The sequence below is a fragment of the Musca autumnalis genome, unplaced genomic scaffold (assembly GCF_047663935.1).
Source record: "Musca autumnalis isolate F117 unplaced genomic scaffold, ASM4766393v1 scaffold_2, whole genome shotgun sequence".
Classification (NCBI taxonomy): domain Eukaryota; kingdom Metazoa; phylum Arthropoda; class Insecta; order Diptera; family Muscidae; genus Musca; species Musca autumnalis.
In genome coordinates this window covers 31,689,949-31,978,306 of record NW_027411755.1, presented here as the reverse complement: position 1 = coordinate 31,978,306, position 288,358 = coordinate 31,689,949, and the positions used below count along the sequence as shown (strand labels likewise).

The 288,358-nt window shown below is 34.5% G+C and overlaps 3 protein-coding genes across 9 annotated transcripts; 1 reads left to right on the top strand and 2 right to left on the bottom strand.

Annotated features, from left to right (window-relative positions):
* The first annotated feature begins 62,423 nt into the window (after positions 1-62,423).
* Positions 62,424-235,615, top strand: Pkg21D (Protein kinase, cGMP-dependent at 21D). 7 transcript variants are annotated; one of them, XM_073967491.1, is made up of 11 exons: positions 82,958-83,681; positions 119,834-120,712; positions 194,136-196,043; positions 199,404-199,892; positions 223,497-223,535; positions 226,036-227,037; positions 227,097-227,466; positions 233,669-234,120; positions 234,185-234,348; positions 234,413-234,598; positions 234,667-235,615. In XM_073967491.1, exons 3-11 carry the CDS (start codon positions 194,223-194,225, stop codon positions 234,827-234,829), a joined length of 4,686 nt encoding a protein of 1,561 aa, XP_073823592.1. In that variant the 5' UTR covers positions 82,958-83,681; positions 119,834-120,712; positions 194,136-194,222; the 3' UTR covers positions 234,830-235,615. The 7 variants fall into 7 exon arrangements, with proteins under 7 accessions (XP_073823594.1, XP_073823597.1, XP_073823592.1 ...); XM_073967492.1 differs by having other exon boundaries at positions 82,959-83,459; XM_073967493.1 differs by lacking the exons at positions 82,958-83,681; positions 119,834-120,712 and adding an exon at positions 62,424-62,745.
* A 5,905-nt stretch (positions 235,616-241,520) lies between these two features.
* On the bottom strand, positions 241,521-252,153 carry LOC141393887 (lysosomal alpha-mannosidase-like). The gene is made up of 7 exons (XM_073967490.1): positions 251,876-252,153; positions 246,663-246,847; positions 246,417-246,602; positions 246,005-246,344; positions 245,808-245,941; positions 244,807-245,707; positions 241,521-242,760 (listed from the first exon to the last, which is right to left on the bottom strand). The coding sequence occupies exons 1-7, from the start codon at positions 251,951-251,953 to the stop codon at positions 241,564-241,566; spliced, it is 3,021 nt and encodes a 1,006-aa protein (XP_073823591.1). The 5' UTR covers positions 251,954-252,153; the 3' UTR covers positions 241,521-241,563.
* Positions 252,154-256,404: 4,251 nt separating this feature from the next.
* LOC141393886 (lysosomal alpha-mannosidase-like) lies at positions 256,405-273,651 on the bottom strand. The gene is made up of 7 exons (XM_073967488.1): positions 273,307-273,651; positions 261,094-261,278; positions 260,848-261,033; positions 260,299-260,638; positions 260,102-260,235; positions 259,069-259,969; positions 256,405-257,629 (listed from the first exon to the last, which is right to left on the bottom strand). Exons 1-7 carry the CDS (start codon positions 273,382-273,384, stop codon positions 256,460-256,462), a joined length of 2,994 nt encoding a protein of 997 aa, XP_073823589.1. The 5' UTR covers positions 273,385-273,651; the 3' UTR covers positions 256,405-256,459.
* Between the last annotated feature and the right edge of the window lie 14,707 nt (positions 273,652-288,358).

Here is a 288,358-nt window from a genome sequence, read left to right as displayed (position 1 = left end):
TAATTTCAAACCATAGGTAACGTTACCGAGTCGAAAACGGCCGTGTTACTTACACCAAGGATATTGCCTGGTTGCCAATATGTTAAAAATTTTACTTATATATGGCAATGTTTTTACGAAGTCATGAATGAAAATCACCAAAGCTACCATTTTGTAAAAAAAACATATTTACAAAATCCACGGTTATTAAAAAAATATTCTAAAAAACACTATTATTGAAAAAATATTTTTAAAAAAAACCACGATTATAAGAAAACATTTTTAAAAAATCAGCGATTTTTGAAAAAAACATTTTTAAAAAAATTCACGTTTATTGAAAAAAATATTTTAAAAAAATCCACGATTATTGAATAATTATTTTTAAAAAAATCCACGATTATTGAATAATTATTTTTAAAAATATCGACGATTATTGAAAAAATATTTTAAAAAAATCCACGATTATTGAATAATTATTTTTAAAAAAATCCACGATTATTGAATAATTATTTTTAAAAATATCGACGATTATTGAAAAAATATTTTAAAAAAAGTTTACGATTTTTGAAAAAAATATTTTTAAAAAATCCACGAGTATTTAAAAAATATTTTTAAAAAATCCACGATTATTTAAAAAATATTTTTAAAAAATCCACGATTATTTAAAAAATATTTTTAAAAAATCCACGAGTATTTAAAAAATATTTTTAAAAAATCCACGATTATTTAAAAAATATTTTTAAAAAATCCACGATTATTTAAAAAATATTTTTAAAAAATCCACGATTATTTAAAAATATTTTTAAAAAATCCACGATTATTTAAAAATATTTTTAAAAAATCCACGATTATTTAAAAAATATTTTTAAAAAATCCACGATTATTTAAAAAATATTTTTAAAAAATCCACGATTATTTAAAAAATATTTTTAAAAAATCCACGATTATTTAAAAAATATTTTTAAAAAATCCACGATTATTTAAAAAATATTTTTAAAAAATCCACGATTATTTAAAAAATATTTTTAAAAAATCCACGGTTATTTAAAAAATATTTTTAAAAAATCCACGATTATTTAAAAAATATTCTTAAAAAATCCACGATTATTTAAAAAATATTTTTAAAAAATCCACGATTATTTAAAAAATATTTTTAAAAAATCCACGATTATTTAAAAAATATTTTTAAAAAATCCACGATTATTTAAAAAATATTTTTAAAAAATCCACGATTATTTAAAAAATATTTTTAAAAAATCCACGATTATTTAAAAAATATTTTTAAAAAATCCACGATTATTTAAAAAATATTTTTAAAAAATCCACGATTATTTAAAAAATATTTTTAAAAAATCCACGATTATTTAAAAAATATTTTTAAAAAATCCACGATTATTTAAAAAATATTTTTAAAAAATCCACGATTATTTAAAAAATATTTTTAAAAAATCCACGATTATTTAAAAAATATTTTTAAAAAATCCACGATTATTTAAAAAATATTTTTAAAAAATCCACGATAATTTAAAAAATATTTTTAAAAAATCCACGATTATTTAAAAAATATTTTTAAAAAATCCACGATTATTTAAAAAATATTTTTAAAAAATCCACGATTATTTAAAAAATATTTTTAAAAAATCCACGATTATTTAAAAAATATTTTTAAAAAATCCACGATTATTTAAAAAATATTTTTAAAAAATCCACGATTATTTAAAAAATATTTTTAAAAAATCCACGATTATTTAAAAAATATTTTTAAAAAATCCACGATTATTTAAACAAATTATTAAAAAAATCGTGGATTTTTTAAAAAATAGTTTTTAAAAAATATCCAATTATTGAAAAACTATTTGTACAAATATTTTTTAAAAAATTCTAATCTTGAAAAATATTTTTTTTTAAATTACGACTTGAACAATTTTTTTTAAATGTCCATGACATAAAAAAAATTAAAAAAATTTCCATGACATAAAAATATGGTTTAAAAAATCCATGATTATTGAAAATATATTTTTTTTAAACACACCTCGGTGAATGGCACGAATAAATTACCAAACGCGTAGGTACAGATAACTAAGAGGTATCTACCTACCAGGTTACCTAGGGCTAGAAATTACGGGTATTACATATATGGAGCTTTTCGAATGTAAAATTCCACTAAAATTATAAAAAATGAACACAAACATTTTCTATTTTTAATGTTTTTTTTTTTAATTTACAAAATATTTATATTTTTTTATACTTTAAATAATACTTTAATTTTAATAAATAATTTAATTTTAAATAAAGAATCGTTAAAATAAAATATTCCTAAAATAAAAACCCCATAAAATAAAACCCCTTAAAATCCGACAAAATATAAACTCCCACTAAAAACCGTTAAACTTAAACCAATCGATAATAAATCCAAAAAATCGTGTCTTTAATTAAAGGACAACTACAAAACCAATAGAATAACCCGTGAAATTAAGGCTGAAAATGCTAAGCCTTATACGCGAAAAAATATAAAAAACGGAAAATTTGGCAAAAAATTACAATAAAATTTCATTATCAACAGCGAACCAACAAAACACACCTCAAGCTCACCATGCAGAAGTTATATAAACAAAGATTTTTGGGGGGAAAATAAAGGGGCATTTATTTCTTAATGGAAATAATTTCCACTATTTTCCACCCACAAGAATTTGTTTATAATAAGTTTTGTTTTCACCACAACTCATCACATCCAAATTTGTGGAAAAATTACAAAAAAAAATGCCGGATCCAACAAGCGAAAATAACGATTAATTTTTTAATCCAAAACAATGGCTGCGAGCAATAATATCTGAGTGTTGATGCATACCAGATTTGGTGTTATGCCCATAGAAAATTGATAAAAACTTTAAATAATCGAACAATCTATTGTTAATCACTCTTTTTAAGCAAAGATATTAACAAAAGATTGCACCTATTCGATTATCGGTTAGGTTTAGCATAGAGAAAGAACAACAACAACAATACAGCTTCAAAGCAACCATTACCAAAAATGAAAAAAAAAAACGACAACATCAACCAAAACCATCCAGACCAATATCATTACCACCAATCATCACGAATGAAACATGAAGAAACGATCACTTTAAAATTTAAAATTTATTTCATACATTTTGTATTTCTCACAACAAGAGAAAGAAAAAGAACAGAACAGAAAACCTAGAACACTACAAACAACAACCCAACCCGAGTCAACAACTACAACCCAACAACATGCATATAACTTCAAAAATGCATAACCAAAAAAAACAAAGAAACTCCCCCCCAAAATGTTGTAGTGAGGTATTTCCAATATATATTTTATATATAAATTTTAATTTTAAAGTTACGGCTATTCAGCTTTTCATTGTAAATAATGTGTAATATAAAATAAAACGAATATAATCAGAATTTTTTCCAATGGTTAAACACTACGCTCTGAACTTTGTCCGAAACAAAGGAGGGCGTTAGTGTTTATACCAATACAATATATATTTTTTAATATTATTTATTAACAACATAAAACAATAAAATGTAACACTATAAGCCCCCTCACGAAATGGGGGTGTTAGTGTTGATTTTTTATATATTTTTATGTTATTTATTTAAACAACAGTGACACCATTTTTTTGTGAAATTCAATATTTTATGAATTAATAATTGTTATGAAAAAATACAAACAAAGCTATCATCACAAGCGTAAAAAAACAATAGTTGGGTCAAAGTGAAATCAAGTCATGCAAATAAAAACAAAAAACCATTTACAAAAATCATAATTACCATAAAAAAATAATAATAAAAATAAATACATAATATCAAGGCACTTAGGTTGTTGAAAAAATGAGAAAACAGTAATGAAATAATCTGAAATAATATTAAAGTAAGTATAACAAAAACAATTTGTATCTGTAAATATTTAATATATATAATAATTAGTATACATACATATATAGCAGATATATTAAAATTAAATATTAATTTAAGTTGTAATTAATTTTTTAAGATATAATAAAAAGCTCAAATACAGTGGATGAAATTTGAATATGAGAATTGAGAGAAACACGTAAAAGTGACAAAGTTGTCTGTTTCTTCTCGAAACTATTTTGGACAAATTCCAACAACAAAATAAAGCGGGGAGCAAAATTGAAGCCAACGAAGAGAGGAAAAAGGCACAAATTTAAATTCTCTTAATACTTCAAAATCTTCGAATTTAATTCTTTAATTACACTGTGCGACAACCAAAAAAATGACAAGGAAAACTGAGTAGATACTGAAAGTAGAGCTAAAAATATGAGACACGTGTATTGGCGTTTTTAAAGTTTACGTCGGAAAGTAACCAAAATAGGCGGGGCAAGGTCCGCCCATTTTTTAAATTTTCGAAATATTCGAGTTTAGATATCTTGGAATCCTCGCATTTTAGGTATATAGTGTCTTTGGCAACTTTACTGAGGAAGATATGGGGAATATTCTTGTTAAAAGCTTTAACCATCATGTGGTTCATCAAAAGGGTCTTTTTGGTCCTTTTTTCGAAAATCTTTTAAAAACTCCTTTAAAATGTGATCATATCAAATTCAAATATTCTACAAAATTATTCGTTATAAAATTTTACTATAGGTCTCAGAACACACCAAATCTGTAAATCTTGTCTAATCGTCAGCAATCTCTAAAAATGAAAAACACGTTTTAGGGTTAAAGTCGGACTTTATCTGAGATTGTTTAAAACTGTCCCACAAAACATAAATTTAGAGAGATGACATCAAAGACACAAATATTCTTAGTCAGATTTCACTATGGGTTACCAAAGAAATGAAAAGTCTTCTTACATTATACAAGGTGGCGCAAAAGTAATCTTCCGAAGTTTTTTTGGCTGTAATTAAAAAAAAAATTAAAAACTTTTTCTTTTTTTTTATTTGGTCTTTTAATTTTTTTACATCAAGTCGTGAATATGATATCAGATAAATGGCCGCCGCCACAGTTTATTGTCTTTTGAGCCCTTTTTATGCCATTTTTCATCACTTTGGCCAAAACTTCCGGCGATAGGTCTTCACATTCTTGTCGGATATTGTCTTTAAGAGCTGAAAGAGTCTGAGGCTTGTTGACATAAACCGGCGACTTCAAAAAGCCCCACAAAAAGAAGTCTGGAGCGCCTCATCACTCAGGATTATTTTTGCTGAAAAATCATCTTCCTGTTGTTGGTGATTAAGGATGGCTTGAACGTATGTTAGACGCGATTGGCGGTCAGCATCTAACAGCTGATGCACCGTCTGGACTTTGTACGGAAACATCTTCAAATCTTGTACCAAAATTCGCTGTAAAGACCGTCAACTGATACCCATTTGCGTGGCACGTCGTTTGGCCTATGTCGACGGCGCTTCCATGACATCCTCGGCTACAGCAGCAATATTCTCTGCAGTATAAGTATCGAGTATAAGTATCAATCTTGCTGAAAAAACATGAAAATATTTCCGAATTTTTTGGTGTAAATTTTATCCGTCTTTTTTCGATTTGATGCATGAAAGTAATATGAAAATTGGTTATAGGTGAAAAATTCCAAAAAAAAAGAAAGATTTTACACAAAATTCCACTATGATTGGCTTATTTGGACCATTATCTCAAGAAGTAATGACTAGTCCCCGAAAAAACATGTACCGTCGTAATGGAGAAAGCGAATACAATTTGTTACAACAAAAATCAAAGGGATTAGTTTTAACCGATTCGGCTGATCCGTCGAAAACGGCAATGTGCGAAAATGGGTTAAAATAAATATTTTTCGGTTAATACTGTTTTATCATACAATTATATGCATTAATTAGCGATGGGCCATTTTTTAATTTTTGTTATTACCGTAGATAGAAAATACGCAATGATGGAAACGTGAGTATTCTTGGATTTAAATGTGCAAATCTTATTTTTTTTATAAAATTTAAAATAATTTAATACAGACTAAAAAGATTAACATACACATACCATTAATTTGGAAATTATAACATAAATAACGGAAAATATACTCACCACGGGAATGACGAAATTTGTGGAACATGCACAAAAAACACTAAACACTTCAACAGTTCTCAAACAACTGACTAAATTTTTTACTTCTGCTGATTATCTTTGAAACTAACGGAAATTATCGTTGCTTTGACACATTACATATAAACAAAAAACCGGTTTAAAACATTTTGTTTTCAATAAACACATTGGCGCACGGGAATGACGAAAAAATTGGGACACGATTATAATGTCTCAAAAACATAATTTAAAAAATAAAATTATATTTATGAAATCAAAATTGACTTGGTTCATTCTTCTAGAATAACTCGGCATACTTCATTTATATTATATATTTTGATAAATTAATGAATACCAGTGTTTTTTTAACACAAAAAGATTGGGGAAACGGCACGGTAATGACGTTTTGCACCTTGCGACCAATTTTTTGCATATGCATATGTAAAATATTTTATATTGATTTTCGGACCTCGTTAAAGGACTATTACTTTTACTTATTCCGTTTTTAACAATTTAATTTTTTTTCAATATTTTTAACCCTAAATGCCTCGGGACACAGAAACCAGTCTTTTTGCAATGTTCACCCATATACCCTCCATAGCATAAATGTTGAGGGTATAAAAATATACAAGCCATAGAACCGACCTTGTAAAAATTGCGTATTTAGAGTGCTTTATGGGAAAGTCATAGGATCTTCATATTGCATACCGGATATGCTTAGGGTGTCAGTATAAAAATGTACAACATAAAATTCAACATAATAGAGGAGCCACGTAAAGCCTCCAAAAATCACAATTACAAGGTAAAATATCACAGCTTGTGAAAAAGTGAAGAAACAAGCCAGAAACGATAAACGCAGTTTTATAAATTCTATGGCTGCCGAAGCCGAGGCAGCAGCAAGTCGTGGAGACTTAAAAACAGTTTTTAACCTATTAAAAATGGTAAAGCAGCAGTTATTGACAATCTGCCTGCAGAATTTTACAAATGCTAAGCAGAATATTTGGCTAAAACTTATAACCAAAATCTGGGAAACAGAAATGATCCCGTCAGAATGGAAAGAAGGCCTCATAATAAAAAATACCAAAGAAAGGAAACTTAAAACTTTACAGCAACTGGGGAGCCATAGCCTTAACACCATATACATGCAACATTTTCAACAGAATTATACTCAACCGCATACTCGAGCCACTAGACAAATTCCTTCTTAAAGAACAAGCACGCTTCAGACCTAACCGCTCCTGTGTTAACCAAATAAATAGTCTGTGATTGATAATCGAACAGTGTAACGAGTTCAACACGCCACTGTCCCTACCAAAATAATAAATCTGATAAAAACGCAATATACCAACTAAACGATGAGAGTTTTCTACAACGCACGATGGGGCCAATGACAGGTTTTCGAGGCAACAAATCACTGGGGCAAGCTAGACCTTCCAAATTTTGTACAGATGTTTATAATGGGCTTAGAAACTAATATGCCAAATTTGGTTCATATCGGTTCATATATACATATAGCTCCCGTATGTATGTTCGTCCGATTTCAAGCAATTGATGGACCAAACACGCAAATTCTGCCCAATTTTTATGCGATTTGGGAAATACCGTGGAATTAGGACTACAAATAAGTTTGCCAAGTTATATTAAAATCGGTTCAGATTTTGATATTGCTCCCATATATATTTTCACCCCATTTTAGGTATTTGGTCACCAATCCCGCTATGTATGTCCAATCCTGATGAAATTTGAAATGTGTGACGGATTTTGGTCTAGAAACATTTTTGGCAAATCATATTGAAATCGGTTCAGAATTGGATATAGCTCCCATATATGTATATATTCGCCCGATTTCAGGCAAATGATTGACCAAGCATGCAAATTCCATCAAATTACAATAAAATTTGGAAAATGTTACGGAATTCGGACTACAAATAAGTTTTTCAAGTTATATTGAAATCGGTTCAGATATAGAAATAGATCCCCTATATACATATGTTCAAATTTCATGGTTTTGTCTGTGGTTTGTTATAAGTTAATAAAACGAGGTTCCAAATTTAGTAAAAATCGGCTAAGATTCCACCACAAAAGCCAAAGTTTGTCTGCGATATCTTGGAAATTATATATTATTATATACATCTATTAAATTTTTCCGAAATCCGAAAAGGGTTTCCGATTATTCTCTAACCAAAACATAAAAATATCCATATTTTTAAGTATTACGACATCTGAAACCAGATTTTTATGAAAAGGCGCAGCTGGGCGCAGCTAATTTTTTCACAAAATGATAGTACACATTAATACCTTTCACCACATATATATAATATCCTAGATCTACCTACATCTCAAAAGTTATACTCCAGAGAACACATGGATAACAAAGCAAAATACTCCAAAAAAGACATAACATCTTAACTCAAAAATACATTTACCACACATAACATTTTTATTATTTGTTAACACTATCTTTTTTTACAAATCCATTGAAGAGCTTTCCATGTTTAAAAAATATAAAAATGTTGAAATGTTCTTTTTGGCGCCTAAAATGCTTTCACTACTTATTTATAATGAATGTCGGAAAATGATGCATAAGAAAATATGTCACCATTGCCAGATCAGTATGTCGCTATGTGATGTTACCAGATTGATTTATTTTTTTTATTTTTAGTGATTCAGAGTGTTGGCAATCGAAATCCGTTATTATTTTTTTCAAATTGTTCACTTCAAAAATTGACTTTTTGCCTCGAAAACCTGCTATTGGCCCTATCGTGCAACGGCACGATTAGCGAAGCTTTCAAAACTTTCAGCGGAGTTAAACAGGGATGTCTGCTTTCTACGCTGCTTTTCATAACCACGCTTGACGAAATATTCAATGAACCAAAACAAAAGCATCCCTTGGAGACTACATCATAATTTTGAAGGTCTGGAATATGCCGACGACAGCGTGCTGTTTGCAACAGCCACAGAAAATATGCAATCGAAAAACAATCAATTATCTGAGCAAGCAAAAAAATTTAGCCTACACATAAACGCTGAAAAAAACGAAGTGTATGATTGTTAAACCAAACCCCTACATTATTTCTGAATGGGAAACATATTAAAAATGTTTCTCCGAGCGACTGTAGCCTAAAAATATCTGTAACTCTGGGGCATATTCTCCAAAATTAAAACTGCACATATACAATGCCTGCGTCAAGTCAGTACTGCTGTATGGATCTGAAACCTGGCTAGTGAATGAAAATATTAAAAATAAACTGCAAGTTTTCACCAACAGATGTCTTTGCAACATTATAAAAACATGGTGGCCAAGAAGAACAAGAAGATATTAACACACAAATAAAACGATGTAAATACAACTGGATTGAGCACACACTCCGTAAGCCTTTTGATGATTTATGCCACAAAACATTGAGTTGGAAACCTCAGGGTAATCACAGCAGAGGACGACCAAAATCCACCTGGCGAAGAACCATTCTTAAGGTAAATCCAGAAAATCATTTAGTGAGTTCAGATATATTGCATCGGATAAAGTAAGATGGAGATTCTATGTAAATAGTTTATGTTCCTGATGGAATACGCTAATAAATAAAAAAATTGAGTGTGCTGGTACCCCGCGATATTTTAGTTGTTCGACGGTCCGGATCATATAAGTTGTAGATCGTGAAAATCCATCCACTAGAACGGCGGAAACGGCTACTGTAAAAATTAAAAAAGATTGCGAATAAAGTTTTGGAAAATATCACTGATTAATTCGCATTTTCTGTTGATCGTTTCGTTTTATTTTAAAGATTTTTTTGTAATATCAGAATTGAAACCGCCATAACCTTTGCGGGCAATAACCAAAATTGTTATCTCGAACAGATTAGAAAATGGGAATTTTTGCTCAATCCATGTACCAAAAATCTTTCATGTACCTTCAAAAAATTTTTTTTAATTTTTTTTAAATGAAATATTAACAAATTTTGACTTTTCCTTATATAGCCCTCTTTAGCCTAAAGCCTGAAGTTGCAAAAATTTCCAGAGCAGCCAGTAAATTTTAGAACAAAATATAATTGTCGTTGTAAATGTCATGCTCAAATTTCTACCACTGTTCTTTTGAATTAAATTTATTTTACTAAATCTATTTGTATACATAATTTGTATTTAATTATTTAAATTTATATACATATGTATGTACAAATATTTAAGTGTAATATATATAGAGTATTCAATTAAGCAATAAGGTTTTAGAAATTTGCAATGCAATTATATTTCAAATGATTCAAATCATCCCAGCAAAAAATTGGATCCGATAGTCATTACGCAACCCATTACAAAGTTATGTAAACAAGCTACTTTTCTCATTACTAGTAATCTGAAAAAAACAGTTGGTAGTGAAAATGTGCACTGCACATTTAAATGTTTAACAACCCTTAATGTTCGTGTGCGTGGCAGAGTGTGTAGTGTATTTGGCCAGAAATAAGAGGTTCATGTGTTCAAATCAGGCAGAGAGCTAAATAAAATAAATTGAAAATAAATTCTCCACATCAACTGTTCTAAAAATAGAATTTTTTTCTTACTTTTCAACTTCAAATAACTAGAAACTCAGTGCGAAATGCCCTTGTAAAAATAATGGGGAAGAAAGGGGACCTAACAGATTCCCAATTATTTAGCCATTACTAGTAATGAGAAGCGGTGGTTTTGAGCTCAACGATCACCGTCGACAAAAACAATTTGGTTAGCAAAAATACCTACACACAGTGCTTAAGAATCGTTTTTTCCTGGTCAAAACTCTGCTACTTTTGAACGGATAGAGATATTTTCATAATTCTTTTTTTTTTTTGTTCGACAGATAACATCAGCTTTCCGGTGCTTTAAATACACTCGATTTCTGTGTAGTAGTTGCAGAGGGATTCAAGGTAAAAGTTAAAAAATTGTGTTTTTTATATGAGTGTTTTTAAGTTTTTCGTATGTTCTAACTAATTAAAAAAGATCAAACACCCATAAAAATTCAAAAAATTAAAAAAAATGGAAAAAAAAATTTCAAAAAATTTATTTTTTTTCCAAAATTAAAAAAATACTTCTTTAGTTTTCATAAATCTCATATAACTGTTATAAAAACTCATATATTTAAAAAATACCCATTTGTTGAAAAAAAGCTATAATTTATATGGGAAATGGTATGGAAAAAACACATATTTTTACCCATGTAATTTTAAAAAATGTTTTAAAGGGACGGAACGGTACGGATACAAAAGCATATATGGGCTGAAAGATGACACTCTCGGGCATCATTCTGTGAAAACGGAACATTGTTCCAAGCTTTTCCCTAAAAGTTCTAGTCCACCAAATTTGGAATTTCACTAAAATTTAGTACCTGAGAAAAAATAAAGTTGCTCACTTCGTGTAATCGCTACGTTCATTTATTGAAACTGTTCTTAAAGACAACAATCCTACCTACCTAAAAAAAAAAAAAAAAAACAATGAACAGAATATTTGTTACAGTTTCCGAGAAATAGCAAAAATGGTATTTTCCAAAATTGCGAAATGGTCGTTTTCTTCAAAATATTTTGACCTAATTTTTTGGTTTCCTTAGTTTCAATATGTTTACTATCGAACCCATTACAGAAATTTACAATCAGTGACTACAAAAAATTGGGGTTTTGACCATGAAAATCGATTCCTGATCCAATGTGTTACATGTAAGAGTTCAAACAACCCGAAAAGCTTATAAGAGTAGCACAGTGTGTAGTGTGTTTAGCTACGATTCCGGCAGCGAACAAAATAAATTTGTGGATTGTTGGGAACAGTTCCAAAAATATAACATATAATTTTTTTCAGCTTATTTATCGACTTTTAGTGGTCATAGAATAACTACTTATTTGGTTGAAATAATACCTTAGTTGGTTTATTTGTAAGTACTTACGACTACCGAAAAGTACTACATATATTTGGTAATAGAAGTTGTTTTTGGGGTTTGAGAAAATTTTATTGATAAAAAAATGCATCGCAATCCAAACGCTTTGTGATCTCTCCTATAGTTTTGCAATTTATATAAAAATTAAATTTAAGCAATTTAAAAATTCTAAAGTAATAATTTTAATAATCTTTTTGCAAATTTCTAAAACAAACAAAAAATAAATACAATTTTATGTTATGTTTTATCATACTCATCACAAAAACAAACAACAAAAATCATGCATTTGTAAATAAGAAAACAACAACAACAAAAAAGAAAAAAAAATCATCATTGAAATCATCATCTTGTGAAAAATAAATATATAAAGAAATTTTTTTGTTTGGCATTTTCGAAAAGCAATTGTTTTGACCAATTTTCAAGTCAATCAACTTAATTCATAACCAAACCGAAGTATGAATTCATTTCGATTGCCTGTGAATTTTTGGATAAAACAACAAAATATTGCTTAAAAACGTAAATAATATTCTAAATTATAAAATAAGTGACCAAAGATGAAAATGGATTTAAATACATTTATAAAAAAAAGGAAGACAAGTAAACAAAGAAAAAAACAAACAAAAACACTAACACAACACTAACAATATTCAAGGTGAAGCAGCATAATGAAAAAACTGAAGAATGAGACCAATAACAACACAATTCCCATAATCCTTTTTCTTTCTTCCTTTTCAAATGAACAACAACAAAATATGAATATTTCACAGTTTATTAAAAAATACTTAGAGTTAGATGATAATTAACATATGGATGGAATAGTCTGGGACCATGTGTGCACAATGGGGGAATTCCTCTTATTCACAATATTTAATAGAGAAAAAAATCTAAATTTGTAAAAAAAACTCGGTACTTTTCAGTCCTGGGGCTCAATTCTGTTTCTATGAAAATGGGAAATGAAAACTTGTATAAAGGAAAATGCTGTCAAATGAAAAAATTATAAAGAAAAAATATTTTTCATTTCAAATTTTAATAGAACAAGAATCCAGCCCCTGGTTCTTTAAGGATATTTTTAGTGCCTGAAGTTTGAAGCTATATTCAAGTTTTTTTATTTAAAATTTATGGCCCTACAATGCAATCAATGGTTATCCTAGTCAAAAATATTTCCGAGCTTATTTATCGAATTGACATTCGAAATTTATTAATCGAACTTACAAATGGAGAATGGAGATCACTAATTTAATTCTGTTCAGCTTTGGGGTATTGAAATTGATACAATTTCAAAAATTCTCTTCATGAATATCCGGAATATGTTATTTTTCTTCGAAACCATTGCAACAATTTTTAAAAACTTCTTATCGCCTGTTTCTCTAAGACGATTCGAATTGAAATTCGTTCGAATTACTACCAAAATCCTGTTGTTGTAGGAAATGTTTGTTTGATTGAAAATAAAAACAATTCAAATATTTTTCAAAAAAACAGAAGTTTGGTAGTAGTTCCAACGAATTTGTATTCGAATCGTCTTAGTGAAACAGGCAATTATTTTTGTTTTAGAATCGTACCATTCAGGACTTTTTGGTCCTTGTAATTTAAACCACATTTCTCGAATTTTTTGAACTCTCTGTACATTGGATCCCAGACTTTTTAACCCCATTTGTTAAAAGGACTAAGGTAAACTAATTTCACTGTAAATAATTATATATTATTTGTAAATAATAAATATAAATAAATATAGTTAAAAGTAAAAATCCCATACTGCCCTAGGAAAAGAAATTAAATTTAGAATAAAAAAAAACATAAAAAACGGATATAAAGAACGTTGGTTATAAGCAATTTTAATTGTAAATTAATGGAAGAATTGAATGAAAAAGTATTAGAAAAATAATTAAAAAGGAAAAAATCACTTAAAATTAAAGGAAATAGCAAAGTCATTATTAAATAAAAAAAACTATGTGGAACAAAAACAACTAATTAGCAAAGAAGGAGTTCGTGAAAAATTTCCCCGAAGAAAAAAACCTAAACCAAAAAAGAAGAAAAATAAGAAAGCAATAACATTCCTTTTAGCATTTTCCCTTATAAAAAAATAAAATATTCTAGTTTCAAATCATTAAAAATAATACTTAAATTACTGATTCTAACAGTAGCAAAGTATTCTTGTGAAATATCCATATACATACAAATACACCTAAATAAAAAATAATATTATTATAAAAAATTAAAAAATAATAATTGGAATATAAAATCAAATAAAAAATTAATGAACAAATAAAAACGATCACAATTGCAGACTTCATATTGAATTCAAAATATTAAATTAAATATAATTTTTTATTAAAAAAGGAAAGACATTGAAAAGTGAACAGAAAGCTTTCTATTTATATATTACATGATAAAAATACTAATTTTTTCTTCTCTTCAAAAAAAAATCAAATCATATTTCAAATAATTAGCAACCATTCAAACTTAGCTGTATTATATTTTTCCTAGACTTGAATACAATTATTATAACTGCTAAATAATAGTTTTATTTTGGGTTTTCTCTTCCTATATATTTTCTTTGTGTTTGTAATAAAAAAATACTGTTTTTTAATCTAATTTTTTTATTATTTATAAACTTTACTATTAAAATTCAAAAAAATAAAAATTAAAAATTTACACAAATTTTAAATTAGAAAATATATGTAAATAGTCTCACCTGAAGAAAATTTCAGAACATATTTTAATATCTTAATCGACGGCATACTTTCATTTTGAATTAGATACAAGGGTATTAACTTTTACTTTATTGTCGTTTTTTTCTGTATAAGTTTCCATGGAAGGATGGGAAATTTCCACAAAATGGTTTTTGGTTCAGAATATTACGCACATCATACCAGCTTAAAATTATAGACTACAGTAAAGTTGTGAAAAAATATGTAAGCCATTATAACGGTATTACAAATGATAAGTGTACTGAGAAAATAATTTTTCTAAAAAAATTGAACTATAAAAAATAATGAGCAGTTTAAAATCTTCACCAATTTTTTGTATAGTTGACGCGAATACAACTTATTTTTTTAGTTTTTGACCGACTGTGCAATTTCTTCTTATTTTGACTTCAGAATTTTTTGTGGAAAATAATTTTTGTAAGACAAATGTGGAAATTTGGGCGAAACGATGTTCAGAATGTGATTGTCTCTAATCCTTTATATGGACCAAACAATGATCTATTTAAACGGAATTAACTAATTTTCAGAAGATCTAGACTCCCATTAATTTATCCAAAAAAGTTACAAATCCGGTGTTGTCAAAATCTCAAAAAAGCAGTTCTGATTTAGCTTTGATGTACATATGTACATATTTTAAAATTATTCTCTGCTATTTAGTGTTGGACAATCTAGTTCATTGAGCGAATCGATCTTCTCCATTTTGTTCACCATAACTGAAAAACCTGGTTTCATTTTGTTATTTGGCTCATTTTCGTTCTGAAATGTAATATTGAAGTAAAAAAATAATTCAAAATAAATTCTCACCATTATCTGGTAATAAAATTTTTTGCTGGGGGTATCCTGATCTTGTGGGGATTTTATCGATTTTTTCCAAGACCACCAAAAATTTGAGGATTAAATTTCATTAATTTCATTCCGGGTGACGTAGGACGGATAAAGGCAAAATTCTTCAACATTAACCTTATCTGCGCTCATGCCCCAACCGTAGACAAGGACGAACAGACCTAAGATATATTCTACGAGTGCATAGAAGAAACATATGACCGTTGTCCTGGCCATGACGTTAAAACTATTCTAGGCGATTTTAATGCCAACATTGGAAAGGAGAATATCTTTGGCCCAGCAGTCGGGAAATTCAGTCTCCATACACAGAAAAAAAAAATCCGGCGATAAAAAAAATTATCATGTTGAAGAAATTCGATAAAACTATTTGATCACAAAGTAAAACTACACCTGATAAAATATTTTACATATTGACTAAAATATTTATCGATTTTTATATTGAACTGATAAAATGGAATATGTGGAATATTTTGATAAATATTTTTGTCAATATGTGAAATATTTTATCAGTTGTATTTTTACTTTGTGATCAAATAATTTTAACGAATTTTGTCAATATGATAATTTTTTTTTATTGCCGGAAAATCGATAAATTTTTGATTAAATCTTTGATTTTTTTTATCAAATGGCTAAAATTTTTTCTGTGTAGTGAAACATTTAACAATGAAATGAGGTTGATACTCGTAGACTTCGCAGCGGCAAAAAACATGGTAGTTAGCAGTATCAGATTTAAGCATCTCGATATTCATAGACTCGGACCACTACCTTGTAGCAGCAAAGCAAAGTACGTACAGACACAACACGGAAGTTGGACATCGGTAAGCTGCAATCACAACAAATAGCCACAGCATATTCCACTCAACTGTCCCAATTAATTAATCAAAGCACTTCTCGTCCCGATAACATATCAGCACAATGGCAAAATATTGCCCACTCCAAGCAAACGCCTGCAAAATTAGTACTTGGATACCAAAGACCTCCACCAAGGAATCCATTTTATGACCAGGAGTGTTATGCTGTTACCGAAGAAAAAATGCGACATATAGGACTACTTTACAATCAGTAGCAACGCGTAGCGCACGAGAGAGGTATCGGGAGAAAAGGAGAGAAGAGAAACGTCTTTTCCGCAGGCAAAAGAGAGAGTTGGAAAAGTGGTAGTGTGAAAAAATCGAGATGTACAGGAGTCAGAATGAAAACCGAAAATTCTACCAAAGAGTGAAATATCAAACTGATGGCTTTGGTACAGGCACATCCTCCTGTAGAGACCAGTAAGGTAATTTGGTAACTGATATAGATAGTGTGATAAGGATATGGAAAGAGCATTTTTCCAAACTGTTGGTATCCAATAGTAGAGAAGTCGACAGATCCAATCCCAGAAGATGGTATTGAATGTATACCATCCGGCCAAGATGAGGTAGAGACTGCAATAAACCAGCTGAAGAATAATAAGGCAGCAGGAGCCGATGGCCTACCAGCCGAGCCGTTCAAAACCGGAGGCGACACGCTGATAAGCTAGTTAACACCATCTGGCAGCAAGAACGCGTAACCGGCGATTGGAACCTGAGCATCCTGTGTCCCGTCCACAAGAAAGGAGATAAGACTGTATGCTCCAACTACAAGGGCATAAGTCTTCTCCCTATTGCCTACAAGATAGTGTCAGGGATATTATGCGAACTACTAAAGCCTATGGTCAACGAAATAATTGGACCATACCAATGTGACTTTAGACCCCATTGTCCACCATTGACCATTATCTTGCGGCAAATTCTGGAAAAGACCCAAGAGATGCAGATCGACACCTACCACCTTTTGTGGATTATAAATCAGCTTTCGACAGCCCGCTGCGTTCAAAGGTATTCCAAGCCATTTCTGAATTTGGTATCCCAGCAAAGCTCATACGGCTTTGTAAAATTACTTTAACTGACACGAGGTCCTCAGTTAAAATAGGAAAGGACCTCTCCGAAGAGTTTTGTACCAAAAGAGGTTTCAGACAAGGAGACAGCCTTTCGTGTGATCTCTTCAACATCCTGCTGGAAAAGGTTATACGAGAGGCAAAAGTTAAAAGAAATGGCACAATCTATACTAATAGCGACATGTTACTTGCTTATGCTGATGATATAGACATCATGGGTCGATCAGTAAAAGAAGTAACCGATACCATTATGAAGGTCGAAGGAGAATCTGCTAAAGTAGGTCTGGTGGTAAACGGCGAGAAGACCAAGTTGATGGTACCGACGCGCAATGCGTCCATTGAGCTCGGACCAACTGTTGAAGTTGGCTCTTATAATTTAGAGGTAATAAAAGGCTTCGTCTACTTCGGCACCTCCGTAAACGCTACAAACGACATCAGTTGTGAAATAAAAAGAAGAATTGTATTGGCCAACAGATACTACTTTGGCTTAAGTAAGCACTTTAAAAACAAAGCCACATCTCGTCAAACAAAAATAACGCTTTAAAAAACACTAATACTACCCGTGCTGATGTATGGCTCCAAAGCCTGGGTAGTTGCGCAAGAAGACAGGTCAGTGCTTGGTGTGTTTGAGAGAAAAATTCTGCGAAAGATCTACGGACCAATCTACATTGACGGTGAATATCGACGTCGTATGAACCACGATCTGTATCTGCTATACAACGACACCAGTAAAAATAAACGCATCGAGATGCAACGATTGCCTTGGCTAGGCCATGTCATAAGAATGTGGGATGATGAACCCGTTAAAAAGTCGTATAAACACGTCCCACATGGTGGTGCACGCAGAATTGACAGTCCAAGGCTTCGAAGGAGCATACAAATGGATAAAGAGATGACAGGGCGCGGTATTCTAAAAAGCGAAGCAACACATAGAGAGAATTAGGATTTTGTCTTAGTTCGGCTTATGGAACAAATGTTCTGTACTGGGCCAGCTAAGTTAGTAAGTAATTTCATTTCGACTAGCTCGTGGAAATTTAAGAAAATCCGGTACTAACAGAGCTCCGTGTGTATTTTTCTGGGAAAAAATATTTTTTTTTTTTTTTGAGATGATTTAATTAATGTTTTTCTTGAGACACTACGCAGCACTGAAAATTCAAACAACTTCTAGTATGGAATTTTTAGATATATTTTTAAGTTTGAGGCAATAAATGTAGTTTTTCGAGTCCATTATTTCAAATATTTTATTCTTGTCCTTATCTACGAATTTGTTTCAGATGTCAGAAGAAGATTCGCATTGGTGTCAGATATATAGCCCCGAATTGCTTTAAAAAATCAATATTTAACCATGTTTGGATTAGGGTTTTTAGTCGTTTGGGTCTGTACTTTCAAAAATTCTTCAGTGTTTGCACAAGATTACCTTAAAAATGTTGCACAGTGTAATCGTAGGACTATCAACGGCTTCTGGATGTTTACAAATATTATGCCTGGGAGTAGAGGGACTAGCAAAATGTTTAAAAATATTTTCCTGAAAATAACACAACTCCTGGATATAAAAAAAAAATCTGAGAGCCCTTTGAATTTTTAAAAATAATTTTTTCTGGGATTAGCAGAGGCCTGCGATTTTTTATGAATGTCTATCCGTGGATATTATTATTATTATTATTATTATTATTATTATTATTATTATTATTATTATTATTATAATTATTATTATAATTATAATAATTATTATTATTATTATAATAATATATATTATTATTATTATTATTATTATTATTATTATTATTATTATTATTATTATTATTATTATTATTATTATTATTATTATTATTATTATTACTATTATTATTACTATTATTATTATTATTTTTATTATTATTATTATTATTATTATTATTATTATTATTATTATTATTACTATTATTATTATTATTATTATTATTATTATTATTATTATTATTATTATTATTATTATTATTATTATTATTATTATTATTATTATTTATTTATTTATTTATTAATTTTTTTGAACAAGCAGAGGTTATATTATTCTTAAGAATATTTTTTGTACTAGCAGGTGGGTTTTTAAAAAAAACTTTTCCTGCTAATAGAGGTTGGCAGATTTTTACGAATTACTTTCTGAGAATGAACCGAATTTTCAGAATATTTTTCCTGATACAGCAGAGAATCGTGACCTCTTGAGAATAATTTAGTGTGGCTAGCAGAAGATTGAGTGTTTTTTTTTTTTTTTTTTTTTTTTTTGTTTGAACAGAAGACGTTTGTTGATTTGTTTGAGAAAAAATTTTCTGGGACTAGAAGAAGATCTGCAACTTTTATGATGTTTACGTACATTTTCCTGAGAATAACAGAGTCTTGTAGTCTTTTTGCAACTCTTTTTTCTGGACCAGCAAATGATTCCACATTTTTAAATCTAGCTCTAAGATAAGACCCTCTGTGTTTTTTTAACTTACTTTTCCCGGGATTAGATGAGGCTCGTTAATTTTCAAAAGTATTTTTGCCTCGTAGTAGAAGAAGTCAGTGAATATTTAATAAAAAAAGTCTTACGACTAACCAAAGGTTTGGGTTTTTTGAGAATATTTTTCCTTGTTAGTACTTAGCAGAGGCTTGCGGGTTTTAAGAACTTGTTTTCCTAAGACCAGCAGAGGCTAGAATAATTGTAGGAATTTTTTCTGAAATTAGCAGAGGCTCTTGGATGGATTTGTAAACATAAAAATACGAGACAAGCATAGGTTCGTTAATTTTTAGGAATATTATTCCTGATATAAGAATTATACGAGGATTGCTAGCATTTTAAAGAATACTTTTTCTGAGACAACAGTGATGCCACTATCTATCTTTTTTAAGAATATTTTCCTGAGACAACAGAGATTCGTGGGTTTTTCGAAAATATTATCCGATTATACGTAAATCTGCATTATCCGAGAAAGGAAAACACAGAATTTTTTGTTAATTTTCTGCCGATTAACCGGGAAAATCTTTATGTTCCGTGATTATATTCATTCGATCAAATTTCAGTAGACAACAACAATACAAGTTATTTTACAAAAGTTTAAATCTTTTTAACTTCACCTTAACTTCACAATTTACAAATATTTCCAAGAACGCATAATTGAGCTCCGATTGTATTACCAGAGGCTGATGGATTTTTTCCCGGGAATAGTAGATTTCCAAGAATTTCTACGAATGTTTCGCCTGAACCAGCGATGCTGGTGGTTTTCGTTTAAATATTTTCCTAGGACTAGCAGCGGTTTCCGTTTTGTTTTCTTCGTTAAAAAAATGGTTTCTGGGATTTTTAAGAAAAAATGTGCAGTTTTTACAGTGTTTTATTTAACTTGCTTTGCTGTCCGTTTAGTTCAAATCTGGTAACTCATTTTCCACACAGTTGCAGTTGACCAATCGAACTAAAACTTTGAATGAAATAATCACACTGTTCAGATTAGGATGACAATACATGACTATGAAACCAAAACCAATATGGGTCCTTTTTTTCTTATAGTCCCCATATAGCGGTACCACCCGATTTAAAGTATTTTAAGGATTCTACCAAATTGGCTGTAATTTGGCATTTGGGGTTCCCAGTGGCACAGAAACTTCCTCACCAAAAATGTTGGATATAGGTCAAGGTTTTGGTATAGCCTCCATATAGAGGCACCACTCGATTTCAGATATTTTAAGGATTTTATCTACATTTTCGGCCTTCTTTGGCTATAATTTTGTAATGAGATTCTCAGTGGTCAAAAAATGTAATTACTGAAAAGTTGAAGATAAAAAATAATTTAAAAGTTAAGTTACAGTGTTTTATTTATAAATGTACTTACAACTAGAAAATAATTTTTCATGATGGAATCTCTCCAATAAAACGCTTGCATTTGAAATAAAAATTGTGACAATATTAAACGGCCAGCGTTTTATTTGAGAGATTCCATCATGAAAATTATTTTCTAGTTTTAAGTACATTTGTAAATAAAACACTGTAACTTAATTTTTTATTAATTTTTTATTCATATTTTTTAAATAAATATGCGGTGTTGATTTATTTGAAAATGTAAATTTTTAAACACTTGTGAATCTTTATGAGAATTTTTTCTGCAACATCTTAGGCTCATGTTTCTTAGGAATATTTTCCTAGGTTTAGCGGGGCGGCTGAATTTTTTATATTTTTTTCTAGACTATCAGAATGATTTTGGATCTAAGCCGAATGATGAAAAGTTTTTGCCTTAAAATTTTGAGATTTTATACGCACGCAGAACATCATCATCTGCTTCAAGATGTTGGTTATTCAGTTCTGCCTGTTATATTCGTGAATTGACAATTTCTGGTTTGACTGTGAGACTATATTTAATTAAAAAAAATCACCTCTGTTGAATTAGTTTCTCATTTTTTTAATTTTGGTTTTTGTGGTGTTTTTAGCAATTTTGGTTAAAAATCGTTTTTGATTCTTTTTTAGTAAATTTTCGCTTATAAATTTTAATTTAGTTTTTTTTCTAAATTCCTAATGAAAAATCTGTTGAAAATCAAGGAACAAAACTAAATTTAGTCTTCACACTTCTTTAAATCTTAGAACAAAAAATATATAAATACATTTGAATTTTTTATTAAAAACAAAATAAATATTAGTATTAAATTTTTTAATGTCGTTATAGTTTAAAACAAATTAAAAAAAATAAAAATAAAAACTAATATTAAAATTGATGATATGGGAAAGGAAAATTAAAAAAAAATAAAATTCATTTAGGGTTTAAAGAAAATAATGAAAAAAAATATCAAACGATTAAGGAGACGAAGAAGAAGAAAAAAAGGTTATAAATAGCAGTCATTTTGACTTGTATTAGAAAAATGTGAATTTAAAAGTAAAATAATTTTTTGTATAATTTAAAAGTAATTATTATGGTAATTAAATTAATTATAATATAAATAATAGTAATATAAAAAATAAATAAGACATAACAATGCATTTTTCCCCAGAAGAGATTTATTTTTGAAATTTCTTAAATATAAACAAAAAATCTGAAATCACTTAATAGTATAAAAAATTATATAAAATGAAAACGAAAAAAGAAAGATGAACGTACTAAAAATGAAATCAACACAAAGAGCTCTAAAAAAGAATATTACAAAAAAAGACAAAGACTTAAAACCACATAAACACAGAGAAAAAACCATAAAATTCACTAAAAGTCTTTTTCTCCCATAGCTCGTAATAGAATTAAAAAAATCATAATAAAAAATAATAATATTACAACAAAAGAAAAAATCATACATACAAATATATCAATGGTTACCATAGCAAGAAGAAGAAACACACACACATTTACGAATAATAGTAAAATTAAAAAATAATACGAAAATGAAAACTGAACAAAAACCAAAATTAATAGAATTACAAAAGAAAATGCATTTAAAAAACAAATCACCCAAAAAAAAATAAAATATTTCACTTTGAACATTACCGAAAAATAAAAAAAGGAAATAGAAAATTAAATTTAATAACAACAACAACAAAAATCAAGCATTCATAATATTTGCAATAACACAAATTTTTCGAAATCTTTTTAACAACAGCAACAACAACAACAAGAAATGAAAGAAACTTATAGAAAAACAAAATATTAATGGTATGATGATCAAGAAAACCAAAAAAGAAAATCCTAAGGTGTTTTACTGTAGTTTAATATTAAATTAATATTACAACAACAACAAAAAGAAATGAAAAACAATTTTTGTTAAAACAAAAAAAAATAAAATCAATTTTTTTATATATTTATGTTTATATTTATTAGTTTTAAAGAAAACAAGAAAAGAAAATATGAAAATAAAATGAATGAAAATAATAAAAAATTGAATGAAAATTTAAGGATAAAAAATAAAACGACAAAGAAAATATATTCAGTTAAATTTCAGAATTAAGTGGTTTATCATGCGGCGAAATTTCCTTAAAAAATACTGTAAGGATTGAAAACAATTGGCAAGACATACCAGGAATGTGTTGCAGAAAATCATTTGACACAGCATATGGGAAAAGTATTTCAATTGAAAAAAAATAAATAAATATTTCAGAAATTAATTGGATTAATTTCTTTCACAGGCCTAACTAAGAAAAGACCTCCATTTCTCTCTATTTGTTGCTTCGCACTCTGGAATACCGCGCCTTTTCATCTCTTCATCCACCTGTTTGCAACATCTATTCCAATTCTGCGTGCACCGCCAAGCGCTCATTCTTATGATATGGCCTAGCCAACGCAATCGCTGCATCTCGATACTTTTAACTATATTGATGTCGTTGTACAGCAGATACAGCACGTGGTTCATGCGACGTCGATATTCACCGTCAACGCAGATTGGTCCGTAGATCCTTCGAAGAATTTTTCTCTCAAACACACCAAGCATGGACTTGTCTGCTTGCGCAAGTACCCAGGCTTCGGAACCATACATCAGCACGAGTAGTATCGGTGTTTTTTAAAGCGTTATCTTTGTTTGATGAGTTGTGGCTTTGTTTTTGAAGTGCTTACTTAAGCCAAAGTAGTATCTGTTGGCCAATACAATTCTTCTTTTTATTTCACAACTGATGTCGTTTGTTGTGCTTACGGCGGTGGGCTCAATGGACGCATTGCGCGTCGACACCCATAACTTAGTCTTCTCACCGTTTACCGCCAGACCCACTTTAGCAGATTCTCCTTCGACCTTCATAAAGGTATCAGTTACTTCTTTTACTGATCGTCCCATGATGTCTATATCATCAGCCTAAGCAAGTAACATGTGGCTATTGGTGTAGATTGTGCCACTTCTTTTGACGTTTGCCTCTCGTATAACCTTTTCCAGCAGGATGTTGAAGAGATCACACGAAAGGCTGTCTCCTTGTCTGAAACCTCTTTTGGTACAAAACTCTTCGGAGAGGTCCTTTCCTATTTTAACTGAGGACCTCGTGTCAGTTAAAGTCATTTTACAAAGCCAGATGAGTTTTCCGGGGATACCAAATTCAGACATGGTTTGGAATACCTTTGAACACAGCGGGCTGTCGAAGGCTGCTTTATAATCGACAAAAATATGGTAGCTGTCGATCTGCATCTCTAGGGTCTTCTCCAGTATTTGCCGCAGGGTAAATATCTGGCCAATGGTGGACTTGCCAGGTTTAAAAGTAAATATCTGGACAATGGTGGACCTGCCAGGTCTAAAGCCGCATTGGTATGGTACAATTATCTCGTTGACCATAGGCTTTAGTCGTTAGCACAATATCCCTGACACGATCTTGTAGGCAATAGGGAGTAGACTTATGCCCCTATAGTTAGAGCATACGGTCTTATCTCCTTTCTTGTGAACTGGGCACAGGATACTCAGGTTCCAATCGTCGGGTACTCGTTTTTCCTGCCATATGGTGCTAACTAGCTGATGAATACACCTTATCAGCGTGCCGCCTCCGGTTTTGAACAGCTCGGCTGGTAAGCAATCGGCTCCTGCTGCCTCATTATTCTTCAGCCGATTTATTGCTGTCTTTACCTCATCTTGGCTTGGCGGTATACATTCAATACCATCTTCTGGGATTGGGTCTGTGGTATCTTCGTCGTCTTCGCTGCTATTGGATACCAACAGTTTTGAAAAATGTTCTTTCCATATCCTTAGCACACTATCTATATCAGTTACCAGATGACCTTGCTGGTCTCTACAGGGAGATGTGCCAGTTACAAAGCCATCAGTTTGATGTTTCACTCTTTGGTAGAATTTTCGGACTTCATTCTCTCTCGTACATCTCGATTTGTTCACACTGCCGCTTTTCCATATCTTTCTTTTTCCTGCTGAAAAGACGTTTCTCCTCTCTCCTTTTCTCCCGATACCACTCTCGTGCGCTACGCGTTGCTACTGATTGTAGAGTAGCCCTATATTCCGCATTTTTCTCTTCGGTAGCAGCACGACACTCCTGGTCATATCATGGATTCCTTGGTGGAGGTCTCTAGTATCCAAGTACTGATTTTGCTGCTGTTTGCATGGAGTGGGCAATGTTTTGCCATTGTCCTGATATGTTATCGGGACGAGGAGTGCATTGATTAAGCAGTTGGGCCAGTTGAGTGGAATATGCTGTGGCTATATGTTGTGATTGCAGCTTACCGATGTCTAACTTTCGGGTTTTGTCTGTTCGTACTTTGTTTGCTACGTTTAACCGGATGCGTACCTTTGCTGCAACAAGGTAGTGGTCCGAGTCTATGTTTGCTCCTCGGAACGAACACACATCCAACACGCTCGATGAATGTCTTCCATCTATCACAACGTGATCAATTTGATTTCTTGTTTTGTGATCTGGAGACAGCCAGGTGCCTTTATGGATGTCGAGATGTTGAAATCTGGTGCTGCTAACTACCATGTTTTTTGCCGCTGCGAAGTCTATCAGCCTCATACCATTGTCAGATGTTTCACTGTGGAGTCTGAATTTTTCGACAGTTGGGCCAAAGATATTTTCCTTTCCAATTTTGGCATTAAAATCGCCTAGAATAATTTTAATGTCATGGGCAGGACAACGGTCATATGTTTCTTCTAAGCGCTCATAAAATATATCTTTGGTCAGTTCGTCCTTATCTTCAGTGGGAGTATGAGCGCGTCACCTTTAGGTGTTGTTGTGACGCCTTTCCCATTCGGCCTTGTACTTTTCAAGTACATCTGCCAATGCGTAAACTGCACCTTCTCTATAAAGAGTGCGAACATTCCAGGTGCAGATTCGCTGAGCATGGCCCTTAAATCGTTTGCGGGGGTCGACAACTTTAGAGGGATTTGTTTTTCTTTTGTTTTTTCATAGTAGGCTGCATTTTCTAGGGAAGGGTTACTAACCCTGCTCGCAAACCCAAATTTTTTTCTTATGGGTGAACGCGCGGCACATGTTAGCTCACTACTTTTAACGGGTGTTATAGGCAGCTACCCCAGGTGATACCACGGGGAGGTCAGTGTCCACTTGAAATGAAAGAGGGACCAAGATAAATCATGGACTTTGCCATGTTAAAGCCGGTCAGGACCTTCCTTGGTATCTTTCATCCCCTACGTCACCCTTTTTTCCTCGGGTATTGCAGAAGAAAATGGCAACAAACAATATTTCGTGATAGAAGAAGAAAATAATCTCTACAGAATGGGGGTGTCGTATAACTAATATACAACGTATACGGCAAAAGTATTTTAATTGAAAAAATCTAAAGAAAGCTGGAAAAATCTAAAAATGAATAAATATTTCTGAAATTAATTGGAAAGCTGGCTGAGGATTTCAAAAAATGATCATTAGTCCTCGGGTATTGCAGAAAAAATGGTAACAAACAGTATTTCGTGAAAGAAGAATAAAATAATCTCTACAGAATAGGGGTGTCGTATAACTAATATGCAACGTATACGGCGTATTGTACAGATGTAAAATTAAACATTGTAGGAGAAATGTTTCAATTCAATAATGTAGTCTTTTTTTAGTTTATCTCAACATACAAATTATTTGTTGTTTTATTTTTATTTTTTTTTTGTTTGAAATTAAAAAAAAAAATAAAAATCTTTTTAGAAGATTTTGAAAAATTCTGGTTATACCATAGTGGGCATGGTTAAGTCAACTTCCTCTAAAAAACACCTACAAAAATACATCTCATAAATGGCCACAAACCTCAAAACACCCACTACGGACTTGACATTTTCGTTATTTGTTTCTATTTTATTTATTATTTCAACATTTGTTCGTAAGTTTTGCCATTCCACAGATTATAACATAATATAGCAATGGAACCCGCATGATATAAAACTAAGAAAACACAACACATAAAGGTAAACTTTTTCGTGTCGCTTGGTAAGATGAAATATTTGAGTTCAATTTGAATTCAACGCAATCTTTAGATACAATTTATTAATTTATTTACTTTTCATTTGAATTTTACAATAACTCAACGAGTTTCAATGGGCATCGGGATCAAGAAGGCGAAGGAAGAAAGCAGAAAATGTATGGATATTGAGAAGATGTGGCAACTTTTGTGTTTTGGTAAGTATTTAACAATTGAAAAACATTGTAAAACTGTTCAATATTTGTATATGGGGATTTCTGAGTGAAATCGAACACTTTTTCAAGATAAGGTTTTAGATTTCCTTTCTATTTGGCTGTGGTGATGCAATTTTTGCGATTTAAAATTTAAAATCAATTTTTATCAATGATTGTGCTCTTCGATTTTCTTGAAAAAAACATTTTTGTATTAAACTACGATTAATAACTAAAATTTTATGACATATATGGACCTATATATATCTTCTTTTTATACCCTACACTACTATGTAGAAAGGGTATTATAAGTTTGTTTTGGGAAAAATTCATGTAACACCGCGAAATATTCGTCGGAGACCCCCAATGTGGTATACCAATCTTCATATCTTGGCGAGATAAAGCGATTTTGAGATGTGTGTCCGTCCGTCCGTGTGTCCGTCTGTCCATTATAAATTGTAATCAAACTCCAGGCCGCAATTATGGACCGATCGTCACGAAATTTGGTATGGAGGTCGGTTTCACATCAGAATAGATCGCTATTTTAATTGGTGATGATCGTGAAATATTTAGCGGGTAAAATGGACCAAAAACATAATTTTTATCCGATTTTGTAGTTGCTCTGTAGGTCGCAATAATAGTCCGATAGCCTCGAAATTTTAAATAAGATACGAGTATATAACAAAGAAGAAGCTTGCGATTTGAGATGGCGATCATATGATATTTAGAGGGTTAAATGGACCACAACTTTTGTGTGAAAATTATGAAATTTTTTTATATACAGCTTATATCTTTATTCATGAAAGACACATTCCCCACTCGTGAGTTACATTTGGAAGACGATCTCTTGACCTTTCAATTGATGTCAATTATGTTAATGTACGTGATCAGATAACAGAGTTACAGCCTAATAAATCCAGTTGTTTGTTTGTAGTGTAATTATAAACCCGCTAGAGGTCGCAATTATAGTTCAATAGTCACGAAATTTTGCACGTGGTAAGAGTTTAGGTAGAAGAAAATGCCTATAATTTTGAATGATGATCTGATATTATTTAGCGGGTGACATTGATCATTAATTTTGTATGAAAAATATTCAAATTTTATTTTGGGTCCATGTTTTAATTTCTGGAAGGCATATACCGGCAAAGTAGCCTACATATGGAATAATAACTACTGACCTTTCCCCTGATGCAAATTGCAATAATGTGTCTGCCAGATAACGGGAATACTGCCTAATATGTAATGGGGTTTCTGTAGAGAACCACAATTTCCTCCCATGCTACCAATTGTCTTATATCATGACAAAGAAATTTTCAGTTCCGTTCACCTGTCTCTCTTACTGTCTAGCTGGCTGGTGCGCACGATAACTCCCGAACAGATCTACCGATTGGAACCAAATTTTGCACTTCGTAATTTTTGCCCAAACTTCGTTTAATTTCGAATATGGGCCACATCCGTTCACTCCTTCAACACCTCCCCCACAAAAGTTCAAAATTTTTCTGAAAAATTGTGTGAACGATAATTGTCGAAGTGCGAAATCGATTTGGTCCAAACTTTCTATATATTAGTATTCCTTCCAGATATAGATCCGGTAAGACTATATCATTCCACAACTTCAAGTATCTCCCACACAAAATTTGGAAAGGTGAAATTTAAGAGTCCTATCGAATCGTTTTGATTCTTCAGCAGAATGTCCTTGCGGTCCCCTTTGCGATGGTACAATTGCAGTGGCAAGTCCATACCTCCAGAGATTATGGCTGAAAAGGCCGCAACATAACTCTCAAGGGGATTTTCTGATTGGTCCAAACTTTGCACATCCTATTATTTCATCCAGTCATGTATCAGGTTGGAATAGAAACTATATCGGTCCCGTTCTTCGAGTACCTCCTACACAAAATTTGGGAAAAGTGCAGTTTAAGGACCAGTTTCGGATCTATTTGAATTTTTTGAAGAAGGTTATTTTCACGGTACCTATTGCAGCGGTACAGTTTTTCCGGAGTAAGTCCATACTTCCTGAGATAATGGTCCAAAATTTCCAAAAAATAATTCTCAAACTTTTTCAAAAATCAGAAGTTAGATTTGGTAAAGCCTTACATTACGATACCTACAAAATATATATTTTTTATACGTTTGCTTATTTTTTGGTCAGATGCTGAGGGTATATCACCGTTAGCGGAGCTGACTTATAAGTACTATCTTACTTACCCCCATTATTACAAGTCTTCTTTTGTTATATTTTGGATTTACCGAACAGATTTAGAGCGTTCCGCTCAACTTAAAGTTAAAAGTGATGATTGAATTTCAAAGAGGAGCTTCTTGGCATTAACTTTCAATGTAAAAATTATATTTTTAATGCCTCCAAATTGGTTTATTTTGCGTTTTCAAATCCATCAGATAGTAAAAGAACACATATAATAATGGCCTTTAGTGTGTAATTGAATATGAATAATTTTGTTTGCATTCAAATTATTTGAATTTCTATTCATTATTATTAGTTATTTCTATCGGTATAAAATATGCATATAACCACAATGAACTATTTTCGAAATGCCCTGAAAATCACAAAACTGCGTGCATTACCAAGCATATGTGAGGACGATAGATCTTCAATAAACCCACAATCAATGTGAATTTTCCCATTTTGGCATATTGTTTAGAAACGTATAATTTAAAAAAATGTTCCACAAAATCCCAGTAGGGACAAGGGAGGCTTATCGTATACCAATGAATTCATGTTATGTCATTGATATGTGACGTATTTTTATCGCCGAATCCGAAAGGCGTGTACAAGTTGCCACTTGTAGAGAAGTTTTTCATGGCTGAAATAATCAGGAAATATCGGCAGCATTACAAAGGGGTATTATGCCACCGTTGAAAATTTGATGTGGCCAGGCCTGGGAATCATACCCGGACATTCAGCGTGCAATGCGGTTGCACATACCAACAGGTTGTGGTGTAGGGTATCACATGGTCGGCTCCGTCCGACTATAGCCTTTGCTTACTTGTTTCACAATGGATTTCTATTGATCCATTTTCCTTTTAACCAATTTGAACAAATAATAGCTTATTCGAAAGATATTATTCACCCCTTTAAAAGGAAAAGGGATCAATAGAAATCCGTTGTGAAAAAAAGATATGCCCGTTTAAATCTGAAAATATTAGAAACCCAAATGTTCACTTCTTTTACCATTATAAAATAGTAAAACGAAGTGACCCAAATGAACCAAAGGGTATTTTTGTTGTCCATGAACCCCAGCACGATAAAATTTTGTAGGAGAACGCTTGAATATTTTTCTGGTCATCTTTTGCACCACAGTTGAAATGATCGAAAAATGAACACTTAATCAACGTCAAAACTGCCAGAAGGAGCATTGCAATACTTTTGCGATGTACTAGAGAGTTATTAATAATTGTGTTATCTTCAATTTTGGTTCGAAGATGGGCCACATCGGCCCACTCCTTCTGGTACCTCCCCCATAAAAGTTCAAATTTTTTCTGTAAAATGGTGTGAACGATAACTCTCGAAGGGATCAATCAATTTGGTCCAAACTTTGCACATCGTATTGCTCTTTTCAGATATAGATCGGGTTTGAATATGGACTATATCGGTCCACTCCTTCGAGTACGTCCCACACAAAATTCGAATAAAGTGAAGTTTAAGAGCTCCTCTCAGATGGTTTTGCAATTTTTTTCAGTAAGCTGTCCTTGCGGCTCCCTTTGCGACGGTACATTTTTTTTTCGTGCGCAAGTCTATACTTCCTGTGATATTCACCTAAACGCTCCAAGAAACCCTGACTGCACCAACAAAAATGGCAAATCCGCAAGATAATTCTCGCAGGGAGTTTCTGATCGGTGCAGACTTTGCACATCGTATTATTTTAACCAGTCATGTATCAGGTTGGTATATGGATTGTATCGGTCCACTCCTTCGAGTACTTCCCACACAAAATTTTGATAATGTGAAGTTTAAGAGCTCCTCACGGATCGTTTTGAAATTTGTAAGTAAGTGTTTTTTGCGGCTGCCTTTACGACGGTACAATTTTTTGCCGGACTAAGTTAATACTTCCTGAGATATTGGCCTAAAATCTCCAAGAAACCCTCACGGCAGCAACCAAAATGGCAACTCCGCAAGATAATTCTCACAGGGAGTTTCTGATTGTTTGTTTCTGATCGTATTATTTCATCCAGTCCTGTATGAGATTGAAATATAGACTATATCGGTCCACTCCTTCGGGTACCTACCACACAAAATCAGGATAAAGTGAAGCTTAAGAGGTCATCTCGCATCGTTTTGATTATTTTTTCAGTAGGTTGTTCGAGTGACCTCATCTACAGTGGTACATTTTTTTCCGGAGTAAGTTAATACTTTCTAAGATAATAGCCCAAAAACTCCAAAATCCTGCCAGTACTGTGCAAGATAACTCTAAAACTTTTTCAAAAATTTCTTTCAAACTTATTTTAATGTTATTTAATATTTCGAGTCCTATATGAGGAAGTTTGGTTCAGGGTTTCGGAGTCGCAGTTTACGAATCGGATTCGAGCAATTTGACTGGTGTCGGAGTCTGAGTCGAAAAAAAACTCGACTCCGACTCAGGGCAAAATTTTTTTTCCACGTTATAAAAATATAACATTAAATTTGGAACAAGAACATTTTTTTTACATCATTATTCACTTTAAAAGAAAGGTATAAGAAAACATATATGCAAACGGTATATTATACTAAGTTCAAGGACAATTCACAGGATATTTACTATCCTCTGAAGTGTAGTCTATTCATCCCTATTTTGTTGATCCAATTGATTCTTTAAATTTTTGCAAAAAAAACTAAAGTTCTATGACAATCGAATTAAGATTGGACCTTTAACCTCTTTCGGAGAAGTCTTACTGGTCTTCTCACAAAGGTCTATTGGTATTCTCATCTTGTGTTTTATCATAAGTCATCCTTGTCTTCTGTTAAAGACATTGTGGTCTCTATGGGAATTCTTACTGAATACCCTGTGACACAAAATGGAGGGGGTGGGAAATTTCATTTTCGGAATGAAAGCCCCAATTGAGAACCCCAAATGATCCCATAGCTGAAATTTCTGAGTTATGGCATAATGAATTTTTTGATTAGCCCCCATCAATCATTGAGAAAAGAGCTTTATATCTTTGTTTGGAGACATTGTTTCATCATTTTTAGTTGACATGTTTTCTGTTTAATAGAATGAGGAACCTTTCTGTCGAATATGCTGTCCTTCTAGCTCAGTTGCTTCCATGTCCTTTTTGTTCTTGAACTCAAAATAAACAACAACAAAAAAAAAACATTGTTCCACAACATCCCATACGGGACAAGGGAGACTTCTCTCATATCAATAAGTGCACCCCGATTCATATTTAGCTCAATGATATGGGACCTACTGTTTATCGCCGAGTCCGAACGGCGTGTCTTAAGACACCACTTATGGAGAAGTTTTTCAAGGCTGAAATACTCAGGAAATGTCGCCAACATTACTGAGGGGTAATTTCCCAGCAAACCAATCGTACCGACTTCGTAACGAAATCGGAACAAAATGTCGGACGTATCGTCCGAAATCGTAACGATATCTTAACGAAAGTTGTATGAAGTGGTTGACATAATTTCGGAACAAAATGTCGCAGCGACATCGGATCGATTTCGGTCCGATTTCGTAACGAAATCTAAAGAAAATCCTTAAGAAATTCGTAAAGGAAATTTCTATCCGACATTCGTTCCGAAATCTGAACGAAATCGGTACAAAATCTGAACTATTTCCTCTCCGAAAAATCGTTTAGAAATCGGAACGAAATCTGAACGACTTTGCTTCCGAAATTGTTCAGACGTGTCGGACATCAGACATTTGGTTTGCTGGGTTGCCACCGTTGAAAAATGTTTGATGTTGCCTGGTCGGGGAATCGAACCCCCGACCTTCTGCGTGCAAGGCGGGCGTGCATACCATTGCACCACGGTGGCACCCGACTCAAAATAAAACAAAATAATATTTTCTACAAAAATTTTCCACCGAAAATTATATGTAGGTTTCCTATATCCAAGAAATCGATATTGTAAGGTTTTCATTGTCCTTTATCAGTTTTACCCGTTACTTTGTCAAACAACCGTATGTTTATGTATTTCAGTAAATTTCACATAATCTATTAACTATATATGAAATTCGAATGGTTACGCTTCGGAATTGGGGCATCATAAATTCGTTGTTGGTCAACGACAGATTCATCCCGCCATAACTCAGAAGTCTGACAAGGATTCATTATATACTCAATGAGAACTTTAGATGTAGACATTCAAATAACCGGATCTGTCTGTACAGATCGCCAGGAACAGATATACATAGTTCATATGTATCAGAGTTTTCTATACAATCAATAGCATATACAAAATTCAATGAAATACATAACCATAGAATTTTCATGAGAAAGGATCGGGTAAAAGTGATAAAGAACAATGGAAACATGACAATATCGATTTCTTGTCCTTGTGAACCGACCCTACATAAAATTTTCCTATCAACATTTTTGCAGAATATTTTGATGCACGAAATATCATCGTGTGCTAATTTTTCAGTTCCAGAAAACATCCATCTGCCTACATGGTGGGTGGTGTACACAATATACATATCTCAAATATTTCAAAAAAATTATCCACTCCACAACCAAAGTTCAAAATGTGAGCGCTGAGTTTTAGTTTAAGGGGTGATCCCTACTTATAAATTTCAGTAAAAAGTAGAAAGTATAAATAGCATAGAATATGTGGTCAAATTTTTAAGTCGATCGGAGCGTTGGATTTGAACAATTTATTTTATTTTGTATACAGCATATAAACTGTGTTTTTCTCGAAATCGGCCACAAATATATATATGACAATTGGTTTATTAGTTTTCGAGCTAGAGTTGGCACCGCAAAATGCTTTAATAAAAACAAAGTTTCGTAGACGGCCTCAGAACTTCGTAATATTTTTCTCTTTCAGATGAAGAAAAAAATCTGCCAAAAAGTAACGTAGTTTTCTTGAAAAAAAATCATGAAAAATGGCTTTTATTGAACTTTACAACTGGGAGTCTCCTTTTAAGGCTAAGCACACAAATGTTAGCTGACATCCAGTTTGAAACTTGGTCATGAATTGCTTACAATTTTCATTGTATTGAGTCGGAGTCTGAGTCGAGCCAAAAATAACCTGACTCCGAAACCCTCGTTTGGTTACCAAAAAGGATTGGTATATGTCAATGATTTGGTAAAACCCTCGATAACTTTGGCCATTTAATAGCTCAATAAATAGTCATTTTCTGGTGAAAATATCACTTTAATATTTGGTAGATTATTCGTCCATTCATATAATTCCAATGAAGTCTTTTGATCATCTATTTCGTTAATGTATTGTCCGGCTGGTACAATAACAGCTAAACTATTTGCAAATTCGAAAAACGACCAAGTTTTTAAGATTTTAGAGATAAATTTCCAAATAAAAGAACAAAGCAAATGTTGAAAAATTATATTTTTTATTTTTTTGGTAAAATAACAAATGTTTCACATTGGTATAAAGGAAAAATTGTATTGACAAATTTTAAAAAATTAAGAAAAAATTAGTAATCACTCGAATCCCACTACCAAATTCATAGGTCTTAAAATTTTAGCAATTAATCGTAGTTTAATACAAAAAAATTTCATAAAATCGAAGAGTACAATCATTGATAAAATTGATTTTAAATTTTAAATCGCGAAAATTGCATCCATGCCACTGCACTATAGGTGATTTGGACAGGTTTTAGGCAAAAAGTCGATTTATGCACTTTTAATAACGCGAGTTTTATAATTTAATATGAAGAAAGAACATGTCAAATTATATGGATGTGCAATTTGTTTTCAAAAATAATCAAAACTCGCGGTATAATTCGAAGTTAAAATCAAAATTTCGAAAACGAAATAAAAAAATATCAAAACTTAGAACAGAATTTAAACGCAATTTGTAAGAGTTTGGTAATAATCAAATACATAAATATAATATAGAAAGGTGGCGATGTTGGCTTTCGCAATATTTTGTCCAAACTTAGTTTAAGTTCGAAGATGGGTTATATCGGTCCACTGCTTCCGGTACCTCCCCTACAAAAGTTCGAAAATGTCCGGAAAAATTTTGCGCACGATAACTATTGAAGGGAATAACTGATATGGTCGATACTTTGCACATCGTGAAATTTCTACCAAACTTAGACGAGGTTCCAATATGGACTCAATCGGACCACGCCTTCGGGTACCTCTCACACAAAATTTCGGAAAAGTTCAGTTTAGGACCTGCTCTCGAATCGTTTTGATTTTTGTCGTAACAACTTGTATTCACGACCCTCCATACGGTGGTACAAGTTTCATCAGGGGCAAACCCATACTTCTTGAGACAATATCCTGAAAGGTTCAAAAAACCCCTATGACATCGTGTGTAGTTGTTGGAGCGCAAGATAACTCTCGAACGGAAATGCCGATTCGATCCAAAATTTGGCCTTCATAATATGTTGTCAAACTTAGTTTTAGTTCGAAGATAAGCCATATCGGTTCACTCCTTCAGGTACCTGCCCCACAAAAGTTCAAAAATGTTCGGATAAATTGTGCGCACTCTTGATGGGAGTGACCGATTTGGTCTATACTTAATACATCCTAATATATCTGACAGATATAGGCCATATTCCAATATGGACTCTATCGATCCACTCCTGCGGGTACCTCCCACACAAAATATTGTATAAATTCACTTTAAGACCTGCTCTCAAATCACTTTGATTTTTGTTGAAGCAGTTTGCATTCGCTGCCTCAATTACGACAGTAAAATTTTTTCAGGAGCAAGTCCATACTTCTTGATAAAACAGCCCGAAAGTTGTAAAAAACGCCTATGACAGCATATGTAGTGGCTGGAGAGCTCGAACCGAATACTGTGTTCGTCCTCACTTTGGATATCGTAATATTTCTTCGAATATTAGATGAAATTCGAATATGGTGCTTATAGGTCCACGCCTTTTGGTACCTCCCCCACAAAAGATCGAAAATATTTGATAAAATTGTACGCGCGATTTCTCATAGACGTAGCAACCGATTCGTTCCAAACTTTGGATCTCTAAATGTTGTCGAAACTTACTTTATGTTCAAATTTGGGCCCTATATGTCCAATCCTTGGCATACCACCCTCACAAATGTTCAACATTTGTGTGTGGTTAGGGGTCTGTTCAAGGATCCTTTGGACATTTTTACCGAAGGTTTTCCTTGTGGCCCTGTTTACAGCGATATTACTTTTTTCGTAGGCTAGTATGGTAAAAAGCCCCTTTCTGTCGATATCCCCGCAAATTTTTGAGCTTTAATCTTAATACCGTTCTATGGGGGCTATATCGAAAGGTGAACCTATACTGACGATATTCAGTCGGAAAGGGTTTTACTTCCACCGTAGACAAAATACCAAATATCAGCCAGGTTGTGGCCACAACATCGGCGGGAGGTACCGTTCTATGGGGGCTATATGAAATTTCTCAAGAAGTATGGACTTGCCCCCTGAAAAAACTTGTACCGTCGTAATTGAGGCAGCGAATGCAAGTTGCTTCAACAGAGATAAAAGTGATTCGAGAACAGGTTTTAAAGTGAACTGTAGTGTTGAAATATGTGTTTAACAAATTAATATGTACTGTATTCTATAATGTTGATTTATAACATAGTAGGCATTGTATTATGTATGTATGTATTCAGAAAATATTTTTAAAGATACTTCACTTTAATAAAATATTCCAATCTAATAGGTTATGAGCCCAGCAAGCTCGAATGAAAAAAATATATAAAGAATTTGTGAAAATTTTTGAAGTTTGTGAAAAAAAAATAGAATTTTAAAGAAAATTTGTGACAATTTCCAAGAGGTTCCGCTATAAAAATATAACAACGGTAGTATAAAGAAAAAAATAACCATGGAATTCTGCAAAAACATTAAGCCTTTATGTGGTGAGTCGGATTGGCCAATTTGGAAGCGGAATTTCAAGGATCTTCTAGATTTCCACGAAGGAGCTCTGGATGTAGTTGAGAATAAAATTACAAAGCCGGAACCTTTGGCGGAAGGAGCAACAGAAGCTCAAGCTAGAGAACACAAGAAGCGATCCGATTATTACAGAAAAGCTAACAGCTATACCAAGAGTCTGATAACAAACACAATCAATCAATCCAAGGATCAGTTATTCAAGATGTGCGCCGAGCTATTTTCTTTTGAATGGACACCAGAAAACGACGTTTCTACACATATATCCAAGCTCAAAAGCCTATGGAATGAAATCAATGCTGGTTTGGTAATAAAAGGAGAAAAGGAACTACCAGAACTGCTCCTGATATGCAAGATATTACACGTGTTGCCAAAATCTTTTGAGATTTTCAAATCCAGTTGGATGATGCTGACACGAGACGAAGACAAGTCACTAGATGAACTTCTTATGCAGCTGTGTTTATTTGAAAGAAATTTTAAGAAATCTGAAGGCACACATGTGGAAAAACAGGAAGCTTTAGTGTTGAAAGAAAAGGAGAAAAATAAGCAGAATTTTAAAAATGAACGGAAACCCGGAATTTGTCACTACTGCAAGAAAAGGGGGCATTGGATTAAAGATTGCAGAAAGTGGATAGCAGATGGAAAACCAAGTAAGCCAAAACCATCGGATACACCTCACTCAAATGTTGCTCTTCACTCTGTGTCAAATGAAATTAATTTGAGTATATCTACTAGTGATTGGTGGATTGATAATGGTGCAACCGGGCACGTCACAAATTCAAAGGAACTTTTTATTGAATACGAAGAATTCAAAACACCACACACTATACAAGCTGCCGGCAAAGAGACATTAAATGCAATGGGTAAAGGGACAATTCAAGTTTTTTCAAAAGTGAACAATGCCGAGAAGACTGTAAAACTTTATGATGTATGGTATGTTCCTGGTATATCGAGAAATCTTTTTTCTGTACTGGCTTCGCATGACAGAAACCCCTCAAGTAAGTTTTATTCCACAATAAAAGAGTGCAAGCTAGATGTAAATGGAGAAACGATTTTATCGGGACACCGGGAGCCGAATGGAACGTTATACAGAATAGATTTTCGCTCCGTGTCTGCAAATCAGTGTGTTTCATTGTCAGTAGGCAATTCTAAGCTGCAATTGTATCATGAAATATGGGGACACCAAGATAGACGGCACGTCAAGAAGAAATTGGAAAAGGAGATGGGTATTCGAGTCAAGAACAATAATGAAATTTGTGAGCCTTGTATTTTTGGTAAGTCGTCAAGATTACTATTTGGAAGACGCGAGACTGCAAAAGCCCCAGGAGAGTTGATATCGACAGATGTGTGTGGACCATTTCCCTCACCATTTAGAGGATATAAATATTTAGTTGTTTATAAGGATGAGTACACAAAATTTCGTTATGGATATATTGTGAAGAACAAATCTGATGTGAAGGATACATTGATAGAGATGCTTGCTCATGCCAGATGCCAAGGACACACGGTGAAAACTTTGCTCAGTGATAATGGTGGTGAATTTAACAATGCAGATGTTAAGAAAATTCTAACTAAACATGGAGTAAGTCAAAGGTTTACCGCTCCGTATACCCCTCAACAGAACGGTGGTGCTGAAAGAGAAAACAGAACCATTGTAGAGATGGCAAGAACATTTATGAACTCGAATAAGAATGTTGAATTTCCAAAGTCGCTATGGGCAGAATTTGTAAAATCAGCCATATACATTTTAAATCGAACGGGAAAATCATCTGTGGAGGATAAAAGCCCGTCCGAGCTATGGTACGGAAAGAAACCGAGAATCAAACAACTCCGAATTATTGGATCAAAATGTTATGTTCATGTTCCTAGTCAACGTCGGAAGAAGATGGACAAGAAGGCAATAATCGGTTATCTTGTTGGTTATGACGGCGATGAGAGATATCGTGTCTACATTAAAGAGCGAAATATGGTAGAAGTATCAAGAGATGTGATATTTTCAGAAGAAATCAATGGTTGTCCTAAAGAAGAAGAAGAAGTTAAAAAATACGATAAAGTAAAGCGGAAAAACGAAGAAAAATCCGGTAGTATTCAAGATACGCAGAGAGATGAAATATCAATACGCAAAATGAAAAAATGACAATCAATCAGATGATGACCAAGAATCTTATCCGCCAGAAATAATTCAAGAGGAAGCGGTGCAAGATGCCACAAGAAGAAGATAACGAAACTCAAGACCAAGATTCAAATAATGAAGATAATGAAACTCAAGACCAAGATTCAATTAATGAAGATAACGAAACTCAAGACCAAGATTCAATTGATGACTTGGAAGATTTGGAAGGCTTTGAAGAAACACAAAATGCAAAACGTCAAAGAGAACATGACTTAGATGACACATGTGATAATATCAATGTAAAACGGTTAAGAAATCGAACAATTACTATTTCAAATTGTATCAACGATGATTTTGTAATGATGTCACATGATTTCGTTAACCAAACAGAGCCTCCAGTAAGCTATTCAGAAGCTGTTGAAAGTGCTGAGAGAATTAATTGGATACAAGCAATGAAATCGGAGATGAGTTCATTGATTGAGAACAAGACATGGGTACTCTCAAAACTACCAAAAGGAGCAAAGGCACTCCCATCAAAATGGGTTTATCGAATAAAAACGAATGCTGACGGCAATATTGAAAAGTATAAAGCAAGACTCGTAATAAAAGGATTCAAACAAAAGGAAGGAGTGGACTATGATGAAACATTCAGTCCACTGGCAAGAATGTCTACTATACGCTCTGTCTTAAGTATTGCTGCAACTGAAGGTCTGCATTTGTCACAATTCGATGTATCGACAGCATTTTTATATGGTGACCTAAATGAGACAGTGTACATGGAACAGCCAGAAGGTTTTAATGATGGTACAAATAGAGTTTGTCTTTTAAAACGAAGTCTTTATGGTTTGAAGCAAGCACCCAGATGTTGGAACAAACGAATGCAAAATTTCCTGAAGAAACTTGGTTTTAAGTCAAGCGCCGCAGATAGCTGTTTGTTTATAAGAGAGAAAGATAGTAAAAAGTTAATCCTTGCTCTTTATGTTGATGATGGGTTAGTAGCTGCATCAGACAAAGAAGAACTGAAGTATTTTCTAAGCAGTTTAAAATCAGAGTTCAAAATTATTTCTAATGACGCTTCATACTTTCTCGGAATGGAAATTGAGAACAGCGATAATGGAATCAAAATTTGTCAGAAGGCATATTCCCGAAAAATATTGGAGAGATTTAATTTCTCAGAGTGTCGCCCAGTTTCAACACCAATGGAAAACACAGTCAAATGCAATGCAAAAGCAGGGAAAGCACCAAGAGAATTTCCTTATAGGCAGGCAGTAGGTGCTCTAATGTATTTGATGCTGGGAACAAGGCCAGATTTGGCATACAGTGTTGGTTTTCTCTCAAGACACCTTGATAACTACACCGATGAAGATATTCAGAGACTAAAGCGAGTCTTCAGATATATTGCTGGATCCATAGATTTTGAAATTACATACAAGAAAGAAGGACCCAAGGTATTAGAATGTTATAGTGATGCTGACTATGGTGGATGTGTCAGTACTGGACGTTCTATAACAGGTGTTGTTGCAACCTATGCAGGTGGAGCTATATCTTGGATGAGTCAAAGACAACCAACTGTTTCAACTTCAACAACTGAAGCAGAGATTATAGCTGCAAGTGAAGCCGCAAAAGAAGTTATATGGCTTAAACGACTTTTCAAGGATATAGTAAATTACAATTTTATTCCAATGGTAAAAATTGACAACACTGCTGCAATTCGTCTATCAAAGAATCCAGAATTTCATAAGCGAACGAAACACATCGATCTCAAACACTTCTTCATACGTGAAAAGGTCACAGAGGGTATAATGTCAACATGTCAAGTTTCATCTGAAAATCAACTAGCAGATTTAATGACCAAACCCCTACCTAAGCCTCGATTGCAATACTTATGTAATCATTTAAATATTAATTAATTAAACAAGGGAAAGTGTTGAAATATGTGTTTAACAAATTAATATGTACTGTATTCTATAATGTTGATTTATAACATTGTAGGCATTGTATTATGTATGTATGTATTCAGAAAATATTTTTAAAGATACCTCACTTTAATAAAATATTCCAATCTAATATGTAGTGCGCACAATTTTTCCGTACATTTTTGAACTTTTGTGGGGGAGGTACTTGGAGGATTGGACTGATATATTTTATCTTCGAACATAAAATAAGTTTGGACAAAATATTACAGATGCCAAATTTTGGACCGAATCGGCAGATCCATTCGAGATTTATCTTGCGCTCCAACCACTACACATGGTGTGATAGAGGTTTTTTGCCCCTTAAAGGCTATTTTCTCAGGAAGTATGGACTAGCCCCTTATGAAACTTGTACCGTCGTGTGGGGGGCAGTGAATACAAGTTGCTACAACAAAAATCAAAGCGATTCGAGAGCAGGTCCTAAACTGAATTTTTTTCCACCCCGAAGGGGTGGACCAATTGAGTCCATATTGGAACATCATCTAAATCTGGTAGAAGTTTCATGATGGGCAAAGTATGAACCAAATCGGTTACTTCCTTCAAGAGCTATCGTGCGCACAAATTTTCCGAACATTTTCGAACTTTAGTGGGGGAGGTACCGGAAGGAGTGAACCGATTTAACCCATCTTCGAACTTAAACTAAGTTTGAACAAAATATTACGAAAGCCAAATTTTGGACCGAATCGGTTGATCCGTTCGAGAGTTATCGTGCGCTCCAGCCAGCCAGAGAGACAGACGGACGGACATGGCTAAATCAACTCCAAATTGTCTGAAATGGATTTTGTCCAAACATACTTGGGGTCTAAAACCATTATTTCGATGAGGCACATTTCGTCCGTATGAAAGTGTATATTAGGGTTATAACTTTTTTTGCAATTTTTGCAAATATCAAAAATAGCACCGCATAGCTGTGTGGAGCATGAAAAACTACCATGAACAAGTAAAAAAGTATCAGTCGGCTTTGCCGAGAGAGATATATCCTCAGCCTGTGTATATATATAGGGGGTTTTATAAATTTTGGGCGTTTGAAGATCAAAAGTTTTGAGGAGGAGATACTTAAAAGAATGGATCTCCAGACACTACATATGGTGCCATAAGGGGTTTTTACACCCTTCGGGCTGTTTGCTCAAGAAGTATGGACTTGCCCCTGGAAAAACTTTTACCATCGTAATTGAGGCAGCGAATGCAAGTTGCTTCAGCAAAAATCAAAGTGATTCCATATCAGGTCTTAAAATGAACTTATCCGAAATTTTGTGTGGGAGGTACCGGATAGAGTGGACAAATATAGTCCATATTTGAAACTGATCTATGTCTGGTAGATATATTAAGATGTGTAAAGTATGGACCAATTCTGCCACTTCCTTCTGGAGTTACCGTACGAACAATTTGCCCGAACATTTTTGAACTTTTATGGGGGAGGTACCTGAAGGAGTGGACCGATATGGCTTATCTTCGAACTTAAACTATGTTTGGACAAAATATTACTAAGACCAAATTTTGGATCGAATAGTCATATCCGTTCGAGTGTTATCTTGCGCTCCAACCACCCCACACGGTGTCATAGGGGTTTTTTGCAACTTTCAGGCTATTTTCTCAGGAAGTATGGACTTGCCCCTGATGAAACTTGTACCGTCGTATGGGGGGCAGTGAATAAAAGTTGCTTAAACAAAAATCAAAGCGATTCGAGAGATGGCCCTAAACTGAACTTTTCCGAAATTTTGTGTGGGAGGTACCGGAAGGAGAGGACCGATAGAGCCCAGCTTCGAACTTAAACTAAGTTTGGGCAAAATATTACGAGAACCAAAATTTGAACCGAACCGGTTCATCCGTTCGAGAGCTATCGTGCACTCCAGCCAGACAGACGGACGGACATTGCTCAATCGATTCGAAATTGTCTGAAAAACATTTCGTCCAAACATACTTGGGGTCTAAAACCATTATTTCGATGAGGCACATTTTGCCCGTATGAAAGTGTATATACCCTCGTTAGCATAAATGCGAGGGTATAAACATGGTGTAATTTTTCTCTATCGCGAAAAAAGTTTCCGCACCAAATGCATTGAAGTTCAGTAATGCATTATTTAATTTTATTTGTTATAATGACATATACGCTTTTCGTAATAACTTAATAATAGTTTAAATCTCATTTAAAATTAATATCAAATCATTTTGGACCAATTTCTTATCAAATCGCGATATTTCAGAGCATTTAATGCACCTTTGACAATATTCCGCACATGGTACTGGCGTGGTATGTTTTTGGTATAGCCCTAGTGTATATACCCTCATTAGCATAAATGCTGACGGTATAAAAAGAGGAAAGTATAAATTAGAATCAAGGGACAAGGAAAGATGGATAAGAAAATAGCTGAACGTAAGGAGATCTAGAATAAAAGGTTGTCTTTAAAGTTTGGATAACTACATATAGCGTGATCACCGACGTAGCCAAAGTGGTGCAGGAAACCTGAGAGCCCGGTTTTCAACACTTCTGCCTAAAAACTTCTGATGTTCAAGTCTTCACAATACACCCCAGCTCGCTTGGAGGAATCACTTTTGTCGCAACGGTGAAAATGACAAATGTATCCGCGGTTGGTTCTTCCTGCTCCCACTTATTCCTTTTAGTGGTATCCATTGAACATTACGAAAATGCAGTAATTTTTTTCTAAATTTGCAGAATACATAGTTGTCAAAGCTTCTGCTCTATTCAGATTATCAAAATATTATGAGGTGACTGACCTACATGAGCTAATCATCGAAATTTTGGTTTATGGCGTCAGTGCATTCTATTCGGACTGTTAAATTTTTTGTACTGAAAGATATTTTGACAATGTATACATAATGATAATGAGGGAAAGCATTGTTTATCAAGCTGATAGTATCAAATAATTCCTTTTAAACATATATTTTCTTGGCTACAATATAATCATATTCCGTTCCAATATTGCATATTTAAAATATTATTTAAAAATGCATTTAACTACTATTCATTGTCTCTCTTTTAACAGGTTATCAATTCTGATTTGCCCGAAGCATAGTGGCGAGAAAATCATCAATTATGAATATGACACCCCATTGTCATAACCCCCAACTGTACAAACAAGGCCAATAAAACTCAAAATGATACCGGCAGCTATTTTTAGTTTAAAACAAAAATTTTCACCTAGGCTGCTAAAATGGCAATGTCATGCTATTAAGGGAATGGATGTCCCTCTCGTTCGACATAGAAATTCAAATAAGCGATTGATCTAAACACCCAGCCATCCGTCCACCCATCACTTACTCACCCAATAACAATGAATCGAAATGAAATTAAAGTGAAATGGCAATGCACAAAAGCAAATAAGCGGTGAAATTAAATGGATTTTCAACAATTTGTTGGCGTGTGGTAATAGCGTCGTCATCGTCGTACAAACACCATCAACGGCAATTGCAAACTCAGCTTAAATAGATTGGCTAATGCAACTATTATTGAAAGCCATATAAATGTTTTATAGAAAATGTTCGTGGTGGCATAGACCTTTGGTTTCGGTGGCGCATAAAAAAGGCAAAGGATGAACATGATAGGAGGTCAACAATGAAAATAATTGCATGCAGACAAAACTACAAAACTATTTATAATGCAAGGTTCATTAAACAACGAATGGCAAAAATATGAATGGAAATAAATATAAATTTGTGTATATATGTATGAAATAATATTTGTGTTGTAGCAATAAGTTGTATATTTAATGTCCAAAGGGAAAAATAAAAAAATGTCAGGAAATATTTAGAAAAAAAAAATTAATTATGTGACTTAATGTTAAAATATTTAAGAAAATTTCAACATTATTAATAAATTAAAAACATAGGTTCATTCATCTGTACACAATACTTAATGTCAAATAAAAATAAGTCATATGCAATTTTTCTTTGCCACTTAAAAATGAAAACTAATAGTTTTTATTTACCTATATAAATATATGTGTGTTTATATTTACCTCAAAGTTTTCTATTTTCTATTAAATAAATTTAATAAAATTACAAAATTTATTTATATAACCAAAGCTAAAGTCAACAAATTACCAAAATTAAAATACCATTGTTGAAAATTCCTTTGTATAAATTAAAACAATTTTTGTAAATATTTTATATGTGAAAACAATAACAGAATTCTGTCCCTTGTATAAAATGGACATAATTTACATATATAGGTTATTTAGTAATTAAACAATTCTAAAGTGAATAAACAATAAATACACCAAAATATAAATTTCAAAATTATTTATAAATACCAATAAAAAATAAATGATTTTTATTAAAGAATATGTTTTGTTCTCACAAGGTGCTGCTGTTTTTTGACATCTTACAAATATTGAAGACACAACCTTAAAAAACAGAAAATCGGGAGGTACAGTTCTATGGGGGTAGTATAAAGGCATAAACCTATACCTACAAATTTTAAGTGGAAAGTTATGCACCCCCACGAAGACTAAATAACAAATTTCAGACATTTCGGGGAAATATTAAGGCCACAACCTTCAAAATACCAAAAATTGAGAAGTACTGTTCTATGGGGGCTAAATGAAGGCGTGGACTATACCGAGATATGTTTAGGGGAAGACTAAATTCCAAATTTCAGCCATTTCGGTGGAATATTGAGGCCACAACTTTCAAAATACCGAAAATCGGGAGGTACCGTTCTGTGGGGGCTATACGAAGGCGTGGACCTATACCGACAAATTTCGTATGTAAAGTTTTATACCCCAAATGAAGACTAAATACCAAATTTCAGCCACTTCGGTGGAATATTGAGGCCACAACCTTCAAAATACCGAAAATCGGGAGGTACGGTTTTATGGGGGCTATAATGAAGGCATGGGCCTACACCGACAAATTTCATATGGAAAGTTTTATACCCCAAACGAAGACTAAGTACCAAATTTCAGCCAATTCTGAGGAATATTAAGGCCACAACCTTCACATTACCGAGAATCGGGAGGTACCGTTCTATGGGGGCTATATGAAGGGGTGGACCTATACCGACAAATTTCATATGGAAAACTTATGCCCCCAAATGAATACTAAATATCAAATTTCAGCCATTTCGGTGGAATATTGAGGCCACAACCTTCAAAATACCGAAAATCGGGAGGTACCGTTCTGTGCGCGCTATACGAAGGCGTGGACCTATACCGACAAATTTCATATGTAAAGTTTTATACCCTAAATGAAGACTAAATACCAAATTTCAGCCATTTCGGAGGAATATTGAAGCCACAATTTTCAAAATACCCCAAATCGGGAGGTACCATTCTATGGGGGCTATATGAAGGCGTGGGTCTATACCGGCAAACTTCCAAGGAAAATTTGTATACCCCCAACGAGGAGTAAGTACCAAATTTCAGCCATTTTGGTGTGGTAATGAACTAAAACCATCAAAATACCGAAAATAGAGTGGAAGCGTTCTATGGCTTCTACAGGGTGTTTTTTTAAGCCCGAGAGAACTTGAAATTGTAAAAAATAACACAAAAAATTAAATTGTAATCAAAAATTTTAATTGGTTTATCAGCATAAACCAGTGACTTCACGTAGCCCCACAGGAAATAATCGAGAGGTGTCAAATCGCACGACCTTGGAGGCCAATTGACAGGTCCACTTCTCGAAATCAACTTATCGCCAAATTTTGATTTCAATAAGTCGATGGTTGCGTTCCCCGTATGGCACGTAGCGCCATCCTGTTGAAACCACATCTCCTCCGGATCAATGTCATCCATATTTTCAAACAAAAAATGATTGATCATGGTGCGGTAACGATCTCCATTGACCGTAACGCGAGCTCCGGCCTCATTTTTGAAGAAATAAGGTCCGATGATGCCACCAGCGTGAAAACCGCACCATACGGTGCATTTTTCTGGATGTAATGGAGTCTGTAGGGTCTCTTGTGGATTGGTCTCACTCCATATGCGGCAATTTTGCTTATTAACAAACCCGTTAAGCCAAAAATGCGCTAGTTCAGATGGACGATTATGTACGCCATACAAATGACGAAGTCGTCTATAAGTTGCGCGAATCGACGACTGATTTTCAAAGTAAATTTGGATAATTTCGTAGCGTTGTTCAAGCGTGAGTCTATTTATGATGATTTGTCAGAGTATACTGAAACAAATAAAAAAAAAGTTTCATCAAAATTTAATTTTTTGTGTTACTTTTTACAATTTAAAGTTCTATCTAGCTTAAAAAAAACACCCTTTATATCAAAAGGTGGACCTATATAGGCCATTTGCAATACCAATCATCCCAGGAGTATTAGAAACGTCCATACCCAATTACAAAGCTCTATCTTAAAAATTACGAGCTGTATCTTGATTTCAACAGACGGACAGACGGACATGGTTATATCGACTTAAAATGTTCGGTTGAATTCGCATTTAAACGAATTCATCAGTCGCACTTATTCTTGAGCTCTGGTCGTCATAAAATTGGGGAAGGGTTCTTTGTTTCAATACAAAGAACTAAGAGAACTGATGAGTCCAAGTGGCGTTGGACGAAACTAGTATTCTCTGCCATCCCCAAAAGTAATCAATTTTAACTACTTCCCACTTTAAACTTGTTGTTTTTAAATTTAAAAACAACAAATATGAGATTATGCTCGACTTACATACAAATAGTAAGTAAAACACACATCTCAACAAAACTGCCAAAGTGAATCTGATCAAGAATATATATACTTTATAGGGTCTCCGATGAATACTTCGATGTGTTGCAAACGGAACTACAAATTTAATCATACCCTCCATATTATGGTGGAGGGTATAATAATATTCTGACATGAAATTTTCCATCGTTAAATATTCACTAATATGTGGAATATTGGAGATTTTCCTTACGCCATTTATTCTGTGCCTCCACCCCAACAAAAAAAAAAATAAAAAAATTACGTCTCCACATTGCCTCCGTGGGTAGATATGGAATGTTTTTATTTCGTGTCATATGACATTGATAGATAGTGTAAACTACCTCTAAGACTATTCGAATTCAAATTCATTCGAATTACTACCAAACTTGTTTTTATACCCTCAGCATTTATGCTTTATACGGTATAAGTATATTTGGACGAAATCTGCTTCAGACAATTTGGAGTCGATTTAGCAATGTCCGTCCGTCTGTCTGGCTGGTGCGCATAATTACTCTCGAACGAATGAACCGATTTGGTCTAAAATTTGGCCTTCGTTATATTTTGCCCAACATTAGTTTAAGTTCGAAGATGGTCCATATCGGTCCACTCCTTAAGGTACCTCCCCACAAAAGTTAAAAAATGTTCGGAAAAATTTTGCGAACGATAACTCTTAAAGGTAGTAACCGATTTGGTCCATACTTTACACATAGTGAATTTTTTTTCAGACATAGATGAGGTTGCAATATTGGCTATATCGGTCCACCGCTTCGGGTACCTCTCACACAAAATTTCGGAAAAGTTCAATTTAGGATCTGCTCTCGAATCGCATTGATTTTTGTTGTAGCAACTTGTATTCACCGTACCCCTATACGACGGTACAAGTTTCATCTGGGGCAAGTCCATACTTCCTCAGAAAATTGTCTGAAAGTTGCACAATAAAAACCCCAGATGACACCGCGTGTAGTGGTTAACTCTGGAACGGATCTGCCGATTTGGCCCCAAAATTTGGACTTCATCATATTTTGTCCAAACTTATTTAAAGTCCGAGAATAAGCAATATCGGTCCACTCCTTCCGGTACCTCCCCCCAAAAGTTCGGAAATGTTCGGAAAATTTGTGCGCACTATAACTGTTGAAGGCAGTAACCGATTTAATCCATACTTTGTACATCGTGAAATTTTTACCAGACGTAGATGAGGTTCCAGTATTTCAGAAAAGCTCAGTCTATTTTTGTTGTAACAACTTGTATTCACTGTTTCCTAAACGACGTTACACGTTTCATCAGGGGCAAGTCCATACTTCCTGAAAGTCGCAAGCTCAGTCTATTTTTGTTGTAACAACTTGTATTCACTGTTCCCTATACGACGTTACACGTTTCATCAGGGGCAAGTCCATACTTCCTGAAAGTCGCAACAAAATTCTGTGACACCGTGTGTAGTAGTTGGGGCTCCAGAACGCGTCTGGCGATTCGGTCCAAAATTTGGCCTTAGTTATATTTTGTTCAAACTTAGTTTAAGTTCGAGGACAAGCCATATCGGATCTACTCCTTTAAAAAGTTCAAAAATGTTCGGAAAATGTTTGCGCACGATAACTCTTGAAGGGAGTGATCGATTTGGTCCATACTATACACATCGTAATATATCTACCAACTATAGATCATGTTCGCATATGGACTATATTTGCCTACTCCTTCCTGTACCTCCCACACAAAATTTCTGATAAGTTGACTTTAAGATCTGCTCTCGAATCACTTTTTGTTGAAGCAACTTGGTCCAAACTTTGGCCTTCTTAATATTTTGTCCAAACTTAGATTCAGCTCTAAGATGGGTAATACCGGTCCACAAATTCCGTTACTTCCCCCAATATTTAAAAAAAATTCACTAAAATGGTATGCACGATATCTCTTAAACGGGGCAACCATTTTAGTCAAAACTTTGGATCTCCTAACATTTTGTCCAAATTCAGTTTAATTTCTAAAATAATTCATATCGGTTATCTCCTTAGGGTACCTCCCCCACAAAAGTTCAACATTTGTGTCTAAGTCTGTTCGAAGATCCTTTGGAAATGTATACCGATGTTGTTCGTTGTGGTCCTGTTTACAGCGATATTGTGGACATACCTGGGAAACTGGTCAAAAGTTATACATGCGATGACTAAACAGCAAAATTTTATGCAACCCCTATTTTTGATCCTATCCTATATTTTGATTAATGTCAAATTTTGGGACTGGGAATATTTTTGGTTTCTGATTAAACTGCAATCAAAATATATCACATAAGTAAAAATATGCAAAGTGCATAAATTTTCCAGGCCCTTTTTTCCATAATTTTGTATTAGAAGGGTTTTTTTGCAAACAAAATATAAATTTGGATTAAAGCTCAGAAGTGTTGCGGAGGAGGTACCTGAATGGATGCAATGGCATAGTCACTTTTGGAATTGGATCTCATTTTGGGAGTCATTTCTTTTCGATAGATAGATAGCGCACCCTCAAGCCATTTCAGTTGTTCATCGTATAACTTAGAGGTTTTGGACCACTATGACCCGAGGCATACACTTGTCCACGAAAAACATAATATCGCTGTAAACAGTACCACAGAGACCGAAAACTGCACATAAACGAAAATGGAGAAGACCGATATGTACCATTTTCGAAGTTATCTACATTTGGACAAAATATTAGGAGATCCAAATTGGGTGCTCCGTTCAAGATAATCGTGCATACCATTTTAGTGCTTTTTTGCGTTTTTGAGGCTAAGCTACCCAAAAAAGGGACCAGATATCATCTTCTTCGAACTTAAACTAAGTTTGGACAAATATTATGAAGGCCAAATTTCGGACCAATTCGGTTCATCCGTTCGAAAGTTATCGTGCCATCACTCTTGGTGGCATAGCAGTTTTTTTACAGCTTTTAAGATATTTTCTCAGAAAGTATGGACTTTCCCCTGAAAAAACGTGTACTGGGGAAAGCGAATACAAGTGGTGGCAAGAGTAGACCTTAAGCTGCAGTTTTCCGATATTTTGTATGGGAGGTACCTGACGGAATGGACCGATAAGGTTCATCTTTCAACTTTCACTAAGTTTGGACTAAATATTACGAATGCTAAATTTTGGATCGAATGGACTGATCCATTCGAGAGTTATCATGCGCTCAGACACTACACATGGTGGCCGTAAGGGTTTTCTTACGGCTTGCGGGCCATTTTCTCAGGTAGTATGGACGTGTCCCTGAAAAAACTTGTACCGTCGTAATAGGAGCAGCGAATACATGTTGTTGTCAAGAATCAAAGCGAATCGAGAACAGGCCTCATAAACTGGACTTTTCTAAAATTTTGTGGGGTGGACCGATATTGTGCATATTCGAACCTTATCTATGTCTGGTAGAAATACATATTACCATGTGCAAACTATGGATCAAATCGGTTACAGCCTTGGAGAGTTGTGCACCAATTTAATGAAAAGTTTTGAACTTTTGTGGGTGAGGTACCCGAGGTGTGAACCAATATGGCTGATCATCGAACGTAGTCTAAGTTTGGACAAAAGCAAAAGGACAAAATATTACTAATTTTGGACCGAATCGGCTGATCCGTTCGAAAGTTATTGTGCTCTGCAGCCAGACAAACAGACGGACGGGCCTGGATAAAATTTTGTGAACACTAAGAACCTCAAATGTCAAATTACGGCAAGTTCGATCAAATTTTGTGGAGAATTTTATGATCATTGGGAACTTCGAAAGTTATTGTGCTCTGCAGCCAGACAGACGGACGGACCTGGCTAAAATTTTGTGAACACTAAGAACCTCAAATGTCAAATTACGGCAAGTTCGATCAAATGTTGTGGAGAATTTTTATGATCATTGGGAACTTCAAATGCGAAATTATCCTCAAAAAAGTAGGTCAAATCCTCAATATACCGAAAGTTGGGAAGTACCGTTACACCAAAACATGGACCTACATGTCGTTCATTTACTCAAAGTGTGGCATAATTCAAAAAATGCATTTTCTCAGTTAGCAATTTTTATTTTGTCTACAACTTCTACTAAATGTTCCTTCTGATATCTCCAGTTACAGTTCATTTACTACGGGTATGGCATAATTTAGAGTTTATTAAGCGCTAAAACATATTTGGCAAGCTCTTTGGAAAATATGGTGCAAGTGGTTATTCTATTTTTGGTGTAATAATATTTGAAGCATTGTGGCGTTTTTTTATTGGGATAGCGTTTGCAATTTTGTTTTTTCAAAATAGTCTGGTGAGATCCAGTGGCGTGGATCGAAACTATAGTATTCCCTGCCTTACCCCTTGGCGAACAATGCCAAATCTTTTCCACTAATAAAATAGTTGTTTTAAAATATTAAAACAACAACAATGGGATTAAGCCAGACTATTTTGAAAAAACAAAATTGTAATAATATTTTTAATTTGGGAAGTCAAATTTCAATCGCCAACTTAGGACGCATTTTTCTCGAAACTTGATTTTTGGAGATGTGTCACTCTTTGAGTAAATGAGTTTTTGTCGGAGAAATTTTCTCGCCACTGGTAACCTCAAAGGTCAAAATACAGGTAATGCGGTCAAAAAATGTACATAAAACCCGCAAAATTCAGAAAATCAGGAGGTACCGTTATATAGGCGTTTTTTTACCTCGGATGTCAATTATAGGTAGTTCGGTCAAAAAATGTATCTAAAATCCTGAAAAACATGAAATTTGGCGGTGCCGTTATATGGAAGCTATACCATAACGTCTAATCTTCGAACTTTACCTATCTATGCCAAAAAGCACTCGGGTGCAAAAATATACCGTTCTAGCTCAAATATTGTGGATGCTAGTGTGATTACAACAGACGGACAGACTTACATGGCTAGATCGACACTGATTTTCAAGAATATACATATGTACTTTATGGGGTCGAAAAATGTATACATTACGAACGCAACAAGTAAAACTTATCAGCCGGCTTTGCCCACAGATATATACCCTCAGCCTATGTGAATTTAAACTTTCATCTACTGTCAAATCGAACGTATTTAGGGTCTTTTCAAAATTTTCTGGCCCTTTATGGACATTTGAACTTGCCGACAAAAATGTGGATTAGGATAAAAGTGCAAAAGTGTTGCGGAGGAGGTACATGAAGGAATTGACCGACATAGTGCATTATGGAAGTGGATCTTATTTTGGGAGTCATATCCTTTCGATAGATATCGCGTACACTAGTTATTTCAGTGGGTCATCGTATAACTTTTGGACCAGTATGCCAGAAAGCATGGACTTGTCCACGGAAAACATAATATCGTTGTAAACAGGACCACAACTAACAACATCGGCATACATTTCCAAAGGACCCTAAACCTCACTAAGACACAAATGTTGAACTTTTGTGGGGGAGGTACAGGAGATATCGTTTATACCATTTTAGTGACATTTTCTAAATATTGGGGGGAAGTACCGGAAGTTGTGGACCGGTATTCTCCATCTTCGAACTGAAACTACAAATTATGACGAAAGCAAAATTTTGGACCAAATCGGTTATAGGGGTTTTACACCTTTCGGGCTGTTTTCTCTAGAAGTGTGAACTTGCCCATGAAAAAATTTTACCGTAGTAATTGAGGCAGAGAATGCAAGTTGCTTCAAAAAAAAAATCAGAGTGATTCGAGAGCAGATCTTAAAGTGAACTTATACGAAATGTTGTGCATGAGGTACCCAAAGGAGTGGACGAATATAGTCCATATTCAAACCTGATCTATATCTGGTAGATATATTAGGATGTGTAAAGTATGGATCAAATCGGTCACTCCCTTGAAGAGTTACAGTGCGCACTTTTTTCGGAACATTTGTTAACCACATAAGGAAGGTTCCATGAAGGAGTTTACCGATATGGCTTATCTTCAAACTTAAACAAAGTTTGGGCAAAATATTACCAAAGCCAAATTTTTGGCCGAATCGGTTGATCGCTCCAGACAGCCAGACAGACTGACGGACATGGCTTAATAAACTCCAAATTGTCTGAAACGGTATTCGTCCCAACATACTTGGGGCCTAAAATATCATTTCGATGAGGCACATTTTGCCCGTAAGAAAGTGTATATACCCTCCTTTGCATAAATGCTGAGGGTATAATTAAATCCGTCTTCGAACGAAAGTATTTCTTTTTCACTTTTATTAGAGGCATATTTATTTTAATCACCATAGACAACAGAACATTGGAAGACTTATTTTGGTTGCATATTTATTAATTTTAAAAGGAAATAAATATCAGCCCGCTTTGCTGAATTGAAACATCAATGGCCAAATTGGATACCGGCTACACAACCGATATCCTTTTCCCCAAATTGTGCGGCCTTCTTTGGACGTATGAACTTGCTGACAAAATATCGAGACTTTTTGGGTATTTATCTATCTTAACGATTGTGGACGGTCCGAATAAATGCTTACCTTTTGTTAATAATGTTAATTTCGATTAACGGGCAAAAGTGTTGAACTTTTACTGAGAATGTACCTGTTAGAACAGGGCATTTGTTATTTGTCGCTCTCACCACCCATTTTAGTTGCTCACCGTAGGATTTAGAGCTATTGGAGTACTGTCAAGAAGCATCGACGCATAATATCGCTGAAAACAGGATTACCAGAATTTGGTGAAAATACTAGGGTGTAAAAAAAGGTATAGCCCCCATATAACAGTTCCTCCTGATTTTCGGTATTTTGAGGGTTTTACCTAACATTTTTATCCGAATTAGGTATAATTTGACATTTGAGGTTCTCAGTGGTCACGTTACTTCTTCGCCAAAAAATCGTCAACATAGGTTCATATGTTGGTATAGCCCCCCACATAACGGTACCTCCCGGTTTTCGGTATTTGAAGGTTTTAGCCACATTATTTGACCGAACTACCCGTAATTTGCAGTTACAAAATTTTTCCATCAAAAGTCGTCAAGATAGATAGACACTTTGATATAGCCCCATAGGTGGCACTTTTCGCCTGGTTGAACACATTTTTTAGATTAGATTAGATTCGATTAGATAATTAAGGCATTTGGGGTACCCGTGGTCGAAATTTTTTCCCCTCAAATTTAGGACAGGAAAAAATTATTTCATTTTAATTAATTACACTGTGCAACAAAATGGAGGTGAAAGTCTGGGGCACGGAAAATTCCTCTTGGGGAAGCAAGGTCTTGGCGAGTATATTAAGAACCCCGAAGGACAGATCCGCCGTGAGTCGAACTTCCGCGTTATGGCGTGATGCAATTTTTGCTAGACACCCTGTAAGCCATCAGAAATTAGCTTTTTATCTTTGTTCACTGTAGTTTTAGCTTATTTCTGAGATGACATGTCTTCAGTCAAATTGAATGAGGATTATTTTTATAGAGCACTTCGACCTTCTAACTCGCTTCTTTCAATGTCATTTTCGTCCTTTATTTTAAGAGCCGCTATAAAAGTACCACAGGATGACGTTTTTCTGCTTCGAAATGTTCTGGAAAAATGTCGCTCAGAAAATTTTAGGTACGGCTCTCATTGACAACTAATCGATTTTGTCACGTTTTCATAGTCATTTTTGATATTTGCCCCTGTTTGCTCAGAAAAAACTGTGTTTTGTATGTCTTGTAACAAATATACTTATTCTTCTTTATTTGCCGATCCGCATTCGGATTTTGGCGATCATACAATAACAAATTAAGTATTTTTAGCTGTATATATAGATATATGTGTATGAATATGTATCGGTAAATTATTCAGCAATGGTGATCTCTCTATTCCTCGCAGCGTTGATAAGGCTTCTTTCATTTGGTTGATTTGTCCACTCCAAAATGTTTTTTATCCAGGATATTTCTCTTCTTCCTCTTGGCCTTTTTCCCTCAATTTGACATCTAATTATGCTCTGGATGACAGAATACTTTTCGTTTCTCATTATGTGTCCCATATAGGATATCTTCCTACTTTTTATGATATCAAGAAGTTGTCGTTTAGTGTTCATTCTTCTAAGGACTTCTTCATTTGGTACTCGGTCAGTCCAAGGAATTTTCAGTGTTCTGCGATAAATCCACATTTCAAATGCGTTCAGTTTTTTTTGGTCTATTGACTTTATTGTCCATGTCTCGGCAGCATATAGTAGAGTGGACCATACATAACATTTTATGAAGCGCATTTTTGTTGTGATGTTGACGTCATGACTTGTTAATATTTTGCGATGGTTAAAAAAGGATTGCCTAGCTACTTCTATTCGGCATTTTATCTCTCTCGAGGCATCCCATTGGTCATTTATAAGGACCCCAAGATATTTAAAACTCCTTACCCGTTCTATTTCGTCATTTTTTATTTTCAATGATGTGTTGTTTTGGTAATTTTTTCTACTTATTACCATATATTTCGTTTTCTTAATGTTAATCTTAAGACCGTATAATTCGCTTTTTTGAGTAAGCGAGTTAACCAGTTTCTGTAGACCGTATAGGCTAGTGGCAATTAATGTTGTGTCGTCGGCGTATCGTATATTGTTTATTAATTTAGAGTAATTCACCCTAACGCCAATGTGCACGTTTTCAACTGCTTCTTGAAATATTTTGTTGGAGTATAAATTAAATAATAGAGGTGATAGGATACACCCTTGTCTAACGCCTTTGGATATTGGGATATTGTCAGTGAGTTCTCCATCAACTTGAATGTTTGCAGTTTGTTGCCAATAAAGGTTTTTTATCCATCTTATTTCCTTTTCTGTTATTCCGGTATCCATCAAGATATCCATCATTTTTTCATGTCTGACCGTATCGAAAGCTTTTTCGTAGTCGACGAAACATAAGAATATATCTTTTTGAACATCTCTACATTTTTGAATAAGGACTTGAATACTTAGTAGTGGCTCTCGCGTTCCCATGCCTTCTTTGAAACTGAATTGTGTTCTCCCCATATTTGGCTCACACTTAGGGTAGATTTTTTTATGTAGTATTTTAATGAATATTTTTAGGGCATGACACATTAGACTAATTAGTCTATAATCACCGCATTTTCGTGCATGTGCTTTTTTTTTGGTATAGCTATAAAGGTAGATTTTAACCAGTCGTCGGGGTATTGTCTTGTATCGTAAAAGTGATTGAAGAGTTTCAGCAGTAGTTGTATATTGTTTCCCTCTATTAATTTCAAAATCTCTGCGGGTATTTCATCAGGGCCGACGGTCTTCTTAACTTTCATTGACTGAATTGCCGATTTGACTTCATCTTCCGTGATCGGGTTTCCTGTTATGTCTGATTCAGTATTAGTGTTATTTTCTGGCCTTTCATCATCAGTGAATGTTGTTTTGATATATTTGTGCCAAACACTTTTTCTTTCTTTGGTCTCGAAGACAGCTTTACTGTTTTCGTCGACAAGTAGAGCCGGATGAGTTTTGCGGTATATTCCGGATGCTTCTTTTTATTTCTTGTGTAGGTTGAAATCGTCGTGTAGTCGGTGTAGCCTTTCGATTTCTTCACATTGTTTGTTAAGTTGAGCGTTCTTTGCAGCTCGTGTGGCATTTCTAATCTCTTGGTTTATTTCCCAATAAATTTCATAGTTGGTATTTTTGTGTATTTTTCGCTTTTCGCGAAGTTCGAGGATTTCTGTTGTTATCCAAGGTTCTTCTTTTCGGGTGGTTTTTGTCCCTAATATAGTTGAGGTTGTTTTAAAGACAGTTTTCATTTCATTCCACAACTCCTCAGTGCATTGCCTGTTGACGTTATTAAGTTTGGTGTTTATAAATTCTTTTACCCTTTCTTTTGTTAATGGGTCTTCTAGTTTTTCTAGATTAAGTTTAGTTTTTGCAGCCTTTTTTCTTGGCATTCCAAGTCTTATTCGCATTTTGCATAATAAAAGATTATGGTCGGAAGGGACGTCCGCTCCGGGATATGTGGAGCATGTTACAACACAAGAACAGTAGCGTCGATTTATTAGTATATAGTCAATTTGATTTCTAACTGGATTTTCTGTACTATCTTGTGGCGATCGCCATGTATACAGACGTCTTGGGTGATGGCGAAATAGAGTATTTACTATTTTCATGTTGTGTTCTTGGCAAAATTGTATGAGCCTGTCCCCTCTTTCATTTCTGGTGCCTAGTCCAAATTTTCCCGTGATATCCGCTGTTTCTATATTTCCTACCTTAGCGTTGAAATCTCCTTGAACAATCGTGATTTCATGTGGTTTTGTCATTTTCATGAGTTGTTCAACATCGCTGTAAAATTGTTCTATTTCCTCGTTATTTGAGTCACATGTTGGTGCATAGACTTGGATAATATTCATATTAAGTGGTTTTGCACATATTTTTATCATCATTACTCTATCGGATAGTGGAACAAATCCATTTATGCAGTCTGCTATCTTATTTTCCACAATGATTGCAACACCTCTCCTGTGAACGTCATCGTAGTTTCCCGAGTGATATATTTTAGTATTCTGTGACCTAAATTCGCTACTTTCGGTCCACCATGTTTCACTGATTCCTAGTATATCTATATTCAGTCTTTTCATTTCATCTATGGTGTTGTTTAGTTTTCCAGGTTCGTACAGACTTCTTACATTCCATGTTCCGATATTTATTTTTGTTTTATTTTTACCTCCGGGGATTCTTAGCACCCTCGTTTTGCCGGAGACTGAGGGCCGTATATTATCTATTGTATTCATTGCATTTGTATGATTTTTCTAGGGATGTTACCGTTGCCTTCTAAAGGGTTTATAGTTTTCCTTCTTTCGTTCAGCCGCTCCTATGAAGTGCAGACGCTGTTTGCAGCCGCCAAAACTTGGACAGACGCTGCCTTTTTCCTTTTTTTTTTGGTTCACCCCGCATATTTTATTTCTGCGGTACCCGCCATATCTGATGAGCATTCCCCTATCCACCACCTGGGGAGGCGTCCGATGGGAGAAAAAAGAGGAAGAAAAAACAACTCCGCACGGAAAAACAAATATACAAAAAACAAAATATAGTCTTTTTCTGAACAACAAGTAAAAAAGTGTCCGTCGGCTTTACCGACAGAGATATACCCTCAGCCAATGTGAATTGAAACTTTCATCTACGGATAGATCGAATGTATATAGGGTCTCTTCAGAATTGTGTGGTCCTTTTTTAACATTTAAACTTGCCGACAAACATGTGGATTAGGAATTAACACAAATGTTGAACTTTTGTGGGGGAGGTACCCTTGGGAAAGACCGATATGGGCCATTTTAGAATCTAGACTAAATTTTGACAAAATATTAGGAGATCCAAAGTTTGGACCAAATTGGTTGCCCCATTCAAGTGATATCGTCCTAACACTTAAGTGACATTTTTTAAATATTGGGGAGAAGTACCGGAAGTTGGGGACCGGTATTGCCCCATGAAACTAAGTTTGGATAAAATATGACGAAGACCGAATGTTGCACCAAATCGGTAGAACAGTTCGAGAGCCACATATGGCGACATAGGGTTTTTACACCTTTCGGGATGTTTTCCTAAAAAAATATGGACTTGCCCCCGAAAAAACTTTTACCGTCGTAATGGAGGTTGCGAATGCAATTCGCTTCAACAAAAATCAAAGTGATTCGAGAGCAGGTCTTACACTGAACTTATCCGAAATTTTGTGTGGGAGGTACCAGAAGGAGTAGACAAATATAGTCCATTTTCGAACCTGATCTATATCTGGTGGATATATTAGGATGTGCAGAGTATGGATTACATCGGTCACTCCCTTCAAGAGTTACCGTACGAACACTTTACCGAACATCTTTGAACTTTTGTGGGAAGTCACCTGAGGGAGTGGGTCGATATGGCTTATCTTCGAACTTAAACTATGTTTGGACAAAATATTACTAAGGCCAAATTTTGGACCGAATCGGCAGACCCGTTTGAGAGTTATCTTGCGCTCCAACCACCTTACACGGTGTCATAGGGGTTTTTTGAAACTTTCAGGATATTTTCTCAGGAAGTATGGACTTGCCCTATGTAGCTAGTACCATCGTATGAGGGACAGCGAATACAAGTTGTTACAACAAAAATCAAAGCGATTCGGGAACAGGTCCTAAACTGAACTTTTCTGAAATTTTGTGTGGGAGGTACTCGAAGGAGTGGACCGATTGAGTCCATATTGGAACTTTATCTAAGTCTGGTAGAACTTTCACGATGTACAAAGTGTTCAAATCGGTTACTCGCGTCAAGAGTTATCGTGCGCACAAATTTTCCGAGCATTTTCAAACTTTTGTGGGGGAGGTACCGGAAGCATTGGATCGATATAACCCATCTTCGAACTTAAACTAAGTTTTTACAAAATATTACGAAAGCCAAATTTTGGGCCGAATCGGTTGATCCGTTCGAGAGTTATCGTGCGCTCCAACCAGCCAGACAGACATACGGACGGACATGGCTAAATCTACTCCAAATTGTCTGAAACACATTTCGTCCAAACATACTTGGGGACTAAAACCATTATTTCGATGAGGCACATTTTGCCCGTATGAAAGTGTATATACCCTCGTTAGCATAAATGGTGAGGGTAAAAAAACAGGGTAAATGCACAAAACGATCACGAAAACGCGACAAAATCGATAAGTTGTCAATGAGAGCCGTACTCAACTGAAATCAAGGATATGTGGCCTAAGTATCCCACCGAACTGCCTGAAATTTGGTATTAAGAAATTAAAAAGAAATTTGTGGATACTGGTCCACTTCTTCATATAACCCCCATAGTACGGTACCTCCTGATTTTGGGTATTTTGAAAGGTTGTGGCCTCAATATCACTCCGAAATGGCTGAAATTTGGTATTAAGTCTTCCTTGAGGCTATAAAACTTTCCACCTTAAAATTGTCTGTGTAAATCTCCGTCTTCTTATAGCCCCCATAGAACGGTACCCCCCGTTGTTCGCTATTTTGAAGGTTGTGGCCTCAATATCACTCCGAAATGACTGAAATTTGGTACTAAGTCTTCCTGGGGGTATAAAACAATCCATCTGAAATTTGTCCCGATTTTCGGTATTTTGATGGTTGTGGCATCGATATCACTCCGAAATGGCTGAAATAAGGTATTAAGTCTTCCTTGGGGGTATAAAACAATCCCACTGAAATTTTTTGGTATAGGTTTACGTCTTCATATAGCCTCCATAGAACGGTACGCCCGATTTTCGGTATTTTGAAGGTTGTGAACTCAATATACCTCTGAAATGGTATTAAGTCTTTCTTGGGGGTATAAAACAATCCAACTGAAATTCATCGGTATAGGTCCACGTCTTCGTATAGCACCCATATAATAAATTCCGCTATCTAGTTATGACCTGCCCCAAAAACACCTAAAAATTTAGTCTAGAAACTTCGAAAACTTTTCTGTCGTCTACGAAAATGTTTTTTACTTGATTTTCTTGGAAAGTCACATACTGATGATATTTAACTGTCGGCAACTGTCGACTGATAGTTCTTTACTTGTTATTGTAATACACATTCCCTACCTGTCAAATGGTGAAGCTCTATTTATTTTGACTTTTTTCCACGCATTACTCAATGAAATTCCCATTAATAAAATCCCCAAAGCAAATTGTTTTTACCTTGCCACGTGGTCTTCATTTCCCTTCAACCTTTGACATAATGAGGAAATTCTTGTGAAACAATATTAAAGCAGAGGTAGGCAAAAGAGGGCGAAGGGTGGCAGAAGAGCAACAAGAAGTAGCAACAGAAATATTATATGATATAAATTCCTCTAGCCGTCGATAATGCTACGACAATTAAAAATCAATCAAATCCAATTGTCCCTATTCGAAATAGTTTCGTACTACCACCCTGCTTGAGTCACAAAATGCCTCATATGTATGTATGTAGTATGAGTAAATAATGTTCCTTGTTTACGGCTACACCATGCAATGGCAATGAAAACAATTGAAACAAAAAAGAATAAAAACCACAAAGTGTCTACTGACCCATACTTAAGCAGTCAAACTGAATATGTACCCACTTTAGTGGAACCAGCTACTAGATAGTAGAAGGACTGACTATAAAGACTAAACACAACTACTAAAAACATCAGCAAGAACAACAACAATTACAAACGAATCAAACAAATACAATGAAACAATATACTAAACAAATAATTTTCGTATAGCCTATATCTTTGTGATTTGTAGTTGTGTTTTTTTCTATAGGCTATGACGGCATAGAATGTGAAGGTAAACGGATAAAATGTGAAATTCATTCAAAAATTTCCTAAAAAAAAGCAACAACACCAAAACTGGGGAAACTAGCTACACCGCTACGAAGTTGTTAGTTGTTTTTTCTTTTGTTTTTTTTTTTTTGTTAGGCAATTGAATAGGCATGGATGGTATGACAGCGAATAAGTATCCATTGACTTTAGTATAGTTTTAGGCGCAGACATTTAAACTAGAATACAAAGCAAACCGTGACAGCAACAAATTTGTGAAAAGAAAGTAAACAGAAAAAACCAACGAAATTCCAGTTAAAAATGTAGTGAAATGAAATTACAAAATGAGAATATATAATATAAAATTTTGTAAAATAAGAAAAGAAATAAAAAATAAATAAAATTGACGAATTAATATCACAGAATTATTTTAATAATTTAAATAAAAAATTTCCTTATTTTAAAATTATTGCCAAATAAAAAGTGTTGTGTGTTTTCTTCCAAAGGATATCTGCTCAGTCATTTATAATATGGTAAGTTTATATTATTTTTTAGTTTTTTATTGATGACTCTTTACTTTGTATATCAACGACTATTGAAATATATTTTCCTTATAAAACCCCCCCCCCCCCCCCCCCATTAAGTCTTCAATAAATTAGCTTGCCCTTTAGGCGTATACGCAATTTAGTAATCAATTGTCTTGTCTTGTGTAGCGTATGAGTAATTGGGAATTCTATCAGTCAAGGTGGCGTATGATTACCGGTATAACTGATGAATAATCTAGAATGAATGGTAATAGGCCAAGGGAAATAACACAAATAGGTCAAATATAAATACGAAAATATCTAAAGAGGATAAAATAGAATAAATATATTCGTTCAAGTGAAGAAGATAAAATAATTACAGTATATTGTTAATAGAGAGTATCAACAAAAATTATTGTTTTTTTTTTAATATTGACTTTAAGTAGAAGAATATGTGTATGGTTTTGGGCAACAAACAACGACAGAATGCAATCTGAAAATTGATTTTCATTTATAATTTTTTAGAATGTGTAAACTGAAATAAATATAAGCGAAAGATATTAGAAAAAAAAAAAAAATTATGTTTCAGTGTTTTATTTAGAAATGCACTTAAAACTAGAAAATAATTTGTCGCTTATCCTCAATGAATTTAAAAATAAATAAAAAATAAATTAAAATAATTTAAATAAAATAAGTTTCAGTGTTTTATTTAGAAATGCATTTAAAACTAGAAAATAATTTGTCGCTTAGCCTCAATAAATATATTCTTTCTCATGAAGGAATCTCTCAAATAAAACGCTTGCCGTTAAATTTTGCCACCATTTATAATTTAAATGCAAGCGTTTTATTTGAGAGATTCCGTCATGAGAAAGAATATATTTGTTGAGGCTAAGCGATAAATTATTTTCTAGTTTTAAGTGTATTTCTAAATAAAACACTGAAACTTAATATTTTTTAAATTATTTTTTATTTTTAACTTTTTACTAAATACTTTTTTTTGATAACTAAGAACAAAATTATAGCCAATTTAGGCCGAAAATTTAAATAAAAACTTTACAAGTAAAAAAGTATCAGTCGGCTTTGCCGACAGAGATATACCCTCAGCCTATATGAATTGAAATTTCATCTACGGTCAGATCGAATGTATTTATGATCTTTTCATTATTTTGTGGCCTTTTTTGGTCATTTAAACTTGCCGACAAAAATATGGATTAGGATTAAAGTTCAAAAGTGTTGCAGAGGAGGTACTTAAAGGAATGGACCGACATAGCCCATTATGGAAATGGATCTTATTTTGGGAGTCATATCTTTTCGATAGATATCGCGCCCACTAGTCATTTCAGTGGGTCATCGTATAACTTATGGACCAGTATACCAGGAATCATGGAATTGTCCACGGAAAACATAATACCGTTGTAAGCAGGACAAAAACGAACAGGATCGGCATACATTTCCAAAGGATCTTCGAGCAGACCTTAAACTGCACTTAAACACAAATGTTGAACTATTGAGGAGGAGGTACCCTAAAGTACCTCGATTTTAGAAGTTAAACTAAATTTGGACAAAATATTAGGAGATCTCAGTTTTGGACCAAATTTGTTCAAGAGATATTGTGCATACCATTTAAGTGACTTTTTTTAAATATTCGGGGGAACTACCGGAAGTTGTGGACCGTTATTGCCTATTTTCGAACTGAAAGTATGACAAAATATCAGGAAGGCCAAATTTTGGACCGTATATTCGTATATTCGAAATTAAACTATGTGTGGACAAAATATTACGAAGGCTAGTTTTTTGACCAAATCGGTTGATCCGTTCGAGAGTTGTATTGCGCTCCAACCACTACACACGGTGTCTCAGGGGTTTTTTTGCATCTTTCAGGCTATTTTCTCAGAAAGTATGGACTTGCCCCTGATGAGGGGCATCTCTATACCAGGAGGAGGCATTGTGACTCACAAGAGAGCCCATTTGCTCTAAGTGAGCGTAAATTTGTTATCGCTCACAGCCTGTGTAGATGCTAACACGTTGTGAACAACAACAAATTTACGCTCATTGAGAGCACAAGAGAGACCCAAAAATGTTCTCTGCCTCACTCTGCTCTATACTGAGGGCGCCCACTGAGTTGTTTTGCATTTACTATTCTCTCTCATTCACAGTGTACGTGTGAAAAAACGCGTGATGAACATGATTTGCTTGTTGTTTATTCGCCTATACATAAATCCTTGCTTTAGTTTGATGGAATTCTCTTGGGCGACGCTGCCCTAATGAGACATGTTTCGTCGTAAGCGGGGCAGTGAATACAAGTTGCTACAACAAAAATCAAAGAGATGCGAGAACAGGTCCTAAACTGAACTTTTCCGAAATTTTGTGTGGGAGATACCCGAAGGAGTGGACCGATTGAGTCCACACTAAAACCTCATCTAAGTCTGGTAGAAATTTCACGATGTGCAAAGTATGGATCTAATCGATTACTCACTTCAAGAGTTATAGTGTGCACAAATTCTCCGAACATTTCCGAACTTTTGTGGGGGAGGTTTAGTTTAGACATAATATTACGAAAGCCAAATTTTGGACCGAATCGGTTAATCCGTTCGAGAGTTATCGTGCGCTCCAGCCAGCCAGACAGACGGACGGACATGGCTAAATCAACTCCCAATTGTCTGAAACACATTTCGCCCAAACATACTTGGGGTCTAAAACCATTATTTCGATGAGGCACATTTTGCCCGTATTAAAGTGTATATCGTCGGTGTCATGCTTAAGTGTTCCATATGCCTGATTCGAGAAAAACTCAAGTTAATATTTAAGGCCATACAGGATAAAAATGGTGCAATAATACAATACTTTAAGACCTCAGTTCTACTTAACTAAACTCATAGAATATATCAGTAGTTTATTTTAGCCAGATATCTGTGATAGTCTAGAAGTTATGACCAATTTTTACAATTGCAAAAAGTTGCTGAATTATTCCATGTAATCTTTTTTTCATGTTTTTGGCAGTTTGTGTCACATGGAAAACATTTTGTCACAATTCAACCAAAACAATTTTTATCAATCGTGTTCCACCTACCTTATATGAAGTGCTACTGTGGAGTTGAAAAATCAGGACTTTAAATGAAATATTTATTTTTCTCATATAAATACAATAAGGACTATTATTGTAGGTATCCATAACATTTATATAAGGGATTGCCTCCACTTATCACTATTTTTTTTGGTAAAAATTTCGATCGGACCAAACGGATTGATTTTTTGCATTTCTAAGGTAACATAAAACATTTAAACGCGTTTTTCTTATAATACCATTTTTGTAGTCGGTGTCCACACTAGCTTCAAGTCGAATGAACGTTTTTACATCAAAATTTTGTCTTTAAACTAGGGATTTCTTGTTTAAACGATTGATACATTTTCGTTTTTCATATAACAATAGAATATTCAAAACTATTTGGATTTAGAAATTATTATTCTTCAGTTTTTAAACCAAGTCCTTTCAAACAATTTGTTCCATACGCCACATTATTCGTAACTTGGCAAAAATTGGCAATTTTTTGTTCCAAACGCCATCATTTTTGGTGCGGAACAATTCGTTTTTGTCACTTTTTGTTCCATACGCCAAATGAAATGGATATGGAACTAAAAAGTTCAAAGTTGTTTTGTTCCATGCGCCAGGCTTTATGGATATGGAACAAAACGACAAGATTTTTTGGGTCACAAAGCGGATATGGAACAAATTTACATCTGAATATCTCAGAAATTATAAGAGATAGAGAAAATCCGACCAAAAAATCTGAAAGAGCATGGTTCAAAACCTTGTAAGGTACCTTTATCTCAAAATGTCAAAAATGGCGTATGGAACACTTAAGCATGACACCGACGAAATGTTAAAAATAGGTGAACAAGTGCTTTGTCAACACCACAAGTGCTGCCGGCCAGCGACTTGTTAATCCTGTTCCTACTTCTGCTGTTCCTAAACATGCTGTCGAACGTTATACGTTATCGAACGTTACACACAATGTAGTGGTGTAGTTAGTGGTCGGAATCACGATACCATCAACCAATATGTTCATGTGGATTTGTAGCCGTCCAGGCGGTGATTAGTAGATTTCGAGGCGGATATTTTCATATTCCTCTGATTTAAAAACTGCACTAGGTCAGTTATGTACACATTTAACTTATCGTTTACGTCATCGGCTATAGGTTTTTAGGTTTTCACTATTTTGCTTAGAAACCACAGGTCCAATGTAAATGAGACTGAAGAAAATGTTGTAGCTATGTTGTTCTCTACAAGATTGACTTTTACGGTATTTTCGTAGGTTTTACCATTTTTGAGATATTGAAGTTCAAATTGGGACAATGCACTGACTGTATCGCCCCCTTATAAAACAATGTCATGAAGGGTGCGTCTTAACCAACTTTTAATGAAAACCGCTTACACAGGGCAAGTTTTTGTCAATTCTGAAACAGCAATGTTTATAGATGAGAAAAATCCAAAAACAAGAAAAAATCGCTGTAGGGATTTTTAAATAAATCGCGGTAAAAATTCACATTTTTAGGTGTTTTTTAGGTTTTCACGATTTTGCTTGGAAACCACAAGTCCAATCGAAATGGAGCTAAAGAAAATGTTGTAGCTGTGAAAATTCTCTAGAGGATTGACGTTTATGATTTCTTCTCAGGCTGTACCATTTTTGAGATAAAGAAGCTCAGTTTACATTTTTAAGTTTTTTGTTAGTGTTTCGCGATTTTGATTGAATACGGCAAGTCTTATCGGCATGGCAACTGAGAAAATCTTATAGCTGTGAAAATTCTCTACAAGACTGGCTTATGTAATTTTTCCTAGGTTGTACCATTTTTTTAGATTTATAAGTTTAAGTTGGGAAATTACAGTCATGACATTGTTTTATAAGGAGACGATACAGAATTGAATTGAATTTAAATTGTCCCATTTTCAACTTCTATATCACAAAAGTTGTAAAGCCTACGAAAATATCATTAAGGTCAATCTTGTAGAGAATTTTGATAGCTACAACATCTTCTTTTGTTGGGACTTGCGGTTTCCAAGCAAAATCGCAAAAACCTAAACAACCCCTAAAAATGTCAACTTGAATCGCGATTTATTTAAAAAGCGCTCCGGCGATAGGAAAGGTTTGGAATTAAATGACTAACATTAAAAAAATAAATAATTCGAATACACAAATTTCGAATGATTTGTGATATAAATGCTAGTCTCCAAGCTTAGCCTTCGTCCACCCACTAAAAAAACACCATTCAATATGCCTGATGATCGGTCTAACCACCCGTGAAACGTAGCATAGTGGTTGAATGTGTGGGACTTCGGTGGATTCCTAATTTTTCAATGTACCTATTAGGTCTAAATAGCTCAACTCGAAAGAGAATTAATTCAAATATCACTCTAAAAATGACCTTCGCCTTAATAAGGCAAAACAAAAAAATGATTTCAGCATGAGCCAGGCTGGGATTCGAACCTGGGACCCCAACAACCAAGTGACACGGTTGCAGGCGTCTTAGCGTTCTAAGCCACCATCAACTTGTCAAAGATTCCGATGACAAATATTGATGATCAAAATCTTCTGATAAGAAGAACAAATAAAATAAAGGTGGAAAAAAGCTGCCTTAGTATTTGTTATAAAGCATTGAAAAATAGGGTTACCAGCCAAGTCGGACTATAGGAAAGGTTTGGAATTAAATGACTAACATTAAAAAAATAAATAATTCGAATATACAAATTTCGAATGATTTGTGATATAAATGCTAGTCTCCAAGCTTAGCCTTCGTCCACCCACTAAAAAAACACCATTCAATATGCCTGATGATCGGTCTAACCACCCGTGAAACGTAGCATAGTGGTTGAATGTGTGGGACTTCGGTGGATTCCTAATTTTTCAATGTACCTATTAGGTCTAAATAGCTCAACTCGAAAGAGAATTAATTCGAAAAATGTTCTATGTTTGAGGGGCTATAACTTTATGGTAACACCATATATCGACAAAATTATTTCAGAATTATCCTATTTGAAGTGATCTCAATTAAATGAAATCATAAAATTTTAAAAAAGTCAAAAACACATTTTTCGATTTTTGTCCACTGGAGCACCATTGTGCGGCGTGTCTAAGACACCACTTGTAGAGAAGTTGTACAAGGCTGAAATACTCAGAAAATGTCGCCAACATTACTGAGGGGTATTTTGCCACCGTTGAAAAGTGTTTGATGTTGACTGACCGGGGAATCGACCCACGACCTTCAGCGTGCAAGGCGGGTGTGCATACCATTGCACCACGGTGGCACCCATCCTGAGGTTGGGCAACTGAATAACTGAGTTTCGGCATGGGGAAGATTAGTTCCTCTAGAATCTTCCCTACTAAAGTTGACGCCCCCGCAAACGTTTTAAGGACCATGATCTGCGAATCTGCACCTGGAATGTTCGCAATCTTTATAGAGAAGGTGCAGTTTACGCGCTGGCAGATGTACTTGAAAAGTACAAGGCCGATATTACTGCCATACAGGAAATACGATGGACTGGGAAAGATGTCACAACAACACCTAAAGGTGACGCACTGTATTATAGCTGCCATGACACAAAGCATGAGTTTGGTTGCGGTTTTGTAGTTGGTCAGAGGTTAAAACATCTGGTATCCAGCTTCACCCCAGCGAATAAAAGACTTGCTACAATTCGATTAAAAGCAAAATTCTTCAACATCAGCTTTATCTGCGCTCATGCTCCAACCGAAGACAAGGACGAACAGACCAAAGATATATTCTACGAGCGCTTAGAAGAAATATATGACCGTTGTCCTGCCCATGACATTCAAATTGTTCTAGGCGATTTTAATGCCAAAATTGGAAAGGAGAATATCTTTGGACAAACAGTCGGGAAATCCAGTCTACATAGTGAAACATCAGACAATGGAATGAGGCTGATAGACTTCGCAGCGGCAAAAAACATGGTAGTTAGCAGTACCAGATTTAAGCATCTCGATATTCATAAGGGCACTTGGCTGTCTCCAGACCAAAGAACAATAAATCAAATTGATCACGTTGTGATAGATGGAAGACATTCATCGAGCGTGTTGGATGTACGATCGTTCCGAGGAGCAAACATAGATTCGGACCATTACCTCGTTGCTGCAAAGGTACGTACCCGTCTTAACGTTGCAAATAAAGCACGGACAGACACAACACGAAAGTTGGACATCGCTAAGCTGCAAACACAACAGATAGCCACAGCATATTCCACTCAACTGACCCAATTGCTTAATGAAAGCGCTTCTCGTCCCGATAACATATCAGCACAATGGCAAAATATTGCCCACTCCATGCAAACTGCCGCAAAATCAGTACTTGGATACCAGAGACCTCCACCAAAGAATCCATGGTATGACCAGGAGTGCCGTGCTGCTACCGAAGAAAAAATGCGGCATATATGGCTACTTTACAATCAGTAGCAACGCGTAGCGCACGAGAGAGGTATCGGGAAAAAAGGAGAGAGGAGAAATGTCTTTTCCGCAGGAATAAGAGAGAGATGAAAAATAGGGAGTGTGAACAAATAGAGATGTACAGGAGACAGAACGAAGTCCGAAAATTCTACCAAAGAGTGAAGCATCAAACTGATGGCTTTGGTACAGGCATATCCTCCAGTAGAGACCAACAAGGTAATTTGGTAACTGATACAGATAGTGTGCTCAGGATATGGAAAGAACATTTTTCCAAACTGTTGGTATCCGATAGCAGTGAAGACGGCGAAGATACCACAGATCCAATCACAGAAGATGGTATTGAATGTATACCGCCCAGCCAAGATGAGGTAAGGACAGCAATAAACCGGCTAAAGAATAATAAGGCGGCGGGAGCAGATGGCCTACCAGCCGAGCTGTTCAAAACCGGAGGCGACACGCTGATAAGGTGTATGCATCAGCTAGTTAGCACCATCTGGCAGGAAGAACGCGTACCCGACGATTGGAACGTGAGCATCCTATGTCCAGTCCACAAGAAGGGTGATAAGACTGTGTGCTCCAATTACAGGGGCATAAGTCTGCTCCCTATTGCATATAAGATAGTATGTGGCATATTGTGTGAGAGACTAAAGCCTATGGTCAATGAAATTATTGGACCCTATCAGTGCGGCTTTAGACCTGGCAAATCCACCATTGACCAGATATTTACCTTGAGACAAATCCTGGAAAAGACCCAAGAAATGAAGATCAACACCTTCCATCTTTTCGTCGATTATAAAGCAGCATTCGACAGCCCTATACGTTCAAAGGTGTTCCAAGCCATGTCTGATTTTAGTATTCCTGCAAAGCTCATTCGGCTTTGTAGAATGACATTAACTGAGACGAGATCCTAAGTTAAAATAGGAAAGAACCTCTCCGAAGAGTTTATTACCAAAAGAGGTTTTAGACAAGGAGACGGCCTGTCGTGTGATCTATTCAACATCCTGCTGGAAAAGGTCATACGAGACGCGAAGGTCAAAAGAAATGGAACTATATACACGAACAGCCATATGTTACTGGCTTATGCCGACGACATTGACATCATGGGTCGATCGGTGAAGGAAGTAACTGACACCTTTACAAAAGTCGAAGGAGAATCTGCTAAAGTTGGTCTGGCAGTAAACGGCGAAAAAACCCCGCACCATTTGTGAATGTTGGTACATACAATTTTGAGGTAGTAAAGGACTTCGTCTACCTCGGCACCGCCATAAACACAACAAATAACATCAGTTGTGAACTACGAAGAAGAATAGTGTTGGCTAACAGATGCTACTTTGGGCTGAGTAAGCAGTTTAGGAATAAAGCCACCTCTCGTCAAACAAAAGTAACACTTTACAAAACACTGATACTACCCGTGCTAATGTATGGTTCCGAAGCATGGGTACTTGCTCATGCAGATAAGGCAGTGCTTGGTGTGTTCGAGAGAAAAATTCTTCGAAAGATCTACGGGCCAATCTGTGTTGACGGCGAATATCGGCGTCGTATGAACAACGAGCTGTACCAACTATACAATGACATCAATATAGTTGAACAAATCGAGATACAACGATTGCGATGGCTAGGCCATGTTATAAGAATGAGTGATGATGAACCCGCTAAAAAGGCGTATAAATACGGGCCGCATGGAGGTTCTCGCAGATCTGGAAGGCCAAAGCTTCGCTGGAGCGAACAAGTGAAACGAGATATCAGTAAGCTACATATCCCAGATTGGGAAAATACAGCAGCAAACAGAGAGGATTGGAGATTTTTTTCTTAGTTCGGCTTATGGAACAAATGTTCTGTAAAAGGCCAGCTAAGTAAGTAAGTAGAATCTTCCCTACTGGCCACAAGAGGCAGATCGGTCTGTACGATTCGCTTCTGCTGGCATCATTTACTGGATTCAATAGCGGGACTACCCTGGTAACTTTTTAGGCTTCTGATAAAGTCTACAGTCTGGGAGGTTTTTTGGTCCAGAAAGTAACAACATAACTCCTATCGCAAAGTTCCTGGAGGCGCTTAAACCAGTGCAGCCTGGGAAGTGTTGACATGTGGTGGTTGCAGATCTAGCAAACGGAACAGATCCGCGGCCCGCGGTTACGGGTTATATTGCCATTCCAATGGTGAAAAACCAGGACTTTGGAGGTACCTTTATATGGGGACTTTAACATAAAATGAAAAATAGGGCTGAGAATTCAAAACCCTTTTGGAGTTTTGCTCTTTGGGTTTATACCACCACCTCCATTTCAATACCGCACACCTTGTCAAATCGGTTCGGAAGCTGGACTTGAGATGTACCGACATATGGAGGCTATAACAAAATCTATACCTTTACTGAAAAATTTCTGCAGGAAGGTTTTCTGCTGCCAAAGAAACCAAAATTGACATTTTCAGCAAAATCGTTTGGTAAATGTGGCCAAGACCCTAGAAACAGGATAAGTTAGGAGGTATCTTTATATGGGCGCTACTCCGAAACTTGGACCTCATCTTCATCAATTGGAAAATATGGACAAGATCCTTGAAATAGCTAAAATCAAAGGGTACCTATGTATGAGGGCTATACCAATAGCCCTGACGAAGAACCAAGAAGAAAATACCAACATTTTGCGAAATTCGTTGGAAAATATGGGTAACACGTAAAAAATACTTTAAATCGGGGTATACCTTTATATGGGGACTATACCACAATGTGGACCGACATGATCTATTTCTTGTACCAATGAATCGATATGTAATCCAAAGGCCTCTATTAATGTTCAAAGCATTATCTTTAATCTTGCGAAGTATACCGCATAATATTGGGGACGCATTGCCTTTGGTTTAGGTTATATCTATCTAAAAAAGTTTGGCCTGAGAACCCAAAACACTTTTGGGGTTTTGATCTACTAACCGAATACTATCACCCCAGATTGGCTGTTGCTCAGTGTTATTTATCGCCGTGTCCGAACGCCGTGTTATAAGACAGCATTTGAATAGAAGTCCTACATGGCTGAAGAAAATGTCGTCAACATTGCACTGAGGAGTATTTTTGCCACCACCGAAAATTTGGGTTGCCTAGGTGCGCATTTCACTGTGATCTCCATTGTAACAATTTTATTCTCCATACTTCCTTCGATAATGGCCTGAAGGTTCCAAAAACCTCGCCCAAGTTGTGTCCTTGTAATATATGAAGGATTATGAAAGGAAGGATCATGTAGTTGTAATAAGGTCCACTGTTCATGATCCCTCACACCAAAAAATGTACCAAAAATTATTTTGTCAGCTACGGTGGATTCCTTCTGGGATACTGAATAAGTCGAAGGTTTTCATAGTGGTGTGCTCTTTCCTAAGCTGAATTATCAAACCAACGCCTTAACGCATGTTCGGTAACGTTCTCATAGGTGAACATAGTATTCATTGTTTAGGGACTCCACAGACTCGTTCCGTGAATTCAAGGGTCATACGTACTATGATATTTACTTCGAAACCCTCTTCCAAACTTGCCGTATTGTCCGCAACTGTTTATTTGGTTCATAGTCACTTTGTAGGCCGAACCTATTTTAATGTTGTTTAGCATTTCGTTGTAGGAAAACCTATTCGTCACTGAACTTATCACATCAAACACTCCATATTTATTGACCAATTAAATTTTGAAAATATTATATATTTAAAATTGAAATAAATATATGCCTACAATTTGACCACAACTCCTTCAAAACCCATTCCTTACTCATTTACATTCAACATTTAACCTTCTTTGTAATGGACATTTAATTACGTTTCTTGTAAGGCTAGACAAAACAACAACAAATACACCAACGAAAAAAATACTACGACAAAACTAAATTTACTATGACACCAACTCCTTTAACCCACACTCAAGGTCTGTTGTGGGGAAAACAAGAACGGCTATGGTAATTTTTGTCCCTCTGCACCATCATCGCCATTGCGATGGCATTAAGGAAGGTTAAATAAAAGTTTATTGAACGTTGAATTTGTTAAAGGTCAGTTATAAAAATAGTCAATTTCAATACACGAGTCCGAATCCAAAATGAAAAAAATCCAAAGGCCGTAGGGACAGCAACAAGAAAACAAAAATCAAAGGAGAGTTTGTCAAACATCAAATTACGGTAATTGTTGTGTTACAAAAGAAATGACAGACAAAAAAATCAATGACAAACAAATCGAATTGGCCTATTAGAGAAATGTGCGATAAACGTGATTTGTTGTTAAGGTATTTAAGAAAATTGTGAAAATTGTATAAGCGTGTTTGTCAAATCATGAGTGAAGTTGTACAATTTTTTGGATATAACTGGACATTTGTAGAAGAAAATACAAATTCATTGATGACGGCTTACTCATAATAACCTAAATACTAAAATATATGGTAACTCCAAACTTCACTGTATGAAAAACTTGCTACAATACGGATAAAAGCAAAAATTGTCAACCCACCCACCGAAGACAAGAATTATCAGAACAATGAAAAATGTCACGAACGCTTAGAAAAAAATATGACCCGTGTCCTGTTCTTGACATTAAATTACTCTGGGCGATTTTAATGCCAGAATTGAGCATGTTAAAGCGGCTTTAAGTTCGGCGGCCCCGAATTTTTTATACCCTCCACCACGGACTGTATTGATCTAAACGGGACCAATTAATTTCCTTTCATTAAAAAGTCGGGACGGGGCAGACTATGTGATACCCTACACCAATACCCCTGTGCATAAGCTTTTCACTGCTAAACATTTATTTCAGGGAATATTATACGACTACCACCAAATTAAATATGCTTCTTCCTCTCTGGGACCTCCTTAGGCTACCAAAATTTCGCGACAATCCGATAAAAATTGCGACATGTTTATTACAAAAAAAAAACAAGTAAAAAAGTAGAGATATACCCTCAGCCTATATGAATTGAAACTTTCATCTTCGGTCAGATCGTATGTATTTATGGTCTTTTCATTATTTTGTGGCCTTTTTTGGACATTTGAACTTGCCGACGAAAATATGGAAGGTTAAATAAAAGGATTAAAGTTCAAAAGTGTTGCAGAGGAGGTACTTAAAGGAACGGATTGACATAGTATATTATGGAAGTGGATTTTATTTTGGGATTCATTTTTTTTTTGATAGATATCGCGCACACTAGTCATTTCAGTGGGTCATCGTATAACTTATGGACCAGTATGCCAGGAAGCATGGACTTGTCCACGGAAAACATAATACCGCTGTAAGCAGGACAACAACGAACAGCGTCGGTATACATTTAAAAAAGGATCTTCGAACAGACCTTAATCTGCACTTAGACGCATATGTTGAACTTTTGTGAAGGTAAGGTACCTCCATTTTAGAAGTTAAACGAAATTTTGACAAAATATTAGGAGATCCAAAGTTTGGACCAAATATGTTCAAGAAAAATCGTACATACCATTTAAGTAACATATTTTAAATATTCGGGGGAAGTACCGGAAGTTGTGGACCGGTAGTGCCTATCTTCAAACTGAAAGTACGACAAAATATGAGGAAGGCCAAATTTTGGATCAAATCGGTTAGTTCGCGAGTTATCGTTCTCTCCAGACACTACATATGGTGCCATAGGGGTTTTTTTTACAACTTTCGGGCTGTTTTCTCAAGAAGTATTGACTTGCCCCTGAAAAAACTTTTAACCTCGTAATTGAGGTAGCAAATGCAAGTTGCTTCAAGAAAATCACAGTGATTCGAGAGCAGGTCTTAAAGTGAACTTATCCGTAACTTTGTGTGATAGGTACCCGAACGAGTGGACAACAATAGTCCATATTCCAAACTGTTCTATATCTGGTAGATAATTAGGATGTGTAAAGTATGGACCAAATCGTGCACTCTCTTTAAGAGTTATCGTGCGAACAATTTTTCCGAACATTTTTGAACTTTTGTGGGGGAGGTACCTGAAGGAGTTGTTGTTGTTGTAACAGTGGTTATTATTATGTTTGTATGTTCGTTTTTCTGTTCAATCTGGCTCTGGGTCTATCTCCAGTTCCAGGAAAGTGGCTGCTTCGATGGGATGTAACCACATATCCCCTGGAGTTAGATGAGTAGGTTTGGCTGGGCAGTTGAAAAGGTGTTTTGTGTCGTGCGGGTCCATGCCGCATACTGGACAGATGTCGTGCACGGCGCGTCGATTTCCACCCAATATGAATTTTGGCGACTGCAATATCCCGAGCATATTTGAGCCAAAACTACTCTAGTTCGTCGTGGCCGCAGACGCTCCTCAGCTGCGATAGATGGGGGATGTATTTCGAGGACTTTATTCACACTATATTTGCTTATGGCCTTAGCAACTGCATCCATGTGAATACTATTTAAACCTGCTTGATATGCCTGTTGCTCTAGGAGTTCTCTCGTGTATTGTTGGACCTCCCTCTCTAGAGCATGAGAGGAATACAGGAGAGATAGAGGTTAAACAGTTCCGGAGATATCACCCCACCTTGGGAAACTCTCTGTTTCACTCTACGGGGTTTGGACTTTTTGTTCCTGAATTCCACGTACGACTGGCGTCCACACATATAATTGACTATCCAACGTTTCAAGCTTGGCCGGAGGGTTGTCTGCTCAATCTCCTCAAACAGCGTGGAGTGCCTGACTGTATTAAAGGCTTTTGATAAGTCAAGCGCCACCATCATTGTTCTATCGCACGGCCGTCTCTGGTTGAGTCCTTGACAAATATATGTGGTAATGGCGTGCAGCGCAGTTGTCGTGCTGCTTACGGAAGCCATGCGGATGATCGGTAACGTGATAGCTATTTCTGATACTAGGGAGGACTAAAGCCTCAAGGGTCTTTGCTACAGGCGACAAAAGCGAAATCGGCCTGTACGATTCACTTTCCTGAAGGAGTGGATCGATATGGCTTATGTTCGAACTTAATCTATGCTTGGACAAACTAATACGAAGGCCCAATTCTGTTGATCCGTTCGAGAGTTATATTGTGCTCCAACCACAACACACGGTGTCATATGGGGTTTTTGCATCTTTCAGGCTATTTTCTCAGGAAGTATGGACTTGCCCCTAATGAGACATGTTCTGTCGTAAGCGGGGCAGTGAATACAAGTTGATCTTATAGATCTTATAGCGTTCTTCCTGGAAGTAACGTACCGTCAACGTAACACAAATTTAGAAGAAAATTTCTTAATCTTGCCACTGATGCCAATTATGTTAACGTACGTGTTCAGATAACAGAGTTATACGCTAATATATCCATACAAACCCTATTCTAGGGCAGCTTTACTCGGCGACCCACCATTAATAGTCTGGCACTAGATGGCAGCTGATTTTAATACTGAATAATCTTAAACCCATGACCTACTTTGGAAAATTATTCCCGAGGTGGGCACTGGTGGGCAACATGACTAAAACCTCCGGTCAAATTTAAGTATATGATCGAATTGGCATTACAAAATACACTAAGAAAAGATGCAGCTAACTAGAATTCCACAGCACGCAAAAACACTATTTTTTTAATGAAAACTAAGCTATTACCTCCTCCTTCAAAATCCACTGTAATATTTTGCTATACGTATTAGTTTCGCGATATTTTGAATATATTTACTTGCACTTAAAATATAGGTTGTACTCACAACAACAAATATTGGTGAAATGTTCTGACTTTTGAAGCTATTCTTAGGAAGTTCGCGTTCGAATGAAACAAAAACTAATATATTTTTAAAAAGGTCCATGTCATAGCTGTCAGAGTTGCCAGATGTTGTAGCAAAATTTTGACATTCATTTTTTTATTTTTGGCCAATGAGTGGATCCACTGTGTGGTGTAGGGTATCTTATAGTCGGCCCCGCCCGACTTTGGTCTTTTCTTTACTGGTTTTGTTTATAATCACTTGCATATCCTGACTAAATAGCGATGGAAGCAAAATATAACTGTTAAAAAAAATAATATAAAACTGTTTCAAAAGCGAGCAACGCTGACCGGGTCGCGGCTAGTGTTTATACCATCAGCATTTATGCTAACGAGGGTATATGGTAATATTCAAAAAAGTTTTACAATCGTTGAAGTTGAGGTTCACCATTTAATAAGTCGCGAACTGTTAAAATATTTTATAAAATATGAATGTATTTATATTAATTGAAGTGTTTTAACCACGATCTCATAATATGGACCATAACAAATAATTTTCGTGGAAGCTGCGTTGGTGGTAATATAAAAAAATGGGAAAAATGTGTTGAAGTAAACAAGTTTTTTTGTGTTCTTTCTTGATTTCTGGCCATACCACGCAAAACTCAAACCTGTGCTCAAAGAGAGAACTAAAGAATACCCCTTGGGCAACATGGTTCTAGTGTATGACTTTTCGATATATACACTGCATCCCCCTAAAATCGATGCTGACATTTTGAAGTTTTGATTTCAGTGTTTTTCGAATTGTTCTTATAATTAGAGGGTGCAACTAGATATTAATCGAAACTAATATATAGGATTGTAGAACTCGCGATTCCACGTCGTTCGATGTATATCTCATGAGTGTGCTCCGTACAGCTTCCTAGTAATAGGAGTCCAAAGGCGAAAATTTGGTGCGTAAATTTTCTGAAAAAACCTATTTTTTGGCTTTAAAATTTACAACTGTCGTACAGGTACCCCTGAACCCCGCGTGATTTTAGTTTTTTTACGTGCCGGATCTAATAAGCCCTTCCGCGTTCGAATCCATCCAATAAAACGCCGGATATAGATACCTTGAAAGTAGGAAAATCTGCAAAATTATATTTTGACAATTCCGCGAATTGAACCGCGATTTTCTTTGATTATTTTTACATAAATGTGATCCTTTATACGCGATTATTATATTTACCAAAAAGGTGTGTCACAAATTACAAAGATTCGGGAGTAATATCCCTATTTATCCCAAAATAGAATGTGGTGGCACATCCGTAGTTCTTGACGAATCTGTCTAAAATAATTTATATTGACGTATTTTTAATAGGCGGCCATTGAAATCGGATGCACCTTATAATCATATGCACATCGCGTAATTTTTGCCCACTTGAAGGTTTTTTGAATAGTAAGATGCAACTGATGGCACACTTTGGCCGCTGAATAAAACAAGGGAAAATCCATGCATATTGATAGACATGGACTCCCTGTATCCGAAAAGCACATGCACCTCAACTGATTTAAACGGATTCGCGAATTACACGCTTTTTAATTTTTGTGTTGTTTTCTTTGGTTGTAATTTCATTATTACGCTCTACTACTTAGTTCTATTTCTTATCGCAAAAAGCAAATATACTTTCAGGATGACAAATTATTTTCCATGTAATAGTTTTAGCAAAATACTTCAGGTTTTGTATGGAAAATTAACGAAATAGTGAATAACTCCCAAAAATATTTCTCAAATTTTTCTCATTAAACCTAAATATATATTTTTGAAATAAATTTCAACAATAAGTTTTCGTATTTTGTTGTTGCTGTAATATGCATGCAATGAACCCAATCTTTATAATTTTGGTCTCACATTTGTCTATGCGTTGTCTAGATTCTGTACGTATTTATACCCTACACCACACAGTGGTAAGGGGTATTATGTCTTTGTGCATTTGTATGTAACATACAAAAGGAAACGAAATAGACCCATAGTTCCTTTTGGGGATATACATATAATCACTTTCTGAGTCGATTTATGCATGTCCGTCCGTCTGTCTGTCTGTCTGTCTGTCCGTCTGTCCATGTATTTTTGTTCGCAACGTACAGGTCGCATTTTTTGTCCGATTCAGCTGAAAATTGGGGACTACGACTTTTTTAGCCATAGGAAGAACGCTATTGCTTTTGGTGAAAATCGGTTCAGATTTGGATATAGCTCCCATATATATTTTCGTCCGATTTCACGTATTTGCTGCACCAAACACGCTATATACGTCCACTTTTGATGAAATTTTGAATGTGTTACTGAATTCGGTCTACAAATAAGTGTGCCAAATTATATAGAAATCGGGTCAGATTTGGATATAGCTCCCATATATATTTTCGGCCGATTTCACGCATTTTCTGTACCACACACGCTATTTATGTCCGACTTCGATGAAATTTGAAATGTGTGACTGAGTTTGGTCTAAAAATAAATGTGCCAAATTATATCGAAATCGGTTCAGATTTGGATATAGCTCCCATATATATGTTCGCCCGATTTCACGTATGTGCTGCACCAATCACGCTATATACGTCCGATTTTAAGGAAATTTGGAACGTTTGACTGAATTTGGTCTAGAAATAAGTGTGTCAAATTATATAGAAATCGGTTCAGATTTGGATATAGCTCCCATATATATGTTCGCCCGATTTCACGTATGTGCTGCACCAATCACGCTATATACGTCCGATTTTAAGGAAATTTGGAATGTTTGACTGAATTTGGTCTAGAAATAAGTGTGCCAAATTATATAGAAATCGGTTCAGATTTGGATATAGCTCCCATATATATTTTCGGCCGATTTCACGTATTTTCTGTACCAAACACGCTATATATTTCCGATTTCGATGAAATTTGGAATGTGTGACTGAATTCAGTCTAGAAATAAATGTGCCAAATTATATCGAAATCGGTTCAGATTTGGATATAGCACCCATGTATATTTTCGGCCGATTTCGCGTATTTGCTGCTCCAAACACGCTATATAAGTCCGATTTCAATGATATTTGGAATGTGTGACTGAATTCGGTCTAGAAATAAATGTGCCAAATTATATCAAAATCGGTTTAGATCTGGATATAGCTCCGATTTATATTTTACATATTCACAGTGGTGTAGGGTATCATATAGTCGGCCCCGCCCGACTTTGATCCTTTCCTTACTGGTTTTAATTTATTTTTTAAAGATTTTTATGGACTCTGAATTAGAATAAATAAAATTTACCCCAAGATTTCTTCATTATATTTTTATTTTCCGCGAAAATAAAAATAAATTTTACAAATATTTTTGCATCTACGGATAGATATCAAATTCTGTTAACGATTTATGTATACATTTTTTTATTACAAACCAAAGGAATTTTTAAATATTTTATTCTTTATAAGGAAATAAAACCCCCTATAACTTTTGGGTGCAGCATCCAATTTTGTGAACGCGAACATATTTGAAACCACAATTTTTTTCTTAACGTATGTATCAAAAATCGCGGATGTGCTCGCAAAAAAAAAATATTTTTTTTTCAATGGTATTGAAAAGGAAACTTTATTCACCACCCCCCATACGACGGTACAAGTTTCATCACCCCTACGACACCGTCTTTAGTGGTTGGAGCGCGAGAAGGCTTTCTAACGGATTTTCCGATTCGGTCAAAAATTTGGCCTTCGTAATATTTTTTGCAAGCTTAGTTTAAGTTCGAAGATGGTACCTCCCCACAAAAGTTCGAAAATGTTCGGAAAATTTGTGTGCACCATAACTCATGAAAGGAGTGACCGATTTGGTCCATACTTTGCACATAGTGAAATTTCTACCAGACTTAGCTGAGGTTCCAATATGGACTCAATCGGTCCACTCCTTCGGGTACCTCGCACAAAAAAAATCGGAAGAGTTCAGCTTAGGACCTGATCTCGAATCGCTTTGATTTTTGTTGTAACAACTTGTATTCACCGCCTCCCATACGACGGTACAACCATCATCTGGGGCAAGTCCAAACTTCCTGAAAAAATAGTCCGAAGGGTTTAAAATACCCCTATGGCACCATGTGTAGTGGCTGGAGTGCACGTTAACTCTCGAACGGATCAACCGAATCGGTCCAAAAGTGGACTTCCCTTTGGTTTTTGTTGTAACAACTTGTATACGACGGTACATGTTTTTTTCAGGGGTAAGTCCTTACTTCTTGAGATAATGTCTACAAAAAAGCCTGCCGGCACCAACTAAACTGGGTAGTACGTAAGATAACCTCGAAGAGAGAAATCGATTTGGTCCAAACATTGTACATCGTGTTATATAGACGCCAGAAGTATTGTGTGTTACTTCTTTTCTTTAGGACCGAAGCTGAGGTTATATCTCTGTCGGCCAAGCCGACTGATACTTTTTTTACTTTCTGTTCATTCCAGTCTCCGAAAAAGAAACCTTAACAGTTGTTCTGCTGTTTTTCAAAAACGACACTCTGTCCTCTATAAAGAACTCCTGTTATCATAAGTCTTACACAAAGTTTTAAAAAACCTTGTCATTTGTCTAAAAATAATAGTTATCATTTATCTATAAAAAAAAAACTGTTCTTCAATCGTCCAAATGCTACATTTATAAATACGATTTATAGTCATTATAGGAGAACCCTTTCAGTCGCCTATTAAGATTCTTTTGACCAATATCATTGAACTAAGATTGAATCAAACGTCCCTCTTTAATATGTGAGAAATCTCCCGTTGTCCTTTTTGGTATCTTTGTGCGAAATTATGTTTTAGTCGAATATTATTTTCGAAAGTATTTGAAATCAATTAGCCGTTAAATTTTATAATTTTCGACATAGAACCTTAACGAAAGCTCCAATTCAGTTATTAACAGTTATACGAACTGTTAAACCTCTGTAGATACATTTAACAGCATTGCATTAACATAACTACAGCACTGTTAACAAAATGTATCTACAGTAGCCGGTTGTATCTACAGATAAAACCGCTCAAACATGAAAGCTTTTATGATTGTCTTACGCCAAACAAACTCTGTTAATTAGATTACACCTGTTGAATGCTGCTGCTCGCTAGACGTCGCCACTATGGTTTGTATTCGCCGCTATCAGCTGTGTAGCTAAAATTTAGTTGTTGGCCGCTCGTTATTGTGTACGCATGGAAATGAAGAAATTAAACGGATAAACGGAATTTTTGTGAATCAAAAAATTTGCTTTGAAATTATACTTTAACAAAGTTTTATGGTGGCAAATCAACTGAAAGAAAAACCAAAAAGAAAAACACCGAAGAAAAAAGGAAATAGATGGCAATGCCATCAACATTGTTGGCGGAAAATTTGAATATTTTAAACGTTAAAACAACGAAACAGATTTAACGAAGTAGAACAACGAAGTTATATGTGTGGCTACTTAGTAGGTAGGCAATCGTAAACCAATGGCCTCCAGGATAATGTTCGTGTAATCCAAGAAGAATAGTGTTTCCGAAGAGTGTTTAATTGTCTGTGTGTGTGAAAAAGTCAACACATATATGTACATGTGTATAAGCCGTGACTAGATTTATTGCTCAGCTAAACGAATGTTGCTTTTTCGCTTAACTCCGTTTCATAGTGTCAACTCCTTGGAGGAATTGGTGTGAGTGTTAAATTTCTTTTGAAATAATTTGCCCGCAAGAAATAAAAAGTGAATTTAAATATGTGTGAATTTCTAAGCATGGCATTAGTTCTTTATGAACCGTTAAAAGTGCAAGAAGATTTAAGAATAGCATCGCCTAAATAAAAATTACTTAAAACGTGGAAAATAACAAAATATTAATTCGTGAAAATTAAATAAAAATTATAATAATAATAAAATAAGGTGATTTAATTTCTTAAATAATTAAAATAAAAAATATAACTCAATGAAATTAAAATATAACAATTACACTAAAAAAAATTTCAAATAAAAAAACCCACACAAAATTATATGTAAAATAAAGTAATGATGAAAATAATATTTTAAAAATTTTATCAAACTTTGACAAAGATATTCTTTAAACAAATTAAATGTTAAATAAAATAATGACGAAAATAATATTTTAAAAATTGTATCAAACTTTGACAAAGATATTCTTTAAACAAATTTGTCTATCTTAAAAAATTCTTCTAAACCAGTAAACCAATTTGAAGATGGGATCACCAAACAAAAGTAATTAATTTTCTTTGAATAGTAAACTTCTTGTAAATAAAAAAAATATGTAAATAAAAATTAAACAAAACTATACTTGAATACCGGGAATGGCATTTGTGCACACAAGGCTTACACATAAGAGGAATTGATAAAAAATCTTTTTTTCTTTGTTTATATGTCTCATTCACTGACTTATATGTCATATAAAATTTCTCTTGCTTTGTGACTTTAGTAAAATTTAAAGTATACTATTTGTTTCATTGGTACGTACCATTGCGGAACAATTGGAAATAATTTGAAAACAAATACACAGCAAATATCTAATCATCAGATTTGAATTCGTACTGATATTAGATATCTGTTATCAACAGATTCATTTTATTCTGTGAATCATAATGGCATTTGATTTGGAATATATTGTTGATTGATTTTTTCACAAAACCGAAGAAAGAGTTGCGGATTGAGGTACAAATCTGAAATTTGAAGGTGAGACTGATGGAGTGTAAGATAGATAGTGCAAAAAATGCTAAAAAGCAGTAAATTTTGCACCACTACTTTATATAATAAAGTATAGTGCTAAAATCTTGGGATGTGTGGTTCATGAATGTAAAGAGGTGATATTGACAATTTATTAAATACGTTCACAGTGCTTTTGGACCAACTTTAAATGAAAGGAGCTTACATCTGGGAAGATTTTGCGGATTCTGAAACTACAATGTTCATAGATGAGAAAAATCAAAAATCGGAAAAAGAAAAAAAAAAACAAAAATCGCCGGAGCGCTTTTTTAAATAAATCGCTTTCAAGGTTTTGCTGGGAAACCGCAAGCCCTATTAAAATGGAAGTAAAGAAAATGTTGCAGCACGTAATTCTCGTATGTTTTACCATTTTTATACACGCTGAGAAAAAATATTGTTGGAACAATCATATTCTAAGAACAAAATAGTGTATTTTAAAATTCTTAAAATATGTATTATTGGCCCAACAATATATTTTGTGTCATCATGTTTCCTAAAAATAATATATATGGTTGAAACAACAATATATATTTTCAGATTTTTAAAATACACTATTTTGTTCTTAGAATATGATTGTTCCAACAATATCTCTTCTCTGTGTGTACCCCCAGCATTTATGCTAATGGGAGTATATACACATTCATACGGGCAAAATGTGCCTCATCGAAATAATGGTTTTAGACCCCAAGAATGTTTGGACAAAATGTGCTTCAGACAATTTGGAGTCGATTTAGCAACGTCCGTCCGTCTGTCTGTCTGCCTCGTGCACACGATAACACTCGAACGGATGAACAGATTTGGTCCAAGTTTTGGCTTTCGTAATATTTTACCCAAACTTAGTTTAAGTTCGAAGATGGGCTATATCCGTCCACTCCTTCAGGTACCTCCCCCACAAAAGATCGAAAATGTTCGGAAAATTTTTGCGCACGATAACTCTTGAAGGGAGTAACCGATTTGGTCCACACTTTGCCCATCGTGAAATGTATACCAGACTTAGATAAGGTTTTAATATGGACTTAATCGGTCCACTCCTTCGGGTACCTCAAACACAAAATTTCGGAAAAGTTCAGTTTAGGGCGATCTCTCGAATCACTTCGATTTTTGTTTTAGCGACTTGTATTCACTGCCCCCCATACGATGGTACAACTTTCATCATAGGCAAGTCCATACTTCCAGAGAAAATAGCCTGAAAGGTGCAACAAAATCCCTATGACACCGTGTGTAGTTGTTGGAGCGTAAGATAACTCTCCAACGGATCTGCCGATTCGATCCAAAACTTGGCCTTAGTAATATTTTGTCCAAACATAGTTTAAGTTCGAAGAAAAGCCATATCGGTCTACTGCTTCAGGTACCTCCTCCACAAAATTTCAAAAATGTTCGGATAAATTGTTCGTACGATAACTATTGAAGGGAGTGACCGATTTGATCCATACTTTACACATCCTAATATAACTACCAGATATAGATCAGGTTCGAATATGGACTATATTTGTCCACTCCTTCGCGTACATCCCACACAAAATTTCGGATAAATTCACTTCAAGACCTGCTCTCGAATCATTTTGATTTTTGTTGAAGCAACTTGCATTCGCTGCCTCTATTACGACGGTAAAAGTTTTTTTCAGGGGCAAGTCCATACTTTTTGAGAAAACAGCCCGAAAGGTGTAAAAACCCCTATGTATAGTGCTATAGTGTAGTGACTGGAGAGCACGATAACTCTCGAACTGATTAACCGATTTGGGCTTCGTCATATTTTGTCCAAACTTAGTTACAGTTCGAAGGTGGACAATACCGGTCCACAACTTCCGGTACTTCCTATCATTACATATCGGTCCTATCCTTAGGGTACGTTATCTCCCTCACAAAAGTTAAAAATTTATGTCTAAGTGCAGTTTAGGATTTGTTCGAAGATCCTTTGGAAATGTATACCGATGATGTGCGTTATGGTCGTCTTTACAGCGATATTATGTTTTCCGTGGACAAGTCCATGCTTCCTTGCATACTGGCACAAAATTTATACGATGATTCAACAAAATGGCGAGTGCGCGCGATATCTATCGAAAAGATATGACTATCAGCATAAGATCCACTTCAATAATAGACGGTGCCAGTCCATTCCTTCAAGTACATCCTCCGCAACACCATTGAACTTAAATCCTAATCCACATTTTGGTCGACAAGTTAAAATGTCCATAAAGGGGCACAACATTCTGAAAAGACCCCCAATACATTCGATCTGTCCGTAGATGAAACTTTCAATTTAAATAGGCTGAGGGTATATCTCTGTCGGCAAAGCCGACTGATACTTTTTTACTTCTTAATTTTAGGTTTAACTATTGTCGACAATTTACTTGCCGCTAATTTAAAGCTTTGCTGGTCTTTTTGATTAGCAGTTAACATATTTCGAATACTCCAAATAAACGCTTAGGGGTAGCTTAGCGCTTTTTTGCAGTAACTCTGATTTTTATCATCAATGGCATACTTTGTATTAATTTAAAGCTCAGATGTTATAATTTCATTATCCAGCTCTCCCCTTGGAATATGTCCAACAGAAGCAGAAATATCCGCCATCGAAATAAAATTCCACAAATTGGAAATTGAGATATCTGTAGTGGAATTCTGTAACTCATTTTTTTAAATCGATAGAATTAAAACGCAAAGCTATGAATGAAAAGTATCAATAAAAGCTGACAACACTGTTGCCATCGGTAGAATTTAGCAACAACTTTATTTTGGTTGTTAACTTACCGAAAAATTTCGTTAATTACCGAAATTATAACCATAATAAGATATAATGTCAGCCTGATAAATTTTTATCAGTGGATACCGGCTAAATTATCAAAATCTTTTTCCCCAAAAATTATGTTTTCAGAATGTTGTGCCCTTTTTTACGTATGAACATGCCGATGAAAGTATCGAAACTTTTGAGCTATTTATCTTAACGATTGTGGTCGTTACGAATAAATTCATACGATTTGCTAATAAATTTAATATGGATTAAAGCGGAAAAGCATTGGACTTTTGCGGAGAATGTACCTTAAATAATGGACCTACATATTCCACATCGGAAGTGGATCTCATGCTGAGAGTCATTTCTTGCGGTAGTGATTGCGACCACCAGCCAAATTTGGATTTAAAATTTTTGAACCTTTACGTCTGGAAGCAGGAACATAATATGGCTGTAAACAAGACCACACACAGTAGCTTTGGTCAAAACTCTAAAGGATCTTCGAACAGCCCTTAAACTCTACTTATGTTGAACTTTTGTGGAAGTGGTACCCGAAGGAGACTTAAACTAAGTTTGGCCAAAATATTGTAAGATTCAAAATGTGGACCAAAAGCGTGATCCGTTCGAGAGTTATCTTGTTGGAGCGCATGATAAGACAGACAGAGTGGGCGACGGACGGACTGGGCTAAATGACTCCAGAATGTTTAAAACGGATTTCGTCAAAATATATGTGGAATTAAAAAACCAATACCAATGAACATTATCAATGTTCATATAAGCTCATTAGCCTAAAGTCTGAGGGTAAGGTTGGGATGATTTGAACATCATTAGGGGCGCTTCGCGTTTCTGATTCTTGGGATTGTACTGAGCAAAAAAGTCCACTACTGCATATGTCTACGGTAAAAAATCGAGCCTCCCGATTTTGACTTGAAGTTTTTTATCAACGTTTTTTGGATATTTTGGCATATAGCAGTCAAACCATTGAGATTTTCGATCCAACACTAAGACGAAAATTGTAGCCAGGATAATAATTAAGAACCCCCTAGGACATCGCAACAGCATTGGAATGCTCCTTCAGGCAGTTCTGGCCTTGAGACAATGCACATTTTTCGGAAAATATCGATAAACAAGTAATAAAGTATCAATCGACTTTGCCGACAGAGATATACCCTCACCTGTGTGAATCTTTTTTTCCCGAAAAACTAATGATGAATGAACTTGCCAACAAAATTATGGATTTGGATTAAAACTCAAAAGTTTTGCGGGGAAGTAGCTAAAGGAATGGACCGAAATAGTCAATTTTGAAAGTGGGTTAAATTTTTGTAGTCATACCTCTCGATAAATATCGCTCTCACCAGTCATTTCAGTTAGTGACCATATAACTTAGAGCTTTTGGACCATTATATCAGGAAACATGGACTTGCCAACGAAAAAACAGAATATCGCTGAAAACAGGTTCACTAGGTGGCTCCGTTCATGAAATATCGCCCGTACCATTTTAGCGAATATTTTCGAAATTTTGTGTGTGAGGTATTGGAAGAGTGGACCTATAAGCAACACATTCGATTTTCATCTAGTATTCGAAAAAATGTTACGATATGCAAGGTGTGAACCAATGCAGTATACGGTTCGAGAGTTGTCGTGCTGTGCAGTGGCTGGTGCTGCTAATATCAAGAAATGTACTTGTACCATCGTAATCGGGGCCATGAGTGCAACCTGTTGCAAGAAAACTCAAAACGATTTGAGAGGAGGTCTTGAACTAAATTTTCCCCAAATGTTGTGTGGGAGGTACCCGAAGAAGTTGATATATACAGTCCACATTCTAACCAGATCTATCCCTCGTAGACATCTTATGATGTGCAAAGTATGGCCTTCGAGAGTTATCGTGCGCGCTATTTTACCGAAAAGTTTTGAACTTTATTAGGAGAGGTACATGAAGGGGTGGAACGATATGACCCATCTTAGAACTTGATTTAAGTTAGCGCAAAAAAATACGACTTCCAAATTTTGCATCGAATCGGTTTATCCACTCGAGATTTATCGTGCGCTCCATCCACTACTCATGGTGCCATAGCGGGTTTTTACAGCTTTCGAGTCATTTTCTCAGGAAGTATGGAATTGCCCCTAAAAAAACTTGTACCATTGTAATGGGGCAGCGAAAACAAGTCGTTACAACAAAAATCAAAACGATCCGAGGGGAGCTTTTAAACTTCACTTTTTTTCCGAATTTTGTGTGGGAGATAACCTGAAGGAGTGGACCGATAGAGTCCATATTCAGACCTGATCTATGCCTGCAAGCAATTTGGATACTTCCTTTTTGCGAAAATTTTTGAACATTTGTAGGGGTGGTACATGAAGGAGTGGAATGATATGGCCTATTTTCGAATTTAAACTAAGTTTGGACAAAATTAAACGATATCCAAAATTTGCACCAACTAGATTGATCCGTTCCACAGTGGTCCCACTTGTATGAAAAAGAGTGCAAAACATAGTTCTAATCGAGCTACCGCCTCCAAATTTTAAACGTAGGTTTATAACAAGCTGAAAAGACAGAAAACCATTTTTAGTGGATGTAGGTTCATATTTGGGTATAGCTCCCATAGAAATGTACCGCCCGATTTTTTATATTTTGACGATTTTGGGCAAATTTTCCAACCGATTTGGATGCTATTTTGCATTTTGAGTTCTGAGTGAATAAACTACCTCTTTGCAAAAAATATTCAATATATGTCCACGTTAAGGTGTAGCCCTCATATAAATATACCCTCAGATTTTCGCTATTTTTACAATTTTAGCGACTTAGCAACTGATTTGGCTGCAATTTGGCAATTTGAGTTCCGATACCTCCATGTAAAAAATAGTCAATACTGGTCTACGTTTAGGTATAGCCCCCATATAAACGTACCTCCAGATTTTCGAAATTTTGACTATTTTACCAACATTTTCCAACCGATTTGACTGTAATTTTGCATTTTGAGTTCTGAATGAGCAATTTAATCAATTTAAAATTTTTTGAAACGGATTTCGTCCAAAGATACCTGCGTTGTAAAACCATTATTTCGATAAGGCACATCTTTGGTCGTATCAAAGTGTATATACTCTCTTTAGCCTAAAAGCTAAGGGTATAATTATTCCACTTGTATTTCTCGAAGGGGTTAAGTTAGAATTTTTAATTTTGAAATGAACATCAAAATCAGGAGGTACCGTTCTATTGGGGCTATACCAAAACATGGACCTATGTTCACAATTTTTGGTAAAGAAGTTCTGTGACCCAAATGGCAAATTACAGATATTTCGGAAAAAAATGCTGCTAAAATGCTCAAATTACCTTTAATCCGGAGGTATCGTTACATGGGGCCTATATGAAAACATGGACCTAAAATTGGCAATTTTTGTTGTAGAAGTTTTGTGGTCACGGGGAACATCATATTTCAAAATACCTTTAATCGGAAGGTACCTTTATATGGAGGCTATACAAACACATGGACCCATGCTGACAATTTTGGTAGGAGAACTTTTGTTTTGTGACCCCTGGGAAATTTAAATGTTAAATTATAGGTAGTTCGGTCAAAAAATGTAGCCAAAATTATCAAAATACCTAAAATCTGTAGGTGTCATCATATGGGGACTATACCAAAACGTGGACCTATGTTCACAATTTTTGGTAGAGAAGTTATGTGGTCCCTGGAAACCCCAAATGTCAAATTACAACTAGTTCGGACAAAAAATACAGCTAAAATCCTCGAAATAAATTAAATTCGGAGGTATCGTTATTTGGGGTCTATACCAAAACGTGGACCGATATAGCCCATTTTCTATTTTGATCTATGTTCAGACTAATGACACATGTGTACAAAATTTCTAACATTAAAGTAAAATGATTGACGACCACTTAATTTGGCTGCAGAACATTCGAGTTTCTTAAGGTAGGGTCACATTAGGCAAATATTTGCTCCAGCGACAGGCAGTGTGCACTTACTAAGATCAAGTGATCAAAAATTTCAAGGCAATCTTTACGCTCACTTGTTCTGAGTAAGCCCAAAGCTTGTCGCTGAAGCAAATATTTGCCTAATGTAACCCTACCTTTAAGCTTACGCCGCACCGTGGTTCAGAAATCGATTTTCCTGGCCAAAACCCCCATTTTTGGTTATCACCGATTGTTAATTTCTATATGGGATTCGATAGTAAACATATTGAAACTAAGGAAAGCAAAAACTTAGATTAAAATATTGGAAGGTGTGGGCGTGGCGTGCTCCTAAAGACGAAAATTGTTTTCCAATTTTGGAAAATACGAAATTTTGGCAAATTTCTGGAGAGAGACATAGGTATTTCTCCGAAACTACAACATATATTGTGTTCATTGTTTTTGTTAGGTAGGATTGTGGCCTTTAAGAGTCATTTTATTAAATTACCGTAGCGTTTACACGAAGTGAGCTATTTTATTTTTTTTCTCAGGTATTACATTTTAGTGAAATTCCAAGTTAAGTGGACTAGAACTTTTAGGGAACAGCTTGGAACAAAGTTCCGTTTTCACAGAATGGTGCCCGACAGTGTCCTCTCGCCCATATATACTTTTGTACCAGCACCGTTCCGTCCGTTTAACACGTTTTTAAATTTTTTGAAATTACATGGGTAAAAATGTGTGTTTTTTCCATTTTTAATATATGTGTTTTTATAAGAGTTGTAAGAATTTCGTGAAAAGCCAAGGAGTATTTTTTCAAGTTTTGAAAGTTTGGAAAAAAATTAAAATTTTTTGAACAAAAATTTTTAGCAAAAAAAAATTCCAATTTTTTTATGATTTTTTGTATTTTTATTGTTTATTCATTGGGCTTTTTACAGTGTTTTTTTTTTAAATAGTTAGAACATATGAATAACTCATAAACACTCAATTTTTTTTTTGGAAAATATGAAAAAAAGAATAATATTTTTAACATTGACCTTGAATTCCTCTGCAACCGCTAGACCGTATTTGTTGGCTTTTAATGTGGCGGAAAGATAAAATGAAGTGTTATCTGTCTAACAAAAATTATGAAAATATCTCTCTCTGTTCAAACGTTACAGAGTTTTGACCAGGAACACACGATTCTGAATCACTGTGCGTCGTTGTTAATGATATGCTTCTACTCTCTTAGAGATTCCTTGCTACTGCAGACTATCCAATTTTAATACCAAATTACTTCTTTAACTCAATCGTTAAATAGTTGTTAGATTTCGAAACACTGTGGCCGTTAGAACAAATCAAATTTTTAATTATCTCATAATTGTTATTTAATCATAATTGCTGCATTTAAGAAAAGTCCTCAACCAACGACGCTAATCGATTGTGTTGATAATTGGCCAAGTACCGGCGTTAGTATTTCAAAATAATTGATATTGGCATTTGAGTCGTCTGTTGTTGTTTGTGTTTTTGTTTTTAGAAATTGTCAACAACTTCCAAAAACACAAACGGAAATGGATCGACGATAATTGCCAACAATAAAATAACTGGCATTAAATTTGAAAACAATATGAAAATATTACAACAATAACAACGAGGAGGCAATTATAAATCTGTAGAATTTTTTCTGCTACAGATATAAAAACAAAAAAAAAAACAAATAACGTCCATCACCAGCCTGTTGATTAACAACCATAGCAATAACAACAATCAGAAGATAAGTTAATTAAATCAAATCAAATAAAAATGAATCGTTTACCCTCTCACCCCCAAACCCGCCAAGCAGAAACAGTAAAAAGATTCTCTTTCTAGTTATTGCGTCAACATATTTAACTGATTTGTAATCTTTGTGCTATAATCAAGCGACAACAACAACGAGAGAACAGCAACAACAATACTAGGAAGCATTGTCGGAGAGAAAAAAAAATAAACACCCAAAATAACAAGCAACCAGCGAACCAACGACCTGAACAAATGAACAAATTCGAATTAAATTACAAAAATAAAATAAAAAAATTTAATCCGAATAGCAAACATGAAGAACGCGACACGTGTCTAGCGCCAAGAGATATACAAACAATGCTGGCCATTTATTTCATCTGTGAAGCTGGGAGTCTATTAACCGCAAAAACATGAAACACACACATACATATGTACATGTGGAAACCAGTACATATTTGTTTTTCTTTAAAAGTGTGATTTTTTATTACACGCGAATTTTTGGTGGATTTTTGAACCGCAGTTTTAAAATTTATTCATTGCTAATGAACATTTTAAAACAGGGATTTTTTATTTGTTATTGCATTTTTAAGGGGTATAAAATGTTAAAGAGCCTTTTAACGTCATCTCTATACATGCGCCTATTTGGCCAACAAATCAACATTTCAAAGAATTCAGCAGGTGGTAGGAATAATAAATATTGTATAGAAACCTTAACGGAGGTCTTCTATTCTACTGAAGCCTTTAACAGAAGTCTTCAGTTCAATAGAAGCCTCCTACGGAGGTCTTCTATTCTATAAAAGCCTCCTACGGGGGTCTTCTATTCCATAGAAGCCTCCTACGGAGGTATTCTAGTCTATAGAAGCCTCCTACGGAGGTCTTCTGTTCTATAGAAGCCTCCTACGGAAGTATTCTATTCTATAGAAGCCTCCTACGGAGGTCTCCTATTCTAAAGAAGCCTTCTACGGCGCTCTTCTATTCTATAGAAGCCTCCTACACAGGTCCTATATTCTATAGAAACCTCCTACGGAGGTCTTCTATACTATAGAAGCCTCCTAGGGAGGTTTTCTATTCTATAGAACCCTCCTAGGGAGGTCTTCTATTCTATAGAAGCCTCCTACGGAGGTCTTCTATTCTATAGAAGCCTCCTACGGAGGTCTTCTATTCCATAGAAGCCGCCTACGGAAGTATTCTAGTCTATAGAAGCCTCCTACGGAGGTCTTCTGTTCTATAGAAGCCTCCTACGGAAGTCTTCTATTCTAAAGAAGCCTCCTACGGAAGTCTTCTATTCTAAAGAAGCCTCCTACGGAGGTCTCCTATTCTAAAGAAGCCTTCTACGGCGCTCTTCTATTCTATAGAAGCCTCCTACGGAGGTCTTCTATTCTATAGAAGCCTCCTACGGAGGTCTTCTCTTCTGTAGAAGCCTCCTACGGAGGTCTTCTCTTCTGTAGAAGCCTCCTACGGAGGTCTTCTCTTCTGTAGAAGCCTCCTACGGAGGTCTTCTATTCTAGAGAAGACTCCAACGGAGGTCTTCTATTCTATAGAAGCCTCCTACGGAGGTTTTCTATTCTATATAGAAGCCTCCTACGGAGGTCTTCTATTCTATATAGAAGCCTCCTACGGAGATCTTCTATTCTATAGAAGCCTCCTACGGAGGTCTTCTATTCTATAGAAGCCTTTTACGGAGGTCTTCTATTCTATAGAAGCCTCCTATGGAGGTCTTCTATTCTATAGAAGCCTCCTATGGAGGTCTTCTATTCTATAGAAACCTCCTATGGAGGTCTTCTATTCTATAGAAGCCTCCTATGGAGGTCTTCTATTCTATAGAAACCTCCTATGGAGGTCTTCTATTCTATAGAACCCTCCTAAGGAGGTCTTCTATTCTATAGAAGCCTCCTACGGAGGTCTTCTATTCTATAGAAGCCTCCTACGGAGGTCTTCTATTCTATAGAAGCCTCCTACGGAGGTCTTCTATACTATAGAAACCTCCTAGTTAGGTCTTCTATTCTATAGAAGCCTCCTACGGAGGTCTTCTATTCTATAGAAGCCTTTTACGGAGGTCTTCTATTCTATAGAAGCCTCCTATGGAGGTCTTCTATTCTATAGAAGCCTCCTATGGAGGTCTTCTATTCTATAGAAGCCTCCTCTGGAGGTCTTCTATTCTATAGAAACCTCCTATGGAGGTCTTCTATTCTATAGAAGCCTCCTACGGAGGTCTTCTATTCTATATAGAAGCCTCCTACAGAGGTCTTCTATTCTATATAGAAGCCTCCTACGGAGGTCTTCTATTCTATATAGAAGCTTCCTACAGAGGTCTTCTATTCTATATAGAAGCCTCCTACGGAGGTCTTCTATTCTATATAGAAGCCTCCTACGGAGGTCTTCTATTCTATATAGAAGCCTCCTACGGAGGTCTTCTATTCTATATAGAAGCATCCTACGGAGGTCTTCTATTCTATATAGAAGCCTCCTACGGAGGTCTTCTATTCTATATAGAAGCCTCCTACGGAGGTCTTCTATTCTATATAGAAGCCTCCTAAGGAGGTCTTCTATTCTATATAGAAGCCTCCTACGGAGGTCTTCTGCTCTATATAAAAGCCTCCTACGGAGGTCTTCAATTCTATATAGAAGCCTCCTGTGGAGGTCTTCTATTCTATAGAAGCCTCCTACAGAGGTCTTCAATTCTATATAGAAGCCTCCTATGGAGGTCTTCTATTCTATAGAAGCCTCTTACGGAGGTCTTCTATTCTATAGAAGCCTCCTACGGAAGTCTTCTATTCTATAGAAGCTTCCCACGGAGGCATTCTATTCTATAGAAGCCTCCTACGGAGGTCTTCTATATAAGCCTCCTTTGGAGGTCTTCTATTCTATAGAAGCCTCCTACGGAGGTCTTCTATTCTATAGAAGCTTCCTACGGAGGTTTTCTATTCTATAGAAGCTTCCTACGGAGGTCTTCTATTCTATAGAAGCCTCCTACCGAGGTCTTCTATTCTATAGAAGCCTCCTACGGAGGTCTTCTATTCTATAGAAGCTTCCTACGGAGGTCTTCTATTCTATAGAAGCCTCCTACGGAGATCTTCTATTCTATAGAAGCCTCCTACGGAGATCTTCTATTCTATAGAAGCCTCCTACGGAGATCTTCTATCCTATAAAAGCCTCCTACGGAGGTCTTCTATTCTATAGAAGCCTCTTACGGAGGTCTTCTATTCTATAGAAGCCTCTTACGGAGGTCTTCTATTCTATAGAAGCCTCCTACGGAGATCTTCCATTATATTCTATAGAAGCCTCCTACGGAGGTCTTCTATCCTATAAAAGCCTCCTACGGAGGTCTTCTATTCTATAGAAGCCTCCTACAGAGGTCTTCTATTCTATAGAAGCCTTTTACGGAGGTCTTCTATTCTATAGAAGCCTCCTACGGAGGTCTTCTATTCTATAGAAGCCTCTTACGGAGGTCTTCTATTCTATAGAAGCCTCCTACGGAGGTCTTCTATTCTATAGAAGCTTCCCACGGAGGCATTCTATTCTATAGAAGCCTCCTACGGAGGTCTTCTATATAAGCCTCCTTTGGAGGAAGTCTTCTATTCTATAGAAGCCTCCTACGGAGGTCTCCTATTCTAAAGAAGCCTTCTACGGCGCTCTTCTATTCTATAGAAGCCTCCTACGGAGGTCTTCTATTCTATAGAAGCCTCCTAAGGAGGTCTTCTATTCAATAGAAGCCTCCTGCGGAAGTCTTTTATTCTATAGAAGCCTCCTACGGAGGTCTTCTATTCTATAGAAGCCTCCTACGGATGTCTTCTATTCTATAGAAGCCTCCTACGGAGGTCTTCTATTCTATAGCAGCCTCCTCCTTTTAAAACAGGGATTTTTTATTTGTTATTGCATTTTTAAGGGGTATAAAATGTTAAAGAGCCTTTTAACGCCATCTCCATACATGCGCCAATTTGGTCAACAAATCAACATTTCAAAAAAAAAAAATAAGAAAAGAAGTCAGCAGGTGGTAGGAATAATAAATATTGTATAGAAACCTTAACGGAGGTCTTCTATTCTACTGAAGCCTTTAACAGAAGTCTTCAGTTCAAAGAAGCCTCCTACGGAGGTCTTCTATTCTATAGAAGCCTCCTACGGGGGTCTTCTATTCCATAGAAGCCTCCTACGGAGGTATTCTAGTCTATAGAAGCCTCCTACGGAGGTTTTCTGTTCTATAGAAGCCTCCTACGGAAGTATTCTATTCTATAGGTCTTCTATTCTATAGAAGCCTCCTACGGTGGTCTTCTATTCTATAGAAGCCTCCTACGGTGGTCTTCTATTCTATAGAAGCCTCCCACGGAGTTCTTCTATTCTATAGAAGCGTTCTACTACTACTCATATGGAGCTCTTCTATTCTATAGAAGCCTCCTAGGAGGTTTTCTATTCTATAGAAACTTCCTACGGAAGTATTTTATTCTATAGAAGCCTCCTACAAAGGTCCTATATTCTATAGAAACCTCCTACGGAGGTCTTCTATTCTATAGAAGCCTTTTACGGAGGTCTTCTATTCTATAGAAGCCTCCTATGGAGGTCTTCTATTCTATAGAAACCTCCTATGGAGGTCTTCTATTCTATAGAAGCCTCCTATGGAGGTCTTCTATTCTATAGAAACCTCCTATGGAGGTCTTCTATTCTATAGAAGCCTCCTACGGAGGTCTTCTATTCTATATAGAAGCCTCCTACAGAGGTCTTCTATTCTATATAGAAGCCTCCTACGGAGGTCTTCTATTCTATATAGAAGCCTCCTACGGAGGTCTTCTATTCTATATAGAAGCCTCCTACGGAGGTCTTCTATTCTATATAGAAGCCTCCTACGGAGGTCTTCTATTCTATATAGAAGCCTCCTACGGAGGTCTTCTATTCTATATAGAAGCCTCCTACGGAGGTCTTCTATTCTATATAGAAGCCTCCTAAGGAGGTCTTCTATTCTATATAGAAGCCTCCTACGGAGGTCTTCTGCTCTATATAAAAGCCTCCTACGGAGGTCTTCAATTCTATATAGAAGCCTCCTGTGGAGGTCTTCTATTCTATAGAAGCCTCCTACAGAGGTCTTCAATTCTATATAGAAGCCTCCTATGGAGGTCTTCTATTCTATAGAAGCCTCTTACGGAGGTCTTCTATTCTATAGAAGCCTCCTACGGAAGTCTTCTATTCTATAGAAGCTTCCCACGGAGGCATTCTATTCTATAGAAGCCTCCTACGGAGGTCTTCTATATAAGCCTCCTTTGGAGGTCTTCTATTCTATAGAAGCCTCCTACGGAGGTCTTCTATTCTATAGAAGCTTCCTACGGAGGTTTTCTATTCTATAGAAGCTTCCTACGGAGGTCTTCTATTCTATAGAAGCCTCCTACCGAGGTCTTCTATTCTATAGAAGCCTCCTACGGAGGTCTTCTATTCTATAGAAGCTTCCTACGGAGGTCTTCTATTCTATAGAAGCCTCCTACGGAGATCTTCTATTCTATAGAAGCCTCCTACGGAGATCTTCTATTCTATAGAAGCCTCCTACGGAGATCTTCTATCCTATAAAAGCCTCCTACGGAGGTCTTCTATTCTATAGAAGCCTCTTACGGAGGTCTTCTATTCTATAGAAGCCTCCTACGGAGATCTTCCATTATATTCTATAGAAGCCTCCTACGGAGGTCTTCTATCCTATAAAAGCCTCCTACGGAGGTCTTCTATTCTATAGAAGCCTCCTACAGAGGTCTTCTATTCTATAGAAGCCTTTTACGGAGGTCTTCTATTCTATAGAAGCCTCTTACGGAGGTCTTCTATTCTATAGAAGCCTCCTACGGAGGTCTTCTATTCTATAGAAGCTTCCCACGGAGGCATTCTATTCTATAGAAGCCTCCTACGGAGGTCTTCTATATAAGCCTCCTTTGGAGGTCTTCTATTCTATAGAAGCTTCCCACGGAGGCATTCTATTCTATAGAAGCCTCCTTTGGAGGTCTTCTATTCTCCTACGGAGGTCTTCTATCCTATAAAAGCCTCCTACGGAGGTCTTCTATTCTACAAAGGTCCTATATTCTATAGAAACCTCCTACGGAGGTCTTCTATACTATAGAAGCCTCCTAGGGAGGTCTTCCTCCTACGGAAGTCTTCTATTCTATAGAAGCCTCCTACGGAGGTCTCCTATTCTAAAGAAGCCTTCTACGGCGCTCTTCTATTCTATAGAAGCCTCCTACGGAGGTCTTCTATTCTATAGAAGCCTCCTAAGGAGGTCTTCTATTCAATAGAAGCCTCCTGCGGAAGTCTTTTATTCTATAGAAGCCTCCTACGGAGGTCTTCTATTCTATAGAAGCCTCCTACGGATGTCTTCTATTCTATAGAAGCCTCCTACGGAGGTCTTCTATTCTATAGCAGCCTCCTCCTTTTAAAACAGGGATTTTTTATTTGTTATTGCATTTTTAAGGGGTATAAAATGTTAAAGAGCCTTTTAACGCCATCTCCATACATGCGCCAATTTGGTCAACAAATCAACATTTCAAAAAAAAAAATAAGAAAAGAAGTCAGCAGGTGGTAGGAATAATAAATATTGTATAGAAACCTTAACGGAGGTCTTCTATTCTACTGAAGCCTTTAACAGAAGTCTTCAGTTCAAAGAAGCCTCCTACGGAGGTCTTCTATTCTATAGAAGCCTCCTACGGGGGTCTTCTATTCCATAGAAGCCTCCTACGGAGGTATTCTAGTCTATAGAAGCCTCCTACGGAGGTTTTCTGTTCTATAGAAGCCTCCTACGGAAGTATTCTATTCTATAGGTCTTCTATTCTATAGAAGCCTCCTACGGTGGTCTTCTATTCTATAGAAGCCTCCTACGGTGGTCTTCTATTCTATAGAAGCCTCCCACGGAGTTCTTCTATTCTATAGAAGCGTTCTACTACTACTCATATGGAGCTCTTCTATTCTATAGAAGCCTCCTAGGAGGTTTTCTATTCTATAGAAACTTCCTACGGAAGTATTTTATTCTATAGAAGCCTCCTACAAAGGTCCTATATTCTATAGAAACCTCCTACGGAGGTCTTCTATTCTATAGAAGCCTTTTACGGAGGTCTTCTATTCTATAGAAGCCTCCTATGGAGGTCTTCTATTCTATAGAAACCTCCTATGGAGGTCTTCTATTCTATAGAAGCCTCCTATGGAGGTCTTCTATTCTATAGAAACCTCCTATGGAGGTCTTCTATTCTATAGAAGCCTCCTACGGAGGTCTTCTATTCTATATAGAAGCCTCCTACAGAGGTCTTCTATTCTATATAGAAGCCTCCTACGGAGGTCTTCTATTCTATATAGAAGCCTCCTACGGAGGTCTTCTATTCTATATAGAAGCCTCCTACGGAGGTCTTCTATTCTATATAGAAGCCTCCTACGGAGGTCTTCTATTCTATATAGAAGCCTCCTAAGGAGGTCTTCTATTCTATATAGAAGCCTCCTACGGAGGTCTTCTGCTCTATATAAAAGCCTCCTTCGGAGGTCTTCAATTCTATATAGAAGCCTCCTGTGGAGGTCTTCTATTCTATAGAAGCCTCCTACAGAGGTCTTCAATTCTATATAGAAGCCTCCTATGGAGGTCTTCTATTCTATAGAAGCCTCTTACGGAGGTCTTCTATTCTATAGAAGCCTCCTACGGAGGTCTTCTATTCTATAGAAGCTTCCCACGGAGGCATTCTATTCTATAGACGCCTCCTACGGAGGTCTTCTATATAAGCCTCCTTTGGAGGTCTTCTATTCTATAGAAGCCTCCTACGGAGGTCTTCTATTCTATAGAAGCTTCCTACGGAGGTTTTCTATTCTATAGAAGCTTCCTACGGAGGTCTTCTATTCTATAGAAGCCTCCTACCGAGGTCTTCTATTCTATAGAAGCCTCCTACGGAGGTCTTCTATTCTATAGAAGCTTCCTACGGAGGTCTTCTATTCTATAGAAGCCTCCTACGGAGATCTTCTATTCTATAGAAGCCTCCTACGGAGATCTTCTATTCTATAGAAGCCTCCTACGGAGATCTTCTATCCTATAAAAGCCTCCTACGGAGGTCTTCTATTCTATAGAAGCCTCTTACGGAGGTCTTCTATTCTATAGAAGCCTCCTACGGAGATCTTCTATTATATTCTATAGAAGCCTCCTACGGAGGTCTTCTATTCTATAGAAGCCTCCTACAGAGGTCTTCTATTCTATAGAAGCCTCCTACGGAGGTCTTCTATTCTATAGAAGCCTCCTACGGAGGTCTTCTATTCTATAGAAGCCTCTTACGGAGGTCTTCTATTCTATAGAAGCCTCTTACGGAGGTCTTCTATTCTATAGAAGCCTCCTACGGAGGTCTTCTATTCTATAGAAGCCTCTTACGGAGGTCTTCTATTCTATAGAAGCCTCCTACGGAGGTCTTCTATTCTATAGAGCCTCCTAGGGAGGTCTTCTATTCTATAGAAGCCTCCTACGAAGGTCTTCTATTCTATAGAAGTCTCCTACGGAGGTCTTCTATTCTATATAGAAGCCTCCTACGGAGGTCTTCTATTCTATATAGAAGCCTCCTACGGAGGTCTTCTATTCTATATAGAAGCCTCCTACGGAGGTCTTCTATTCTATATAGAAGCCTCCTACGGAGGTCTTCTATTCTATATAGAAGCCTCCTACGGAGGTCTTCTATTCTATATAGAAGCCTCCTACGGAGGTCTTCTATTCTATATAGAAGCCTCCTACGGAGGTCTTCTATTCTATATAGAAGCCTCCTAAGGAGGTTTTCTATTCTATAGAAGCCTCCAACGGAGGTCTTCTATTCTATAGAAGCCTCCAACGGAGGTCTTCTATTCTATAGAAGCCTCCAACGGGGGTCTTCTATTCTATAGAAGCCTCCAACGGGGGTCTTCTATTCTATAGAAACCCCTACGGAGGTCTTCTATTCTATAGAAGCCTCCAACGGAGGTCTTCTATTCTATAGAAGCCTCCAACGGAGGTCTTCTATTCTATAGAAGCCTGCTGCGGAGGTCTTCTATTCTACTACTACTACTTCTATTATTGAAATAAATCCATCCAAAAATATTTCCAAAACATTTTTGCCCATCACCCATTTCCAGAAATTCTCTACTTTATGACTTTCCCCTCTATAATGGATTTACATCAATATTCGTTACAAATGTTTCACATCTCTCACATTCAAAATAGTTTATATAAATTACAATCACGTACAATTTATTATTAACTAATTGTTCACATTTGTTGAATTGTTCGCTCGCTCCGTTACAAGCGGTCGTCATGCTTGTAACGGAGCGAGCGAGAGAGATTTTGAAAAATGCCCATTACATTGTTTTAATTTATGACATTTGGTTTCACAAACACAACTCGGAAACAATTTGAAATGGAATTTTATTGAATTGAATTGCAAAATAGCAGAAAAAACAATTTGTAGTTCATTGGCATATAAATATTTTTTTTTTGTAATTTGTAATTATTTGTTTCATTGTTTTATTTCGGATATTCATAAATTCACAGAGGAAGTGCAAATGTGACTGTGGTTAATGTGACAAAATGTCGCAGTAACTGGAAGTAATAACGGTTAAAGTTAATGCGCCAATTACTTTCGCCAGCATAGGGTTTTATTTCTCCAAAATAAGAGATATGAATTGACAACGACGTCATATTGAGAAGTTACATTGTGCTCATTTACTTATGTAAAAGCGCATTTCCTGAGTAATACCCTAGACCAGCATCGCCCATAATATTTCCATCAATACTATAGCATATGTGTATGCATGGGTGAAAAAACCACAACCACATGGTGTTTATCGTTTGTTTATATACAGTTACACTGTACGTGAGGGAGTGAAGCAAAGGCAAAAATAACTCAGTGGGCGCCCTGACTATACTTCTTTGCAAAGACTGCGCGTCCCTGCCCTAGACAGACGGCAACGTTAATTTGCATTAAGACCATTCATACGACCAAGATGTGTCTCATCGATATAATGGATTAGACCCAATTTGGAGCCGATTAAGCAATGTCCGTCAGTCTGGCTGGAGACCGATTCGGTACAATATTTGACCTTCGTTAAGTTTTGTCCAAACTTAGTTTTTGCACATCGTAATATTTCTACGATACATCGATCAAGTTTGAATATGGTCTATATCGGTCCACACCTTCGGGTACCTTCCACCCAAAATTTCGGGAAAAAAACAGTTTAAGGCCTGGTGTCGAATGACTTTAATTCTTTTGTAACAACTTGAATTCGCTGCCCCCATTACGAAGGTACATTTTTTCAGGGGCATTTACTTACTTTCTGAGAAAATGACCCAAAAGCTGTAAAAAACCCCTACGGCCTCCACTGCCTATGATTTAGTTACTGCATCTGTCCTAAGTTTGCATACCGTAATATTTTTGCGAATCTTAGATAAAGTTTGAAAATTTTGCTTATCAGTCCACTCCCTTCTGAAGTTCAAACAATTTAGCTAAATTGTACGCGTGATAAACGGAATAACCGATTTGGTCCAAACTTTGGAACAAACTTGGTTTATTCCGAAAATGGACCATATTGGTCCACTGCTAAAGTTACCTTCCTCACAAAAGTCCAACAATTTCGTTTAAGTGCAGTTAAGGTCTGTTCGTGAATCCTTTGGAAATGTTTAACGAAGCTACTCCTTGTAGTCTTATTTACAGTGATATTATCTTTTCATGCTATAATGGTCCAAAAGCTCTACATTATATAGTGACCACCTAAAATGACTGGTGGTCACAATATCTATCTAAAGGAATGACTCTCATATGGTCCATTCTTTCGGGTACCTCCTTCGCAACATTTTTGAGCTTTAATCCAAATCCATATTTCTGCCGGCAATTTCATACATCAAAAATTCTGAAAAAATTCATAAAATTCTGAAAATCCTCTAACTACGGCAAAGGATCTTGGTTTGAATTCACATAGGCTAAGGGTATATTTCTGTCGGCAAAGCCGAATGATACTTTTCTACTTGTTTCTGCACATTTTCCTTCATATTGTATAAAAAGTGCGTGTTGATATCTTGATGGAACTATAAAGGTTCCTTGATGGAGCCCATAAAGGCTCCTTGGTGGACCCTGTAAAAAAAGCTCATTACAAGGATCCTATAAAGGCTCCTTAATAGGATTCTATAAATACTTTCTGATTGTCGCATATAAGGGCATATAAAGTTGCCAATTGGATCCTATAACGGCCTCTTTATAGTAGCCTATAACGGTTTCTTAACGACTCCTTGATATAAACATATATACTTGTAAAGGCTCCCTGTGAGGAGTATATAAGGTTTCTTCGCAAGAGTCTATAAAGGCTGCCTATTATTGCATATAAAGTTGCTAATAGGAGCCTATAAAGGCCCCTTTATAGTAGCCTATAACGATTCCTTAACGTATAAAGGCTCCTCTATATGAGCCTATGAAGGCTCCTATAAAGGCACCTTAATAGGAGCCTATAAAGCCTCCCTAATAAAAGGCTATAAAGGCTCCTTAAGAGGAGCCTATAAAGGCTCCATAATAGGAGCCAATGAAGTCTCCTTAATGGGAGCCTATAAAGGCTCCTTAATAGCAGCCTATAAAGGCTCCTTAATAGGAGCCTATAAAGGCTCCTTAATAGGAAGCTATAAATGTTCCTTAATAGGAGCCTATAAAGGCTCCTTAATAGGAGCCTATAAAGGATCCTTAATACGAGCCTATAAAGGCTCCTTAATAGGAGCCTATAAAGGCTCCTTAATAGGAGCCTATAAAGGCTCCTTAATAGGAGCCTATAAAGGCTCCTTAATACGAGCCTATAAAGGCTCCTTAATAGGAGCCTATAAAGGCTCCTTAAAAGGATCCTATAAAGGCTCCTCTATAGGAGCCTATGAAGGCTCCTTAATAGGAGCCTATGAATGCTCCTTAATAGGAGCCTATAAAGGCTCATTAATAGAAGCCTATAAAGGCTCCTTAGTAGAAGCCTATAAAGGCTCCTTAATAGAAGCCTATAAAGGCTCCTTAATAGGAGCCTATAAAGGCTCCTTAATACGAGCCTATAAAGGCTCCTTAATAGGAGCCTATAAAGGCTCCTTAAAAGGATCCTATAAAGGCACCGCAATAAGAGCCTATAAAGGCTCCTCTATAGGAGCCTATGAATGCTCCTTAATAGGAGCCTATAAAGGCTCCTTAATAGGAGCCTATAAAAGCTCCTTAATAGGAGCCTATAAAGGCTCCTTAATAGGAACCTATAAAGGCTCCTTAATAGGAGCCTATAAAGGCTCCTTAATAGGAGCCTATAAAGGCTCCTTAAGAGGAGCCTATAAAGGCTACTTAATGGGAGCCTATGAAGGCTCCTTAAAAGGATCCTATAAAGGCACCGCAATAAGAGCCTATAAAGGCTCCTCTATAGGAGCCTATGAATGCTCCTTAATAGGAGCCTATAAAGGCTCCTTAATAGGAGCCTATAAAGGCTCCTTAATACGAGCCTATAAAGGTTCCTTAATAGGAGCCTATAAAGGCTCCTTAATACGAGCCTATAAAGGCTCCTTAATAGGAGCCTATAAAGGCTCCTATAAAGGCACCGCAATAAGAGCCTATAAAGGCTCCTCTATAGGAGCCTATGAATGCTCCTTAATAGGAGCCTATAAAGGCTCCTTAATAGGAGCCTATAAAAGCTCCTTAATAGGAGCCTATAAAGGCTCCTTAATAGGAGCCTATAAAGGATCCTTAATAGGGGCCTATAAAGGCTCCTTAATAGCGGACTATAAAGGCTCCTGGACGGGAGCCTATAAAGGCTCCTTGATAGAAGCCTGTAAAGGCTCCTTTATAGGAGCCTATAAAGACTCTTTTGTAGGACCGTATAAAGGCTCCTTGATAGAAGCCTATAAACGCTCCTTGATGGCAGCCAATAAAGGCTCTTTGATAGGAGCCTGCAAAGGCTCCTTAATAGGGCCCTACAAAGGGTCTGTAATAGGAGCCTATAAGGGTTCCCTAATATGTGCTTTTATAGGTGCATTTAAAGGCTCCACAATAGGTGTCTTTAAAGGCTCCATAATAGGCGTCTTTAAAAGCTCCTTAATAGCTTCCTATTAAGCCTCCGTAATAGGAGCCTATGAAGGCTTCCTGATAGGATCCATTAAAACTCGTTGGCAGGCCCCCAAAGGCTTCTTGATGGAAATCTATAAGGCTCCTACATGGAAGCCTATAAATGGTTTAGAGCCCAAGTATATTTTAGCAATGTCCGTCTGTCTGTGTTGTGTGGCCTAAATATTACTCAGAAATGGCTGGAATTTGGTACTTGGTCTTCGCTTAGGGTATAGACCTTTCCCCCTGAAACTTGTCGGTACAGTTCACAAATTGGTATAGCCATCATAGAACGGTACCTCCCTATTTTCGGTAATTTGAAATTAAAGGTTGTGGCCTCAATATTCCACTGAAATTGCTGATATTTTGTATTTGATCTTCATTTTGGGTACTTAACGTTCCATATGAAATTTTCCGGTATAGGTCCACGCCTTCATATATCCCCATAGAACGGTATCACCAGATTTCAGGTATTTTGAAGGTTTTAGCCTCTTTATCACATCGAAATGTCTAAAATTTGGTACTAAGTCTTCGTTGGGGATATAAAACTTTATGCCAGAAATTTGTCGGTACAGGTCCACGCCTTCGTATAGCCACCATAGAACGATACCTCCCGATTTTTTGGTATTTTGAATAAAGGTTGTGGCCACAACAACCCACCGAAATGGCTGAAGTACTGAATTTTGTAAGTTAGTCATCCATGAGGTTATTAAATATTCCAGAAGAGGATTATCAGTATAGATTCGCGGGTTCCTATATCCCCCATAGAAGCGTACCTCTTGATTTTCGGTATTTTGAAGGTTTTAGCGAATTATCGGAAATTTCGTACTTTCATATTTGAGCCTAAAAACTTTCCGCCAGAAATTTTTAGGTAGAGATCGACTTTTTGATACAGCCCACATGGAACGGTACCTCCCGAATTTCCGTATTTTGAAGGTTAGCTACATTTTTTTACGAAATTTGGTAATTAATCTTCCTCATCAACGAAAGGAAAGTAATTGTTCCATTTTACTTCAATACAACTCGTGGTGGAGGGTATAACAAGTTCGGCCTGGCCGAACTTAACGCCTTTTTACTTGCAATATCTTCATTTTGCGCCCGAGATAAATCAAAATTCTTAACGGTTTTGAAGATATGAGTCGGACAAAAGGTCCCATTTTTGGTTTTCTCTGATGCTGCGGTGTCAGAAAATGATTAATTACACACAGGCCAAAAAAAATTCAGCCTACAAAATTCAGTCTCGGTGCAATTGTAAAATTATCCAGAAATTGTTGGAGTTCGATAAATAGTCTCCAAAATCATTATTTAGTATTTTTTTCCTCAAATACTACCTATTGTTCATATACATACATACATATATGTATGTATGTATTTGCACAACTGATGGAATTATTGCGAACCATTAATTGATATTTAATATTTATCATTAACGAATGAATTGAATAAAACAAAAAAACTACCATCTAACCTATTCATTGACAAATGACTGACATTTACTATAACAAAATGTCATATTGTGCGCCATAATAATTATTATATTATGCCCGCTAGGTTTGCGGTATAAGCCAACACGTGCTTTAACATTTTCATGAAATATGATCTATAAAAGTCAAATGGTATTTTTAGACAAAAAGTGTCATCAAATGGTAGTTGAAAGCCACAATCAAATCATATAAATATACATATACGATTTACGCTCGGTAAGTAGGGTTGCCAATTTTAGGCAAGAGAAAAATTATTGGTGGCTGAAAAATAAAATGTTTCTGTTACGGGACAAAAAAAAATCTTAAAATCACTTCTATTTCCACAAAAATAATAGAAAAAATGTTTTTACGACGACAACCCTTCATCCCACTTACTACCATCAATTGAAAGACTTGAGTATTGGTTGATAATAACTGCCCAGGTGTTGTTGATATAGTCGCCTATGGGGGAGGGGGATACAATATTGGCTATCGTTTTAGTCATTGTTTTTTTGTGTTGATAATGAAAACCAATAGATTAACTATAAACAAATTTATCAAATGCTCACCATATTGAAATATTCATTGAGCCAATAATTATTCTGACTATCGACGGTAATGATATTTCAGGTGATAAGAAACAAAATGTGAGAGGAGTAAACGAAATGTCAAGAATTAAAATAATTGTATAACGGTAATGGTGCTACCCGAAGGTGACAACAGAACAGAACAATGAAAATGTGGCACACGTCTGCCATGTCTGTTGTTTGTTGTCATCAGTAACATGTTAACGGCTGGCAGATATGTACTTACATACATATATGTATGTATATACATACATGTATCTATACATAGATCACATATGTGAGTAGGTGTTAATTAGGGCATAATTGACACCTACACAAAATATTAGAAATTATTTCAGTTTCAATGCAATCAAATCGAAAAATTACTCATCTTTTTATATATCGACAGTTATTTGAAATGATGCAATATCGTCCAGGGGTATGGAAATATTCTCCAATAGATGGGATTGATCTATTGGAGTCTTTTTTTTAATGAAGGGTAAATAAAATGTTTATAGTGAAGGTCATGGCCACAAAACTCCCACTTATAGGGAGAAGCCTTATACGGCATTACTTATTTTTTTTTTTCAAATTTGTTTGTTAACTTCAATGTTGATGTCTTGTTCCTCTCGCTATTTATTGTAACACAGTCCTAGCTCCCGCGATTCGATTAAGAGGAAATTTCATTATTCTGAATTGCTTATCTTTGGATGATAACTAATTTTTTTATATAGAAATGTTAAAAAAGGATTAAACATTTATATGTTGTAAATATTTATATGTTGTAAATTATTGTTCTAAACACCCTACACTATATTAGCCGTGAAAATTTATTATCTATAATATCTCCCTTGTCCTTGAATTATTTTAAAGAAAATATTCTCTTAAAGAAACCGAGCTTCTGATGATCAAAGAAAATATTCCTTAAAATGAACCACGCGTCTAATGGTCTAAGAAAATATTCTTTGAAATGCACCACGCGTCTAATGGTCTAAGAAAATATTCTTTGAAATGAACCACGCTTTTGATGATTAACGAAAATACTCTTTTGAAGGAAACACGATTCCGATGATCAAAGAAAATATTATTTAAAGGAACCGCGCTTCTAATAATCAAAGAAAATATTCTTTTCCTCGCTTCTGATGATAAAAAGAAATATTCTTTTAAAGAAACCACAATTCTGATTGTCGAAGAAATTATTCTTTTAAAGGAACCGCGCTTTTGATAGTCGAAGAAAATATTCTTTTAAAGGAACCACGTTCTGATGATCAAAGGAACCACGCTTCTGATGATGAAAGAAAATATTCTTTTAAAGGAACCACGCTTCTGATGATGAAAGAAAATATTCTTTTAAAGGACCCGCACTTTTGATAGTCGAAGAAAATATTCTTTTAAAGGAACCACGCTTCTGATGATGAAAGAAAATATACTTTTATATGAAGATAACATTTTACAGAAAATATTCTTTTAAAGGAACCACGCTTCTGATGATGAAAGAAAATATTCTTTTAAAGGAACCACGCTTCTGATGATGAAAGAAAATATACTTTTATATGAAGATAACATTTTACAGAAAATATTCTTTTAAAGGAACCACGCTTCTGATGATGAAAGAAAATATTCTTTAAAAGGAACTACGCTCGTGATGATCAAAGAAAATATTCTTTAAAAGGAACCGCGCTTCTGATGATCAAAGAAAATATTCTTTTAAAGGACCGCGCTTCTGATGATCAAAGAAAATATTCTTTAAAAGGAACCACGCTTCTGATGATCAAAGAAAATATTCTTTTAAAGGAACCACGCTTCTGATGATCAAAGAAAATATTCTTTAAAAGGAACCACGCTTCTGATGATCAAAGAAAATATTCTTTAAAAGGAACCGCGCTTCTGATGATCAAAGAAAATATTTTTTAAAAGGAACCGCGCTTCTGATGATCAAAGAAAATATTCTTTAAAAGGAACCACACTTCTGATGATCAACGAAAATATTCTCTTAAAAGAACCATGCTTCTGATAATCAACGAAAATGTTCTATTAAAGGACCCGCGCTTTTGATAGTCGAAGAAAATATTCTTTAAAAGGAACCGCGCTTCTGATGATCAACGAAAATATTCTTTAAAAGGAACCGCGCTTCTGATGATCAACGAAAATATTCTTTTAAAAGAACCACGCTTCTGATGATCAAAGAAAATATTCTTTTAAGGAAACACGCTTCTGATGTTCAAAGAAAATATTCTTTTAAAGAAACCACGCTTCTGATAGTAGAAGGAACTAATCTTATAAAGGAACCACGATTCTGATAGTCGAAGAAATATTTTTTTTTTTAATGAACCACGCTTCTGTTAGCAGTAGAAAGTATTATTTTAAAGGAACCACGCTTCTGATAGTCGAAGAAATTACTTTTTTTTAAATGAACCACGCTTCTGATAGTCGAAGAAATTACTTTTTTTAAAATGAACCACGCTTCTGATAGTAGAAGAAAATATTCTTTTAAAGGAACCACGCTTCTGATAGTCGAAGAAATTACTTTTTTTAAAATGAACCACGCTTCTGATAGTAGAAGAAAATATTCTTTTAAAGGAACCACGCTTCTGATAGTAGAAGAAAATATTCTTTTAAAGGAACCACGCTTCTGATAGTAGAAGAAAATATTCTTTTAAAGGAACCACGCTTCTGATAGTGGAAGGAAATATTCTTTTAAAGGAACCACGCTTCTGATAGTAGAAGAAAATATTCTTTTAAAGGAACCACGCTTCTGATAGTAGAAGAAAATATTCTTTTAAAGGAACCACGCTTCTGATAGAAGAAAATATTCTTTTAAAGGAACCACGCTTCTGATAGAAGAAAATATTCTTTTAAATGAACCACGCTTCTGATAGAAGAAAATATTCTTTTAAAGGAACCACGCTTCTGATAGTAGAAGAAAATATTCTTTTAAAGGAACCACGCTTCTGATAGTACAAGAAAATATTCTTTTAAAGAACCACGCTTCTGATAGTAGAAGAAAATATATTTTTAAAGGAACCACGCTTCTGATAGAAGAAAATATTCTTTTAAAGGAACCACGCTTCTGATAGTACAAGAAAATATTCTTTTAAAGAACCACGCTTCTGATAGTAGAAGAAAATATATTTTTAAAGGAACCACGCTTCTGATAGAAGAAAATATTCTTTTAAAGGAACCACGCTTCTGAAAGTAGAAGAAAATATACTTTTACAGGAACCACGCTTATGATGATCAATGCAAATATTTTTAAAGGAACCACGCTTCTGATGACCAATGAAATGTTCTTTTAAAGGAACAACGCTTCTGATGATCAAAGAAATATTTTTTTAAAGGAACCACGCTTCTGATGATCAAAGAAATATTCTTTTAAAGGCAGCACGCTTCTGATTATCAAAGAAAATATTCTTTTAAAGGAACCACGCTGCTAATGATCAAAGCAAGTATTCTTTTAAAAGAACCACTCTTCTGACGATCAAAGAAAATATTATTTTAAAGAACCACTCTTCTGAATATCAGAGAACATATTCTTTTAAAGGAACCACGCTTCTGTGATCAAAGAACATATTATTTTAAAGGAACCACCCTTCTGACTATCACAGAAAATATTCGTTTAAAGGCACCACGCTTCTGATGATCGACGAAAATATTCTTTAAAAGGAACCACGCTTCTGATAATCAAAGAAAATATTCTTTTAAAGGCACCACGTTTTTGATGGTCGAAGAAAATATTCTTTTAAAGGTACCACGCTTCTGATGATCAAAGGAAAAATATTATTTTAAAGGTACCACGCTTCTGATGACCAAAGGAAAAATATTCTTCTGATGATCAAATAATATATTAAAATTTACCAATCTTCTAAGGGCCGAAAAAAATATTCTTAAAAATGAACCACGCTTCTGATAATCAAAGAAAATATTATTTTAAAGGTACCACGCTTCTGATGATGAAAGAAAATATTCTTTGAAATTAACTACACTTCTGGTGGTCGAAGAAATTTTTCCCTTAAATGAACCACATTTTTGATGGGCAAATAAAATATTTCTGAAAATACCGACTTTTCTAATGGTCGAAAAAAATATTCTTAAAAATAAACCACGTTTCTGATGGTCAGAAAAAATATGTAATGTATAATCGGAATCCAGCTCTATAGAATTTGAAGTAATCACTATATGTATCTTTGCATGGGTTATGTGGAATATTATTTAAACGCTTTAATTTCGGAGGCTTAATAATGGTCATTAATTATACCCTCAGCCTTTAGGCTAAGGAGGGTATATACACTTTGATACGATGAAAATGTGCCTCATCGAAATAATGGTTTTAGACCCCAAGTATGTTTGGACGAAATGTGTTTCAGACAATTTGGAGTCGATCTAGCCATGTCCGTCCGTCTGTCTGTCCTGCTGGCTGGAGCGCACGATAACTCTCTAACGGATGAACCGATTCGGTTCAAATTTTGGCTTTCGTAATATTTTGCCCAAACTTAGTTTAAGTAGATGAGCTACATCGGTCCACTCCTTCCGGTACCTCCCCCACAAAAGTTCGAAAATGTTCGGAAAGTTTGTGCGCACGATAACTCTTGAAGGGAGTGACCGATTTGGTCCATACTTTGTACAGCGTAAACTTTCTACCAGAGTACTATGAGGTTCCAATATAGTCTCAATAGGTCCAGTCCTTCGGGTACCTCCCACACAAAATTTCGGAAAAGTTCAGTTTAGGGCCATCTCTCGGATCGATTTGATTTTTGTTTTAGCAACTTGTATTCACTGCCCTCCATACGACGGTACAAGTTTCATCAGGGGCAAGTCCATACTTCCTGGGAAAATAGCATGAAAGTTGCAAAAAACCCCTATAACACCGTGTGAGGTGGTTGGAGCGCAAGATAACTCCTGAACGGAACTGCCGATTCGGTCCAAAATTTGACTTTCGTAAAACTTTGTCCAAACATAGTTTATGTTCGAAGATAAGCCATATTGGTCCACTCCTTCAGGAGTGCCCCCTCACAAAAGTTCAAAAATGTTCGGAAAAATTGTGCGCACGATAACCGTTGAAGGAAATGGTTGATTTGGTGCATACTTTACACATCCAAATATATCTACCAGATATAGATCAGCTTCGAATATGGACTTTATTTGTCAACTTTTTCGGGTACCTATCACACAAAATTTCGGATAAGTTCACTTCCGAATCACTTTTTGTTGAAGCAACTTGCATTCGCTGCCTCAATTACGATGGTAAAAATTTGTTAGGGGCAAGTCCATACATCTTTAGAAAACAGCCGGAAAGCTGTAAAAACCCATATGGCGCCATACGTAGTGGCTGGAAAACACGATAACTCTCCGCTTTGCCCAAACTTCAGTTTCAGTTCGAAGATGGGCATTACCGATCCATTCACATGAGCTGAGGGTATATCTCTGTCGGCAAAGCCGACTGATACTTTTTTACTTGTTTTAGTTTAATTTTAAATGTGTTATTCTCCAAAAACGTACCGTCTTTAAATTGCGTGTTAAATATTGGCCATGTCTGCCTTGGCATTGGATTATTAATAATTAACCAAAAAAGCAAATATTTTGCCAATCATAATTGGTTTACTGGTTCTTAGAAGACGCAAATACGTAACTCATTAATATGCCATTATTGTCGTAAAATTGAGGGCTTGGTTAAGCCTTCTTTATTGATGGACATTAGCAAAATTATGTTGACAAAATATAAACATCATGCACTCTGGACAGTGGTTTCAAATAAAAAAATGTATTTAACTTCACTTTTAAATTTCAGAAAATCAAAAAAAAAAAATTATTGTCTTATTTTAAAGTATAAGACACCTAGAATGTTTGGTAAAATATTCTAGTCGATCGGAACAATATTGCCAGAGGTATGAGCAGGGAAGGGGAAAATGTATTGTGTTTTGTATGTAACACAGAAACTAAATATTTGTTTTTCTCGAAATTAATTTTTGAATTCGGTGCTAACTCTCGCTCGAAAACTAATGAACCGATTGTCATATATTTTTGTGGCTTATCAAGAACATCAAAATATACACCTTCATCAATCGATTTTTTTTTAATTTTTCCCCCGTTTTATGCCAAAAAACGTTAATTTTTTAAGCCATGATGGATCTTGATGCAGAACACGTTTTCTCTTGTCTGTCGTATATTCTGCCCAGTCTGCATGGTTGGCTACTACATGGTTGAAATAAAGGGTGATCCAACTAGAGGTTCCCAATTTTTTTAAAGAAAAAAAAAAAAAACAAAGACAAATTCTAATTGTGTGGGAAATGTTTATTATCATTTGAAAGAACATTATTTGGCATATAATTTTTTTTAAGATTATGTTTATCAAATGTTGGTCGCGACTACGTCTTAGACGGTCTGCCCGTCGAGTCCAATTTTCGCTGAATCATTCGTACATTTCGACTGGTAACTGACGAATGTTAAGCGTGATGTTTTGCCCCAAGGCCTGAATCGAAACGGGGTTGTCCGCATACACTTTAGACTTTACATATCCCCACAAGAAAAAGTTGAATAGTGTGATATCACACGCTCTTGGAGGTCAATCGACCGTACCAAAACCTGAAATTTTCTGCTCATCGAATTGTTCTCCTGATAAGTGCATTAATTGATGCCATGTGGGGAAATAGCGTCGTCTTGTTGAAACCAAAATGTCGCCGAGATCACGGGTTTCATTTTCAGGCATCAAATAGTCGGCTATCATGGTCACCATTAAAGGTTACGTTCACACCGAAATAATTTTTGAAGAAATATGGACTGATGATTCTACCAGCGGACAAACCACACGAAATTGTTGTTTTTGTCTGGATGAAATGACACCTCTTGAATCTCTTTAGGTTGTTCTTAAACCAAATGCGGCTACTTTCCTTATTTACATACCCATTAAGCCAGAAATGAGCCTCATATCTGAATAAAATTTGGCTCGAAACACATTCCTCAAAGAACGTGAATTTTCGTAATAAAGTTGAACGATTTGCAAACATTGTTCAGTCGTAAGTCTTTCCACGATTATATTCCAAACAATACTAAATAAAAATAACATGACACGACTCACACGGGATCAGTCAAAAAAGCCTATTGAAAAAATTACCTCTAGTTGGACCCGTTATTTGCAAAGCTGAAGCTGAAAAAAACTCCCTTAGAAGGTTTTCAATGTAAGGTAGATCCCTTAGAAGGGCTGTTATATGGAATACCAACTAGAAGAGGTTTATATCTACAGAAGACACCCTTACAGCGGATTATATTTATAGACGATCCCCTTAGAGGGACTTCTATCTGTATAAGATCCCCTTAGGAGGTTTTTATCCATAGAAGATCCCTAAAGAGGGGCTTCTATCCATAGAAAATTGCCTTAGAGGGTCTTCTCTCTACAGAAGACCCCCTTAGAGCGGCTTTTATTTGTAGAAGACCCCCTTAGAAAGGAATCTATCTATGGAGGACCTACTTAGAGGGGCTTCTATCACTAGAAGATCGCCTTAAAAAGACATCTATCTGTGGAAGACCTCCTTAAAAGGCATTATATCTATGGCAGACACTCTTAGAGGGGCTTCTAAATAAAGGAGATCACATCTGTCTACAGAAAACCCCATAGAGGGGCATCCTTAGAGAGGTTTTTATCATTGGAAAATCCCCTTAGAGAGACTTTTATTTCTATAAGACCCCCTTAGAAAGGAATCTATCTATGCAAGACCCACTTAGAGGGGCTTCTATCAATAGAAGATCCCCTTAGAAATGCATCTATCTATGGAAGAACCCTTAAATGGACATTTATCTATGGAGACCTCCCATTGAGGGCGTATATAATACCGTCTGGACCAAAAGATTTGTACAGCTAAAATGTATACATGATATTAGATTTTCTTAATAATCTGTGTTGTTGTTGTGGTAGAAGTAATATATTTGTATGTACATTTTCCTGCTTAATCTGGCTTGCACATTATCTCCAGGTGTAGGAATGTGGCACGATGTGGGTGGCTAGCAATAGTTTAAAAACTTTATTGAGATACTCTATCCCCGGCTTATCCATTTGTCCCAGCTTCGAGATTTCGTCAGGGTCCAACTCTTTAGATGATTTAGCGTTCCTCATGGCATTTGCAAGATCATTAACGGTAAATTGTGGTGTCCCTCCTCGGCAGGAAGAGATTTAATTCGAGGTAATACTCATCGCTCTGTCACTCATGGCGCGCTACAAAGTGTTGTTTAAAATTACTTGCGCACCTCTGCGAATTAGTCGCCATACGTTACTGAGGTCTAATCTTCCTAGGGTTCGACAGTGACTTTAACGTTGCCCACAATTCACTAATTCCGGCTCCAATGTTACAATCAAGGCCTATACAAGGTCGGCCAATAAGCCCACCTGATTATTATGTTTGTTGTCAAAAACATTATTGTGATTTAAAATACAAAGAAACTCAAATCACAATAATGTAAAATCTATTATGTTTGTTGTCAAAAGTTGTTAACAGAATTCTGAATGGCCGACTTTCTATAGGCATTGGTTGCAACTCTTCAGATGATATAGTCACTCGTTCCTTTTGTGCTGCCACTTATTCCGCTGGTGCGCACCGACCATCCTGTTAACATCCATTGTTAGCTCCACTGACTGTGGAGCCATTGCGGTTGGCACGACAAAGCTCATCCCGCGCATTTCCTACTCCCGTCTCCTCTGCCGGGATATCTGGTCTCACTTCGGGAACTATACCAGCATGTGTGGTGAATACCCGAAGTGGGAACAAATTTTCTGGAGAGGCGATGGGACGAGCAATAGCGAACAGCCGCAGCAGTGATTATGTCTCGGAGCGTTCTCTTTATTATCCGAAGGATTAGGGAGTTCTCTTAAGCGGTGATTGGGGAACTCTCTGCAACTATGCAAATTATTTTACCCAATATTGATAAGAGTGCGGCTTTCGGAGGTAATCAAGTCGGGCGGTCGACTAATGAAGACAATTATAGGGAGATAGCCTGACCCAAGAGAAACGTCGGGTTGCTAAGTGTTGTCATTTGTTAGATCAGGTGATACGTTTGTTATGTCTCGCGAACACTAATTCTGGTAGGGTCATTTTCATAGACCGTGCAAAACGCAGAGCTATCAATCTACTCAGCCTCTGGTCATTAGGACCTAATGCCACAATTAATAATGAGCATTAAAGTCCCATAAGATCAGTCCATTATAGCCTGAAGTGAACCTATAACCTGCAGTACAGCTAGTAATCGATGGTATGTATACGTTAAGCAACCGTACTTAGGTAGTTTCACACTTGACCGCTACCCCGTATATTCCTTGCACGGGTCATTAGATGTCGACTCAAGCGCGATAGGCCTGTATTGTACAGACGGACGCAACAGGGAAGCTAGTTCCCCAACCTTCACTTATGGTGCGATCTTGCCTTAGTAAGTTGTAACCATAACAATGAAGCAAGCTGAAGTTGTTATTGAGCTTGATTTCCTGCAACCCCGATATCATGATATTCTTCCGACTCATAGAGTCTAAATTGCAAAAATGTTGAATTTTCAGGGATTGGAACAGCAACGTGTGCTGCGTGTGCGTTGACTGTTGGGGGTAGTCCTGGGGAGCGTCGTATTCTGATGTCGACGACTCGGCTGCAGCAACATAATCCATGTCGTAGACCCTCAAATGGACAAGTGCACTACCGATATCTACTACATCTCACAGAAGTTTGAGTATGGGGAACGCGGATTTGACCAACCGATACAAATTCAAACATATGTATGGCCGGAACACGGGTGTTGTGTTATTCAATCATCAACCGGTATCAAAGAACCGGTAGCCGTGGGACTTTTGTTCATCGGTGCTTGGTGTCGCTGCTGCTTGTCCAGTGCAAGCGATGAGCATTCTTGTCGCATTCAAAGATTACCAGGACTATAATGGTGGGATCTTTGTGCAGTATTTAGATCGAGGACAATACCGAAGGTCTGTTGCGTCCTTCTTCCATCCGCAGTGTGGCAATTCTCCCCATTTGAGGCGGAGAACACAATATAGTTCTTGACGCTTAGTCCACTCACTAAAAGGTTCCTGAACTAGGGCGTTGTCGATTGAGGTCGAGAGGGTCTTTCAAGAGTTCCGTAGCAGCCACTTTGCAATGCAGATTTATCTGCAAAAAGCTAAGCTCTTGCTGTTTCCGTGTAACTGGTGCTTCAGGGTGATTGGAAAGCATGGCAACCCTCCGTATCTGAATTTTTGCACCCCTCCCCACCTCGACTTCTTAGGTAATCGTTTTCAGTATGGTCTGTGGAAACTCTTTTTACAAGACCGCATTCTTCGGAAAGGAATTTATAATCCTCAATCTTACCATGCGAAAACCGACGGTTTGCTTTTCAACTAACTTCAGTATCTCGTACAGCTCCATATAAGGATGAGGTACCCATTCTGTGGAAACTCTTTTTACAAGACCGCATTCTTCGGAAAGGAATTTATAATCCTCCAACTTACCATGCGAAGAACGACGTTTTGCTTTTCGACTAACTTCAGTATCTCGTACAGCTCCATATAAGGATGAGTTACCCATTCTGATGTTGTGGGATCTCAGATCTCGTCAAGTTTCTACAGGTAGGAAGTTAATGGCATTGGCTCATTTTGGGAAGGCAGTAACCTGGTGGCTATACTTGTTGCTTAAATTCCGCGTATAATGACAACATCAGGATGGCTACATCCTCCTCCAATGTGGAGCTGAACGGTATACTGAAGTTAGTCGCAAAGCAGAAAGTCGGTCTTTGGATGTGAGGGATGAAAACATGTACTTTTTATATGTAACTGGACGCAGCTAATGACCTTGACTTATTTGTACAGAGTTGACTGGCCAAGCCGTACTTTACTCTGGTCCAGATGAGGATGACCCTCTACCAACAACCAATGACTGTCACTTATACATCGCCAGTACATAATTTCTGCAAAGATTCCCTTAATGAAGACATTTTTGTCTCTTCAGTAGTGATCTTTTTACTAACCTTCTTCGCCACCGAGGCATAGGACACAGAGAAATGAACCAGCTGTGATAACGTGCAAGAGGTTCCTACTGTTATCACTTCCGTATGGTCCTCAACAGTGGTTCCTCCTGTTCATGAAGTGGTAATGTCACTGATAGAAAGTTCCCTCTTAGCTACGTGAGAATAATTCCTCTCGAACTCCCTCACAAAAGACAGGTTTGTTCTTATCACGTGCAATTTCCTTTCGCTGATGGTGTTAGGATCAACCAACGTACCCAGAATGGTTATTTTTTAGGCAGCCCCCCACAAAATGGTGTCGAGATGCATTTCTACCTACGTCCCTGTTAGGATCATTATTTACGTACCGACTAAAATATGTGACTAATGATGGATGATTCTCACTTACCAATTTCAGGCTTCAGTGCTTCCTGTCTAAGAAGTAATGGTTTGTCGGGTTTTGTCCGACGCTAAAAAGTCCGGTCCAGTGGAATAGGTCGGTTCAGCGTCCTTTCCAACGGATTGGGGTGTAACATCATGACTCAAGGTGGAGACATGGATCACTGACGTGTTCATAGCCACATACTCTTCTCTTAATTATAGCTCATCCACCGCTTATCCACCGCAACGTTCCACAGGACCGTAAATAGAGGCATTCTTGCATAGGACGCGCCTTGGAATCTAACAATTCAACCATACACGAAGATTACTTCTCTGCAACTCCCTCTGGAATCTAAGTACTCTCAGCTTGCACCACTTTTAAAGACTTCCCAAAAGAATCTGTGTGCTAATTAATATATCACTACCACTTATTTTTTTTTTATTTGAAACCACTGTGCATCATTAATTGCCCACCAAAGATGACTAATTACTTATTTGGATGACTTTTTTTTCTCATAGATAAAACAAAAACACCCACAACACAAAAATTCTCAACACGTTCAAAATGTTAACATGGATTACGATGAAATTTGAACAATTTTGAATAAAAATAATTGCAAAAATATAGAAATTAAAAAAATAAAATTAAAACAAAATATTCATAAACACCCCAAAAACGTTGTGAATACAAAATATTTAAGAAATCCACAAAATTAACCAAAATCATTGCGCGGCTTCAATACGTACGCCCTGAAAAAAAAACATAATTCATTCAATAACGTCACAGTGCTGTTTGGTGATTTTTTTTTTCGTACATTTCATACGGTCGTTGGTCATGCGTGATTTGAGTATAACCATTGTTGAGGAGCATACGAAACGTTTAAGTCGCAATTTGGCCTTAACACAGACCAGACGCCGTACCATAACTTTTGAAAATCCGCCACAAAACAAGGTTCTCGAAATAAGTCAACCGAATTCGAAGACAACCATCATAACACACCCGCAATCGCAACAAAAATCGATTTGTACCACAACAACAAGGACGGAGAGATCTTTGAGGCCGGCCAAAAACCCTGTGACATCAACAATAACCACCACCACCGTGGATGTGCCATATAAAAATTTTAAAATTTGGACAGATTACGATCAAGACGAAAATCTCCAGCTGCACATAAAGGAACAAAAAGATAGAAAAGTTGAGGATAGAAGAGGTGGTGGCGGGGTCATGAGAACCATATGATATTGGGATGAAAAGGAAGCCGAACAGCAGCATCAAGCAGAGAAAGGTTCAAAACTGATTATCGATTTGAATTGAGTTTCCCCAGACACTTAAATTTCTTCGTCTTATAATTTCGCTGCAAAACAACAGTGACTGCCTATCTTCTTTATCAACATTTTGTAAGTATTTTTAAATTTTAAATTTATTTTTATAAAGAAAACCTTTACAAATTTAAAAATAAGTTCCAAGAATAAGACACAAGACTTCGATTTAAAGGTCATTTAAAAATAAGGTCTTACAAATCAAATGGGTGTTAAATAGAGCAAAAGGGGAAATAAGCAAAAATGGCCTCATTTTTTCTACTCCTACTTTATGGAACACTTATTCACAACCCCTTCTCCCTTTCTTAACGCTAAGCCTTGTTATAGCATTTATTTGCCGACCACCAGGAATTGCAACAATTGTAATTGTGTGGAAAACCCCTGTCGTTAGTCATTGTCGCCGTCGCCGTTGTTGTCCTCGTCGTCGTTGTTGTCGTTTGGTCAGTCTTCTATTATGCAAATATCTCAGCCATTATGGCAACAATTGTTCCACATGACCATTTTAGACCATAATTTATGGTCGCTTACCTCTATGGAGTCGACATTAAAGCTTTCACCGCTTTTGATTTTCTCCCTTGTTCGCTCGTTGTATTGCCTGCCCCCCAAAAAAGAAGGTCAAGAAAATAATTCTATTTTATGTGTGTATTTTTGCATAGAAATTGTAGCAGGAAATGGACAGAAGTGTGAGAGTTCATTTTCAGGTGAATAAATAGAAATGACATGAAAATAATCCAAAAAAAAAAAAAATCTGTTATTTTACAAAGTGTGTGATAAATGATTATCCTGAAATAATATTTGTCATAGCTTATGTCGGTTTGAGGCAAAAGCGGTAAAGCTCTTTGTTCGCACAAATAAAATACAAGTCATTTATTTCATAATAATCTCTAACCCATACCTAAATGAGAGTATTACCTGGTGACAATGATGACAATCCTTCTATTGATCTATTTCTATTTTTGAACCCCCGATTAGAAGATATTTTTATACAATACCGAAATGTCTTCTTAAAAATACCACAATTAGAATGTCATTAGATCTTCGTATATATTATTGGAAGTCCTCCTCGTAGCTTTAAAGTCCAAGAGATCTTCTAAGAAAAGAAAATGTTTTCTTATTAAATCCCAACAGGACTTCTTATATATCCAGTAGAATGTCCCTCAAAAAAAGAATGGGTCCGGTCTTTTTAAAATACCAAGAGGTCTTCTTAGGGAAAGCATCTTCGTCTTATTACAGAACGAAATTCGCTTTCTAACCCATCATTTTAACAAGTAAACAAAGGCTATGCACGGGACGGGGCCGCCCGTTCCGCCCCTAAATATTATATGATTAATCTCTGGTGCACACATCTCCACCAAACATTTCGTGACGATTCAATCCAAATTGCGACCAGGGCAGTGATTACAACGTTTAGGTTGACAGCAACTGACCCACATAAACAGAACGATATTATTACGGAATTACGTTTAACGAAACTTCGTGTGGACAATGTACGCCAAACAAAACTAGGGTTCGTTTAGATTACGATTCTACAATGATTTATGGAATTCACTTTAATTATTCCTAACCGACTTTAATTACTAAGCACACAGCTTTCCTTTACTTCTTTAACTGACGTTTTCAGTTCGCGGTCTCAATTACAACTGACTCACTGCCTCACAATTCCCCAGTATTTATGCCTAATCGATTCTAGTTGTCGATGTTTCTAGACGGAAGGTCTTGCAACATCTCGAATCAGTGCGACACACACAAACACACGATTCGCGCTAAGCGAGCATATATGAGCGAAAAGGTCGACAAATAGAAGAGAATTGAACGCAATGACGTCACTGAATGGTAAAAACAAACATGAACAAGTAGGAACGGCGTTAAGTTTGGCCAGTCCAAACTTGTTATACCCTCCACCACGAGTTGTATTAAAGTGAAATGGAACAACTAGTTTCCTTTCGTTTATGAAGAATACCAAATTTCAGCAAGTTCACTAAAACAATTGAGGCATCTACCTTCAAAATACCGGTAATAGGGAGGTACCGTTCTATGGGAGCTATACTAAGGCGAGGACCTGCACGAAGACTAAATACCAAATTTCAGACATTTCTGAGGAATATTAAGGCCACAACCTTCATAACACCGAAAATCAGGAGGAACGTTCTATGTGGGCAATATGAAGATGTTGACCTATGCCGATAAATTTCATATGGAACGTTTAGTAACCCAAATGAAGACCAAATACCAAATTTCAGCCATTTCGGTGAGTTATTGTGACCACAACCTTCAAAATACCGAAAATCGGAAGGTAACGTTCTATAGGGGCTATATGAAGGCGTGGACATATACGGACAGCGAAGCCGCTCCACAGTCTATATGTCTGATGAGCCTCTACCAAAGGCGAAACATGTCACATAGTGGTGGTTGTGTGGGTTCGAGACATCGGCTTTACTTTATCACTTGCAAAAATCATCGGTCATAAAGCATTTCTCCAACGCGAAATTAATTAAAAACAAGTAAAAAGTCGTTAAGTTCGGCCGGGCCGAACTTTTTATACCCTCCACCATAAAATAGTCTTAATTAAAATGGAATAATTAGGGTCCTTTTACAATTTTAGGTGGAACAACTTTTCGACAATAGATAGACTCCTACTGCCTCCCACTATTGCTTGAATTACACTGTGAACTCAAATGTTGGGGCAGAGATAATTCCTTTTGGAGATGAAAGCCCTTGGTGTGTGTATATTAAAAACCCCGAAGGACAGATGCGCCGTGAGTCGAACTTCAGCGTTATGGCGTGATGAATTTTTTGCAAGAGACCCTGTAAGCCATCATCAATTATCATTATATCTTTGTTTGTTGTTTTTGTAGAGCACTTCAGCAACAGTGAACAAAGATATAACGCTAATTCCTGATGGCCCACAGGGTCTCTAACAAAAATTTCATCACGCCATAACGCGGAAGTTCGACTCACGGCGGATCTGTCCTTCGGGGTTCATAATATACCCACCAAGGCCTTTCTTCCCCAAGAGGAATTTTCCGTGCCCCAGACTTTCACCTCCATTTTGTTGCACAGTGTTATCTAATCTAATCTACAAAAATGTGTTCAGCGAGGGGAAAGGTACCACATACAGGGCTAAATCAAAGAGTCAACCTATTTTTAAATTTTTTGGCGGAAAAGTTTTATAGTTGCAGGGAACTTCAAGAGTCAAATTGAAGGTAGTTTCATCAAAACTATGTAGACCCTCAAAAATGGACCCATGTTGTCCAATTTTAGTGAAGAAATTTTGTGACCACTGAAAATTCGCTAAAATCGCGAGGTACAGTTATATGGGGGGATATACCAAAACATGGACCTATATTGACGATTATTTTCTAATAGACAAAATTGTAGCTAAAATTCTCAAAATACCGATCATTACAGCTAGTTCGGTTAAAAATTACAGCTAAAATTCTCAAAATACAGAAAATCGGGAGATACCGTTATATGGGGGCTATACCAAAACATAGACCTATGTTCTGTTCTAGTTCTGTTAAAAATTGTAACTAAAATGCTCAAAATACCGAAAATCGGGAGTTACCGTAATATGGGGGCTATACCAAAACATGAACCTATGTTGACGATGTTTGGTGGAGATGTTCCATGACCACTGAGAACCTCAAATGTCAAATTGCAGATAGTTCGGTTACAAATTGTGGCTAAAATTCTCAAAATACCGAAAATCGGGAGGTACCGTTATATGGGGGCTATACCAAAACATGGACCAATGTTGACGATGCTTGGTGGAGATATTTTATGACCACTGAGAACCTCAAATGGCAAATTACAGCTAGTTCGGTTAAAATTTGTAGCTAAAATTCTCAAAATACCGAAAATCGGGAGGTACCGATATATGGGGACTATACCAAAACATGGACCTATGTTGCCGATGTTTCGTGGAGATGTTTTATGACCACTGAGAACCTCAAATGTCAAATTGCAGATAGTTCGGTTACAAATTGTGGCTAAAATTCTCAAAATACCGAAAATCGGGAGGTACCGTTATATGGGGGCTATACCAAAACATGGACCAATGTTGACGATGCTTGGTGGAGATATTTTATGACCACTGAGAACCTCAAATGGCAAATTACAGCTAGTTCGGTTAAAATTTGTAGCTAAAATTCTCAAAATACCGAAAATCGGGAGGTACCGATATATGGGGACTATACCAAAACATGGACCTATGTTGACGATGTTTCGTGGAGATGTTTTATGACCACTGAGAACCTCAAATGTCAAATTGCAGATAGTTCGGTTAAAAATTGTGGCTAAAATTCTCAAAATACCGAAAATCGGGAGGTACCGTTATATGGGGACTATACCAAAACATAGACCTATGCCCATATCCTTTGGGATATAAGTTTGTTGATCACTAGGAACCCTAAGTGCCAAATTATAGCTAAATCGGTCTGCAAATGTGGCGAAGAACGTCAAAATACCTCAAATCCGGAGGTACCGTTATATGGGGGCTATACCAAAGAGTGGACCGATATAGCCCATCTTCGAACTTGACCTGCCTATGGAAAAAAGACCCTCGGGTGCAAAATTTCAGCACTCTATCTCAATTATTGATGACGCTAGAGTGATTACAACAGACGGACAGACGGACAGACGGATATGGCTAGATCGTCTTTGAATTTTATCCTGATCAAGAATATATATACTTTATAGGGTCGCAAATGATTAGTTCGATGTGTTACAAACGGAATGACAAACTTAATATACCCTCCATACTATGGTGGAGGGTATAATAAAAACAAGTAAAAAAAGTATCAGTCGGCTTGGCCGACAGATAAATACCCACAGCCTCAGACCTAAAGAAAAGAAGTAACACACAATACTTCTGACGTGTATATAATACGATGTACAATGTTTGGACCAAATCGGTTTATCCCTTCGTATTACCCAGTTCAGTTGGTGCCGCCAGGCTTTTTGGAGCGTTTGGACAACTACCTCAAGAAGTAAGGACTTGCTTCCCCGTAATGGGGAAAGCGAATACAAGTTGTTACATAAAAATCAAAGGGATTCGAATCCCAAAATTTGAACCGATTCGGCTAATCCGTTCGTAAGTTATCGTGCGCTCCAGCCGCTACACAAGACGCCATAGAGTTTTTTTTTACAGTTTTCGGACCATTTTTTATTGAAAGAATGAACTTGCCCCCGAAAAATGTGTACTGTCGTAATGGTGGCAGCGAATACAAGTTGTTACAAAAAGATGCAAACGATTCGAGGGCAGGGCACTTTTTCCAAATTTTGTGTGGGAGGTACCCGAAGGAGTGAACCAATATAGTCCATATTCAAACCTGATCTATGTTCCGTAGAGATAGTACGATATGAAAAGTATGCATCAAATCGGTTACTGCCTTTCAGAGTTGTCGTGCGCACTATTTAAGCGGACAGTTTTGCACTTTTGTGTGGGATGTACCTGAAGAATTTGACCGATATGGCCTATCTTCGAACTTATACTAAGATTGGACACAATTTTATGAACGCCAAATTTTGGATCGTATCTGCCACTCAGTTCGAGAGTTATCGAACGCTCCAACCACTACACATGGTGCCGTAGGGGGTTTTTTACAGCTTTCGGACTCTTTTCTAAAGTAGTATGGACTTGACCCAGATGAAACTTGTTTGTCGTAATGGGGGCAGCAAATACAAGTTGCTACAACAAAAATCAAAACGATCCGAAATCAGGTCCTAAACTGAACTTTTCCGAAATTTTATGTGGGAGGTACCCGAAGGAGTGGACCGTAAGAGTCCATATTGGTACCTCATCTATGCCTGGTAGAAATTTCTCGATGTGCAAAGTATGGACCACATCGGTCAAAGAGTTATCGTGCTCACAAATTTTCCAAACATTTTCGAACTTTTGTGGGGGAGGTACCTGAAGGTGTGGACCGATATGGCCCATCTTCAAAAGTTAAACTAAGTTTGGACAAAATATTACCAAATGTTGGACCAAATTGGCTCATCCGTTCGGGAGTTATCGTGCGCACCAGCCAGACAGACAGACTTGGGGTCTAAAACCATTATTTCGATGAGGCACATTTTGCCCGCATGAAAGTGTATGCTGGGGGTATAAATATATATTTTTTAAATTCGCGATTATTGAAAAATATTTTTTAAAAATCCATGATTAATAAAAAAATATTTTTTTAAAAAATCCACGATTGTTGAAAAAATATTTTAAAACAAATCCGCGATTACTGAAAAAATATTTTTTTTAAATCAATGATTATTGAACATATATTTTTTAAAAAGTCCGCGATTATTGAAATAATTTTCTTAAAAAATCCGGGTGTTGGTGTTTCTTTGGAAAAGCCGAAAAGTGAGTGTGATTCTCATTCATATGGGAATACTAGACACTTAAAGAGTTCGGTTTTTCGCTAAAAAGGCATCATTTCAAAAACTGAGAAGCCAATTGATAATTCCCTTCGCCGGGATGAAATCATGATATTGGTAGCGATCAGTAAAATTTTGCAACACTGTCAGTTCGTTTTGAAAAACATTACTCTCTGTAATAGAGGGTAATAAATGAAGTTGAGCCAATGGGAAAAATATTTTTTAAAAAATACCCGAATGTTAAAAAAAAAAAACTTTTTAAAAAATCCCCGAATGTTAAAAAAATACTTTTTAAAAAAATCCAAGATTATTGAAAAATATTTTTTTAAAAAATCTACGATTATTGAAAAATAGTTTTTAAAAAATCTACGATTATTAAAAAATATTTTTTAAAAAATCTACGATTATTGAAAAATATTTTTTAAAAAATCTACGATTATTGTTTTTTAAAAAATCTACTATTATTGAAAAATATTTTTTAAAAAATCTACGATTATTGAAAAATGTTTTTTAAAAAATCCACGATTATTGAAAAATATTTTTTAAAAAATCCACGATTATTGTAAAAATATTTTTTAAAAAATCCACGATTATTGTAAAAATATTTTTTAAAAAATCCGCGAATGTTTAAAAACATATTTTGTAAAAAATATTGAAAACATATTTAAAAAAATCCGAGTTTATTGTAAAAATAAAAAAATAAAAATAAAAAAATCCGCGAATGTTTAAAAAAATATTTTTTAAAAAATCCGCGAATGTTCAAAAAAAATATTTCTTAAAAAATCTACGATTATTGAAAAATATTTTTTAAAAAATCCACGATTATTTAAAAATATTTGTTAAAAAATCCACGATTATTTAAAAATATTTTTTAAAAAATCTACGACTATTGAAAAATATTTGTTAAAAATTCCACGATTATTGAAAAATATTTGTTAAAAAATCCACGATTATTTAAAAATATTTTTTAAAAAATCTACGATTATTGAAAAATATTTGTTAAAAAATCCACGATTATTGAAAAATATTTTTTAAAAAAATCCACGATTATTGAAAAATATTTTTTAAAAAATCCACGATTATTGAAAAATATTTTTTAAAAAATTTAAGATTATTGAAAAATATTTTTTAAAAAATTTACGGTTATTGAAAAATATTTGTTAAAAAATCCGCGATTATTGAAATAATTTTCTTACAAAAACCGGGATTATTGAAAAAATATTTTTTTAAAAAATAAGCTATTATTGAAAACATATTTTAAAAAAAAATATTGAAAAAATATTTTTAAAAAAATCTGCGAATATTGAAAAAATATTTTTTAAAAAAATCCGCGATTATTGTAAAAATATTTTTTTAAAAAAATATTTTTGCAAAAAATCCACGATTATTGAAAAAAATATTTTTGCAAAAAATCCACGATTATTGAAAAAAAATATTTTTTTAAAAAAATATTTTTGCAAAAAATCCACGATTATTGAAAAAAATATTTTTGCAAAAAATCCACGATTATTGAAAAAAATATTTTTGCAAAAAATCCACGATTATTGAAAAAAAAATATTTTTTTAAAAAATCCACGATTATTGAAAAAAATATTTTTGCAAAAAATCCACGATTATTGAAAAAAAATATTTTTGTAAAAAATCCACGATTATTGAAAAAAATATTTTTGTAAAAAATCGACGATTATTGAAAAAATATTTTTGTAAAAAATCCACGATTATTGAAAAAATATTTTTGTAAAAATTCCACGATTATTGAAAAATATTTTTAAAAAATCCACGATTATTGTAAAATATTTTTTTAAAAAATCCACGATTATTGAAAAATATTTTTTTAAAAAATCCACAATTATTGAAATATATATTTTTTTAATCCACGTTTATTGAACAATTTTTTAAAAAATCCATTAGTCACATTTCGGAGCTGTGGTCGCGGAAAGTTCGTAGCTGATTTATTTCTTTACGAATATAGCCACATTTTCCATTCAGAACGTGTACAACTGGAAAGATGAGGGTCCCAATGTCTACAAACACAAGTAAAATGGAATCAAACGGTTATGTAAAAAAAATATACCGTCGTAATAAGGACCGCGAGACTGTCGAAGTGTAGTTTGCCCGAAGTGGTTTATCTTCTGCCGAAGTATATCTTTTTGGAATACTTTAGTTTAATTAGTCAAAATTGAAAGGGCTGGACATATAGTCTCCAATATTATTACGTCACACGATTTGATTGTCAGCCTTCAATTTCTCTACGATAATTCTAAAATATAATATTGAAATATCATATATGCATATGTTGTCAAAACGTTTTGTCTGATTCAAAATTAGACAAAATTATAATCTACAAAATTATAATCTATTAACTCAGCTTGTGGATCTCGGTTCAACTACTAAAAAAACAGCATGCAACAATTGACAATTATTCCGCACAATTTAGTGATGTTATAGTCAAACAGAGAAACTCTAAATAATTTAACACAAAAATACAAATTTGTAAACGTATTGAATTTCCAGTGAAAGCACAAAATGTATTTGTTATCAAAAACTAAAACAAATCAATGAATTTTAATTAAATATCTTTATTTATTATTTTGTACATTAAAAGTTCTTCCCCATTCATATGGTAGGTGATGATGACATGGTGATGTGAAGTTACAATGATTGACGTCAATATGCGAAAAAAGACGTGCCATAGATTTATTGCTTTGAGAATTTACAAGATTATAAAAGTGAATTTCTGTAAATTGTAAAAACAATTTGTAGAAATTAATTAATATTCAACAATGAAGGCAGGTGACAACCGCATTGATTAATGTTGGTGGGAGCATATGAGGCATTTGTAAGGAGAAAGTTTGGTGTTGTTAAGATCGTACTTTCTGTTGAAATATTTTATAAATAATAAAATATATTTTTTATTATGTTTTTAATTTATGATCAAAACACTTTTCCCGCTTTACACCCTCTACATAAATTCTATTAATTGCAACGGATTTTCTATTAGCATAAAGCTGTTAATAATAAGTTAGCACATATGCCCTAACTATCCACATCTCCCCCATACAACTTGGCATTTTTATGTTTTTATTTATTCGCTTCAAAATGTTATTACAGATTTTCGCACATTTATTATTTTAACACGAACGTTTTTGTGTGTGTGTGATGCCATTAAAAGTGATTAAACCAAATGAAGCGGTTCAAAACTGGTTTTCTCAAAATAAGCAACAAAACTCAAAACGCACATTAATTGTTTATTGTTTAACGTCACCGCTGAAGTTATATTTGAATACAGTATTTGACACCTTTTTCTTATCAATGCAAATTGCATCTAAATTTAGTCGTTTGTCAAACTCAAAGTGTGTTTAGTTTTCCAAGACTCAAATGTTTGTGGAGCTCATTAAACAATGCCGAATCATAAACAGGCGAAGTAGACGAATGTGTGGTGGTTAATAGTGTTAATTTTGAGAGGGATTGAGTGAGGTGGCTCATTTCCTCACGTGTGTATTTTTAGATTTTACAATTTTCGAGATATATAATTTAAAGTTTATGATGTTTTCGTAGGTTTTACCATTTTTTGAGATATAGAGTTCAAATTGGGACTAATTTGGTGGTCAAACGAGACTAATACCTTCAACATATCTTCATGTGAAGTGTACTTTATAACGAGTGTTATATGGGGGCTATGCCAAAACGTAGATCTATATAAACAATTTTTGGTAGAACTGTTAGTTAGCCTCTGGAAAGACAAAATGCCAAATTAGACCCAATTCGGTGGTCAAATGGGACAAATATATTCAAAATTCCTTAAAATGTCGAGGCGTCACTTTGTATGGGACCACAACGTGGGCCTATACGAGTATAGCCCGTTTTTAATACGAAAAGTTGTACGTACCTACGGTAGATTTTGCCAAAATTTTATCCCTCTAATTCAATAGGTTTGGACGCTGGAGTGATTTCCACAGATGGACAGAAGGACGGGCATGGCTATATCGATGTAGAATTTTACGCTGATCAATAATATATATTTTGTGAGGTCTAACATGATTATATTTATGAGTTACAAACGGAATGACAAACTTACTATAACCCACCATAGTATGGTGGAGGCTAAAAAACCTATGTTTCTGATACCCTCAGCCTTTAGGCTAAAAATAATGGTTTTAGACCCTAAGTATGTTTGGGCGAAATTCGTTTCAAACAATTTGGAGTCGATGTAGCCCTGGTATGGACGTTCGAGGATTATTGGAGGTCCTACAGAGGACTGTTGTCTTGATTATCGAAGATTTTTAGAGGTGTTGTTGATCAATCTAATTTCTGGGAGGCTTAAAGGGCCTATGCGAAGATTCTTGAAGATTTTCTGAAGTTTTGAATCGTAGATGCTTTTAATAAATTTTTCGAGGACCTTAAGCGATTTATCGAATATTTTTGGAGGTCCTACAAAGAGCTCTCGTCATGAATTTTTGGGAGGATTAAAAGGGCTATATATGCATGGCTTATTGAAGGTTATAAATTTTCGTATATTTTGGGTGTTTTTAGACGGGACTATTGAACGAATTACTCGTGGATTAGACTAACGTCGTTATTTTTCAAATATTTTGAGAAATTTTGGAGGACATAAAGGGGACTGTAGTCGTAAACTTTCAAACAAGATCAATTTTCAAGGACTTAACGGAAAAGTAACTGTGAATTACAGAGACTCTTTAAGAGACTATAGTTGCTGATTTTCGAAGATTTTTGGATGACATAAAGGAGACAATATTCGTGACGTTTCGATGACCCAAAATGGGGAACAATTTTGGATTTTCTATTACTTCTAGGATTTTTTCGGGCTGAAGGTTAACCAGATGGGGAAACTTGAGGAAATGTATCCATATATGCCAGCAACGTAGCCAAAATTAAATCTCGGAACTACTTCTGGGGGACACAATAGAAAAAATGTTAAGCTGTGCGTGTAAAATTTACAAAAACTAAAAAAATTTAAAAATGATCCTTATTTCAATGATGAGACCCAACTTAATCAGGAAAATGAAGATTTTTCGTCGCTCATCAGTGTTGCATAGCTGAGAAATCAGAAAAAGTGTTCCTTTGCAATCTGTAGGAATAAAATTTTCAGAAAACCCACCCTCAATAAAAGTGAATGGCGAAACAAATTGTTAAGTCATCTCTTTCGTACGGACAAGCAACCTACAGCGAAGCCTCGAAGATTCACTTCCCTCCTCTCTGTGGCTACTTTGAGGATTTTTAATTTTTCCTGCCAACTTGAGACGATCTCTTTTGAATATCATAACCTCCAAAAAGTACGATGTTTATATCATGGATTTTTAAAATAATTAAAAAAAAATTAAGCAACACAAGTCCTGTATTTTTAAAAGCATTTAGGGGAATTTTAAGCAACACAAATCCTAAATTTTTATAGCACTATTAGAGGAATTTTAAGCAACACAAATCGTGGATTTTAGAGGAATTTTAATTAAAAAAAAATCGTGAATTTGTAAAAGAAATTTTATAAACAGAAATCATGGATTTTTAAAATAATTTTTAGAGGAACTTTAATTTTGTGTTAATTCGTGGATTTTTAAAAGAATTTTTACGGGAATTTTAATTAACACAAATTGTGGATTTTTAAAAGAATTTTTACAGGAATTTTAATTAATACAAATCGTGGATTTTTAAAAGAAATTTTAATTAACAGAAATCATTGATTTTTTAAATAATATTTAGAGGAATTTTAATTAACACAAATCGTGGATTTTTAAAAGAATTTTTAAAGGAATTTTAATTAGCACAAATCGTGGATTTTTAAAAGAATTTTTAGAGGAATTTTAATTAACACAAATCGTGGATTTTTAAAAGAATTTTTAGAGGAATTTTAATTAACACAAATCGTGGATTTTAAAAGAATTTTTAAAGGAATTTTAATGAACACAAATCGTGGATTTTTAAAAGAATTTTTAGAGGAATTTTAATTAATACAAATCGTGGATTTTTAAAAGAATTTTTAGAGGAATTTTTATTAACACAAATCGTGGATTTTTAAAAGAATTTTTAAAGGAATTTTAATGAACACAAATCGTGGATTTTTAAAAGAATTTTTAGAGGAATTTTAATTAATACAAATCGTGGATTTTTAAAAGAATTTTTAGAGGAATTTTTATTAACACAAATCGTGGATTTTTAAAAGAATTTTTAGAGGAATTTTAATTAACACAAATCGTGGATTTTTAAATGAACTTTTAGAGGAATTCTAAGCAGCACAAATTGTGGATTTTAAAAGAATTTTTAGAGGAATTTTAATTAACACAAATCGTGGATTTTTAAATGAACTTTTAGAGGAATTCTAAGCAGCACAAATCGTGGATTTTTAAAAGAATTTTTAGAGGAATTTAATTAACAAAAATCGTGGATTTTTAAAAGAATTTTTAGAGGAATTTTAATTAACACAAATCGTGGATTTTTAAAAGAATTTTTAGAGGAATTTTAATTAACACAAATCGTGGATTTTTAAGAGAATTTTTAGAGGAATTTTAAGTAACGCAAATCGTGGATTTTTAAAAGAATTTTTAGAGGAATTTTAATTAACACAAATCGTGGATTTTTAAAAGAATTTTTAGAGGAATTTTAATTAACACAAATCGTGGATTTTTAAAAGAATTTTTGAGGAATTTTAATTAACACTAATCGTGGATTTTTAAAAGAGTTTTTACAAGAATTTTAAGTAACACAAATCGAGAATTTTTAAAAGAGTTTTTACAGGATTTTTGAGTAACACTAATCGTGAATTTTTAAGAGAATTGTTTGAGTATTTTTAAAGACCAAAATTGTTGTAGGCTTTTTTATTAATTTAAATTTAATAGACTTTAAAGGAATTTAATTTTTTTACAAAATTTTTAAAGGGATTTTAAAGGAATTTTTAAGATTTTTTTAAGAAATTGTAGATAGGACAGGTAGGTATTTGGAAACGATAATATTAAGCTAAAGAGTCGACAGCAAATGCACATTGTTTGTAAGTCGTACCGAGAAAATTATTAGCTTCAAGAGTTGGTTACTTGTATATCGAAGAGTACATCTTTCACAGTACCGAGGGAACTTTAAGCTATCTACAATTCTAATTCAAGTAAAGTGGTTGACATGGATTTACGAAGTCCAGATATCAAAAATGTCTTACGTGGATAGTTGGTTCAAACATTTAACCAACTATCCACGTAAGACATTTTTGATATCTGGACTTCGTAAATCCATGTCAACCACGATCGTTACATCTTATATATCAACGCTTTACATCATCCTTTATAGTTTCAGGAAATATATGTATTTCTCTCATCGCTGTTTTTTTTTTTTTTTTTTTTTGTAAAAAAATCGATATTCTTTACTAGGAACTGTTAATGAATAATTTTCAAGAACAAAACACACGAAATAACAATTCCACAAATCCATCTAATTGACAGCTCAAGGTCTGAGCGTAGTGACTCCCCCAACATGGCAGTGTTAATTTTTGCAAAATATTAAATCATTTCGACAGTCAATTTCCGTTTTAACTGTTTCTTGTGCCAAGTACAAATTGCAAACAACAAAAAAATAAATTTTTCAAAATTCAAATTTCCTAGTTTCCCATCGCCACTTCTCTTCATTTTTTTTTGTGCGGGAAACGTACAGGTATAGTTTGACAGTAATCACCAGAAAGTGCTAAGTAGAGAACTTTTCTCTTTTTGTCGATAATTTGTTATAATATTCATCTGCCAACCTCGCTGTTCTGCTAAACAGAGGTGGCCAAACGGGAATTGAGATGTATTGGAGGGAAAATCGATTTTGTAAAATACATAGGAAGGTAAAGTAAACGGGAAGACTTGAAGAGTTAAATAAATCGTGTACTGCCCGAATATCTTTTTAGCTTAATGATGAGAGACCTTCTCATTTTACACAGAAAAAAATATTTCATGAATTTTTACATATTTTCGTTCGTGATGTACTTTTTTCATACTTTACAGGTACCTCACAGGTACCTTACATATGCAGTTTCTTATTTCCATCCGAATGCCACTTTTTTTTCAAAAATATGTAAGATTTTCATGAGATGCAAAACCAATTTCCTATTTTTCCCTATATTCCACCATTTGCTTTCATATTTCCTCTCTTGTTTGGTAAATGCTCTCAACTTTGTTCTCGGTTTCTTTTGAATGGTCTCGTCGTCTCACCATCGTATTGACAATGTAGCAAAAAACCATAACACAACCCCCACCATCGTCTCACTCTCAGAAATTTGAACCTTGGCAAGACTTTATGAACACTATTCCTGAAATGCAGTAATTATTTTTTTCTGTGTAATTGGGTGACGTTTTTAAGGAATTGTGCCAAGGTTACTAAGGCAATGTTGCATCACATTCATTGATCGATTCAACGCCATTGACATTGACTTTTATGGTACTTTGCCAGAATAAGCAATGTCATCGGTGGCGCCCAATCTATTTGGTGTCGCCCGATGTATTTGACGACACAACCAAATAGTAAGCAATTAGGACTTCTTTCGACTTTTAAAAATAAATAATTATAACTACGAACTTTTTACTCGTTAATCTCCTAAATATAAAAACATATTTTTAAGCTTAAAATTTAATTAAAAAAAGCTTATAAAATTTTACAATATCTGCACGGTTATGCAATGCCATTCGACTTCTAGCACATTTAAATCCTTTACTTAGATTTGGCAAACATTTGTCGTACGCCTTAAAAATCGTACTTTAGACTATCTCTGTACTTCACAAATCGCATTCAAATATTTCACGTTTGAAAGTCTAACACTCAAAGAATATACATTTGATTTGAATTTTCAGACAACAAATAACACGAAAACAACAAACACACAATTCACTAACCACCACATTTCATTGTTTGATGGATGTCGGCAAATGATGCATTTGCCGGACTGCCTCCTAGCTGGCTGGTCTGTTACCTTCAACTTAGGTATATAATTTTTGTTATTTGATATTTTCAGTTTTTTTCTCTTTTTTTTTGCATTCAATTTTTTACACTTTATTGCTAATTTATTGCTCAAATATGCAATAAATATTTATTGTATTTAGATACAAAATTTAAGCTACAATTGAAACAACATTGTTTTTGTATATCAAACATATGTATATTGCCAAATATATAGTACATGTATGTCTCGTATATTGAGGATAAACGCGTTTATTTCATCCGCTGATTATTTATATTGCCACCAAACTTTGTATGGTTTTATGAGTTTTTTTTTATTTTTTATTGGAATTTTGATTTTTTGTAGATTAAGGGCAAAAGATTTGATTTGCAATAAAGTAAAAAAAACGACAACAATAACACTGTACATTTTGAAAGTTTATGTCGGGAAGTTACCTAAATAGGCTTGGCAAGTTCCGCCCATTTCTACAGGTTTTGAAATATTCGACATCAGATTCCTTGGAATCCCTGCATTTTAGGTATAAAGTGTCTTTGGCAATATTACTGTAAATAAAGCGGGGTATCTTTTCATGAAAAAAAAATTAACCATCATACGAGTCACCAAAGGGGTCTTTTTGGTCCCTTTTTTCGGAAACGTTTAAAAACTACTTTAAAACGTGATCGTATCAGATCAAAATATTCTACAAAATTATTTTTTATAAAATGTTACCCTTGAAATCCATCTAACTAGCCATATCCTAACTAAATTTGTTATGGTCATTCATGATACACACATGTATGTCAGTTCCTAGGGTTAATTCAGTCAATTTTATCAGAGCAGGAGTAGTTGCCATCGTTGCAGTATTTAGGACCATGCCAAAACCATGGATATTAGGTCTCGTATGTCAGATATATATTCATTGGACAATAGCCGTAGACTATCCCCGCATTTTCGCACACAATATCAGGAACCTATGACTTATACTGATGACGTTATTTTAGTTTATAGTACTAAAATACGTAATTTTACAAAGTCCGATCTGGGTTATCAATATTTTCCCTATATATATTCACCATAGATATTTCAAAAACAGTTTGGATCGAGCACACATAACCTTCTGAAAGTATTAATTATGAAAAACATCAATAAAATATATTTTGTGGTCGCAGATAACGAAAATGTGAATAAAAACGGTAGAATATGGTCCTAAATCATATATAAAAAGCGAAAGCTTCCGGAGATGTTAAATGTTATACCTACAATTTTTTTGTTGAGAGACTCATAATAAAATTTGATTTGGAACATTTCTTCTTTTGACACAACCACCAAAAAGTGCGGTATTTTTGGAGATTTTGACTCAGTATGGAATACATTTTAATTAAGAGTCTAAAAGTTTAACAAATAATTTCTGCCTATAATATCTAAATTTGTAACGTCAGGTTTTAGCATCATTATGATATCGAAATGGCTGAAATTTGGTACTTAGTCTTCGTTGGGGGAGTAAAACTTCCCCCTGAAATTTGTGGGTACAGGTCCACGCCTTCATATTGCACCCATAAAACTGCACCTCCCGATTTTCGGTATTTTGAAGGCTGTGGCCACAATAACCTATTGAAATGATTGAAATTAGGTATGTGGTCTTCTATTGGTGTATTAAACGTTCCATATGAAATTTGTCAGTATAGATCCACGCCTTAGTATAGCCCCCATATAACGGTACCTCCCTATATTCGGTATTTAGAAGGTTGTGGCCTCAATATTCCACCGAAATGGCTCAAATTTTGTATTTAGTCCTCATTTGGGGTATTAAACGTTCCATATGAAATTTGTCGGTATAGATCCTAGCCTTAGTATAGCCCTCATAAAACAGTACCTCTCTATTTCCGGTATTTTGAAGGTTGTGGCCTCAATATTCCACCGAAATGGCTGAAATTTGGTATTTTGTCCTAATTTTGGGTATTAACGTTCCATATGAAATTTGTCGGTATAGGTCCCAGCCTTCACATAGCCTCCATAGAACGGTACCTCCCGATGTGGCTGAAACTTGTTACTTAGTCTTCGTTGTGGGTATAAAATTTTTTCCCAGTAATTTGTCGGTATATCGGAAATTTAGTCTTTTGTCTTCTTTGAGTATAAAAACTTTCCGCCAGAAATTTGTAAGTATTGATTAACGTTTTGATATAGCCCCCATGGAACGGTACCTCCCGAATTTCGGTATTTTAAAGGTTGGCCACATTGTTTTACCCAACTTGCTGAAATTTGGTATTTGGTCTTCTTCATAAACGAAAGAAAACTATTTGTTCCATTCTACTTCGATACAACTCGTGGTGGAGGGTATAACAAGTTCGGCCTGGCCGAACTTAACGCCGTTCTTACTTGTTAATTAATTGAATTAATCGAGCTAACATGACCTAAGGAGTTTTGAATTCTAGCGATGATGAGCTGAATTAAAACCACTAGAGAAACGATCGTAGCCTATTGAGTGGGTGTGTGGGAGTTCGCTAGAATTCGCTAGAATTCACTAGAATACAAGAATATGAAACCAAAACCAATATGGGTCCATTTTTTCCTATAGCCCCCATATAGCGGTACCACCCGATTTAGTTCAAATCTAGTAATTCATTTTTAGCACAGTTGCAGTTGACCAATCGAACTGAAACTTTGCACACTTCTCAGATTTGGATGACAATACATGAATATGAAACCAAAATCAATATGGATCCATTTTTTGTTATAGCCCCCATATAACGGTACCACCCGATTTCAGGTATTTTGAGGATTTTATCTAAATTTTTAGGCCAAATTGGCTGTAATTTGGCATTTAGGGTTCCCAATGGTACAGAAACATTCCCACCAAAAATTGTGGACATATGTCCAGGTTTTGGTATAGCCCCCTTATAGCGGTACCACCCGATTTCAAGTATTATGAGGATTTTATCTTAATTTTTAGACCGATTTGGCTGTAACGTGGCATTTAGAGTTCCCAATGGTACAGAAACTTCCCCACCCAAATTTGTGGGCATAGGCCCAGGTTTTGGTATAGCCCCCATATAGCGGTACCACCCGATTTCAAGTGTTTTAAGGATTTTATCTTCAATTTTAGTCCGATTTGGCTGTAACTTGGCATTTAGAGTTCCCAATGGCACAGAAACTTCCACACCAAAAATTGTGGACATAGGTACAGGTTTTGGTATAGCCCTTTTAGACGGTACCACCCGATTTCAGGCATTTTAAAGTTTGTATCTACATTTTCGGCCTAAATTGATTGTAATTTGGTTATGGATATCAGATATGACTTCAGCAAGAATGCCATGCTTCTAATGTGTCGAGGCCTTAAGGCATCGATATGAAATACTTAAAAAAATGTAACTCTGACCATGAATTCCTCTGCAACAACTAGACCGAATTCTAATGTTTTTAATGCATCGGAGAGCTGATTGCTGATCTCTATCCGTTGAAAAGTTACAGAGTATTGATCAGGAAAAAACAATTCTGAACCACAGTGTGGTGGACCTTTTTCATATCATGAGCCGGATTCTTCTTAAAGCTGATATGATATATATTTTTTATAGTCGAATCCAAACGTCATGACCAATATAGTACGATACCACATGTGAAATATTCAGGAAATGTACTCAGGTTGTCAGTGTGTCAACTGGGTATGGAATCCATTGGACCAACTGGCACCTAAAAAGTAATTATTTATGAATTTCACAATTTATATATTTAAACCTTATCCCTCTTTCTTCGTATAAAATGATAAATAATAAGTGACCTAATTTCCAAATTATTTTACGCTGTAATTTCGTATCGAAAAAAAAAATTATCATCAGCTGATAACGACTATTAAATCCATATGTAAATTGAACTTGTAACAGTTGTAATGACTTGGAAAGAAAAACAATGTTGGTCAAAAAGGTATACATATATACGATACAATTATATTTATACACATATATACAGTGGGATCACGGTAAGTGAAACAAAGTAAATGTGGCTCGAATTTAAACGCCCTTTTAGTGGGATCATCATCGCTCATTCTTATTATATGGCCTAGCCAACGCAATCGCAGCATCTCGATATGTTTAACTACACTATGCAACACTGAAAATGCAAACAACTTCTAGTATGCATTTTTTGAAAGTACATATTTAGACTACAAAAGCCCTAGTAGGGTTTTGTCCTGTCAGATCCAGTTCGGATTTTATGGTCTCATCTAAACCGGGCTAAATCTACACTTTTTGCATTTATCAGGCCTTTATCTCAGAAATGAATAGGAATTTGGCCTTGCTGTCTTTAGCAATATTGTAGCCCTAAACTAGCAGAACTTATCTTTTGAAAAAAACCACATAAGAAAAACTCCATCTACGGCATCAAAATCTTTAAAATATAGAAAATTGTACATAATTGCTGAAATTCTGGTCAGTATCGGCTAAACTATTGGGAGTTGAACCAACCTTTTGAAAAAATCTTCCAAATAAAGTCCTCAACAATTCTCTAGAACATTCTGAAACTCTAAAATGCTTACTTCATGTTGTTTCAGCAGTATTTTGCATCATATCTTTTACAACACGTATTTCAAACACAGTTCACACCAACAGTTTATTCTCGCATTTCGGATTTCACCACATTATGAACATTTTTATTAAATCGTCGTTGAAAAATGTACTGAAAACAACGGCATAGAGGCATTTTACAACAATGACATATTCTGAAGAGTTGTATATTACATTCCAGGGAATATTTTTCCAAAAGAAAATATTCAGAAAAAATTAACGGTTTTGGAGATACGGTGCGAAATGTATAAAAATTGTGGAATTTTTGCATATATTTGGAAATTTGAGGCAATAAATGTAGTTTTTCGAGTACATTATTTCTCCAAATATTTTATTATTGTCCTTATCTACAAATTTGCTTCAGTGGTCAGAAGAAGATTCGCATTGGTTTCAGAGATATAGACCCAAATTTCTATAAAAACTCAATATTTAACCGTGTTTCGATGGGGCCATAAAATCCGAGCTGGATCTGACACAACAAAACCCAACTAGGGTTTTTTTGTCGTTTGGGTCCGTACTTTCAAAAAATCATCAGTTCGACTTGTTTGCACAAGATCACCTTAAAAATGTTGCACAGTGCTATATTGATGTCGTTGTATAGCAGATACAGCTCGTGGTTCATACGACGTCGATATTCACCGTCAACGCAGATCGGTCCGTAGATCTTTCGAAGAATTTTTATCACAAACACGCCAAGCACTGCTTTATCTGCTTGCGCAAGTACCCCGGCTTCGGAACCATACATCATCACGGGTAGTATCAGTGTTTTGTAAAGCGTTATTTTAGTTTGACAAGTTGTGGCTTTGTTTTTAAAGTGCTTACTTAAGCCAAAGTAGCATCTGTTGTCCAATACAATTCTTCTTTTTATTTCGCAACTGATGTCGTTTGTTGTGTTTACGGCGGCGCCGAGGTATACGAAGTCTTTTACTACCTCAAAATTATAGGAACCAACTTCAACAGTTGGTCCAATCTCAATGGACGCATTGCGTGTCGACACCATCAGCTTGGTCTTCTCGCCGTTTACCACCAGACCCACTTTAGCAGATTCTCCTTCGACCTTCATAAAGGTATCGGTTGCTTCTTTTACTGATCATCCCATGATGTCTATATCATCAGCCTAAGCAAGTAACATGTGGCTATTGGTGTAGATTGTGTCACTTCTTTTGACGTTTGCCTCTCGTACAACCTTTTCTAGCAGGATGTTGAAAAGATCACACGAAAGGCTGTCTTCTTGCGTGAAACCTCTTTTGGTACAAAGCTCTTCGGAGAGGTTCTTGCCTATTTTAACTGAAGATCTTGTGTCAGTTAGAGTCATTTTACAAAGCCGAATGAGCAAATTCAGACATTGATTGGAATACCTTTGAACGTAGCGGGCTGTCGAAGGCTGTTTTATAATCGACAAAAAGGTGGTAGGTGTCGATCTGCATCTCTTGGGTCTTCTCCAGGATTTGCCGCAGGGTGGTGGACTTGCCAGGTCTTAAGTCGCATTGTTATGGTCCAATTATTTCGTTGACCATGGGCTTTAGTCGTTCGCACAATATCCCTGACACTATCTTGTAGGCGATAGGGAGAAGACTTATGCCCCTATAGTTGGAGCATAAAGTCTTATCTACATTCTTATGGACATAGGATGCTCAGGATCCAATCGTCGGGTACACGTTCTTCCTGACAGATGGAGCTAACTAGCTGATGCAAACACCTTATCAGCGTGTCGCCTCCGGTTTTAAACAGTTCGGCTGGTAGGCCATCATCTCCTGCTGCCTTATTATTCATCAGCCGGTTTATTGTTGTCTTTACCTAATCTTGGCCGGGTGGTATACATTCAATACATCTTCTGGGATTGGATCTGTGGTATCTTCGTCGACTTCGCTACTATTGGATACCAACAGTTTGGAAAAATGCTCTTTCCACATCCTTAGCACACTATCTGTATCAGTTACCAGATTACCTTGCTGGTCTCTACAGGAGGATGTGCCAGTTCCAAAGCCATCAGTTTGATGTTTCACTCTTTGGTAGAATTTTTGCACTTCATTCTGTCTCCTGTACATCTCGATTTGTTCACACTCCCGCTTTTCCATCTCACTCTTTTTCCTGCGGAAAAGACGTTTTTCCTCTCTCCTTTTCTCCCGATACCTCTCTCGTGCGCTTCGCGTTGCTACTGATTGTAAAGTAGCAGCACGACACTCCTGGTCATACCATGGATTCCTTGGTGGAGGTCTCTGGTATGTTTTGCCATTGTCCTGATATGTTATCGGGACGAGGAGTGATTTGATTAAGCAGTTGGACCAGTTGAGTGGAATATGCTGTGGCTATCTGTTGTGATTGCAGCTTACCGATGTAAAACTTCCGTGTTGTGCGAAAACTTCCGTGTTGTGCGAACAGACGCACTTTGTTTGCTACGTTTAATCTGGTACGTACCTTTGCTGCAACAAAGTAGTGGTCCGAGTCTATGTTTGCACCTCGGAACGATCGTAAAACTTGACTTATGTATAAGTAGTTAAATAAGTCGTCACGATCTTAAGTAGCCAAAGATTAATTGCTTAGTTTGACGGATCCTAGTGGCAAAAATAAGTATCTGTTACTGAAGACTTGCTCTTGTCAAAATAATGGGATGGTAAGGAAATTTGTAATGAGTTTTTTTTTGTTGGAATTCAGATACTGATTTTCGAGAACCTACTGTACATATAAATTAATACTTCTATACACAACAACTAAACGAAAAGAAAGCAACTTAAAACTAATATTAAAACAAATATAAATTGCAAATATTTATTTGTACTACTTTTAACAGTAGCTGACGGCAGTAGTCGTCGTAAGACGAGATAATAAATATATTTTTTGTTACAATTGATTAGTAATTTATACCAACAGTGTTAAAAATGTGGAAGACGTAATTTACTGCTATTGCAGTTGTTAAATTACAATGCAGATACAGGCGGAGGTGGGATTGATCATAAAAGTAGTTTATTACAAATAAGTATTGAAAGTTCGCGTGCCATTTTTCAATAGTGCTTGTGCCATGAAGTGCGACCATTCAATTAGTTAACATGAACGTAAATCTATGATACTTTGTGTTTTAATTCTGCTGTAATTGATATGTGCAAATTCAATTAGAAATTTTGTAGTATTTTTAAATAGCTAAGATAAGTTTTAAAACAATTAATCGCAATAAAAAATGTTTTCAATATATCGACTATAAAATATTTCTTAGAATATCCCTAGGGGACTGTTAGACTTTTATACAGCTATTACACAGTTCAACGAATAAATAGCCTATAAATAAAAATTATTACTTTTTTCCAATATTTTATCTTCATTTGAACTATTTACACTTTTATTGTCTTATCTTATTTTATTGAGTTCTGCAATTTCAAAATTTCATGCATTCGTTCGTTGGTTGTGACTTTCTTCTTTTGTTGTTATTTTTATTTATGTTTGATAAAAAATATTATTACATATCTTTGCCTAAAATTCTAGACTTCCCCCATCATCACTACCAACACCACCACCACAACACTAAATTTTTTTAGTGAAAGAGCAGGCGGCGAGATATAGCGGAAAGGTGAATCTATCTGAACTGATAACAAAAGGTTTTTTTATTGGAGTTTTGTTTATACTACGGACTGCAATATTACTTTACGTTTATTTATCGAAGAATTTTCGCTCTGTTTATTTATTTTTTATTTTGCGTCTGAGAATATGTGAACTCATGGGGAGGATAGGTGTTTTTGTAACTGGATTATTATCCAAAAGTGGTGAAAAAAAAAACAATTTTCAGTGTTAAGGTTATCATTAATCATGCGACAATATTATATTTTATTTTATTTACATCCAACCAACTATGGGATTAGTCAGCGTAGAATCATTTAAACTGTTATTGTAAATGAGTCAAGGAAACGTCGATTGCAAAGGTTAATGAAAATTTTCCTCTTATGGAAAATTTAATCTGCGAAGTGCGGCTTTAAAGTTCAAAGTTTTGTATTTGCCTTGTTTATTTTTCGGGGTCAATGTTCGCTTAACATAGTTTTAGTACAAGTTGGCCTTCATCCAAAGAGGGTAACAATATGTCTGTTCCAGAACTGCAAGAATCTACTAATTTTTACTATTTTTTCCGATAGCATAAAGGAAAAAATTTTATCGTAGTAAAAAATAGTAGCTTCTTGCAGGTTCTGGAACAGAGCAATTGTGTTATATATAAAAAAATATATGTAGCGAACCAACCAGTCCCTTAGAAAGTATTGTTGGGTAATCACATTCGACTTTACTTGTTCTATTACACCGTTCGGATTGTACCAAATAAAACTAGGATTCTTTCAAAATACGAGACCCTTACAGTGATTTTTTGACTTATTTATGAGGCACACAGCTTTACTTTTTACAGACCGAAGAACACAATGCACAGTGGTCCCACTTGTATGGGAAGGTGCGACAAAACTATTTATAATCGTCGGATCAATCTGATTTTTTCAGTATTTGCTAAAAATAAGTCAAAAATACTTTAGCCAAAAAATCATCAATATGGGTCCAGTTTTTCCTATAGCCCCCATGTAGCGGTATCACCCGATTTCAGGTATTTTGAAACTTTTATCTACATTTTCGACCCTAATTGGCTGTACTTTGGTATTTTGGATTCCCAATGGTCAGAAACCTTCTGCGCCAAAAATTGTGGTCCAGGTTTCGGTATAGCCCTCATATTACGGTACCTCTCTATTTCAGTTATTTTGAGGCTTTTATCTACATTTTCGGTTCGAATTGGTTGTAATTTGCTATTTAGAGTTCTTATTGGTCAAAAAACGTCTCCGACTGGTATCGTGGACAGGAAAGGAAACAAATTATTCCACTTGAGGTCAGAATATTTCATAATAAAGTTCGGTACGACCGAACTTTACATTTTTACTTGTTTTTCCATATAATTTAACGATACTTTAACGATTCAATTTAGATATCGATAGAAGCTCTTTAATGTTGATATTATCGATGTTTTTTGGTGTTTCATTTTCCATCCGTTCCCCAATAATAAAACTGGTATTTTAGGTAAATTTTAGGACATATATTTTTATTGAGTTAGTTAATAGGAAGGGTGACGTAGGGGATGAATGATACCAAGCAACGGTCTTGACCGGCTTTAACATGGCAAAGCCCAGGATTTATCTTGGTCCCTCTTTCATCTCAAGTGGACACTGACCTCCCCGTGGTGTCACCTGGGGAACTGCCTTTAACACCCGTTAAAGGTAGTGAGCTAACATGTGCCGCGCGTTCACCCATAAGAACGTTAAAAACTTGGGTTTGGGCGTCGGGTTAGTAACCCTCCCCTAGAAAAAACATCCTACTATGAAAAAACGAAAGAAAAGAAAAACAAACCCCTCTAAAGTTGACGAACACCGCAAACGTTTTAAGGACCATGATCTGCGAATCTGCACCTGGAATGTTCGCACTCTTTATAGAGAAGGTGCAGTCTTCGCATTGGCAGACGTACTTGAAAAGTACAAGGCCGATATTACTGCCATACAGGAAATACGATGGATTGGGAAAGGCGTCACAACAACACCTAAAGGTGACGCACTGTATTATAGCTGCCATGACGTAAAGCATGAGTTTGGTTGCGGATTCGTAGTTAGTCGGAGACTAAAACATCTGGTATCCAGCTTCACCCCAGTGAATGAAAGACTTGCTGCAATTCGAATAAAAGCTAAATTCTTCAACATCAGCTTTATTTGCGCTCATGCTCCCACTGAAGAAAAGGACGAACAGACCAAAGATATATTTTACGAGCGCTTAGAAGAAACATATGACCGTTGCCCTGCCCATGACATTAAAATCATTCTAGGCGATTTTAATGCCAAAATTGGAAAGGAGAATATCTTTGGCCCAACAGTCGGGAAATTCAGTCTCCACAGTGAAACATCTGACAATGGTATGAGGCTGATAGACTTTGCAGCTGCAAAAAACATGGTAGTTAGCAGTACCAGATTTAATCATCTCGATATTCATAAGGGCACCTGGCTGTCTCCAGATCAAAGAACAAGTAATCAAATTGATCATGTTGTAATAGATGGAAGACATTCATCCAGCGTGTTGGATGTACGATCGTTCCGAGGCGCAAACATTGATTCGGACCACTACCTTGTTGCAGCAAAGGTACGTACCCGTCTAAACGTTGCAAATAAAGCACGAACAGACTCAACGCGGAAGCTGGACATCGATACTCCTGTAGAGACCAGCAAGGTAATCTGGTAACAGATACAGATAGCGTGCTCAGGATATGGAAGGAACATTTCTCCAATCTGCTGGTATCCAATAGTAGCGAAGACGATGATACCACACATCCAATCCCAGAAGATGAAGAATAATAAAGCAGCAGGAACCGATGGCTTACCAGCCGAGCTGTTTAAAACCGGAGGCGACGCGCTGATAAGGTGTATGCATCAGCTAGTTAGCACCATCTGGCAGGAAGAACGCGTACCCGACGATTGGAACCTGAGCATCCTATGTCCCGTCCACAAGAAAGGAGATAAGACTGTATGCCAACTATAGGGGCAACTATAGGGGCATAAGTCTTCTCCCTATTGCCTATAAGATAGTGTCAGGGATATTGTGCGAACGACTAAAGCCAATGGTCAACAAAATAATTGGACCATACCAATGCGGCTTTAGACCTGGCAAGTCCACCATTGACCAGATATTTACCCTGCGGCAAATCCTAGAGAAGACCCAAGAGATGCAGATCGACACATTTCACCTTTTTGTCGATTATAAAGCAGCATTCGACAGTCCCCTCCGATCAAAGGTATTCCACGCAATGTCTGAATTTGGTATCCCCGCAAAGCTCATCCGGCTTTGTAAGATGACTTTAACTGATACTAGGTCCTCAGTTAAAATTGGAAAGAACCTCTCCGAAGAATTTTGTACCAAAAGAGGTTTCAGACAAGGAGACAGCCTTTCGTGTGACCTATTCAACATTTTGCTGGAAAAGGTAATTCGAGATGCAAATGTCAAAAGAAATGGCACAATTTACACCAATAGCCACATGTTACTTGCCTATGCTGATGACATAGACATCATGGGACGGTCAGTAAAGGAAGTAACTGATACCTTTAGGAAGGTCGAAGCAGAATCTGCAAAAGTGGGTCTGGCGGTAAACGGCGAAAAGACCAAATTGATGGTGTCGACGCGCAAAGCGTCCATAGAGCTCGGGCCAACTTTGGAAGTTGGTACCTACAATTTTGAGGTAGTTAAAGACTTCGTCTACCTCGGCACTGCCATAAACACAACAAACAACATCAGTTGTGAAATAAGAAGAAGAATTGTATTGGCCAACAGATGCTACTATGGTCTAAGTAAGCAATTTAAAAACAAAGCCATATCTCGTCAAACAAAAATAACACTATACAAAACGCTGATACTACCCGTGCTAATGTATGGCTCCGAAGCATGGGTACTTGCGCAAGCAGATAAGGCAGTGCTTGGTGTGTTTGAGAGGAAAATTCTTCGAAAGATCTACGAGCCGATTTGCGTTGACGGTGAATATCGACGTCGTATGAACCATGAGCTATATTAGCTATATAAAGACATGAATATATTTAAACGTATCGAGATGCAACGATTGCGTTGGCTAGGCCATATCATGAGAATGAGCGATGATGAACCCGCTAAAAAGGCGTATGAATACATGCCACATGGCGGTGCACGCAGAATCGGCAGGCCTAAGCTTCGATGGAGCATACAAGTGGATGAAGAAATGGAAAGGCGCGGTATTCCAAAAAGTCAAGCGAAAAACAGAGAGGAATGGAGATCTTTTCTTAGTTCGGTCTATGGAACAAATGTTCTGTAATGGGCCAACTAAGTAAGTAAGTAACCACATTATCTTACTGAAATATCGGAAATTTGGTATTTAGTCTTCTTTGAGTCTAAAAACTTTACGCCAGAAATTTGTCGGTATAGATCGACGTTTTGATATAGCCCCCATAGAACGGTACCTCCCGAATTTCGGTATTTGAAGGTTAGGGATATTGTTTTTACCAAATTGCTGAAATTTGGTATTAAGTCTTCTTCATAAACGAAAGGAAGCTAATTGTTCCATTTTACTTAAATACCCCTCATGGTGGAGGGTATAACAAGTTCGGCCCGGCCGAACTTAAAGCCCTTTTTAGTTTTTTTTTTATTTTAAAGAAATTATCCATTACTTTTAGACCACTGGTCATGAAGTAGATAACTTTTTATACCCTACACCAGTAGGTTGTCGTAGGTGGTCAAACATCCATGATATCACAATATTCGCAAATAAAAGCAAATTTGTAATTTTTTGCGAGTTTAGTTATAATTACGTAGCGGAGATATCGCCATATTCGGTAATACATCCCATTTTTCCATGTCTTTGAAATCACGCTACAGGTTGCAATTTTGATCTTATCGTCACGAAATGTTGGTGGTTAATGGGGTTACCGCAGAAAATAAGACAATTGATTTTGGTGATGGCCGAATAATATTCAGAGGTCGAAATGGCCAAAAGACTTTTATGAAGAAAAAGTCAACGTTTTATTCAAAAGCAAACAAAACCTGACAATGAAAGTAGAAAATATTAAACTACCTAACGATGTAAAGAAGGTTGTCATAGGTGGTCTAACAACGAATATATCGCAATAGGCGCTAATGAAACCCAAGTTTTCATTTTTGCGAATTTTATTATAATGACGAATATCACAGATTTGATTGGGGACTTTCCAAAATCAAAACCTGACTATGAAAGTAGAAAATCCCATCTTTACAATGATGCAAAATAGGTAGGCTTTGGTGGTCAATATCGCAAAAGTCGGTAATGCATCCCATTTTTTTCATTTCTCCAATCACGCTACAGGTCGCAATTTTGATTGGATCGTCACGAAATTTTGGGGTTTTTTGCATTTTTCTTATAATTGGAGGGCGCAACCAGATAATGACCTAAACTATTTATTGAATTGTAGAACTCGTGATTCCACGTCGTTTGATGTATATCTCATGAGTGTGCTCCGTACAGCTCCCTAGTAATAGGAGTCCAAAGTCGAATTTTTGGTGCGTAAATTTCCTTTAAAAACCTATTTTTTGGCTTCAAAATTTACAACTCTGACTCAGGTACCCTTGAACCCCGGGTGATTTTAGTTTTTTTCCGCGCCGGGTTTAATGAGCCCTACCGCGATCGAATCCATCCACTAAAACCGCTGATATAGATACCCTGAAAATAGGAAAATAAGCAAAATTTTATTTTGACTAATCCGCATATTAAACCGCAATTTCCCTTAAATTTTTTTACATAAATGGAATCCTTTATACGCGATTATAATATTTGTCAAGAAGGTGTGTCATAAATTACAGAGATTCGGGAGTAGTATTCGTATTTAACCAAAAATAGAATCAAGTAGCACATCCGCGGTTCTTGACGAATCTGTATAAAATTTGTCTTATTGACGTATTTTTAACAGGGGGTCACTGAAATCGGTTGCGCCTTATAATCATATGAACATCGCCTTATTTTTACCCACATGAAGCATTTTGGTGTAGTAAGATGCAACTGATGGCACACTTTGGTCGCTGAATGAAACATGGAAAAATGCAAACATAATGACAGATATGCACTCGCTCTATGCGAAAAGCACATGCGCCTCAACTGATTTGAACTATTTCGCGCGTTATACGGTTTTTAACTTTTATGTTTTTTCTTTGATTGTAATATCAATATCAATCTTTATTTTCTAATTCTATTGCTTATCACACTAAGCAAATATACTTTCACGATGATAAACTATTTTCCTTGAAGAGGTTTTAGCAAAATAATTCAGGTTTTGTTTGGAAAGTTAGCGAAACTCCCAAAAAATGTTCTCAAATTTTTGGTATTAAACCAAAAAATATATTCTTGAAATAATGTTCCAACAATAAACTTTTGTCTTTTGTTGTAGCTGCAATATGCAATTTAAAATCCTAATCTATAAAATTTTGGTCTCACATTTTTCTGGACATTGTCTAGATTCTGTACGTATTTTTAAATTATTTTTTTTAGAGATTTTTACGGACTCTGAGTTAGAATAAATAAAATTTACTCCAAGATTCCATCATTATTATTTGATTTTCCGCGAAAATGAAAATAAATTTAGCAAATATTTAGGCGTCTACGGATAGATATTAAATGTTGTTACCGATTTATATATACATTTTGGTATTACAACACAAAGGGAATTTTTAAATATTTTTTCTTTATAAGGGAATAAAACCCCCCATAACTTTTGGGCGCAGCATCCAATTTTGTGAACGCGAACAGATGTGAAACCACGATTTTTTTCTTAACCCATGTACCAAAAATCGTGAATGTGCTTGCAAAAAAAATTTTTAATTTTTTTCGATGGAATTGTAAAGGAAATATGAAATTTACCATATCTCTGTCTGATACTTCTTTACTTGTTATGTTTGTAACGCATTGAAATATACATTTTCGACCCTATAAAGTATATATATTCTTGATCAGGATAAAATTCTGAGTCGATGTAGCCATGTCCGTCTGTCTGTCTGTCCGTCTGTTGTAATCACTCTAGCGTCCAATTTGGTATAGCCCCCATATAACGGTACCTCCCGAGTTTCGGTATTTTGAGAATTTTAGCTATAATTTGTAATAATTGTTCCACAAACATCCCGGATGGGACAAGGAAGACTTCTCTCATATCAATGAGTGCACCCCGATTCATATTAGCTCAATGATATGGGACCTACTGCTTATTGCCGAGTCCGAACGGCGCACAGTGGTTCAGAATCGTTTTTTCCTGGTCAAAATTCTGTAACTTTTGAACGGATACAGATATATTCATAATTCTTTTTTTGTTAGACAGATAACACAATCAGCTTTCAGACGAATTATAAGCGGTAAAGTTCGGCCCGGTAGTTGCAGAGAAATTCAAGGTCAAAGTTAAACTTTTGAGTTTTTAAACTATTTTTCATCAAAATATGAGTGTTTTTGTGGTTTTTATATCTTCCTATGTATTAAAGATGGTCAAACACCAACAAATAAACAAAATAATTACCAAAAAACTAAAAAAAAAAATTCGAAAAAATTTCGAAAAAAAAAATTTTTCAAAAATTTGTAAAAAAAATTTTACAAAAAAAAATTAAATTTTTTCAAACATTAAAAAAATTATCCTTGGGTTTTAATAAAACTTATATAACTCGTATAAAAACTCATATACTCAAAAAAGTTGTAATTTGTGTCAAAAAACTGTAATTCATATGGAAACAGTATAGAAAAACACACATTTTTACCCATGTAATTTCAATAAATTGAAAAAAGTGTTAAACGGACGGAACGGGACGGGAACAAAAGTATACATGGGCTGGAAGAAGAGACTATCGGGCATCTTTTTGTGAAAACAGAACTTTGTTCCATGTTGTTCCACAAAAGTTCTAGTCCACTAAATTTGGAATTTCATAAAATTTAGTACCCGAGGAAAAATAAAATAGATCATGTTGTGTAAACGCTACTAAATTTACTAAAACGATTTTGAAAGGCCACAATCCTACCTACCTTACAAAAAAACAATGAACACAATAACTTTTATAGTTTCAGAGAAATAGCTTCGTCTTTCTCCAGAAATTTGCAAAAATTACGTATTTCCCAAAAATGGGAAAATTGCTCGTCTTTAGTGGCACGCCACGCCCACACCTTCTTATATTTGGGCCTAATTTTTTGGTTTCCTTAGTTTCAATATGTTAACTATCGAATCCCATATAGAAATTAAATATCTTTGACAAAACAAAATTTTGATTTTTGGCCAGGAAAATCGATTCCTGAACCATTGTGCGGCGTGTCCTAAGACACCACTTGTAGAGAAGTTTTACAAGGCTGAAATACTCAGGAAATGTCGCCAACATCACTGAGGGGTATTTTACCACCGTTGAAAATTTGATGTTGCCTGGCCTGGGAATCGAACCTACGACCTTTAGCGTGCAAGGCGGGTGTGCATACCATTGCACCACGGTGGCACACTATAATTTGTATCTAGTGTAATTTTATATTTGAGGTTCTCATTGGTCACAAAACTTCTCCACCAAAAATCGTCCACATAGGTCCATGTTTTGGTATAGCCCCCATATAACGTTACCCCTCGATTTTCGGTATTTTGAGGATTTTAGCTAAAATTTTAAGCGAACTACCTGTAATTTGGCATTTAAGGTTCTCGGTGGCCACGAAACTTCTCCACCAGAAATCGTCAATATAGGTCCATGTTTTGGTATAGCCGCCATACAAGGGTACCTTCCGAATTTTAGCTAAAATTTTAACCGAACTAGCTGTAATTTGACATTTGAGGTCCTCTGTGGTAATGAAACATAGCACCAAAAATCGAACCTGCTGTAATTTGACATTTGAATTTTCAGTGGTCACGAAACTTCTTCACAAAAATAGTCAACATAGGTCCATGTTTTGGTATAGTTCCCATATAACGGTACCTACCAATTTTAATTTGACTTTTGAGGTTCCCTGCTGCTATAAAACTTTTCCACAAAAAATTGTAAATTGTACCTTTCACCTGGCTGAACTCATTTTTTAGATTAGATTAGATAATTTAGGCATTTGGGTATCCACACTCGAAAAATGTTTCCACCTAAAATTGTGAAAGGAAATTTTAATTAAGACTATTTTATGGTGAAGGGTATAAAAAGTTCGGCCTGGCCGAACTCAACTCAACAATGTATTGGATGCGTTTCAACATTCGGAGCTTTAAAATGTTCCCAATTGCGTTCCCAAAGTTGGTGAAACGCTTGTGATGTTGAAAAAGACGCTGGGATATCCCAATTTATGGAATTTTATTTCCATGTCAGATATCTCTGCTTCTGTTGGACATATTCCAAGGAGAGACAGCTTGATATTGAAACTAAACCATCTGAGCTTTAAATTAATACAAAATGTGGCATTTATGGTAAAATATCAGAGTTATTGCAAAAGGCGTTAAGCTACCACAGTTTTAATATTTTGAAGTTTTTACTTTAATGACAGATACCTCTGCTTCTATTGGTGCATTAAAGACACGTAAAATGCTAATCAAGAAGACCAGCAAAGCTTTCAATCGGTAGCAAGTAGATGTCGACAGTAGTCAAATATTATTATTTTGGTTCAGTTCGCCTTAAAACTTTAGCACCTCCCTAAAAGAAAGGTTTACGAGTGAAAAGCTTATGCGCAGGGGTAGTGGTGTTGGGTATCACATGGTCGGCCCCGTCCCGACTATAGCCTTTGCTTACTTGTTTATGTTATTTTGTAGTGAGTTATTCAGCTCATGTGGCTACCAAATTTTTGTTGGCTTAACATTCGATTTTCTTACTCTTTTTGTGCACATAGGATTTTTTTTAACATTTCAAATCTTCTTTATCATACTTTTTCTTTTATTTTATTTCTACCTAAGAAGTAAGTGGTAGTTTTATTTATTAAAGACTTTAGATAAGACAATTAAATTGCAATTCTTTTCATACGAAATAAAAGAGAAAATAAATAATAAACGTAATCATATACGGCTACCACAGGGTGTAGGGGTGAAGGAGATTATAAGGTGTGGTTACCTATTATAAGTACTTATCAAAAAAATAAAATAAAATAAAATAAAATAAAAGAATTAAAACAGAAGTCGAAAGTAATCCAAACATTTTTTGCGTTTATCTCATAAAGAGAGGGTGTTCCCTTGTGTGAAAGGGGGAAACTACGCACAAGATAGTGGTACATTTTATGACTACTAAGAAATGTTTGTCAAGGGACTTATTCGGTTTCTAGAGAAGTTAAATTTGGCATGGTAATGTTTATATGAAATATAAATATTAATGTTTTTAATGATGCGATGGATAAATTAAAAAAAAACTATGCGTGTAATTCATTTCATAAAAAAATACTAAAAAATCTGTTAGTGGCAGAAAATGGAAGACACGTGACTCGAATGGCGTTTTGAGGACGATTTTCCCAAAATCCATCCTTATCTCGTACCTTCTCATCAACAGTGAATTTCATAAAAAATTTAAAACCCCATCTTTGCCGCTATTAGAAGTTGGTGCTGAAAGATCACTTGCCCGGTTTTTGTTAACATAAAACTGTATAAATAATATTCTCATTAACAAATTTAACGTCTCGTTACCCATTAATCAAAGTGTCACATGTAATATTAACTGTGTAACACTTTACAAGATCCCCAAATAAAATTGTGTCATGTTTGAATTATTGAGACCCTTTGTTTTAACTAAGATCTGGTAATTAACGTACTTTATCCCTTTACTTTACTTGTCTAGACAATAAAATATTACTTAACAATTACAAGGTACCAATAACCGCCAAAGTTCTCAGATCTCAGACGTCTGTAAAACCCCCATTCATATAAGTTTTCTTTTACGGACTGCGAAAAATATGTATATCTTAAGTTATTGTGATATAAAATAGCTTAAAAAAAGATAAGACATTTCTCGTCGCAAAGTTTAATTTTATTAATTAATGGTAGCAATTAATTTCAATGTTTGAGTTATAATCATATAAATCAGAAAGTGTTGAGAGTTATAAAATTATAAAAATTAACAACGTTTTTTTTTGCAAAGATAAGGAATAAGAAAACTTATTCAACCATGAGAAGGATTAGAACATTTTTAACAGAAATCGGCAGCAATAAATTTCGTCATTGTTAACTTGTTCTTCTGAACGTGAAACTGGCGCCCATCTTGCGTTCCGAAAAATAGAAATAAAACAAAATGCTAGCATTTAAATTAAAAATGACGGCAAAATTAAATGGCAATAAACTACAACAAACGTTTGATTTAAAAGACCACATCACCGAAACTTAGACCCAAGACAGATGGCAGCGTTTATTTGCATTAACTGCCTTAATTCAAATTAATTCGTGCCTTATCCACATTCCTAATGAATAATATCAAACTGAATTTATATTGAATTTAGGTATTTCAATATGGCAATACCGTAAAAGAGAACCCATATTCATGTAGTAGAGAGAACATATTCATACTCTCTGACACAAGGAAATGTTTCGTAAATGCAGAAACTGTCGTCTGTGAGGAAAAAATTAAATGCAGATTTTAATGCAAATTAACTCTGCCGTCTGTCTGGGGTATTATTGAGGCTTTTTTAAGTGCATTTATAAATAAAACACTATAACTTAATTATACCATCAGTCTTTAGGCTAACGAGGGCTAACTTTGCGACAAATGTTTTATGACCAGAAATGAATCTTATTGAAATAATAGTTTCAGACCCCTAGTATGGACGAAATTCGTTTCGTTTCATGTTCGTCCGATTGTCTGGCTGGCTGGTGCTCACGAACTGATCAAGCGATTTGAATCCAATTTTGCATTTCATAATATTTTGCCCAAACTTAGTTTAAGTTCGAAAATGGCTCACTCCTCGGTCCACTCCTTGGGGTATCTCCAACACAAAAGTTCAAAATTTGTCTGTAAAATGGTGTGAACGATAACACTCGAAGGGGGCAATCGATTTGGTTCAAACATTGTACATCGTATTACTCCCTCCAGATAACGATCTCGTACGAATATAGACTATATCGGTCTGCTACTTCGGGTACCTCCACACAAAAATCTGAAAAGTTGAAGTTGAAGAGCTCCTCTCGGATCGCTTTGATTTTTTTCAGCAGATTCCCCAGCTCCCTTTGCAACGGTAAAAAATTTTCCGGGTGCAAGTCCATACTTCCCGAGATAATGGCCTAAAAGCTCCAAGAAACACAATACGGTACCTACAGATTCCACGTATTTTAAAGCAAAATCGTGATAGCAAATAATTATATTTTATATATGGCATAATTATTGTCTTTTTCAATCTCAAGAATATTTTTTTCACTCTCCCCAACAAACGTGGGTTTTTAAAGAATTTTTTTAATCTCCCCAACAAACGTGGATTTTTTAAAAAATATTTTTTCAATCTCTTTAACACACGTCGATTTTTTTAAGAATATTTTCAATCTCCCCAACAGACATTGATTTGTTAAAGAATATTTTTTCAATCTTCCGCAACAAACGCAGATTTTTTAAAGAATAGTTTTTCAATCTCCCCAACAAACGTGGATTTTTTACAGAATATGTTTTCAAGAATCCAATAATACGTGGATTATTTAAAAAACATTTTTTAATCTCCCCAACAAACCTGCATTTAAAAAAAAAAATATTTTTCAATATACCCAACAAACGTGGATTTTTATACCCTACACCACTATGTGGGGAAGGTATTATAAGTTGGTTTTGGCCAAACAGTTTGTAAAGCATCGAAATAATGGTCGTAGACCCATACTTATATATATCAAAATGAATGTCTCGACGAGCTGAGTCGATGTGGCTATGTGTGTCCGTCCGTCCGTCTGTCCATCTAAACCTTGTAATCACGCTACAGGTCGCAACTTTGATCGGATCGTCACGAAATTTTGGGTGTTGATGAGGGTCCCGCAGTGGAAGAAGCCTATTGATTTTGTTGATGGTCGGATAATATTTAGGGATAGGAATGGGCAAAAAACTTATTTGGATAAAAAGACAACGTTTTTTTCCAAAGCTAATATCTCAGCTTCTATAAGGGGTATACCAAAAGCAAAACCTGACAATGAAAGTAGAAAATATCACCTTTCTAACGATGTAAAGTAGGTTCTCGTGGGTGATCAAACAACGTAGATATCACAATAGTCGCAAATTAAACCCAAATTTTCATTTTTGCGATTTTAGTTATAATGACGAATATCACAGCTATTTTTGGATACTTTCCAAAAGCAAAACCTTACTATGAAAGTAGAAGATCCCATCTTTACAATGATGCAAACTAGATCGGCGTAGGTGACCAAATAACGGAGATATCGCAATATTCGATAATACATCCCACGAAATTTCGAGGGTTGTTGAGGCTGTCACAGAGGAATGGTCGGATGATGGTCGTATAATATTTAGGGGTCGGAATGAGCAAAAACTTTATTTGGAGAAAAAGTCAACATTTTATTCCAAAGCAAATATCTCAGCGTCTATAAGGGGTCTACAAAAAGCAAAACCTGGCAATGAAAGTATAAAATATCACCTTTACAACAATGTAACGTAGGTTGTCGTAGGTGGTCTAACAATGAAGATATCGCAATAGTCGCTAATAAAACCCAACTTCTCATTTTTACGACTTTAATAAGAATGACGGATATCACACCTTTGGTTGGGGACCTTCTAAAAGCAAAGCCAATAGTCGCTAATGCATCCCTTTTTTCGACTTTTTCTGCAATCACACTACAGGTCGGAATTTTGATCGATCATCACGAAATTTTCTCACAGAGATAGAAGCTTATTGATGTTGGTAATGTCGACAGTAGTCAAATATAAAATTAAATATTAATTATTTTGGTTCAGTTCGCCTTAAGTCATTTGGTATAAAAGCCAGATAGGTGAAAACTTTCCTATCTCCATAAAAGAAATGTTTTCGAGTGAAAAGATTATTCAAAGGGGTAGTGGTGTAGGGTATCACATAGTCGGCCCCGTACCGATTATAGCCTTTTCTCATCTGTTTAAAAAATATTTTTTCAATATCCCCAACAAACGTGGATTTAACTTTTTTTCAAACTCCCCAACAAACTTGGATTTTTAAAAGAATATTTTTTCAAGCATCCCATAATACGTGGATTTTTTAAAAAAACATTTTTTAATCTCCCCAACAAACGTGGATTTTTTAAAAAATATTTTTTAATCTCCCCAACAAACGTGGATTTTTTGAAAAATATTTTTTAATCTCCCCAACAAACGTGGATTTTTTAAAAAATATTTTTTAATCTCCCCAACAAACGTGGATTTTTTAAAAAATATTTTTTAATCTCCCCAACAAACGTGGATTTTTTAAAAAATATTTTTTAATCTCCCCAACAAACGTGGATTTTTTAAAAAATATTTTTTAATCTCCCCAACAAACGTGGATTTTTTAAAAAATATTTTTTAATCTCCCCAACAAACGTGGATTTTTTAAAAAATATTTTTTAATCTCCCCAACAAACGTGGATTTTTTAAAAAATATTTTTTAATCTCCCCAACAAACGTGGATTTTTTAAAAAATATTTTTTAATCTCCCCAACAAACGTGGATTTTTCAAAAAATATTTTTTAATCTCCCCAACAAACGTGGATTTTTTAAAAAATATTTTTTAATCTCCCCAACAAACGTGGATTTTTTAAAAAATATTTTTTAATCTCCCCAACAAACGTGGATTTTTAAAGGAATATTTTTTCGAGCATCCCATAATACGTGGATTTTTTAAAACATTTTTTTTTCAATCTCCCCAACAAACGTGGATTTTTTAAAGATTATTTTTTCAATATCTCCAACAAACGTAGATTTTTTAAAGAATATTTTTCAATATCCCCAACAAACGTGGATTTTTGAAAGAATATTTTTTCAATATCCCCAACAAACGTGGATTTTTTAAAAAATATTTTCTCAATCTCCCCAACAAACGTGGATTTTTTAAAAAATATTTTTTAATCTCCCCAACAAACGTGGAGTTTTCAAAAAATATTTTTTGTTAATCTCGCCAACAAACGATGATTTTTCAAAAAATATTTTTTGTTAATCTCCCCAACAAACGTGGATTTTTCAAAAAATATTTTTTAATCTCCCCAACAAACGTGGATTTTTTAAAAAATATTTTTTAATCTCCCCAACAAACGTGGATTTTTTAAAGAATATTTTTTCAATCTTCCCAACAAACGTGGATTTTTTAAAGAATATTTTTCAATCTTCCCAACAAACGTGGATTTTTTAAAGAATATTTTTTTCAAACTCCCCAACAAACGTGGATTTTTTAAAGAATATTTTTTCAATCTCCCCAAAAAACGTGGATTTGTTAAAGAATATTTTTTCAATCTCCCCAAAAAACGTGGATTTGTTAAAGAATATTTTTTTAAGCATCCCATAATACGTGGATTTTTAAAAAAAACCGTTTTTAATCTACCAAACAAATCTGGATTTTTTAAAAAAAAACCTTTTTTAATCTACCCAACAAATCTGGATTTAAAACAAAAAAAAAACATTTTTTTAATTTCCCCAACTAACGCAGATTTTTTAAAGAATATTTTTTCAATCTCCCTAACAAACGTAAATTTTTTAAATATTATTTTTTTCAATCTCCCCAACAAACGTGGATTTTTAAAAAATATTTTTTTAGTCTCCCCAACAACGTGGATTTTTTAAATAATATTTTTTTAGTCTCCCCAACAACGTGGATTTTTAAAAAATATTTTTTTAGTCTCCTCAACAACGTGGATTTTTTAAATAATATTTTTTTAGTCTCCCCAACAACGTGGATTTTTTAAATAATATTTTTTAAGCACCACATAATAAGTGGATTTTTTAAAGAATATTATTTTTAGCATCCCATAATACGTGGATTTTTTAAAGAATATTTTTTCAATCTCTCCAACAAACATGGATGTTTTAAAAAATATTTTTTCAATCTTCCCAACAAACGTGGATTTAAAAAAAAATATATTTTTTTCAATATTCCCAACAAACGTGGACTTAAAAAAAAATATTTTTTCAATATTCCCAACAAACGTGGATTTAAAAAAAAAATATTTTTTCAATATTCCCAACAAACGTGGATTTAAAAAAAAAATATTTTTTCAATATTCCCAACAAACGTGGATTTAAAAAAAAAATATTTTTTCAATATTCCCAACAAACGTGGATTTAAAAAAAAAATATTTTTTCAATATTCCCAACAAACGTGGATTTAAAAAAAAAAAATATTTTTCCACATAACGGTACCTCCCGATTTTCGGTATTTTGGGGATTTTAGCTACATTTTTGACCGAACTACCTGTAATTTCACGTTTGGGGTTCCCAGTGGTCACAAAATATCTCCACTAGAAACCGTCAAAATAAGTCCATGTTTTTGGTATAGCCCCCATATAACGGTATCTCCCGATTTTCGGTATTTTGAGGAATTTAGCTTAAATTTTTGACCGAAATACCTGTAATTTGACAATTGAAGTTCCTAGTAATCACAAAACATCTCCACCAAAAACTGTCAACATAGGTCCATGTTTTGGTATAGCCCCCAAATAACGGTTCCTCCCGATTTGCGGTATTTTGTGGATTTTAGCTACAATTTTTAACCGAACTACCTGTAATTTGACAGTTGAGGTTCCTAGTGATCACAAAACATCTCCTCTAAAAACTGTCAACATAGATCCATGTTTTGGTATAGCCCCCATATAGAGGTACTTCCCGCTTTTCGGTATTTTGAATATTTTAGCAACAATTTTTGACCGAACTACCTGTAATTTGACAGTTGAGGTTCCTAGTGATCACAAAACATCTCCTCTAAAAACTGCAAACATAGGTTCATGTTTTGGAACAGTCCCCATATAACAGTATTTTGATTGTAGCTACATTTTGCGACCGAACTACCTGTAATTTGACATTTGAGGTTCCCAGTGGTCACAAAACATCTCCACCAAAAACTGTCAATATAAGTTCATGTTTTGGTATAGCCCTCATCAGACGGTGCCTCCCCATTTTCGGTATTTTTGACCGAACTATCTGTAATTCAAAAACTGTCAACATAGGTCTATCGGTACCTCCCGATTTTCGTTTTTTTTTATTTTACCTACATTTTTCGACCCAAGTATCTGCAATTCGACATTTGAGGTTCCCAGTGGTCAGACAACTTCTCCACCAAAAACATAGGTCCACACTTTGATATTTCCCAATATAAGGTTCTCGACTGATTGAATACATTTTTTATGTTTATCAGTGGTCACAAAATATCTCTGCCTAAAACTGTGGACAGAAAGAAAATAATTATTCCGCTTTAGTTCAGAATATTTTATGGTGGAGGGTATAAAAAGTTCGGCTTTTTTACTTGTTTGAATTTAAGCACAAGCCTTGAAATGCATATCTTTACTCCATTGATAATTATTGGTAACATGTTCAATAAAATTTTGGCTATAAATATAAAAAAACATCCACACGTTGCCAGAGTGAGGGAATTGCGAGTAAGTCCCTCTTTCTAAAAATAAATCAGTTGATTTTTGTTTTCGTATTTTTTTTTTTTTGTGGTTGCGAAATTTTATTACCACCATCACCTGCTAATTTTATGTTTCTGCAGACCATAAAGCTACTGTTAAAAGTGTAATAAAAATTTTATCAAAATATGTTTATTATGGTATATCTGTTTGTTTTTCACTGTCTATTTAGATACTGTTTTTTGGCAAAAACAAAAATAAAAATATTATTTTGATTTTATTTTCCACTCCCTGTTTTCAACTGGTATTTTTTTTCTTTGGGTGCAAGATAACGGCAATAGGTGTTTGTTCTTCAGTGGAATAAAAATGTTTTTGCTTAGGGTTTGCTGTTATTCTAAAATACAAGGTTAGACAGTTAGGATGGATTTCTGTATAACAAATCCAGGCACAAAGTCATGAAAATTTATGACAGGCTAAACAAAAATCATGCACATGTGCAGCCAATCAGAGCAGATATCAACTCTTTGTCTATTTCTTTTTTTTGGGTCAATAAGCCTAAATAATCTTTTGGGGCTAATAACTTCATATGGCCATAATCTACACAAAAATCAAGGGAAGTTCATTTTGTTAACACCTTTATCTCAAGGCCCAGCCATTTTTTTCCCTTCCTCCCTCTGCACCATAAATTTCCAATAAATTTATTCGTAGCCATAATCCATATGACAAAATGAAGGCCATAAAACAATGCAGAACTTATCTTGACCCAAAAATAGCAATTGTGAGTTTATTATTAGTTCAGATACGTTAACAAGTTTTTTGTTTTTGTTTTTTTTTTATTTTAGATAACAAAATTGCAAATACAAATTGTTGCCCTCTACTAAAATAGTTCCTTCTTCACTTTTATTGCTAAAGTGTTTAATGACTTTTAAGCACTTTAATGAAATGATTTATTCTCGAGTCTACTTAAATCACTCTAGAGGAGAAAAAAAACAACTTAGTCTGGCAGAGATATTTTTGAATTACTGTCACTTGAAAACTATTTATTTTCTTTTAGACAATAAAAACAAAAAAACATGAAACAAACGACAGCCAGCTGACCGGCATCTTTAAAATAGCATGAAAATACAATCAGTCATCATCGAAAGCAACAACAACAAAAAAGGGGGAAAAATGTTAAATAATTTGTTTTTTGTTTTTCAGCAAACTGAGACAATTCATGTGATTTTCGTTTTCTGTTTTGGGGTAGGGAAAGGTGAAGAAGCTTGGGGACAGAAAATGTGGTAATTGTTTGGCTGTAAATAAACAAAAGCGAAAAGAATTTGTCTTTATGTTATGTTTCGAGAAGGGTTAGATGATTTTCTTTGAGATGCTGAATGAAAAACTTGGTAGACTCACGAAGTTTATACAGATTGAAGACAAAAGAGTTCTGTCAGTTACAAAGATATCCTCAAGGACTTCCATGCGAGCATCTATAAAGACTCCGTAGTGGTTATCTATAAAGACTCCCGTGGGGTCGTCTATAATGACACCCCGGTGTTCGTACACAAAGACCCCCTGGGTCATCTATTACCCCTCTCTTGTGGTCGTCTGAAAAGACTCCCTGGTGATCGTCTATAAAGACTTCTTCTATAAACACTTCATTGAGTTCGTCTATAAACACTTCCATGTGGTGTTGACAAGGACTTCCATGTGGTATCATTAAAGACTGCCTTATGGCCGTGTATAAGGACGTTCATAAGGTCGTCTTGTGATCGTCTTTAAAGGCTTCCTTGTGATCTTTTATAAAGACTTCCATTGTGGTCGTCGATAAAGTCCCTTAGTGGTCATCTATAAAAATTACCTTGTGGTCGTCTATAAAAACTCCTTTGTGGTCATCTATAATGACTTCCTACTGACCGTTTATAAAAATCTGTTTCTGGTTCATCTGAGTTCGGATGACGAGTGGTTTTTCGCAGGCTGAGGGCAGCGGATGGCCTTTGAAAACATATTCTTTAAAAAATCCAAGTTTATGGCCCGTATAGGCTTTGAAAAAATATTCCTTAAAAATCCAAGTTTATGGCCCGGATAGTCCCTGAAAAAATATTATTTAAAAATCCACGTTTATGTCTGTGAGGTTTTATGAAAAAATATTATTTAAAAAATACAAGTTTATAGCCCGTATGTTTTTTGAAAAAAATATTCTTTAAAAATGCGCGTCTATGAAAAAATCTACGTCTATAAGGAAATTTTCATTAAAAAACCCACGTCTATAAGAAAATTGTCATTAGAATATCCACTTCTATAACAAATGTTCATTAAAAACCAAGTCTATGAAAAGATATTCTCTAGAGAAATATTAGATAAAATCCATCCCTATGAAAAATTATTTTTTAAAAATTCATGTCTATGATAAATTATTTTTTTAAAATTACACGTATATAAAAAAATTTTCATTCAAATATGCAATTCTATAAAAAAACGTTTATTAAAAAACACGTCTATAAAAAATATCTTCTTTAAAAAAATATTTTTTAAAAATCCATGTCCATGAAAAAATATTTTCTAAAAAATCCACGCCTATGAACAAATATTTTTTTTTAAAAATCCACGTCTATGAAAAAATATTTTATAAAAATCCACATCTATGAAAAATATTCTTATAAAATTCCAAGACTACGAATTTTTTTTTTTTTTAAAAATCCACATCTATGAAAAATATTCTAATAAAATTCCATGTCTATTAAAAAAAACATTTTTTTAAAAAATCCAAGTCTATGAAAAAAACAAAATTTTTTTAAAAAATCCAAGTCTATGAAAAAAACATCATTTTAAAAAAAAATCCACGTCTATGAAAAAAAAAAATTAAAAATCCACGTCTATGAAAAAAAAATTGTAAAAATCCACGTCTATGACAAAAAAAAAATTAAAAAATCCACGTCTACGAAAAAAAAAATTTTTAAAAATCCACGTCTATGAAAAAACAACATTTTTTAAAAAAATCCACGTCTATGAAAAAAAAATTGTAAAAAATTGTAGTATACAGCCTTAAGGTCGAAAGACTGGGCATATGAAAATTGAAATAAATAAATAAATAAAAATAAATAAAATCCTCGTCTATGAAAAAAATTTAAAACATCCACGTCTACGAAAAAAAAAACGTCTATGAAAAAAATTTAAATCCACATCTATGAAACAATATTTATTTAAAAAATCAACGTCTATGAAAACATATCTTTTAATAAATCCACGTCCATGAAATAATATTTTTTAAAAAATCCACGTCCATGAAAAAAATATTTTTTAAAAAATCCACGCCCATGAAAAAATATTTTTTTAAATATCCACGTCTATGAAGAAAAAAACATTATTTAAAAAACCATATTTATGAAAAATATTCTTATAAAATTCCAAGTCTATAAAAAAACAACCTTTTTTAAAAAATCCACGCCCATGAAAAAATATTTTTTAAAAAATCCACGTCTATAAAAAAGACCATTTTTTTTAAAATCCACATCTATAAAAAATATTCTTATAAAATTCAACATCTATGAAAAAGACAAATTTTTTTTAAAAAATCCACGTCTATGCAAAACAAAAATTTAAAAAATCCACGTCGATGAAAAAAAAACATTTTTTTTAAAAATCCACGTCTATGAAAAAAAAATTTAAAAAATTCACATCTATGAAAAAAAAAAATTAAAAATCCACGTCTATGAAAAAAAAATTTAAATACACATCTATCAAACAATATTTTTTAAAAATCCAAGTCTATGAAAACATATCTTTTAATAAATCCATGTCAATGAAAAAAATATTTTTTAAAAAATCCTCGTGTATGAAACATATTTTTAAGAATTTCACGTATATGAAAAAATATTTTTTAAAAAATCAACGTCCATGAAAAAATATTTTTTAAAAAAAATCCACGTCCATGAAAAAATTTTTTTTAAAAAATTCACGTCCATGAAAAAATATTTTTTAAAAAATCCACGCCCATGAAAAAATTTTTTTTAAAAAATCCACATCTATGAAAAATATTCTTATAAAATTCCACGTCTATGAAAGAAACAACATTTTTTAAAAAATCCACGTCTATGCAAAACAAAAAATTAAAAAATCCACGTCTATGAAAAAAAAAAACATTTTTTTAAAAATCCACGTATATGAAAAACACAACATTTCTTAAAAAATCCACGTCTATGAAAAAAAATTTAAAAATCCACATCCATGAAAAAAAAAATTAAAAATCCACGTCTATGAAAAAAAACATTTTTTAAAAAATCCACGTCTATGAAAAAAAATTTAAATCCACATCTATGAAACAATATTTTTTATTTTTTTAATAAATCCACGTCTATGAAAAAAAAAATTTAAATCCACATCTATGAAACAATATTTTTATTTTTTTAATAAATCCACGTCTATGAAAACATATCTCTTAAAAAATCCATGTCTATGAAAAAATATTTTTTAAAAAACCCTCGTCTATGAAAAATATTTTTAAAAATTCCTCGTCTAGGAAAAATATTTTTAAAAATTCACGTCTATGAAAAATATTAAAAAAAAATCCACGTCTATGAAAAAATATTTTTTAAAAAGTCCTCGTCTATGAAAAATATTTTTAAAAAATCCATGTCTATAAAAAATATTCTTTAAAAGATCCACGTCTATAAAAAAACATTCTTTAAAATCCACGTCTATGAAAAAGTATTCTTTTAAAAATCCACTTCAATGAAAAATATTCTTTAAAAAATCCAAATCCATGAAAAAATATTTTTTGAAAAATCCACGTCTATTAAAAACATTTTTTTAAAAATCCAATTCCATGAAAAAATAATTAAAAAAAAACACATTTATGAGCCATTTATGATGTTCTATGAAACAATATTGTTTAAAAAATCCACGCTTATAGCTCTGATGGTCTATGAAAAAAAATATTCTTTAAAGAAATCCACGTTTATAGCTCTGGTGGTATTTGAAGCATGAGCAAAACAGCTTAACTTCAAACGAATTTCTATTTTTATTTCAATCATCAAAAAATGTTTGTAGGGAAATAAATCATTTTATATTCCACTCTCCATTAATATTTTTGTTAATCCCCATGACGAATGACCTGGAATTTGTTTAATGTTTGTATATAGTATTTATTTAATTATAATCGTTTTTCGTATTCTGATTGTGTCCGAATTTATGGCCAGCCGTTGCCAGGGTCGACTTAAGGATCCACGAACCTTAAGTAAGAACAACAGTTAATAGTTCTCCAATGATTTATTGTTACAATTACGTAAATATGATCGTGATCGGGTTGATAAGATAATTCGATGACAAACGTATTGTTACTACCTGCTTGGGGGTAATCGGGTGTAGGGCTCGGATTAGTGCTATTCGGGTGGCTGTCGGCTCGGTAATCGCCTGATGTGTGGCTCGACTCGGTAGTATTCGGCTGTTGGTGGCTCATTGGGAATCGTCGGGTGTGTTGCTCGGCTCTATGTAATCGGATGCCGTCGATTCGTCGGATACTTTCGGCTCGTTGGCAGTTGTCGTGTGTGTTGTTCGGCTCTGGGGTAATCGAATGGCGTCGGCTCGTTGCCAGTCGTCGGCAACACTCGTCTCGGCAGTACTCAGCTCGGTATTACAATAGTCGGCAATCGGCTGGGTGACGTTCGGGTGAATGATTGTACTCGGCTGTGTGACGTTCGTTTGTGCTACTCTGTAAAGAGAAGAGTCGGGAATGGTTAGGTAGCGGATATATTGATATATTGAGGATTTTAACCACAATATTTAACCGAAATAGACATTTAAAGTTTTCAGTGGTCAAGAAACTTCACCGCCAAAAATCATCATGGTTTGATGTAGCCCCCATATAACGGTACCTCCCGATTTTCGCTTTTTTGAGAATATTAGCTACAATTTATAACCGAATTTTACTAAAAATCATCAACATAGGTCCATGTTTTGGTAGCCCCCATATAACTGTACCTCTCGATTTTCTGTATTTTGAGGGTTTTAGCTACATTGTTTTAGAAATACCCAATATTTGACATTTGAAATCCCCAGAGGTCACAAAACATTCTTACTAACAATTTTCTATATAGTTCCATATTTTTTTGATTCGCACTTCCCGATTTTTGGTTTTTGATAATTTTAGCTGTATTTTTTCAATTTAATATTGTTTAATTTCATTTTATCTAATTTTTTAATTTATTTTATATAATTATTTTAATTTATTTTATATTATATTTAATTGAATAAATTAAACTTAATTAAAAATTAAAATCAATTTTAATTAAATTAGTTAATTTATTTTTTTATTTATTTTATTATTATTTAATTTAATTTTACTTTAAATGTTGTTTAAATTATTTTAAAGAATTTACATTAAGATTAATTTAATTATATTAAATTTAATTTATTTGAAATTAATTCGTCTTAGTTAATTTATTGAATTTAAATTAATTATGTTTTTATTTAATTTAGTTGAATTATTATTATAACATATTTCTATAAATTTTTATTTATTTATAAGTATAACTAATATAAAAATTAATACTAATTTAGTTAACAGAAATTTTATTTCATTTTGTATAATTTGATATATTTTATTTGATTTTAATTTATTTAATTTTATTAAACTTAATTTAATTAAATTCCATTTAACTTGATTCAATTGAATTCAACTCAGTGAATTCATTAAATTATTTTAAATTAATTTACATTAAGATTAATTTAATTTATTTTGATTATATTAAATTTTATTTAATTGAAATTAATTCATTTTAGTTAGTTTTTGAATTTAAATTAATTATGTTTTTATTTAATTTAATTTAGTTGAGTTATTATTATAACATATTTCTAAAAAAAAATTATTTTATTTAATTATACTTATATATTATTTATAATAATTTAGTTAACATCAATTTTATTTCATTTTATTTAATTTAATGTATTTTATTTGATTTCAATTAAATTAATTTTATTAAACCTCATTTAATTAAATTCTATTTAACTTAATTCAATTGAATTCAACTCAGTGAATTCATAAAATTATTTTACTTTATTTTACTTTTTATTCATTCAATTTAATTTTTGTATTTTATTTTTACTTTCAATTTTGTTTAAATTATTTTAAAGAATTTACATTAAGATTAATTTAATTTATTTTAATTATATTAAATTTTATTTAATTGAAATTAATTCATCGTAGTTAATTTATTGAATTTAAATTAATTATAATTTTATCTAATTTAGTTGAATTATTATAACATATTTCTACAAATTTTTATTTTATTTAGTTATACTTAAATATTAATAATTATTAATTTAATTAACATGAATTTTATTTCATTTTTTTTTTCATTTAATATCATTTATTTGATTTTGATTAATTCAATTTTATTAATTTACTTTTATTTAATTTTATAAAACTTTATTTAATATTCAACTCAATAAATTCAATAAATTATTTAACTTTTTTTTCATTCAATGTAATCTATTTTATCTTTTATTTAATATAATTTCAGTTTATATAATTTAATGAAATATTTTAATTTATTTTTATTGAATTAATTTTTATTAAATTATTTAATTTATTTTAATTTTTATTTAATTAAAACATAATAAAATAATTTTATTTAAATTCAGTTAAATTTAATTTTAATAAGTTTAATTCAACTTGAATTAATTTAATATGGTATAATTTCATTTATTATTGTGGTCGTTTATAAAAATTTTCTTCAGCTCGTCTATTAGGGCTCCCTTCCGCTAAGGCTTTAACACATTACTCAATTATTCCCTAGAATTATTCCCAAAAGAAAACAAATTTCATTATTATTAGAAAATTAAATAAAATAAATATTGGCCTTAAAGTATTTGCACTAATATGTGTGTGTGTGTGTGTGTGAATCTGCGACATACTTAGTGTGGTGGAACATTCCGCATTTGACATGTCCATGGCTTCTCCCCTCAGGCCCACTAGCTAAAATAATGAATGGACGGCTGTTTTCTGGTGTCAAGGCAAACATTGTAGGTGGGTGGTGGCCTGAGAGTGTATGAGTTTCCTGATATGTACTCATATATGTATGTGTATCTAGGTTTTGTATGCAGATAATGACAAGGGTCTTATCGTGCTCTAACGCAGCAATTCAATTGTCATTTCATGTCACATCACAAAGAAATGCTTTCATATTTGACGCTTTGTTTGCTTGTCGCCTGTTTTGTGGTATATCAGGCAATTCGTGTCTAGTGGATGGATAATAGATCGCTTATGGGAAGTCACAGAAAAAGAATGATGTACTAAGTTCGCAGGGGAATAAAAACAAAACATTGTCAAATTTGAATATTGTACGATGACAATTGCGGACATAGGCATATACATTTTTTGCTAAAGTAATCAATTACGGTTAATTGTTTTTTATGATGACAAAATATGACTGAGAAATTCCCGACGAAAAACTAAGAGAGGAAGAGTAAGAGAGGGTCCTATTAGACGATGCCTTGCAAAAAATAGTTTGCAATAACTGTCATGAATATCATCCATGGTAAACACAAACCTTATGCCCTTTCGCTTTCATGCCTGCCAATTCATGTTCTCAGTTTGTGTAAAACCCTTTTCTAATGCTAAAACAAAATCTTGATATTTATATCAAGCATTTCTTCTAAGAAAACATTTATTAAGCGTTTTGTAAACGGATATTGTAAAACATGTTAACAAAGCTTGGAAAGGAAATTTCAATATTTCTCTTTGTCTCTGAATAAAGTCACGCGATTTCTTTTTTTGTTTGTGATTAAATCGTTAAAATATTCTGTTTTCTTTCGCTTACCTTGACCTTGAATGAAAGTGATATACAATTGTTATTTTATTTTTAAATTCGGACACAATCAGAATACGAAAAACGATTATAATTAAATAAATACTATATACAAACATTTAACAAATTCCAGGTCATTCGTCATGGGGATTAACAAAAATATTAATGGAGAGTGGAATATATAAAATGATTTATTTCGCTATGAAAATTGTTTTTAATGATTGAAATAAAATTAGAAATTCGTTTGAAGTTAAGCTGTTTTTGGTAATTTTTCAAGTACCACCAGAGCCATAAACGTAGGTTTTTTGAAATAATATTTTTTTATAGATATCGATTTTTTAAAAAAATATTTTTTCGTAGACGTGGATTTTTTAAATAATATTTTTCATAGACTTGGATTTTTTAAAGAATATTTTTCATAAACTTGTATTTTTTAGAGTATATTTTTCGTAGATGTGTTTTTTTAAAGAATATTTTTTCATAGACGTGGATTTTTTAAAGAATATTTTTTCATAGACGTGGATTTTTTAAAGAATATTTTTTCATAGACGTGGATTTTTTAAAGAATATTTTTTCATAGACGTGGATTTTTTACTGAATATTTTTTCATAGACCTGGATTTTTAAAAGAATATTTTTTCATAGAAGTGGATTTTTTAAAGAATATTTTTTCATAGACGTGGATGTTTTAAAGAATATTTTTTTATAGACGTGGATTTTTTAAATAATATTTTTTCATAGAAGTGGATTTTTAAAGAATCGTTTTCATAGACGTGGATTTTTTTAAATAATATTTTTTCATAGAAGTGGATTTTTAAAGAATCGTTTTCATAGACGTGGATTTTTTTAAAGAATTTGTTTTCATAGACTTGGATTTTTTAAAGAATTTGTTTTCATAGACTTGGATTTTTTAAAGAATATTTTTTCATAGACGTGGATTTTTTAAAGAATATTTTTTCATAGACGTGGATTTTTTAAAGAATATTTTTTCATAGACGTGGATTTTTTAAAGAATATTTTTTCATAGACGTGGATTTTTTACTGAATATTTTTTCATAGACCTGGATTTTTAAAAGAATATTTTTTCATAGAAGTGGATTTTTTAAAGAATATTTTTTCATAGACGTGGATGTTTTAAAGAATATTTTTTTATAGACGTGGATTTTTTAAATAATATTTTTTCATAGAAGTGGATTTTTAAAGAATCGTTTTCATAGACGTGGATTTTTTTAAATAATATTTTTTCATAGAAGTGGATTTTTAAAGAATCGTTTTCATAGACGTGGATTTTTTTAAAGAATTTGTTTTCATAGACTTGGATTTTTTAAAGAATTTGTTTTCATAGACTTGGATTTTTTAAAGAATATTTTTTCATAGACGTGGATTTTTTAAAGAATATTTTTTCATAGACGTGGATTTTTTAAAGAATATTTTTTCATAGACGTGGATTTTTTAAAGAATATTTTTTCATAGACGTGGATTTTTTAAAGAATATTTTTTCATAGACGTGGATTTTTTAAAGAATATTTTTTCATAGACGTGGATTTTTTAAAGAATATTTTTTCATAGACGTGGATTTTTTAAAGAATATTTTTTCATAGACGTGGATTTTTTAAAGAATATTTTTTCATAGACGTGGATTTTTTAAAGAATATTTTTTCATAGACGTGGATTTTTTAAAGAATATTTTTTCATAGACGTGGATTTTTTAAAGAATATTTTTTCATAGACGTGGATTTTTTAAAGAATATTTTTTCATAGACGTGGATTTTTTAAAGAATATTTTTTCATAGACGTGGATTTTTTAAAGAATATTTTTTCATAGACGTGGATTTTTTAAAGAATATTTTTTCATAGACGTGGATTTTTTAAAGAATATTTTTTCATAGACGTGGATTTTTTAAAGAATATTTTTTCATAGACGTGGATTTTTTAAAGAATATTTTTTCATAGACGTGGATTTTTTAAAGAATATTTTTTCATAGACGTGGATTTTTTAAAGAATATTTTTTCATAGACGTGGATTTTTTAAAGAATATTTTTTCATAGACGTGGATTTTTTAAAGAATATTTTTTCATAGACGTGGATTTTTTAAAGAATATTTTTTCATAGACGTGGATTTTTTAAAGAATATTTTTTCATAGACGTGGATTTTTTAAAGAATATTTTTTCATAGACGTGGATTTTTTAAAGAATATTTTTTCATAGACGTGGATTTTTTAAAGAATATTTTTTCATACACGTGGATTTTTTAAAGAATATTTTTTCATAGACGTGGATTTTTTAAAGAATATTTTTTCATAGACCTGGATTTTTTAAAGAATATTTTTTTATAGACGTGGATTTTTTAAAGAATATTTTTTCATAGACGTGGATTTTTTAAAGAATATTTTTTCATAGACGTGGATTTTTTAAAGAATATTTTTCATAGACGTGGATTTTTTAAAGAATAGTTTTTCATAGACGTGGATTTTTTAAAGAATATTTTTCATAGACGTGGATTTTTTAAAGAATAGTTTTTCATAGACGTGGATTTTTTAAAGAATATTTTTTCATAGACGTGGATTTTTTAAAGAATATTTTTTCATAGACGTGGATTTTTTAAAGAATATTTTTTCATAGACGTGGATTTTTTAAAGAATATTTTTTCATAGACGTGGATTTTTTAAAGAATATTTTTTCATAGACGTGGATTTTTTAAAGAATATTTTTTCATAGACGTGGATTTTTTAAAGAATATTTTTTCATAGACGTGGATTTTTTAAAGAATATTTTTTCATAGACCTGGATTTTTTAAAGAATATTTTTTTATAGACGTGGATTTTTTAAAGAATATTTTTTCATAGACGTGGATTTTTTAAAGAATATTTTTTCATAGACGTGGATTTTTTAAAGAATATTTTTCATAGACGTGGATTTTTTAAAGAATAGTTTTTCATAGACGTGGATTTTTTAAAGAATATTTTTTCATAGACGTGGATTTTTTAAAGAATATTTTTTCATAGACCTGGATTTTTTAAAGAATATTTTTTCATAGACGTGGATTTTTTAAAGAATATTTTTTCATAGACGTGGATTTTTAAAAGAATATTTTTTCATAGACCTGGATTTTTTAAAGAATATTTTTTTATAGACGTGGATTTTTTAAAGAATATTTTTTCATAGACGTGGATTTTTTAAAGAATATTTTTTCATAGACGTGGATTTTTTAAAGAATATTTTTTCATAGACGTGGATTTTTTAAAGAATATTTTTTCATAGACGTGGATTTTTTAAAGAATATTTTTTCATAGACGTGGATTTTTTAAAGAATATTTTTTCATAGACGTGGATTTTTTAAAGAATATTTTTTCATAGACGTGGATTTTTTAAAGAATATTTTTTCATAGACGTGGATTTTTTAAAGAATATTTTTTCATAGACCTGGATTTTTTAAAGAATATTTTTTTATAGACGTGGATTTTTTAAAGAATATTTTTTCATAGACGTGGATTTTTTAAAGAATATTTTTTCATAGACGTGGATATTTTAAAGAATATTTTTTCATAGACGTGGATTTCTTGAAGAATATTTTTTCATAGACGTGGATTTCTTAAAGAATATTTTTTCATAGACTTGGATATTTTAAGGAATATTTTTCTCATAGACGTGGATTTGTTAAAGAATATTTGTTTATAGACGTAGATTTTTTAAAGAATATTTGTTTATAGATGTGGATTTTTTAAAGAATATTTTTTAATAGACGTGGATTTTTAAAGAATATTTTTTCATACACGTGGATTTTTAAAGAATATTTTTTCATAGACGTGGATTTTTTAAAGAATATTTTTTCATAGACGTGGATTTTTTAAAGAATATTTTTTCATAGACGTGGATTTTTTAAAGAATATTTTTTCGTAGACGTGGATTTTTTAAAGAATATTTTTTCATAGACGTGGATTTTTTAAAGAATATTTTTTCACAGACGTGGATTTCTTAAAGAATATTTTTTCATAGACTTGGATTTTTTAAAGAATATTTTTTCATAGACGTGGATTTTTTAAAGAATATTTTTTCACAGACGTGGATTTCTTAAAGAATATTTTTTCATAGACTTGGATATTTTAAGGAATATTTTTTCATAGACTTGGATATTTTAAGGAATATTTTTTCATAGACGTGGATTTTTTAAAGAATATTTTTTCATAGATGTGGATTTTTTAAAGAATATTTTTTCATAGATGTGTAGACGTGGATTTTTTAAAGAATATTTTTTCATAGATGTGTAGACGTGGATTTTTTAAAGAATATTTTTTCATAGACGTGGATTTTTTAAAGAATATTTTTTTATAGACTTAGATTTTTTAAAGAATATTTTTTCATAGATGTGGATTTTTTAAAGAATATTTTTTCATAGATGTGGATTTTTTAAACAATATTTTTTTATAGACGTGGATTTTTTAAAGAATATTTTTTCATAGACGTGGATTTTTTAAACAATATTTTTTTATAGACGTTGATTTTTTAAACAATATTTTTTCATAGACGTGGATTTTTTAAACAATATTTTTTCATAGACGTGGATTTTTTAAAGAATATTTTTTCATAGACGTGGATTTTTTAAAGAATATTTTTTCATAGACTTGGATTTTTTAAAGAATATTTTTTCATAGACGTGGATTTTTTAAAGAATATTTTTTCACAGACGTGGATTTCTTAAAGAATATTTTTTCATAGACTTGGATATTTTAAGGAATATTTTTTCATAGACTTGGATATTTTAAGGAATATTTTTTCATAGACGTGGATTTTTTAAAGAATATTTTTTCATAGATGTGGATTTTTTAAAGAATATTTTTTCATAGATGTGGATTTTTTAAAGAATATTTTTTCATAGATGTGTAGACGTGGATTTTTTAAAGAATATTTTTTCATAGACGTGGATTTTTTAAAGAATATTTTTTCATAGACTTAGATTTTTTAAAGAATATTTTTTCATAGATGTGGATTTTTTAAAGAATATTTTTTCATAGATGTGGATTTTTTAAACAATATTTTTTTATAGACGTGGATTTTTTAAAGAATATTTTTTCATAGACGTGGATTTTTTAAACAATATTTTTTTATAGACGTTGATTTTTTAAACAATATTTTTTCATAGACGTGGATTTTTTAAACAATATTTTTTCATAGACGTGGATTTTTTAAAGAATATTTTTTCATAGACGTGGATTTTTTAAAGAATATTTTTTCATAGACGTGGATTTTTTAAAGAATATTTTTTCATATTGTTTAATCCTCATTTTGTTTAATTTTCTGGATGGGCTTATTGACCTGTTTATCGATACAGAGTCGGCGGAAAAGGGAACTGATGAAGTTGTTTGGTGACAACTGAAACTATAGTATTCCCTACCCTCCGCCCGCAACTAATCAATTTCATATCCACTGTAAAACATTTTGTTGTTATTCAAATACTTGAATACAACAAAATATGGACTAAAGCTGAAATAAACACAAAGATGTAGACGTGGATTTTTTAAAGAATATTTTTTCATAGACGTGGATTTTTTAAAGAATATTTTTTCATAGACGTGGATTTTTTAAAGAATATTTTTTCATAGACGTGGATATTTTAAAGAATATTTTTTCATAGACGTGGATTTCTTAAAGAATATTTTTTCATAGACGTGGATTTTTTAAAGAATATTTTTTCATAGACTTGGATATTTTAAGGAATATTTTTCTCATAGACGTGGATTTGTTAAAGAATATTTGTTTATAGACGTAGATTTTTTAAAGAATATTTGTTTATAGATGTGGATTTTTTAAAGAATATTTTTTAATAGACGTGGATTTTTAAAGAATATTTTTTCATACACTTGGATTTTTAAAGAATATTTTTTCATAGACGTGGATTTTTTAAAGAATATTTTTTTTCATAGACGTGGATTTTTTAAAGAATATTTTTTCATAGACGTGGATTTTTTAAAGAATATTTTTTCATAGACGTGGATTTTTTAAAGAATATTTTTTCATAGACGTGGATTTTTTAAAGAATATTTTTTTCACATACGTGGATTTTTTAAAGAATATTTTTTCATAGACCTGGATTTTTTAAAGAATATTTTTTTCATAGACCTGGATTTTTTAAAGAATATTTTTTTATAGACGTGGATTTTTTAAAAAATATTTTTTCATAGACCTGGATTTTTTAAAGAATATTTTTTCATAGACGTGGATTTTTTAAAGAATATTTTTTCATAGACGTGGATTTTTTAAAGAATATTTTTTCATAGACGTGGATTTTTTAAAGAATATTTTTTCATAGACGTGGATTTTTTAAAGAATATTTTTTCATAGACATGGATTTTTTAAAGAATATTTTTTCATAGACGTGGATTTTTTAAAGAATATTTTTTCATAGACGTGGATTTTTTAAAGAATATTTTTTCATAGACATGGATTTTTTAAAGAATATTTTTTCATAGACGTGGATTTTCTAAAGAATATTTTTTCACAGACGTGGATTTCTTAAAGAATATTTTTTCATAGACTTGGATATTTTAAGGAATATTTTTTCATAGACTTGGATATTTTAAGGAATATTTTCTCATAGACGTGGATTTTTTAAAGAATATTTTTTCATAGACGTGGATTTTTTAAAGAATATTTTTTCATAGACGTGGATTTTTTAAAGAATATTTTTTCATAGACGTGGATTTTTTAAAGAATAATTTTTCATAGACGTGGATTTTTTAAAGAATATTTTTTCATAGATGTGGATTTTTTAAAGAATATTTTTTCATAGACGTAGATTTTGTAAAGAATATTTTTTCATAGATGTGTAGACGTGGATTTTTTAAAGAATTTTTTCTTTAATTGACGTGGATTTTTTAAAGAATTTTTTCTTTAATTTAGACGTGGATTTTTTAAACAATATTTTTTCATATACGTGGATTTTTTAAAGAATATTTTTTCATATACGTGGATTTTTTAAAGAATATTTTTTCATAGCCGTGGATTTTTTAAAGAATATTTTTTCGTAGATGTGGTTTTTTTTAAAGAATATTTTTTCATAGACGTCGATTTTCTAAAGAATATTTTTTCATAGAAGTGGAGTTTTTAAAGAATATTTTTTCATAGACGTGGATTTTTTAAAGAATATTTTTTCATAGACGTGGATTTTTTAAAGTATATTTTTTCATAGACGTGGATTTTTTAAAGAATATTTTTTCATAGACGTGGATTTGTTAAATAATATTTTTTCATAGACGTGGATTTTTTAAAGAATATTTTTTCATAGACGTGGATTTTTTAAAGAATATTTTTTCATAGACGTGGATTTTTTAAAGAATATTTTTTCATAGACGTGGATTTTTTAAAGAATATTTTTTCATAGACGTGGATTTGTTAAAGAATATTTTTTCATAGACGTGGATTTTTTAAAGAATATTTTTTCATAGACGTGGATTTTTTAAAGAATATTTTTTCATAGACGTGGATTTTTTAAAGAATATTTTTTCATAAACGTGGATTTTTTAAAGAATATTTTTTCATAGACGTGGATTTTTTAAAGAATATTTTTTCATAGACGTGGATTTTTTAAAGAATATTTTTTCATAGACGTGGATTTTTTAAACAATATTTTTTCATAGACGTGGATTTTTTAAACAATATTTTTTCATAGACGTGGATTTTTTAAAGAATATTTTTTCATAGACGTGGATTTTTTAAACAATATTTTTTCATAGACGTGGATTTTTTAAACAATATTTTTTCATAGACGTGGATTTTTTAAACAATATTTTTTCATAAATCGGGGATTTTTTAAACAATATTTTTTCATAGACGTGGATTTTTTAAACAATATTTTTTCATAGACGTGGATTTTTTAAACAATATTTTTTCATAGACGTGGATTTTTTAAACAATATTTTTTCATAGACGTGGATTTTTTAAACAATATTTTTTCATAGACGTGGATTTTTTAAACAATATTTTTTCATAGACGTGGATTTTTTAAACAATATTTTTTCATAGACGTGGATTTTTTAAAGAATATTTTTTCATAGACGTGGATTTTTTAAAGAATATTTTTTCATAGACGTGGATTTTTTAAACAATATTTTTTCATAGACGTGGATTTTTTAAACAGTATTTTTTCATAGACGTGGATTTTTTAAACAATATTTTTTCATAGACGTGGATTTTTTACACAATATTTTTTCATAGACGTGGGTTTTTTAAAGAATATTTTTTCATAGACGTGGATTTTTTAAAGAATATTTTTTCATAGACGTGGATTTTTTAAAGAATATTTTTTCATAGACGTGGATTTTTAAAGAATATTTTTTCATAGACGTGGATTTTTTAAAGAATATTTTTTCATAGACGTGGATTTTTTAAAGAATATTTTTTCATAGACGTGGATTTTTTAAAAAATATTTTTTCATAAACGTGGATTTTTTAAAAAATATTTTTTCATAAACGTGGATTTTTTAAAGAATATTTTTTCGAAGACGTGGATTTTTTAAAGAATATTTTTTCATAGACGTGGATTTTTTAAAGAATATTTTTTCATAGACGTGGATTTTTTAAAGAATATTTTTTCGAAGACGTGGATTTTTTAAAGAATATTTTTTCATAGACGTGGATTTTATAAAGAATATTTTTTCATAGACGTGGATTTTTTAAGGAATATTTTTTCATAGACGTGGATTTTTTAAACAATATTTTTTCATAGACGTGGATTTTTTAAACAATATTTTTTCATAGACGTGGATTTTTTAAACAATATTTTTTCATAGACGTGGATTTTTTAAAGAATATTCTTTCATAGACGCGGCAATATGCCATCCTGGCAATAAACGTGGATTTTTTAAATAATAATTTTTCAAAGACCATCCTGGCCATAAACGTGGATTTTTTAAATAATAAATTTTCAATGACCGACAGAGCCACCATAAATAAACATGGATTTTTAAATAATATTTTTTCAATGACCGACAGAGCCACCATAAACGTGGATTTTTAAATAATATTTTTCAAAGTCCATCACAGCCATAAGCGTGGATTTTTCAAAAAATATTTTGTTTTATTCGCCATCAGAGCCATAAACTTGGATTTTTAAAGAATATTGTTTCATTGACCATCAGAGCCACAAACTTGGATTTTTAAAGAACATTTTTTCAATGACCATCCGGCCATAAACGTGGATTTCTGAAAGAATATTTCTTACATTTTTACAAAATACTTGTAAGTTTTTATTTTTCATCCTTCTACAGATGACCTCAATTCCTGTTAAAAAACATTTGCCATTTGTGTTATACAAATATATGCATTACAAATTACAAACAAAATCCATTTACCCATCACTAAAATTTTCCCAAGCTCGTGATTAGCAGTCAGTAAAAGCGATTACATGTAATTTGTCATACATCGATCGACAACAACGAGGTCATCACAGAAATGTTCTTCCTCTTTCCTGCTACAAAATCAACGAAGTGCTTACTTAGAGAAAATATTTACACATTAACTTTCTAATGTTTGATTAATTTTTACGGCAATTTGAAACACTGGCAATTGAAGCTGTCAAAACTAATGTAACTTTCTACTATAATTTATCCTTTGTTTTCCCTTTTCAAAAAAAAAAAAATAGAAAAATAATTTAAACAAAGATTGCGTGTCCAAGGAACTAAAACATTTATCAAATGATTAGTTTCTTCGCTCGTTACAATTGTTTTGCTATTTCTTTTCATTTTCCTTTCTTTTTTGCAACAGGCTATGGTGTGGGGTTCGGTGGGAAAATTTTAGTACCATTTGTGAGGCATTATTACGCTTTGTGTATAGTTGTAATCTATTATTACAGGGCTGTATTAGATAAACGATTAAATTTCAATTACGCTAAATTAATTGAAATGTTTATAACAGAGATAAAATGAATTGTTTAACAGAATTCTATGAATTCTTTGGTAATTGGAATAGGCAAAATGTACAAAAGTTTTAGCATACTTTTAGTCACTGTGGAAACAAAAATGTTTAAATTTACAGTGGAGGAAAATAATATATTATCAAAATATACTGTTTGTGATAAAATCTTGGATATCGAATATGTGTGTGCATTAGGCCTTTAACTTTTTTTTACTTTTTATTTTCTGTAGCGAAAATGAATGAACTTTTGCCTATTATTACTATTGCTAAAATAACGTTTATTCTATTGAAATATTAGAAAATCTCCAGCATAAACCACTTTGTAATTATATTTTTGTGAAAATTACTATGAAATGAAAAAAATCTCAAAACATGACTAAACAAACCTTTATGCCGTTTATATATTGCTTGGAGGAACAGAATATCTTAATTAAAAACAGTGACTTTATATTGATAATTTTCTCCGTGGAGGTTTTCAAACCAAGCAAATCTGGAAGGACCGTTCTTTGGGGGCTACATGAAGACGTGGACCTATACCGACATGTTTCAAGTGAAAAGTTGTATACCCCAACCCAGATTTTATATCAAATTTCAGACATTTCGGTGGAATCTGATGGTCGCAATCTTCAAAATGCCGAAAACTTGGAGGTACAGTTCTATGAGGGCTATATGAGGACGTGCCCCTATATCGACAAATTTCAGGTGGAAAATTTTATACCCCCAATAAAGACTAATGTCAAATTTCATCCACTTTGGTAAGGTAAAGTGGCTAAAACCTACAAAATACCCAAAATCTGCAGGTTCCGTTATGGTATGTGTAGGCGCTCTATCAAAACGTTGACCTATACTGGTAAATTTTTGGCTGATATTTTTTAGCCCCAAAGAAGACGAATTGCCAATTGTAATCCATTTTGGTTTTGTTTGATAATGATGTTGAAACTTTCAAACATCGGGTAGGACAGTTCTTTGGGGCCTATATGAATACGTCGACCTGTTCCTACAAATTTCTGTTCGGAAGCTGTATATCAAATTTCAGCCCTTACGGATTGATATTGCCGCAATCTTAAAAAACTGTCTATTGTGTCATCGGCATAAGCGAAAAGCATGTGATTTTTGTTGTATATTGTGTAATTTTTGTTTTCTCCCATGTTCTTCTCCAGTAACCCAGCAAAATGTTTGATGCCAAAGATGCCATTCAATCATGGGTGAAAGTGATCTGGCATGTCATCCTTTTAGCATCTTCATCGATGAATTTTATATGAGCGTGGACCCCAAAAGATGCTATTCATTTTTGGATCCAAAGCATATCATTTACACGAATGCTTTGACATGTCATTTTCACCATTGCTTTGGCATGTCATTTCCACCAATGCTTTGGCATGTCATTTTCACCAACACTTTGCAATGACATTATCATTACGACGAGAGTTTTAACAACGTTTTTTGTGATATCGAGTCTCCGACAACATCAAGCCTATTGTAAATAATTAATCTTATATATTTAGAAAAATGTGTATAAATAAAAACACAAAATTCATCTCTATTGGATCGACGGAATGGGTTCAAATGTTGATGAAAAGATCGGATCTTTCACGACTTCCTTTGCATGGGTTCAAATGCTGATGAAAAGATCGGATCTTTCACGACTTCCTTTGCATTGGTTCAAATGCTAATGAGAAGATCGGATCTTTCACGACTTCGTTTGAACCAATGCAAAAGATGCCATGAAATCACGTCTTCGCATGGAACCCCATCCTTCAAATTTTGCTGGGAAGATATTGAAAAGGTCAGACGAAAGACTTTTTCCTTGTCTGAAACTTCGTTGGGTATGCTCAAGTTCCAATCGTCAGGCATGTGCTCTTCCTGCTGTACTATGACCTTACAATTTTATTTTTTTCGTATTGTCTCTATCTGTTTCTTTTTTTATTCCTTGTTTATTCCGTTTGGGAACATAGGACTTCTAAAAAATTATTCAAATTTAATGTATTATGACATAATACTTTTATTTGTTCAAATGACTGGTTTATCTTCTTCAGTTCTGCATACAATATTCTACGCCTCTCTATCTGTTACCAGGTTATTATGACGATATGTTATCGGGACAAAGAGTGATTACATTTAACTATTGCATTAGTTGAGTGGAGTATGCTGTGGATGTCTGCTGAGATTATAGATTTCCGATATACAGTTTTCGCTCATATTTTTTCGCTAAATTCAGTCAGTATCACAAAATGATATCTAAACCTAGACGTCTGGATGTTTAAACCTCGTGCTGGAGCTAATTCTTTGCTTCCGCGAAGTATCAGCCGCACTCCGTTATGGAGGCTAAATTTACCAAGAGTTGGGCCAATAATATTCTCTTTTTTCATATTTGCATTAAAATTGCCTAAGTTGACAGAGCATCGATCATATGTTTTCTCAAGTCTCTCGTAAAAATATTATTTTGGAATTAGATTTAACAAACGATTTGTACCAAATAAAACAGGTTTCGTTTAAGAATACGGTTCTGCAATGCTTTATTTACTCTTATTCATAACCGACTTTAATTACGAAGCACACAACTTTCCTTCTCTACTAAGCACACAGCTTTCATTTACTTCTTTAACCGACTGTTTACTTTAAAATACAACTAGCTGGCTGTTCCCAATCTCCTGGTATTTATATTCCGCCGGTTTTCCTTGTTGAAGTTTCTAGGGCATCTGGAAGAACCAATTATGGTACGTCGTACAGCAAATACGGCCTTGGGCCCTAAACACACAATTCCAACCGTAATGCACAGAGGAGACTCTGTTATGGTATGGGGTCGTATGAGTGCTTCCGGTTTAAAGAATCTTCTCTTTATCGAAGGAATTAACAATAAGATGTGTTATTTAAACCTTCTGAAGGATAATTTGAAATATAGAGCTGAAAAAAATGGGATTGGTGAGAACATTCCAATTTTACTAAGATATGACCCCAAGGGAAAAATCACACATTTTTCGAGAATGGATGCTATATAACTGTCCAAAAGTGATTTAAACACCTCCCCGATCCCCGGATTTGAATCCTATGGGCAATTTATAGAGTATTTTGGAGACAAATATAAGAAGTCATAACATCTAAAGTATAGGAACACTGAAAAATGTCTTGCAAGGAGAATGTGGAAAAATGCAGATCTCTTGCCCTAGAAATTTTGTTAAATCTTTGACAAAAAGGCTAAAAGCTATAAAGGATAACAAAGGATGTCACACCAAGTGCTAAAACCCTAAGAAATCCTTTTTGTTTCATAAAACTTTTAGAGTGGATACTTTTCACTGTCAGGTAGAAATCGATGTTGTTTAACAATTTTTATTTTTTTATCTAAATTTACCCGAATTTCGTTAATTTTATTTTATAATATTTATGTTAAGGCCCTAATGTAAAAATATAAAAAAGAACAAAATAATTTTCATTAATCTATTCTTAGCAATAGAAGTTTTAATGAAAGAAACTGAAGTGGATACTTTTGACTGTGATTCACTGTATGTATCTTGTACATTTATAGCAAAATAGGTTGAACATAGGGATAGGTAATGGAAAGCAATAATCGATTTTTCGACTTTTCGATTTTGGTCTAAAACTAAAAATGCGATTTTTCTGTCTTGCGATTATGTCATTTGTCTTAAAACTCGACTTTCCACTTTTTCATAACCGCAGAAAATCGATTATAATCGACTATTTGTCGATTTTCGAGTTTTCTTTTGAAACTGTAAAACCGCCAAAAGTGTAAAAGCGCCAAGTCCACAATCTATGGACAAACACGAAAATCGATCACAAGATAATCGATTATGCGATTTTCTCTCCACACAAAAGTCGACTACGATTTTTAGATTTTTGACTGCAAAAAGTCGATTAATCGATTTACCGAAAGTCGACTTACCTATCCCTAGTTGAACATTACGGTCGCTAAATGGAAATGACTGTATCCTTAAATTTTGTGCGGTTCGGAATCTGTGGGCCAGAATAAGAGAAAAAAGTATAAAAATCTAAAAATTTCAAAAGTTTTTGGTTATTTTCGCATTTAAGAACCGTTCATAGACATTTCGTATATTCCAGAAAGTTATTTGCTGATATCTTTGCTATATTATTGTGATTGATTGTTTTCTTGAATTTTTAACGGTTTAGTATCTATGGAACGGAAACCCAGAAAAGAGGATAAAAATGATTTTTTTTTTGCTATTTTGGACATTAAGAACCGTTTCTACAGGGTTCGTAGGTTCTAAAAAGTTGTTTATTGAGATTTAAGGAAGATTTTTCCTGTTGGTTCTTTGCTTCAATTTTAATCAGTTTGATTTCTGTAGATTAGAAACAGAGAAAAAATTATAATGGAAATTTGACCTTGAAGAAGAGGTCGAATATATTTTATCTGTTCACAATTATTATTTTTTAGGACTAGCGCTACAACTTTGCTTCCACCAGTAATTCCAAATTCTAAGCGGTTTAGAAGATTTGTGCCTGACAAAATGATCCCTTTTGTCATCAAAGCCTAAGGTCTTTGGGGGCCCATAACCGCGAAAATTGAAGTAATAGGGAAAAATGCCGGGACACCTATCTTCTTATTTTTAGTCGTCTATCACGCTGCGGTGTGAAAATATGTATGGTTAATAATTTTCGTGCCTCACAGTGTAATTTTTTGTTTTGTATGCCTTTTTCACTTACGCAATAGTTTTCAATGATTTCCAGTTTCCCCTCATGGTGTGTGTGTGTGTTCATCCACAAAAATTCCTCTTAAATTCACAGATTAATTCTTCTGATTGTTTTTATACATAGTAGCAACTAGTTGCCTATTGTCGAAGTTCATTTAATAATTCAAATTAAAACAAGTAAGAACGGCGTTAAGTTCGGCCTGGTCGAACTTGTTATACCCTCCACCACAAGTTGTATTAAAGTAAAATGGAATAATTAGTTTCCTTTCGTGTATGAAGAAGACTTAATACTAAATTTCTGCAATTTCGGTAAAACAATGTGAGGCACCTTTCTATGTGGGCTATTTCAAAACGTCGCTCTATAACGACAAATTTCTGACGGAAGGTTTTTAGACTCAAAGAAGACTAAATACCAAATTTCCTATATTTCGGTAAGATAATGTGGCTAAATCTTAAAAACAAGTAAGAACAGACTATAGTCGGACGGGGCCGACCATGTGATACCCTATACCACTAAACGCGTCTTCTTGGGATAAAGTTATAAGATGTGCATTAGAAATTTTACCAATTTTCACACAAAAGTTTTGATCAATTTAACCCGCTAAATATTATCCGATCATACCGTTGACTTGCACGCTACTTCTTCATCTCAAACCAAAACTACGTTTAAAATTTCGCGCCGATCGGACTATTATTGCGACCTACAGAGCGGCTACAAAATCGAGCAAAAATTTAGTTTTTGGTCCATTTCATCCCTTTAACATTTCACGATCATCGCCAAAAACTAATCAGTTCTATTCTGGTCCAAACCCGACCTCCATACTAAATTTCGTGACAATCGGTCCATAATTGCGGCCTCTAGCTTGATTACAATTTTTAATGGACGGACAGACGGACGGACGGACGGACGGACGGACGGACACACATCGCTAAATCGCTTTATCTCGTCGAGATATGAAGTTTGGTATACCACATGAGGGGTCTACGACGAATATTTCGCGGCGTTACATGAATTTTTGGGAAAACAAACTTATTATACCCTTTTCCACATTGTGGTATAGGGTATAAATACCGAAAATCAAGAAGCACGCTTCTATGGGGATATAGGAAGACGTGGACCTATACTGATAATACTCTTCTGGAATATTTTATAACTCTTGGAAGACTAAATAACGAATTTCAGCCATTTTGGTGCGATATTGACGTCACAATCTTCAGTATTACGAAAATCGGGAGGTACCGTTCTAAGGGGGCTATATCGAAACGTGGACTTATACCGACGAATGTTAGTCGGAAATGGGGCAATATGAAAGCGTGGACCTGTACAGACAAATTTCTGGCGAACAGTTTTATATCACATTGAAGACTAAATACCAAATTTCAGCCATTTTGGTGGAATATTGAAGCCACAACCTTCAAAATACGGAAAATCGGGAGGTACCTTTCCACGGGGGCTATATGAAGGCGTGGACCCATACAGACAAATTTAAAGGGGAAGTTTGAGTACCCCCAACGAAGTCTAAATACCAAATTTCAGCCATTTCGGTGGAATATTGGGGCCACAACGTTCAAAATAACGAAAATCGGGAGGTACCGTTCTATGGGGGCTATATGAAGGCATGGACCGATACCGACAAAGTTCTGGGGGAAAGTTTTATACCACCAATGTAGACTAAGTACCAAATTTCGGCCATTTCGGTGTGATAATGAAGCTAAAACCTTCAAAATATTGAAAATCGGGAGGTACCGTTCTATGGGGGCTATATGAAGGCGTGGACCGACACCGACAAAATTCTGGGGGAAAGTTTTGTACCCCTAAAGAAGACTACGTACCAAATTTCAGCCATTTTGGTAGGATAATGAAGCTAAAAACTTAAAAATACCGAAAATCGGGAGGTTCCGTTCTATGGGGGCTATATCAAAACGTGGACCGATATATCCCATTTTCAATACCACCCATCCTGCAAGGAATAAAAACTTCTGTACCAAATATTGACTCTCTATCTTTAAAATTGCGAGCTGTATCTTGATTTCAACAGACAGACGGACGGACGGACAGACGGACATGGTTAAATCGACATAGAATTTTATGCTGATCAATAATATATATACTTTATAGGGTATAGGACGAATATTTCGATGTGTTAAAAACGGAATGGCAAATTTAATTATTCCCTCCATATGGTGGAGGGTATAAATACTGTAGGAGGGCACAACAAAATGTTCTTTTTAAATTTTACGATAAACGCTAAATAGACAACACTGACCTTTGTTAAAACTACATGTGCCTAAAAGTATGCTCCGGTTAAGTTGTAAAGCAACATAGTGTATGTTTACATCAGACAATTTTTTTGCGAAAATTGTCTGGTGATGTGAGATGGTGTTTAGAGTTAAGGGGTTCTTATATTCATCACCCCTCTCTCGAAATAAACATTTTCTGAACATCTTCAATTCCCATCCTATACTCGATATCGATAATTAGAAATCGAAAAATTTAAATTACAATACTGGCTTGAAAGAAAATACTTCTGGGATCGCAAAAGGTATTCTCTGAATGTTCTCTATGAAACTGCATTATTTTATTGTGAATTTTTATTTTATATTTCCGGCGATTGCAAATGTTCTCAGAGAATATGTTAGCTCAGGATTGCTCACCGAGTATATTCCTGGTAGTGGAATTGCTCAGTTTCGCATTTAGTCTCTCTTAAGTTGTCAAAAACTTCTTCGCATGTGCGTCTAAAAATTATTAGCGGTAGCGGTTATCTAAGATGTCATTCAAAAACTAGTTAAAATTTTGTTTTGTTGTTATTTATTTTTTTTTTTTTTTTCTTTTCAACAAATGCCGTCATTTTGTCTATTGAATTCTAAAAATACATTTTTAATTTGCACATCTCGCTCTCAACACCAAACCATACTAACCCCCAAGTCACACTTCGTACAGCAGCAGCGTCAGCAACCACAAATCAAAACAGAAATCACAAAAACCTAAATAAACAAATTGTTTGCTCTTGATACATTTAGTTTGCAATACATAAATGCCATAATATGTGAATGGTAACCAAAGCTAAATTTAGCATAGGGTCTCCAGAGCCAAGCTGAGAAGAAAGAAAGAAAAAAAAAACAAACAAACAAACGAAATGATATTAGGAATCACATCAAACAAAGTCGAACTTAAAATTTGAAATTCACATTTGAGATGAGATACATAGATGTTGATGCTGTTTGCCGCCAGACATGCTCCACCCGTCCGTTGTCATCAGGTCTTTTGTTGACTTTCGTTGCTTCGTGTTGCTGTTATTCAAAGAATATTTGATTTAATTAACATATCTATGTTATTCATGACATTTTTTTTACTTTTTTGTCAAAATACGCCATTTGACCAAAATTTGTCGTGTGGAATTAATTTTGTATTTGTTATTGTCCTTTAATAGTATTATTATACGGATGATACAAAAGGCAATTATTAGGTAAAAGACTTGGTAGGATTTATCCAAGACAATCACCTAAACTTAAGTCCAGAAAAATGGTCTCAAAATTCTAGTGAATTTAAAATTATTTTTTTCTAAAACGTGGATTTTTTAAAATAATTTTTCCAAAACTTGAATTTTTTAAAATTGCTTTTTCAAAACGTGGATTTTTTTAAAAATTATTTTTTTTTTCAAAACGTGGATTTTTTAAAATAATTTTTCCAAAACTTGAATTTTTTAAAATTGCTTTTTCAAAACGTGGATTTTTTTAAAAATTATTTTTTTTCAAAACGTGGATTTTTTAAAAATTATTTTTTTTTTAAAACGTGGATTTTTTTAAAAATGATTTTTTTTTCAAAACGTGGATTTTTTAAAAATTGCTATTTCAAGACGTGGATTTTTTAATATTTATTTTTTTTCAAAACGTAGATATTTTAAATTAATTTCGATTTAATTTAATCGTGGATTTTTTAACTTCATTTATATTTAAGTTTTGCAAAACATGGATTTTTTAATTTAATTTTTTCAAAACGTGGATTTTTTTAATTTAATTTAAATTTAATTTTCTCAAAACGTGGATTTTTTCAAATGTGTTTTTTTTAATTTAATTTAAATTTAATTTTTTCAAAACGTGGATTTTTTTCAAATTTAGATTTTTTTTTCAAATGTCTATTTTTTAAAATGAATTTAGATTTATTTTAGAACTTTGTAATTTGTTATAGAAGTTTCTATTACTCCTAGGATTGCAAACGGGCTATATCGGTCCACGTTTTAATATAGCCCCCCTAGAACGGTACCAACCGATTTTCGGTATTTAGAAGGTTTTAGCTTAATTATCACAGCGAAATGGCTAAAATTTGGTTCTTAGTCTTCATTTGAGGTATAAAACTTTGTCGGTATATATAGGTACACGCCTCCATTTAACCCCCATAGAACGGTACCTCCGGATATCGGGTATTTTCAAGGTTGTGGCCACCATAATCCACCGAAATGGTTTGGTTCCTAGTCTTCATTTGAGGTATAAAACTTTCCATATAAAATTTGTCGGTACAGGTCCACCCCTTCATTTAACCCCCATAGGACGGTACCTCCGGATTTCCGGTATTTTGATGTTTGTGGCATCAATAATCCACTGAAATGGCTGATATTTTGTAATTAGTCTTAATTTTAGGTATAAAACTTTGCTTATGAAATTTGTAGGCATAGGTCCACGCCTTCATATAATCCCCATAGAACAATACCCCCCATTTTCGGTATTTTGAAGGTTGTAGCCACAATAATCCACTGAAATGGCTGAAATTTGGAACTTAGTTTTCATTTGAGGTATAAAACTTTCCATATGAATTTTGTCAGCATAGGTCCAGGCCTTCATATAGCCCCCATGTAAGGTTACCTCCGTATTTCCGGTATTTTGAAGTTTGTGCCATCAATGATCCACTGAAATGGCTAAAATTTGGTATTTATTCTTCATTTGAGGTATAAAACTTTCCACATGAAATTTGTCGGTATAGGACCACGTCTTTATATAGCACCCATAGAACAATACCCCCCGATTTTCGGTATTTTGAAGGTTGTGGCCTCAATATTCCTATGAAATGGCTGAAATTTGGTATTTAGTCTTCGTTGGGGATTTACAACTTTCCCCCAGAAATTTTTCGTTACCAGTTCACGCCTTATGATAGCCCCCATACCTCCCTATTTTCGTAATTCTAAGGGTTGTGACGTCAATATCCCACCAAAATGACTGAAATTTGTTATTTAGTCTTTCATGGGGTTATAAAATCCAGAAGACAGTTATCCAGAAGACAGTTATCAGTATAGGTCCACGTCTTCCTATATCCCCCATAGAAGCGAACCTCTTGATTTTCGGTATTTGGAAATTTTAGCCACATTATATTACTAGGCGTTTACACAAGACAGACTGTCTACAAATACAACTCTGATTTACTAACACATATATACATTTGTCGGCTGTCTCCCAGCTGTCCATCATTTTTTCACAGACAGTGGGGTTAACAAATTTTTAACATTTTTGTTAAAAAGAAGTCAGATGATAATTGAAATGTGTTGAAAACAAAAGAACATAGAGAAAAATAAAATATGTGAACAGGAAACAAAACGAAATCGACGATTTTCATTCAAAATTTGACAACTGTTTTTGAAGTTGTCTTGACGCCCACGTCACACAGGCAAGTTTTGGGTTTTTGACAATCAATACATGTACTCAACTGTCCTGTCATTTGTAAACGCAGGTGTACCGAAATATCGGAAGTTTGGTATTTAGTCTTCTTTGAATCTAAAAACTTTCCGCCAGAAATGTATCGGTATAGATCGAAGTTTTGATGTAGCCCCATAGAACGGTTTAAAATTAATTTTTTTCAAAGCGTGAATTTTTCAAAACTAATTTTTTCAAAACGTAAATATGTATTTTTTTAAAGAGTATTTTTTTTTCAAAACGTTGATTTTTTTAAAAATTATTTATTCAAAACGTAGATTTTTAATTTTTTTTCAAAACGTGATTTTTTTAAATTATTTTTATAAGGGTTGGCGTATTTTATTTGGGATGACGACTTCAATTTTGCTTTTCAAAATAGTCAGGTTTTTATTTGTTTTTTTTTTTTTCAAAACGTAGATTCTTTATATTAATCTAGATTTTTTCAAAGAGCGTGGATTTTTAAATTTATGTAGATCTATTTTTTTCAAGACGTTTTTTTTTTAATTTGGATTTTTTAAATTAATTTGGATTTAATTTTTTCAAAACGTTTTTATGAGGGTTGGCGTTTTTAGTTGGGATGACGACTTCAATTTTGCTTTTAAAAATAGTGAGGTTTTAATTTAGATTTTTCAAAACGTTTATATTTAAGTTTTGCAAAACGTGGATTTTTTAAATTAATTTAGTTTTATTTTTTTCAAAACGTGGATTTTTAAATTAATTTAGATTTAATTTTTTCAAAACGTGAATTTTTAAATTAATTTAGATTTTATTTTTTCAAAACGTGGATTTTTAAATCAATTTAGATTTTATTTTTTCAAAACGTAAATTTTTAAATTAATTTAGATTTTATTTTTTCAAAACGTAAATTTTTAAATTAATTTAGATTTTATTTTTTCTGAACGTGGATTTTTTCAAATGTGGATTATTTTTAAAATAATTTAGATTTAATATTTTTCAGAACGTGGATTTTTTAAATGCGGTTTTTTAAGTTAATGTAGATCTATATTTTTTTTCAAAACTTTTTTTTTAATTTGGATTTTTTAAATTAATTTAGATTTAATTTTTTCAAAACGTTTTTTTTTTAATTTGGATTTTTCAAATTAGTTTGATTTATTTTTAAACGTAGATTTTTATCATTAATTTAGACTTATATTTTCAAATCGTGGATTTTTTTAAATTAATTTATATTTACTTTTTTAAAGTGGGTTTTTTAATTAATTTAGATTTTTTAAATTAATTTCGTGGAGTTTTAAATTAAGATTTAATTTTCTCAAAACGTAAATTTCTTAAATTAATAAAATTTAATTTTTTCAAAACGTGGATTTCCTGTATTAGTTAAAATTTAATGGATTTTTTAATATTAATTTTGATTTATTTTTTTAATAACGTGGATTTTTTAAATTAATTTAGATCTAATTTTTTCAGAACGTGGATCATTTTAAATTAATTTAATTGGAAAACATTTGGATTTTTTCAAAACGTGGAGTTTTTTGTGAAAACGTGGATATTTTAAAATTATTTTTAAAAGCCTGGATTTTTTAAATTATTTTTTAAAATCACTTTTTCATTTTTAAAAACGTGGATTTTTTTAAATTACTTTTTCAATTTAATTGGAAAAAAGTTGGATTTTTTCAAAATGGGCAGTTTTTACAAAATGTTTTGTGAAAACGTGGACATTTTAAAATTATTTTTAAAAACCTGGATTTTTTAAATTATTTTTTAAGACGCGCCTTTTTATTTTTAAAAACGTGTATTTTTTAATTACTTTTTCAGTACCGGGTTTTTATGATTTTTTATTTTTTAACATGTATTTTAAAAAATAATTTTCTAAAACGTGGATTATTTATTTTTTTAAATTTTTAAAAATGTTTTTTTTTTCAAAACGTTATTTTTTAAACATTTTTCATTGGAATACCATAGTCTAGGCTTTGAGCTAAATCAAGAAAATCAGCAGATAAAAAGAAAAGAATGATTGATCTCTCTCTAAACAACAGAGATATACCCTCCGACAGAGATATACCCTCAGCCGGTGTAAATTGAAACACTTTTTTCCCCAAAAAACTTATGTATTTAGGGGGTTTCAAAATTTTGGACGAAAGAACCGACAAAAATGTTGATTAGGATTAAAGTTCAAAAGTTTTTCGGAGGAGTTACTAAAAGGAATGGACCGACATAGACCATGGGGGTGCCATAGGGGGCTTTTACACCCTTCGGGCTGTTTCCTCAAGAACTATGGACTTGCTCCTGAAAAAACTTTTACCATCGTAATTGAGGCAGCGAATGCAAGTTGCTCCAACAAAAATCAAAGTGATTCGATAGCAGGTCTTAAAGTGAACTTATTCGAAATTTTGTGTGGGAGGTACCGGATGGAGTGGACAAATATAGTCCATATTTTAACCTTTAAGTTTGGGCAAAATATTACGGAAGTAAAAAATTGAAACGAATCGGTTCATCCGTTCGAGAGTTATCGTGCGCACCAGCCAGCCAGACAGACAGACGGACGGACATTGCTCAATCGACTCCAAATTGTCTGAAACACATTTCGTCCAAACATACTTGGGCTCTAAAACCATTATTTCGATGAGGCACATTTTGCCCGTATGAAAGTGTATATACCCTCGTTAGAATAAATGCTGAGGGTATAAAAAGGGGGTCCTTTTTTAGAAAATGATTGATCTATTTTTATAGCATTGAGCCAGGACAAGTCAATCAACTAATAAAAGAGATTATTTCCATTCACAGATATGATAGATTTCTCTCCAAAGAATAGATCCACTGTTTCCAACATGTAATATCGGTTCGCAGAAAGGCAATTCTTTTATTGAAGTAGTGCGTCAATCTAGCTCCCTCTATACGTCACATTCGACAACAACCCCAACCTGTTGAGAAAAATTATAGACTTTGTCCACTCACGCGAAGGCCATAACCATCGGAGAACCACAATCTAGACATTGCGTCCATAAAAAGGGGGTGAATCCATTAAGAGACAGTGATAGGTTTCTCTTTAAAATTAGATTCACTATGTCGTATTCTCTGGTTAGCTTTACCTGGCGTTTGCACACAGGCAATTTTGCTAAGTCAATAGCAAAGATACGAACCATTTTCACCAATGCATTCACATAACTTTCGCAATACATATTTAAAAATTTGTTAATGTATTGTTGAAAAAGGTTTCTATTTTTGCTATTGTCTGTCCAAAACCTGTCGTTTGTACACGGATGTTAATTTAATATGTTCCTTGTTTAAGGTAAATGTCTTTGCTTGTGTGGTTAGTGTCTTAGAGTTGACAATTTCTCCAACAGGTGGCGTTGAAACTAATATAAAGTATTTAGCTTTTGGTGGAGGCTGATAAATGGACTCAGATTGGCATTCTTTCTATTTTACACTAGTCAGAGGAATATTTAAGGGCTGCTAAATTCGCGAATCCAATCCACTCAAATTTTGCAAGAAATAAGTTATACATACGTCAGCAATAATTCCTTATTTTAAATTCATATTTTTGTACAAAAATATTCATAATAGAATTGCAGATTCTTGTTACTTTAGATGCTGTTTTAAGTCCTATCTCTCCCTATATTGCCCCTCGATAATAATTTTCCTTCTATTAATTGAAGCTTCTTTCTCCCTCTTTTTTTCATTTCAGATGTTGCTGTTTCCTCGTTAGCTTAAAATTTCCTCCTGCTTTCCGTCCAAACACGACGAAAATTTTCAAAACTCCACCTCTTCTGAAATGGCTACCAAATCTGTTAGTCCCACAAAAACCATTGTTGCAGCTGTAACCGATTTAATGGAAGAATCTCGTAAATTTAAAGAAAATATTGAAATACAAAAACAGACGGTTATGGAACATGCCATAGCTATGCACCATGAAAAACTCACAAGAACACCGCCGCTCAGCACTTCAATGAATACCTTACAAGTTCCGCAAATGAATAAAATGCCCACAGAACAGCCACAAGATTCCCAGCTGTTGGAGAGTACAACAAAACGAAATCCTAAAATAGGTGTATCAAGGTCTCAAGATGATGATTATAGTCAAGAAGTGGAGGAACAAAATTATGGTCGGGTAACACCAATATCCTATGCTTCGGCAATTGCTGGTGTAACACCACCAGCCGCAATTACGTCACGCAGTGGTGGCCTCAGCTCTGTGGGTGCCTCGAGAGCCTCTAACTTTCGTATGAAATTTCGCAAAAGTCATACCTGTGGCAGCCTCTTTGCCAAGTGTAACTGTGCAGAAGTAACGTCATCGACAACAGCAATACGCCCAGCAAATCCCATTATAACGGGACAAATCACAAGCTCACGTGCCATATCAATTGATAAGAATTTAAATTCTGCCGCCACAACCACGACAACGGCTACCATACATAATTACCAACAACAACAATGTATGCATTTGTCAATATCACCCTCTTCAAATACAGAATCATCATTGGCCTCATCCCTCTCCGATACAGCCGGTACTAAATTAACCAGTTCGGGTATATATTCTCTTTCGACACAAACATCATCCGCCACCTCAGCTTATTTATCACGTGAAGAGAGTCTTACGGCAAGCTTTGATACTCATTTACTCTCTCCATCTTCGGCAGCAGCAGCACCAGCAACATTGGGTGAGATGATAAGTGGTGGTGGAGAATCTGCTAAAAGCTTGGCAACCACAACAACATCAAACACAACAACAGCCGCAGCAGCAGCAACAAATAATTCCTCAACGCTCGCCAAACAAGTTGTTAGTCCGGATACGGAGCTCGCGTCGTTAGCACGTTCCAAAGCCCAACCAATACCGCGAATCTCTTCACCGCCTGCTGTGGGTTTTGAATATTCCGCTGCTGCTGGCTCATCGTCAAGATCTTCACCGCTGACGGTGGTGTCGTCGCGTAAATCGGATGCAGTACAAAAATCAAAGAAACTTTTTCAATCCTATTCTCATCCCGACACAGACTTTATTTTTACCGATGAAAATAAACACCCCTCGAGGGAGTCGCTGCAACATTTACTAAGTCCCCAGCAACAGAGCCAGGAGACAGTGATAACTTCCCGCGGTGGTCGTGTGGAAATAAAACAACCCAAAAGATCTTCCTCACCGAATATAGGACATTTTCAAGTTTTAGATGTTGCCGTACATCCCGATATTCTAGTGAAAATCTCTCCCAAGCATTCGCCGTTGTGTGAACCGCGTCGCGCCCACGAATCCCCATTAGCCGCCAGATCAACGCAACAAAGGCGTAGGCTATTGCAACGTTCTCATGAAGTTGATTCGGGTGGATCAACATCAGAATCTGAAAAATCTGTAGATGTAAAGTCGCCAACAGATTTAAAATCACCGCTAAGTACCAAGCCTCAACTAGCTCAAAGTCCGTTGTTAACTGCGAAACGTTTGCAATTGCAAAACTCCGTATCCTCTTCGGCATCGGATGATTCTACATTTAATGCGGCACAAAAATATTTTGCTGAAAGTGGTATTTTGGGACCGGTACCTAGTTCGGCGACACATTTGATAAGGAAGACATCGAAAATACTGCAGGACGCCAATGTTATTGAACAGGTGAGTTAAATTTGTTTAGGGTGACATGTATTATTGGCTTTGAGAAACTATGGCAAGCAGGCAGATGGGTGGGTGTCTTTACTAAGGTAGATTCTCCAGCAGAGGGCGTTGTAGGTGACTTTGAGGAATCGTGGACTTTATAAAGGGTTTTGTTTTCAAAGACTTAGAAAAGAAAGAATATTTTTACAGAATATTTTTCGAAGTCTAAGGAAAACGTGGATTTATTAAAGAATATTTTTTTCAAAGCCTTAACGAAACGTGGATTTATTAAAGAATATTTTTTCAAAGCTTTAACGAAACGTGGATTTATTAAAGAATATTTTTTCAAAGCCTTAGGGAAACGTGGATTTATTAAAGAATATTTTTTCAAAGCCTTAGGGAAACGTGGATTTATTAAAGAATATTTTTTCAAAGCCTTAGGGAAACGTGGATTTAATAAAGAATATTTTTTCAAAGCCTTAGGGAAACGTGGATTTATTAAAGAATATTTTTTCAAAGCCTTAGGGAAACGTGGATTTATTAAAGAATTTTTTTCAAAGCCTTAGGGAAACGTGGATTTATTAAAGAATATTTTTTCAAAGCCTTAGGGAAACGTGGATTTATTAAAGAACATTTTTTCAAAGCCTTAGGGAAACGTGGATTTATTAAAGAATATTTTTTCAAAGCCTTAACGAAACGTGGATTTATTAAAGAATACTTTTTCAAAGCCTTAACGAAACGTGGATTTATTAAAGAATATTTTTTCAAAGCCTTAACGAAACGTGGATTTATTAAAGAATACTTTTTCAAAGCCTTAACGAAACGTGGATTTATTAAAGAATATTTTTTCAAAGCCTTAACGAAACGTGGATTTATTAAAGAATATTTTTTCAAAGCCTTAACGAAACGTGGATTTATTAAAGAATATTTTTTCAAAGCCTTAACGAAACGTGGATTTATTAAAGAATATTTTTTCAAAGCCTTAACGAAACGTGGATTTATTAAAGAATATTTTTCCAAAGCCTTAAAGAAACGTAGATTTATTATAGAATATTTTTCCAAAGCCTTAAAGAAACGTAGATTTATTAAAGAATATTTTTCCAAAGCCTTAAAGAAACGTGGATTTATTAAACGAAATTTTTTAAAGCCTTAGGGAAAACGTGGTTTTATTGAAGAATATTTTTTCAAAGCCTTAGGGAAACGTGTATTTATTAAAGAATATTTTTTCAAAGCCTTAGGGAAACGTGGATTTATTAAAGAATATTTTTTCAAAGCCTTAAAGAAACGTGGATTTATTAAAGAATATTTTTTCAAAACCTTAAAGAAACGTGGATTCATTAAACGAAATTTTTTAAAGCCTTAGGGAAAACGTGGTTTTATTGAAGAATATTTTTTCAAAGCCTTAGGGAAACGTGTATTTATTAAAGAATATTTTTTCAAAGCCTTAGGGAAACGTGGATTTATTAAAGAATATTTTTTCAAAGCCTTAACGAAACGTGGATTTATTAAAGAATATTTTTTCAAAGCCTTAACGAAACGTGGATTTATTAAAGAATATTTTTTCAAAGCCTTAACGAAACGTGGATTTATTAAAGAATATTTTTTCAAAGCCTTAACGAAACGTGGATTTATTAAAGAATATTTTTTCAAAGCCTTAACGAAACGTGGATTTATTAAAGAATATTTTTTCAAAGCCTTAACGAAACGTGGATTTATTAAAGAATATTTTTTCAAAGCCTTAACGAAACGTGGATTTATTAAAGAATATTTTTTCAAAGCCTTAACGAAACGTGGATTTATTAAAGAATATTTTTTCAAAGCCTTAACGAAACGTGGATTTATTAAAGAATATTTTTTCAAAGCCTTAACGAAACGTGGATTTATTAAAGAATATTTTTTCAAAGCCTTAACGAAACGTGGATTTATTAAAGAATATTTTTTCAAAGCCTTAACGAAACTTGGATTTATTAAAGAATATTTTTTCAAAGCCTTAACGAAACGTGGATTTATTAAAGAATATTTTTTCAAAGCCTTAACGAAACGTGGATTTATTAAAGAATATTTTTTCAAAGCCTTAACGAAACGTGGATTTATTAAAGAATATTTTTTCAAAGCCTTAACGAAACGTGGATTTATTAAAGAATATTTTTTCAAAGCCTTAACGAAACGTGGATTTATTAAAGAATATTTTTTCAAAGCCTTAACGAAACGTGGATTTATTAAAGAATATTTTTTCAAAGCCTTAACGAAACGTGGATTTATTAAAGAATATTTTTTCAAAGCCTTAACGAAACGTGGATTTATTAAAGAATATTTTTTCAAAGCCTTAACGAAACGTGGATTTATTAAAGAATATTTTTTCAAAGCCTTAACGAAACGTGGATTTATTAAAGAATATTTTTTCAAAGCCTTAACGAAACGTGGATTTATTAAAGAATATTTTTTCAAAGCCTTAACGAAACGTGGATTTATTAAAGAATATTTTTTCAAAGCCTTAACGAAACGTGGATTTATTAAAGAATATTTTTTCAAAGCCTTAACGAAACGTGGATTTATTAAAGAATATTTTTTCAAAGCCTTAACGAAACGTGGATTTATTAAAGAATATTTTTTCAAAGCCTTAACGAAACGTGGATTTATTAAAGAATATTTTTTCAAAGCCTTAACGAAACGTGGATTTATTAAAGAATATTTTTTCAAAGCCTTAACGAAACGTGGATTTATTAAAGAATATTTTTTCAAAGCCTTAACGAAACGTGGATTTATTAAAGAATATTTTTTCAAAGCCTTAGGGAAACGTGGATTTATTAAAGAATATTTTTTCAAAGCCTTAAAGAAATGTGGATTTATTAAAGAATATTTTTTCAAAACCTTAAAGAAACGTGGATTTATTAAAGAATATTTTTTCAAAACCTTAAAGAAACGTGGATTTATTGAAGAATATTTTTTCAAAGCCTTAGATTTATTGAAGAATATTTTTTCAAAGCCTTAGGGAAACGTGGACTTATTAAAGAATATTTTTTCAAAGCCTTAGGGAAACGTGGTTTTATTTAAGAATATTTTTTTCAAAGTCTTAGGGAAACGTGGTTTTATTAAAGAATATTTTTTTCAAAGTCTTAGGGAAACGTGGTTTTATTAAAGAATATTTTTTTCAAAGTATTTAGGAGGCGTGTACTTAGGTAAACAATTGCTGGGGTGACATCTATTATTGACTTCTAAAACGCTTGAATGCGATTGTTGGGTGGGTGTCTTTACTAAGGTAATTTTCCCAGATGAGGTCGTTGCAGTTGACTTTGAAAATAATGTAATACTAATAAATAGACAGTTCTGAATTTATTAAAGAATATTTTATAATTTCTTTTGTTTTTATTTCCTTTTCAGATTCGTAAAACATCTATGATTTTACGCTCGAATCCCAGTGGCAATACTGTGGCTAGTGCTAATCAAACAACAACGTCACCAACAGCTATCAATGCCAGTGTAATGCCAAAGACAAATAACAACAGCAATTCCAATAACGGGGCCACAAACTACAACGATAACATCATTGCTGCTGCATCCTCACCAAACCTAACACTGAAACTACAGAGCAATGTCGGTGGTGGTGCTATGATAAGTTGTAGTACTTCATCATCGGCAGCAACACAACAGCCTGGTCTTATCTATTCACCTCCCTCACCCCAGTCACCGCATACAATGGCCACCAAGTGTGGTTTCAGTCCGAATGTCACTACACAAAGTTGCAGTGTCATCGATGACAAGGATGCACAAATTAAAAGCTTACAAGGCGAAATTGTCTCACTTAAAGATGTGATAAAATCTCGTGATGCTGAGATTGTAAAGCTGCGAAGGGAAATACACAAGTTGAAGGTAAGTGGACAAAAGGAAGGAAGGAAGGAAAGAACATAAAAATTGATAAGCCATTAAATTTTACAATGGAGGAAATTTGTCTATGGATTGGTTTAAGAGAAACGTTCTATGATACGGAAAGGAAATTACAGCAGAATGTATTTTTTCAAAGCGAAATCGGCTCTAGAGGAAGGATAGTTCCATGGGTTGAAAGAGCCAAATATGAACAATAGAAACCCATTTCTCTGTGACAAAATATTATATTGCCATAAGCACCTGATGTATAAATGGGCCCTTAATTCTCAAAAGAAACTGTAGAAAACTATATTGAACAATAACGTGTTTCTGAAAATCTGTTTTGAATCATAAGCTAAAAAAATATAGTTTGACCAGGAAAAAATTAGTGTAAATTACTTTTTAATTTAATAATACCTTGGGCTACTGTGCTACGTTGTTGTTTGCGTTCTCATATCTTTCGTATCGAAAAAAACTCAAAAATAAATTGCAAATGTCAATAAAAATGCACGTGCTGTGCTATTAATTTGCATTAATTTGTAATGACCTTCATAATATAAAATACAAAATATTGATTTAAAAAGATAGGGTTAAACGTAGATGCAGCTACATAAGAAAATATAAATTTTCTCAAGGAAAATTCAAGCTGCAATGTAGATTTATTGAAGGATATTTAGAATTTACAAGATAGGATGGATTTTTCCAGGTCATATGACCAGGCTTTGGAAGATCCAAAGAGGTCTTATGTCCCTAGAAGACCGCAAGGCTGTTCTGTCTATACAATATCTTAAGAAGTTTTCTAGGTCTATAGAAGACCTTAAAAGGTCCTTTGCCTAAAAAAGATATTTTGTCTAAGCGATCTCTTAGTGAATAGTTGAGTAAAATTTGTTTGGGGTGACATCTACTGTTGAATAGTTGGCAGTAAGGGGACAGTGGTAGGAGTCTTTACTAAGAAAGTTTCGCTAGACGATGGCGTTGCACGTAACATGGAAAAGAATTTAATAGGTTTAGAGGTGTACTTTATATAGAGTTTTGTGTTTAAAGATCTCGAGAAACGTAGATTTATTAAGGAATGTTTTTCAAAGGCTAGAGAAACGTGAATTTTTAAAAGAATATTTTTTCAAACACCTAGTGAAACGTGGATTTACTAAGGAATATTTTTTAAGGCCTAGAGAAACGTGTATTTACTAAGGAATATATTTTCAAAGGCCTAGAGAATCGTGGATTTTTTAAAGGAATATTTTATATTTTATCAAAGGCTTACAGAAGTGGATTTTTTTAAAGAATATTTTATCAAAGGCTTACAGAAGTGGATTTTTTAAGGAATATTTTTCAAAGGCCTAGAGAGAGGTGGATTTATTATGGAATATTTTTTAAATGCCTGGAAAAATTCGGATTTATTAAGGAATATTTTTCAAAGACCTAGAGAAACATGGATTTATTAAGGAATACTTTTACAAAGGCCTAGAGAAACAAGGATTTATTAAAGAATATGGACCTCAAGAGATCTTTTGTCTATGGGATCTCTTAGCGAATCGTTGAGTAAAATTTGTTTTGGGTGACATCTACTGTTGAATAGTTGACAGTAAGGGGACATTGGTAGGTGTCTTTACTAAGAAAGTTTGGCAGATTATGGCGTTGCACGTAACATGGAAAATAATTTAATAGGTTTAGAGGAAATATGTACTTTATAAAGTCTTTTGTGTTTAAAGATCTCGAGAAACGTGGATTTATTAAGGAATATTATTCAAAGACTAGAGAAACGTGGATTTTTGAAGGAATATTTTTTCAAACACCTAGTGTAGCGTGGATTTATTAAGGAATATTTTTTCCAAGGCCTAGAGAAACGTGGATTTTTAAAGGAATTTTTTTTCCAAGGCTTAGAGAAACGTGCATTTTTAAAGGAATATTTTATCAAAGTCTTACAGAAGTGGATTTTTTAAGGAATATTTTTCAAAGGCCCAGAGAAACGTGGATTTAATAAGGAATAATTTTTAAAGGCCTGGAAAAATGTGTATTTATTAAGGAATATTTTTTCAAAGGCCTTAAGAAACGTGGATTTATTAAGTAATATTTTTCAAAGGCCTAGCGAAATGTGGACTTATTAAGGAATATTTTTTCTAAGGCCTAGAGAAATGTGGATTTGTTAAGGAATATTTTTTAAAGGCTTCCTCTATTTTTTAAAGGAATTAGGAAACGTGGATTTATTAAGCAATATTTGTCAAAGGCCTAGAGAAATGTGGATTTATTAAGGACTATTTTTTAAAGGCCTGGAAAAATGTGGATTTATTAAGGAATATTTTTCAAAGGCCTAGAGAAATGTGGATTATAAAGGAATATTTTTTCAAAGGCCTAGAGAAACATGGATTTATTAAGGAATATTTTTTCTAAGGCCTAGAGAAATGTGGATTTATTAAGGAATATTTTTCAAAGGCCTAGAGAAACCTGGATTTATTAAGGTATATTTTTCAAAGGCCTAGAGAAACGTGGATTTATTAAAGTAAATTTTTCAAAGGCCTAGAGAAACGTGGACTATCTGTTGAAAACCTTATGAAGTATTCTGTCTATACAAAACCTCAAAATATCGTCTGTCTATGGGATGTCCTACGTAATAGGTGAATAAAAATTGTTTGGGGTGACATCTATTGTTGATTTCGGGAATAGTTGTCATTAAGGGGACAGTGGTTTTTGTCCTTACTAAGGAAATTTCGCCAGATGATGGCGTAGCAGGTTACATGGAAAAGAACCTAATATATAGGCTTAGAGAAAACATGGACTTTATAAAGACTATTGTTTTCAAAGAGCTAAAGAAACTTGAATTTATTAAGGAATATTTTATTAAAGGCCTAGAGAAACGTGGACTTGTTAAGGAATATTTTTGTAAAGGACTAGAGGAACGGGGATTTACTAAGGAATATTTTTTTAAAGGCCTAGAGAAACGTGGATTTGTTAAGGAATATTTTTTCAAAGGCCTAGAGAAACGTGGATTCAAAGAATATTTTTTTAAAGGCCTAGAGAAACGTGGATTTATTAAGGAATATTTTGTCAAAGGCCTGGAGAAACATGGATTTATTAAGGAATATTTTTTCAAAGGTCTAGAGAAACGTGGATTTATGAAGGAATATTTTTTCAAAGGTCTAGAGAAACTTGAATTTATTAGGGAATATTTTATTAAAGGCCTAGAGAAACGTGGACTTGTTAAGGAGTATTTTTGTAAAGAACTAGAGGAACGGGGATTTATTAAGAAATATTTTTTTAAAGGCCTAGAGAAACGTGGATTTATTAAGGAATATTTTTTCAAAGGTCTAGAGAAACGTGGATTCAAAGAATATTTTTTTAAAGGCCTAGAGAAACGTGGATTTATTAAGGAATATTTTGTCAAAGGCCTGGAGAAACATGGATTTATTAAGAATATTTTTTCAAAGACCTAGAGAAACGTGGATTTATAAAAGAATATATTTTCAAAGACCTAGAGAAACATGGATTTGTTAAGGAATATTTTTTCAAAGGTCTAGAGAAACGTGGATTTATTATGGAATATTTTTTAAAAGGTCTAGAGAAACGTGGATTTATTAAGGAATATTTTTTAAAAGGTCTAGAGAAACGTGGATTTATTAAAGAATATTTTTTCAAAGGTCTAGAGAAACGTGGATTTATTAAGGAATATTTTTTAAAAGGTCTAGAGAAACGTGGATTTATTAAGGAATATTTTTTAAAAGGTCTAGAGAAACGTGGATTTATTAAAGAATATTTTTTCAAAGGTCTAGAGAAAGTGGATTTATTAAGGAATATTTTTTCCAAGGTCTAGAGAAGATCCCAGTAGATCTTTTTCCCATAGTTTGCATCTTCGGTCATTGAACCACAATAAATCTTCTGCATAAGAGGTTTACGCCTTATCCGTTTGAATAAAAAACCAATATGGTTGTACTCTTCGATATGAAAAATTAAATACCACAAAACATCATTGTTGTGGTTTAGATTATAAATACAACTTTGGGTCAGAAATATCTCGATCAGTGGCCATAAACAAAAACAATTTTTTTTATATAAAATTATAAAATTTATTTACCTAAAAAATACAATCGTTTTTCCTAGAAACTTCCCGCTACATTTGTTATATTAAATTAAATATTAATATAAACAATTAACACATTTTGTTAGAAATTTATCTTAAAGTTAGGTGATATGTACTCGGCTGTGGACTTTAAACGTTGTTGTTGTTTTTCTGTGTAGTGGATATTATTTTTATTACACACCCCCTCAAAGTACATAATCTATTTCCTTCAAAGTTTTGTATCCAAAAAAATGATACTGTTGTTGACAATAATAATTTGTTATATATATTTTTTATAATATTACTGAGATTGTTCATTGCTTTAGCTTATACCGTATGTCGTATGTAGCAAAAATACCAGTCATATACAATGTTTGGTTACTTAGTTTATATCTTTATGAGGTGTTTTATTGTAGTTCAAAATAGCATTCAACATCTATGAGGGTCACAAGTTTGCCTATCTTTGTGTAAATAGTAAATTTTTTCGGCTAGGTTTTGTTTTGAATGGAATGAAAAATCTTCAATGGGAGGTAATGAATAGTTTATTTTAAATATTCGAGAAGGATGATGACCAATATGTAATACTCATATTGAAAATTAGTTCATTTTTAGGTGAGGTTAACAAATATGATGAGCTGTGACGGAAGTTAATTTTTTATGTGCTCTATTTTTTACATATGAAAATGTAGGTTTTTTGTTATTTTTTAAATAAACAAAAAGTGTAAATATAACCAATTAATATGTTGAATTACGTTGACATATTTATGTATTTTTGAGAACACAAACAAATCAGCCACACCTGTAAAATTTGATTAGACCTTTCGGTCGAACATCAATGAAAAGACAGTTCAACTTTCAATGATGGGTATTCTATTCGATGACGTTTTCGTTTCCTATGAGTGGTCATTATGACTTTCTATGAGGAGACCTCTTGCTCTTTTATGAAACTACGTGGTTGTCGTTATCTGAAGACCTTCTTACCTTCTATAAGAAGATTTTTGCATATTCTATAAGAAAAACTTCTAGTCTTTAATGAGAGGGCCTTCTGCTCATCTATGAGAAGTGCTCCTGGCCTTCTGCAATAAGACTTTCTGGTCTTCTATGAAAAGATTTTCTGGTATTTTACTCTATGCAACACTACAACATCGGTTTTTATGGCTCATCTAAACCGGGATAAAACCACTTTTTGGCATTTATGAGCCCTTTTTCTGAGAAACGAATACGAATTTGGCCTAGCTGTCTTTAGCAATAATGTAGCCTTCAACTAGTAGAACTTATCCGTTGAATAGACCACATAAGAAAAACTACATCTTGGGCATCAAAATTGATAAAATATATAAGATTTTACAAAATTTCTGGAATTCTGGTCGATATCAGCTAAACTATTGGGAGTTGAATCAAGTAACCGTTTACAAAAATCTTCGGAATAATGTTATCATGCTTATATCATGTTGTTTCAGCGGTATTTTCTACACAGAAACAAAATCGGCGATAAAAAATAATTATTATATTGACGAAATTTGATAAAATTATTTGATACAATAAAATTTTAATATTGACTAAAATATTTATCAATTTTTAAATATTGAACTGATAAAATATTTCACATATTGACATATCAAGCAGAATGTTGAATATTTTGTTAAATATTTTTGTCAATAGGTGAAATATTTTATCATTTGTATTTTTACTTTGTGATCAAATAATTTTATTGAATTTTGTCAATATGAAAATTTTTTTTATCGCCGGAAAATCGATAAATTTTTGATTGAATCTTTGAATTTTATTATCAAACGGCTTAAATTGTTTTCTGTGTATCATATCTTTTACAGCACTTATTTCGCACAGTGCAGTTTATTTTCGCATTTGGGATATCACCACATTATTGACATATTTATTAAATTGTCGTTGAAAAAGAAATACTAAAAACAACGTGAACAGTTTTGGAGATATGGTGCGAAATGTATACATATTTTGCAGTTTTTAGATATAATATAAAATATTTTATTCTTGCCCTTATCTACAAATTTGGTTTAGAGGTCGGAAAGAGATTCGCACTGGTTCCAGAGAAAACTTTCTTTAAAAAAATCCACGCGCCTTAAAAGTTTCTTTAAAAACCTACGTTCCTTATAAATATCCATTAAAAAGTCTACGTGCCTTAAATATTTTATTAAAAATCTACGTTCGTTAAAAATATCCATTATAGAATTCACGTTCCTTAAAAATATTCATTAAAAAGCTACGTTCCTTAAAAATATCCATTAAAAAATCCACGTGCTTTAAAAATATTCATTAAAAATCCACGTGCTTTAAAAATATACATTAAAAAATCCACATGTTCTGCAAATATTCCTTACCAAGTCCGCGTGTCTCGAAAATATTCCTATTCTTACCTCAAAAATATTCTTTAAAAAATCCAAAATCAAAATCAAATCAAAAATCAAATCCAAAATCAAAAATTTTCCTTAACAAATCCACGTACATTTAAAATTTTCCTTAACAAATCCACGTACCTTGAACATATGTTTAAAAATCCACGTGCCTCAAAAATATTCTTTGAAAGATCCACGTTCCTCAAAAATATTTTTTAAAAATCCACGTGTCTTAAAAATATTCCTTAAAAAATCCACAGGCCTTACAAATATTCTTTAAAAATCCAAAGGCCTTATAAATATTCTTTAAAAATACACGGGCCTCATTAATATTCTTTAAAAAAATCAGTCCCTATAAATATTCTATAAAAAATCCAAGGGCCTTAAAAATATTCTAAAAACATTTACGGGCCTTAAAAATATTCTTTCACAAATACCCGAGCCTTTAAAATACACGGTTTTTAAAATATTCTTTAAAAAATCAACGGGGTTTAAAAATATTCCTTAAAAAATACAAGTGCCTGGATTTTTCTTTAAATCCGCGTGCCTCAAAAATATTCCTTAAAAATCCACATCCAAAAAAAAATCCACCAACCTTAAAGTATTTTTTTTATACCCTCCACCATAGTATGGAGGGTATATTAAGTTTGTTTTTCCGTTTGTAACGCATTGAAATACTCATTTGCGACCCTATAAAGTATATATATTCTTGATCAGGGTAAAATTCTAAGTCGATCTGAGCACGTCCGTCCGTCCGTCCGTCCGTCCGTCTGTGGTAATCACTCTAGCATCCACAAAAATGGAGGTAGGACGCTGAAATTTTGGGAAAATGCGTCTTTTGTTTGCAGGCAGGTCAAGTTCGATGATGGGCTATATCGGTCCACGTTTTGGTATAGCCCCCATATAACGGTACCCCCCGATTTACGGTATTTTGACGTTTTTAGCTACATTTTCAGACCGATTTGGCTATAATTTGACGTTTAGGGTTCTGAAGTGTCAATAAACATATATAACAAAACTTGTGGACATAGGTCCACGTTTTGGTATAGCCTCCATATAACGGTACCCCCCGATTTGCGGTATTTTGACGTTTTTCGCTAAATTTTTAGACCGATTTAGCTATAATTTGACATTTAGGGTTCCTAAGTATCAACAAACTTATATAACAAAAGTTGTGGACATAGGTCCACGTTTAGGTATAGCCCCCATATAACGGTACCCCCCGATATACGGTATTTTGACATTTTTAGCTACATTATCAGACCGATGTAGCTATAATTTGACATTTAGGGTTCTTAAGTGTTAATAAACATATATATTAGAAGTTGTGGACATAGGTCCACGTTTTGGTATAGCCCCCATATAACGGTACCCCCCGATTTGCGGCATTTTGACGTTTTTAGCTACATTTTCAGACCGATGTAGCTATAATTTGACATTTAGGGTTCTTAAATGTCAATAAACTTATATAACAATAGTTGTGGACATAGGTCCACGTTTTGGTATAGCCCCCATATAAAGGTACCCCCCGATTTACGGTATTTTGACGGTTTTAGCTACATTTTCAGACCGACTTAGCTATATTTTGACATTTAGGGTTCTTAAGTGTCATTAAACTTATATAACAAAAGTTGTGGACATAGGTCCACGTTTTGGTATAGCCCCCATATAACGGTACCCAACGATTTACGGTATTTTGACGTTTTTAGCTACATTTTCAGACCGATGTAGCTATAATTTGACATTTAGGGTTCTTAAGTGTCAATAAACTTATATAACAAAAGTTGTGGACATAGGTCCACGTTTTGGTATAGCCCCCATATAACGGTACCACCCGATTTACGGTATTTTGACGTTTTTAACTACATTTTCAGACCGATTTAGCTATAATTTGACATTTAGGGTTCTTAAGAGTCAGTAAACTTATATAACAAAAGTTGTGGACATAGGTCCACGTTTTGGTGTAGCCCCCATATAACGGTACCCCCCGATTTACGGTATTTGGCCGTTTGTAGCTGCATTTTCAGACCGATTTAGCTATAATTTGACATTTAGGGTTCTTAAGTGTCAATAAACTTATATAACAAAAGTTGTGGACATAGGTTCACGTTTTGGTGTAGCCCCCATATAACGGTACCCCCCGATTTACGGTATTTTGACGCTTTTAGCTACATTTTCAGACCGATGTAGCTATAATTTGACATTTAGGGTTCTTAAGTGTCAATAAACTTATATAACAAAAGTTGTGGACATAGGTCCTCGTTTTGGTGTAGCCCCCATATAACGGTACCCCCGATTTACGGTATTTGGCCGTTTGTAGCTGCATTTTCAGACCGATTTAGCTATAATTTGACATTTAGGGTTCTTAAGAGTCAATAAACTTATATAACTAGTGGACATAAGTCCATGTTTTGTCATATAACGTTACAGCCCGATTTCAGGTATTTTGACGTTTAAATTCACATTTCTTGACCGAATTAGCTATAATTTGATATTTAGGGTACTTAGTGACCAAAAAACTTATATTCGAAATAATTATGAACGTAGGTCCATGTTTTTGTATACCCCATATAACGGTACCTCGGTATAACGGTACCTCGGTATAACGGATTTCGGTATCCCCATATAACGGATTTTCGGTATTTTGAGAATTTTACCTGCAAGTTTTAACCGAATTATCTGTAATTTGAACATTTGATATTTGAAATTCTTAGTGGTCACGGCACCTCTCCACCAAAAATTGTCAAGAAAGGTCGATGTATTGATAAAGCTCCCATATAAAAGTACCTCCCGATTTTCAGTAATTTGATGATTTTAACTACAATATTAAACCGAACTGGCAGTAATTTGACATTTGAAGTTTTTAGTGGTCACAACACCTCTCCATAAAAAATTGTCAACATAGGTCCATGTTCGGATATAGCTCCCATATAACGGTACCTTCCAATTTTCAGTAATTGGCAATTTTAGCTAAAATTTTTAACCGAACTAAATGTAATTTGACATTTGAAGGTTGTAGTGGTCACCATACATCTGCATCCACAATTTTCAACATAGCCCCAATATAACGATACTTCCCGATTTTCGGTACTTTGAGGATTTTACATAAAACTTTTAACCGAACGTAGGTCCATGTTTTGGAATAGCCACAAAACAAACCTCCCGATTTTCCGCACCTTAGCTTTATTTTTTGGACGAACTTTCTGTAATTTTAAATTTAAAAGCTAACAAAAATTGTCCATTTAAGTTCATATTTTCGTATAGCCCACACCTCCGAACTAGCTGTTAATGACATTTGAAGTTCCCACGTTATGTACCGATTTTCGGTATTTTGAGGATTCTAGCTACAATTTTTAACCGAATTAGGAGTTATTTGACATTAAAGGCTCCCATCAAAAACTGTCAACATAGGTCCATGTTTTATTATAACCCCTATATAACGGTACTTCCCAATTTCTAGCCCACCAAAAATTGTCAACATACATACCTAGATATAGGCACAATAAAAACGGCCTACCGAATGAAACATTTTATGTATATTGTCTGACATTTCAACGTACCACTTAAATTTGGGGACAGGAATGAAAACTAATTATTTCATTTTAGTTCAGAACATTTTATGGTGGAGGGTATGAAAAGTTCGGCCCGGCCGAACTTAACGCTTTTTTACTTGTTTAATACTCGGGCCTTAAAAATATTCTTTACAAAAATCCACGGGCCTTACAAATATTTTTTAAAATATCAGTCTTTAAAAAAGCCACGGCCCTTAAAAATATTCTTTAAAAAATCCACGTGCCTCAAAAATATTGTTTAAAAGATCCACGTGTCTCAAAAATATTCCTAAAACATCCACGTGCTTCAAAAATATTCTATAACAAGTAAGAAAAGCGTTAAGTTCGGTCGGGCCGAACTTTTTATACCCTCCACCACAAATTTCAGCCATTTCGGTGGATTAATGTGGCCACAACCTTCAAAATACCGAAATTCGGTTACAACCGATTCTTTGGTCAAATGGGTCTAATACAATCAAAATATATTAAAATGACGCGTACTTTATAAGGGGTCTTATGTGGGGACTATACCAAAACGTGGACCTATATAACCCAACTTTGGTAGGAATGTTTTCTGGCCTCTGAAGACACAAAATACCAAATTACAACCAATTCTGTTGTCAAATGGGTCTAATACATTCAAAATATATTAAAATGACGCGTACTTTATAAGGGGCCTTATAAGGGGGCTATACCAAAACGTGGACCTATATAACCCAACTTTGGTAGGAATATTTTTTGGCCTCTGGAGACACAAAATACCAAATTACAACCAATTCGGTGGTAAAATGAGCCAAATATCTTAAAAATTCCTTAAAACGACGACGCGTCACGCGTCATTTTGTATGGGGGCTATACGAAAGCGTGGACCTACATAGCCCGCTTTCAATACCAAAAGTCCTACATAAATATAACATATTTTCCCAAAATTTCATCAAACTACGTCAATCCGTTCGGACGCTAGAGTGATTTCCACAGACGGACAGACGGACAGACAGACAGACGGACAGACGGACGGACATGGCTATATCGATGTAGAATTGCACGCTGATCAAGAATATATATACTTTGTGGGGTCTACAATGATTATTTCGAGTAGTTACAAACGTAGTGACAAACTTAATATACCCCCATCCTATGGTGGAGGGTATAAAAAAACCACGTACCCCAAAAATATTCTTAAAAAATCCACGTGTCTTAAAAATATTCCTTAAAAATCCACAGGCCTTACAAATATTCTTTAAAAATCCAAAGGCCTTATAAATATTCTTTAACAAGTAAGAACGGCGTTAAGTTCGGCCGGGCCGAACTTGTTATACCCTCCACCACAAGTTGTATTGAAGTAAAATGGAATAATTAGTTTCCTTTCGTGTATGAAGAAGACTTAATACTAAATTTCAGCAATTTTGGTAAAACAATGTGAGGCACCATTCTATGGGGGCTATTTCAAAATGTCGATCTATACCGACAAATTTCTGACGGAAAGTTTTTAGGCTCAAAGAAGACTAAATACCAAATTTCCTATATTTCGGTAAGAAAATGTGACTAAAACTTAAAAAATACCGAAAGTCAAGAAGTACGCTTCTATGGGAATATAGGAAGATGTGGACCTATACTGATAATACTCTTCTGGAATATTTTATAACTCTTGGAAGACGAAATAACGAATTTCAGCCATTTCGTTTGGATATTGACGTCACAATCTTCAGTATTACAAAAATCGGGAGGTACCGTTCTATGGGGGCTATATGAAGGCGTGGACCTATACCGACAAATTTAAGGAGGAAGTTTGAGCACCCCCAACAAAGTCTAAATACCAAATTTCAGCCATTTCGGTGGAATATTGAGGCCAAAGCGTTCAAAATACCGAAAATCGGGAGGTACCGTTCTATGGGGGCTATATGAAGGCATGGACCGATACCGACAAAGTTCTGGGGGAAGTTTTATACCACCAACGTATACTAGGTACCAAATTTCAGCCATTTCGGTGTGATAATGAAGCTAAAACCTTGAAAATACCGAAAATCGGGAGGTACCGTTCTATGGGGGCTATATAAAGGTGTGGACCGATACCGACAAAATTCTGGGGGAAAGTTTTATACCCCTAAAGAAGACTACGTACCAAATTTCAGCCATTTTGGTAGGATAATGAAGCTAAAACCTTAAAAATACCGAAAATCGGGAAGTACCGTTCTATGGGGGCTATATAAAGATGTGGACCGATACCGACAAAATTCTGGGGGAAAGTTTTATACCCCTAAAGAAGACTACGTACCAAATTTCAGCCATTTTGGTAGGATAATGAAGCTAAAACCTTAAAAATACCGAAAATCGGGAGGTACCGTTCTATGGGGGCTATATAAAGGTGTGGACCGATATCGACAAAATTCTGGGGGAAAGTTTTATACCCCTAAAGAAGACTACGTACCAAATTTCAGCCATTTTGGTAGGATAATGAAGCTAAAACCTTAAAAACACCGAAAATCGGGAGGTACCGTTCTATGGGGGCTATATGAAGGTGTGGACCGATACCGACAAAATTCTGGGGGAAAGTTTTATACCCCTAAAGAAGACTACGTACCAAATTTTAGCCATTTTGGCAGGATAATGAAGATAAAACCTTAAAAATACCGAAAATCGGGAGGTACCGTTCTATGGGGGCTATATCAAAACGTGGACCGATATATCCCATTTTCAATACCAACCATCCTGCAAGTAATAAAAACTTCTGTACCAAATTTTGACTCTCTATCTTTAAAATTGCGAGCTGTATCTTGATTTCAACAGACAGACGGACGGACTGACGGACGGACGGACAGACGGACATGGTCAAATCGACATAGAATTTTATGCTGATCAATAATATATATATACTTTATAGGGTCTCCGACGAATATTTCAATGTGTTACAAACGGAATGACAAATTTAATTATACCCTCCATATGGTGGAGGGTATAAAAATACACGGGCCTTATTAATATTCTTAAAAAATCAGTCCTTATAAAAAATCCAAAGGCCTTAAAAATATTCTAAAAACATTTACGGGCCTTAAAAATATTCTTTCACAAATCCCCGAGTCTTAAAAATACACGGGTTTTAAAATATTCTTTAAAAACTCAATGGGGTTTACAAATATTCCTTAAAAAATACACGTACCTCGATTTTTTAAATCCGAGTGGCTCGATTTAAAAAGGCCTTATAAATATTCTTAAAAGAAACACGGACATCCTTTAAAAAATCCACCAACCTTAAAATATTTTCTTAAAAATACTCTTTAGAAAAATCCACAGGCCTTACAAATATTCTTTTAAAAAATCCGTCCTTATAAATATTCTTTAAAAAATCCGGGGTCCTTAAAATATTCTTTAAAAAAGCCACGTGCCTCAAAAATATTCTTTAAAAAATTCACGTGTCTCAACAATATTCTTTAAAAAAGCCACGTGCCTCAAAGATATTGTTTAAAAGATCCACGTGTCTCAAAAATATTCTTAAAAAATCCACGTGCCTCAAAAATATTCTTTAAAAAATTCACGTGTCTCAAAAATATTATTAAAAACCAACGTGTCTCAAAAATTTTCTTAAAAAATCCACGTGACTTAAAAATATTCCTTAATAAAGGAGCATCCAAAATTTTTTTAAAAAATCCGCGTGCCTCCCTAAAAAACAGGCCTAAAAATATTCTTTAAAAAGACCAAAGGCCTTATAAATATTTTTTAAAAAAATTGGACTTTATATTCTTTAAAAAATCCATTTTCTAAAAAATACCCGTGCCTTATAAATATTTTTTAAACAAATTGGGCTTTTTATTCATTAAAAAATCCATTTTCTAAAAAATGCTCGGGCCTCAAAAATATTTTTTAGAAAAATTTACGGGCCTTATAAATATTCTTTAAAAAATACACGGGCCTTAGAAATATTCTTTAAAAATCTACGGGTCTTAAAAATGTTATTTGAAAAATCGACGGGCCTTAAATAAATGCTTTAAATCTCCACGGACTTTAAATATATTCTTTAAAAAATGCACCGACTTTATATATAAATTATATACATTTAAATATTTTTTAAAAGATCCACGTGTCTCAAAAATCGGGACGAAGTCTCGGGGATATTGAGGCCACAACCTTTAAAATACCGGAAATTGGGAGGTACCGTTCTATGAAGACGCGGACTTATACAGTTAACTTTCAGGTGGAATTTCGGTGGGATATTGAAGCTAAAACCTTGAACACACCTAAAATGGAGAAGTGCCGTTCTATGAAGGCTATATGAAGATCTGGACCTATACCGAACATTTTCAGGTTAATAGTTTTATACCGCCAACGAAGACTAAATGCCAGGTTTTAGCCATTACAGTGGGATATTGGGGTAAAACCTTGAAAATACCGAAAATCGAGGGTACCGTTATATAGGGGCTATATGAAGACTCATACCGACGGTGGAAAGCTTTATTTCCACAACGAAGATTAAATACCAAATTTCAGTCATTTCGTAGGAATATTGAGGCCACAACCTTCAAAATACCGAAAATCGGGGGTATCGTTCTATGTGGGCTATATTAAGGCGTGGACCTGTACAGAGAAATTTCTGTGGGAAAGTTGTATACCCCCCAACAGACACTAAATACCAAATTTCAGTCCTTTCAGTGTGTTATTGTGGCCACAAGCCTTAAAAGTTTAGTGGCATATGTTGCGGTTATCTGTTGTGATTTGAGCTTTCCTTTGCTCAACTTCCGTGTTCTACATGTTCGTTATTTAATTGTCACATATATTCGGGTGAATACCTTTGATGCAACAAGATGGTGCTTCGGAACGATGTTTACTCCTTGGATCGACCATACTACCACATTTTTGCCGCTGCGAAGTCTATCAGCCTTATTTCGTTATCAGATGTATCATTGTGAAGACTGAGTTCCCCGACTGTTAGGTAAAAGACATTATCCATTCCAATTTTGGCATTAAATCGCCAGGAATAATTGTCATGAGTAGAGCATCGGTCAAAATATCGTAAAATATGTCGTTGATCGTCTGATTGTATTTGTTTTCGGTGGATGAAGATTTTAGCGTTTATAAAATTTGTAGAAAGTATTTCATTCACCGGGGTGGATTTAGATACTATTGGTCTGTTTCTCTAAGACGATTCGAATTCAAATTCGTTCGATATACTAGCAAACCTCCTGTTGTTATAAAAAATTGTTTGATTGAAAACAAAATTTGAATTAAACATTTTTCAGAAATCAAAAGTTTCGTCTTAGTGAAAGAGCCATGTATGTTTTTACCTACGACTAACTACCAATAGAGTTGAGTAATCTAGTTTCTAGTTCACTGTACTAGTTCCAAAACGCATGAGTAACGTCATAAAATATAATATTACGTATACGCAGGTTGTTTAAACAAATGATGTGGACCATTGGAACTGCGTTGTGAACTAGATAGTTCCATATAGTTCATTTGGCAAAACACTAATTAATTACTAATTTGCATCCTGATATTTATACCGTCCTTGTTCTTTCTAAGTACCTTTGCCACTTTCTCCATAAAGAGTCCGAACATTCCGGGTGCAGATATCGTTCTTATGGGTGAAGGGCAGCAATAAGCTCACTACCCCTAACGGATGATAAAGGCAGTTCTCTAGGTAACACACGGGGGAAGTCAGTTTCTAATTGAGATGTAAAAGGGACCAATATTTGCCATGTTAAGGGCGGTATCTTTCATTCCTTATGTCACCCTCTTATATCCACAACAATTCGAATAAAAACTCTCTTAATTCTTCCAAAACCTATAGAAATTACTTTCTAGTCAATTAAACCTCCATAATTTAGTCAAAAATCATTTTCGAAAATTAAAAATTGATTTTTATTGATCTGGAATCACAACGTCGTCGTCATGACCAAAGAAGTTTATTTAAGTTTGTTTTTTTTCTTCTTCTTATTCCTCGAAATAAACATAAGCGTTGTGGCGACTCGTGGCATACACACAGACAATCCTATACGCGAGCTCATCTGCTTTGATACGCAAATACAAAAATAGTCAAAATGCAACATCAACAACAAATTATCCATTCGTCCATTACTAAAAAGTGATAGGTCAAATCGCCAGCAATTATTTATGCAAGAAAAATCTCTACAGAATCCAAAACACAACGAAAAACAACCAAAACAATTGTCTTGAGAAAACCACACAAACAACAACAACATCAGCAACAGTGTATTCAGAAAAAGTATAAATTATGAGTAGAGTATTTATAGTTTAGTTTACAAATGGCAAGAGCAACAACAACAACAGTAACAGATATTCTCCCCATGACATTTGTTGACATTTGCTGGTGACAATCATTTGTCGCAGTTCATTTTGTGGTACGTGTGTACGTAGTTTCATACGTACGTACGTAACGTATACGTCGTCATTATTTTCAGTCATATCATAACGCTATTTGTTTGCAGATCATTTTTACACTTTCACAAGGCAGACGGACAAACAGTTCACAAAAACAAACATTAAGAACAAGAAAACATGGCACACAAATAAGAGCAGTGAATGCCCATTAGGCAGCAGCACCTCTTCACACCTTTGGTTCACAAAATGAAAACATGATAAACAAAATACTTTTTGTAGTTAATTTGTCTGTAGCAAATTTTTTATAAGAAAATTGGACAAAGCAACGGAAAATTGAGAACGACAATTTTAAAAATTTGATTTATTTATTTTCTAGAATTTTATTTTTGTTAGGGAAAACATAAGCGTCTAAAGTTTTACTTTAGTAATGGTCAAGGATATCCAGGAAGGGACAAGGAAAGTCTTTATCTTCAAAGATAATACTTTCGTGGATTTTTAAGAATATTTTTTCTGAGACTAGGAGAGGCTCGTGGATTTTTAAGAATATTTTTTTGGGACAAGCAGAGGCTCGTGGATTTTTAAAAATATTTTTTCTGTGACTAGCAGAGGCTCGTGGATTTTTTAAAATATTTTTCTGAGACTAGCAGAGGCTCGTGGATTTTTAAAAATATTTTTTCTGAGACTAGCAGAGGCTCGTGGATTTTTAAAAATATTTTTTCTGAGACTAGCAGAGGCTCGTGGATTTTTAAAAATATTTTTTCTGAGGCTAGCAGAGGCTCGTGGATTTTTAAAAATATTTTTTCTGAGGCTAGCAGAGGCTCGTGGATTTTAAAGAATATTTTTTCTGAGACTAGCAGAGACGCCTGGATTTTAAAGAATATTTTTTCTGAGACTAGCGGCGGCTCGTTGATTTTTAAGAATATTTTTTCTGAGGCTAGCAGAGGCTCGTGGATTTTTAAAAATATTTTTTCTGAGACTTGTGGAGTTTTAAGAATATTTTTTCTGAGACTAGCGGAGGCTCGTTGATTTTTAAGAATATTTTTTCTGAGACTAGCAGAGGCTCGTGGATTTTTAAGAATCATTTATCTGAGAGCAGCAGAGGCTCGTGGATTTCTAGGAATCATTTATCTGAGGCCAGCAGAAGCTTGTGGATTTTTAAGAATCATTTATCTGAGACCAGCAGAGGCTCGTGGATTTTTAAAAATATTTTGTTCTGAGACTAGCAGAGGCTCGTGGATTTCTGGGAATCATTTATCTGAGGCCAGCAGAAGCTTGTGGATTTTTAAGAATCATTTATCTGAGACCAGCAGAGGCTCGTGGATTTTTAAAGAATATTTTTTCTGAGACTAGCAGAGGCTCGTGGATTTTTAAAGAATATTTTTTCTGAGACTAGCAGAGGCTCGTGGATTTTTAAAGAATATTTTTTCTGAGACTAGCAGAGGCTCGTGGATTTTTAAAAAATATTTTTTCTGAGACTAGCAGAGGCTCGTGGATTTTTAAAGAATATTTTTTCTGAGACTAGCAGAGGCTCGTGGATTTTTAAAGAATATTTTTTCTGAGACTAGCAGAGGCTTGTGGATTTTTAAAGAATATTTTTTCTGAGACTAGCAGAGGCTCGTGGATTTTTAAAGAATATTTTTTCTGAGACTAGCAGAGGCTCGTGGATTTTTAAAGAATATTTTTGCTGAGACTAGCAGAGGCTCGTGGATTTTTAAAGAATATTTTTTCTGAGACTAGCAGAGGCTCGTGGATTTTTAAAGAATATTTTTTCTGTGACTAGCAGAGGCTCGTGGATTTTTAAAGAATATTTTGGGTGACGTAGGGGATGGAAGATACCAAGGAACGGTCCTGACCGGTTTTAACATGGCAAAGCCCAGGATTTATCTTGGTCCCTCTTTCATCCCAAGTGGACACTGACCTCCCCGTGGTGTCACCTGGGGAACTGCCTTTAACACCCGTTAAAGGTAGTGAGCTAACATGTGCCGCGCGTTCACCCATAAGAACGTTAAAAACTTGGGTTTGGGCGTCGGGTTAGTAACCCTCCCCTAGAAAAAACAGCCTACTATGAAAAAACGAAAGAAAAGAAAAACAAACCCCTCTAAAGTTGACGAACCCCGCAAACGTTTTAAGGACCATGATCTGCGAATCTGCACCTGGAATGTTCGCACTCTTTATAGAGAAGGTGCAGTCTTCGCACTGACAGACGTGCTTGAAAAGTACAAGACCGATATTACTGCCATACAGGAAATACGATGGATTGGGAAAGGCGTCACAACAACACCTAAAGGTGACGCACTGTATTATAGCTGCCATGACGTAAAGCATGAGTTTGGTTGTGGATTCGTAGTTAGTCGGAGACTAAAACATCTTGTATCCAGCTTCACTCCAGTGAATGAAAGACTTGCTGCAATTCGAATAAAAGCTAAATTCTTCAACATCAGCTTTATTTGCGCTCATGCTCCCACTGAAGAAAAGGACGAACAGACCAAAGATATATTTTACGAGTGCTTAGAAGAAACATATGACCGTTGCCCTGCCCATGACATTAAAATCATTCTAGGCGATTTTAATGCCAAAATTGGAAAGGAGAATATCTTTGGCCCAACAGTCGGGAAATTCAGTCTCCACAGTGAAACATCTGACAATGGTATGAGACTGATAGACTTTGCAGCTGCAAAAAACATGGTAGTTAGCAGTACCAGATTTAATCATCTCGATATTCATAAGGGCACCTGGCTGTCTCCAGATCAGAAAACAAGAAACCAAATTGATCATGTTGTGATAGATGGAAGACATTCATCGAGCGTGTTGGATGTACGATCGTTCCGAGGCGCAAACATTGATTCGGACCACTACCTTGTTGCAGCAAAGGTACGCACCCGCTTAAACGTAGCAAACAAAGTACGAGCAGACACAACACGAAAGTTAGACATCGGTAAGCTGCAATCACAACAGATAGCCACAGCATATTCCACTCAACTAGCCCAATTGCTTAATCAAAGCCCTCCTCATCCCGATAACATATCAGCGCAATGGCAAAGCATTGCCCACTCCATGCAAACAGCCGCAAAATCCATACTTGGATACCAGAGACCTCCACCAAGGAATCCATGGTATGATGAGGAGTGTCGTGCTGCCACCGAAGAGAAAAATGCGGCATATAAGGCTACTTTACAATCCGTAGCAACGCGTAGCGCACGAGAGAGATACAGGGAGAAAAGGAGAGAGGAGAAACGTCTTTTCCGCAGGAAAAAGAGAGAGATGGAAAAGCGGGAGTGTGAAAAAATCGAGATGTACAGGAGCCAGAATGAAGTCCGAAAATTCTACCAAAGAGTCAAGCATCAAACTGATGGCTTTGGTACAGGCACATCCTCCTGTAGAGACCAGCAAGGTAATTTGGTAACTGATACAGATAGTATACTCAGGATATGGAAAGAACATTTTTCAAATCTGTTGGTATCCAATAGCAGCGAAGAAGACGAAGATACCACAGTCCCAATCCCAGAAGATGGTATTGAATGTATACTGCCCAGCCAAGATGAGGTAAAGACAGCAATAAATCGGCTGAAGAATAATAAGGCAGCAGGGGCCGATGGCTTACCAGCCGAGCTGTTCAAAACCGGAGGCGACACGCTGATAAGGTGTATTCATCAGCTAGTTAGCACCATCTGGCAGGAAGAACGAGTACCCGACGATTGGAACCTGAGTATCCTGTGCCCCGTCCACAAGAAGGGAGATAAGACTGTATGCTCTAACTATAGGGGCATAAGTCTACTCCCTATTGCCTACAAGATCGTGTCAGGGATATTGTGCGAACGACTAAAGCCAATGGTCAACGAGATTATTGGACCATACCAATGCGGCTTTAGACCTGGCAAGTCCACCATTGACCAGATATTTACCCTGCGGCAAATCCTGGAGAAGACCCAAGAGATGCAGATCGACACCTACCACCTTTTTGTCGATTATAAAGCAGCCTTCGACAGTCCGCTGCGCTCAAAGGTATTCCAAGCCATGTCTGAATTTGGTATTCCCGCAAAGCTCATCCGGCTTTGTAAAATGACTTTAACTGACACGAGGTCCTCAGTTAAAATAGGAAAGAACCTCTCCGAAGAGTTTGGTACCAAAAGAGGTTTCAGACAAGGAGACAGCCTTTCGTGTGACCTCTTCAACATCCTGCTAGAAAAGGTTATACGAGAGGCAAACGTCAAAAGAAGTGGCACAATCTACACCAATAGTCACATGTTACTTGCTTATGCTGATGATATAGACATCATGGGTCGATCAGTAAAAGAAGTAACTGATACCTTTATAAAGGTCGAAGGAGAATCTGCTAAAGTGGGTCTGGCGGTAAACGGTGAGAAGACCAAGTTGATGGTGTCGACGCGCAATGCGTCCATTGAGCTCGGACCGACTGTGGAAGTTGGTTCCTATAATATTGAGGTAGTAAAAGACTTCGTCTACCTCGGCACCTCCGTCAACACAACAAACGACATCAGTTGTGAAATAAAAAGAAGAATTGTATTGGCCAACAGATGCTACTTTGGATTAAGTAAGCAGTTTAAAAACAAAGCCACATCTCGTCAAACAAAAATAACGCTCTACAAAACACTGATACTACCCGTGCTGATGTATGGCTCCGAAGCCTGGGTACTTGCGCAAGCAGACATGGCAGTGCTTGGTGTGTTTGAGAGGAAAATTCTTCGAAAGATCTACGGACCAATCTGCGTTGACGGTGAATATCGACGTCGCATGAACCACGAGCTGTATCTGCTATACAACGACATGAATATTGTTAAACGTATCGAGATGCAGCGATTGCGTTGGCTAGGCCATATCATAAGAATGAGCGATGATGAACCCGCTAAAAAGGCGTATGAATACATGCCACATGGCGGTGCACGCAGAATTGGCAGGCCAAGGAATAGATGGCGCAAACAAGTGGATGTTGAGATGAAAAGGCGCGGTATTCCAGAGAGCAAAGCAACAAATAGAGAGGAATGGAGATCTCTTCTTAGTTCGGCCTATAGAACAAATGTTCTGTAATGGGCCAGCTAAGTAAGTAAGTAAGTATTTTTTCTGAGACTAGCAGAGGCTCGTGGATTTTTAAAGAATATTTTTTCTGAGACTAGCAGAGGCTCGTGGATTTTTAAAGAATATTTTTTCTGAGACTAGCAGAGGCTCGTGGATTTTTAAAGAATATTTTTTCTGAGACTAGCAGAGGCTCGTGGATTTTTAAAGAATATTTTTTCTGAGACTAGCAGAGGCTCGTGGATTTTTAAAGAATATTTTTTCTGAGACTAGCAGAGGCTCGTGGATTTTTAAAGAATATTTTTTCTGAGACTAGCAGAGGCTCGTGGATTTTTAAAGAATATTTTTTCTGAGACTAGCAGAGGCTCGTGGATTTTTAAAGAATATTTTTTCTGAGACTAGCAGAGGCTCGTGGATTTTTAAAGAATATTTTTTCTGAGACTAGCAGAGGCTCGTGGATTTTTAAAGAATATTTTTTCTGAGACTAGCAGAGGCTCGTGGATTTTTAAAGAATATTTTTTCTGAGACTAGCAGAGGCTCGTGGATTTTTAAAGAATATTTTTTCTGAGACTAGCAGAGGCTCGTGGATTTTTAAAGAATATTTTTTCTGAGACTAGCAGAGGCTCGTGGATTTTTAAAGAATATTTTTTCTGAGACTAGCAGAGGCTCGTGGATTTTTAAAGAATATTTTTTTCTGAGACTAGCAGAGGCTCGTGGATTTTTAAAGAATATTTTTTCTGAGACTAGCAGAGGCTCGTGGATTTTTAAAGAATATTTTTTCTGAGACTAGCAGAGGCTCGTGTATTTTTAAAGAATATTTTTTCTGAGACTAGCAGAGGCTCGTGGACTTTTAAAGAATATTTTTTCTGAGACTAGCAGAGGCTCGTGGATTTTTAAAGAATATTTTTTCTGAGACTAGCAGAGGCTCGTGGATTTTTAAAGAATATTTTTTCTGAGACTAGCAGAGGCTCATGGATTTTTAAAGAATATTTTTTCTGAGACTAGCAGAGGCTCGTGGATTTTTAAAGAATATTTTTTCTGAGACTAGCAGAGGCTCCTGGATTTTTAAAGAATATTTTTTCTGAGACTAGCAGAGGCTCGTGGATTTTTAAAAATATTTTTTCTGAGGTTAGCAGGGGCTCGTGGCTTTTTAAGAATATTTTTTTTTGTAAGACTAGCAGAGGCTCGTGGATTTTAAAGAATTTTTTTTCTGAGACTAGCAGAGGCTCGTGGATTTTAAAGAATTTTTTTTCTGAGACTAGCAGAGGCTCGTGGATTTTTAAACATATTTTTCTGAGACTAGCAGAGGATCGTTGATTTTTAAGAATATTTTTTTCTGAGACTAGCAGAGGATCGTGGATTTTTAAGAATATTTTTTTCTGAGACTAGCAGAGGCTAGTGAATTTTTAAGAATATTTTTTTCTGAGACTAGCAGAGGCTAGTGAATTTTTAAGAATATTTTTTTCTGAGACTAGCAGAGACCCCTGGATTTTAAAGAATATTTTTTCTGACACTAGCAGAGGCTTGTGGATTTTTAAGAATATATTTTCTGAGACTAGCAGAGGCTCGTGGATTTGTAAAAATATTTTTTTCTGAGACTAGCAGTGGCTCGTGGATTATTAAGAATAATTTTTCTGAGGTCAGCAGAGGCTCGTGGATTTTTAAAAATATTTTTTTCTGAGACAAGCAGTGGCTCGTGGATTTTTAAAAATATTTTTTTCTGAGACTAGCAGTGGCTCGTGGATTTTTAAAAATATTTTTTTCTGAGACTAGCAGTGGCTCGTGGATTTTTAAGAATATTTTTGAAGGGAGCATACTACCTATTACCCCAAAAGGGTACCCTTAATATCTCAAGAAACAAAGATCATCAACAATTTCTTATGACGTACTAAATCCAATTAATTTTTATATAAACTACCCCATAAATAATTGCGCCATCATTCCAGAGACCACAATGTGCACGTGAGCTATCTTTCACTATATACATATATTACTTTGTTGTTTATATTGTTTTAAATTTGTTGTTGTTTTTTCTTTTTTTTTATTTCTTCATCATGTCGCTAATAACAACGCTAATTAATTTTCTATATCAATATCCACAATTTATATATTGAAATGATCTTTAGCAAAATTATCTAATCTTTGTGTAACCATAATCTATATTTTTTCTGTATTTTCTGTACTCTTTTTCCTCACTGTCCCCCTACAAAATATTTCCCTCTTTTTTCTTTCCTCAAATGCTACTTAACAACAACTACTACAACAACAGGAACAAATAGATTCTAAACAATTTTGTGGAGAAATTAAGGTAAAACCTATTAGTTGGTATTATAAACCCATTCGATGTAAATTGAAAATATTCCAGAATGAAGATAAAGAAACGATGATCATCAGCAACAACAACAACAAGTTGCATTTTATACAAAAAATAAAAATATAGCTTTATAAATTATGCAGATCATTTAAGTAAATATTAAACTGGCGTCAGTATAACTTATATTGATAAAAATGTATAGGGAAAAAATATAGTGACTACCTGGTGGGCTATAGATTTTTTAATTATAAATATAACGTTTTATAAACATGAAATAAAGATAAAATGTCATTTTATATAAAGGGGAGCAGTTTTGGTCATTTTGCATTTTTTGGTCGGATATACCTAAACAAGATTTTTTGATCGGCTATATATAGACGAGCATTTTTTGGTCGGCTATATATAGACGAGCATTTTGGGTCGGCTATATATAGACGAGTATTTTTGGTCGGCTATATATAGACGAGCATTTTTGGTCGGCTATATATAGACGAGCATTTTTGGTCGGCTATATATAGACGAGCATTTTTGGTCGGCTATATATAGACGAGCATTTTTGGTCGGCTATATATAGACGAGCATTTTTGGTCGGCTATATATAGACGAGCATTTTTGGTCGGCTATATATAGACGAGCATTTTTGGTCGGCTATATATAGACGAGCATTTTTGGTCGGCTATATATAGACGAGCATTTTTGGTCGGCTATATATAGACGAGCATTTTTGGTCGGCTATATATAGACGAGCATTTTTGGTCGGCTATATATAGACGAGCATTTTTGGTCGGCTATATATAGACGAGAATTTTTGGTCGGCTATATATAGACGAGCATTTTTGGTCGGCTATATATAGACGAGCATTTTTGGTCGGCTATATATAGACGAGCATTTTTGGTCGGCTATATATAGACGAGCATTTTTGGTGGGCTATATATAGACGAGCATTTTTGGTCGGCTATATATAGACGAGAATTTTTTGGTCGGCTATATATAGACGAGCATTTTTGGTCTGCTATATATAGACGAGCAGTCTTTGGTCGGCTATATATAGACGAGCATTTTTTGGTCGGCTATATATAGACGAGCATTTTTTGGTCGGCTATATATAGACGAGCATTTTTTGGTCGGCTATATATAGACGAGCATTTTTTGGTCGGCTATATATAGACGAGCATTTTTTGGTCGGCTATATATAGACGAGCATTTTTTGGTCGGCTATATATAGACGAGCATTTTTTGGTCGGCTATATATAGACGAGTCGGCTATATATAGACGAGCATTTTTGGTCGGCTATATATAGACGAGTCGGCTATATATAGACGAGCATTTTTGGTCGGCTATATATAGACGAGCATTTTTGGTCGGCTATATATAGACGAGCATTTTTGGTCGGCTATATATAGACGAGCATTTTTGGTCGGCTATATATAGACGAGCATTTTTGGTCGGCTATATATAGACGAGCATTTTTGGTCGGCTATATATAGACGAGCATTTTTGGTCGGCTATATATAGACGAGCATTTTTGGTCGGCTATATATAGACGAGCATTTTTGGTCGGCTATATATAGACGAGCATTTTTTGGTCGGCTATATATAGACGAGCATTTTTTGGTCGGCTATATATAGACGAGCATTTTTTGGTCGGCTATATATAGACGAGCATTTTTGGTCGGCTATATATAGACGAGCATTTTTGGTCGGCTATATATAGACGAGCATTTTTGGTCGGCTATATATAGACGAGCATTTTTGGTCGGCTATATATAGACGAGCATTTTTGGTCGGCTATATATAGACGAGCATTTTTGGTCGGCTATATATAGACGAGCATTTTTGGACGGCTATATATAGACTAGCATTTTTTGGTCGGCTATATATAGACGAGCATTTTTTGGTCGGCTATATATAGACGAGCATTTTTGGTCGGCTATATATAGACGAGCATTTTTGGACGGCTATATATAGACTAGCATTTTTTGGTCGGCTATATATAGACGAGCATTTTTTGGTCGGCTATATATAGACGAGCATTTTTTGGTCGGCTATATATAGACGAGCATTTTTTGGTCGGCTATATATAGACGAGCATTTTTGGTCGGCTATATATAGACGAGCATTTTTGGTCGGCTATATATAGACGAGCATTTTTGGTCGGCTATATATAGACGAGCATTTTTTGTCGGCAGAGGGTCGTGGATTTTTAAGAATATTTTTTCTGATACTAGCAGAGTCTCGAAATATTTTTTTCTGAGACAAGGAGAGGTTCCTTGATTTTTAGCCTCGTGGAATTTTAAGAATGTTTTTTCAGAGACTATCATTTGTCGTGTCTTTAAATGTCGATTTTATGAAATCGAACGAACCGTGGTCCGTTAAAGTCGAGCATATATCACTGTATTCGAATTTCTTGCCCTTCAAACTTGACCTTTTCAACATAAAACTAATCGGACTTTCTCCTTCTTCCATTTTTTTCTCTTCTCCCAATCTTTTAGAGTGTTCTTCAACAAACCACAAATCCCATACCACTGGCCCATGACGAGCTGCTGCAGCCACCCTCGCCAACAGTACATCGTTCTTTTATTCCACACCCAGTGCAATGCAGTGACATATCCAGTACCCAGGATCGTTTATGTGAGAAGTGTAAAAAACTATTCGATCCTCGTATATCCCCAATACCCGAATTGACTACACATGGACCTGCAGTTGAAACCAAAGCATCGTCCGAGAGTAATGGTAGCTCAGTCGATTCTTCCATATCGGAACATTATCAATCATGTCAGTCACGTTCAGCTTCCACTGGTACAACTTCTGAAACCTGGACACCGGCTGAACGTAATGCAGAGGAATCGAAAGATTCTTCGAAAATTGAAAACGCCGAGCTAAATGGAGGAGGAGGAGGCGGTATGGTTAAAAATAAAATATTAGCTATAGCTTCTAGCAGCCAGCCGGTGCTCAAGAAACAGGGTGTATCGGGTGAAAGTTGTGAGACCTCAATGCATCAGAATATCAACGTGCCGATACCAAAGTATGACAAGGACTTTGCCAGTAAACAGCTAATTAAGGATGCCATTATGGACAATGACTTCCTGAAGAACATTGATGCATCACAGGTGCGGGAACTGGTGGATTCAATGTATTCGGTGAGCATTCCAAAGGGTAAATTTGTAATACGTGAAGGTGAGGTGGGAGCCCATCTTTATGTCTCTGCGGAGGGTGAATTTGAAGTGGAGAAAAATGGCAAGGTATTGGGTGTTATGGGTCCTGGTAAGGCCTTTGGCGAATTAGCCATTCTCTACAATTGCACACGTACAGCTTCGGTAAGGGTGCTGTCGGATGCCCGGGTTTGGGTTTTGGATCGCCGCATTTTCCAACAGATTATGATGCGCACTGGCATGCAACGCATAGAGAATAGTGTTAACTTCCTGAAATCAGTGCCTCTGCTAAAGAATCTGAGTGAAGAGATTCTGGCCAAAATTGCAGATGTCCTGGAAGTGGTAAGTTTGAGAAATCCTCTGCTCAAATTATGTTATTAATTATTTTTATTATGCCCTAGGAATTTTATCCTGCCGGTACATACATCATCCGTCAGGGAGCCAGTGGTGATACTTTCTTCCTAATATCTCAAGGTTCTGTGAAAGTTACCCAAAAGCTTGCACCCTCGGGTGAGGAGAAAGAGATACGCACCTTGGAGCGTGGCGATTATTTTGGTGAGCAAGCTTTAATCAATGAAGATAAGCGTACGGCCAACATAATTGCCATGGCTCCAGGCGTGGAGTGTCTGACATTGGACCGCGATTCCTTTACCCATTTGATTGGTGACCTCTGCGAGTTGAAGGAGAAAAATTACGGTGATGAAAATCGTGTCTTGGCTATGAAACATGCCGAGAAGACGAAGGAGATATTTGGTGCTAACGTTCAGCAAGGTAAGTTGAATGAGAAATATATAATATTCCCACGCTTTAGGATAAAATTTTGGACGGATTGTCGACCATATGATAGTCTACTCTGCGAGAGATCTACTGAAGTCAACCATCCGGTCTACTCTAGTCGATCTTTTGCTCTACTTTAGTCGTCCATCTGTTCTACTCGACTTTTGAGACTCGTGGATATAAAAAAATTGAGTCTAGCAGAGGCTCGTGGACTTTAAGAATATTTTTTCAGAGGCTAGCATAGGCTGGTTTTCGATTGTTTGAGTGGAGTATTCCCCCATTGGCTCAACTTCATTTATTACCCTCTATTACAGAGAGTAATGTTTTTCAAAACGAACTGACAGTGTTGCAAAATTTTACTGATCGCTACCAATATCATGATTTCATCCCGGCGAAGGGAATTATCAATTGGCTTCTCAGTTTTTGAAATGATGCCTTTTTTAGCGAAAAACCGAACTCTTTAAGTGTCTAGTATTCCCATATGAATGAGAATCACACTCACTTTTCGGCTTTTCCAAAGAAACACCAAAATCAAAATATTTTGCAACATGTCAGCACGTATCAACTAAGAATTCTTCGAATTCTGTGAGTTGAAAAGAACACCAACACAGTTGCCTGTGAGGTTGTTTATTGGAATTTTGTTTTTTTTTTTTTTTTGTTTTTAACAAAGCTCCAATTCGCCCGTGCCTCGGCTGTTTTTTGTTTGTTTTGTTTTTTGTTGAAGTTCAATCTCATTTTCGATTGTTTGAGTGGAGTATTCCCCCATTGGCTCAACTTCATTTATTACCCTCTATTACAGAGAGTAATGTTTTTCAAAACCATGGCACAATTACCAGGTAGATGCATCAGCCGACAACTACAACAAAAACGAGTTCAGTACTGTGAAATGTCAAAAATGTTTTCCAAAAATAAAGCGATTCACACAATTTTTTCAACAAAATTTTGTTAGGCAGTTATTAATAAACACATTATTACAAAAATCCGTCAAAAATTCACAATTTTTCTTTTAAATTTTTGTTTTTTAATTTTGTGTTTTCAATTACAACAACTTTTTTGACAGCTCACAGTACATCAGCTGGGCTGATGCGGGTACCTGTATGATTGTGCCATGTTCAAAACGAACTGACAGTGTTGCAAACTTTTACTGATCGCTACCAATATCATGATTTCATCCCGGCGAAGGGAATTATCAATTGGCTTCTCAGTTTTTGAATTCGAAGAATTCTTAGTTGATACGTGCTGACATGTTGCAAAATATTTTGATTTTGGTGTTTCTTTGGAAAAGCCGAAAAGTGAGTGTGATTCTCATTCATATGGGAATACTAGACACTTAAAGAGTTCGGTTTTTCGCTAAAAAAGGCATAATTTCAAAAACTGAGAAGCCAATTGATAATTCCCTTCGCCGGGATGAAATCATGATATTGGTAGCGATCAGTAAAATTTTGCAACACTGTCAGTTCGTTTTGAAAAGCATTACTCTCTGTAATAGAGGGTAATAAATGAAGTTGAGCCAATGGGGGAATACTCCACTCAAACAATCGAAAATGAGATTGAACTACAACAAAAAACAGAACAAACATAGGCTGGTTTATTTTTAAGAATATTTTTTCAGAGACTAGCAGAGCCTCGTGGATTTTTAAGAATATGTTTTTTTCAGAGACTAGCAGAGGCTCGTTGATTTTTGAGAATTATTTTTTCCGAGGCTAGCAAAGGCTCGTTGATTTTTGAGAATATTTTTTCGGAAATCAGCTGAGGCTCGTGGCATTTTAAAAATATTTTTCCGTAGGCTACCAGAGGCTCGAGAATTTTTAAAAATATTTTTCCAAAGGCTACCAGAGTCTCAAGGATTTTTAAAAATATTTTTCCGTATGCTATCAGAGGCTCGTGGATTTTTAAAAATATTTTTCATGGGACTAGCCAAGGCTCGTGGATTTTTAAAAATATTTTTCATGGGATTAGCCAAGGCTCGTGGATTTTTAAAAATATTTTTCATGGAACTAGCCAAGGCTCGTGGATTTTTAAAAATATTTTTCATGGGACTAGCCAAGGCTCGTGGATTTTTAAAAATATTTTTCATGGGACTAGCCAAGGCTCGTGGATTTTTAAAAATATTTTTCATCGGACTAGCCAAGGCTCGTGGTTTTTAAGAATATGTTTTCAGAGACTAGCAAAGGCTCGTGGATTTTTAAGAATATTTTTTCAGAGACTAGCAAAGGCTCATGGATTTTTAAGAGTATTTTTTCAGAGACTAGCAAAGGCTTGTGGATTTTTAAGAATATTTTTTCAGAGACTAGCAAAGGCTCGTGGATTTATAAGAATATTTTTTCAGAGACTAGCAAAGGCTCGTGGATTTTTAAGAATATTTTTTCACAGACTAGCAAAGGCTCGTGGATTTTTAAGAATATTTTTTCACAGACTAGCAAAGGCTCGTGGATTTTTAAGAATATTTTTTCACAGACTAGCAAAGGCTCGTGGATTTTTAAGAATATTTTTTCAGAGATTAGCAAATGCTTGTGGATTTTTAAGAATATTTTTTCAGAGACTAGCAAAGGCTCGTGGATTTTTAAGAATATTTTTTCAGAGACTAGCAAAGGCTCGTGGATTTTTAAGAATATTTTTTCAGAGACTAGCAGAGGCTCGTGAATTTTTAAGAATATTTTTTCAGAGACTAGCAAAGGCTCGTGGATTTTTAAGAATATTTTTTCAGAGACTAGCAAAGGCTCGTGGATTTTTAAAAATATTTTTTCAGAGACTAGCAAAGGCTCGTGGATTTTTAAGAATATTTTTTCAGAGACTAGCAAAGGCTCGTGGATTTTTAAGAATATTTTTTCAGAGACTAGCAAAGGCTCGTGGATTTTTAAGAATATTTTTTCAGAGACTAGCAAACGCTCGTGGATTTTTAAGAATATTTTTTCAGAGACTAGCAAAGGCTCGTGGATTTTTAAGAATATTTTTTCAGAGACTAGCAAAGGCTTGTGGATTTTTAAGAATATTTTTTCAGAGACTAGCAAAGGCTCGTGAATTTTTAAGAATATTTTTTCAGAGACTAGCAAAGGCTGGTGGATTTTTAAGAATATTTTTTCAGAGACTAGCAAAGGCTGTTGGATTTTTAAGAATATTTTTTCAGAGACTAGCAAAGGCTCGTGGATTTTTAAGAATATTTTTTCAGAGACTAGCAAAGGCTCGTGGATTTTTAAAAATATTTTTTCAGAGATTAGCAAATGCTTGTGGATTTTTAAGAATATTTTTTCAGAGACTAGCAAAGGCTCGTGGATTTTTAAGAATATTTTTTCAAAGACTAGCAAAGGCTCGTGGATTTTTAAGAATATTTTTTCAGAGACTAGCAAAGGCTCGTGGATTTTTAAGAATATTTTTTCAGAGACTAGCAAAGGCTTGTGGATTTTTAAGAATATTTTTTCAGAGACTAGCAAAGGCTCGTGAATTTTTAAGAATATTTTTTCAGAGACTAGCAAAGGCTGGTGGATTTTTAAGAATATTTTTTCAGAGACTAGCAAAGGCTGTTGGATTTTTAAGAATATTTTTTCAGAGACTAGCAAAGGCTAGTGGATTTTTAAGAATATTTTTTCAGAGACTAGCAAAGGCTCATGGATTTTTAAGAATATTTTTTCAGAGACTAGCGAAGGCTCGTGGATTTTTAAGAATATTTTTTCAGAGACTAGCAAAGGCTAGTGGATTTTTAAGAATATTTTTTCAGAGACTAGCAAAGGCTCGTGAATTTTTAAGAATATTTTTTCAGAGACTAGCAAAGGCTGGTGGATTTTTAAGAATATTTTTTCAGAGACTAGCAAAGGCTGTTGGATTTTTAAGAATATTTTTTCAGAGACTAGCAAAGGCTCGTGGATTTTTAAGAATATTTTTTCAGAGACTAGCAAAGGCTCATGGATTTTTAAGAGTATTTTTTCAGAGACTAGCAAAGGCTTGTGGATTTTTAAGAATATTTTTTCAGAGACTAGCAAAGGCTCGTGGATTTATAAGAATATTTTTTCAGAGACTAGCAAAGGCTCGTGGATTTTTAAGAATATTTTTTCACAGACTAGCAAAGGCTCGTGGATTTTTAAGAATATTTTTTCACAGACTAGTAAAGGCTCGTGGATTTTTAAGAATATTTTTTCACAGACTAGCAAAGGCTCGTGGATTTTTAAGAATATTTTTTCACAGACTAGTAAAGGCTCGTGGATTTTTAAGAATATTTTTTCACAGACTAGCAAAGGCTCGTGGATTTTTAAGAATATTTTTTCAGAGACTAGCAAAGGCTCGTGGATTTTTAAGAATATTTTTACAGAGACTAGCAAAGGCTCGTGGATTTTTAAAAATATGTTTTTTTCAGAGATTAGCAAATGCTTGTGGATTTTTAAGAATATTTTTTCAGAGACTAGCAAAGGCTCGTGGATTTTTAAGAATATTTTTTCAGAGACTAGCAAAGGCTCGTGGATTTTTAAGAATATTTTTTCAGAGACTAGCAAAGGCTCGTGAATTTTTAAGAATATTTTTTCAGAGACTAGCAAAGGCTCGTGGATTTTTACGAATATTTTTTCAGAGACTAGCAAAGGCTCGTGGATTTTTAAAAATATTTTTTCAGAGACTAGCAAAGGCTCGTGGATTTTTAAGAATATTTTTTCAGAGACTAGCAAAGGCTCGTGGATTTTTAAGAATATTTTTTCAGAGACTAGCAAAGGCTCGTGGATTTTTAAGAATATTTTTTCAGAGACTAGCAAACGCTCGTGGATTTTTAAGAATATTTTTTCAGAGACTAGCAAAGGCTCGTGGATTTTTAAGAATATTTTTTCAGAGACTAGCAAAGGCTTGTGGATTTTTAAGAATATTTTTTCAGATACTAGCAAAGGCTCGTGAATTTTTAAGAATATTTTTTCAGAGACTAGCAAAGGCTGGTGGATTTTTAAGAATATTTTTTCAGAGACTAGCAAAGGCTGTTGGATTTTTAAGAATATTTTTTCAGAGACTAGCAAAGGCTCGTGGATTTTTAAGAATATTTTTTCAGAGACTAGCAAAGGCTCGTGGATTTTTAAAAATATTTTTTCAGAGACTAGCAAAGGCTCGTGGATTTTTAAGAATATTTTTTCAGAGACTAGCAAAGGCTCGTGGATTTTTAAGAATATTTTTTCAAAGACTAGCAAAGGCTCGTGGATTTTTAAGAATATTTTTTCAGAGACTAGCAAAGGCTCGTGGATTTTTAAGAATATTTTTTCAGAGACTAGCAAAGGCTTGTGGATTTTTAAGAATATTTTTTCAGAGACTAGCAAAGGCTCGTGAATTTTTAAGAATATTTTTTCAGAGACTAGCAAAGGCTGGTGGATTTTTAAGAATATTTTTTCAGAGACTAGCAAAGGCTGTTGGATTTTTAAGAATATTTTTTCAGAGACTAGCAAAGGCTCGTGGATTTTTAAGAATATTTTTTCAGAGACTAGCAAAGGCTCATGGATTTTTAAGAATATTTTTTCAGAGACTAGCAAAGGCTCGTGGATTTTTAAGAATATTTTTTCAGAGACTAGCAAAGGCTAGTGGATTTTTAAGAATATTTTTTCAGAGACTAGCAAAGGCTCGTGGATTTTTAAAAATATTTTTTCAGAGATTAGCAAATGCTTGTGGATTTTTAAGAATATTTTTTCAGAGACTAGCAAAGGCTCGTGGATTTTTAAGAATATTTTTTCAGAGACTAGCAAAGGCTCGTGGATTTTTAAGAATATTTTTTCAGAGACTAGCAAAGGCTCGTGGATTTTTAAGAATATTTTTTCAGAGACTAGCAAAGGCTTGTGGATTTTTAAGAATATTTTTTTAGAGACTAGCAAAGGCTCGTGGATTTTTAAGAATATTTTTTCAGATACTAGCAAAGGCTGGTGGATTTTTAAGAATATTTTTTCAGAGACTAGCAAAGGCTGTTGGATTTTTAAGAATATTTTTTCAGAGACTAGCAAAGGCTCGTGGATTTTTAAGAATATTTTTTCAAAGACTAGCAAAGGCTCTTGGATTTTTTAAATTTTTTTTCAGAGACTAGCAAAGGCTCGTGGATTTTTAAGAATATTTTTTCACAGACTAGCAAAGGCTCGTGGATTTTTAAGAATATTTTTTCACAGACTAGCAGTGGCTCGTTAGCTCGCCTACATACACGGTATAAAGATAATTTCTATTGTGTGTTTAATTTTTTGTCCTTTTTCAGAATTCCCTGATCTCCAACTCACCGACTTAGAGGTTATTGCCACATTGGGTATTGGTGGTTTTGGACGGGTGGAGCTCGTCAAAGCTTATCACCAAAATCGTGTGGATACATTTGCCTTGAAATGCCTAAAGAAGCGCCACATCGTCGATACCAAACAGGAAGAACATGTTTTCTCGGAGCGAACAATAATGTTGACCTGTAATTCACCTTTCATTTGCCGTCTCTATCGTACATTCCGAGATGAGAAATATGTCTATATGCTCTTGGAAGCATGTATGGGTGGTGAAATTTGGACAATGTTACGGGATCGTGGTTGCTTTGATGAAAATGCTGCCCAATTTATAATCGGTTGTGTTCTCCAAGCCTTCGAATATTTACATTCAAAGGGTATAATTTATCGGGATTTAAAACCGGAGAATTTGATGTTGGATGAGAGGGGTTATGTTAAGTTGGTAAGTTAAGGGTGTTGGTCTCTCAAGTCGCTGAGGGGTGTTAATTATAAAATTTCTGTTTTAGGTTGATTTTGGTTTTGCCAAATACATTGGCAATAGCTGCAAAACATGGACCTTTTGTGGTACTCCTGAATATGTGGCCCCGGAAATTATTCTCAATAAGGGCCACGATCGAGCTGTGGATTATTGGGCCTTGGGCATTTTGATACATGAACTGTTGAATGGGACGTAAGTAAAGCTTTGTGGTATAGCCTGATATGAGGGGATATTCATTTGTTGTGATTTTTTCCAGACCTCCCTTTGCCGCCAATGACCCCATGAAAACCTACAACATCATCCTGAAGGGCATTGATATGATTGACTTTCCCAAACGCATGTCCCGCTCTGCTGTTCAGTTAATTAAGAAACTTTGCCGCGATGTACCCGCAGAGCGGTTGGGCTATCAAAAGGGTGGCATACAAGATATCAAGAAACATAAGTAAGTATAGAAGGGGGAGATTATTGTCTATTTTAATATAAATAATCGTTTCTTTTTTCTTCTCTTAGATGGTTCCTGGGCTTTGATTGGGATGGCTTGCAAAGTCAACTGTTAATACCACCTTTTGTGCGTCCTATTGCCCATCCCACAGATACCTGTTACTTTGATAAATTCCCGTGTGATCCTAATGAGCCACCAGATGAGTTATCCGGTTGGGATGCAGATTTTTGAACAACACTTGACCAATTTCTGCTATGACCCCTTATACGGGGTCTTAAGTGCCTTTATTGCCTTTTTCGTTGTGAATGGGAATCAAATATTTTATTGGTTAATATATTTTATAAGAAAATAAATTTTAGTGTAATTTAGGGGAGGGGAAGGGAGAGTGGACGAGGTTAGAATCTTTATTAAAAACCTAAGAAATATTATAATGTTCTTCTAAAGAGTCTATAATATACTAATTTTTTAGATCCTAAAGAGAATATTTGTAGTTTATTCCTTAGCCCTCCCCATGGGTTTTATCGAACATTTTGCTTGCTTTAGATGTTAATCTTATGAAATATCGTGAATATAAACTTAGTTTAGCTCAAAGAAAACAAAACCATTGTTTTAAGAAAATATATGCTCTTTACATTCTATGAAAGTGCCTTTGATCGAAAAACGAAAAATGTTGCTCAATTTAATTTTTTGTTTTTTTATAAAAATTTTTTAAATATTTTTTTTTCGTAGTACCTTTTCTTATTGTATACGCACATAAAGGGTTAAAATGATACGTAGATTTTTTATATTTTTAGGGTAGTCTAAGTCTACAGCTATGTTTATATTCTTCTAGAACAAAAATTATCTATTTATCACCTAAATCATATTTCCACTGTTGTTAGAGCTTATATAGAAAATAATTTAATTAATTTTTTGTATAAGAGAAATAATTTCTCTTTATTAAATTGTTGTTATAAATGAAGTCTATTGCTAAATAAAACAGAAAATAGTTTTTCCTCTCTTTAATGACTATAAAAATTAGTTTTATTTTGGTGGGAAAATTTTTTAAGGCTTATGTGTATCTATGAATATTTTTCATGAGACAAGCACAGACTCGTGGATTTTTGAAAATAATTTTTCTGAGAAAAGCGGAGACCCGTAAATTTCTAAAAAAAAATTCTGGAACAAACAGAGGCTCATGGATTTTTAAAGAATATTTTTTTTGAGACCTGGAGAGGTTCCTGGATTTTTTGAGAATATTTTCCCTGAGACTAGCAGAGGCTCGTGGATTTTTAAATAATAAATTTTCTGAGACTAGCAGAAGCTCGTGGATTTTTTAAGAATATTTTTGCTGAGAATAGCAGAGGCTCGTGGATTTTTTAGAATATTTTTCCTGAGACTAGCAGAGGCTCTTGGATTTTTTAAAATATTTTTTCTGCGACTAGCAGAGGCTCGTGGATTTTTTAAAATATTTTTTCTGCGACTAGCAGAGGCTTTTTTAAATATTTTTTCTGCGACTAGCAGAGGCTCGTGGATTTTTTAAAATATTTTTTCTGCGACTAGCAGAGGCTCGTGGATTTTTAAAATATTTTTTCTGCGACTAGCAGAGGCTCTTGGATTTTTAAAATATTTCTTCTGCGAATAGCAGAGGCTCGTTGGTTTTTTAAAATATTTTTTCTGCGACTGGCAGAGGCTCGTGGATTTTTTAAAATATTTTTTCTGCGACTAGCAGAGGCTCGTGGATTTTTATACCCTACACCACTATGTGGGGAGGGTATTATAAGTTAGTTTTGGCCAAAAAGTTTGTAACGCATCGAAATAATGGTCGTAGACCCATACTTATATATATCAAAATGAATGTCTCAACGAGCTGAGTCGATCTGGCTATGTGTGTCCGTCCGTCAGTCCGTCCGTCCGTCCGTCTGTCCGTCTGTCCATCTAAACCTTGTAATCACGATACAGGCCGCAATTTTGATCGGATCGTCACGAAATTTTGGATGTTGATGGGGGTCCCGGAGGGGAAGAAGCCTATTGATTTTGGTGATGGTCGGATAATATTTAGGGGTCGGAAAGGGCAAAAAACTTAGGTGGATAAAAAGACAACGTTTTTTTCCAAAGCCAATATCTCAGCTTCTATATGGGGTATACCAAAAGCAAAACCTGACAATGAAAGCAGAAAATATCATCTTTCTAATGATGTAAAGTAGGTGCTCGTAGGTGATCAAACAACGAAGATATCGCAATAGTAGCAAATAAAACACCAATTTTAATTTTTGCGATTTTAATTATATTGACAAATATCACAGCTTTGGTTGAAAATTTTCCAAAAGCAAAGCCTGACTATGAAAGTAGAAGATCCCGTCTTTACAATGATGCAAACTAGGTCGGCGTAGGTAACCAAATAACGGAGATATCGCAATAGTCGGTAATACATCCCATTTTTCTATTTTTTGGAAATCACGCTACAGGTCGCAATATTGATCGGATCGTCACGAAAATTTCAGGGTTAATGGGGGTCTCACAGATGAAGAAGCATATTGATTTTGATGATGGTCGGATAATATTTAGGGGTCGGAATGGGCAAACACTTATTTGGAGAAAAGTCAACATTTTATTTCAAAACCAATATCTCTGTTTCTTTAAGAGGTACATATATCAAAAGCAAGGAAAGTAGAAAAGATGACCTTTACAACGATGTAAAGTAGGTTGTCGTAGCTGCTCAAACAACAAAGATATCGCAATAGTCGGTAATGCATCCCATTTTCCGATTTGTTTATAATCACGCTACAGGTCGCAATTTTAATCGGATGGTCACAAAATTTTGGTTGCTTCTCTCTGTTTCTTTAAGAGGCATATCAAAAGCAAAACATGGAAAGGAAAGTAGAAAATATCACCTTTACAACGGTGTAAATTAGGTTGTCATAGGTAGTCAAATAGCAGAGATATGGCAATAGTCGATAATGCATCCCATTTCCGATTTTTTTGTAATCACGCCACAGGTCGCAATTTTGATCGGATCGTCACGAAAGTTTAGGGGTTACTGGGGGTCCCCCAGAGGAAGAAGCCTACTGATTTTAATGATGGTCGGATAATATTCAAGGGTCGGAATGGGCAAAAACTTATTTGGAGAAAAGGTCTACGTTTTATTTCAAAACCAATATCTCTGTTTCTTTAAGAGGTACATATATCAAAAGCAAGGAAAGTAGAAAAGATCACCTTTACAACGATGTAAAGTAGGTTGTCGTAGCTGCTCAAACAACAAGGATATCGCAATAGTCGGTAATGCATCCCATTTTCCGATTTGTTTATAATCACGCTACAGGTCGCAATTTTAATCGGATGGTCACAAAATTTTGGTTGCTTATGGGGGTCCCAGAGACAGAGAGGCATATTATTTTTGGTGGTAGTCGGTTTATATTTCCTAAAAGAAATGTTTACCACTGAAAAGCTTATGCACAGGGGTAGTGGTGTAGGGTATCACATGGTCGGCCCCGTCCCGACTATAGCCTTTGCTCACTTGTTTAAAATATTTTTTCTGCGACTAGCAGAGGCTCGTGAATTTTTTAAAATATTTTTTCTGCGACTAGCAGAGGCTCGTGGATTTTTTAAAATATTTTTTCTGCGACTAGCAGAGGCTCGTGGATTTTTTAAAATATTTTTTCTGCGACTAGCAGAGGCTCGTGGATTTTTTAAAATATTTTTTCTGCGACTAGCAGAGGCTCGTGGATTTTTTAAAATATTTTTTCTGCGACTAGCAGAGGCTCGTGGATTTTTTAAAATATTTTTTCTGCGACTAGCAGAGGCTCGTGGATTTTTTAAAATATTTTTTCTGCGACTAGCAGAGGCTCGTGGATTTTTTAAAATATTTTTTCTGCGATTAGCAGAGGCTCGTGGATTTTTTAAAATATTTTTTCTGCGACTAGCAGAGGCTCGTGGATTTTTTAAAATATTTTTTCTGCGACTAGCAGAGGCTCGTGGATTTTTAAAATATTTTTTCTGCGACTAGCAGAGGCTCGTGGATTTTTTAAAATATTTTTTCTGCGACTAGCAGAGGCTCGTGGATTTTTTAAAATATTTTTTCTGCGACTAGCAGAGGCTCGTGGATTTTTTAAAATATTTTGTCTGCGACTAGCAGAGGCTCGTGGATTTTTTAAAATATTTTTTCTGCGACTAGCAGAGGCTCGTGGATTTTTTAAAATGTTTTTTCTGCGACTAGCAGAGGCTCGTGGATTTTTTAAAATATTTTTTCTGCGACTAGCAGAGGCTCGTGGATTTTTTAAAATGTTTTTTCTGCGACTAGCAGAGGCTCGTGGATTTTTTAAAATATTTTTTCTGCGACTAGCAGAGGCTCGTGGATTTTTTAAAATATTTTTTCTGCGACTAGCAGAGGCTCGTGGATTTTTTAAAATATTTTTTCTGCGACTAGCAGAGGCTCGTGGATTTTTTAAAATATTTTTTCTGCGACTAGCAGAGGCTCGTGGATTTTTTAAAATATTTTTTTCTGCGACTAGCAGAGGCTCGTGGATTTTTTAAAATATTTTTTCTGCGACTAGCAGAGGCTCGTGGATTTTTTAAAATATTTTTTCTGCGACTAGCAGAGGCTCGTGGATTTTTTAAAATATTTTTTCTGCGACTAGCAGAGGCTCGTGGATTTTTTAAAATATTTTTTCTGCGACTAGCAGAGGCTCGTGGATTTTTTAAAATATTTTTTCTGCGACTAGCAGAGGCTCGTGGATTTTTTAAAATATTTTTTCTGCGACTAGCAGAGGCTCGTGGATTTTTTAAAATATTTTTTCTGCGACTAGCAGAGGCTCGTGGATTTTTAAAAATATTTTTTCTGCGACTAGCAGAGGCTCGTGGATTTTTTAAAATATTTTTTCTGCGACTAGCAGAGGCTCGTGGATTTTTTAAAATATTTTTTCTGCGACTAGCAGAGGCTCGTGGATTTTTTAAAATATTTTTTCTGCGACTAGCAGAGGCTCGTGGATTTTTTAAAATATTTTTTCTGCGACTAGCAGAGGCTCGTGGATTTTTTAAAATATTTTTTCTGCGACTAGCAGAGGCTCGTGGATTTTTTAAAATATTTTTTCTGCGACTAGCAGAGGCTCGTGGATTTTTTAAAATATTTTTTCTGCGACTAGCAGAGGCTCGTGGATTTTTTAAAATATTTTTTCTGCGACTAGCAGAGGCTCGTGGATTTTTTAAAATATTTTTTTTGCGACTAGCAGAGGCTCGTGGATTTTTTAAAATATTTTTTCTGCGACTAGCAGAGGCTCGTGGATTTTTTAAAATATTTTTTCTGCGACTAGCAGAGGCTCGTGGATTTTTTAAAATATTTTTTCTGCGACTAGCAGAGGCTCGTGGATTTTTTAAAATATTTTTTCTGCGACTAGCAGAGGCTCGTGGATTTTTTAAAATATTTTTTCTGCGACTAGCAGAGGCTCGTGGATTTTTTAAAATATTTTTTCTGCGACTAGCAGAGGCTCGTGGATTTTTTAAAATATTTTTTCTGCGACTAGCAGAGGCTCGTGGATTTTTTAAAATATTTTTTCTGCGACTAGCAGAGGCTCGTGGATTTTTTAAAATATTTTTTCTGCGACTAGCAGAGGCTCGTGGATTTTTTAAAATATTTTTTCTGCGACTAGCAGAGGCTCGTGGATTTTTTAAAATATTTTTTCTGCGACTAGCAGAGGCTCGTGGATTTTTTAAAATATTTTTTCTGCGACTAGCAGAGGCTCGTGGATTTTTTAAAATATTTTTTCTGCGACTAGCAGAGGCTCGTGGATTTTTTAAAATATTTTTTCTGCGACTAGCAGAGGCTCGTGGATTTTTTAAAATATTTTTTCTGCGACTAGCAGAGGCTCGTGGATTTTTTAAAATATTTTTTCTGCGACTAGCAGAGGCTCGTGGATTTTTTAAAATATTTTTTCTGCGACTAGCAGAGGCTCGTGGATTTTTTAAAATATTTTTTCTGCGACTAGCAGAGGCTCGTGGATTTTTTAAAATATTTTTTCTGCGACTAGCAGAGGCTCGTGGATTTTTTAAAATATTTTTTCTGCGACTAGCAGAGGCTCGTGGATTTTTTAAAATATTTTTTCTGCGACTAGCAGAGGCTCGTGGATTTTTTAAAATATTTTTTCTGCGACTAGCAGAGGCTCGTGGATTTTTTAAAATATTTTTTCTGCGACTAGCAGAGGCTCGTGGATTTTTTAAAATATTTTTTCTGCGACTAGCAGAGGCTCGTGGATTTTTTAAAATATTTTTTCTGCGACTAGCAGAGGCTCGTGGATTTTTTAAAATATTTTTTCTGCGACTAGCAGAGGCTCGTGGATTTTTTAAAATATTTTTTCTGCGACTAGCATAGGCTCGTGGATTTTTTAAAATATTTTTTCTGCGACTAGCAGAGGCTCGTGGATTTTTTAAAATATTTTTTCTGCGACTAGCAGAGGCTCGTGGATTTTTTAAAATATTTTTTCTGTGACTAGCAGAGGCTCGTGCATTTTTTAAAATATTTTTTTCTGCGACTAGCAGAGGCTCGTGGATTTTTTAAAATATTTTTTTCTGCGACTAGCAGAGGCTCGTGGATTTTTTAAAATATTTTTTTCTGAAACTAATGGACCTCGTTGGTAATTTACGAATATTTTCTTTAAGACTAACGGACCTCGTTGGTATTTAAGAATATTTTCTTTAAGACTAACGGACCTCGTTGGTATTTAAGAATATTTTCTTTAAGACTAACGGACCTCGTTGGTATTTAAGAATATTTTCTTTAAGACTAACGGACCTCGTTGGTATTTAAGAATATTTTCTTTAAGACTAACGGACCTCGTTGGTATTTAAGAATATTTTCTGCGACTAGCACAGGCTTTTGGACTTTTTAAAATATTTTTTCGAGTATAATAGGGGTTGGTGGATATTTAAAAATAAAACATCATACTCAAAATTTTTCCATACTCCATATTTCAAATTTATTTAATTTTCCGTCTTTATTTCCATTTTAGAATAAAAGTACGAATTTGCATTGGATCCATGGTGATTTGGAATTTGGCAACAGCATCCTTTGCCACCGCCGCCAGGGGTGTGTGTTTCGATGTGTAATATTCCACCTTCTTGGGTACTGTACCATCGGGTTGGAATTTAAAACGACTCATGCTACCCAAAGCCAAATTACCATCCAATGTGGTTTCACGTATTTCCGTACCACCCAAGGCATCGAAGAGCGAGCGAATATTAAAGGTTACACTGGTGGTTTCATTTTTGTTTAAGTAATTCTCCAAGCGCAGCAAACGTTCATTTGTTGAGTAGGGTTCCAGGGTGAGGACTTCAATACCAACAGGCAATGAGCTGAATGAAGGTATGCGTGGTAAAACCTTACTAGTAGCTGTTGAGGAATTGCTAAAGAATTTCCAGAATGGTAAATGCAATTCACGTTCAGCCAAACGTTCATTGACTGCATTTGCTTTAGATACTGGACTCAGCATGAGATAAACTTTACCGCGGGCCACCAAGCCCTTGCCGTTGACAGTTTCATTGAGAGCCTCGCCCACTCCAAAAGCATCATCACGCAACAGACGGCGATGCAACATCAACTCCAATGCTCCATCTTTCAAACTGGAACCTCCTTGGGCACGATCGTTTAATAGAGCCACACGTCTGGCCGAAGTTTCCATAGCTATGCGTGATGTTATGGGATAGTAATTACCCGAAACACTTTCCGTCATATTGGGTTTGAAATATTCTCTTTCATTACGTACACGTCGCAACATTTCACGGCCATTGGAATCGGTATAAAATACTCCGGCCGTTTTCAAATTCGATGTAAAGCGGGTAATCACTTCCTTGCCCACATTATCTTCAATGGGAATGGGACCGACCAGCCATTCAAATTCCACACGATTTACACCCTCGTAGATGCGTATAACTTGCGAAACCCAATCGTTGAAATGTTGATGAACCTCCTTAACCAAGGTACCATTGTAAATGGTCAAGTTGGCTTTCGTACCAATCAGTACCTCTGTACCATTGGGACGGAAGATGTAGGCACCCGAGGAACGATTTTTAAATTCACCATTATTGCCATAGGCACCCTTAAAGTAATAGAATTGTTGGGTAATATCCTCCGCCACACCGTTCATTTGAACATTGTAGAGAGTGCCGTTGCTATTGAAGGTCAATTTAATTTGCTGAAAAAGATAGAAGGAAACGTGGTTAATAAATGATGAAAGAAAGACGAAAGTTTTAAACATACTTTTTGAGAACGAGCCTCTGGAAATATTTTAAATTTCCACAGCCTCGTGGATTTTTAAAATATTTCCAGAGGCTCGTAGATTTTTTAAAAAACTTTTTCCAAGTGCTCGTGGATTTTGAAAAATATTTGACAGAGCCTCGTGGATTTTTAAAAATATTTTCCAGAGCCTCGTGGATTGTTAAAAATATTTTCCATAGCCTCGTGTATTTTTAAAAATATTTTCCATAGCCTCGTGGATTTTTAAAAATATTTTCCAGAGGCTCGTGGATTTTTCTAAATATTTTCCAGAGGCTCGTATATTTTTTAAAATATTTTCCAGAGGCTCGTGGATTTTTTAAAATATTTTCCAGAGGCTCGTTGATTTTTAAAAATATTTTCCAGAAGCTCGGGGATTTTTTAAATATTAACCAGAAGCTCGTAGATTTTTAAAAATATTTTCCAGAGGCTCGTTGATATTTAAAAATATTTTCCGGAGGCTCGTGGATTTTTAAAAATATTTTCCAGAGGCTCGTGGATTTTTTAAAGAAATTTCAAGAAGCTCGTGGATTTTTTAAATATTAACCAGAGGCTCGTAGATTTTTAAAAATATTAACCAGAGGCTCGTAGATTTTTAAAAATATTTTCCAGAGGCTCGTGAACCTTTTAAAAAAATTTCCAGAGGCTCGTGGATTTTTGAAAATATTTTCCAGAGGCTCGTGGATTTTAAAAAATATTTTCCAGAGGCTCGTGGATTTTTAAAAATATTTTCCAGAGGCTAGTAATTTTTTTAAAATATCTTCCAGAGGCTCGTCGATTTTTTAAAAAAAAATTCCAGAGGCTCGTACATTTTGTAAAATATTTTTCAGAGGCTCGTGGATTATTTAAAATATTTTTCAGAGGCTCGTGGATGTTTTGAAAAATTTTCCGGAGACTCATGGATTATTTAAAATATTTTTCAGAGGCTCGTGGGTTATTTACAGTACTTTCCAGAGGTTCGTGGATTTTTAAAAATATTTTCCAGAGGCTCATGGATTTTTAAAAATATTTTACGAAGGCTCGTGGTTTTTAAAAAATATTTCCAGAGGCTCGTAGATTTTTTAAAATATTTTCCAGGAGCTCATGGATTTTTAAAAATATTTTACGAAGGCTCGTGGTTTTTAAAAAAATATTTCCAGAGGCTCGTAGATTTTTTAAAATATTTTCCAGGAGCTCGTGAATTTTTTAAAATATTTCCAGAGGCTCACAGATTTTTTAAAATATTTTCCAGGAGCTCGTGGATTTTTAAAAATATTTTACGAAGGCTCGTGGTTTTTAAAAAATATTTTCCAGAGGCTCGTGGATTTTTAAAAATATTTTCCAGATGCTCCTGAATTTTTTTAAAAATATTTTCCAGAGGCTCGTGGATTTTTCAAAAAACTGTCCAGAGGCTCGTCGATTTTTAAAAATATTTTCCAGAGGCTCCTGAATTTTTGAAAATATTTTCCAGATGCTTTTGGATTTTTCATAAAATTTTCCGGAGGCTCGTGGATTTTTCAAAAAATTTTCCAGAGGCTGGTTTATTTTTCAAAATATTTTCCAGAAGCTGATGGTTTTTAGAAAATATATTCCAGAGGCTAGTGGATTTTTAAAAATATTTTCGAGAGGGTCGTGAATTTTTTAAAATATTTTACAGAGGCTCGTGGATTTTTAAGTATTTACTAGAGACTCGCGGACTTTTAAAAATATTTTCCGGAGGCTCGTGGATTTTTAGCAGAGCCCCGTGGATTTTTTTTTTTTGAGATTTATCTGCTGTTAGCACAGCCCCGTGGATTTTTAAAAATATTTATCTGCGGTTAGCAGAGCCACGTGGATTTTTAAAAATATTTTTTGTGGATGGTTGAGCGCCGTGTATTTTAAAAAATATGTTTCTGCGGAGCCCCGTGTACTTTTAAGAATATTTCTCCTAGGACTTTCCGCGACTCTTGGATTTTTAAGAATATTTTTCATGGACTTAAAAGCTTACCGAATTTTGCACCACAGTATCTCCAACAGCTGCAGGTTCTATTTTCTGTGGGCTTGCCTTCTGATATTTCGAATAACTTTGCTTAAGGAACCTCTGCGGTACCTTTATTTCATTGATCTCCACTTGCTCCTCAAATGATCTCGGTTGTGCCTTCACTTTCACATAATAGCTGGCAACCTTTTCCACATAGGCAGAGAATACCAATTCATGTTCCGTTATATTTGGTCTCAGATGAGTTAAGGTCAAAACTTCTTTAGCCACTGGAACCAATTCCGATTTCACTTCACGTCCTGTGGCATCTGTAACAATGTAGGTACCATTCTTCACGGGAATCCGTACATATTGTGTGGAGGGATGGGCCAAGGGATTGACAAGGGTAACAACCAAATTATTCGGACTCCATTGACTAAATTCACAAATGCTCAAATTCAATTGAAGACAACTGGCAAATTCTCCACTTGTTAGATTGGTCAGCTTACGCAGAGCCTCGCGGGTATTATTCTCAGCCAAATTGATGGCCCGGGTGAGCATACGATCATAATCATTGGCAACATGTTGCTTCTCAGTACCCGTAATGGCATCATGATGCTGCATAATACCCATAGCTTGTCGTAGGCTATCGAGATTAGCAAATGCCGTTGTGGTGGTAAGATTGGCCATGGTGGTTAATTGTTTGGCAACCTGCAGGAAATGATTACCATCACGTTCAAAACGTTTTTGGGTGGGACGAGAACTGAAGTAACCCGTCCAATAGGTATGCCAATCTGTGGAATAGGGGAAGAAATCTTGAGTCTTGACGGGCCATGTCATGTTCGTGTTGTGCAAAGCATTCAAATAGCATGCTGGTGTGGAATAGAACACATTCACTTTGGCACCCTGCAATTGGCGTTCGTTGACGTATCTGAAGAAGAGGAGAGAGAAGGAATATAAGAAAATCGAAGACATAAGAGCCACCGGATCTCAGAATTAGGGGTTTATGGGAGTTTAAAATCTCTACTCACTTGATCAACTTATCCATATTCTTATAATTCACATATGCATTTTCATAATTGAAATCATCACCCATTGGCACCAGCAAGTCTGTGGCCCGGTAATAGCTTCCCATTTTGTGTATATAGGTAATGAAATCATCAACCTAAAAAAACAATAAAAAAACGTTAACATTTTATCCGTTCATCTTGATCTCTCCTGCTCCTACCTTAGCCTTAACATTATTCTCATAACTGTCACCATCAATAATGGGATCATCGGAACACAAGTTATCAAAGCAAAAACCTGGAGGAGCTGAATAATGATTGTAGAGGACTCCGGTGAAAATTTCCGATCTTTCATCCAAATTATCGGAAGCTTTCCATATCATTTCACCGGTCATATTATTGAGACGTGTATTCTTCTCCACATAATCCATGCGGGCAAAGAATTCCCCATCAAAACCCATTTGAGCGAAAAGGGAAGCCATTTCACGCGAATGACCAAATGGATCAATTTGCCAGCCAACGCGAGGACGGGCACAGGCACCAAAAGTATCGACAAGGGATCTAGGAGAAACAAAACATTTTTATTGTCTAGCTTCGGAAATATATTCTGAGTATTTCCACCCAAAAACTTACTTCAAACCAACTGTAAATTGATCGATAACACTTTGATAGTGTACCGCCGCCTCATCGTTCATACTCCAAGCACCACCGGTAAATTCCAAACGACCCTCATCGACCAAGGTCTTGACATTCTTTTGCACAGCAGCAGTTTGTTCTTTGTACCATTTGAAGAAAAACGCCGATTCAACTTGAATGAATCTGCAGAAGAGAAAACATTATTAAAAAATCTTCTTCGAAGAAAATATTATCTCCGCCTACCTTCGGCTCTTATCTTTCAATAGTTCTGTCACCACACTATCCAAAATATATTGGACACCAGCATGTTGTATACCATTACGACTACCATAGTAATATTGATCGACTGTTTTTAACCATCCGGTATCATCGTGTGAATGGGGCACCAAGTGTACATTTATCATATTGGCCTTTGAGGCGGGACATGCCTGCGAAAAAAAAAACAAAGATAAAAATAAATGTCAAGATATGAATTATTGTGACATAACAGATATAAATAAACAAATAAATCGGTAAGGTGTAGTAATGATCTGCAAATAGGTCATGCGGAATACCCTGTCACTTGCGGAGTCTGGTGGACTTTAAAAAGTATTTTTTCTGCAACTAGAAAAGGCTCGAGGACTTTTAAGAACAGTTTTTTTTCTAGACTTAGCAGAGGTTCGTGGATTTTCAGGAATATTTTTTCAAGAGTCTCGTGGATTTTAAAGAATATTTTTTCTAGACTTAGCAGAGGCTCGTGGATTCTAAAGAATATTTTTTTCAACACTTAACAGAGGCTCGTGGATTTTTAAGAATATTTTTTCTAGACTTAGCAGAGGCTCGTGGATTTTTAAGAATATTTTTTCTAGACTTAGCAGAGGCTCGTGGATTCTAAAGAATATTTTTTTCAACACTTAACAGAGGCTCGTGGATTTTTAAGAATATTTTTTCTAGACTTAGCAGAGGCTCGTGGATTTTTAAGAATATTTTTTCTAGACTTAGCAGAGGCTCGTGGATTTTTAAGAATATTTTTTCTAGATTTAGCAGAGGCTCGTGGATTTTTAAGAATATTTTTTCTAGACTTTTTTCAACACTTAACAGAAGCTCGTGGATTTTTAAGAATATTTTTTTCAACACTTAACAGAGGCTCGTGGATTTTTAAGAATATTTTTTTCAACACTTAACAGAGGCTCGTGAATTTTTAAGAATATTTTTTCTAGACTTAGCAGAGGCTCGAGGATTTTTAAGAATATTTTTTCTAGACTTAGCAGAGGCTCGTGGATTTTTAAGAATATTTTTTCTAGACTTAGCAGAGGCTCGTGGATTTTTAAGAATATTTTTTCTAGACTTAGCAGAGGCTCGTGGATTTTTAAGAATATTTTTTCTAGACTTAGCAGAGGCTCGTGGATTTTTAAGAATATTTTTTCTAGACTTAGCAGAGGCTCGTGGATTTTTAAGAATATTTTTTCTAGACTTAGCAGAGGCTCGTGGATTTTTAAGAATATTTTTTCTAGACTTAGCAGAGGCTCGTGGATTTTTAAGAATATCTTTCTAGACTTAGCAGAGGCTCGTGGATTTTTAAGAATATTTTTTCTAGACTTAGCAGAGGCTCGTGGATTTTTAAGAATATTTTTTCTAGACTTAGCAGAGGCTCGTGGATTTTTAAGAATATTTTTTCTAGACTTAGCAGAGGCTCGTGGATTTTTAAGAATATTTTTTCTAGACTTAGCAGAGGCTCGTGGATTTTTAAGAATATTTTTTCTAGACTTAGCAGAGGCTCGTGGATTTTTAAGAATATTTTTTCTAGACTTAGCAGAGGCTCGTGGATTTTTAAGAATATTTTTTCTAGACTTAGCAGAGGCTCGTGGATTTTTAAGAATATTTTTTCTAGACTTAGCAGAGGCTCGTGGATTTTTAAGAATATTTTTTCTAGACTTAGCAGAGGCTCGTGGATTTTTAAGAATATTTTTTCTAGACTTAGCAGAGGCTCGTGGATTTTTAAGAATATTTTTTCTAGACTTAGCAGAGGCTCGTGGATTTTTAAGAATATTTTTTCTAGACTTAGCAGAGGCTCGTGGATTTTTAAGAATATTTTTTCTAGACTTAGCAGAGGCTCGTGGATTTTTAAGAATATTTTTTCTAGACTTAGCAGAGGCTCGTGGATTTTTAAGAATATTTTTTCTAGACTTAGCAGAGGCTCGTGGATTTTTAAGAATATTTTTTCTAGACTTAGCAGAGGCTCGTGGATTTTTAAGAATATTTTTTCTAGACTTAGCAGAGGCTCGTGGATTTTTAAGAATATTTTTTCTAGACTTAGCAGAGGCTCGTGGATTTTTAAGAATATTTTTTCTAGACTTAGCAGAGGCTCGTGGATTTTTAAGAATATTTTTTCTAGACTTAGCAGAGGCTCGTGGATTTTTAAGAATATTTTTTCTAGACTTAGCAGAGGCTCGTGGATTTTTAAGAATATTTTTTCTAGACTTAGCAGAGGCTCGTGGATTTTTAAGAATATTTTTTCTAGACTTAGCAGAGGCTCGTGGATTTTTAAGAATATTTTTTCTAGACTTAGCAGAGGCTCGTGGATTTTTAAGAATATTTTTTCTAGACTTAGCAGAGGCTCGTGGATTTTTAAGAATATTTTTTCTAGACTTAGCAGAGGCTCGTGGATTTTTAAGAATATTTTTTCTAGACTTAGCAGAGGCTCGTGGATTTTTAAGAATATTTTTTCTAGACTTAGCAGAGGCTCGTGGATTTTTAAGAATATTTTTTCTAGACTTAGCAGAGGCTCGTGGATTTTTAAGAATATTTTTTCTAGACTTAGCAGAGGCTCGTGGATTTTTAAGAATATTTTTTCTAGACTTAGCAGAGGCTCGTGGATTTTTAAGAATATTTTTTCTAGACTTAGCAGAGGCTCGTGGATTTTTAAGAATATTTTTTCTAGACTTAGCAGAGGCTCGTGGATTTTTAAGAATATTTTTTCTAGACTTAGCAGAGGCTCGTGGATTTTTAAGAATATTTTTTCTAGACTTAGCAGAGGCTCGTGGATTTTTAAGAATATTTTTTCTAGACTTAGCAGAGGCTCGTGGATTTTTAAGAATATTTTTTCTAGACTTAGCAGAGGCTCGTGGATTTTTAAGAATATTTTTTCTAGACTTAGCAGAGGCTCGTGGATTTTTAAGAATATTTTTTCTAGACTTAGCAGAGGCTCGTGGATTTTTAAGAATATTTTTTCTAGACTTAGCAGAGGCTCGTGGATTTTTAAGAATATTTTTTCTAGACTTAGCAGAGGCTCGTGGATTTTTAAGAATATTTTTTCTAGACTTAGCAGAGGCTCGTGGATTTTTAAGAATATTTTTTCTAGACTTAGCAGAGGCTCGTGGATTTTTAAGAATATTTTTTCTAGACTTAGCAGAGGCTCGTGGATTTTTAAGAATATTTTTTCTAGACTTAGCAGAGGCTCGTGGATTTTTAAGAATATTTTTTCTAGACTTAGCAGAGGCTCGTGGATTTTTAAGAATATTTTTTCTAGACTTAGCAGAGGCTCGTGGATTTTTAAGAATATTTTTTCTAGACTTAGCAGAGGCTCGTGGATTTTTAAGAATATTTTTTCTAGGCTTAGCAGAGGCTCGTGGATTTTTAAGAATATTTTTTCTAGACTTAGCAGAGGCTCGTGGATTTTTAAGAATATTTTTTCTAGACTTAGCAGAGGCTCGTGGATTTTTAAGAATATTTTTTCTAGACTTAGCAGAGGCTCGTGGATTTTTAAGAATATTTTTTCTAGACTTAGCAGAGGCTCGTGGATTTTTAAGAATATTTTTTCTAGACTTAGCAGAGGCTCGTGGATTTTTAAGAATATTTTTTCTAGACTTAGCAGAGGCTCGTGGATTTTTAAGAATATTTTTTCTAGACTTAGCAGAGGCTCGTGGATTTTTAAGAATATTTTTTCTAGACTTAGCAGAGGCTCGTGGATTTTTAAGAATATTTTTTCTAGACTTAGCAGAGGCTCGTGGATTTTTAAGAATATTTTTTCTAGACTTAGCAGAGGCTCGTGGATTTTTAAGAATATTTTTTCTAGACTTAGCAGAGGCTCGTGGATTTTTAAGAATATTTTTTCTAGACTTAGCAGAGGCTCGTGGATTTTTAAGAATATTTTTTCTAGACTTAGCAGAGGCTCAAGGATTTTTAAGAATATGTTTTCTAGACTTAGCAGAGGCTCGTGGATTTTTAAGAATATTTTTTCTAGACTTAGCAGAGGCTCGTGGATTTTTAAGAATATTTTTTCTAGACTTAGCAGAGGCTCGTGGATTTTTAAGATTATTTTTTCTAGACTTAGCAGAGGCTCGTGGATTTTTAAGAATATTTTTTCTAGACTTAGCAGAGGCTCGTGGATTTTTAAGAATATTTTTTCTAGACTTAGCAGAGGCTCGTGGATTTTTAGGAATTCTTTTTTAGACTTATAAGAAGCCCGTGGATTTTTAAGAATACATTTTTAGACTTAGCAAGGCTCGTGGATTTTTAAGAATATTTTTTCTACACTTAGCATTCGCCCGTGGATTTTAAGAATACTTTTTTAGACTTAGCAGTGGCTCGTGGATTTTTAAGAATATTTTCTTAGTCTTAGCAGAGGTTCGTAAATGTTTAACAATATTTCTTAAGAATATATTCTTTAAAGTTGGTAGAGCCTCGTGCATTTTTAAGAATATTGTTTCTAAACTAAGTAGGGCCTCGTGGATTTTACAAAATATTTTTGGGGGACAAAAAGATACTCGTGGATTTTTTAAAATATGTTTGGGAGACAAATAAAATTATTTTTAGGGGACTAATGGAAGCTTCCGTATTTTTAAAATTATTTTTAGGGTACTTATAGATGCGACTGTTTTTTCTAATTTGTTTTTGGGGGACTAATTGAAGCTCCTTTTTTAAATTATTTTTAGGGTACAAATAGAGTCTCGTGGATTTTTAAAAGTATTTTCCATTTAAGTTGATCTCAAGACAACAATACACCAAACCCTATAATAAGGACCCAAATCATATGGAAATGAGTACTATATGCAATGTCGGTTAATGACAATGAAGTCCATTATTGATTAGATTGTCTTTATATTGATCACAATCACGTTAAAAAAATATATAAAACCAAAATTTATGATATTGTTTACAAGAAGCCAAATCAAAATATGATAACAAAATTTATTAACTCAGAAGCACTTCAGTACGTATTAAACTTGACGACAATCAGCATAAAATTTACAGTCGTTATAGCCATGCCCATTACTAAGTAAGCAATCATTTGCATTACCACTAGTCTGAATAATAATACCACAACATAACTGGACGCTAAACACTAACAATTCCACTTCTTTATATTTTTATTTTACAAAAGTTTCAATTAGTTTTTGTATATTTATTTTTATTCCATTCTTTTTTAACACACTCTTATGTACAACTTTTCGCATTTCACTTTCTCCATCCCATACCTTATAACCACAGGCGGCTTCTGTTTGGTAACTCCAGGAGAGCACTAAGAGGGCTGATAAGGCCCAAACAAATTTCATGTTTGTTATGTTTAAAATTATTTTAGGTCACCAAATATAAATTTAAAATTTAAACACTTCGTTCATAATTCCACGAAAAAAATTGACTGCTGCAAAATATTGCAAGCAATTTTCTTATAAAAGTCTGCAATTCGATTCCAAATAAACAATTCGTTCTATCCGCGTTCTTCGTTTCGTTACACAAATATACAACTAAACTTAATTATTGTTTATTTAATTGTTTATATAGGAGGTCGAGTTGTCAATTTTCACATTTGACTGAATATCAGCAAAGAAAAATATGTACTCCCGAACGCACTGATAAGAATACGTTGAGTATTAGTGGAGGCAATGAGTTCAACTCAAAATTTTGAGTAGGTTTTTTTTTGTTGTCTGGGAGTATTTCAATTTTCATTTTTGATAACATTGTGAAAACTAGACGTCGATTCAGTTTTGTATTAATCATTGCTGACAATGAACAACAACATAAAATGGCTATTACCGGCTATTATTTTGATAAAGTTTCAAAATTTATTTATTATAATTGCGAAAGTAGCAGAAAGTTTTTTATTGTTTGGAGGTTTAGCAAATCGATTGACGAAATTGTTTATGGCTCTTAGACACCATGAAAAAATATTCTTTAAAAAATCCTCGAAAGCCCGGGGATTTTTAAAATATTTTTAGGAAACTAACCAAAGTTCGTGGATTTTTTAAAATATTTTTAGGAAACTAACCAAAGCTCGTGGATTTTTTAAAATATTTTTAGGAAACTAAGCAAAGCTCGTGGATTTTTTAAAATATTTTTGGGAAACTATGCAAAGCCCGTGGATTTTTTAAAATATTTTTAGGAAACTAAGCAAAGCTCGTGGATTTTTTAAAATATTTTTAGGAAACTAAGCAAAGCTCGTGGATTTTTTAAAATATTTTTAGGAAACTAAGCAAAGCTCGTGGATTTTTTAAAATATTTTTAGGAAACTAAGCAAAGCTCGTGGATTTTTTAAATATTTTTAGGAAACTAAGCAAAGCTCGTGGATTTTTTAAAATATTTTTAGGAAACTAAGCAAAGCTCGTGGATTTTTTAAAATATTTTTAGGAAACTAAGCAAAGCTCGTGGATTTTTTAAAATATTTTTAGGAAACAAAGCAAAGGTCGTGGATTTTTTAAAATATTTTTAGGAAACTAAGCAAAGCTCGTGGATTTTTTAAAATATTTTTAGGAAACTAAGCAAAGCTCGTGGATTTTTTTTAAATATTTTTAGGAAACTAAGCAAAGCTCGTGGATTTTTTAAAATATTTTTAGGAAACAAAGCAAAGCTCGTGGATTTTTTAAAATATTTTTAGGAAACTAAGCAAAGCTCGTGGATTTTTTAAAATATTTTTAGGAAACTAAGCAAAGCTCGTGGATTTTTTAAAATATTTTTAGGAAACTAAGCAAAGCTCGTGGATTTTTTAAAATATTTTTAGGAAACTAAGCAAAGCTCGTGGATTTTTTAAAATATTTTTAGGAAACTAAGCAAAGCTCGGGGATTTTTTAAAATATTTTTAGGAAACTAAGCAAAGCTCGTGGATTTTTTTAAATATTTTTAGGAAACTAAGCAAAGCTCGTGGATTTTTTTAAATATTTTTAGGAAACTAAGCAAAGCTCGTGGATTTTTTAAAATATTTTTAGGAAACCAAGCAAAGCTCGTGGATTTTTTAAAATATTTTTAGGAAACTAAGCAAAGCTCGTGGATTTTTTAAAATATTTTTAGGAAACTAAGCAAAGCTCGGGGATTTTTTAAAATATTTTTAGGAAACTAAGCAAAGCTCGGGGATTTTTTAAAATATTTTTAGGAAACTAAGCAAAGCTCGGGGATTTTTTAAATATTTTTAGGAAACTAAGCAAAGCTCGTGGATTTTTTAAAATATTTTTAGGAAACTAAGCAAAGCTCGTGGATTTTTTTAAATATTTTTAGGAAACTAAGCAAAGCTCGTGGATTTTTTAAAATATTTTTAGGAAACCAAGCAAAGCTCGTGGATTTTTTAAAATATTTTTAGGAAACCAAGCAAAGCTCGTGGATTTTTTAAAATATTTTTAGGAAACTAAGCAAAGCTCGTGGATTTTTTTAAATATTTTTAGGAAACTAAGCAAAGCTCGTGGATTTTTTAAAATATTTTTAGGAAACCAAGCAAAGCTCGTGGATTTTTTAAAATATTTTTAGGAAACCAAGCAAAGCTCGTGGATTTTTTAAAATATTTTTAGGAAACTAAGCAAAGCTCGTGGATTTTTTAAAATATTTTTAGGAAACTAAGCAAAGCTCGTGGATTTTTTAAAATATTTTTAGGAAACTAAGCAAAGCTCGGGGATTTTTTAAAATATTTTTAGGAAACTAAGCAAAGCTCGTGGATTTTTTTAAATATTTTTAGGAAACTAAGCAAAGCTCGTGGATTTTTTAAATATTTTTGGGAAACTAAGCAAAGCTCGTGGATTTTTTAAAATATTTTTAGGAAACTAAGCAAAGCTCGTGGATTTTTTTAAATATTTTTGGGAAACTAAGCAAAGCTCGTGGATTTTTTAAAATATTTTTAGGAAACAAAGCAAAGCTCGTGGATTTTTTAAAATATTTTTAGGAAACTAAGCAAAGCTCGTGGATTTTTTAAAATATTTTTAGGAAACAAAGCAAAGCTCGTGGATTTTTTAAAATATTTTTAGGAAACAAAGCAAAGCTCGTGGATTTTTTAAAATATTTTTAGGAAACTAAGCAAAGCTCGTGGATTTTTTAAAATATTTTTAGGAAACAAAGCAAAGCTCGTGGATTTTTTAAAATATTTTTAGGAAACTAACCAAAGCTCTTGGATTTTTTAAAATATTTTTAGGAAACTAACCAAAGCTCTTGGATTTTTTAAAATATTTTTAGGAAACTAACCAAAGCTCGTGAATTTTTTTAAAATATATTTAGGAAACTAAGCAAAGCTCGTGGATTTTTTAAAATATTTTTAGGAAACTAACCAAAGCTCGTGGATTTTTTAAAATATTTTTAGGAAACTAACCAAAGCTCGTGGATTTTTTAAAATATTTTTAGGAAACTAACCAAAGCTCGTGGATTTTTTAAAATATTTTAAGGAAACTAAGCAAAGCTCGTGGTTTTTTTTAAATATTTTTAGGAAACTAACCAAAGCTCGTGGATTTTTTAAAATATTTTTAGGAAACTAACCAAAGCTCGTGGATTTTTTAAAATATTTTTAGGAAACTAACCAAAGCTCGTGGATTTTTTAAAATATTTTAAGGAAACTAAGCAAAGCTCGTGGTTTTTTTTAAATATTTTTAGGAAACTAACCAAAGCTCGTGGATTTTTTAAAATATTTTTAGGAAACTAACCAAAGCTCGTGGATTTTTTAAAATATTTTAAGGAAACTAAGCAAAGCTCGTGGTTTTTTTTAAATATTTTTAGGAAACTAACCAAAGCTCGCGGATTTTTTAAAATATTTTTAGGAAACTAACCAAAGCTCGTGGATTTTTTAAAATATTTTAGGAAACTAACCAAAGCTCGTGGATTTTTTAAAATATTTTTAGGAAATTAACCAAAGCTCGTGGATTTTTTAAAATATTTTTAGGAAATTAACCAAAGCTCGTGGATTTTTTAAAATATTTTTAGGTAACTAACCAAAGCTCGTGGATTTTTTAAAATATTTTTAGGAAACTAACCAAAGCTCGTGGATTTTTTAAAATATTTTTAGGAAACTAACCAAAGCTCGTGGATTTTTTAAAATATTTTTAGGAAACTAACCAAAGCTCGTGGATTTTTTAAAATATTTTTAGGAAACTAACCAAAGCTCGTGGATTTTTTAAAATATTTTTAGGAAACTAACCAAAGCTCGTGGATTTTTTAAAATATTTTTAGGAAACTAACCAAAGCTCGTGGATTTTTTAAAATATTTTTAGGAAACTAACCAAAGCTCGTGGATTTTTTAAAATATTTTTAGGAAACTAACCAAAGCTCGTGGATTTTTTAAAATATTTTTAGGAAACTAACCAAAGCTCGTGGATTTTTTAAAATATTTTTAGGAAACTAACCAAAGCTCGTGGATTTTTTAAAATATTTTTAGGAAACTAACCAAAGCTCGTGGATTTTTTAAAATATTTTTAGGAAACTAACCAAAGCTCGTGGATTTTTTAAAATATTTTTAGGAAACTAACCAAAGCTCGTGGATTTTTTAAAATATTTTTAGGAAACTAACCAAAGCTCGTGGATTTTTTAAAATATTTTTAGGAAACTAACCAAAGCTCGTGGATTTTTTAAAATATTTTTAGGAAACTAACCAAAGCTCGTGGATTTTTTAAAATATTTTTAGGAAACTAACCAAAGCTCGTGGATTTTTTAAAATATTTTTAGGAAACTAACCAAAGCTCGTGGATTTTTTAAAATATTTTTAGGAAACTAAGCAAAGTTCGTCCTACCCCACCGTTTCCCAATTTTAATGAAACACCACACCTTACATTTTTTTCAATACTCAAAATTTTAAATTTATTTAACACATTACTGCGTCTTTACTTCCATTTTAAGATAAAAGTACGAATTTGCATTGGATCCATGGTTATTTGGAATTTGGCAACAGCATCCTTTGCCACCGCCGTCAAGGGTGTGTGTTTCGAAGTATAATATTCCACCTTCTTGGGTATTGTACCATCGGGTTGGAATTTAAAACGACTCATGCTACCCAAAGCCAAATTACCATCCAAGGTGGTTTCACGTATTTCCGTACCACCCAAGGCATCGAAGAGGCTGCGAATATTAAAGGTGACATTGGTGGTTTCATTTTTGTTTAAGTAATTTTCCAAGCGCAGCAAACGTTCATTTGTTGAGAAGGGTTCCAGGGTGAGGACTTCAATACCAACTGGCAATGAGCTGAATGATGGTACGCGCGGTAAAACCTTACTGGTAGCTGTTGAGGAATTGCTAAAGAATGTCCAGAATGGTAAATGCAATTCTCGTTCAGCTAAACGTTCGTTAACCGCATTTGCTTTTGATACTGGGCTCAGCATGAGATAAACCTTGCCGCGAGCCACCAAACCCTTGTCGTTAACAGTCTCGTTGAGAATCAAGAGACGGCGATGTAACATCAACTCTAATGTTCCATCTTTCAAACTGGAACCTCCTTGGGCCCGATCGTTTAAGAGAGCCAAACGTCTGGCCGACGTTTCCAAGGCTATTCGCGAAGTTATGGGATAATAATTACCCGAAACACTTTCCGTCATATTGGGTTTGAAATATTCTCTTTCATTGCGTACACGTCGCAACATTTCCCGACCATTAGAATCTGTATAAAATACTCCGGCCGTTTTCAAATTCGATGTAAAGCGGGTAATCACTTCCTTGCCCACATTATCTTCAATGGGAATGGGACCGACTAGCCATTCAAATTCAACACGATTAACACCCTCGTAGATGCGTATAACTTGCGAAACCCAATCGTTGAAATGTTGATGAACCTCCTTAACCAAGGTACCATTGTAAATGGTCAAGTTGGCCTTCGCAGCAATCAGTAGCTCTGTACCATTGGGACGGAAGATGTAGGCACTCGAGTTACTATTCTTACTTTCACCATTGTTACCATAGGCACTCTTATAGTAAAAGAATTGTTGGGTAATATCCTCTGCCACACCATTCATTTGAACATTGCAGAGAGTGCCGTTGCTATTGAAGGTCAATTTAATTTGCTGAAATAAGAGAAAGAAAAGGGGAAAATCAAAATAATTTCTAGAGGATCGTGGATTTTTAAAATTGTTTTCCAAAGGTTCGTAGATTTTTAAAAATATTTTCCAGAGGCTCGTGGTGTTTTAAAAATATTTTCCATAGGCTCCTAGATTTTAAAAAATAATTTTCAGAGAATCGTGGATTTTTACAAATATTTTCCAGAGGCTCGTGGATTTTTAAACAAATTTTCCAGAGGCTCTTGGATTTTTAAAAATATTTTCCAGATGCTCGGGGATTTTTAAAAATATTTTCCAGAGGATCGTGAATTTCTAAAAACATTTTCCAGAGGCTCGTGGATTTTTAAAATTATTTTCCAGAGTCTCGTGAACTTTTAAAAATATTTTCCAGAGGCTCGTGGATTTTTAAAAATATTTTCCAGAGGCTCGTGGATTTTTAAAAATATTTTCCAGAGGCTCGTGGATTTTTAAAAAATATTTTCCAGACGCTCGCGTATTTTTAAAAAAATATTTTCCAGAGGCTCGTGTATTTTTAAAAAAAATATTTTCCAGAGGCTCGTGGATTTTTAAAAATATTTTCCAGAGGCTCTGGATTTTTAAAAATATTTTCCAGAGACTCTTGGATTTTTAAAAATATTTTCCAGAGGCTCGTGGATTTTTAAAAATATTTCCAGAGACTCGTGGATTTTTAAAAATATTTTCCAGAGGCTCGTGGATTTTTAAAAATATTTTCCAGAGGCTCGTGGATTTTTAAAAACATTTTCCAGGGGCTCGTGGATTTTTAAAAATATTTTCCAGAGGCTCGTGGATTTTTAAAAATATTTTCCAGAGGCTCGTGGATTTTTAAAAATATTTTCCAGAGGCTGGTGGATTTTTAAAAACATTTTCCAGAGGCTCGTGGATTTTTAAAAATATTTTCCAGAGGCTCCTGGATTTTTAAAAATATTTTCCAGAGGCTCGTGGATTTTTAAAAATATTTTCCAGAGGCTCGTGGATTTTAAAAAATATTTTCCAGAGGCTCGTGGATTTAAAAAAAAAAATTCCAGAGGCTCGTGGATTTTTAAAAATATTTCCCACAGGCTCGTGCATTTTAAAAAATATTTTCCAGAGGCTCGTGGATTTTAAAAAATATTTTCCAGAGGCTCGTGGATTTTAAAAAATATTTTCCAGAGGCTCGTGGATTTTGCAAAATATTTTCCAGAGGCTCGTGGATTTTAAAAAATATTTTCCAGAGGCTCGTGGATTTTAAAAAATATTTTCCAGAGGCTCGTGGATTTTAAAAAATATTTTCCAGAGACTCGTGGATCTGAGCCCATCTGAGGCTCGTAGATTTTAAAAAATATTTTTCAAAGAATATTTTTTCAGTGCCTATCAGATGCTCCTGCATTTTTAAAAATATTTTTCGTGGACTAGCAGAATAATTTTCCTTGAAATTTATAACTTACCGAGTTTTGTACCACCGTATCTCCAACAGCTGCAGGTTCAATTTTCTGTGGGCTTGCCTTCTGATATTTCGAATAACGTTGCTTAAGGAACCTCTGGGGTACCTTTATTTCATTGCTCTCCTCGTGCTCCTCAAATGATCTCGATTGGGCTTTCACCTTGACATAATAGCTGGAAACTTTTTCCACATATGCAGAGAATACCAATTCATGTTCTGTTACATTTGGTCTCAGATGAGTTAAGGCCAAAACTTCTTTAGCCACTGGAATCAATTCCGCTTTCACTTCACGTCCTGTGGCATCAGTGACAATGTATGTGCCATTCTTCAGGGGAATTCGTACATATTGTGTCGAGGGATGGGCCAAGGGATTTACAAGAGTAACGACCAAGTTATTCTGACTCCGTTGGCTAAACTCACAAATGCTCAAATTCAATTGAAGACAGCTGACAAATTCTCCACTTGTTAGATTGGTGAGTTTGCGTAGAGCTTCGCGGGTATTATTCTCAGCCAAATTGATGGCCCGGGTGAGCATACGAGCATAATCATTGGCAACATGTTGCTTCTCAGTTCCCGTAATGGCATCATGATGTTGCATGATGCCCATAGCCTGACGTAGGCTATCGAGATTGGCAAATGCCGTTGTGGTGGTAAGATTGGCCATGGAGGTTAACTGTTTGGCAACCTGCAGGAAATGATTGCCATCACGTTCAAAACGTTTTTGGGTAGGACGAGAACTAAAGTAACCCGTCCAATAGGAATGCCAATCTGTGGAATAGGGGAAGAAATCTTGGGTCTTGACAGGCCATGTCATGTTCGTGTTGTGCAAAGCATTCAAATAACAGGCTGGTGTGGAGTAGAAGACATTCACTTTGGCGCCCTGTAATTGGCGTTCATTGACATATCTGAAGAAGAAGAGATACAAAAAATATATGAAAATAGAGGACCCATGGAGGCTATACTTTGAAAATTGTTTTTCTGAGGCTACTGACTCTCAGAGACTTCATCAAATTAAACAGTCTAAAACGTTCACTCACTTCATCAACGTATCCATATTCTTATAATTCACATATGCATTTTCATAATGGAAATCACCACCCATTGGCACGAGCAAGTCTGTGGCCCGGTAACAGTTTCCTATTTTATGTATATAGGTAATGAAGTCATCAACCTAAAGACAAAGGAAAAATTCGTTAAAATTTTCGTCGTTGATCTGGATTTCTCCTGCACCTACCTTAGCCTTAACATTATTCTCATAACTATCACCATCAATAATGGGATTATCGGAACACAAATTATCAAAGCAAAAACCTGGAGGAGCCCTATAATGATTGTAGAGGACACCAGTGAAAATTTCCGACCTCTCATCCAAATTATCGGAAGCTTTCCAGATCATTTCACCAGTCCTATGATTGAGGCGGGTATTCTTCTCCACATAATCCATGCGGGCAAAGAACTCACCATCAAAACCCATTTGAGCAAAAAGGGAAGCCATTTCACGCGAATGACCAAATGGATCAATTTGCCAACCAACGCGAGGACGGGCACAGGCGCCAAAGGTATCGGCAAGGAATCTAGGTGGAACAAAATGAATAAAATATTAATAAACATGCAGTCCCGGTTTTAAGCTCTCTAGTAAAATAACTCCAACAACATTCCCTGAAATGTAATCGTTCCCTTCCTCTCACTCTAAAAAACTTAGAAAATTTCTAGGGTCTGGCTTCGAAAAAGTTTCAAATTTCATTCTTATTGAAGAAACACGAAGTTATCTCCCAAAACTTACTTTAGACCCACTGTAAATTGGTCGATAACACTTTGATAGTGTACCGCCGCTTCATCGTTCATACTCCAAGCACCACCGGTAAATTCCAAACGACCCTCATCGACCAAGGTCTTGACATTCTTTTGCACAGCAGCAGTTTGTTCTTTGTACCATTTGAAGAAAAACGCCGATTCAACTTGAATGAATCTGCAGAAGAGGAAACATTATTAAGAAATCTTCTTCGAGGAAAATATTATGTCCGCCTACCTTCGGCTCTTATCTTTCAATAGTTCTGTTACCACACTATCCAAAATATATTGGACACCAGCATGTTGTATATCATTACGACTACCATAGTAGTATTGATCGACTGTTTTATGCCACCCCGTATCATCGTGTGAATGGGGCACCAAGTGTACATTTATCATATTGGCCTTTGAAGCGGGACATGCCTGCAAAACAAAAAACAAAGATTGAAATCCATTTTTAAGATAAGAATTATTGCAATATCTATTGTGACAGAACAGATGTTCATAAGACAATAAATCGGTAAGGTGTAGTAATGATCTGCATATAAGCCAAGGGGTAAACCTGGCCCCTCAAAATGTTTTAAGAACACCAATAGAGGCTCGGGGATTTTTAAAAATATTTTTAGGACAACAATAGAGGCACGTGGATTTTTAAACATATTTTAGGGCACCAATAGGGGCTCGTCGATTTTTAAAAATATTTTTAGGGCACCAATAGAGGCTCGTGGATTTTTAAAAATATTTTTAGGGCACCAATAGAGGCTCGTGGATTTTTAAAAATATTTTTAGGGCACCAATAGAGGCTCGTGGATTTTTAAAAATATTTTTAGGGCACCAATAGAGGCTCGTGGATTTTTAAAAATATTTTTAGGGCACCAATAGAGGCTCGTGGATTTTTAAAAATATTTTTAGGGCACCAATAGAGGCTCGTGGAATTTTAAAAATATTTTTAGGGCACCAATAGAGGCTCGTGGATTTTTAAAAATATTTTTAGGGCACCAATAGAGGCTCGTGGATTTTTAAAAATATTTTTAGGGCACCAATAGAGGCTCGTAGATTTTTAAAAATATTTTTAGGGCACCAATAGAGGCTCGTGGATTTTTAAAAATATTTTTAGGGCACCAATAGAGGCTCGTGGATTTTTAAAAATATTTTTAGGGCACCAATAGAGGCTCGTGGATTTTTAAAAATATTTTTAGGGCACTAATAGAGGCTCGGGGATTTTTAAAAATATTTTTAGGGCACCAATAGAGGCTCGTGGATTTTTAAAAATATTTTTAGGGCACCAATAGAGGCTCGTGGATTTTTAAAAATATTTTTAAGGCACCAATAGAGGCTCGTGGATTTTTAAAAATATTTTTAGGGCACCAATAGAGGCTCGTGGATTTTTAAAAATATTTTTAGGACACCAATAGAGGCTCGTGGATTTTTAAAAATATTTTTAGGGCACCAATAGAGGCTCGTGGATTTTTAAAAATATTTTTAGGGCACCAATAGGGGCTCGTGGATTTTTAAAAATATTTTTAGGGCACCAATAGGGGCTCGTGGATTTTTAAAAATATTTTTAGGGCACCAATAGGGGCTCGTGGATTTTTAAAAATATTTTTAGGGCACCAATAGAGGCTCGTGGATTTTTAAAAATATTTTTAGGGCACCAATAAAGGCTCGTGGGTTTTTAAACATATTTTAGGGCACCAATAGGGGCTCGTCGATTTTTAAAAATAGTTTTAGGGCAAAAATAGAGGCTCGTGAATTTTTAAAAATATTTTTAGAGCAAAAATAGAGGCTCGTGAATTTTTAAAAATATTTTTAGGGCACCAATAGGGGCTCGTGGATTTTTAAAAATATTTTTAGGGCACCAATAGAGGCTCGTGGATTTTTAAAAAATATATTTAGGGCACCAATAGTGGCTCGTGGATTTTTAAAAATATTTTTAGAGCAAAAATAGAGGCTCGTGAATTTTTAAAAATATTTTTAGAGCAAAAATAGAGGCTCGTGAATTTTTAAAAATATTTTTAGGGCACCAATAGAGGCTCGTGGATTTTTAAAAATATTTTTAGAGCACCAATTGTGGCTCGTGGATTTTTAAAAATATTTTTAGGGCACCAATAGAGGCTCGGCGATTTTTAAAAATATTTTTAGGGCACCAATAGAGGCTCGTGGATTTTTAAAAATAGTTTTAGGGCACAAATAGAGGCTCGTGGATTTTTAAAAATATTTTTAGGGCACCAATAGAGGCTCGTGGATTTTTAAAAATATTTTTAGGGTACCAATAGAGGCTCGTGGATTTTTAAAAAAATTTTTAAGGCACCAATAGGAGTTCGTGGATTTTTAAAAATATCTTTAGGGCACCAGTAGAGGCTCGGGGATTTTTAAAAATATTTTTAGGGCACCAATAGAGGCTCGTGGATTTTTAAAAATATTTTTAGAGCACTAATTGAGGCTCGTGGATTTTTAAAAATATTTTTAGGGCACCAATAGAGGCTCGTGGATTTTTAAAAATATTTTTAGGCCACCAATAGAGGCTCGTGGATTTTTAAAAATAGTTTTAGGGCAAAAATAGAGGCTCGTGGATTTTTAAAAATATTTTTAGGGCAAAAATAGAGGCTCGTGGATTTTTAAAAATATTTTTAGGGCACCAATAGAGGCTCGTGGATTTTTAAAAAAATATTTTTAGGGCACGAATAAAGGTTCGCGGATTTTAAAGATATTCTTAGTGCACCAATAGATGCTCGTGGATTTTTAAAAATATTTTTAGGGCACGAATAGAGGCTCGTAGATTTTGTAAAAATATTTTTAGGGCACCTATAGAGGCTCGTGGATTTTTAAAAATATTTTTAGGGCACCACTAGAGACCCTTGGATTTTTAAAAATATTTCTAGGGTACCAATAGAGGCTCGTGGATTTTTAAAACTATTTTTAGGGCACCAATAGAGGCTCTTGGATTTCAAAAAAATATGTTTAGGGCATCAATAGAGGCTCGTGGATTTTTAAAAATATTTTTAGGGCACCAATAGAGGCTCGTGGATTTTTAAAAATATTTTTAGGGCACCAATAGAGGCTCGTGGATTTTTAAAAATATTTTTAGGGCACCAATAGAGGCTCGTGGATTTTTAAAAATATTTTTTTAGGGCACCAATAGAGGCTCGTGGATTTTTAAAAATATTTTTAGGGCACCAATAGAGGCTCGTGGATTTTTAAAAATATTTTTAGGGCACCAATAGAGGCTCGTGGATTTTTAAAAATATTTTTAGGGCACCAATAGAGGCTCGTGGATTTTTAAAAATATTTTTAGGGCACCAATAGAGGCTCGTGGATTTTTAAAAATATTTTTCGGGCACGAATAAAGGTTCGTGGATTTTAAAGATATTCTTAGTGCACCAATAGAGGCTCGTGGATTTTTAAAAATATTTTTAGGGCACGAATAGAGGCTCGTAGATTTTGTAAAAATATTTTTAGAGCACCAATATAGGCTCGTAGATTTTTAAAAATATTTTTAGGGCACGAATGGAGGCTCATAGATTTTGTAAAAATATTTTTAGGGCACGAATAAAGGTTCGTGGATTTTAAAGATATTCTTAGTGCACCAATAGAGGCTCGTGGATTTTTAAAAATATTTTTAGGGCACGAATAGAGGCTCGTAGATTTTGTAAAAATATTTTTAGAGCACCAATATAGGCTCGTAGATTTTTAAAAATATTTTTAGGGCACGAATGGAGGCTCATAGATTTTGTAAAAATATTTTTAGGGCGCCAATAGAGGCTCGTGGATTTTTAAAAATATTTTTAGAGCAAAAATAGAGGCTCGTGAATTTTTAAAAATATTTTTAGGGCGCCAATAGAGGCTCGTGCATTTGTAAAAATATTTTTAGGGCACCAATAGAGGCTCGTGGATTTTTAAAAATATTTTTAGGGCACCAATAGAGGCTCGTGGATTTTTAAAAATATTTTTAGGGCACCAATAGAGGCTCGTGGATTTTTAAAAATATTTTTAGGCCACCAATAGAGGCTCGTGGATTTTTAAAAATATTTTTAGGCCACCAATAGAGGCTCGTGGATTTTTAAAAATATTTTTAGGCCACCAATAGAGGCTCGTGGATTTTTAAAAATATTTTTAGGCCACCAATAGAGGCTCGTGGATTTTTAAAAATATTTTTAGGCCACCAATAGAGGCTCGTGGATTTTTAAAAATATTTTTAGGCCACCAATAGAGGCTCTTGGATTTCAAAAAAATATTTTTAGGGCATCAATAGAGGCTCGTGGATTTTTAAAAATATTTTTAGAGCAAAAATAGAGGCTCGTGGATTTTTAAAAATATTTTAAGAGCAAAACTAGAGGCTCGTGGATTTTTAAAAATATTTTTAGGGCACCAATAGAGGCTCGTGCATTTGTAAAAATATTTTTAGGGCACCAATAGAGGCTCGTGGATTTTTAAAAATATTTTTAGGGCACCAATAGAGGCTCGTGGATTTTTAAAAATATTTTTAGGGCACCAATAGAGGCTCGTGGATTTTTAAAAATATTTTTAGGGCACCAATAGAGGCTCGTGGATTTTTAAAAATATTTTTAGGGCACCAATAGAGGCTCGTGGATTTTTAAAAATATTTTTAGGGCACCAATAGAGGCTCGTGGATTTTTAAAAATATTTTTAGGGCACCAATAGAGGCTCGTGGATTTTTAAAAATATTTTTAGGGCACCAATAGAGGCTCGTGGATTTTTAAAAATATTTTTAGGGCACCAATAGAGGCTCGTGGATTTTTAAAAATATTTTTAGGGCACCAATAGAGGCTCGTGGATTTTTAAAAATATTTTTAGGGCACCAATAGAGGCTCGTGGATTTTTAAAAATATTTTTAGGGCACCAATAGAGGCTCGTGGATTTTTAAAAATATTTTTAGGGCACCAATAGAGGCTCGTGGATTTTTAAAAATATTTTTAGGGCACCAATAGAGGCTCGTGGATTTTTAAAAATATTTTTAGGGCACCAATAGAGGCTCGTGGATTTTTAAAAATATTTTTAGGGCACCAATAGAGGCTCGTGGATTTTTAAAAATATTTTTAGGGCACCAATAGAGGCTCGTGGATTTTTAAAAATATTTTTAGGGCACCAATAGAGGCTCGTGGATTTTTAAAAATATTTTTAGGGCACCAATAGAGGCTCGTGGATTTTTAAAAATATTTTTAGGGCACCAATAGAGGCTCGTGGATTTTTAAAAATATTTTTAGGGCACCAATAGAGGCTCGTGGATTTTTAAAAATATTTTTAGGGCACCAATAGAGGCTCGTGGATTTTTAAAAATATTTTTAGGGCACCAATAGAGGCTCGTGGATTTTTAAAAATATTTTTAGGGCACCAATAGAGGCTCGTGGATTTTTAAAAATATTTTTAGGGCACCAATAGAGGCTCGTGGATTTTTAAAATATTTTTAGGGCACCAATAGAGGCTCGTGGATTTTTAAAAATATTTTTAGGGCACCAATAGAGGCTCGTGGATTTTTAAAAATATTTTTAGGGCACCAATAGAGGCTCGTGGATTTTTAAAAATATTTTTAGGGCACCAATAGAGGCTCGTGGATTTTTAAAATATTTTTAGGGCACCAATAGAGGCTCGTGGATTTTTAAAAATATTTTTAGGGCACCAATAGAGGCTCGTGGATTTTTAAAAATATTTTTAGGGCACCAATAGAGGCTCGTGGATTTTTAAAAATATTTTTAGGGCACCAATAGAGGCTCGTGGATTTTTAAAAATATTTTTTAGGGCACCAATAGAGGCTCGTGGATTTTAAAAATATTTTTAGGGCACCAATAGAGGCTCGTGGATTTTTAAAAATATTTTTAGGGCACCAATAGAGGCTCGTGGATTTTTAAAAATATTTTTAGGGCACCAATAGAGGCTCGTGGATTTTTAAAAATATTTTTAGGGCACCAATAGAGGCTCGTGGATTTTTAAAAATATTTTTAGGGCACCAATAGAGGCTCGTGGATTTTTAAAAATATTTTTAGGGCACCAATAGAGGCTCGTGGATTTTTAAAAATATTTTTAGGGCACCAATAGAGGCTCGTGGATTTTTAAAAATATTTTTAGGGCACCAATAGAGGCTCGTTGGATTTTTAAAAATATTTTTTAGGGCACCAATAGAGGCTCGTGGATTTTTAAAAATATTTTTAGGGCACCAATAGAGGCTCGTGGATTTTTAAAAATATTTTTAGGGCACCAATAGAGGCTCGTGGATTTTTGCCGTGATTTTTTAAAAATATTTTTAGGGCACCAATAGAGGCTCGTGGATTTTTAAAAATATTTTTAGGGCACCAATAGAGGCTCGTGGATTTTTAAAAATATTTTTAGGGCACCAATAGAGGCTCGTGGATTTTTAAAAATATTTTTAGGGCACCAATAGAGGCTCGTGGATTTTTAAAAATATTTTTAGGGCACCAATAGAGGCTCGTGGATTTTTAAAAATATTTTTAGGGCACCAATAGAGGCTCGTGGATTTTTAAAAATATTTTTTAGGGCACCAATAGAGGCTCGTGGATTTTTAAAAATATTTTTAGGGCACCAATAGAGGCTCGTGGATTTTTAAAAATATTTTAGGGCACCAATAGAGCTCGTGGATTTTTTAAAAATATTTTAGGGCACCAATAGAGGCTCGTGGATTTTTAAAAATATTTTAGGGCACCAATAGAGGCTCGTGGATTTTTAAAAATATTTTTAGGGCACCAATAGAGGTCGTGGATTTTTAAAAATATTTTTAGGGCACCATAGAGGCTCGTGGATTTTTATTTTTAGGGCACCAATAGAGGCTCGTGGATTTTTAAAAATATTTTTAGGGCACCAATAGAGGCTCGTGGATTTTTAAAAATATTTTTAGGGCACCAATAGAGGCTCGTGGATTTTTAAAAATATTTTTAGGGCACCAATAGAGGCTCGTGGATTTTTAAAAATATTTTTAGGGCACCAATAGAGGCTCGTGGATTTTTAAAAATATTTTTAGGGCACCAATAGAGGCTCGTGGATTTTTAAAAATATTTTTAGGGCACCAATAGAGGCTCGTGGATTTTTAAAAATATTTTTAGGGCACCAATAGAGGCTCGTGGATTTTTAAAAATATTTTTAGGGCACCAATAGAGGCTCGTGGATTTTTAAAAATATTTTTAGGGCACCAATAGAGGCTCGTGGATTTTTAAAATATTTTTAGGGCACCAATAGAGGCTCGTGGATTTTTAAAAATATTTTTAGGGCACCAATAGAGGCTCGTGGATTTTTAAAAATATTTTTAGGGCACCAATAGAGGCTCGTGGATTTTTAAAAATATTTTTAGGGCACCAATAGAGGCTCGTGGATTTTTAAAAATATTTTTAGGGCACCAATAGAGGCTCGTGGATTTTTAAAAATATTTTTAGGGCACCAATAGAGGCTCGTGGATTTTTAAAAATATTTTTAGGGCACCAATAGAGGCTCGTGGATTTTTAAAAATATTTTTAGGGCACCAATAGAGGCTCGTGGATTTTTAAAAATATTTTTAGGGCACCAATAGAGGCTCGTGGATTTTTAAAAATATTTTTAGGGCACCAATAGAGGCTCGTGGATTTTAAAAATATTTTAGGGCACCAATAGAGGCTCGTGGATTTTTAAAAATATTTTTAGGGCACCAATAGAGGCTCGTGGATTTTTAAAAATATTTTTAGGGCACCAATAGAGGCTCGTGGATTTTTAAAAATATTTTTAGGGCACCAATAGAGGCTCGTGGATTTTTAAAAATATTTTTAGGGCACCAATAGAGGCTCGTGGATTTTTAAAAATATTTTTAGGGCACCAATAGAGGCTCGTGGATTTTTAAAAATATTTTTAGGGCACCAATAGAGGCTCGTGGATTTTTAAAAATATTTTTAGGGCACCAATAGAGGCTCGTGGATTTTTAAAAATATTTTTAGGGCACCAATAGAGGCTCGTGGATTTTTAAAAATATTTTTAGGGCACCAATAGAGGCTCGTGGATTTTTAAAAATATTTTTAGGGCACCAATAGAGGCTCGTGGATTTTTAAAAATATTTTTAGGGCACCAATAGAGGCTCGTGGATTTTTAAAATATTTTTAGGGCACCAATAGAGGCTCGTGGATTTTTTAAAAATATTTTTAGGGCACCAATAGAGGCTCGTGGATTTTTAAAAATATTTTTAGGGCACCAATAGAGGCTCGTGGATTTTTAAAAATATTTTTAGGGCACCAATAGAGGCTCGTGGATTTTTTAAAAATATTTTTAGGGCACCAATAGAGGCTCGTGGATTTTTAAAAATATTTTTAGGGCACCAATAGAGGCTCGTGGATTTTTAAAAATATTTTTAGGGCACAATAGAGGCTCGTGGATTTTTAAAAATATTTTTAGGGCACCAATAGAGGCTCGTGGATTTTTAAAAATATTTTTAGGGCACCAATAGAGGCTCGTGGATTTTTAAAAATATTTTTAGGGCACCAATAGAGGCTCGTGGATTTTTAAAAATATTTTTAGGGCACCAATAGAGGCTCGTGGATTTTTAAAAATATTTTTAGGGCACCAATAGAGGCTCGTGGATTTTTAAAAATATTTTTAGGGCACCAATAGAGGCTCGTGGATTTTTAAAAATATTTTTAGGGCACCAATAGAGGCTCGTGGATTTTTAAAAATATTTTTAGGGCACCAATAGAGGCTCGTGGATTTTTAAAAATATTTTTAGGGCACCAATAGAGGCTCGTGGATTTTTAAAAATATTTTTAGGGCACCAATAGAGGCTCGTGGATTTTTAAAAATATTTTTAGGGCACCAATAGAGGCTCGTGGATTTTTAAAAATATTTTTAGGGCACCAATAGAGGCTCGTGGATTTTTAAAAATATTTTTAGGGCACCAATAGAGGCTCGTGGATTTTTAAAAATATTTTTAGGGCACCAATAGAGGCTCGTGGATTTTTAAAAATATTTTTAGGGCACCAATAGAGGCTCGTGGATTTTTAAAAATATTTTTAGGGCACCAATAGAGGCTCGTGGATTTTTAAAAATATTTTTAGGGCACCAATAGAGGCTCGTGGATTTTTAAAAATATTTTTAGGGCACCAATAGAGGCTCGTGGATTTTTAAAAATATTTTTAGGGCACCAATAGAGGCTCGTGGATTTTTAAAAATATTTTTAGGGCACCAATAGAGGCTCGTGGATTTTTAAAAATATTTTTAGGGCACCAATAGAGGCTCGTGGATTTTTAAAAATATTTTTAGGGCACCAATAGAGGCTCGTGGATTTTTAAAAATATTTTTAGGGCACCAATAGAGGCTCGTGGATTTTTAAAAATATTTTTAGGGCACCAATAGAGGCTCGTGGATTTTTAAAAATATTTTTAGGGCACCAATAGAGGCTCGTGGATTTTTAAAAATATTTTTAGGGCACCAATAGAGGCTCGTGGATTTTTAAAAATATTTTTAGGGCACCAATAGAGGCTCGTGGATTTTTAAAAATATTTTTAGGGCACCAATAGAGGCTCGTGGATTTTTAAAAATATTTTTAGGGCACCAATAGAGGCTCGTGGATTTTTAAAAATATTTTTAGGGCACCAATAGAGGCTCGTGGATTTTTAAAAATATTTTTAGGGCACCAATAGAGGCTCGTGGATTTTTAAAAATATTTTTAGGGCACCAATAGAGGCTCGTGGATTTTTAAAAATATTTTTAGGGCACCAATAGAGGCTCGTGGATTTTTAAAAATATTTTTAGGGCACCAATAGAGGCTCGTGGATTTTTAAAAATATTTTTAGGGCACCAATAGAGGCTCGTGGATTTTTAAAAATATTTTTAGGGCACCAATAGAGGCTCGTGGATTTTTAAAAATATTTTTAGGGCACCAATAGAGGCTCGTGGATTTTTAAAAATATTTTTAGGGCACCAATAGAGGCTCGTGGATTTTTAAAAATATTTTTAGGGCACCAATAGAGGCTCGTGGATTTTTAAAAATATTTTTAGGGCACCAATAGAGGCTCGTGGATTTTTAAAAATATTTTTAGGGCACCAATAGAGGCTCGTGGATTTTTAAAAATATTTTTAGGGCACCAATAGAGGCTCGTGGATTTTTAAAAATATTTTTAGGGCACCAATAGAGGCTCGTGGATTTTTAAAAATATTTTTAGGGCACCAATAGAGGCTCGTGGATTTTTAAAAATATTTTTAGGGCACCAATAGAGGCTCGTGGATTTTTAAAAATATTTTTAGGGCACCAATAGAGGCTCGTGGATTTTTAAAAATATTTTTAGGGCACCAATAGAGGCTCGTGGATTTTTAAAAATATTTTTAGGGCACCAATAGAGGCTCGTGGATTTTTAAAAATATTTTTAGGGCACCAATAGAGGCTCGTGGATTTTTAAAAATATTTTTAGGGCACCAATAGAGGCTCGTGGATTTTTAAAAATATTTTTAGGGCACCAATAGAGGCTCGTGGATTTTTAAAAATATTTTTAGGGCACCAATAGAGGCTCGTGGATTTTTAAAAATATTTTTAGGGCACCAATAGAGGCTCGTGGATTTTTAAAAATATTTTTAGGGCACCAATAGAGGCTCGTGGATTTTTAAAAATATTTTTAGGGCACCAATAGAGGCTCGTGGATTTTTAAAAATATTTTTAGGGCACGAATAGAGGCTCGTAGATTTTGTAAAAATATTTTTAGGGCACCTATAGAGGCTCGGGGATTTTTAAAAATATTTTTAGGGCACCACTAGAGACCCTTGGATTTTTAAAAATATTTCTAGGGTACCAATAGAGGCTCGTGGATTTTTAAAAATATTTTTAGGGCACCACTAGAGACCCTTGGATTTTTAAAAATATTTCTAGGGTACCAATAGAGGCTCGGGGATTTTTAAAACTATTTTTAGGGCACCAATAGAGGCTCTTGGATTTCAAAAAAATATTTTTAGGGCATCAATAGAGGCTCGTGGATTTTTAAAAATATTTTTAGAGCAAAAATAGAGGCTCGTGGATTTTTAAAAATATTTTTAGAGCAAAAATAGAGGCTCGTGGATTTTTAAAAATATTTTTAGAGCAAAAATAGAGGCTCGTGGATTTTTAAAAATATTTTTAGAGCAAAAATAGAGGCTCGTGAATTTTTAAAAACATTTTTAGGGCGCCAATAGAGGCTCGTGCATTTTTAAAAATATTTTTAGAGCAAAAATAGAGGCTCGTGAATTATTAAAAATATTTTTAGGCCACCAATAGAGGCTCGTGGATTTTTAAAAATATTTTTAGGCCACCAATAGAGGCTCGTGGATTTTTAAAAATATTTTTAGGCCACCAATAGAGGCTCGTGGATTTTTAAAAATATTTTTAGGCCACCAATAGTGGCTCGTGGATTTTGTAAAAATATTTTTAAGGGCACCAATAGAGGCTTGTGGATTTTTAAAAATATTTTTAGGGCACCAATAGAGGCTTGTGGATTTTTAAAAATATTTTTAGGGCACCAAAAGAGGCTCTTGGATTTTTAAAAATACTTTTAGGGCACCAATAAAGGCTCGTGGGTTTTTAAACATATTTTAGGGCACCAATAGAGGCTCGTGGATTTTTAAAAATATTTTTAGGGCACCAATAGAGGCTCGTGGATTTTTAAAAATATTTTTAGGGCACCAATAGAGGCTCGTGGATTATTAAAAATATTTTTAGGGCACCAATAGAGGCTCGTGGATTTTTAAAAATATTTTTAGGGCACCAATAGAGGCTCGTGGATTTTTAAAAATATTTTTAGGGCACCAATAGAGGCTCGTGGATTTTTAAAAATATTTTTAGGGCACCAATAGAGGCTCGTGGATTTTTAAAAATATTTTTAGGGCACCAATAGAGGCTCGTGGATTTTTAAAAATATTTTTAGGGCACCAATAGAGGCTCGTGGATTTTTAAAAATATTTTTAGGGCACCAATAGAGGCTCGTGGATTTTTAAAAATATTTTTAGGGCACCAATAGAGGATCGTGGATTTTTAAAAATATTTTTAGGGCACCAATAGAGGCTCGTGGATTTTTAAAAATATTTTTAGGGCACCAATAGAGGCTCGTGGATTTTTAAAAATATTTTTAGGGCACCAATAGAGGATCGTGGATTTTTAAAAATATTTTTAAGGCACCAATAGATGCTCGTGGATTTTTAAAAATATTTTAGGGCAATCAAAATGAAAAAAAAAATATTATGATATTGTTCACAAGAAGACAAATCAAAATATGATAATAAAATTAATTAATTCCGAAGCACTTTAGTTCGTTAAGAATTGACGATAATCAGCATGAAATATACAGTCATTATACCATCTGCATTACCACTAGACACTATGAATTCCACTTATTTACATTTCTTTTTGACAAAGTTTCGATTTTATTTGTATATTTACTTTAATTTGCTGCTTTTTCAATACCCTCTAATGTTCAACTTTTCACATTTCACTTTCTCTATCCCATACCTTATAACCACAGGCAGCTTCTGTTTGGTAATTGCAGGAGAGCACCAAGAGGGCTGATAAGGCCCATACAAATTTCATTTTTGTTATGTTAAAAATTATTTTAGGTCATCAAATATATCTTTGAACAATTCGTTTATAATTCCACGAAAAAAATTACGTTTGCAAAATATTGCAAACAATATTCTTTTTAAAGTCTACAATTAGTTTCAAAATAAAATATTCGTTCGATCCTCGTTCTTCGTTTCCTTATAAAAATATAAAACTAAATTTAATTATTGTTTATTTAATTGTTTATATAGGGGATGGAGTCGTCAATCCACTGATAAGAATACGACGAGTATTTGTGAGGGGCCTACTCTGTAACTTATTAACAACATTACTCATTGTTTATTTTACAACAATTCCATTTGTTTATTTTTGTTATAAAAACAAAAGAAATTTAGCAACCTTTCAATCGATAAAAGTTACAGAATTCCTATACTGATAACATTGCGAAAACTGGACGTCTATTCAGTTTCGTATTAATCAGTGTTGGCAAAGAACAAAAACATAAAGTGGCTCTCATTGCCTTTTAGAAAAATATTCTCTACGTTGACGGCTTATAAGCTCCGTTAAAAAAATATTCTTTAAAATATCCACGTTGATGGCGTTTAGGCTCCATTAAAAAATATTTTTTTTTTTAAACACCCAGGTTGATGGCTCTTAGGCTCCATCAAAATTTTTCTTAAAAAAATACACGTTAATGGCCCTTGGGTTCTATGAAAAAATATTCTTTAAAAAATCCACGTTTATGGCTCTTGGATTCCATGAAAAAATATTCTTTAAAAAAACCACTATATGGCTCTTGGACTCCATGAAAAAAAAAAAATAAAACCCCTCTTTTTAAAGTCCAGCATTGAATGTGACTAATTGAAAACTTATAATATATTTTTTAAAATATTTTTCCGATATAGACCAATTTAATATTTTTCGGCAGTCAATGTCTTATCTTATCGGCAATTGTTTAGGGCATCCAAAATGCCACCTTATCATTATAAACCAATAATTTAAACACATTTTTTCAAATTACCAATTAATAAGCAATGCATTATTGTTTTTTTTTTTTTTTTTTGTCCAGAAAAATCACTATGAATCGGTTATCAATTAAAACGGGGATATACATGAATGAATGATTAGAAAGGGTTCCAATAATAATCATAATTTAGGTAATATATGACATGCAGATTTTGACAATTGAAATTAATGAATCATTACTGTGCTATATCGACAAAAAAAACAATGGATTTTCTTCGGTACATACAAGAAAATACAATCAGGACAATACCATTTTTGGTTGCGAAAAAAACATCATGGGAATATTCGTAATTCCCAGGGACGCGCTTCTTTGCAAAGATAGTATAGTGAGGGCGCCCACTGAGTTGTTTTTGCATTTGCTTCCCTCTCACTTACAGTGTAAGTCAGGGGAAGGCATTGTGACTCACAAGAGAGCCCATGTGCTCTAAGTGAGCGTAAATTGGTTATCGCTCACAGCCTGTGTAGATGCTAACACGTTGCGAGCAACAACAAATTTACGCTAATTGAGAGCACAAGGGAGATCCAAAAAATTTCTCTGCCTCAATCTGGTGTAAGTGAATGAAAACAAACAATAAACATCATGTGGTTGTTGTTTTCTTCACACATCCATACACACATACTAAAACAGGTATCGGCACCAATACAAATGCATTGTTTGCGGCCTCACGCATACGACTCTCTCTCGCTCTCTCCACAAACAGCGTGTGCGTTAATGCATTGCTAAAATTAAAAATCATTGAAACAACCGACAACAGAACCTTCTTCTTTGACTTCTGAACGAAGACTGAGAGGTGGTTGTTCTGTTGTTATTCTCATCAAGGGCACGTGTGCCCCTTTTTGCCGAACATTGTACTAAAACATTGATGGAAATTCTTGGGCCACTTTTATTAATCTTCGCCAGGAAAGGCAGAGGTTTCTGTTTGTTGTCCTTTTAAAAAGAAGAGTAAAACAAGTAAAAAGTCGTTAAGTTCGGCCGGGCCGAACTTTTTATACACTCCACCATAAAATAGTCTTAATTAAAATGGAATAATTAGGTTCCTTCCACAACTTTTCGATAATGGATAGACTCCTACTGCCTCCCACTATTGCTTAAGTTACACTGTAAACACAAATGTTGGGGCAGAGATAATTCCTTTTGGAGATGAAAGCCTTTGGTGTGTTTATATTAAAAACCCCGATGGACAGATGCGCCGTGAGTCGAACTTCCGCGTTATGGCATGATGAAGTTTTTGCGAGAGACCCGGTAAGCCATCATGAATTAGCATTATATCGTTGTTTGTTGCTTTTGTAGAGCACTTAAGCAATAGTGAACAAAGATATAACGCTAATTCCTGATGGCCCACAGGGTCTCTAACAAAAATTTCATCACGCCATAACGCGGAAGTTCGACTCACGGCGGATCTGTCCTTCGGGGTTCATAATATACTCACCAAGGCCTTTCTTTCCCAAGAGGAATTTTCCGTGCCCCAAACTTTCACCTCCATTTTGTTGCACAGTGTTATCTAATCTAATCCAAAAAATGTGTTCAGGTAGGTGAAAGGTACCACCTATATCAAAGAGTCAACCTATCTTTAAATTTTTGGCGGAAAAGTTTTATAGCTGCAGGGAACTTCAAGAGTCAAACTGAGGGTAGTTTCATCAAAACAATGTAGACCCTCAAAAATGGACCCATGTTGACGAATTTTAGTGAAGAAATTTCGTGACCACTGAAAATTCCCGAAAATCGGGAGGTACAGTTATATGGACAAAAAAAAAACATTGTTTCACAACATCCCATACGGGACAAGGGAGACTTCTCTCATATCAATGAGTGCACCCCGATTCATATTTAGCTCAATGATATGGGACCTACTGTTTATCACCGAGTCCGAACGGCGTGTCTTAAGACACCACTTATGGAGAAGTTTTTCAAGGCTGAAATACTCAGGAAATGTCGCCAACATTACTGAGGGGTATTTTGCCACCGTTGAAAAAGTGTTTGATGTTGCCTGGCCGAGGAACCGAACCGCCGACCTTCTGCGTGCAAGGCGGGCGTGCAGACCATTGCACCACGGTGGCAATGGTCTGGGGGGTATACCAAAACATGGACCTATATTGACGATTATTTTTGAACAGACAAAATTGTAGCTAAAATTCTCAAAATACCGATCATTTTATCTAGTTCGGTTCAAAATTGCAGCAAAAATTCTCAAAATACCGAAAATCGGGAGATACCGTTATATGGCGGCTATACCAAAACATGGACCTATGTTGACGATGTTTCGTGGAGATGTTTCATGACCACTGAGAACCTCAAATGTCAAATTGCAGCTAGTTCGGTTAAAAATTGTAACTAAAATGCTCAAAATACCCAAAATCGGGAGGTACGGTTATAAGGGGGCCCATACCAAAACATGGACCTATGTTGACGATGTTTGGTAGACATGTTTCATGACCACTGAGAACCTCAAATGTCAAATTGCAGATAGTTCAGTTACAAATTCTGGCTAAAATTCTCAAAATACCGAAAATCGGGAGATACCGTTATATGGGGGCTATACCAAAACATGGACCTATGTTGACGATGTTTCGTGGAGATGTTTCATGACCACTGAGAACCTCAAATGTCAAATTGCAGCTAGTTCGGTTAAAAATTTTAACTAAAATGCTCAAAATACCCAAAATCGGGAGGTACGGTTATAAGGGGGCCATACCAAAACATGGACCTATGTTGACGATGTTTGGCAGACATGTTTCATGACCACTGAGAACCTCAAATGTCAAATTGCAGATAGTTCAGTTACAAATTGTGGCTAAAATTCTCAAAATACCGAAAATCGGGAGGTACCGATATATGGGGGCTATACCAAAACATGGACCTATGTTGACGATGTTTCGTGGAGATATTTCATGACCACTGAGAACCTCAAATGTCAAATTGCAGCTAGTTCAGTTTAAAATTGTAGCTAAAATTCTCAAAATACCGAAAATCGGGAGGTACCGATATATGGGGGCTATACCAAAACATAGACCTATGTTGACGATGTTTGGTGGAGATGTTTTATGACCACTGAGAACCTCAAATGTCAAATTGCAGATAGTTCGGTTAAAAATTGTGGCTAAAATTCTCAAAATACCGAAAATCGGGAGGTACCGTTATATGGGGACTATACAAAAACATGGACCTATGCCCATATCCTTTGGGAAATAAGTTTGTTGATCACTAGGAACCCTAAGTGCCAAATTATAGCTAATTCGGTCTGCAAATGTGGCGAAGAACGTCAAAATACCGCAAATCCGGAGGTACCGTTATATGGGGGCTATACCAAAGAGTGGACCGATATAGTCCATCTTCGAACTTGACCTGCCTATGGTAAAAAGCCCCCGGGTGCAAAATTTCAGCACTCTATCTCAATTATTGCGGACGCTAGAGTGATTACAACAGACGGACAGACGGACATGGCTAGATCGTCTTGGAATTTTATCCTGATCAAGAATATATATACTTTATAGGGTCGCAAATGATTAGTTCGATGTGTTACAAACGGAATGACAAACTTAATATACCCTCCATACTATGGTGGAGGGTATAAAAAATATGTTGTTGTTGCAGTCACGTTAACGTATATGGGTGATCTCGGCTGCTCAGGTGTAAGTGAATGAAAACAAACAATAAACATCATGTGGTTGTTGTTTTCTTCACACATACATACACACATACTAAAACATTGATGGGAATTCTTGGGCCACTTTTATTAATCTTCGCCAGGAAAGGCTGAGGTTTCTGTTTGTTGTCCTTTTAAAAAGAAGAGATAAAAAAATATATTTTACCATGATTTATTACACAATTTGTAATTAAAGTTATCTACAATAGCCTTTTTTTGTAAATAGTCCGTACTTTATATGCTGCCATGCATCCATTGATTCCGGTTTCTTTAAATAGAACGATAATATTCTGATTGGTTTTTCTTTTCTTTCACATTAACCGGTCGTTAGGGGCATGATGGATGACAAATTACAACGATAACAACACGTAGAGGATAATTACTTAAGATTGAAAGTGTGTCCACTTGAAGAGCGGTCATTCATATTGATTGGCAACAAACATGAATGACCGACCGACCGGCTGGCTCATCGATCGTCGAAACATTCAACTATCCACTTATTTGTGCAACAAGAATTCTACTCAACTGACCAGAAAGTCGTTACTATTGAATGAGCACAAACAATGTTTATGTTACAGTTGAGAGAAAAATAGTAGCAATCGTGATGAAGAAAATATAATTATAACATTAATATTAATGAAAACAAGTAAGAAAGTATCAGTCAGCTGTGCTGACGTAGATATACCCTCAGCCGAATTTTGTGTGGGAGGTACCCGAAGGAGTGGACCGATATAGTACATATTCGAGTCCTTTATAAATATGGAAGGAATAATACAATGTGCAAAGTTTACTTACTTAGCTTGCCCATTACATAACATTTATTCCATAGGCCGAACTAAGAAATGGTCTCCCTTTTCCTCTATTTGTTGCTTCGCACTCTGGAATACCGCGCCTTGTCATCTCTTCATCCGCTTGTTTGCGCCCTCTATTCTTTGGCCTGCCAATTCTGTGTGCACCGCCATGTGGCTCGAATTTATACGCCTCTTTAGCGGGTTCATCATCGCTCATTCTTATTATATGGCCTAGCCAACGCAATCGCTGAATCTCTATACGTTTAACTATATTGATTTCGTTGTATAGCAGATACTGCTCGTGGTTCATGCGACGTCGATATTCACAGTCAACGCATATCGGTCCGTAGATCTTTCGAAGAATTTTTCTCTCAAACACACCAAGCACTGCCTTATCTGCTTGCGCAAGTACCCAGGCTTCGGAACCATACATCCGTACAAGTAGTATCAGTGTTTTGTAAGGCGTTATTTTTGTTTGACGAGTTGTGGCTTTGTTTTTAAAGTGCTTACTTAAGCCAAAGTAGCATCTGTTGGCCAATACAATTCTTCTTTTTATTTCACAACTGATGTCGTTTGTTGTGTTTACGGAGGTGCCGAGGTAGACGAAGTCTTTTACTACCTCAATATTATAGGAACCAACTTCCACAGTCGGTCCGAGCTCAATGGACGCATTGCGCGTCGACACCATCAACTTGGTCTTCTCACCGTTTACCGCCAGACCCACTTTAGCAGATTCTCCTTCGACCTTCATAAAGGTATCAGTTACTTCTTTTACTGATCGGCCCATGATGTCTATATCATCAGCATAAGCAAGTAACATGTGACTATTGGTGTAGATTGTGCCACTTCTTTTGACGTTTGCCTCTCGTGTAACCTTTTCCAGCAGGATGTTGAAGAGATCACACGAAAGGCTGTCTCCTTGTCTGAAACCTCTTTTGGTACCAAACTCTTCGGAGAGGTTCTTTCTCATTTTAACTGAGGAGCTCGTGTCAGTTAAAGTCATTTTACAAAGCCGGATGACCTTTGCGGGATACCAAATTCAGACATGGCGTGGAATACCTTTGAACGCAGCGGGTTGTCGAAGGCTGCTTTATAATCGACAAAAAGGTGGTAGGTGTCGATCTGCATCTCTTGGGTCCTCTCCAGGATTTGCCGCAGGATAAATATCTGGTCAATGGTGGACTTGCCAGGTCTAAAGCCGCATTGGTATGGTCCAATTATCTCGTTGACCATAGGGTTTAGTCGTTCGCACAATATCCCTGACACGATCTTGTAGGCAATAGGGAGTAGACTTATGCCCCTATAGTTAGAGCATACAGTCTTATCTCCCTTCTTTTGGACGGGGCACAGGATACTCAGGTTCCAATCGTCGGGTATTCGTTCTTCCTGCCAGATGGTGCTAACTAGGGGTAGGTAATGGAAAGCAATAATCGATTTTTCGACTTTTCGATTTTGGTCTAAAACTAAAAATGCGATTTTTCGGTCTGGCGACTATTTCACGTATCATAAAACTCGACTTTCGACTTTTTCATAACCGCAGAAAATCGATTATGATCGATTATTCGTCGATTTTCGAGTTTTCTTTTGAAAATGTAAAACCGCCGAAACTGTAAAACCGCCAAGTCAGCAATCAATGGGCAAACTCGAAAATCGATCACAAGTTAATCGACTATGCGATTTTCCCTCCAGCCAAAAGTCGACCCTGATCTTTAGACTTTTAACTGCAAAAAGTCGACTAATCGATTAATCGAAAGTCGACTTACCTATCCCTAGTGCTAACTAGCTGATGAATACACCTGATCAGCGTGTCGCCTCCGGTTTTGAACAGCTCGGCTGGTAAGCCATCGGCTCCTGCTGCCTTATTATTCTTCAGCCGATTTATTGCTGCCTTTACCTCATCTTGGCTGGGCGGTATACATTCAATACCATCTTCTGGGATTGGGACTGTGGTATCTTCGTCGACTTCACTGGATACCAACAGGTTTGAAAAATGCTCTTTCCATATCCTGAGCACACTATCTGTATAAGTTACAAAATTACCTTGCTGCTCTCTACAGGAGGAGGTGCCCGTACCAAAGCCATCAGTTTGATACTTGACTCTTTGGTATAATTTTCGGACTTCATTCTGTCTCCTGTACATCTCGATTTGTTCTCACTCCCACTTTTCCATCTCTCTCTTTTTCCTGCGGAAAAGATGTTTCTCCTCTCTCGTTTTCTCCCGATACCTCCCTCGTGCGCTACGCGTTGCTACGGATTGTAAAGTAGCCCTATATACCGCATTTTTCTCCATGGATTCCTTGGTGGGTCTCTGGTATCCAAGTATGGATTTTGCGGCTGTTTGCATGGAGTGGGCAATACTTTGCCATTGCTCTGATATATTATCCGGATGAGGAGTGCTTTGTTTAAGCGATTGGGCTAGTTGAGTGGAATATGCTGTGGCTATCTGTTGTGATTGCAGCTTACCGATGTCTAACTCTCGTGTTGTGTCTGTTCGTACTTTGTTTGCTACGTTTAAGCGGGTGCGTACCTTTGCTGCAACAAGGTAGTGGTCCGAATCAATGTTTGCGCCTCGGAACGATCGTACATCCAACACGCTATCCAATTTGATTTCTTGTTTTCTGATCTGGAGACAGCCAGGTGCCCTTATGAATATCGAGATATTTAAATCTGGTACTGCTAACTACCATGTTTTTTGCAGCTGCAAAGTCTATCAGCCTCATACCACTGTCAGACGTTTCACTGTGGAGACTGAATTTCCCGACTGTTGGGCCAAAGATATTCTCCTTTCCAATTTTGGCATTAAAATCGCCTAGAATAATTTTAATGTCATGGGCAGGGCAACGGTCATATGTTTCTTCTAAGCGCTCGTAAAATATATCTTTGGTCTGTTCGTCCTTGTCTTCAGTGGGAGCATGAGCGCAAATAAAGCTGATTTAGAATTTAGCTTTTATTCGAATTGCAGCAATTCTTTCATTCACTGGGGTGAAGTTGGATACCAGATGTTTTAGTCTCCGACTAACTACGAATCCGCAACCAAACTCATGCTTTACGTCATGGCAGCTATAATACAGTGCGTCACCTTTAGGTGTTGTTGTGACGCCTTTCCCGTTCCATCGTATTTCCTGTATGACAGTAATGTCGGCCTTGTACTTTTCAAGTACGTCTGCCAATGCGAAGACTGCACCTTCTCTATAAAGAGTGCGAACATTCCAGGTGCAGATTCGCAGATCATGGTCCTTAAAACGTTTGCGGGGTTCGTCAACTTTAGAGGGATTTGTTCTTCTTTTCTTTTGTTTTTTCATAGTAGGGGAGGGTTACTAACCCGACGCCCAAACCCAAGTTTTTAACGTTCTTATGGGTGAACGCGCGGCACATGTTAGCTCACTACCTTTAACGGGTGTTAAAGGCAGTTCCCCAGGTGACACCACGGGGAGGTCAGTGTCCACTTGAGATGAAAGAGGGACCAAGATAAATCCTGGGCTTTGCCATGTTAAAACCAGTCAGGACCGTTGCTTGGTATCTTCCATCCCCTACGTCACCCAGCAAAATTTGAAGGAAGGGGTTCCATGCGATGACGTGATTTCATGGCATCTTGTGCATTGGTTCAAACGAAGTCTTGAAAGATCCGATCTTTTCATTAGCATTTGAACCAATGCAAAGGAAGTCGTGAAAGATCGGATCTTTCCATCAGCATTTGAACCCATGCAAAGGAAGTCGTGAAAGATCCGATCTTTTCATCAGCATTTGAACCCATTCCATCGGTCCAATAGAGATTAATTTTGTGTTTTTATTTATACACATTTTTATACCCTACACCACTATGTGGGCTGGGTATTATAAGTTGGTTTTGGCCAAAAATTTTGTAACGCATCAAAATAATGGTCGTAGACCCATACTTACATATACCAAAATGAATGTCTCGACGAGCTGAGTCGATCTGGCTATGTGTGTCCGTCCGTCAGTCCGTCCGTCTGTCCATCTAAACCTTGTAATCACGCTACAGGTCGCAATTTTGATCAGATCGTCACCAAATTTTGGGTGTTGATGAGGGTCCCGGAGGGGAAGAAGCGTATTGGCGTATTTTGGTGATGGTCGGATAATATTCAGGGGTCGGAATGGGCAAAAAACTTATTTGGGGAAAAAGTCAATATTTTATTTCAAAGCAAATATCTCCGCATCTATAATGGGTATATGAAAAGCAAAACCTGATAATGAAAGTAGAAAATATTACCTTTACAACGATATAGTAGGTTGTCGTAGGTGGTCAATCAACGAAGAAATCGCAATAGTCGCTAATACCGCCCAACTTTTTATTTTTGCGATTTGAGTTAATTTGGTTTACATATGCGGCTACGAGAGTTTTTAGGTGTTTCGGTTGAATTCGCATTTAAACGAATTCATCAGTCACACTTATTCTTGAGCTCGAGTCGTCATAAAATTGGGGAAGGGTTCTTTGTTTCAATACAAAGAACTAAGAGAACTGATGAGTCCAAGTGGCGTTGGACGAAACTAGTCTTCTCTGCCATCCCCTAAAATAATCTCTTTTAACTACATCCCACTTTAAAGTTGTTGTTTTTAAATTTGAAAACAACAAATATGAGATTAAGCTTGACTTACATACAAGTAGTAAGATTTGAGTTATAATGACGAATATCACAGCTTTGGTTGGGGATTACCAAAAGCAAAGCCTGACTATGAAAGAAGAATACCCACCTTTACAATGATTCAAAGCAGGTTGGCGTAGGTGGCCAAATAACGGAGATATAGGAATAGTCGGTTATACATCCCATTTTTCAATTTTTTTTTCAAAATCGCGCTACAGGTCGCATTTTCGATCGGATCGTCACGAAATTTTGAGAGTTAATGGGGGTCCCACAGAGGAAGAAGCCTATTGATTTTGATGATGGCCGGATAATATTCAGGGGTCGGAATGGGCAAAAACTTATTTGGAGAAAAGGTCAACGTTTTATTTCAAAGCCAATGCCAATAGCTCTGTTTCTTTAATAGGTATATCAAAAGCAAAACCTGGCAAGGAAAGTAGAAAATATCACCTTTACAACGATGTAAAGTAGGCTGTTGTAGGTGGTCAAACAACAGATATATCGCAATAGTCGGTAATGCATCCCATTTTCCGATTTTTTTGTAATCACGCTACAGGTCGCAATTTTGATCGGATCGTCACGAATTTTTCGGGAGTTGAGCAAGTCTCACAGAGGAAGAAGCCTATTAAGTTTGGTGATGGTCGGATTATATTCAGGAGTCGGAATAAGCAAAAAGCTTATGTGGAGAAAAGTCAACGTTTTTTTCTTATGCGAATATCTCCGATTCTGGTAGGAGTATTCCAAAAAGAAAGCCCGCCAATGGTAGAACAAAAAGATCTCTTTTATATTGATGCAAAGTATGTTGGCGTAAGTGGGCAAACAACCGAGATATCACAAAAGTCAGTAACATATCCAATTTTTTCATTTTTTGTAATTACGCTACCGGTTGGAATTTTTATCGGACAGTCACGAGATTTTGGGGGTAGATGCGGGCCCCACAGAGGAAGAAGCCTATTGATTGTCAGATAATATTTAGGGGTCGGAATGGGGAAAATTCATGTTGAGATAAATTCAAAGTTTTATTCTTTGTGAATATATAGGCTTATAGTGGGGGTATTCCAACGGCAAAGCCTGTCAATAGAAGAATAAAATATTACCTTTAAATTGGTGTAAAGTAGGTTGGCGAAGGTGGCCAAACAAGGGAGATACCACAATAGTCGGTAATTCTTCCATTTTTTGCAATCACGCTACAGGTCGCAATTTTGATCGGATGGTCACGAAATTTTGGTTGCTTATGGGTCTCGAGAGAAAGAGGCATATTATGTTTGATGGTATTCGGATTATATTCCCTAAAAGAAATGTTTACCAGTGAAAAGCTTATGCACAGGGGTAGTGGTGTAGGGTAACACATGGTCGGCCCCGTCCCGACTATCGCCTTTGCTCACTTGTTCTAAATATATAAGATTAATTATTTACACTTCGGAGACTCGAAATCACAACCAACGTTGTTAAAACTCTCGTCGTAATGTTAATGTCATTGCAAATGGTTGCTGAAAATAACATTCCAAAGCATTAGTGGAAATGACATGCCAAAGCATTGGTGAAAATGACATGTAAAATCATTGGTGGAAATGACATGCTTTGGATCAAAAAATAGCATCTTTTGGGGTCCAGGCTCATATAAAATTCATCGATGAAGATGCTAAAAAGATGACATGCCAGATCACTTTCACCCATGATAGAATGACATCTTTGGCATCGAACATTTTGCTGGGAATCTTTCAAAGTGCTGAAACTTCATTGTTCATCTATGGAAAAAACCAAAAAAAACATGATGTCCAATCTTGTAGAGAATGTTCACAGCTACAAAATGTTCTTTAGTCCAATTTCGATAGGGGATGCCGTTTTCATGCTAAATCGTTTAAACCTAAAAAATACTAAAAATATGACCTTTGTCAACGATATGGGTAATCAAACGCCAATCAAAATTAAAGAGATATCTACGTAGAAAGAGTACATACATAGTTTTAAATACCTCGGTGCCACAATAAATGACAAGTGCAACATTTCTAATGAAATAAGAAACAGAATCGAAATAGCGAGAGAAGCTTTTATAAAATACGAGACAATTTTGAACAAAACTTGAAGCTTTCGTGATGTGGACATACAGACGAATTCTAAAAATACCATGGACCAAGTTTGTATCGAACAATGAAGTGCTGCGGAGAATTCATCAAAAATAATTACAAGATAATTCGTCCAGATTATGAAAGAGAACCGAAAAAAAGAAGACACGTTTATCGGCGTTTTGAAAGTTTACGTCGGGAAGTAACCTGAATAGGCGTGGCAAGTTCCGCCCATTTCTACAGGTTTTGAAATATTCGACATCAGATTCCTTGGAATCCTTGCATTTTAGGTATGAAATGTCTTTGGCAATATTACTGACAACAATGCGGGGTATCTTTCTATGAAGAAATTAACCCTAAAGGGGTCTTTTTGGTCCATTTTTTCAAAAAAGTTTAAAAACTCCTTTAAAATTAAATCGTATCAAATTAAAATATTGCACAAAATGATTTGTCATAAAATGTTACTATAGGTCCCCGAATACACCAAAACTCTAAATCGTACCTAAACGCCAGGAAGCTGCCAAAAGTAAAATCACGTTTTTGAGATAATGTTGTACTTTATCTGAGTTTATTAAGTTTTGTCCCACAAAACTTCATTCTAGATAGAAGACGTCAAAGACAAAAATGTTCTCCATTAAATTTCAATATAAGTCGCCGAATAAATGAAATATGTATTTGCAATATATATCAACAAAATATATACATCAAGTTTGCCAACAAAACACCCACATTTTTTTTGAATAAATTTGTTTTGTTCTTTTTTCGAGTTGATGCATGAAAGTAACATGAAATTTAGTTCTAGACGAAAGTTGTTAAAAGAAGAACTTACTTACTTAGTTGGCCCATTACAGAACATTTGTTCCATAGACCGAACTAAGAAAAGATCTCCATTCCTCTCTGTTTTTCGCTCGACTTTTTGGAATACCGCGCCTTTCCATTTCTTCATCCACTTGTTTGCTCCATCGAAGCTTAGGCCTGCCGATTCTGCGTGCACCGCCATGGGGCATGTATTCATACGCCTTTTTAGCGGGTTATATAGCCTAGCCAACGCAATCGTTGCATCTCGATACGTTTAACTATATTCATGTCTTTGTATATCTTATATAGCTCGTGGTTCATACGACGTCGATATTCACCGTAAACGCAAATCGGCCCGTAGATCTTTCGAAGAATTTTCCTCTCAAACACACCAAGCACTGCCTTATCTGCTTGCGCAAGTACCCATGCTTCGGAGCTATACATTAACACGGGTAGTATCAGCGTTTTGTATAGTGTTATTTTTGTTTGACGAGATGTGGCTTTGTTTTTAAATTGCTTATTTAGACCATTGTAGCATCTGTTGGCCAATACAATTCTTCTTCTTATTTCACAACTGATGTTGTTTGTTGTGTTTATGGCAGTGCCGAGGTAGACGAAGTCTTTAACTACCTCAAAATTGTAGGTACCAACTTCCACAGTTGGTCCGAGCTCTATGGACGCTTTGCGCGTCGACACCATCAATTTGGTCTTTTCGCCGTTTACCGCCAGACCCACTTTCGCAGATTCTGCTTCGACCTTCCTAAAGGTATCAGTTACTTCCTTTACTGATCGTCCCATGATGTCTATGTCATAAGCATAGGCAAGTAACATGTGGCTATGGGTGTAAATTGTGCCATTTCTTTTGACATTTGCATCTCGTATTACCTTTTCCAGCAAAATGTTGAATAGGTCACACGAAAGGCTGTCTCCTTGTCTGAAACCTCTTTTGGTACAAAATTCTTCGGAGAGGTTCTTTCCAATTTTAACTAAGGACCTAGTATCAGTTAAAGTCATCTTACAAAGCCGGATGAGCTTTGCGGGTATACCAAATTCAGACATTGCGTGGAATACCTTTGATCGGAGGGGACTGTCGAATGCTGCTTTATAATAGACAAAAAGGTGAAATATGTCGATCTGCATCTCTTGGGTCTTCTCTAGGATTTGCCGCAGGGTAAATATCTGGTCAATGGTGGACTTGCCAGGTCTAAAGCCACATTGGTATGGTCCAATTATTTCGTTGACCATTGGCTTTAGTCGTTCACACAATATCCCTGACACTATCTTATAGGCAATAGGGAGCAGGGATGCCAGATAAGTTTGGTCGAAAATCGGCACTTTTCGGGTGCCAAAATCGGCAACAAATTTTCAAAATCGGCAAAAAATCGGCAAATTAAAAAACATTTATTTCAGTTCAAATTATCGCTTTATTTAATAAGCATAAGTTTAAACAAGTAAGAAAAGTCTATAGTCGGACGGAGCCGACCATGGGATACCCTATACCACTATCCCTGGACAATTGCTCTCCACGGAACTTCTTTTCAATGATTGTGAAAATTTAATTATCAAATATCAGAGATGTAATGTATAATACTTATGACCAAAACCAAAAATTTATCTAGCATGACAAAGACATTTTTGTAGCAAGAAAGGAAGATTTTGTTCACACAAACTAAAATGTAATGAAACCCACTTATGTAGTACTACTACTTCCGTTGTTTACCCCTACGTTATTGAAATTTTTACCAATTTCACACAAAAGTTTCAGTCCATTTAACCCGCTAAGTATTATCTGATCTTCACGTTGGTTTGTACGATTCTTCTTCATCATAAACTCAAACTTTGTTTAAAATTTTGGGGGTTATTATTTTGACCTATAGAGCCGCTACAAAATTGGTTAAAATTTTGTTTTTGGTCCATTTCATTGCCTGAACATTTCACGATCATCAGCAAAAACTAATCATTTCTATTCTGGCCCGAACCCAACCTCGATAAAAAATTCGTTACAATCGGTCCATAATTGCGGCCTTAAGCTTGTTTACAATTTTTAATGGACGGACACACATCGCTAAATCGCTTTA

Coding starts and splice junctions, on each gene's coding strand:
- LOC141393886 (XM_073967488.1), bottom strand. CDS start 273,384: ATGAAATTTGTATGGGCCTTATCAGCCCTCTTGGTGCTCTCCTGCAAT. Junction 261,279..273,306: donor AAGCTGCCTGTGGTTATAAG/GTATGGGATAGA, acceptor TTTGTTTTGCAG/GCATGTCCCGCTTCAAAGGC. Junction 259,970..260,101: donor AATATGGATACGTTGATGAA/GTGAGTGAACGT, acceptor CTTCTTCTTCAG/ATATGTCAATGAACGCCAAT.
- Pkg21D (XM_073967493.1), top strand. CDS start 194,223: ATGGCTACCAAATCTGTTAGTCCCACAAAAACCATTGTTGCAGCTGTA. Junction 199,893..223,496: donor GGGAAATACACAAGTTGAAG/GTAAGTGGACAA, acceptor CTACAACAACAG/GAACAAATAGATTCTAAACA. Junction 223,536..226,035: donor AATTTTGTGGAGAAATTAAG/GTAAAACCTATT, acceptor CCAATCTTTTAG/AGTGTTCTTCAACAAACCAC.
- LOC141393887 (XM_073967490.1), bottom strand. CDS start 251,953: ATGAAATTTGTTTGGGCCTTATCAGCCCTCTTAGTGCTCTCCTGGAGT. Junction 246,603..246,662: donor TTGAAAGATAAGAGCCGAAG/GTAGGCGGAGAT, acceptor TCTCTTCTGCAG/ATTCATTCAAGTTGAATCGG. Junction 245,942..246,004: donor AGAATAATGTTAAGGCTAAG/GTAGGAGCAGGA, acceptor TTGTTTTTTTAG/GTTGATGATTTCATTACCTA.